Source organism: Peromyscus californicus, unplaced genomic scaffold (assembly GCF_007827085.1).
Source record: "Peromyscus californicus insignis strain IS unplaced genomic scaffold, ASM782708v3 Scaffold_6__1_contigs__length_162567912, whole genome shotgun sequence".
In the NCBI taxonomy this organism is placed as follows: Eukaryota; Metazoa; Chordata; class Mammalia; order Rodentia; family Cricetidae; genus Peromyscus; species Peromyscus californicus.
The window spans coordinates 105,162,836-105,438,869 of NW_026294584.1; the positions used below are offsets into that span (position 1 = coordinate 105,162,836).

Here is a 276,034-nt window from a genome sequence, read left to right on the forward strand (position 1 = left end):
ATGGTTGTGAAAACAGGTTCCATCCTTCTGCTGCATCCAAGAAACACATTTCAACATCTTAGACATTACCTCTGAATAGAGGGTTGGAAAAAGATAGTCCAAGCAAATGAACCTAAGAAGCAAGCTAGTGCAGACATTTTAATAGCTAACAAAATAGATTTCTAATGCAAACTAATCAGAATATAAAGGAAAACGTGGGGAATCATAGAGTTGGCCTTGTCTAGCTACCTTGAGAACATGCATCATAGGTTTTTCACGTTAAAGTCCCTAGAATCAGGGGCACTGTGTGCCTTTCAGTTCCTGAGAAACTGAGGTACTCTTATAGGCAGTGAGGCATTCAGGCCACCTTGTCTTTATCTGTGTTCCCTAGAAGTCAGCGAAGCCTATACAAGCCAGGAAAATTATTTTAGACATTGAGATTGTGTTCCTTGTATAGCTTAAAAGTCATTGTAACCTGGCAACTACCATTGTATTGATCCTGGCAACCGCCATTGTATTCTGTTTCTGACAAGGATATAAGAAGTCTGATTGCTTGGAATAAACTTGTCACAGTCTAAGTCTTGGTGTGACACCTCCATCATGGCCTGATTAAGATTCATTTCTCATAGGCCATATCATGTGACCTTGGCCCTGTAAGTAAGCATGGGTACTTACAGGGAAAACACTACCTACTACTCAAAGGGAAAAAAATCCACCAAAATGATGGTTTTTAATTTATCAAGCACAGGTTGTTCTTCCCATATACCCTTAGTGCGTGACCTTCACTGGAGGAAGGTCCACCCACCAGGAGCTGCACTCTACAGAGAGATCCCCATCCCCTCCCAGTGACTGTCAACTGCCTACATTCAGGCATGGTGGAGAAACTAGGCAGACTGATGGGAAAGGGTTGAGATGATCAAAATACATTGTACAAACTTCTCAAAGAACTCAAATAAAAAGGAAAAATGTAAATAAAGGCACTGGCTCTCAAACAATATTGCCTTTATATAGTAAATAAAAATATAAAGATTAGCACATGATTGTGCCTACATGGGAACAAAATAAATTCTTAGGCTGCCAAAGAATTGTGGATGGGGAATAAGGGAAGTTTGTCTTATGGATAAATTTTCTAACGTGAGAAAAACTACTAGACTCTATAAGAAATTTATTTTAAATTGTGTAAAATAAGTGTCTAGTATGAATAATTAATAAAATATTTCTAAAATAAAATTGGGTGAAGAGGGAGGCTACTTGGAGAAAGATTATCATGCCCACTTGGTCCACACTAGGTTAGTTGAAATGCCTGATCATGGGCCTAACATTTAACAAAAATGGAATAGTGTGCTTATAGAATATTGCAGGTATTGAAAGGTCAAGAATATGAGGATTAACAGGATAGAATATTTACAGATATGTAAAGATTGAGAATATGGGAAGAAATGAAAAAAAACTGCCAAACAGAAATGTTAGAAACATGAACAGATCCAGGCAGGGTAGTACACGCCTTTAATATCAGGACTTGGTTTAAGAGTAGAGGCAGGCAGAGCTCTGTAAGTTGAAGGCTAGCCTGGTGTATATAGTGAGTTCCAGGCCAGCTAGTACTACATGGTGAGACTCTGTCTCAAAATAAAAGAGGAACAATCTTCAATTGCTCCTATATTTCCAGTTCTCTCTAGAAACAATATTTCCATCTATACTGTCCATTTAATTTTTGACATAAGACATGAGTTGTTTAAAGCATTGTCTTCAAGTTATAGTATCTGGAATATTAATCACTCTACATGAAATCACTGTATTTTTCTTTATATAACTGAGTCTCTCACTGTAGCCAAGGCTAGCTTTCAACTTACAATCCTCCTGCCTCCAACTGTGGAGTCATCACATTATTCAGGCATCAGGCATGTACCACCAGGCTTGCGTTACTATAGAATTCAACTACAGATCACTGTGTCTATTTGTCACGGGGCTCATAATGTTTTTGATAACTGTGTTAGCTCTATGGGAGATGAAGCAAAATTGCATATATAGCTTCAGAGCTTGTTCCAGCCTCTGTCAGTGAGGACGATGCTGAACTTTCAGGCTCCTTATGGAACAGAGCCAGCCACAGCTGTATTCCCTCTGTCTGTGGGCACCCTGGCTCTCCAGCTCTGACTGGACTTTTACATTCCATCTAATTTCTCTTACAATTTACTTTCAAATTTCACTCACAGCTAAAACCCTGAAACTGGGAGTTTTAAAATATTGGGAAACAAAATCAACACTACCTGAGAAAAAGAGCTACATGGGAAGACTGACCCAGGGAGAGGCTGACTATCATGCACTGTAGAGGGAGAACCCTCCTATGACAGGGAACTCACAGGAGGCCCAGGAGGCCCACATCCCAGAAGAGAGGCATCGTGGTTATGAAATTGGTCTGAATTAAATCTAAAGAGTAAAGTCAGAAAAGTTAGGGTTATCTATTTGGTGTAAACTTTCTGGTCTCTCTCACAGATGTGGCAAGGGAGCTCACATAAAGTTTGCGCTCAGCTGTCTCCCAGATGGCTGTTATCCAGGAGAGAGTAACTAACTACTGTGACAGACAGGTATGGTGCTCCACGGGGATGCCACATTTCTATGCTCCCCAGCGGCAACTTGTCACCCTCGACAGAAGCTAAAATTATACGCCACAGAGATGCATTAAAAAAACCCTCTACCTAAGCCTGTGCAGGATATGCTCAGGCAGAGTTGCCCTCCCTGCCCTGCACCCCCGCTGGCACATCCACCTGGGTAAGTGCTCTGCACCCAAGTGCAGAATCAACAGGTGGTCAGGTCCCAGGCAGGCTGTGGGAGGAGGAGCAGTGGGGCTCAGGGAGGTTTTCAGCATCTGCAGAGGAGACGCTGAGCTCTGACAGCCCCTCGGCACAGGAACTGTGTGCTGCATGGCAAAAAGGATGTTTTATTTTTAGGATATCTATTTCCTTAGTTTAGAGTCTCTCAAGATTAATTTAGGATCCACATTTATTCCTATAAAGTAAATAACTCACAATGGAAAAGTTGGATAAGTTGCCAAGTTACAAACATTTTACTGATTTACCTATTCCTAAGACAAACTATCAGAGAACTGAAAGGTGGGAATACTCATTTTAATTAAATGGCCTCAGTCATGCATCTATCACTTTGGCACACACAGCAGAACTATTTTAGTGTAAGATCTTCTGAGTTTGAGTTATCAAAGCTTTAAAAAGCTTTGTGAGGACCACCTCACAGGACTGCAAAGTGCCGGCTAGTGTTGGCTCATGGTCACTATTCACTCCAATTCAATCTCAGAAATCACAAATTTGTGGTGTTGGCCCTTAGCCTCTGCCAGCCTGGTAGGAACTGACACTAGTGACCATGGTGATGAGGTTGCCAGGAGAATCGTTATTAAATTACAGTGGACACAGTGGCAGGTTCCCTTCCTGACACATTGAGACCCAGGAATAGGAGTTTCTGGGAAGAGTGGTTGCCTGTTTTACCTTATCTCTATGTTCTTCACATGCACTGTATACAATTTTTTATAGTGGAGAAACCTGAATCTCATTTTCTTTCCGTAAATTTTAGAACAACTGAACCTCATCCAGTTCTGCTGCCTCTACCTGGTTTTCAGGTTTCTCCCAAACCTCATCTTTTCATGAATTTATGTGAAGAGACGGGCAGGATCCGACTCCCTTCTCTTGTCTCTGAGGCAATGAGCACTCTGGCAGGGAGGTCACAGCCCCTTAGCAGCAAAGCCGAGACTCTCAGGTGATGAGGGAAGCAGGTTGTGCTGCAGCACTGTGTGGGGTCCAGTGTTGGTGGCTGGAGTCTGTCCCATGCTGCTCCTCTGGGGCATCCGCTCCTGCCATTTCTGGAGGTTGATTTGGAAACACTGGGTGACATTCTTGCTGCCAGTCTGAGCCCAGAGAAACAGCTTCAAAGGTTTCAAAATTTAAAAATACAATTCTCAGTGTTTCAGACACAATTGCCATTCCTTAGCTCACAGGCTGTTTGTGATTTGTTCATCACGTTCCCACAGTTCATTTATTTCTGGTATCTCTGGAAACAGCTCTGTCATGTCCTTGGTCATGGTTTTCCCCTCCCTGCTGTGCCAGCCATTTCTACCCAGTGTCTTCCTAGTTTTAAAGTTAGGGTTTTGCCAAAGGTAAACATCCTGACTGAGTAAGCTCATCCTCAGTCACTTGCATGGAGCAGGACCAGTGTCGCCTAACAAACCTCTCTTTGCTGAGCCTGTGGTTGTGGGTTGTCCATGGTTTGGGTAAGTGTGGGGTGACACAAAGTCTAAAGTCATAGCTTCCTTGATTCAGACAGACAGGGGGTTTTAGTTCCTCTGTCCTGAGCACCTGCAGCCTTCACAATCGCCTTTGACTAAGGAATGCTTCGACTCCTTTGTCATTTCTTGCTCTGTGCAGGTTTTCTTTTTCTAATCTTCCAAATATCTTCCCTTCCTCATCTCCAATACAGTCTCTTCTAATGGGAGCTATTCCAGAATCTGTGACCTTTCCTGGTGCTATGGACAGATTTTCATGTCTCTGGAAAGCAGCCTGTTTTGTTACATTGTGTAAAATCAACCACAGTGCATGATACAACAGGCTATCCCAGGCTATTCCAGGCTGTCACAGCTCACTTTCTCCTGCCCACTGTTAGAAGACTGTCCTTTAGTCCATTCTGCAGATCTGAGAGTGTCAGTCTTGTCTCTTGGTCTCCTAAGGATGCTCAGCTAGGAAGGTGTGAGCTGTCGAGGTTCAGCTGGGAGGGGAGAAGCTAGAGAATGCATTGTGGCTTGAAATTGAGAAGGGTTCATACTCAACAGAATGTTTTCGGTAGAAATTATACAACCGTCTAGAATCCATGTACATTACTGTTTATTATCATATAAAATTTAGATATATTTGTTTGGTGCATGTAAATTGGGGGTAGCAGGATGACTACAGAAATGCTGTCTCTGTCTCTCCTGGCAAGCTGGGGTTCATGATGACAAGCAGTCATGTTACTGTAAATTTTCTCCTTTGCTACTATGGAATTACACTTTCAGAAAACAATGCTTTCCAGTGGTTTCAAAACAGGGATTTCTGAAGCCATGGTGTTGAGGACATCACTGAGGGTTCATGGCATCTGTGCCTGCCTGACTTTCCTAAGTGCTTTATGTTTGCACAGCTGCAGTTTCTGAAGGGATGCTGAAAACAGCCCAAGCCCTGCTCTACTGTGTAGATGGAGTTTTCCTGCCTGGCCCACAGTCAGGACAAATCTCTCTCACCCGCCAGTCCCGCAGCCTCTCAGACCCAACCAAGTAAACACAGAGACTTATATTGCTTACAAACTGTATGGCCGTGGCAGGCTTCTTGCTAACTGTTCTTACAACTTAAATTAATCTATTTCCATTAATCTATACCTTGCCACATGGCTCGTGGCTTACCGGCATCTTCACATGCTGTTTGTCATCGTGGCGGTTGGCAGTGTCTCTCTGACTCAGCCTTCCACTTCCCAGCTTTATTCTCCTCCTTGTCCCGCCTACACTTCCTGCCTAGCCAATGGCCAATCAGTGTTTTATTTATTGACTAATCAGCAACACATTTGCCATACAGAACATCCCACAGCACTCCCCCCCCCTTTTTTTTCCAAAAAGGAAGGTTTTAACCTTAACAAAGTAAAATTACATATAATTTGGGAATTTGGGCGTAGCTTCTCTTACTACTTCCTGCTGGAGGGGGGCGCTGTATCTTATGGGGAAACAAAGAAAATTTTAGGATTATGGAATAGTCCATGAGGCTGTATCATCTGAGCCAGTTGCCTTGAAACCATTCTGGATGTTGGATCATGTGGGCCATGGTGTCATCGGAGACCTTTCAGGACATCTTGGCTGGTCAAACCTGATGTATCTTAATCTGGAACAAATCCATAGCCTCTGGCTTTCTGTGGAAACAAAAGCAGAGACTCTTTTCCAAAGCAACATATCCTTATATCCAAATTTTGAAGTCAAGGTATCTTTAAAGTATACATATTGGTTTAACTCAGCTTCCTTTACAATCAAATATCTCTCTGTAGTTAAGAATCCCAAAGACAACACAATCCAGATTCTCTGTGTAATATTCATCTTTACGTGGCTTATTTTTTATATTAATTTTACTGTCTCTTCAAAGACTTTATTTTTAAAAACTATTTATTTCTTTATATAACTGTATATATTCCTTTTTCTCTCTCTTTCAAGTCTACGTACATTTTTACACACATTGTAAACTATTACATCTGAATCTGTCTTATTGTGAATCTATCACTTTAAACTGCAGCAGCTGTGGCTGCTGGCTCCGCCCACCTCAGTTTCCCAACATGGCGGTGGTAGTTTACCACCAGCTCTGGGAGCTATTGTGGGTCTATGCTTTTATCCAAGCAGCGTGTAACCCAAAAACCTTTTTTTTTGTTTTGTACTAGTAAAGTCTAAATCCACCATGCAGCTTAATATGCCACTTGCAGAGGCCTCATTCCCTCCATACTGCAGGTCGAGCGCACATGCACGCTAGGAACTCGCCAGTAGCTCAAACCGGCAGCTGCCACTCATTTGAGAGAGACAATTAGGAACTGTTTTTAGCTCCGTTTTAGAATCTTTTTTTCTCAGTTTTAAGGTGGAAAATCTTGCCACCACGTTGGACGCCATTTGTAGATGGAGTTTTCCTGCCTGGCCCACAGTCAGGACAAATCTCTCTCACCCGCCAGTCCCGCAGCCTCTCAGACCCAACCAAGTAAACACAGAGACTTATATTGCTTACAAACTGTATGGCCGTGGCAGGCTTCTTGCTAACTGTTCTTACAGCTTAAATTAATCTATTTCCATTAATCTATACCTTGCCACATGGCTCGTGGCTTACCGGCATCTTCACATGCTGTTTGTTATCGTGGCTGCTGGCAGTGTCTCTGTGACTCAGCCTTCCACTTCCCAGCTTTATTCTCCTCCTTGTCCCGCCTACACTTCCTGCCTAGCCAATGGCCAATCAGTGTTTTATTTATTGACTAATCAGCAACACATTTGCCATACAGAACATCCCACAGCATTACTGAGCTGACACACACTGCCTGGGCAGTCTCACAAAGTGTTGTGTTCATAAAGACCTAGTTCCCTTTCTTTTCTTTTCTGGCTAGTTCAGTGGAATTAAGGAAAAATGAACATTTCTAGAAACGACATGAAAGAACATATTTTAGAATTATTTTACTTCTTAGCCAGTGCTAATATGCATATGATGGAAACTACTATTTCAAACTCTACAGGTGTGTGTTTTCTTCCATGGAGTAAGTATATAAAACAGGACCTGCTACTCAGTGGACACAGATCACAAAACGCCATTCAGAGCATGTGCTCCCGATGACATCTGTCCCATAAAGCTTGGAGACAATAGAACTCTCTTACTCTCTCCTTTGGTTACCCGGGTTATTGCCACACAACTCAAATGACTGAGTTGTTCAAAGTGGAGAAAAATGACATTTTACCTGATCACTGCAAAACAACATTGCCTCTTTCTCTTCATCCCCTCCCTCCTTACTGTGTTCTCATTTTTGTGACTGGGATTTGGAAAACAAACCCATAAACGTTATAAAGAACTTCACAATTCAATGGGAATAATAAAGCACAACTTATTTAATCAACATTCTGTTACTATCTAGGATACACGGTCCATAACCTTATTAACCCTTTCTAACAATGCTATAGAATTTTTATTTCAGAAAATCTACTTTGTTAAATATTTTCACCAACTATCTGCCTTAGGTCTAATTCCTTAAAGGTATCCTGTACCTGTGAATTTTATCCCTTTTGCCTCTCCTTATTATCTTCCATTACATATTACATGGTCCAAATAAGTTTAATGCGGTTTGAACCTACACCTTTAATTTTCAGTGATAAATTTTACTATGTAACAGGAATTTGTTTTCAACATTATATGCCCCATATGCATGGTGTATGTGCTTGCTAGTTTTATATCAACTTGACACAAGTTACAATTATTGTAGAACAAAGACCTGCAGTTGTGGAAGTGACCCCTCCAGACTGGCCAGTGGACAAGCACCTGGTACATTTTCTTGATTGATGACTGATTTGAAATGGGAGGGCCCAGCTCACTATGGACAGTGCCACCACTGGGCTGGTGGTCTTAGATACTATAAGAAGGTGGATGGAACAAGCTATAAGGAACAAGCTGGTAAACAGTGCTACTCCATGGCCTCTCCATCAGTTTCTGCCTCCAGGTTCCTGTCTTGAGTTCTTTCTTCTGTTGTGGAATAATCAGGTATGTATGTTTTCCTTTAATAGTTTATATATTTTCAGAGCAAGGGGACCAGACACCAATAAAAACAATGACCCAGATGATCTAGCATCCAAAACAGCTTCAAAGATCCTGACTTAGATGGACCAGCCTCACAAAATACCCTAGTCAGGACTACAATTGTTCTAAATTTGCTCAGCATAAGATTACCAGCACTCCCAATTAGCAGGGAGTACTCTAGTGAACTATGTCCAAATTCCCAAAATATTGTTTATGAATGTTTGTTTTCATTTAAGAGGGCTAGTTATAAATTGTTATTGGTCATAGTCAATCTCTTTCTAAAGGAGGAAAGGGGAAATACGATATAGAAATGATGGGAAATAAGGGTATGTTATTATGATAGAAAAAGGGTAGATGGTTGAATCTACTTTAATCCATAAACAACTGTTAATCTCAAAATATTTTACATTGTTATGGATTTTAGTTTATTATTAAAAATTTTAAGTCAATTTTGTTATACTGTATGTATATTTCTACTCTTGTTTAAGGTATTGTGTTTATGCTAGCTCATTTAAAATGTAATGTATAATTTAAAAATACATATTAATAGTTAGTCATCTGTAATCGCAATCCCATACTCATGTTAGTTCAGTTTTCTAGATAGGTAATCTTCAAACACTTCAAAGACCTACAGAATATGGCATTTAAAATGTTTTAAGAGCTTAGACTTTTCTTGACAGTTAGACACATATGGTCCAATTACTTCAAAGATGATGATGGGCACTGAAGAAAATCCATATGGAGTTTGTTTTCTTTATGGCAAAAGTTAGCCATGTGGGCAAAGAAAATACTCTTGTCTCAATTGCTGACAGTTACTGTCCAAACTGGACCAGCAGGACACAAAAAAGGTGACTGCTGAACTTTGCCAAGACAAAATAGGACAGTCCTTCAGAATTCCCTGCTTCATAAGGAAAGTCTGTCAGACATGTAAGGCCTGTAGACCAGAGTTGGATGCCCCAATGTTGCAGAAGAACCTTGGGTGACTGTCCAGGAAGCTTAAGGTCCTGTCATTAGTTAACATTTCATCCTTCTGGGGTCTTTGATGGAGTTGAAGACTACATAATTATAGTTTTCTTTACTTAAAATAAAAGATAAATTAGATACAAAACTTTAGACTCACCAAGAAAAAATAGATAATTAAGTATTTACTCTAATTTTGCCAAATGCAAATGGATTAGATAGTGTTACTGTGATTCTTACTTAATAGATGTCTATGTTGTATATAATCTTACTATGGTAAAGTTAAAACCTTCCTTTTTAATTACAAAAAAGGGGGAAATCCTGTGTTTTAACCCTGTTGTACAATGTAAAGATTTATCACTCAAATTGGTTTAATAAAATTCTGGTTGGCTGGTAGCTGGGTGGGAAATTAGGCAGGAAAGCCAAACTAAGAATGATGGGAAAATGGAGGGTGGATTCAGAGAGGTGCCAGCCAGATGCAGAGGAAGTAAGATGAGAATGTAGTACTGAGTAAAGGAGCAAAGCCATGAGAGACTAAACACCGATAAGAAGGATGGGTTAATTTAAGTGTAAGATTTGGTGAGTAATAAGGCTGAGCATTTATAAGTAATACTAAGCCTCTGAGTCAATTATTTGGATAGCAGCTCTTGGATATTTGGAACTTGTTGGCAGGACAGAAACATCCGATTACATTCCCCAAATGCCCTGGAGGATGAACTACAAGCTGCATGGTTAAATGAACCCTCTCCTCCCAAACTAACTTCTTGTCATGGTATTTTCACACAGCAGTAGACAGAAATCCTAATAAAGATAGAAATCGGTACTAGGTCGTAATAGACATGACCATGTGTTTTTAGGAAGATCATGGAAGGACTTTGAAACTTTGGGCTGGAAAATCATTAGAATACTGATATCTTAGTGGGTTATTTGTATGATCTTAAAATATAATGCTGAGAGAGTACAGATGACAGGGGCTTGACTTAAGAAGTTCCAGAGAGAAGTTTGAGAGTTCCTATGAGGGTCATTCATATTTTGAATTAAAAACCACTAAAGTGAAACTGTTGCCTTGCTTGAACATTTAAATCACTGATAAACATTTTTCTCTGGTTCAGCACACAGACACTGTGGTCCAGATATTGCTGAGGCTGCATCTAACATTGGTAGCCAAAGCTGGTAGTGTTAAGAGTCTCTTAGGTGGTATTGGTTTTGAAGGGATCATGGAGTGGAGTGGTGGATTGGCACCATGTGGCAGGGTTAGCGTCCCATCAGGGAGCAAGGAGAGGCTACTGATGAGTGTTCAGTCCCGTTGGAGATGCCAGTATCATGGGACAACTACCAAGGACAGCAGCTGCTGTGGAGTGAAGCCAGTTTGAGCAGAGAAGACAGCTGTGTGTGCTATGATGGCTTTCCAAGCACTTCAGAGGAGCCAGAAGACTACGACTGAATCCCAGAAGTCTGACACTGAGACTCACAAGGTTGGACTTTGGTGAACTTGATTTTCACTGTGCCCTGGTTCTTCCTTTTTAGGATACAAAAACATTTAAATCATTTTTTTTTATTTTACAGGAGTACATAGTTAAAAGAATTCAGACATTTAAAGGGATCTGGGTGTTTTACAGAGACTTTGGAATTCTAGATTTACAATGGCTATTTTAGAGAGACTTTGGTATTTTAGAGACTTGATTACTTTGGAAAGGCTTTGAATATCAGAAGAGACTTTGGATGTTTTAAGGAATGTTTACGGAATGTTAAAGAATGTGGAACTTCAAAATTTTGGGATCTGTTTTATAATATGATGTTGATATTAGAATGACATCTTGGGACCAACAAGAGGAGAAAAGTTATAGTGTAACAGTGGTGTGTTTGTGTGTCAAGTCGACACAAGCTAGAGCCATTTGGGAAGAGGGGAAGTCAACCCAGATTGGCTCACCAGATTGGCCTGTGGGCAAGCTTTGTGGTGCGTTTTCTTGGTTCATGATCAATGTGTGAGGGCCCAACTCGCTGTGGGTGCATCCCCTGGGTTAGTTGTCCTGAGTGCTTGAAAACACAGACTTAGAAAGTCATGAGGCACAAGCCAGTAAAGAGCACTCTTCCATGGCCTGCACATCAGATCCTGCCTCCCAGTACTTGCCTTAGCTCCTCCCTCATCTTTCCTGGACAATGGACTATCAGCTATAACATGAAATAAAGGCTTTCTTCCCTAGTTGGTTTTGGTTATGGTATTTTAATTAGTCATTGTCTGAACAAATAAATGGCAACAATTCAAAAACATATACACCACATTTCTTAAAATAAACTTGGAGTTGGCATATCTGGAATCTGGAAAAGTATCTCAGCTCAATGAAGGTTAGAGAGAACCTTAGAATCCTCTGGAGCCCATTATTAAAGACTGAGCTGGACCATTTTCCTTTAACTAATTTTATAAAATGGGGTAGGATAGCCAGGAGTCTGCTATAACTGTAGTTCCATTTACCCCCTGACTTCACATGCTGAGGAAGGACGTGGAATGTGCTCCTGCTGACATATGCCCACTTTGCTCTTCTCATGGAGGAGGCTCTGGAATGAGATTAGAAGCAGGGAAGATGCAGTTACAGAGCAGAGCTCAGTGACTGAATTGTCCGTTAGAGTCTCTGGAAAGGACTCCACTCCAATGTGCTACTGTTGTGTAATTTATCATTTCTCTTCTGTTTCAGGCAGGGATGGAGCTGAACAGCCACAGTGAGCTACCTTAACTCTCCCTGAGCAAAAACATACGCTCTGCATGAGAAAATCAGCAGCTGAAACACTGACAGAAACCATTATGTGCTGGAACACTGTCATGTTTTGTGTGTATAAAGCATGTTCTTGCACACCCACTGTCTCCCTGACACAGGCACATGACTGACTATCCATATGTTCCAGAGGAGGTGACTGGAACTCAGCCTTAGAGTGCAAAAGATCACACTCAAAAAAACAGCAGATGGTGGGTGGACTGTGAAATGTCTGGATTCATACTTCACAATTATCATCATTTGCCATAGAAATGTATTAAGAAATTTGGTTTCACAATAAATAAAGAGTAGAGATAGCTCTGAATAGATTAAGTGCATGCTTCATCCATGGGACTTCTTTCATTGCAAAGAGCTAATTTCTTCTTTTACACAATCATCCTTATTCAAACTCACCCTAAATAGTAAAACTCTGTTTATAATGTACCTGGAAATCAAGAGGTTGTGAATGAAAACCCAGTAAGAAGCTGCTACTGCTCCAGTAAAACCCAAACAGGTGAAATATGAAAAGACATCATTTCTGATGGAGGCAGTTTTTAGTGTTGAAGAAGCTCTCACATGGATGCAGCCACCATGGGACACAGGATCCAGCCTTGGCTCTGAAGACTAGGACAAGTGCTAGCATGAGGATGGTCTGTGGAACATGAGGTGGAACTGAGATCTACAGGGGAATAAGTGTGTGTGGACATCTGCGTGTTTCCCTGAGGCAGCAGAGCTGTCTGCAGTGGTTCCTGGGGTTGAGTCTGTGATGAGTCATTGATCTACTTTCCTCCTCAGCCACTGTTTGTTCCCACATAAGATGAATAAGAACCACGAACTCCACACTAATTCCCACTTAAGGAACACCTTTTTCTCTGAAATTGGCATTGGGATCTCAGTCAACAGCATCCTTCTTCTCTTCCACATCCTCAAGTTCACTTCTGGGTACAGGTCCAAACCCACTGACCTGCCCATTGGTCTCTTGGCCCTAATCCACCTACTGATGCTACTGATCACGGCATTCATAGCTAGAGATATTTTTATTACTCAGAGGGAATGGAATGACAGCACATGTAAATTCCTTGTCTACTTGCACAGAATTTTTAGAGGTCTCTCTCTTTGTACCACCAGCTTGTTGAGTGTCCTCCAGGCTATCATCCTCAGTCCCAGAAACTCCTGTTTAGCAAATTTCAAGCGTATATCTCCCTATCACATGTCATGTGCCCTTCTTTTCCTGAGTATCTTCTATATGTTCATTAGCAGTCACCTCTTAGTATCGATTATTGCCACACCCAATTTGACCTTGAATAACTATATGTATGTTACTCAATCCTGCTCTATTCTACCCATGAGTTACCTCATGCAAAGCACATTTTCCACACTGCTGGCCCTCAGGGAAGCCTTTCTTATTAGTCTTATGGTCCTCTCGACTTGCTACATGATGACCCTCCTGTGCAGGCACAAGAAGCAGTCCCAGAATCTTCACAGCACCAGCCTTTCTCCAAAAGCATCTCCAGAGCAAAGGGCCACCCGGGCCATCCTGATGCTCGTGAGCTTCTTTGTGCTGATGTCCATCCTGGACAGCATTATCTCCTGCTCAAGAACTATGTTCCTGAATGATCCCACATGTCACTGTATCCATCTCTTTGTGGTCCATATCTATGCCACAATCAGTCCTTTTGTATTTATGAGCACTGAAAAACATATAGGTAACTTGTTGAGGTCTGTGTGTGAGAGGGTGATAAATGTTTGAACATTCATTGATGGACAAGTTCCTTTAAGAAGAGCGAATGTGCTGCCATTAGAACTGTCAATCACGGCATAGTCTCTATGTGCTTTGGTGTGCATGAAAATATGAAGTTGTGTTTTTTCTCTTAATATTATTTATTTTAACCCATGTGGTAGCAAACATGTAACAGAAAATTAAACCATATGTTATTTGAGATATGGTAAGATATATATCTTATATCATACATATATATAATCCATATGACATTTAACTCATTGTAATACACATCAATTTATATATATAGATATATAACATTGAGTCTTTAAGGGAGTCCTGTGTGGTGTCTCACACACCATGGCCTAGGATAGCCCATACTTCTTTTAAGTATGTGACCTCTTCTAACTCTTTTCAATATTTCAATTTCCTCTCTTATATCCATTTTTACAAATTAAATAAGAAAGCATTTCTCATCAAAAATAGTTATGTAATCCAAAAGAAAAGGAATTACAAACATCACTTTCAAAACTGAACTATGTGCAAAGAACCACACAGTGACTTGTCCAGCAATGCTAACACTTATAGGATTTAAAATTCTCAGACATGGAAACAATTGTCTAAAATTATCAGAACATATGACAAAACACAGCCTTTGCATGGTGTGGGATACTGTTCAAGTGCAAGACCATTCCAGCACAGGGTGCTGTGATTTGGGGCCCTGAAAAAAAAGAAATAGTCACACCATACTGGTCAGCTCCCTAGAGGTTCAAGACTCCACCCCACATCTCTTGTGAAACCCAATCTCCTCCCTCCTGTCTGCACTTTAAATGGCTTGTGGTAAATTCTGTTGCTTGGGCAAACATTTCTGCTTATGAGGCAGTTAAGCAAATTCTATTATGGAAGCTTAATAAGCCAATCAAATATGTGTCACTGTAGATTGCTATTCAGGGGGAGACAGGAACACAAGGAGCATAAAAACTTTGTTTAAATTAACTTGGGTCTCAGTTTTGGACTGTTATCCAGTGGGAGTATTGTTTCCATAGAATAAATGCTTCCTGGCTTCAGCTTGGGTGTCTCAGTCCTTGGTTGTTTTCTGCAACAATGGAACACAGACAAACCATGATGTTGCTGTGCAAAGTAAGATAACACAGTGAGAGAAAAACAAGTATTATGTGGATTGCCTGAGATAGGGTGGAACACAGTAGTGAGACTCAGAGAGACAAAATACAAGGAATGTTGTTTTGGAGGTTCAAAGAAAGGGTCCAAATAGAGATTTATTTTGTTTTTTTTGTTGTTGTTGTTGTTTTTTCTGGGTTTTTGTTTTTTCTTGATTGACAGAATTTCAATTAAGGGATAATCAAATGCAGGTATGTGCAATTATGGGACAGAATGATGTGTATGTGCTCACTAGCACTCATTGTGTGGCTAGAATATCCAAAGACATCTTCTTATGTTTTGTGTGCTTCCTCATAATAAAAGACATATTATCTTCATACAGCTAACATAGCATTCTCTCTAGTAGCCGAGAGGTTCAGTGGATATAGGATTCACTGCAGAACAAGGTCCTGAGTACAGATATCCAGCACTCATATAACACCAGACAACAGGGCACTGGACATCTTCTATCCCAGAGTTCTTATGGCTGGAAAGGAGGAGATTTCCAGACTCTCCACTGCAGCTTGCCTGGCCCACACCACGGAGATGACAAGAGGCCCAGCCTTAGACCAAGTGGAAAGTTTGACCAGCATAACCAGTTGAACTCTGACTTCTATATACCATGCAACATAGATGTCTATACACACACACACACACACACACACACACACACACACACACACACACACACACACACAAGTTAAAATGTAAAAAAAATCTGAATACACCAGAATGTAATTGTTCAATAATAAAATCTTTTGACAAATGTGTCCCAAACATTCGTTTGAAGTCAGTTCTCTGCTGATCTGAATCTTGCTCTCAGACTCTCCTGGGAAAGCAAAGCCCTTGCTGGAGAACCTGCCAGTGCCATGTGCTGCTCAGCTCTGGCACTCAGCCCTATAGGTAGCTCCTGGATGAAGTTTCCTGTGAATGCAAAACTGCAATTGTGAAGCGCAGATCAGACATGAAAATCTTCTATATTAACCAATGCCATAAATCCATGGGTTTGTAGTATGCTTTTACTTTAAACATGAAATCAAATACCAATTTCTGTCACATGTGTGTTTCAAATAGATGTCTGTTGTTCGAATCTTAGACGGTCTTTTAATAAAAATCCTGGTACCAGAAACTGGGGTGAAACCTGGAAGATCAGAGAAACAGAGCAAGCCACAGCCAACCTCAAATCACCAGCTCCTCAACCAATCCTGTTTCCATGAATCCTCAGACTGAAAGCCTCTGAGTCCTCACCTGAAAGGGCCTCAACTGAACTGCTGTAGATCCTGTTTCCTCATGCCTTATATACCTTTCTCTGTCCTGCTGGCACTTCCTGGAATTAAAGGCGGGTTGGTTCCAAGTACTGGGATTAAAGGCTTGTGCCACCTCTGCCTGGCTCTGTTTCCAGTGTGGCCTTGAAGTCTGTTCAAGGATGGATGTGTGCCTCCTGAGTGATAGGACTAAGGGTGTGTGCCACCATGTCTGGCCTCTATGTCTAATCTAGTGGCTAGCTCTGTGCTCTGATCCTCAGGCAAGCTTTATTAGGGTACTCAATATATCACCACATTTCCCTTTTTGTGTCTAAAATAATAAAAGTTTTTAACTAATATAAGAAAAACTATATATAGTAAGTACAATAACTATATAAAATATATGCAATCCAAAGTTACATTAACAGTGTCCAGTCCATAAACATTTGACAAATTCCAAGAAAATACTCCATTGTCTATCCTATTTTTGTGAGTCTAAAGTGTTGTACCTAATTCATGTTTTATCCTTACTTGCATTACCAACCAAAAACATCTTTTCATGTCTTTCAATCTTATACCCTTTATACCTCTTCAATGAGTTACAAGGAAAACTATATCTAATCTTTAATTCCCTCAGAGACCTGAGAATGAAATAATATTACCTAAGTAAGCAGGAAGTGCAATAAAATGACTTATAAAAATTGTGAGAAATGAAAGAAACAACTGGCTGCCTAGACAGTCACCCAGGATTCCTCTGCAATGTTGGAGCATCCATCTTTGGCCTACAGGCTTAGCATATCTGACAGACTCATTTGTAAAGCAGGATTTTCTAAAAAGCCTTCTTACCTTGTCTTCAGAAGGTTCAGCAATCCTTTCTTTTGTGTCCTGCTTGATTATTTGGACAACATCGTGTCAGCAGACGAGGCAAGGGAAGTTTCTTGCCCACTGGGAAATTTACCAGAATGAAAGTATACTCCATATAGAGTTTCTTTGATGCCCATCCTCTCCCCTGAAGAAGGTTGGTTCTGCCAGGAGCAGATATGTCTCATAGTCATAAAGAAGAACCTATGTTATTAAAACATCTTCAATGCCATATTCTGTAGATCTCTGAAGTGTTTGAAGATGACCTGTTTATCTAAAATATATTTCTGTTTGACCTTGAAAACAAACCTAATATAACTACACTTTTGATTGTAATAGGTGACTAAATACTAACTTGCATTTCTTTATATCCTAATTAGTTGGTAATAATAACTTTCAAGGATTAGCAATTTTCATTACATTGGTAAATGAGCTGTATAGGTACAATACATTGAACAAGATTGGAAATATGTGTACAGTATTTTCTAACAAAACTAATCTCAAATTTGTATCAATATACAAAACTTGTATACAATATACAAAAATCCAATCCAATGTAAAACATTAAAACTAGTAGTTGCTTTCTCAAAGCAGATTCAATAATCTACCTTATCTTTTCATATCCATATTCTCTCTTTTTTCTTTTCAGTGTAGATTCAATAATCTACCCTTTATCCATCATTTCTATATCTTTTTTCAAAGTAGATTCAATAATCTACCTCTTACCTATATCCTCTTTTTTCTCTTTCTTTTTCTTTTTAACAGAAACCCTGAATCTAATCTCCTTTTTTAGCTCTTTTTCCTGACAATTATCAGTTAACAACTTGTAACCAACCATCCTAAACAATGACAATCATCCATAACACACTGAATGACTAAAAACCACACACTCCACCTCTTGGGAATGTGGGCATCATGTTCTTAAAATTACTTCTTCTGTCTATGGGTGACAGTACCTTTAGAGGATCCTGAAAATAAAAATTTTAGGTTAATTGTCAGGTCCCGGGAGAGGTAGCTGTATCATTTGCTGTCCAGTCTCTGCATAATAGGAAAATGCAAAGCTAGTCTCAAGTCCTTGTTTGAGTATTCTGTGAGGCTGGATCATCTCAACTAGCCATCTCAAAATTGTCCTGAGCAGTTTGTAGTCCAAAACTGATCTTTGGGTGATGTTTGTCAGCTTAATGGCATTATTATAGTCTGTGTGGAATTGTCATTGTGGGATGCCATCATCATTTTGGAGACTACAGAGATCAAATTAGGTCAGATTATTCCTTCTCTTGGTAATTTTTCCCATGTAGTTCTCACTTTTTCTTTGGATGCTTATTTGTTAAAAGGTCTTTAAATTCTTAAAGATGGTTGTTTTTATTTTCCTGAAAGACAAAAGCAAAACCCTTCCCCAACCCTAACTTTTGGGAGGTTTCCTTTTGGCAAGTTATATCTGATCAAATGACAAGCATTTGTTAGTTGTATAAGTTAATTTAAATTGTATGGTCACGTTGGTTGATAAGCTATCACTTCTTCTAATTAAGAGGTCTTTCTTTCTCAAATTGAACCTTTATCAATATTGCCATTATCCATAGCTTTTCTTCTCCTGTGGAAACAAAAACAAAACCTCTTCCACAATGTAAAACATATCCTGGTTTCCATTCTGGGGTCAGCACATCTTTAAAGTATATAGGCTAATTTAACCCTGTAATTTTTTTCGATTATCCAATGTCTCTCCACAGCTGTTGTTCCTTTCTCATTAGCATTGAAAAAATTCAAAGTTAATAAAGCATTATGTAATCTACTTGGGGGGGTGTTGTTCCCCTTTCTGTTTATTTAGCATAAACTTTAGTGTTTGATTTGATCTTTCTATGATTGGTTGGCCTGTAGGATTATGTGGTATACCTGTAATATCCTTTATATTATAATGAGCAAAAAACTGTTTTATTGGACCAGAGACATATGATGGATGATTATCAGTCTTAATTTGCACAGATATACCCATGATGGCCATAACTTCTAACAAATGTGTGATTACAGAATCAGCCTTTTCAGAACTCAGAGAAGTTGTCCATTGAAATCCTGAATAGGTATCAATGATGTGGTGTACACATTTAAATTTTTCAAATTCTACAAAATGAAACATATCCATCTGCCATATTTCATTCTTGTGAGTACCCTTTGGGATATATCCTGCTGGTAGTGGAATTTGATTGTATAAAGAATAAGTAGGACATCTGCTTATAATTTTCTTGCCTTGTTGTCAGGTTATGGAAAAATCATTTTTTAAACCCTTACTGTTGACATGATGTTTCTTATGCAATTCTGAGGCCTCTAGCACACTTCCTATCAATAGTTGGTCAATCTCATCATTATCTTGTGCTAGAGAACCTGACAGTCCCATGTGGTATCACATGTGAGTTATATATAATTGATGACTCCTATTCCTGATTATTTCTTGTAACTGAATAAATAATGAAGTTAATTTTGACTCATTACAGATAAATTTAGCAGTTTCAATGTGTAAGACCACTCTTTAGGCATACTGAGAGTCAGTAACTATGTTGAGAGTTTCCAAAAAATCCATTAATACCATCAGAACGGCATATAATTCCAATTTTTGGACAGAATTATAAGGAACTTGAACCACTTTACTTGGATTTTCTGATTTGTAACCTGCCTTTCCTGTTTGGTTTGCATCTGCATAAAATGTAGGGGCTCCAGATATCGGTGTTTCCCATACAATGAGGACAGGATCCAGATAGCTCTATTTGTAAGTTTAATTCTATTGCTTTTGGGATATTCGTTATTAATCTCTCCCAAAAAATTACTGCAAACTCTTTGACAAAGTTCACTTTCTGCCCATAATTAGTCAATTTCATCATTAATTAAGGGTACTACAATTTCTGCTGGGTCTATTCCTGCTAATTGACAAAGTCTCAATTTTCCTTTTAAAATCAACTCAGAGATCTTTTCCACATAAGCTTTTAACTTTTACTCTGTTTATTTGGTAGAAATATCCATTCCAATAAGATATCTTCCCTCTGCATTAAAATTCCTGTAAGAGAATGCTTAGAGAATAAAATAACGAAAATGCAATCAAGCTTTGGGTCCAAACAATCCACATGTGCATCCTGTATTTTCTTTTCCACCAAAGCCAGTTCTCTCTCAACTTCAGCTGATGATACTCTTGGACTATTTAAGTCCTTGTCACACTCTAAGGTTTTGAACATATTACTCAGTTCATCATTTTTTACCCCAATAGTGGTCCATAGATTAGAAATGTCTCCTAATAATCTTTGAAAGTCATTAAGAGTCCGTAATCAACCTCTCCTAATTTGCACTTTTGGGGTATAATTTTTTGTAGACCTATTTTATATCCTAAATAATTAATAGAATTTCCTCTTTGTATCTTCTCAGGAGCAATTTGTAATCCCAAACAAGACAGAATTTTCTTTACTTCTTCAAACATTCTTTCTAAGTATCTACATTTGAATCAGCTAATAAAATGTTATCCATGTAATAGTAAACCATAGATTGAGGAACTTGTTTATGTATTACTTCCAATGGCTGTCATAAAAAATATTGGCATGGGGTTGGGTTATTTAACATTCCCTGTGGGATAAACTTCCATTGATATCCCTTGACCAGCTGAGAATTATTATAAGTAGGCACTGTGATGGCAAATTTTTCTCTGTCTTTTTCTTGTAAGAGTATTGAGAAGAAACAATTTTTAAATCAATAACTATAAGAGGCCATCCTTTAGGTAACAGAGTAAGCAAAGGAATTCCAGATTATGAGAGGACCCATTAGCTCAATTACCTTGTTAATAGCTCTTAGATCTGTAACCATTATTTACTTACCAGATTTCTTTTTAATAGCAAATACAGTAGAATTCCAAGGGCTGGTTGATTCTTCAATATACTGAGCATTTAACTGCTCTTGTACCAGCTGTCCTAAGGGCCGTAGTTTCTCTTTTGTTAAAGGCCATTGATGAACCCATACAGGCTTGTCTGTTAACCATTTTAAAGGTAGGGCTTTGGTGACTTTGAAAGATCAGCAGTTGTTGTACCCTGTTCTTGTAAAATCTGGATGGTTGGTGACTGTTCTTTATAATACCCTCTGATATTTTTCTCAGAAACAAATGTTAGTTTATGGTTTGTTTCTGAGATTGGAGGACTGTTAATCTGGGTATTCCATTGTTGTAATAAATCACAGCTCCATAGATTCATAGCTATATTAACCACATATGGCTTTAATTTTCCTCTCTGTCCTTCTGGCCCTATACATTCAGCCCATCTCGTGCTCTGTTTCACTTGAGACAATGTTCCAATCCCTATAAGATAAACATTTAACTCCTGAAGAGGCCAGTTTGGATGCCAATATTCTGGTACAATTATTGTTATGTCCACACCTGTGTCTACTATACCTTCAATGAATACATAATTTATTCATATTTTTAATTTTGGTCTTTGTTAATTTATATAAGTTTACCAAAAAAAGTTGCTTTATGGTTTCTCCTGAATTTTTTGTTCTCTCATCTGTAGCTGTTTTATCACCCTAAGCAGTATGATATTTTACAATAGGCATTAGGTTCATTAACTGCTCTGGGAAGGAGTTTCTTCCATAATGACAGGAAAGGAATGAACTGAATTTGTCATGGGGCCAACTGAGAGGCCCCTCAGGAAGTTTCCCAATGGCAAAGGCAAAGCATTACCTTGTCTGTCCCTTGTTTATCTAAATTCATTAGTCCAATGTTTGCCTTTGCCATACCTTCTGCGTAATCCAGGAGAGGAACATTCTGTTGCCATTGTTCCTGGAAAAAACAATGTTTCTAGGAATGCCCTGCTTATGCCCCTTTCTAGGTTGACCTTGTTTACCACAACTGAAACATCTGACATTACTATTTTTTTTTCTTCAAACCTCTGGAATTCACCTCTCCTATTCAAGTAACATCATGGTCATGAGATTCAATATTCATTGTCTCTCAGATCCATTCCTCCGAGGGTGCTATTCTTGCCTTTAACAGTCTGATTACCCTGTTTGATTGTGCATTAGCATTTTCAAAAACCAGAGATTAAATTATTATCTTTCTAGCTTCTGAATTTGGTATTATTCTATTTACTGTTGAAGACAGCCTTTGTTAGAAAACAGTGAAGGTTTATTTGGGCACTGTATAAATTTTGTAAATGACTCAATTTTCTTTCCTCCTTCTTCAATTCTGTCCCAAGCATTCAAGGTTGCCATTTGGAATAAAGCTAGGGTGTGGTCATCATATAGAGATTGCCTTTCTTTATTAGCCTAATCTCCCTCTCTAAGAAGTCCATCTTGGGAGACTTCCATAACTCTAGCCCTACTTTGTTGTTCATTGGTCTTAGCCTCATCCTTCCACCAGGTCCTCCATTGCAGTTAGGGACCAGCTTCTAAGACAGCAGTAATCAAATCTCTCCAGTCTTGAGGCATAATTCTATTAAAAACTGACCATGAGTTTAACATCTGCTTCACAAACAGGGAATATATACCATATGACACCATAGCTTCTTTGAATCTCCTCAAGTCCAACATTTGCATAAAAGTCCAGGCACCTCTTACATAGCCTTGTGCTGTGGGATGTTCTGTATGGCAAATGTATTGCTGATTAATCAATAAATAAAACACTGATTGGCCATTGGCTAAGCAGTAAGTGTAGGCGGGACAAGGAGGAGAATAAAGCTGGGAAGTGGAAGGCTGAGTCAGAGAGACACTGCCAGCCTCCACGATGAGAAACAGCATGTGAAGATGCTGGTAAGCCACGAGCCATGTGGCTTAATTTAGGCTGTAAGAACAGTTAGCAAGAAGCCTGCCATGGCCATACAGTTTATAACCAATACAAGTCTCTGTGTTTACTTGGTCAGGTCTCACTGGCTGTGGGACTAGAAGGTGAGAGAGATTTGCCCTGACTGTGGGCCAGGCAGGAAAACTCTAGCTACAGCCTTGGGCATTTGACAGTTCCTGTAAGGTTACTGGATAGATTAAGGTTGGCTCTTTAACAACCTTAGGCTGTTTTCTCTGTAACAGTATAATGCAATGCTGAGATTGGTTCACCTAAAAATTGTTTTGTCTGTGTCTGAATATCTCTATGATCTGCTTTAACAAGTTTTTCCAATCTTTTGTCTTGGCATTCATATTAACCAACTTTTTTAATGATAAAACAAAAATATTTATAATTGACATTACATCTATCCCATCAACATTAATTATCCTCTCATTTAATGACTCCATTTTCAAAATGTCAATCGTACTATCAAACAGAGACCATATATTCTCCATTGTAAAAATGATTCCAATTTTTAAATGTGGGAAAAAACTTTTTTTAACTAATTCCTCCCTTTAAGAAATCTTAATTGGCCAGGCAGTGGTGGCACACACCTTTAATCCCAGCACTCAAGAGGTAGAGCCAGGCAGATCTCTGTGAGTTCAAGGCCAGCCTGGTCTACCCAGTGAGATCCACGACAGACACGAAAACTACATAGAGAAACCCTGTCTCAGGGGGGAAAAAAAGAAAAGAAAAGAAAGAAATCTTAATTGACTCATCAAAGCTGTTGATAATCATGATTCAGATGACAGTGTGGCAGCAGCCTGAGGAGGGGGCCAAAGGAAGGCCAGAACGCACCAGGAGAGGAAAGAAGCCAAAAAGCCAGCTTTCTGCACAGCGAAATATGTGAAAGCAGCTAATTCTGGGGTGTTTGGACCTTCAGCCTGGGGAGCTTGCTGCAGAGAGGCTGCAACAGAAACTTAGTTGGTTAAGGACTCTGACACAATAAGGGTGGAGACTCTGGCTGCTTGTAGCTCCGGCTTGAGCTAGGGACTGCAAGGCTACAGGCAAGCAGCTTTTTTGTGACTTCATGCCCCACAAGTTGGATACCACATGTTGTTCGAATCTTAAATGGTGTTATAATAAAAAACCTGGTATCAGATATAGGGGTGAAAGCTAAATGATCAGAGAAGCAGGGCAAGCCACAGCCAACCTCACCTCACCTGCTCCTCAGCCAATCCTGTTTCCATGAATCCTCAGACTGAAAGCGTCTGAGTCCTCACCTGAAAGGGCCTCAACTGAACTGCTGAAGTTCTGCTTCTTCACACCTTATATACCTTACTCTGCCCTGCCATCACTTCCTGGGATTAAAGGCGTGTGTGATTCCCAGTACTGTGATAAAATATATCTGCCAACACTGCCTGGCTCTGTTTCCAGTGTGGCCTTGAACTCACAGAGATCCAGATGAATCTGTGCATCCCGAGTGACAGGATTAAGGGTGTGTGCCACCACTGTCTGGCCTCTATGTCTAATCTAGTGGCTGGGTCTGTCCTCTGATCCTCAAGCAAGCTTTATTAGGGTACAAAATATATCTCCACAGGTGTCAGTACTGTGAGTCACTGAATGTTTTAAAAGACCAAGTCACAGAAATGTAGCAATGCTAAACTCACATTCTACACCTGGATAAGCCACTGTTTATACTTGTATATCACCAGTTTTTAGGATTTTTACTTGAGGAAATAACTCAAACATTGGGTGATGAGAGGACACAAGCTGGTGGAAGATTAGGTTACCATGTACTTTCTCCATGTTTAATGAGTCTTGTTGCCTGACAACAGGTCACATGTCAACACAATGAAATGGGATTTAACCACTAAAGTACTAAAATGTCAAGAGTGATGCTGGGAGCAGGGGAATGAAAAGAACTCAAAGCCCAATTGGCCTCAGCCTAGTTAGCATTGGTCTCAACATTCATGCCTCCTCAGATCTGCAAAGGGTATTGGGAAATGTAGTTTTTATGCTCGGTCAAAAGCCAGCGAGCAGCTCTGTCATCTCAGAACTGATATTTCTCACCACAGCTTTGTCTGCAATTATAACAGCCTCATGTTCTCTCACACAGATATCTTTTACACTGTCTACTATGGACCAGGCACACAGATTCCTGCAGGGGATCCTCTGGTGAGGATACACAAAGTCAGATCTCCCAAGGATTACTTAGGGAGCACTCTGGGTACAAAGAACCTACTATCTACAATTTCCTTAATCCCACAACACCCTGGGAGTAATCCCTGTCCTACTCATCTCACAGATGAGAAATGGGGACCTGACATGCTGCAGATCTGTTCACGGCTCGATCATTATGTAACAGAGGAGACATTATATCCATGCTGACTGACTCCACAGCTCTGGTCATTAACAAGTCCTAATGGCTACACTCTAGGACTTCTCTGAAAGCTTCTATGAAACCCAACATCTGTGAATGACATATTGTTCTCTTCAGAATCTTATTTAATCCAGAGGTGGTAGAGTCCAGACATTAGTATACTGTGCCATCCACCTTGTTTTATCCTCGGTGTTAATTAGAATGGAGTGCTTTTCCTGTATGTACATCAGGGGGTGAATTGAGAGATGGCTCACTGGGTAAAATGATTATTATACATCATGTGGTTCAGAGGACAGATCTTCAACATACAAGGAAATTCAGGTATGTGTGCACTGTACATGTGATTTAAAAGGTCTTATTAAATAAGAAACACAGAGCCAAATGCAGAGTTAAAAGCTCAGAGATCAGAGAGCAATAGCCAAGATCTAAGACCACCTTCTTACCACTCACTGCCGTCCTTCCCCGATAAAGAGACCACTTCCTGTGTGTCTGTATTTTTATTGCCTTTCTGTTCTGCCTTCTCATTGGCTCTAAACCCAACCTCATGACTTCTTTGTCACTGCCTGTCTATACAGACCTCCAGGTCTCTATGGTTGGTACTCAGATTAAAGGTGTGTGTCACCATGCTAGCTGTGTCCTTGAACACACAGAGACTTTGCCTGCCATGTGATCGGGATTAAGGTTATGTGTTACCACTACCAAACTTCTGCTAAATGGCTTTCTATTACCTCTGACTACCAGGCAACTTTATTTATTAACATACAAATGAAATTACATTTCAGCACAAATAAAATATCATCATAGTGCACATGCTTGTAATCCAAGCAATAAGAGGGGACCTCACTGCCCCACTAATCTAGTGGAAACAATGATCTTGTTTCCCCATGCTGGTCTTGACCCCATTGGTTGATCATAGAATCCCTCCTCCCTCTCTTCCACTGGACTCCAGGAGCTCCACCCAGTGCTTAGCTGTGGATCTCTGCACCTGTTTCCATCAGTTACTGGATGAAGGTCCTATGATTATAACTTGGTAGTCATCTGTCTCATTACAGGGGAAGGCCAGTTCAGGGATCCTCTCCACTATTGCTTGGAGTCTTACCTGGGGTCATCCTTGTGGGTTTCTAGGAATTTCCCTAGCACCAGGATTCTCCCTAACTCCATAATGGCTCTCTCTATCAAGGCATCTCTTTCCTTGACTTCCTCTCTGTCTCTCCCCCAACCTGACCATCCCATTCCCTTTTGTTCTCTTGCCACCTCCCTTTATCTCCTCCCATTCCTCCCCCAGGCTCCCAATATACTCTGGAGATCTTATGTATTTTCTCTTCTGGGGGAATCCATGCATGTCTCTCTCAGGGTCCTCCTTATTACCTAGCTTCTCTGCGTTTGTGGATTGTAGCTAGGTTATCCTTTGCTTTATGTCTAATATCCACTTATGAGTGAGGAAATACTGTGTTTGTCTTTCTGTGTCTTTGTTACCTCACTCAGGGTGGCTTTTTCTAGTTCCATCCATTTGCCTGCAAATTTCATGCTGTCATCCTTTTTTGTACAGCTGAGTCATACTCCATTGTGTAAATGTACCACATTTTCTTTATCCATTCTTCAGTTGAGGGGCATCTAGGTTGTTTCCAGGTTCTGGCTATTACAAATAATGCTGCTATGAACATAGTTGAGCAAATGCTCTTGTGATATGAGTGTGTATCCTTTGGGTATATGCCTAAGAGTGTTATTGCTAGATCATGAGGTAGATTCATTCCAGGTTTCTGAAAAATTGCCATACTGATTTCCAAAGTGGTTGTCCAAGTTTGCACTCTGACCAGCAATGGAGGAGTGTTACCCTTACTCCACATCCTCTCCAGCATAGGCTGTCATCAGTATTTCTGATATTAGTTATTCTAACAGATGTAAGATGAAAGCTCAGAGTCCTTTTGATTTGCATTTCCCCCGGTGGCTAAGGATGTTGAGCATCTCCTTTAGTGTTTCTTGGCCAGTTGATAGTCTTCTGATGAGAATTCTTTGTTTGGATCTACACCCCATTTTTTAATTGGATCATTTGGTTTGTTGATATCTAGATTCTTGAGTTATTTATATATTTTGGGAATCCTTCCAGTGAACCTGGTAGAAGAGAAAGTAGGGAATAATCTCAAACCCATTGGCACAGGAGGCAACTTCCTGAACAGAACACCAATAGCATATCCACTAAAATCGACAGTTAATAAATGGGATCTCATGAAACTGAAAACTTCTGTAAGGCAGAAGATACCATGAATAGGACAAATGGCAGCCTACAGAATGGGAAAAGATCTTCACCAAACCAACTTCTGGCCGAGGGAAGATATCCAAAATTTAATCACATCTTGAATGCTCAAACAGATTTTAGAAATCAGGGAACAAAGAATCAACACCACCTGGAAACCAGGTGTTCCATGGGAGGACTGACCCTGGAACTGGCTGTCAGTCTACACTGTTGGAAGAGGACCCTCAAAGCCATGGGAAGTCATGTGAGGCCCAGGAGTCCCACAGCCCAGAAAGGAAACACTGTGAATGAAATTGGTCTGAATCAAGTCTAAGGAGTAAAGTGAGCAAAGTTAGGGTTGTCTATTTGGTGCAAACTTTCTGCTCCCTGGAAAGACTGACCCAGGGAGAGGCTGATGTCATGAACTATAGAGGGAGAACCCCCCTATGACAGGGAACTCATAGGAGCCCCAGAAGCCCACATCGAAGAAGAGAGGCATTACGGTGATGGAATTGTTCCAAATTAAGTCTAAGCCATAAAGTGAGAAAAGTTAGGGTTGTCCAATGGTGCAAATTTTCTGACTCTTCTCTAAAGTGTGGCAAGGGATTTCAGATAAAGTTTGCACTCAGCCCTCCCCAGATGTTGTCATTCAGGGCAGAGTAAGCTCTGTGGCAGACAGGTATGGTGCTCCACTGGGATGCCACATTTCCATGCTCCCCATTGGGAACCTGTCACTTTTAACAGACACTAAAATTACATGCCACAGAGATGCATTAAGAAAACCCTGTACCTGCCTGTGCAGATCTCCTCAGGCAGAGTCCTCGCTGCCCCTTCCATCTGGGTAAGTGCTCTGCACCCAAGTGCAGAATCAACAGGTGGTCCGGTCCCAGGAAGGCTGAGGGAGGAGGAGCAGTGGGGCTCAGGGAGGTTTTCAGCATGTGCAGAGGAGATGCTGAGCTCTGACAGCCCATCGGCACAGGAACTGTGTGCTGCACAATGGAGAACAAGGATGTTTTCTTCTTAGAATATTCATTTCCTTAGTTTGAAGTCTCTCAAGATTAATTTAGGATCCAAATTTATTCCTATGAAGTAAATAGCTCACAGTGAATAGTTGGATAAGTTATCAAGCTACAAACATTTTACTCGCTTACCTATTCCTAAAATAAACTATCATAGAATTGAAAGGTTGGGAATTCTCACTTTAATTAAATGTCCTCAGTTGTGCAATTTTCACTTTGGCACACACAACAGTACCATTTTGGTGTAAGTTCTTCTGAGTTTGAGTTATCAAAGCTTAAAAAGTCTCTGTAAAGAATGGAGGCTGTAGATTCTAAACCACATCTCACAGAGGACCACCTCACAAGATTGCAAATTGCCTGCTAATGTTGGCTCATGGTCACTATTCATTCCAATTCAATCTCAGAAATCATGAATTTGTGCTGTTGGCCCTTAGCCTCTGCCAGCCTGGTAGGAACTGACACTAGTGGCCATGGTGATGAGGTTGCCAGGAGAATCATTATTAAATTACAGTGGACACAGTGACAGGTTCCTTTTACCAGATTTATTGAGACTCAGGAATAGGACATCCTGGGAAGAATGTTTACATGTTTTACCTTTTCTCTATGTTCTTCACATGCACTGTATATAATTTTTTATAGTGGAGAAACCTGAATCTCATTTTCTTTTGGTAAATTTTTGAAAACCTGAACCTCATCCTGTTCTGCTGCCTCTACTTGGTTTTCAGGTTACTCCCAAACCTCATCTTTTCATGAACTTATGTGAAGAGACAGGAACCGACTCCCTTCTCTTATCCCTGAGGCAATGAACACTCTGGCAGGGAGGTCACAGCCCCTTAGCAGTAAAGCCGAGACTCTCAGGTGATGAGGGAAGCAGGTTGTGCTGCAGCACTGTGTGGGGTCCAGTGTTGGTGGCTGGAGTCTGTACCATGCTGCTCCTCTGGGACATCCGCTCCTGCCATTTCTGGAGGTTGATTTGGAAACACTGGGTGGCATTCCTGCTGCCAGTCTGAGCCCAGAGACTCAGCTTCAAAGGTTTCAAAATTTAAAAATACAATTCTCAGTCTTTCAGACACAACTGCCATTCCTTAGCCCCCAGGCTGTTTGTGATTTGACCATCACATTCCCACAGTTTATTTATTTCTGGCATCTCTGGAAACAGCTCTGTCATGTCCTTGGTCATGGTTTTCCCCTCCCTGCTGTGCCAGCCATTTCTACCCAGTGTCTTCCTAGTTTTAAAGTTAGGGTTTTGCCAAAGGTAAACATCCTGACTGAGTAACCTCATCCTCAGTCACTTGCATGGAGCAAGACCAGTGTCGCCTAACAAACCTCTCTATGCTGAGCCTGTGGGTTGTCCATGGTTTGGGTAAGTGTGGGGTGACACAAAGTCTAAAGTCATGACTTCCTTGATTCAGACAGACAGGGGGTTTCAGTTCCTCTGTCCTGAGCAGCTGCAGCCTTCACAATCGGGTTTAACTGAGGAATGCTTCGACTCCTTTGTCATTTCTTGCTCCATGCATATTTTCTTTTCCTAATTTTCCAAATGTCTTCCCTTCCTCTTCTCCAATACAGCCTCTTCCAATGGGAGCTATTCCAGAATCTGTGACCTTTCCTGGTGCTATGGACAGATTTTCATGTCTCTGGAAAGCAGCCTGTTTTGTTACATTGTGTAAAATCAACCACAGTGCATGACACAACAGGCTATCCCAGGCTATTCCAGGCTGTCACAGCTCACTTTCTCCTGTCCACTGTTAGATGACTGTCCTTTAGTCCATTCTGCAGATCTGAGAGTGTCAGTCTTGTCTCTTGGTCTCCTAATGATGCTCAGCTAGGAAGGTGTGAGCTGTCGAGGTTCAGCTGGGAGGGGAGAAGCTAGAGGATGCATTGTGGCTTGAAATTGAGAAGGGTTCATACTCAACAGAATGTTTTTGGTAGAAATTATACAACCACCTAGAATCCATGTACATTACTGTTTATTATCATATAAAATTTAGATATATTTGTATGGTGCCTGTAATTTGGGAGTAGTGGGATGACTACAGAAATGCTGTCTCTGTCTCTCCCGGCAAGCTGGGGTTCATGATGACAAGCAGTCATGTTACTGTAAATTTTCTCCTTTGCTACTATGGAATTACACATTCAGAAAACAATGCTTTCCAGTGGTTTTAAAGAAGGGATTTCTGAAGCCATGGTGTTGAGGATATCACTGAGGGTTCATGGCATCTGCACCTGCCTGACTTTCCTAAGTGCTTTATGTTTGCACAGCTGCAGTTTCTGAAGGGATGCTGAAAAGAGCCCAAGCCCTGCTCTACTGAGCTGACACACACTGCCTGTGGGCAGTCTCACAATGTGTTGTGTTCATAAAGACCTAGTTACCGCTGGGCGGTGTTGGCACACGCCTTTAATCCCAGCACTTGGGAGGCAGAACCAGGCGAATCTCAGTGAGTTTGAGGCCAGCCTGGGCTACCAAGTGAGTTCCAGGAAAGGCACAAAAGCTACACAGAGAAACCCTGACTCAAAAAAACAAAACAAAGCAAAGCAAAGCAAAGCAAAGCAAAGCAAAGCAAAGCAAAGGAAAGCAAAGCAAAGCAAAACAAAACAAAACTAGTTCCCTTCCTTTTCTTTCCTGGCTAGTTGAGTGGAATTAAGGAAAAATGCACGTTTCTGGAAATGACATGAGAGAACATATTTTAGAATTATTTTATTTTTTAGTTAGCCAGTGCTAATATGCATATGATAGAAACTACTATTTCAAACTATACAGGTGTGATTTTTCTTCCATGAAGTAGGTGTATAAAACACGGACCTCCTACCCAGTGCCCACAGATCACAAAACGCCATTCAGATCATGTTCTCCGATGACATCTGTCCCTTAAAGCTTGGAGACAATGAAGCTCTCTTACTCTCTCCTTTGGTTACCTGGGTTATCAACACACAACGCAGAGGCTTGAGTTGTTCAAAGTGGAGAAAACTGAAATTTTACCTGATCACTGGAAAATGTCACACTGCCTCTTCCTCTTCCTCCCCTAATCCTTACTGTGTTCTCATTTTTGTGACTGGGATTTAGAAAACAATTCCATAAACTGTATGAAGAACATCACAATTAAATGGGAATAATTAAGCACAACTTATTTAATCAACGTTCTGCTACTATCTAGAATACATGGTCCATAACCTTATTAACCCTTTCTAACAATGCTATAGAATTTTTACTTCAGAAAATCTGCTTTGTGAAATGTTTTCACCAACTATGTGTTCTAGGTCTAATTTCTTAAAAGGTATCCTGTACCTGTGAATTTTATCCCTGTTGCCTCTCCTTATTATCTTCCATTACATGTTACATAGTCCAAATAAGTTTAATGCGGTTTGAACCTACACCTTTGATTTTCAGTGATAAATTTTACTATGTAACAGGAATTTGTTTTCAACATTATATGCCCCATATGCCCCTCCAGACTCACCTGTGGACAAGCACCTGGTACATTTTCTTGATTTATGACTGATTGGAAATGGGAGGGCCCAGCTCTCTATGGACAGTGACACCACTGGGCTGGTGGTCTTAGATGCTATAAGAAGGTAGATGGAACAAGCTATAAGGAACAAGCTGGTAAACAACGCTATTCCATGGCCTCTCCATCAGTTTCTGCCTCCAGGTCCCTGTTGAGTTCTTTCCTCTATTGTGGAATAATCAGGTATGTATGTTTTCCTTTAAAAGTTTATATATTTTCAGAGCAAGGGGACCAGACACCAATAAAAACAATGGCCCAGATGATCTAGCATCCAAAACAGCTTCAAAGATCCTGACTTAGATAGACCAGCCTCACAAAATACCCTGTCAGGACTGACAATCATTCTAAATTTGCTCAGCATAAGATTACCAGCACTCCCATTTAGCAGGGAGTACTCTAGTTAACTATGCTCAATTTCCCAAAATATTGTTTATGAATGTTTGTTTTCATTTAAGAGGGCTAGTTATAAATTGTTATTGGTCATAGTCAATCTCTTTCTAAAGGAGGAAAGAGGGAATATGATAAAGAAATGATGGGAAATAAGGGTATGTTATTTTGATAGAAAAAGGGTAGATTGTTGAATCTACTTTAATCCATAAACAACTGTTAATCACAAAATATTTTGTGTTGTTATGGATTTTAGTTTATTATTACAAATTTAAAGTCATTTTGGTATACTGTATGTATATTTCTATTCTTGTTTAAGGTATTGTGTTTATGCTAGCTCATTTAAAATGTAATGTATAATTTAAAAATACATATTAATAGTTAGTCATCTATAATAGCAATCCTATATTCATGTTAGTTAGGTTTTCTAAATAGGTAATCTTCAAACACTTCAAAGACCTACAGAATATGACATTTAAAATGTTTTAAGAACTTAGACTTTTCTTGACAGTTAGACACATCTGCTCCTAGAAGCATCAATTACTTGAAAAATGATGATGGGCACTGAAGAAAATCCATATGGAGTTTTTTTCTTTATGGCAAAAGTTAGCCACGTGGGCAAAGAAAATACTCTTGTCTCAGTTGCTGACAGTTACTGTCCAAACTGGACCAGCAGGACACAAAAAAGGTGACTGCTGAACTTTACCAAGACAAAATAGGACAGTCCTTCAGAATTCCCTGCTTCATAAGGAAAGTCTGTCAGACATGTAAGGCCTGTAGCACAGAGTTGGATGCCCCAATGTTGCAGAAGAACCTGGGGTGACTGTCCAGTAAGCTTAAGGTCCTGTCATTAGGTAACATTTCATCCTTCTGGGGTCTTTGATGGAGTTGAAGACTACATGATTATAGTTTTCTTTACTTAAAATAAAAGATAAATTAGATACAAAACTTTAGACTCACCAAGAAAAAATAGATAAGTATTTACTCTAATTTTGCCAAATGCAAATGGATTAGATAGTGTTACTGTAATTCTTACTTAATAGATGTTTATGTTGTATATAATCTTACTATGTTAAAGTTAAAACTTTCCATTTAAATTAGACAAAAAGGGGGAAATCCTGTGGGATAATCCTATTGTACAATGTAAAGATTTATCACTCAAATTGGTTTAATAAAATTCTGGTTGGCTGGTAGCTGGGCAGGAAATTAGGCAGGAAAGCCAAACTAAGAATGATGGGAAAATGGAGGGTGGATTCAGAGAGTTGCCAGCCAGATGTAGAGGAAGCAAGATGAGAATGTAGTACTGAGAAAAGGAGCAAAGCCATGAGAGGCTAAACACTGATAAGAAGGATGGGTTAATTTATTTATTTTTTTTTATTTTTTTTATTTTTATTTTGCAATACAATTCAGTTCTACATATCAGCCACAGATTCCCTTGTTCTCCCCGCTCCAGCCCCCCTCACCTTCCCCCCAGCCCACCCCCCATTCCCACCTCCTCCAGGGCAAAGCCTCCCCTATGGACTGAGATCAACCTGGTAGACTCAGTCCAGGTAGGTCCAGTCACCTCCTCCCAGGCCGAGCCAAGTGATCCTGCATAGGCCCCAGGTTTCAAACAGCCAACTCATGCAATGAGCACAGGACCCGGTCCCACTGCCTGGATGCCTCCCAAACAGATCAAGCCAATCAACTGTCTCACCCATTCAGAGGGCCTGATCCAGTTGGTGACCCCTCAGCTATTGGTACATAGTTCATGTGTTTCCATTTGTTTGGCTATTTGTCCCTGTGCTTTATCCAACCTTGGTCTCAACAATTCTCGCTCATATAAACCCTCCTCATGCTCGCTAAATGGACTCCCAGAGCTCCACTCGGGGCCTAGCCATGGATCTCTGCATCCAGATCCCTCAGTAGTTGGATGGGGTTTCTAGCACGACAATTAGGGTGTTTGGCCATCCCATCACCAGAGTAGGTCAGTTCGGGCTGTCTCTCGACTATTGCCAGCAGTCTGTTGTGGGGTATCTTTGTGGATTTCTGTGGGCCTCTCTAGCACTTTGTTTCTTCCTATTCTCATGTGGTCTTCATTTACCATGGTCTCCTATTCCTTGTTCTCCCTCTCTGTTCTTTATCCAGCTGGGATCTCCTGCTCCCCCAAGCTCTTTTTCCCTCAACCCTCGCCCTTCATTACCAACACTCATGTCCAGGCTGTTCATGTAGATCTCTTCCATTTCTCCATCATTGGGTGATCCCCGCGTCTTTCTTGGGGTCCTGTTTCCCAGGTAGACTCCCTGGTGATGTGAGTAGCAGTCCAGTCATCCTTGTTCCACATCTAGTATCCTCCTATGAGTGAGTACATACCATGTTTGTCTTTCTGAGTCTGGGTTACCTAACTCAGGATGATTTTTTCTAGATCCATCCATTTGCCTGCAAACCTCATGATGTCATTGTTTTTCTCTGCTGAGTAGTATTCCATTGTGTATATGTACCACATTTTGTTTATCCATTCTTCAGTTGAAGGGCATCTAGGTTGTTTCCATGTTCTGGCTATTACAAACAATGCTGATATTTACATAGCTGAACAAGTGTTCTTGTGGTGTGGTTGAGCATTCCTTGGGTATATGCATGCCCAAGAGTCGTATAGCTGGATCTTGGGGGAGATGGATTCCCAATTTTCTAAGAAAGCACCATATTGATTTCCAAAGTGGTTGTACAAGCTTGCATTCCCACCAGCAGTGGAGTAGAGTTCCCCTAGCTCCACATCCTCTCCAGCATAAGGTGTCTTCAGTGTTTTTGATCTTAGCCATTCTGACAGGCATAAGGTGGTATCTCAGAGTTGTTTTGATTTGCATTTCCCTGATGATTAGGGATGTTGAGCAATTCCTTCAATGTCTTTCAGCCATTTGAGTTTCCTCTGTTGAGAATTCTCTGTTTAGTTCTATAGCCCATTTCTTAATTGGACTGTTGGGCATTTTGATGTCTAATTTCTTGAGTTCCTTATATATTCTGGATATCAGTCCTCTGTCAGATGTGGGGTTGGTGAAGATCTTTTCCCATTCTGTAGGCTGTGGCTTTGCCTTGTTGACTGAATCCTTTGCTCTACAAAAGCTTCTCAGTTTCAAGAGGTCCCATTGATTGATTGTTTCTCTCAGTGTCTGTGCTACTGGTGTTATATTTAGGAAGTGATCTCCTATGCCAATGCATTCAATACTACTTCCTACTTTCTCTTCTAGCAGGTTCAGAGTAGCTGGATTTATGTTGAGGTCCTTGATCCACTTGGACTTAAGTTTTGTGCACGGTGATAGATATGGATCTATTTGCAGCCTTCTACATGTTGATATCCAGTTATGCCAGCACCATTTGTTGAAGATGCTTTCTTTTTTCCATTGTGCACTTTTGGCTTCTTTGTCAAAAATTATATGTTCATAGGTGTGCGGATTAATGTCAGGGTCTTCAATTAGATTCCATTGGTCCACATGTCAGTTTTTATGCCAGTACCAAGCTGTTTTTATTACTGTAGCTCTATAGTAGAGCTTGAAGTCAGGGATCGTGATGCCTCCAGAGGTTGTATTATTGTACAGGATTCTTTTGGCTATCCTGGGTTTTTTGTTTTTCCATATGAAGTTGAGTATTATTCTTTCCAGGTCTGTGAAGAATTGTGTTGGTATTTTGATGGGGATTGCATTGAATCTGTAGATTGCTTTTGGTAAGATTGCCATTTTTACTATGTTAGTCCTGCCTATCCATGAGCATGGGAGATCTTTCCATTTTCTGACATCATCAGTTTCTTTTTTCAGGGACTTAAAGTTATTGTCATATAGGTCCTTCATTTGCTTGGTTAGTGTTACCCCAAGGTATTTTATGTCATTTGTGGCTATTGTAAAGGGTGATATATCTCTGATTTCCTTCTCAGCTTCTTTGTCCATTGTATATAGGAGGGCTACTGATTTTTTTGAGTTGATCTTGTATCCTGCTATGTTGCTGAAGGTGTTTATAAGCTGTATCAGTTCCTTGGTTGAATCTTTGGGGTCGCTCAAGTATACTATCATGTCATCTGCAAATAGGGAAAGCTTGACTTCTTCCTTTCCAATTTGTATCCCCTTAATCTCCTTATGTTGTCTTATTGCTCTGGCTAGAACTTCAAGTACTATATTGAATAAGTATGGGGAGAGCGGACAGCCTTGCCTCATTCTTGATTTTAGTGGAACTGCTTTGAGTTTCTCTCCATTTAATTTGATATTGGCTGTTGGCTTGCTGTAAATTGCCTTTATTATGTTTAGGTATGTTCCCTGTATTCCTGATCGCTCCAAGACCTTTATCATGAAGGGGTGTTGGATTTTGTCAAATGCCTTTTCTGCATCTAGTGAGATGGCCATGTGGTTTTTTTGAGTTTGTTTATATGGTGTATTACATTGACAGACTTTCGTATGTTGAACCACCCTTGCATCCCTGGAATGAAGCCTACTTGATCATGGTGGATAATTGTTTTGATGTGTTCTTGGAGTCTGTTTGCCAGTGTTTTATTGAGTATTTTTGCATCAATGTTCATGAGGGAGATCGGTCTGTAGTTCTCTTTCTTTGTTGTATCCTTGTTTGGTTTAGGAATCAGGGTAATTGTAGCCTCATAGAAGGAGTTTGGTAATGTTCCTTCTGTTTCTATTGTGTGGAACAATTTAGAGAGTATTGGTATTAAGTCTTCTTTGAAGATCTGGTAGAATTCTGCGCTGAAACCATCTGGTCCTGGGCTTTTTTTGCTTGGGAGACTTCTAATGACTGTTTCTATTTCGTTAGGGGTTATTGGACTATTTAAATAGTTTATCTGGTCTTCATTTAACTTAGGTATGTGGTACCTATCCAGAAAGTTATCCATTTCTTTTAGGTTTTCTAGTTTTGTGGAGTAGAGGTTTTTGAAGTATGACCTGATGATTCTCTGGATTTCCTCAATGTCTGTTGTTATGTCCCCCTTTTCATTTCTGATTTTGTTGATTTGGATGCTCTCTCTCTGTCTTTTGGTTAGTTTGGATAAGGGCTTGTCTATCTTGTTGATTTTCTCAAAGAACCAACTCTTTGTTTCATTAATTTTTTGCATTGTTCTCTTTGTTTCTATTTTATTGATTTCAGCTCTCACTTTGATAATTTCCTGGCGTCTATTTTTCCTGGGAGACTGTGCTTCTTCTTGTTCTAGAGCTTTCAGGTATGCTGTTAAGTCTCTAGTGTGAGATTTCTCCAACTTATTTATGTGGGCATTTAGTGTTATGAATTTCCCTCTTAGTACTGCTTTCATAGTGTCCCATAGGTTTGGATATGTGGTGTCTTCATTTTCGTTGATCTCTAGGAAGTCTTTAATTTCCTTCTTTATTTCTTCCTTAACCCATTGGTGATTCAGTTGAGTATTATTCAGTTTCCATGAGATTGTAGGTTTTCTGTAGTTTTTGTTTTTGTTGAAATCCAACTTTAGACCATGGTGGTCTGATAGAACACAGGAGGTTATTCCAATTGTTTTGCATCTGTTGAGATTTGCTTTGTGGCCAAGTATGTGGTCGATTTTAGAGAAGGTTCCATGGGGTGCTGAGAAGAAGGTATATTCTTTTTTGTTAGGATGGAATGTTCTGTAGATATCGGTTAAGTCCATTTGAGTCATGACATCAGTTAAGTCCTTTATTTCTCTGTTAAGTTTCAATTTGGTAGATCTGTCCAGTGTTGAAAGTGGGGTGATGAGGTCTCCCACTATTAATGTGTGGGGTTTTATATGTGATTTAAGCTTTAGTAATGTTTCTTTTACATATGTGGGTGCCTTTGTGTTTGGGGCATAAATGTTCAGAATTGAGACTTCATCTTGGTGGATCTTTCCTGTGATGAGTTTGTAATGCCCTTCTTGATCTCTTTTGATTGATTTTAGTTTGAAGTCTATTTTGCTGGATATCAGGATGGCTACACCCGCTTATTTCTTAAGACAGTTTGATTGGAAAGTCTTTTCCCAGCCTTTTATTTTTAGGTAGTGTCTATCTTTGAATTTGAGATGTGATTCTTGTATGCAGCAGAAAGATGGGTCCTGCTTTCATATCCATTCTGTAAGCCTATGTCTTTTTATAGGTGAATTAAGTCCATTGATATTGAGGGATATTAATGACCAGTGATTGTTCATTCCTGTTATTTTTTGTTGGTGATGTGTGTGTACTTCTCTTCATTGGGGTTTACTGCTGTGGCTTTATCTATTGCCTGTGTTTTCGAGGGTGTATCTGACTTCCTTAGGTTGGAATTTTCCTTCTAGTGCTTTCTGTAGGGCTGGGTTTGTGGATAAGTATTGTTTAAATCTGGCTTTGTCATGGAATGTCTTGGGCTGGAGAGATGGCTCAGCCATTAAAGGCTAGGCTCACAACCAAAAATATAAGGATGGGTTAATTTAAGTGTAAGAGCTGGTAAGTAATAAGGCTGAGCATTTATAAGTAATATTAAGCCTCTGAGTCAATTATTGGGATAGCAGCTCTTGGGTATTTGGGACTTGCTGGCAGGACAGAAACCTCCGATTACATTCCCCAAATGCCCTGGAGGATGAACTACAAGCTGCATGGTTAAATGAACCCTCTCCTCCCAAACTAACTTCTTGTCATGGTATTTTCACACAGCAGTAGACAGAAATCCTAATAAAGATAGAAATAGGTACTAGGTCCTTAGGTGTTACTTTGATAGACATGACCATGTGTTTTTTGGAAGATTGTGGAAGGACTTTGAAACTTTGGGCTGGAAAATCATTAGAATACTGGTATCTTAGTGGGTTATTTGTATGATCTTAAAATATAATGCTGAGAGAGTACAGATGACAGGGGCTTGACTTATGAAGTTCCAGAGAGAAGTTTGAGAGTTCCTATGAGGGTCATTCATATTTTGAATTAAAAACCACTAAAGTGAAACCGTTGCCTTGCTTGAACATTTAAATCACTGATAAACATTTTTCTCTGGTTCAGCACACAGACACTGTGGTCCAGGTATTGTTGCGGCTGCATCTAACATTGGTAGTCAAAGTTGGTAGTGTTAAGAGTCTCTTAGGTGGTATTGGTTTTGAAGGAATCACGGAGTGGAGTGGTGGATTGGCACCATGTGGCAGGGTTAGCGTCTCATCAGAGAACAAGGAGAGGCTACTGATGAATGTTCAGTCCAGTTGGAGATGCCAGTATCATGGGACAACTACCAAGGACAACAGCTGCTGTGGAGTGAAGCCAGTTTGAGCAGAGAAGACAGCTGTGTGTGCTATGATGGCTTTCCAAGCACTTCAGAGGAGCCAGAAGACTGTGACTGAATCCCAGAAGTCTGACACTGAGACTCACAAGGTTGGACTTTGGTGAACTTGATTTTCACTGTGCCCTGGTTCTTCCCTTTTAGGATACAAAAACATTTAAATAATTTTTTTTTTAAATTTATTTTAATATATTTTGCAATACAATTCAGTTCTACATATCGGTCACGGATTCCCTTGTTCTCCCCCCTCCCGTCCCCCTCACCTTCCCCCCAACGCCCCCCCCCATTCCCATCTCCTCCAGGGCAAAGCCTTCCCCACAGACTGAGGTCAACCTGGTAGACTCAGTCCAGGTAGGTCTAGTCCCCTCCTCCCAGGCCAAGCCAAACAATCCTGCATAGGCCCCAGGTTTCAAACAGCCAACTCATGCAATGAGCACAAGATTAAATAATTTTTTTTTATTTTACAGGAGTACATAGTTAAAAGAATTCAGATGTTTAAAGGGATCTAGGTATTTTACAGAGACTTTGGAATTCTAGATTTACAATGGCTATTTTAGAGAGACTTTGGTATTTTAAAGACTTGACTACTTTGGAAAGGCTTTGAATGTCAGAAGAGACTTTGGATGTTTTAAGGAATGTTTATGGAATTTTAAAGAATGTAGAACTTCAAAATTTTGGGATCTGTTTTATAATATGATGTTGATATTAGAATGACATCTTGGGACCAACAAGAGGAGAAAAGTTATACTGTAACAGTGGTGTGTTTGTGTGTCAAGTCGACACAAGCTAGAGCCATTTGGGAAGAGGGGAAGTCAACCCAGATTGGCTCACCAGATTGGCCTGTGGGCAAGCTTTGTGGTGCGTTTTCTTGGTTGATGATCAATGTGTGAGGGCCCAACTCGCTGTAGGTGCATCCCCTGGATTAATAGTCCTGGGTGCTTGAAAACACAGACTTAGAAAGTCATGAGGCACAAGCCAGTAAAGAGCACTCTTCCATGGCCTGCACATCAGATCCTGCCTCCCAGTACTTGCCTTAGCTCCTCCCTCATCTTTCCTGGACAATGGACTATCAGCTATAACATGAAATAAAGGCTTTCTTCCCTAGTTGGTTTTGGTTATGGTATTTTAATTAGTCATTGTCTAAACAAATAAATGGCAACAATTCAAAAACATATACACCACATTTCTTAATATAAACTTGGAGTTGGCATATCTGGAATCTGGAAAAGTATCTCAGCTCAATGAAGGTTAGAGAGAACCTTAGAATCCTCTGGAGCCCATCATTAAAGACTGAGCTGGACCATTTTCTTTAACTAATTTTATAAAATGGGAAAGGATAGCCAGGAGTCTGCTATAACTGTAGTTCCATTTACCCCCTGACTTCACATGCTGAGGAAGGACGTGGAATGTGCTCCTGCTGACATTTGCCCCCTGACTTCACATGCTGAGGAAGGACGTGGAATGTGCTCCTGCTGACATATGCCCACTTTGCTCTTCTCATGGAGGAGGCTCTGGAATGAGATTAGAAGCAGGGAAGATGCAGTTACAGAGCAGAGCTCAGTGACTGAATTGTCCGTCAGAGTCTCTGGAAAGGACTCCACTCCAATGTGCTACTGTTGTGTAATTTATCATTTCTCTTCTGTTTCAGGCAGGGATGGAGCCGAACAGCCACAGTGAGCTACCTTAACTCTCCCTGAGCAAAAACATACGCTCTGCATGGGAAAATCAGCAGTAGAAACACTGACAGAAACCGTTATGTGCTGGAACACTGTCATGTTTTGTGTGTATAAAGCATGTTCTTGCACACCCACTGTCTCCCTGACACAGGCACATGACTGACTATCCATATGTTCCAGAGGAGGTGACTGGAACTCAGCCTTAGAGTGCAAAAGATCACACTCAAAAAAACAGCAGATAGTGGGTGGATTGTGAAATGTCTGGATTCATACTTCACAATTATCATCATTTGCCATAGAAATGTATTAAGAAATTTGGTTTCACAATAAATAAAGAGTAGAGATAGCTCTGAATAGATTAAGTGCATGCTTCATCCATGGGACCTCTTTCATTGTGAAGAGATAATTTCTTATTTTACACAATCATCCTCTTTCAAAATTCACCCTAAATAGTAAAACTCTATCTATAATGTACCTGGAAATCAAGAGGTTGTGAATGAAAACCCAGGAAGAAGCTGCTCCTGCTCCAGTAAAACCCAAACAGGTGAAATATGAAAAGACATCATTTCTGATGGAGGCAGTTTTTAGTGTTGAAGAAGCTCGCACATGGATGCAGCCACCCTGGGACACAGGATCCAGCCTTGGCTCTGAAGACTAAGACAAGTGCTAGCATGAGGATGGTCTGGGGAACATGAGGTGGAACTGAGTCTTCAGTGGAATAAGTGTGTGTGGACATCTGCGTGTTTCCCTGAGGCAGCAGAGCTGTCTGCAGTGGTTCCTGGGGTTGAGTCTGTGATGAGTCATTGATCTACTTTCCTCCTCAGCCACTGTTTGTTCCCACATAAGATGAATAAGAACCACCACCACCAAACTAATTCCTACTTAAGGAACACCTTTTTCTCTGAAATTGGCATTGGGATCTCAGCCAACAGCATCCTTCTTCTCTTCCACATCCTCAAGTTCACTTCTGGGCACAGGCCCAAACCCACTGACCTGCCCATTGGTCTATTGGCCCTAACCCACCTACTGATGCTATTGGTCATGGCATTCATAGCTAAAGACTTTTTTATATCTCGAAGTGGATGGAATGACATCACATGTAAATTCCTTGTCTACTTGCACAGAATTTTTAGAGGTCTCTCTCTTTGTACCACCAGCCTGTTGAGTGTCCTCCAGGCTATCATCCTCAGTCCCAGAAACTCCTGTTTGGCAAATTTCAAGCTTATATCTCCCTATCACATGTCATGTGCCCTTCTTTTCCTGAGTATCTTCTATATGTTCATTAGCGGTCACCTCTTAGTATCGATTATCGCCACACCCAATTTGACCTTGAATAACTATATGTATGTTACTCAATCCTGCTCTATTCTACCCATGAGTTACCTCATGCAAAGCACATTTTCCACACTGCTGGCCCTCAGGGAAGCCTTTCTTATTAGTCTTATGGTCCTCTCGACTTGCTACATGATGACCCTCCTGTGCAGGCACAAGAAGCAGTCCCAGAATCTTCACAGCACCAGCCTTTCTCCAAAAGCATCTCCAGAGCAAAGGGCCACCCGGACCATCCTGATGCTCATGAGCTTCTTTGTGGTGATGTCCATCCTGGACAGCATTATCTCCTGCTCAAGAACTATGTTCCTGAATGATCCTACATGTCACTGTATCCATCTCTTTGTGGTCCATATCTATGCCACAATCAGTCCTTTTGTACTTATGAGCACTGAAAAACATATAGGTAACTTGTTGAGGTCTGTGTGTGATAGGGTGATAAATGTTTGAACATTCATTGATGGAAAAGTTCCTTTAAGAAGATCCAATGTGCTGGCATTAGAACTGTCAATCATGGCATAGTGTCTCTATGCTTTGGTGTGCATGAAAATATGAAGTTGTGTTTTTTCTCTTAATATTATTTATTTTAACCCATGTGGTAGCAAACATGTAACAGAAAATTAAACCATATGTCATTTGAGATATGGTAAGATATATATCTTATATCATACATATATATATAATCCATATGACATTTAACTCATTGTAATACACATCAATTTATATATATAGATATATAACATTGAGTCTTTAAGGGAGTCCTGTGTGGTGTCTCACACATCATGGCCTAGGATAGCCCATACTTCTTTTATGTACGTGATCTCTTCTAACTCTTTTCAATATTTCAATTTCCTCTCTTATATCCATATTTACAAATTAAATAAGAAAGCATTTCTCATCAAAAATAGTTATGTAATCCAAAAGAAAAGGAATTACAAACATCACTTTCAAAACTGAACTATGTGCAAAGAACCACACAGTGACTTGTCCAGCAATGCTAACACTTATAGGATTTAAAATTCTCAGACATGGAAACAATTGTCTAAAATTATCAGAACATATGACAAAACACACCCTTGCATGGTGTGGGATACTGTTCAAGTGCAAGACCATTCCAGCACAGGCTGCTGTGATTTGGGGCCCTGAAAAACAAGAAATAGCCACACCATACTGGTCAGCTCCCTAGAGGTTCAAGACTCCACCCCACATCTCTTGTGAAACCCAATCTCCTCCCTCCTGTCTGCACTTTAAATGGCTTGTGGTAAATTCTGTTGCTTGGGCAAACATTTCTGCTTATGAGGCAGTATAGCAAATTCTATTATGGAAGCTTAATAAGCCAATCAAATATGTGTCACTGTAGATTGCTATGCAGGGGGAGACAGGAACACAAGGAGCATAAAAACTTTGTTTAAATTAACTTGGGTCTCAGTTTTGGACTGTTATCCAGTGGGAGTATTGTTTCCATAGAATAAATGCTTCCTGGCTTCAGCTTGGTTGTCTCAGTCCTTGGTTGTTTTCTGCAACAATGGAACACAGACAAACTATGATGTTGCTGTGCAAAGTAAGATAACACAGTGAGAGAAAAACAAGTATTATGTGGATTGCCAGAGAGAGGGTGGAACACAGTAGTGAGACTCAGAGAGACAAAACACAAGGAATGTTGTTTTGGAGGTTCAAAGAAAGGGTCCAAATAGAGATTTTTTTTTTTTTTTTGGTTTTTCGAGACAGGGTTTCTCTGTGTAGCTTTGCGCCTTTTCCTGGAACTCACTTGGTAGCCCAGGCTAGCCTCGAACTCACAGAGATCCACCTGGCTCTGCCTCCCAAGTGCTGGAATTAAAGGCGTGCGCCACCACAGCACCGCTGAGATTTATTTTTTTGTTGTTGTTGTTTTTTTTCTGGGTTTTTGTTTTTTCTTGATTGACAGAATTTCAATTAAGGGATAATCAAATGCAGGTATGTGCAATTATGGGACAGAATGATGTGTATGTGCTCACTAGCACTCATTGTGTGGCTAGAATATCCAAAGACATCTTCTTATGTTTTGTGTGCTTCCTCATAATAAAAGACATATTATCTTCATGCAGCTAACACAGCATTCTCTCTAGTAGCCGAGAGGTTCAGTGGATATAGGATTCACTGCAGAACAAGGTCCTGAGTACAGATATCCAGCATTCATATAACACCAGACAACAGGGCACTGGACATCTTCCATCCCAGAGTTCTTATGGCTGGAAAGGAGGGGATTCCCAGACTCTCCACTGCAGCTTGCCTGGCCCACACCATGGAGATGACAAGAGACCCAGCCTTAGACCAAGTGGAAAGTTTGACCAGCAAAACCAGTTGAACTCTGACTTCTATATACCATGCAACATAGATGTCTATACACACACACACACACACACACACACACACACACACACACACACATACACACATACACACACACACACACACACATAAAGTTAAAAAGTAAAAAAAATCTGAATACACCAGAATGTAATTGTTCAATAATAAAATCTTTTGACAAATGTGTCCCAAACATTCGTTTGAAGTCAGTTCTCTGCTGATCTGAATCTTGCTCTCAGACTCTCCTGGGAAAGCAAAGCCCTTGCTGGAGAACCTGCCAGTGCCATGTGCTGCTCAGCTCTGGCACTCAGCCCTATAGGTAGCTCCTGGATGAAGTTTCCTGTGAATGCAAAACTGCAATTGTGAAGCGCAGATCAGACATGAAAATCTTCTATATTAACCAACGCCATAAATCCATGGGTTTGTAGTATGCTTTCACTTTAAACATGAAATCAAATACCAATTTCTGTCACATGTGCGTTTCAAATAGATGTCTGTTGTTCGAATCTTAGATGATCTTTTAATAAAAATCCTGGTACCAGATACTGGGGTGAAACCTGGAAGATCAGAGAAACAGAGCAAGCCACAGCCAACCTCAAATCACCAGCTCCTCAACCAATCCTGTTTCCATGAATCCTCAGACTGAAAGCCTCTGAGTCCTCACCTGAAAGGGCCTCAACTGAACTGCTGTAGATCCTGTTTCCTCATGCCTTATATACCTTTCTCTGTCCTGCTGGCACTTCCTGGAATTAAAGGCGGGTTGGTTCCAAGTACTGGGATTAAAGGCTTGTGCCACCTCTGCCTGGCTCTGTTTCCAGTGTGGCCTTGAAGTCTGTTCAAGGATGGATGTGTGCCTCCTGAGTGATAGGACTAAGGGTGTGTGCCACCATGTCTGGCCTCTATGTCTAATCTAGTGGCTAGCTCTGTGCTCTGATCCTCACGCAAGCTTTATTAGGGTACTCAATATATCACCACATTTCCCCTTTTGTGTCTAAAATAATAAAAGTTTTTAACTAATATAAGAAAAACTATATATAGTAAGTACAATAACTATATAAAATATAAGCAATCCAAAGTTACATTAACAGTGTCCAGTCCATAAACATTTGACAAATTCCAAGAAAATACTCCATTGTCTATCCTATTTTTGCGAGTCTAAAGTGTTGTACCTAATTCATGTTTTATCCTTACTTGCATTACCAACCAAAAACATCTTCTCATGTCTTTCAATCTTATACCCTTTATAACTCTTCAGTGAGTTACAAGGAAAACTATATCTAATCTTTAATTCCCTCAGAGACCTGGGAATGAAATAATATTACCTAAGTAAGCAGGAAGTGCAATAAAATGACTTAAAAATTGTGAGAAATGAAAGAAACAACTGGCTGCCTAGACAGTCACACAGGATTCCTCTGCAATGTTGGGGCATCCATCTTTGGCCTACAGGCTTAGCATATCTGACAGACTCATTTGTGAAGCAGGATTTTCTAAAAAGCCTTCTTACCTTGTCTTCAGAAGGTTCAGCAATCCTTTCTTTTGTGTCCTGCTTGTTTATTTGGACAACATCGTGTCAGCAGACGAGGCAAGGGAAGTTTCTTGCCCACTGGGAAATTTACCAGAATGAAAGTATACTCCATATAGAGTTTCTTTGATGCCCATCCTCTCCCCTGAAGTAGATTGGTTCTGCCAGGAGCAGATATGTCTCATAGTCATAAAGAAGAACCTATGTTATTAAAACATCTTCAATGCCATATTCTGTAGATCTCTGAAGTGTTTGAAGATGACCTGTTTATCTAAAATATATTTCTGTTTGACCTTGAAAACAAACCTAATATAACTACACTTTTGATTGTAATAGGTGACTAAATACTAACTTGCATTTCTTTATATCCTAATTAGTTGGTAATAATAACTTTCAAGGATTAGCAATTTTCATTACATTGGTAAATGAGCTGTATAGGTACAATACATTGAACAAGATTGGAAATATGTGTACAGTATTTTCTAACAAAACTAATCTCAAATTTGTATCAATATACAAAACTTGTATACAATATACAAAAATCCAATCCAATGTAAAATATTAAAACTAGTAGTTGCTTTCTCAAAGCAGATTCAATAATCTACCTTATCTTTTCATATCCATATTCTCTCTTTTTTCTTTTCAGTGTAGATTCAATAATCTACCCTTTATCCATCATTTCTATATCTTTTTTCAAAGTAGATTCAATAATCTACCTCTTACCTATATCCTCTTTTTTCTCTTTCTTTTTCTTTTTAACAGAAACCCTGAATCTAATCTCCTTTTTTAGCTTTTTTTCCTGACAATTATCAGCTAACAACTTGTAACCAACCATCCTAAACAATAACAATCATCCATAACACCCTGAATGACTAAAAACCACACACTCCACCTCTTGGGAATGTGGGCATCATGTTCTTAAAATTACTTCTTCTGTCTATGGGTGACAGTACCTTTAGAGGATCCTGAAAATAAAAATTTTAGGTTAATTGTCAGGTCCCGGGAGAGGTAGCTGTATCATTTGCTGTCCAGTCTCTGCATAATAGGAAAACGCAAAGCTAGTCTCAAGTACTTATTTGAGTATTCTGTGAGGCTGGATCATCTCAACTAGCCATCTCAAAATTGTCCTGAGCAGTTTGTAGTCCAAAACTGATCTTTGGGTGATGTTTGTCAGCTTAATGGCATTATCATAGTCTGTGTGGAATTGTCATTGTGGGATGCCATCATCATTTTGGAGACTACAGAGATCAAATTAGGTCAGATTATTCCTTCTCTTGGTAATTTTTTCCATGTAGTTCTCACTTTTTCTTTGGATGCTTATTTGTTAAAAGGTCTTTAAATTCTTAAAGATGGTTGTTTTTATTTTCCTGAAAGACAAAAGCAAAACCCTTCCCCAACCCTAACTTTTGGGAGGTTTCCTTTTGGCAAGTTATATCTGATCAAATGACAAGCATTTGTTAGTTGTATAAGTTAATTTAAATTGTATGGTCACGATGGTTGATAAGCTATCACTTCTTCTAATTAAGAGGTCTTTCTTGCTCAAATTGAACCATTATCAATATTGCCATTATCCATAGCTTTTCTTCTCCTTTGGAAGCAAAATCAAAAGCTCTTCCACAATGTAAAACATATCCTGGTTTCCATTCTGGGGTCAGCACATCTTTAAAGTATATAGGCTAATTTAACCCTGTAATTTTTTTCGATTATCCAATGTCTCTCCACAGCTGTTGTTCCTTTCTCATTAGCATTGAAAAAATTCAAAGTTAATAAAGCATTATGTAATCTACTTGGGGGGGTTGTTCCCCTTTCTGTTTATTTAGCATAAACTTTAGAGTTTGATTTGATCTTTCTATGATTGGTTGGTTTGTAGGATGATGTGGTATACCTGTAATATCCTTTATATTATAATGAGCAAAAAACTGTTTTATTGGACCAGAGACATATGATGGATGATTATCAGTCTTAATTTGCACAGGTATACCCATGATGGCCATAACTTCTAACAAATATGTGATTACAGAATCAGCCTTTTCAGAACTCAGAGAAGTTGTCCATTGAAATCCTGAATAGGTATCAATGATGTGGTGTACACATTTAAATTTTTCAAATTCTACAAAATGAAACATATCCATCTGCCATATTTCATTCTTGTAAGTACCCTTTGGGTTATATCCTGCTGGTAGTGGAGTTTGGTTGTATAAAGAACAAGTAGGACATCTCCTTATAAAATCTTGGCTTGTTGCCAGGTTATGGAAAAATCATTTTTTAAACCCTTACTGTTGACATGATGTTTCTTATGCAATTCTGAGGCCTCTAGCACACTTCCTATCAATAGTTGGTCAATCTCATCATTATCTTGTGCTAGAGAACCTGGCAGTCCCATGTGGTATCACATGTGAGTTATATATAATTGATGACTCCTATTCCTGATTATTTCTTGTAACTGAATAAATAATGAAGTGAATTTTGACTCATTACAGATAAATTTAGCAGTTTCAATGTGTAAGACCACTCTTTAGGCATACTGAGAGTCAGTAACTATGTTGAGCGTTTCCAAAAATCCATTAATATCATCAGAACGGCATATAATTCCAATTTTTGGACAGAATTATAAGGAACTTGAACCACTTTACTTGGATTTTCTGATTTGTAACCTGCCTTTCCTTTTTGGTTTGCATCTGCATAAAATGTAGGGGCTCCAGATATCGGTGTTTCCCATACAATGAGGACAGGATCCAGATAGCTCTATTTGTAAGTTTAATTCTATTGCTTTTGGGATATTCGTTATTAATCTCTCCCAAAAAATTACTGCAAACTCTTTGACAAAGTTCACTTTTTGCCCATAATTTGTCAATTTCATCATTCATTAAAGGTACTACAATTTCTGCTGGGTCTATTCCTGCTAATTGACAAAGTCTCAATTTTCCTTTTAAAATCAACTCAGAGATCTTTTCCACATAAGCTTTTAATTTTTACTCTGTTTATTTGGTAGAAATATCCATTCCAATAAGATATCTTCCCTCTGCATTAAAATTCCTGTAAGAGAATGCTTAGAGATTAAAATAACCAAAATGCAATCAAGCTTTGAGTCCAAACAATCCACATGTGCATCCTGTATTTTCTTTTCCACCAAAGCCAGTTCTCTTCCAGCTTCAGCTGATGATACTCTTGGACTATTTAAGTCCTTGTCACCCTCTAAGATTTTGAACATATTACTCAGGTCATCATTTTTTACCCCAATAGTGGTCCATAGATTAGAAATGTCTCCTAATAATCTTTGAAAGTCATTAAGAGTCCGTAATCAACCTCTCCTAATTTGCACTTTTGGGGTATAATTTTTTGTAGACCTATTTTATATCCTAAATAATTAATAGAATCTCCTCTTTGTATCTTCTCAGGAGCAATTTGTAATCACAAACAAGACAGAATTTTTTTTTATTTCTTCAAACATTCTTTCTAAGTATCTACATTTGAATCAGCTAATAAAATGTTATCCATGTAATAGTAAACCATAGATTGAGGAACTTGTTTATATATTACTTTCAATGGCTGTCATAAAAATATTGGCATGGGATTGGGCTATTTAACATTCCCTGTGGGATAAACTTCCATTGATATCCCTTGCCAGCTGAGAATTATTTTAAGTAGGCACTGTGAGGGCAAATTTTTCTCTGTCTTTTTCTTGTAAGAGTATTGAGAAGAAACAATTTTTAAATCAATAACTATAAGAGGCCATCCTTTAGGTAACACAGTAAGCAAAGGAATTCCAGATTATGAGAGGACCCATTAGCTCAATTACCTTGTTAAAGCTCTTAGATCTGTTACCATTATTTACTTACCAGATTTCTTTTTAATAACAAATACAGTAAAATTCCAAGGGCTTGTTGATTCTTCAACTGAGCATTTAACTGCTCTTGTACCAGCTGTTCTAAGGGCCGTAGTTTCTCTTTTGTTAAAGGCCATTGATGAACCCATACAGGCTTGTCTGTTAACCATTTTAAAGGTAGGGCTTTGGTGACTTTGAAAGATCAGCAGTTGTTGTACCCTGTTCTTGTAAAATCTGGATGGTTGGTGACTGTTCTTTATAATACCCTCTGATATTTTTCTCAGAAACAAATGTTAGTTTATGGTTTGTTTCTGAGATTGGAGGACTGTTAATCTGGGTATTCCATAGTTGTAATAAATCACAGCTCCATAGATTCATAACTATATTAACCACATATGGCTTTAATTTTCCTCTCTGTCCTTCTGGCCCTATACATTCAGCCCATCTTGTGTTCTGTTTCACTTGAGACAATGTTCCAATCCCTATAAGATAAACATTTAACTCCTGAAGAGGCCAGTTTGGATGCCAATATTCTGGTACAATTATTGTTATGTCCACACCTCTGTCTACTATACCTTCAATGAATACATCATTTATTCATATTTTTAATTTTGGTCTTTGTTAATTTATACAAGTTTACCAAAAAAAGTTGCTTTATGGTTTCTCCTGAATTTTTTGTTCTCTCATCTGTAGCTGTTTTATCACCCTAAGCAGTATGATACTTTACAATAGGCATTAGGTTCATTAACTGCTCTGGGAAGGAGTTTCTTCCATAATGACAGGAAAGGAATGAACTGAATTTGTCATGGGGCCAACTGAGAGGCCCCTCAGGAAGTTTCCCAATGGCAAAGGCAAAGGATTACCTTGTCTGTCCCTTGTTTATCTAAATTATTAGTCCAGTGTTTGCCTTTGCCATACCTTCTGCATAATCCAGGAGAGGAACATTCTGTTGCCATTGTTCCTTGAAAAAACAATGTTTCTAGGAACGCCCTGCTTATGCCCCTTTCTAGGTTGACCTTGTTTACCACAACTGAAACATCTGACATTACTATTTTTTTCTTCAAACCTCTGGAATTCACCTCTCCTATCCAAGTAACATCATGGTCATGAGATTCAATATTCATTATCTCTCGGATCCATTCCTCCGAGGGTGCTATTCTTGCCTTTAACAGTCTGATTACCCTGTTTGATTGTGCATTAGCATTTTCAAAAACCAGAGATTAAATTATTATCTTTCTAGCTTCTGAATTTGGTATTATTCTATTTACTGTTGAAGACAGCCTTTGTAAGAAAACAGTGAAGGTTTATTTGGGCACTGTATAAATTTTGTAAATGACTCTATTTTCTTTCCTCCTTCTTCAATTCTGTCCCAAGCATTCAAGGTTGCCATTTGGAATAAAGCTAGGGTGTGGTCATCATATAGAGATTGCATTTTTTATTAGCCTAATCTCCCTCTCTAAGAAGTCCATCTTGGGAGACTTCCATGACTCTAGCCCTACTTTGTTGTTCATTGGTCTTAGACTCATCCTTCCACCAGGTCCTCCATTGCAGTTAGGGACCAGCTTCTAAGATAGCAGTAATCAAATCTCTCCAGTCTTGAGGCATAATTCTATTAAAAACTGACCATGAGTTTAACATCTGCTTCACAAACAGGGAATATATACCATATGACACCATAGCTTCTTTGAATCTCCTCAAGTCCAACATTTGCATAAAAGTCCAGTCACCTCTTACATAGCCTTGTGCTGTGGGATGTTCTGTATGGCAAATGTATTGCTGATTAATCAATAAATAAAACACTGATTGACCATTGGCTAAGCAGTAAGTGTAGGCGGGACAAGGAGGAGAATAAAGCTGGGAAGTGGAAGGCTGAGTCAGAGAGACACTGCCAGCCGCCACAATGAGAAACAGCATGTGAAGATGCTGGTAAGCCACGAGCCATGTGGCAAGGTATAGATTTATAGAAATGGATTAATTTAGGCTGTAAGAACAGTTAGCAAGAGGCCTGCCACGGCCATACAGTTTATAACCAATACAAGTCTCTGTGTTTACTAGGTCAGGTCTCACTGGCTGTGGGACTAGAAGGTGAGAGAGATTTGTCCTGACTGTGGGCCAGGCAGGAAAACTCTAGCTACAGCCTTGGGCATTTGACAGTTCCTGTAAGGTTACTGGATAGATTAAGGTTGGCTCTTTAAAAACCTTAGGCTGTTTTCTCTGTAACAGTATAATACAATGCTGAGATTGGTTCACCTAAAAATTGTTTTGTCTGTGTCTGAATATCTCTATGATCTGCTTTAACAAGTTTTTCCAATCTTTTGTCTTGGCATTTATATTAACCAACTTTTTTAATGATAAAACAAAAATATTTATAATTGACATTACATCTATCCCATCAACATTAATTATCCTCTCATTTAATTACTCCATTTTCAAAATGTCAATCATACTATCAAACAGAGACCATACATTCTCCATTGTAAAAATGATTCCAATTTTTAAATGTGGGAAAAAACTTTTTTTAACTAATTCCTCCCTTTAAGAAATCTTAATTGGCCAGGCAGTGGTGGCACACACCTTTAATCCCAGCACTCAAGAGGTAGAGCCAGGCAGATCTCTGTGAGTTCAAGGCCAGCCTGGTCTACCCAGTGAGATCCACGACAGACACGAAAACTACATAGAGAAACCCTGTCTCAGGGGGGAAAAAAAGAAAAGAAAAGAAAGAAATCTTAATTGACTCATCAAAGCTGCTGATAATCATGATTCAGATGACAGTGTGGCAGCAGCCTGAGGAGGGGGCCAAAGGAAGGCCAGAACGCACCAGGAATGGAAAGAAGCCAAAAAGCCAGCTTTCTGCACAGGGAAATATGGGAAAGCAGCTAATTCTGGGGTGTTTGGACCTTCAGCCTGGGGAGCTTGCTGCAGAGAGGCTGCAACAGAAACTTAGTTGGTTAAGGACTCTGACACAATAAGGGTGGAGACTCTGGCTGCTTGTAGCTCCGGCTTGAGCTAGGGACTGCAAGGCCACAGGCAAGCAGCTTTTTTGTGACTTCATGCCCCACAAGTTGGATACCACATGTTGTTCGAATCTTAAATGGTGTTATAATAAAAAACCTAGTATCAGATATAGGGGTGAAAGCTGAATGATCAGAGAAGCAGAGCAAGCCACAGCCAACCTCACCTCACCTGCTCCTCAGCCAATCCTGTTTCCATGAATCCTCAGACTGAAAGCGTCTGAGTCCTCACCTGAAAGGGCCTCAACTGAACTGCTGAAGTTCTGCTTCTTCACACCTTATATACCTTACTCTGCCCTGCCAACACTTCCTGGGATTAAAAGCGTGTGTGATTCCCAGTACTGTGATAAAATGTATCTGCCAACACTGCCTGGCTCTGTTAGCAGTGTGGCCTTGAACTCACAGAGATCCAGATGAATCTGTGCATCCCGAGTGATAGGATTAAGGGTGTGTGCCACCACTGTCTGGCCTCTATGTCTAATCTAGTGGCTGGGTCTGTCCTCTGATCCTCAAGCAAGCTTTATTAGGGTACAAAATATATCTCCACAGGTGTCAGTACTGTGAGTCACTGAATGTTTTAAAAGATCAAGTCACAGAAATGTGGCACTGCTAAACTCACATTCTACACCTGGATAAGCCACTGTTTATACTTGTATATCACCAGTTTTTAGGATTTTTACTTGAGGAAATAACTCAAACAATGGGTGATGAGAGACACAAGCTGGTGGAAGATTAGGTTACCATGTACTTTCTATATGTTTAATGAGTCTTGTTGCCTGACAACAGGTCACATGTCAACACAATAAAATGGGATTTGACCACTAAAGTACTAAAATGTCAAGAGTGATGCTGGGGGCAGGGGAATGAAGAGAACCCAAAGCCCAATTGGCCTCAGCCTAGTTAGCATTGGTCTCAACATTCATGCCTCCTCAGATCTGCAAAGGGTATTGGGAAATGTAGTTTTTATGCTCGGTCAAAAGCCAGAGAGCAGCTCTGTCATCTCAGAACTGATATTTCTCACCACAGCTTTGTCTGCAATGATAACAGCCTCATATTCTCTCACACAGATATCTTTTACACTGTCTACTATGGACCAGGCACACAGATTCCTGCAGGGGGTCCTCTGGTGAGGATACACAAAGTCAGATCTCCCAAGGATTACTTAGGGAGCACTCTGGGTACAAAGAACCTACTATCTACAATTTCCTTAATCCCACAACAACCAGGGAGTAATCCCTGTCCTACTCATCTCACAGATGAGAGGGACCTGACATGCTGCAGATCTGTTCACGGTTCCATCATTAGGTAACAGAAGAGACATTATATCCATGCTGACTGACTCCACAGCTCTGGCCATTAACAAGTCCTAATGGCTACACTCTAGGACTTCTCTGAAAGCTTCTACGAAACCCAACATCTGTGAATGACATATTGTTCTCCACAGAATCTTATTTAATCCAGAGGTGGTAGAGTCCAGACATTAGTATACTGTGCCATCCACCTTGTTTTATCCTCGGTGTTAATTAGAATGGAGTGCTTTTCCTGTATTTACATCAGGGAGCGAGTTGAGAGATGGCTCACTGGGTAAAATGATTATTATACATCTTGTGGTTCAGAGGACAGATCTTCAACATACAAGGAAATTCAGGTATGTGTGCACTGTACATGTGATTTAAAAGGTCTTATTAAATAAGAAACACAGAGCCAAATGCAGAGTTAAAACCCAGAGATCAGAGAGCAATAGCCAAGATCTAAGACCACCTTCTTACCACTCACTGCTGTCCTTCCCCTGATAAAGAGACCACTTCCTGTGTGTCTGTATTTTTATTGCCTTTCTGTTCTGCCTTCTCATTGGCTCTAAACCCAACCTCATGACTTCTTTGTCACTGCCTGTCTATACAGACCTCCAGGTCTCTATGGTTGGTACTCAGATTAAAGGTGTGTGTCACCATGCTAGCTGTGTCCTTGAACACACAGAGACTTTGCCTGCCATGTGATCGGGATTAAGGGCATGTATTACCACTACCAGAATTCTGCTAAATGGCTTGCTATTACCTCTGACTACCAGGCAACTTTATTTATTAACATACAAATGAAATTACATTTCAGCACAAATAAAGTATCATCATAGTGCACATGCTTGTAATACAAGCACTAAGAGGGGAACTCACTGCCCCACTAATCTAATGGAAACAATGATCTAGTTTCCCCATGCTGGTCTTGACCCCATTGGTTGATCATAGAATCCCTCCTCCCTCTCTTCCACTGGACTCCAGGAGCTCCACCCAGTGCTTAGCTGTGGATCTCTGCACCTGTTTCCATCAGTTACTGGATGAAGGTCCTATGATGATAACTTGGTAGTCATCTGTCTCATTACAGGGGAAGGCCAGTTCAGGGATCCTCTCCATTATTGCTTGGAGTCTTACCTGGGGTCATCCTTGTGGGTTTCTAGGAATTTCCCTAGCACCAGGATTCTCCCTAACTCCATAATGGCTCTCTCTATCAAGGCATCTCTTTCCTTGACTTCCTCTCTGTCTCTCCCCCAACCTGACCATCCCATTCCCTTTTGTTCTCTTGCCACCTCCCTTTATCTCCTCCCATTCCTCCCCCAGGCTCCCAATATACTCTGGAGATCTTATGTATTTTCTCTTCTGGGGGAATCCATGCATGTCTCTCTCAGGGTCCTCCTTATTACCTAGCTTCTCTGTGTTTGTGGATTCTAGCCAGATTATCCTTTGCTTTAAGTCTAATATCCACTTATGAGTGAGGAAATACTGTGTTTGTCTTTCTGTGTCTTTGTTACCTCACTCAGGGTGGCTTTTTCTAGTTCCATCCATTTGCCTGCAAATTTCATGCTGTCATCCTTTTTTGTACAGCTGAGTCATACTCCATTGTGTAAATGTACCACATTTTCTTTATCCATTCTTCAGTTGAGGGGCATCTAGGTTGTTTCCAGGTTCTGGCTATTACAAATAATGCTGCTATGAACATAGTTGAGCAAATGCTCTTGTGGTATGAGTGTGTATCCTTTGGGTATATGCCCAAGAGTGTTATTGCTAGATCATGAGGTAGATTCATTCCAGGTTTCTGAAAAATTGCCATACTGATTTCCAAAGTGGTTGTCCAAGTTTGCACTCTGACCAGCAATGGAGGAGTGTTACCCTTACTCCACATCCTCTCCAGCATAGGCTGTCATCAGTGTTTCTGATATTAGTTATTCTAACAGATGTAAGATGGAAGCTCAGAGTCCTTTTGATTTGCATTTCCCCCGGTGGCTAAGGATGTTGAGCATCTCCTTTAGTGTTTCTTAGCCAGTTGATAGTCTTCTGATGAGAATTCTTTGTTTGGATCTACACCCCATTTTTTAATTGGATCATTTGGTTTGTTGATATCTAGATTCTTGAGTTATTTATATATTTTGGGAATCCTTCCAGTGAACCTGGTAGAAGAGAAAGTAGGGAATAATCTCAAACCCATTGGCACAGGAGGCAACTTCCTGAACAGAACACCAATAGCATATCCACTAAAATTGACAATTAATAAATGGGATCTCATGAAACTGAAAACTTCTGTAAGGCAGAAGATACCATGAATAGGACAAATGGCAGCCTACAGAATGGGAAAAGATCTTCACCAAACCAACTTCTGGCAGAGGGGTTTAAATCCAAAATTTAATCACATCTTGAATGCTCAAACAGATTTTAGAAATCAGGGAACAAAGAATCAACACCACCTGGAAACCAGGTGTTCCATGGGAGGACTGACCCTGGAACTGGCTGTCAGTCTACACTGTTGGAAGAGGACCCTCAAAGCCATGGGAAGTCATGTGAGGCCCAGGAGTCCCACAGCCCAGAAAGGAAACACTGTGAATGAAATTGGTCTGAATCAAGTCTAAGGAGTAAAGTGAGCAAAGTTAGGGTTGTCTATTTGGTGCAAACTTTCTGCTCCCTGGAAAGACTGACCCAGGGAGAGGCTGATGTCATGAACTATAGAGGGAGAACCCCCCTATGACAGGGAACTCATAGGAGCCCCAGAAGCCCACATCGAAGAAGAGAGGCATTACGGTGATGGAATTGTTCCAAATTAAGTCTAAGCAGTAAAGTGAGAAAAGTTAGGGTTGTCCAATGGTGCAAATTTTCTGACTCTTCTCTAAAGTGTGGCAAGGGATTTCAGATAAAGTTTGCACTCAGCCCTCCCCAGATGTTGTCATTCAGGGCAGAGTAAGCTCTGTGGCAGACAGGTATGGTGCTCCACTGGGATGCCACATTTCCATGCTCCCCATTGGGAACCTGTCACTTTTAACAGACACTAAAATTACATGCCACAGAGATGCATTAAGAAAACCCTGTACCTGCCTGTGCAGATCTCCTCAGGCAGAGTCCTCCTCTGCTCCTTCCATCTGGGTAAGTGCTCTGCACCCAAGTGCAGAATCAACAGGTGGTCAGGTCCCAGGTAGGCTGAGGGAGGAGGAGCAGTGGGTCTCAGGGAGGTTTTCAGCATGTGCAGAGGAGATGCTGAGCTCTGACAGCCCATCGGCACAGGAACTGTGTTCTGCACAATGGAGAACGAGGATGTTTTCTTCTTAGAGTATTCATTTCCTTAGTTTGGAGTGTCTCCAAACTAAGATTAATTTAGGATCCAAATTTATCCCTATGAAGTAAATAACTCACAGTGAATAGTTGGATAAGTTATCAAGTTACAAACATTTTACTGACTTACCTATTCCTAAGAAAAGCTATCATAGAATTGAAAGGGGTAATACTCACTTTAATTAAATGTCCTCAGCTGTGCAATTTTCACTTTGGCACACACAGCAGTACCATTTTGGTGTAAGTTTTTCTGAGTTTGAGTTTTCAAAGCTTAAAAAAAATCTCTGTAAAGAATGGAGCCTGAGGATTCTAAACAATATTACACAGAGGATTCTAAACAACATTACCTCACAGGATTGCAAATTGCCTGCTAATGTTTGCTCATGGTCACTATTCATTCCAATTCAATCTCAGAAATCATGAATTTGTGCTGTTGGTCCTTAGCCTCTGCCAGCCTGGTAGGAACTGTCACTAGTGGCCATGATGATGAGGTTGCCAGGAGAATCGTTATTAAATTACAGTGGACACAGTGGCAGGTTCCTTTTACCAGACTTATTGAGACTCAGGAATAGGACATCCTGGGAAGAATGTTTACATGTTTTACCTTTTCTCTATGTTCTTCACATGCACGGTATATAATTTTTTATAGTGGAGAAACCTGAATCTCATTTTCTTTTGGTAAATTTTTGAAAACCTGAACCTCATCCTGTTCTGCTGCCTCTACTTGGTTTTCAGGTTTCTCCCAAACCAAATCTTTTCATGATTTTATGTGAGGAGACGGGCAGGGACCGACTCCCTTCTCTTCTCTCTGAGGCAATGAGCACTCTGTCAGGGAGGTCACAGCCCCTTAGCAGCAAAGCCGAGACTCTCAGGTGATGAGGGAAGCAGGTTGTGCTGCAGCACTGTGTGGGGTCTGGTGTTGGTGGCTGGAGTCTGTACCATGCTGCTCCTCTGGGACATCCGCTCCTGCCATTTCTGGAGGTTGATTTGGAAACACTGGGTGACATTCTTGCTGCCAGTCTGAGCCCAGAGAAACAGCTTCAAAGGTTTCAAAATTTAAAAATACAATTATCAGTTTTTCAGACACAACTGCCATTCCTTAGCCCCCAGGCTGTTTGTGATTTGCCCATCACATTCTCACAGTTCATTTATTTTTGGCATCTCTGGAAACAGCTCTGTCATGTCCTTGGTCATGGTTTTCCTCTTCCTCATATGCCAGCCATTTCTCCCTACTGTCTTTCTGGTTTTAAAGTTAGAGTTTTGCCAAAGGTAAACATCCTGACTGAGTAACCTCATCCTCAGTCACTTGCATGGAGCAGGACCAGTGTCGCCTACCAAACCTCTCTTTGCTGAGCCTGTGGTTGTGGGTTGTCCATGGTTGGGTAAGTGTGGGATGACAGAAAGTCTAAAGTCATGACTTCCTTGATTCAGACAGACAGGGGGTTTCAGTTCCTCTGTCCTGAGCAGCTGCAGCCTTCACAATCGGATTTAACTGAGGAATGCTTCGACTCTTGTCATTTCTTGCTCTGTGCAGGTTTTCTTTTCCTAATCTTTCAAATGTCTTCCCTTCCTCTTCTCCAATACAGCCTCTTCCAATGGGAGCTATTCCAGAATCTGTGACCTTTCCTGGTGCTATGGACAGATTTTCAAGTCTCTGGAAATCAGCCTGTTTTGTTACCTTGTGTAAAATCCATCACAGTGCATGATGTGATAGGCTATTTTAGGCTATTCCAGTGTCACAGTTCATTCTCCCCTGTCTTCTCTGTTAGACAAGTGTCCTTTGATCCATTCTGTAGATCTGAGAGTATCAGTCTTATCTTCTGGTCTCCTAACCATTCTCAACTAGGGAGGTGAGAGCTTTTGCAGTTCAGCTAGGAGTGGACAAGCTAGAGGATTCCTTGTGGCTTGTACTTAAGAAGGGTTCATACTCAATAGAACATTTTCTATAAAAATTATACAACAGTCCAGACTCTATGTGTCTTACTGGTTCTTATATTAAATTTACATGTATTTGTATGGTGCATGTAATTTGGAGTTGGCAAGATGACTCCAGAAATGCTGTCTCTGTCTCTCCTTGCAAGCTAGTGTTCATGACAAATAGTCATGTCACTGTAAATTTTCTCTTTTGCTACTATGGAATTCCACTTTCAGAAAATCAGGTTTTCTAATAGAATCAAAGCAGGGATTTCTGAAGTCATGATGTTGAGAACACCACTGAGGGTTCATGGCCTCTGCACCTGCCTCATTTTTCAGAGCTACAGTTTGTGAAGGGATGCTGAAAACTGCCCATGACCTGCTCTACTGAGCTGACACACACAGCCTGGGCAGTCTCACAATGTGTTGTGTTCATAAAGACCAAGTTCCCTTTCTTTTCTTTTCTGGCTAGTTCAGTGGAATTAAGGAAAAACACACATTTCCAGAAATGACAGGAGAAAACATTTTTGAACTATTTTACTTCTTAGCCTGTGTTAATATGCATATGATGGAAACTACTATTTCAAACTCTACAGGAGTGTGTTTTCTTCCATGAAATGAGTGTATAACACACGCACCTGCTACTCAGTGCCCACAGATCACAAAACGCCATTCAGATCATGTTCTCTGATGACATCTGTCCCTTAAAGCTTGGAGACAATGAAGCTCTCTTACTCTCTCCTTTGGTTACCTGGGTTATCAACACACAACACAAAGGCTTGAATTGTTCAAAGTGGAGAAAACTGCCATTTTCCCTGATCACTGGAAAATGTCACACTGCCTCTTCCTCTCCCCCTCCGTCCTTACTGTGTTCTCATCCTTGGGACAGGGATTTGGAAAAAAAACAACCCATAAACTTTATAAAGAACTTCACAATTCAATGGGAATAATTAAGCACCACTTATTTTTATCAACACTCTGCTGCTATCTAAAATACATGGTCCATAACCTTATAAAGGATTAACCCTTTCTAACAATGCTATAGAATTTTTATTTCAGAAAATTTGCTTTGTGAAATGTTTTCACCAACTATCTGACCTAGGTCTAAGTCCTTAAAAGGCACCCTGTACTTGTGAATTTTATCACCTTTTGCCTTTCCTTATTATCTTCCAATACACGTTACATGGTCTAAATAAGTATCAAACAATTTCAACCTACACTTTTGACTTTTAGTAATATATTTTTACTATGTAACAGGAATTTGTTTTCAAAATTATATGCTCCATATGCATGGTGTCTGTGCTTGCTAGGTCTATTTATTTATTTATTTATTTATTTATTGTTTTTTGAGACAGGGTTTCTCTATGGCTTTTGGAGCCTGTCCTGGAACTCACTCTGCAGTCCAGGCTGGCCTCGAACTCAGAGATCCACTTGTCTCTGCCTTCCAAGTGATGGGACTAAAGGTGTGTGCCACCACACCCAGCTATGTGCTTTCTAGTTTTATGTCTTCTTGACACAAGTTACAATCATTGTAGAACAAAAACCCTCAACTAAGAAAATGTCCCCACCAGACTGGCCAGTGGACAAGCACCTGGTACATTTTCGTGATTGATGATTGATTTGATATAGGAGGGCCCAGCTCACTATGGACAGTGACTCCACTGGGCTGGTGGTCTTAGATGCTATAAGAAAGTAGGTAGAGCAAGCTATAAGAAGCAAGCTGGTAAACAACACTACTCCATGGCCTCTCCATCAGTTTCTGCCTCCAGGTTCCTGTCTTGAGTTCTTTCCCCTGTTGTGGAATAATCCTCTTGTACACTGTAAAGATTTGTCACTCAAATTGGTTTAATGAAATGCTGATTGGCTGGTAGTTGGGCAGGAAGTTAGGTAGGAAAGGCAAACTGAGAACAATGGGAAGAAGGGGGTGGAGTCAGAGAGTCACCAGTCAGACTTAGAGGAGGCAAAATGAGAATGTTGTACTGAGAAATGTTACCAAGCCAGGTGGCTAAACATAAATAAGAATTTTGGGTTAATTTAAGTGTAAGAGCTAGTTAGTAATAAGCCTGAGCTACTGGCTGAGCATTTTTAAGTAACATTAAGCCTCCAAGTCAATTATTTGAAAGGAGCTGTGGGGGATTAGGGAGTTGCTGGTGGGACAGAAATTTATGATTACATATGACACCCAAATGTTCAGTAAGAATTTCTACATAAAACCTGAGAAAGCTTTTAAAAAGGATTCTAAACACACAAAAGAACAGAGTCAAGCACAGCTTCTTGGTAGCAACATTTTCTTGGGTAGGCTCTGTTTGCTACTGGCAAGCAGAGGCAAGGCTCCTTTATGACATGGTTTCCTGGTTCTTGCTGGCAGCATGGCCGGCTCTTTTAGGAGGTCCTGCTACAGAGCACTTGAATGGGGTTTGTGGGTGGTGGGCTACATGCTACTTGGTGGCAGCATGGACCCAACAGCTTCCCAGATTTGGGACATTAACTGTGACTCTCACTGGTACTTCCATCATGAAACTAGACACTTTGTAAGCCTACTGGGGCAGAGTCAGCTACCAAAGCTATTGGCTTTGTTCATAGCCACACCTGCTTAACAGTTTAAAGACTCATTTGGTCAGAAAAGGATTACAGATACTCTGTAAAGACAGATTCAGATAAAAAAAAAAAACCTCTAAGTGGATTACAATAGGCTTGAGAGAGAAAAGAAAAAGGATATATTTTTAAAGCCTTAGATTAAAAATATACATTTAAAATAATAAAGTCCTTATAAAGGGGGCAAAGTAATATAAAGGAAATGAGCCATGTAAGGATGGAAAATACACAGAGAGTCTGCATTATGTATGCTATTGTGTTTTCTTTGGATTTTTTCACTGTTAATGAGCTAACTGCTGAGAGACATTTGATTATAAAAGCTGCTAAATTAGATATAGTACATGGGGAAAGAGGTTCTATTTTATTTCTACAGAAAATGAGAGGCTATCAATTCATTCTGGGTTAAGAAAAATCAGGTTTGATAGATGAAGACGCCCTGAAATCCTGACTACAGACATGGGAAAATAAACCTAAAGTAACTACAAGACATGTGATATATATTTTACCTGCTCAGAAATAAAACAAAAAATTATCTTTGACTGACTTGTATACAATGCACAATTTATATTTGTATTACTACAGATATGTATGTTACCTTTAAAAGGTTATATATTTTCAGAGCAAGGGAACCAGACACCAATAAAAATGATGGCCCAGATGATCAAGCATCCAAAACAGCTTCAAGGATCCAGACTAAGATGGACCAACCTCACAAAATACCCCAGTCAGAACTTGACCATAATTCCAAATTTCTTCAGGGTCCCCATGAGATTACCAGCACCCCATTGGCAGGGAATAGTCTAGAGACCTATGCCCAAATTGCCAAAAAAAATTTCTCATGAATGTTTGTTTTCATTTAAGGGGGGTTGGTTATAAGTTATTAGTGGTCATAGTCAATCTCTTTCTAAAAGAAGAAAGGGGGAATTATGATAGAAAAAAAGGTAGATTATTGAAGCTACTTTAATCCAAACAAACAACTGTTAATCTCAAAATATTTTATGTTGTTATGGATTTTAGTTTATTATTACAAATTTAAATTCAATTTTGTTATACTGTATGTATATTTCTACTTTTGTTTAACATATTATTTTTATACAGCTCATCTTAAATATAATGTTTAATTTAAAAATACAGATTAATTGTTAGTCATCTATAATAGCAAACTTACAGTCATGTTAGTTAGGTTTTCTAGGTAGGTAATCTTCAAGCACTTCAAAGACCTACAGAATATGGCATTTGAAATGTTTTAAGAACTTAGACTTTTCTTGACAGTTAGACACATCTGCTCCTAGAAGCATCAATTACTTCAAAAATGATGATGGGCACTGAAGAAAATCCATATGGAGTTTTTTTCCTTTATGGCAAAAGTTAGCCATGTGGGCAAAGAAAATACTCTTGTCTCAATTGCTGACAGTTACTGTCCAAACTGGACCAGCAGGACACAAAAAAGGTGACTGCTGAACTTTGCCAAGACAAAATAGGACAGTCCTTCAGAATTCCCTGCTTCATAAGGAAAGTCTGTCAGACATGTAAGGCCTGTAGACCAGAGTTGGATGCCCCAATGTTGCAGAAGAACCTTGGGTGACTGTCCAGGAAGCTTAAGGTCCTGTCATTAGTTAACATTTCATCCTTCTGGGGTCTTTGATGGAGTTGAAGAATAGATAGTTATAGCTTATTTTAGTTATAATAAAAGATAAATTAGATACAAAACTTTAGACTCACAAAGATAAAATAGATAAGTATTTACTCTAATTTTGCCAAATGCAAATGGATTAGATAGTGCTACAGTAATTCTTATTTAATAAATGTTTTTTGTTATATATAATCTTACTATGTTAAAGATAAAGCCATCCTTTTAATTAGACAAAAGTGGGGAAGTGCTGTGGAATAATCCTAATGTATACTGTAAAGATTTGTCACTCAAATTGGTTTAATAAAACACTGATTGGCTGGTAGCTGGCCAGGAATTTAAGTGGGAAAGCCAAATTAAAAATGATGGGAAGAAGAAGGGCAGAGTCAGAGAGTCACCAGTCAGATATAGAAGAAGCAAGATGAGACTATCATACTGAGAAAAGGTACCAAGCCTGTGGCTGAACATACATAAGAATTATGTGCTAATTTAAGTGCAAGAGATAGCTACTAATGAGACTGAGCTACTCACTGAGTATTTTTAAGTAATATTAAGTCTCTGAATCAATTATTTGGGAAGCAGTTCTTGGGTATTTGGGACTTGCTGACAAGACAGAAACCTCCAATTACATTCCCCAACTTCCCTGGAGGATGAACGAGCTGCATGGTGAAATGTTCCCTTTTCTGGCCAACTTACTTCTTGTCATGGTGTTTTCTCACAGCAACAGAAATCCTAACAAAGACAGAAAGAAATTGGTACTAGGTCATGAGGTATTACTTTGATAGACATGACCATGTGTTTTTGGAGGACTGTGGAAGGATTTTGAAACTTTGGACTGGAAAATCCATAGGACGCTGATATCTTAGAGGGTTGGCCTGTGTGATCTTAAAATATAATGCTGAGAGCAGTGCAGATGATGGAGGCTTGACTTAAGAAGTTCCAGAGGGAAGTTTGAGACTCCCTATGAGGGTCATTCATATTTTGAAATAAGAACCAATAAATCAAAACCTTTGCCATGCTGAAACAATTAAAATCTGCTGAGAGGCATTTTCCTTGAGTTCAGCAAACAGACACTGTGGTCCAGATACTGCTGAGGCTGCATCTCATGCAGGCAGCTGAAGCTGGCAGCTTAAGAGTCTCTTAGGTGGTATTGGTTTTGAAGGCATGAAGGGATCATGGAGTGGAGTGGTGGATTGGCACCATGTGGAAGGGTTAGTGTCCCTTCAGGGAGCAAGGAGAGGCTACTGATGAAGGTTCAACCCAGGTGGAGATGCCAGTATCGTGGAACAACTAACAAGTACAGCAGCTCCTGTGGGGTGAAGCCTTTTTTAGCCTAGAAGACAGCTGTGTGTGCTATGATGGCTTTCCAAGCACTGTCAAGGAGCCCAGAAGTCTGACACTGAGACTCACAATGTTGGACTTTGTTGAACTTGATTTTCCCTGTACCCTTGTTCTTACCTTTTGGGATACAAAAACATTTAAATCATTTTTATTTTACAGGACTACACAGTTAAGAGATTTTGAACTTTTTTCTTCTTTTTTTATTTTTTATTTTAAAAAAGTTTCTTTCCTTTAACATACCAACCTCTGTTCCTCCTCCCTCCTCTTCTCCAGCTCTCCCGACCCACCTATCCCCATCTCAACCCCATCCACTCCTCATAGAAGGTAAGGACTGGGTGTTTTACAGAGACATGTTGTTCTAGAAAGATGATGGCTATTTTAGAGAGACTTTGGTGTTTTAGAGACTCGACTATTTTGGAGAGGCTTTGAACGTCAGAAGAGACTTTGGATGTTTTCAGGAGAGTTAACTTTTAAAGAATGTGGAACTCTTAAATTTTGGAATCTGTTTTATATTGTGATGTTGATATTAAAACGACATCTTGGGAACAATAAGAGAAGAAAAGTTATACTGTAACAGTGGTGTGTTTGTGTGTCAAGTTGACACAAGCTAGAGCCATTTGTGAAGAGGGAAAGTCAACTGAGAAAATACACTCACCAGATTGGCCTATGGGCAAGCTTTGTGGTGCGTTTTCTTGGTTGATGATCAATGGAAGAGGGCCAAACTCACTGTGGGTGCATGTCCTGAATTAGTAGTCCTGGGTGCTTGAGAACACAGAGTGAGAAAGCCATGAGGCACAAGCCAGTAAAGAGCACTCTTCCATGGCCTGCATATCAGATCCTGCCTCCCAGTAATTGCCTTAAGCTCCTTCCCCACCTTTCCTGGACTATTAGCTATAACATGAAAAGAAGACTTTCCTCCTCAACTTATTTTTGGTTATGGTATTTTAATTAGTCAGTGTCTAATAAAATAAACTGCAATTATTTAAAAACATATACATCATATTTCTTAATATAAACTTGGAGTTGGCATATCTGGAATCTGGAAAAGTATCTCAGCTCAGTGAAGGTTAGAGAGAACCTTAGAATCCTCTGGAGCCCATCATTAAAGACTGAGCTGGACCATTTTCCTTTAACTAATTTTATAAAATGGGGTAGGATAGCCAGGAGTCTGCTATAACTGTAGTTCTATTTGCCCCCTGACTTCACATGCTGAGGAAGGACGTGGAATGTGCTCCTGCTGACATTTGCCCCCTGACTTCACATGCTGAGGAAGGACGTGGAATGTGCTCCTGCTGACATATGCCCACTTTGCTGTTCTCATGGAGGAGGCTCTGGAATGAGATTAGAAGCAGGCAAGATGCAGTTACAGAGCAGAGCTCAGTGACTGAATTGTCTGTCAGAGTCTCTGGAAAGGACTCCACTCCAATGTGCTACTGTTGTGTAATTTATCATTTCTCTTCTGTTTCAGGCAGGGATGGAGCTGAACAGCCACTGTGAGCTACCTTAACTCTCCCTGAGCACAAACATATGCTCTGCATCGAAAAAACAGGAGGCAAAACATTTATAGAAACCATCAAGAACTGGATCCTGCCATGATTTGTGTGCATAAAGCATGTTCTTCCACACCTAGTGTCTCATCAAACAGGCACATGACAATTCATATGTTCCAGTGGAGGTGACTGGAACTCAGCCTTAGAGTGCAAAATGTCACACTCAGAGGAAACAGCACATCATGGGTGGAATGTGAATTGTCTGGACTGATAGTTCACAATTACCATCATTTCCATAGAAATGTATTAAGAAATTCAGTTTTACAACAAATAGAGTAAAGGCAGCCCTGAATAGATTAAGTGCATGCCCGATGCATGGGACCTCTTTCAGTGCAAAGGGCTGGTTTCTTCTATTACACAATCATCCTCATCCAAACTCACCCTAAATAGTAAAACTCTGTCTATTATGTACCTGGAAATCAAGATGTCGTGGATAAAAACCCAGTAAGAAGCTGCTCCTGCTCCAGTAAAACCCAAACATGTGAAATATGAAAAGACATCATTTCTGATGGAGGCAATTTTTAATGTCGAAGGAACTCACACATGGATGCAGCCACCCTGGGACACAGGATCCAGCCTTGGCTCTGAAGACTAAGACAAGTGCTAACATGAAGATGGTCTGTGGAACATGAGGTGGAACTGAGTCTTCAGGGGAATAAGTGTGTGTGGGCATCTGCGTGTTTCCCTGAGGCTGCCAAGCTGTCTGCAGTGGTTCCAGGGTTGTGTCCGTGATGAGTCATTGATCTACTTTCCTCCTCAGCCACTGCTTGTTCCCACATAAGATGAATAAGAACCACCAACACCACACTAATTCCCACTTAAGGAACACCTTTTTCTCTGAAATTGGCATTGGGATCTCAGCCAACAGCATCCTTCTTCTCTTCCACATCCTCAAGTTCACTTCTGGGTACAGGTCCAAACCCACTGACCTGCCCATTGGTCTATTGGCCCTAATCCACCTACTGATGCTACTGATCACAGCATTCATAGCTACAGATATTTTTATTACTCAGAGGGAATGGAATGACAGCACATGTAAATTCATTATATACATGTACAGAATTTTTAGAGGTCTCTCCCTTTGTACCACTAGTCTGTTGAGTGTCCTCCAGGCTATCATCCTCAGTCCCAGAAACTCCTGTTTGGCAAATTTCAAGCGTATATCTCCCTATCACATGTCATGTGCCCTTCTTTTCCTGAGTATCTTCTATATGTTCATTAGCAGTCACCTCTTAGTATCGATTATTGCCACACCCAATCTGACCTTGAATAATGTTATGTATGTTACTCAATCCTGCTCTATTCTACCCATGAGTTACCTCATGCAAAGCACATTTTCCACACTGCTGGCCCTCAGGGAAGCCTTTCTTATTAGTCTTATGGTCCTCTCGACTTGCTACATGATGACCCTCCTGTTCAGGCACAAGAAGCAGTCCCAACATCTTCACAGCACCAGCCTTTCTCCAAAAGCATCTCCAGAGCAAAGGGCCACCCGGACCATCCTGATGCTCATGAGCTTCTTTTTGCTGATGTCCATCCTGGACAGCATTATCTCCTGCTCAAGAACTATGTTCCTGAATGATCCTACATGTCACTGTATCCAACTCTTTGTGGTCCATATCTATGCCACAATCAGTCCTTTTGTATTTATGAGCACTGAAAAACATATAGGTAACTTGTTGAGGTCTATGTGTAAAAGAGGGTGATAAATGTTTGAATATTTAATGATGGACAAGTTCCTTTAAGAAGAGCCAATGTGCTGGCATTAGAACTGTCAATCATGGCATAGTGTCTATGTGCTTTGGTGTGCATGAAAATATGAAGTTGTGTTTTTTCTCTTAATATTATTTATTTTAACCTATGTGCTATCAAACATGTAACAGAAAATTAAACCATATGCCCTTTGAGAAATGGTAAGTTATATATCTTTTTTTTTTTTTTTTTTTTTGGTTTTTCGAGACAGGGTTTCTCTGTGTAGCTTTGCGCCTTTCCTGGGACTCACTTGGTAGCCCAGGCTGGCCTCGAACTCACAGAGATCCGCCTGGCTCTGCCTCCCGAGTGCTGGGATTAAAGGCGTGCGCCACTACCGCCCGGCAAGTTATATATCTTATATATATATATCTTATATATATATATGATCCATATGATATTTAACTCATTATTATACTCATCAATTTATATGTACATAACAGTGAGTCTTAAAGGGAGTCCTGTGAGGTGTCTCTCACACACCATGGCCTAGGATAGCCCATACTACTTTTAAGTATGTGACCTCTTCTAACTCTTTTCAATATTTCAATTTCCTCTGTTATAACTCTTTTTACAAATTAAATAAGAAAGCATTTCTTGCCATAAATAGTCATATGATCCAAAAGAAAGGGAATTACACACATAACTTTCTAAATAGAACTATGTTCAAGAAACCATACAATGACACATTGTTCAGCGATGCTAACAGTAACAGGATTTCCAATTCTCAGAGATGGAAACAACTGTCTAGAGTTATCAGAACATATGACAAAACACAGCCTTTGCATGGTGTGGGATACTGTTCAAGTAACAAGGCCATTCCAACACAGGGTGCTGTGATTTGGGACCCTGAAAAACAAGAAATAGCCACACCATACTGATCAGCTCCCTTGAGGTTCAAGACTCTACCCCACATCTCTTACAAAACCCAATCTCCTCCCTCCTGTCTGCACTTTAAATGGCTTGTGGTAAATTCTGTTGCTTGGGCAAACATTTCTGCTTATGAGGCAGTTTAGCAAACTCTATTACAGAAGCTTAATAAGCCAATCAAATATGTGTCACTGTAGATTGCTATGCAGGGGGACACAGGAACATAGGGAGCATAAAAAGATTCGTTTAAATTCACTTGGGGCTCAGCTTTGGACTGTTATCCAGTGGGTATATTGTTTCCATAGAATAAATGCTTCCTGGCTTCAGCTTGGGTGTCTCAGTCCTTGGTTGTTTTCTGCAACAATGGAACACAGACAAACCATGATGTTGCTGTGCAAAGTAAGATAACACAGTGAGAGAAAAACAAGTATTATGTGGATTGCCTGAGAGAGGGTGGAACACAGTAGTGAGACTCAGAGAGACAAAATACAATGAATGTCATTTTGGAGGTTCAAAGAAAGGGTACAAATAGAGATTTTTTGAGTTTTGTTTTGTTTGTTTGGTTTTTTGTTTTTTGGTTTTCCTTGATTGACAGAATTTCAATTAAGGGGTAAACAAATGCAGATATGTGCAGTTTTGGTACACAACGAAGTTTCATGCTCACTAGCACTCAATTGTGTGGCTAGAATATCCAAAGACATCATCTTATGTTTTGTGTGCTTCCTCATAATAAAAGACATATTATCTTCATGCAGCTAACACAGCATTCTCTCTAGTCCCCGTGAGGTTCAGTGGATATAGGATTCACTGCAGAACAAGGTCCTGAATACAGATATCCAGCATTCACATAACACCAGACAACAGGGCACTGGACATCTTCCATTCCAGAGTTCTTATGGCTGGAAAGGAGGAGATTCCCAGACTCTCCACTGCAGCTAGCCTGGCCCACACCACGGAGATGACAAGAGACCCAGCCTTAAACCAAGTGGAAAGTCTCGATCATCATAACTCTGACTTCTATATACCATGCAACATAGATGTCTATATTCACACACACACACACACACACACACACACACACACACACACACACACACGGCATTCATGCATCCTTTTCCTTGGGTTCACAATGGAATTATTTGGATTGAATTCAAGAGACTTCTTCACATAGGCAATAGCATTAGAGTATTCACCAAGAGGAAAATGACAATAAACTCTTTGACAGCCAACATCCCATTCCAAAGCCTAACTTGGCTCCTCTAATACCAGCTAGGGTCCTGATCAGTCAGAGCATCAGAGAAGCTCTGGAAAAACTGCTGGGTCACTGTAGGTCCTGATACAACACCACTAGCCCCAAGACTGCAGTGGTTCTCAACCTGTGGGTCATGACCCCCTAGGGTCCTATATCAGATAATTACATTTTGATTCATAACAGCGAAATTATGGTTATGAAGTAGCAACAAAATAATTTTATGGTTGGGGGTCCCCACAACAGGAGGAACTGTATTAGAGGGTGGCAGCATTAGGAAGGTTGAGAGTCACTGCCTAGGAATTACTGAAACTTCCTAGAAAACAATACATGAATACAACTCTTCTTAATGTTTGATGTTAATACAGACATAATGGATGGAATGATTAGTAACTTCCAGAGAGAACTGCAGACCTAGGAGGAACTAAAAGGAAATATAAGGACCAAAGACTGTACATCTACAGTTTAAAATTGCCCGTGGATGGGTCTGGGAGGATTGGAAACTCTAGAAGAAAGCGCCAGAGATCTTCTAACCAAGGTGGCAAGTGCCCATTGTCGGGAAGAGAGGATTAAATGGAAGCTTTTGAATGTGAAGTGAGAGTAAGCTGTTGAACAACCCTTTGAACCCATGTAATCAGGAAGGGTTCATCCAGGAAGGAGGAAGCCCACAGCCTGTTGTTACTGGGAAAACAGGGTCACCATAGTCCAGCCTCATCCCGGACCCTGCACTTCTCTGCCTGTAGCAGATAAGACTTCTGTCTTACCCTCTGGTATGGTGTGGCATGTAGATCACCCATTTACATCTGGTACTCTGTCCCCATACAGTCCCTGGGAAACTCTGGAGATGGGGATCTGTAGGTGAGACTACTATTTGGAGGAGCCAAGAATTGCTCTTTGGAGAAGCTGGAGAGGTCTGAACACACATGCCAGCTCTACTATGACTTGCTGTGTGATTACAGGCAGGAGAGTCTACCTCTCCAGGTCTTCTTTTCCTAAGTGTGTGTGTGTGTGTGTGTGTGTGTGTGTGTGTGTGTGTGTGTGTGTGTGTGTGTGTGTGTGTCTGCTTCTCAGAGGACTCAGTCAAAAATCAAGGACTGGTATCAACTGGAATATCGAGTGATGGTCACACTTACAATCAGAATGTTCATAAAAATATTGTAAATTCAGAATTTTCCAGAGAGGCATTGTTGGCTTTAGTAAAACTGCATTCTGGAGAAGATTACAACTTAAAAGTGAGATGGTTTTGTCCTATAAACCAGAGCAGAGCCCAGTTAAAGTACTTTCAACAGAGATTGAAACAGAAATGAAAAAGCCAGAAGCAGAAAAGGAGATGAGCCCACACAGAAATAGTTCACAGCTGATGAAAAGTACCTGCATTCATCATCTCATTATCCAGGGATGCAGTGCCTGGTGAGATAAAGAAAAGAATGAGAAGCTTGGGGTGATGCAGGTTTAGACAAGTCATGTAAACAGCTGGTCTAATGTAGCTGGACCAGTCCTTCTGGTGATGTGGAATGGAAAAAGCACTAAATAAATTTGCTACCAACAAAAAAAAGTATTGTTTTCTGATTCTCATACCTATTTGAGGGTCTCCCTGAAATGACTTCTTTTCTCAACAAGGTCTCCGAGTAGCCCAGGCTGCTCCTGAACTAAACACGCTCCTGCCTCCCTCTCCTGAGTCCTGGGTGCAGGTATGTGCACCATGTCTGCACAGGAGACTGAAGCACAGGGCCTATCAGTGTTCCACTCAGACAAAGCATGGCCTCTTCCTGTCTCATCAGGGAGAATGAGGCTGGCCATTCCTGCTCCTCAGGGAACGGAGTCCAGCTCAGGCATGGGTCAGCCTCAGCTGTGCTCCATCCGCCCGTGACACCAGCTCTGAGCTGTGCTCCATCTGCTCATGACACCAGCTCTGAGCTATGCTCCATCTGCTCATGACACCAGCTCTGAGCTGTGCTCCATCTGCCTGTGACACCTCAGCTCTGAGCTGTGCTCCATCTGCCCGTGACGCCAGCTCTGAGCTGTGCTCCATCTGCCCGTGACACCAGCTCTGAGCTGTGCTCCATCTGCCCGTGATGCCAGCTCTGAGCTGTGCTCCATCAGCCCGTGATACCAGCTCTGAGCTGTGCTCCATCTGCCCGTGACGCCAGCTCTGAGCTGTGCTCCATCTGCCCGTGACACCTCAGCTCTGAGCTGTGCCCCATCCACCTGTGACACCTCAGCTCTGAGCTGTGCTCCATCAGCCTGTGATACCAGCTCTGAGCTGTGCTCCATCTGCCTGTGACACCTCAGCTCTGAGCTGTGCTCCATCTGCCTGTGACACCAGCTCTGAACTGTGTCTCTACTTCTCTGTATTTCATTTCATTTTTTAGATTCACATTTAAAATTTACACACATCTTTATTTTTTTATTTTTTTTTTTATAATTTGATTTAATATTACATATCAGCCACGGATTCCCTGTCCTCCCTCCTCCCGTGCCCCCCCGCCCTCCCCCCAGTCCACCCCCCATTCCCATCTCCTCCAGGGCAAGGACTCCCCTGGGGATTCAGCTCAGCCTGGTAGATTCAGTCGAGGCAGGTCCAGTCCCCTCCTCCCAGGCTGAGCAAAGTGTCCCTGCATAAGCCCCAGGTTCCAAACAGCCAGCTCATGCACTAAGGACAGGTCCTGGTCCCACTGCCTGGGTGCCTCCCAAACAGTTCAAGCTAATCGACTGTCTCACTTATCCAGAGGGCCTGATCCAGCTGGGGGCTCCTCAGCTATTGGTTCATAGTTCATGTGTTTCCACTAGTTTGGCTATTTGGCAAATGGATGGATCTAGAAAAAATCACCCTGAGTGAGGTAACTCAGACTCAGAAAGACAAATATGGTATGTACTCACTCATAGGAGGATACTAGGTGTAAAACACAGGATGACTGGACTGCTACTCAAAACTCCAGGGAGGCTACCTAGAAAACAGACCCTAAGAAAGACACAGGGATCACCCAATGACAGAGAAATGGATGAGATCTACATGAGCAACCTGGATGTGGTGGGGGGGCGGGTAATGAAGGGCAAGGGTCAAGGGAAAGAGAGCTTAGGGAAGCAGGAGACCCCAGCTGGATCAAGAACAGAGAGGGAGAACAAGGAAAAAGAGACCATGATAAATGAAGACCACATGGGAATAGGAAGAAACAAAGTGCTAGAGAGGTCCCCAGAAATCCATAAAGATACCTCCACAAGAGACTACTGGCAATGGTCGAGAGAAAGCCTGAACTGACCTACTCTGGTGATAGGATGGCCAAACACCCTAACTGTCGTGCTAGAAATCTCAACCAATGACTGATGGAAGCAGATGCAGAGATCCACGGCCAGGCCCCAGGTGGAGCTCCAGAGTCCAATTGGTGAGAAAGAGGAGGGATTGTATGAGCGAGAATTGTTGAGACCAAGATTGGAAAAAGCACATCTTTATTTTTTTTATTCATCTATTTATTTTACATCCTAGCTAGCAACCTTCCCCCCTCTCCCTCCTCCTAGTCCCTCTCCCCCATTCTATTCTCACAGCCCCCAAACACCTCCTCTTCTGTCTCCATCCAGGAAAGGGCAGATCTCCTATATCAATAAAACATGGCATATCAAGTTGCAGTAAGACTAAGCACCTCCCTATGTATTAAAATTGGGCAAAGTGACCCAGTATGAGGAGTAGGGTCCCAAAAGCCAGAAAAAGAGTCAGAGACAGCCCCTGTTCCCACTGTGAGGAGTCCCGCAAGAGGACCAAGCTACACAACTGTAACTTATACACACAGCACCTAGGTCAGTCTCATACAGGCTTCCTGGTTTTCAGTCTCTGTGAGCCCCTATGAGCCCAGATTAGTTGACTGTGTGAGCCTTCCTGTGGAGTCCTTGACCTCTCTGCTCCTACACTCCTCTTTCCTCCTTTTTGGCAAGTATCTGAAGTCCTGTCTAATGTTTGCCAGTGGGTCTCTGCATCTGCCTCTATCAGTTACTGGATGAAACCTCTCTAATGACAACTCGGTCAGACACAAATCTGATCACAGAAAACAGCCAGTTCAGGCTGCTTACCCAGTATTGCTAGGAGTCTAAGATGGAGTCCTCACCATAGACTCCTGGCAGATTCGCCTGCACCAGGCTTCCACCTGACCCCATAATACCCTCCAAGCAGTCCCCCCACAGCATTCTTTCCCTCCATGTCCCCCAACCTGATTTCTTATGTTCCCATACCCACCTGCCCTCAGTCCACTCTCAAAATCTCTTATTTCTCCTTCCAAGGGAGATCTAGATGTCCCCCAATGAATTCTCCTTGTTGCCTGAGTCTGTGGATTGTAGCATAGTTATCCTTTATTTTACAGCTAATATCCACTTATGAGTGAGTACATACCATTTTTGTCTTTCTTGGTCTGGGTTACCTCATTCAGGATGATTTTTTTTCTAATTCCATTCATTGTCATCAAATTTCCTGGTGTTCTTGTTTTTAACAGCTGAGTAATACTCCATTGTGCACATGTACCACATTTTCTTTACCCATTCCTTGAAAAAGGGACATCTAGGTTGTTCCCAGGTTGTGGTTATTACAAATAAAGCTGCTATGAACGTAGTTGAGTAAGTGTCCTTGTTGTATGATTGAGCAACCTTTGGGTATATGGCCAAGGGTGGTATAACTGGGTCTTGTGGTAAGTTGATTTCCAGTTTTCTGAGGAACTGCCACACTGACTTCCAAAGTTGTAACATGAATCTTAAAAGGTCTTATTAATAAAAACAAACCTGGAGCCAGTTAAAAAAGCCAAAAAAAGCTTAAAACTAATACAAGAAAAACTATATCCAGTAAGTATATACAATATATACAGTCAAAAATTACATTAACAATGTCTAGTCCATTAACATTTGACAGATTCAGACAAAAAACTCAATTATATATATATTAACAACGTCCAGTCCATTAACATTTGACAAATTCATTACTTTTCCTATTTTAAACTAGTAGTTCTTCATTTACCGTGGTCTCCTATTCCTTGTTCTCCCTCTCTGTTCTTGATCCAGCTGGGATCTCCCGCTCCCCCAAGCTCTCTTTCCCTCGACCCTCGCCCTTCATTACCCCCACTCATGTCCAGGCTGTTCATGCAGATCTCTTCCATTTCTCCGTCATTGGGCGATCCCCGTGTCTTTCTTGGGGTCCTGTTTTCCAGGTAGACTCCCTGGTGATGTGAGTAGCAGTCCAGTCATCCTTGTTCCACATCTAGTATCCTCCTATGAGTGAGTACATACCATGTTTGTCTTTCTGAGTCTGGGTTACCTCACTCAGGATGATTTTTTCTAGATCCATCCATTTGCCTGCAAACCCCATGATGTCATTGTTTTTCTCTGCTGAGTAGTATTCCATTGTGTATATGTACCACATTTTGTTTATCCATTCTTCAGTTGAAGGGCATCTAGGTTGTTTCCATGTTCTGGCTATTACAAACAATGCTGATATGAACATAGCTGAACAAGTGCTCTTGTGGCATGATTGAGCATTCCTTGGGTCTATGCCCAAGAGTGGTATAGCTGAGAGGCCCACAGAAATCCACAAAGATACCCCCACAACAGACTGCTGGCAATGGTCGAGAGACAGTTCGAACTGACCTACTCTGGTGATGGGATGGCCAAAAACCCTAATTGTCGTGCTAGAAACCCCATCCAATGACTGAGGGATCCGGATGCAGAGATCCATGGCTAGGCCCCGGGTGGAGCTCTGGGAGTCCAATTAGCAAGAAAGAGGAGGGTTTATATGAGCGAGAATTGTTGAGACCGAGGTTGGATAAAGCACAGGGGCAAATAGCCAAACGAATGGAAACACATGAACTATGAACCAATGGCTGAGGGGTCCCCAACTGGATCAGGCTCTCTGAATGGGTGAGACAGTTGATTGGTTTGATCTGTTTGGGAGGCATCCAGGCAGTGGGACCGGGTCCTGTGCTCATTGCATGAGTTGACTGTTTGAAACCTGGGGCCTATGCAGGGTTGCTTGGCTCGGCCTGGGAGGAGGGGACTGGACCTGCTTGGACTGAGTCTACCAGGTTGATCTCAGTCCTCAGGGGAGGCTTTGCCCTGGAGGAGGTGGGAATGGGGGATGGGCTGGGGGGAAGGTGAGGGGGGCAGGAGGGGGGAGAACAAGGGAATCTGTGGCTGATATGTAGAACTGAATTGTATTGCAAAAAAAGTAATATAGATTTCTAAAATTAAAAAAAAACTAGTAGTTCCTTTTTAAAAGTAGATTCAATAATCTCCCTTTTTATCTTATCATATCCATATTCTCTTTTTTTCTTTTCTGAGTAGATCTAAAAATCTACCTTTTATCTTATCATTTCTATATCTTCCCTTTTTTTCAGAGTAGATTCAATGATCTACCCTTTTCTGTATCTTCTTTTTTCTTTTTCTTTTTAAACAAGAACCCTGTGTCTAATCATTGTTTAGCTTTTTTTTGGACCTTTAACAATTAATAACTTGTAACCAACCATCGTAAACAATGACAATTATCCATAAGCCATTGAACGACCAAGAAACACCCACCCCACCTCTTGGGAATGTGGGCATCATGTTCTTAAAATTACTCCTGGCTTTCTGGAGGTGAAGACATCTTTAGGAAATCCTGAAATTCTTGGGGTTAATTGTCAAGTCCTGAGAGAGTTAATTGTATCATTTGTTCAGTATCTGCATAATGGGAAAGTGCAGGGCTTGGCTCAAGTCCTTGCTCAAGTAGTCTGTGAATATGGATCATCTCAGCTAGCCATCTTGAAATTGTCCTGAGCAATTTGTAGTCCAAAGTCAATCTTTCCGAGGTGTTAATCAGCTTAATGGCTTTACAATAGTCCATGTAGAATCATCTTTGTGGGGTTCCATCAGTCTTCTGAAGATTTTAAAGTTGCTGTTCAGCGTGATCATGGTTCTCTGCAGAATTTTTTTTTTGTGCCTCCTCTGTGGTTTGGAGCAATCACAGTCTAATAAATGTCTGTCTCAGGACCATGAATGTTCTTCCCTAGAAGAGAAAATCTTCATAGGAATTTCTCCCCACCATTTGTCTTGCCAAATTTTCCAAACTGACCTTTGCTGATGCTTTCTTATAACACAATGGTCCTGGCAATTCTTCTCTGAACAAGCAACAGTAAACCCTTCATCCCAGGTAGCAGCATCACCACAGTCACCAACATGATGAGAAGGAGCCAGCAACTCAGAACAGCAGCTGCTGCCTCCATGGTCCCACCGCCACTGTTTGTGGCTCTGCCCTGGCCACAGCTTCTCCTTAGTAAGCCTCCCAGGCTGGCCTCAAACTTGGGATCCTCCTGCCTCTGCCTCCTAAAGCAAATCCAACCAGTGTGCCACCACAACCAGCAACGTGTAGCTCAGGTCTGAGCTGAAGCCCACAAGGCCACAGGTAAGTACCTTTTTTGTGAATTCGTACCACCCCATGTTTGGCGCCAGATGTAACATGAATCTTAAAAGGTCTTATTAATAAAATCAAACCTGGAGCCAGTTATTGGGGTGAATGCTGGAAGATCAGAGAAGCAGAACAAACCACAGCCACCTTACCTTGCCAGTTCCTCAGCTGATCCTGTTTCCTCAGACTGGAAACCTCTGAGTCCTCATCCAAATGGATCTCAGCTGAACTGCTACTAGAAGCCTAAAAGCTTAACCAGCTCTAGTTCCTGGTCCTCACAACTTATTCTTTCTGCCTTTCTGACTCCTGCCATCACTTCCTGGGATTAAAGGCGTGTGTCACCATACCTGGCTGTTTCCACTGTGGCTCTGAACTCACAGAGATCCAGATGGATATCTGCCTCTGGAATGCTAGGATTAAAGGCATGTGTGTCACCATTTGCTGGCCTCTATGTTTATCTAGTGGCTGTTCTGTTCTCTGACCCCAGATAAGTTTATTAGGGTGCACAATATTTTGGGTAACACACTATCGCCATACAAAGTGACTGTACAAGTTTACATTCCCACTAGCAATGGAGGAGTGTTCCCCTTGTTCCATACCCTCTCCAGCATAAGCTGTCATTTGAGTTTTCTTTTTATTTACAAGTTTTTTTCCCTTTACATACCAACCACAGTTCCCTCCCTCCACTTCTCCCACTCACCCCCATCTTTCCCCCACCCCACCCCCCATCCACTCCTCAGAGAGGGTAAGGCCTCCCATGGGGAGTGAACCAAGTCTGGCATATAAAGTTGAGGCAGGAGCAAGCCCCTCTCCCTGTATCAAGGCTGAGCAAGGTATCCCTTCATAGGGAATGGACTCCAAAAAGCCAATTCATGCACTAGGGATAAATATTGGTCCCACTGCCAGTAGCCCCACAAACTGCCCAAGTCACACAACTGTCACTCACATTCAGAGGTCCTAGTTCAGTCCCATGCAGGTTCCCCAGCCATCAGTCCAGAGTCAGTGAGCTTCCACTAGCTCAGGTTAGCTGTCTCTGTGTGTTTCCCAATCATGATCTTGACCCCTTTGCTCATAAAATCCCTCCTCCCTCTCTTCCACTGGACTCCAGGAGCTCCACCCAGTGCTTAGCTGTGGATCTCTGCATCCGCTTCCATCAGTTACTGGATGAAGGTTCTATGATGACAATTAGGTAGTCATCTATCTCATTACAGGGGAAGACCAGTTCAGGGATCCTCTCCACTATTGCTTGGAGTCTTACCTGGGGTCATCATTGTGGGTTCCTAGGAATTTCCTTCCCTAGCACCAGGATTCTCCCTAACTCCATAATGGCTCTCTCTATCAAGGCATCTCTTTCCTTGCTCTCCTTCTCTGTCCCTTCTCCAACTCAACAATCCTGTTCCCTCATGTTCTCCTGCCATCTCCCCTTATCTCCTCCCATTTCTCCCCTAGGCTCCCAATTTACTCAGGAAATCTTATCTATTTTTCCTTTCTAGGGGAATCTGTACATGTCTCTCTTAGGGTCCTCCTTTTTATCTAGCTTCTCTAGGGTTGTGGATTGTAGCCTGTTTATCCTTTGCTTTATGTCTAATATCCACTTATGAGTGAGCACATACTGTGTTTGTCTTTCTGGGCTTGTGTTACCTCACTCAGGATGGTTTTTTCTAGTTCCATCCATTTGCCTGCAAATTTCATGATGTCATTGATTTTAACAGCTGAGTAGCACTCCATTGTGTAAATACCACATTTTCTTTATCCATTCGCCAGTTGAGGGGCATCTAGGTTGTTTCCAGGTTCTGGCTATTACAAATAATGCTGCTATGAACATAGTTGAGCAAATGTTCTTGTGGTGTGAATATGCATTCTTTGGGCATATGCCCAACAGTGGTATTGCTAGATCATGAAGTAGATTCTTTCCCAGTTTTCTGAGAAACTGCCATACTGATTTCAAAAGTGGTTGTCCAAGTTTGCACTCCGACCAGCAATGGAGGAATGTTAACTTTACTCCACATCCTCTCCAGCATAGGCTGTCATCAGTGTTTTTTGTCTTAGCCATTCTGGCAGGTGTAAGATGGTATCTCAGAGTTGTTTTAATTTGAATTTTCCTGATGGCTAAGGACAATGAGCTATTCTTTAAATGTCTTCTGGCCATTTGAGATTCTTCTAGTTGAGAATTCTCTGTTTAGATCTATACCCCATTTTTAACTGGATCATTTGGTATTTCAAAGTCTAGTTTATTGAGTTCTTTATATATTTTGGAGATCAGCCCTCTGTCAGATGTAGAGTTGGTGAAGATCTCTTCCCATTCTGAAGGTTGCAATTTGGTCTTATTTATGGTGTCCTTTGCCTTACAGAAGCTTCTTAGTTTCAGGTGGTCCCATTTATTAATTGATGCTCTCAGTGTCTGCGCTACTGGTGTTATATTTAAGAAGTGGTCTCCTGTGCCAATGTGGTTTGTGTTTTTTATCTTAGCCATTCTGACAGATGTAAGATGGAATCTCAGATTCATTTTGATTTGCATATTCCTGATGGCTAAGGATGTTGAACATCTCCTTTAGTGTTTCTCAGCCATTTGATATTCTTCTGTTGAGAATTCTCTATTTAGATCTGCACCCCTTTTTAATTGAATTATTTGGTTTGTTGATATCTAGTTTCTTGAGTTCTTTATATATTTTGGAAATCAGCCCAATGAACCTGATAGAAGAGAAAGTGGGAAATAATCTCAAACCCATTGGCACAGGAGACACAGGAGATATGGAACACATAATCTCAAGGGTTCAAAATCAGTCAAAAACATAGCTATGTGGCCACGTCAGTCACACATTTCCATTCACACATGTGAAATAAACTTTTAACAGAACGAATTGGAGCAAGAAGGTGTGGGTGGTGGCAGCCTTGGGGGTTGGGGTGTGGATAGGAACAGAACAGGAGAACAGGACATTTTGAGCAAGAGCATGAGATGCCAGCAGACACAGAAGCAGGGAGCAGGCTGTAGAGAGGCCTCCAGTGGGCTAGAGCTGGGCAGGAGAGAACAGGACAGATAAGCACAATAGAAAGGGGGAGGGGTAGATGCTTCCAAAGCCGTGGGAGACCAATGGGTAAAGGGCATGGGACCAAGTCTGAATGTGGTGTTAGGCGAATTTTCCATGAGTGAGGAAGAGAAATACACGATCCAGTGGTTTTTTGATCTCTGGCATCCTGGAGATTATGCAAGGATCGTTTGAAGTGGTGCAAGCTGCTCAAAGTTCCGTCAGAGAGCAGGGGCCAGGGCTAAGCTAAGCCCAAGAGACATGTGCCCGGTACCAGGGCTCACCAACAGGGTCGAAAGGTGAGAAACCACGGTGGAGACAAGACGAATCCTCACTAGTGGAAAAGGGAGGGGCTTATCGACAGGATGAAGGATCTCGGCGATCCTCCTCCAATTGGAAAAGTGATGGTGTGGGGAGGTGCAGGTCCCAGCGTTTCTCCGACGGCCGGCAGGTAGGAGGAAACGTCAGGAGGGCCTGCCAAGTCGTGGAGCACCAATGTTGTGAAACCACATGCCAGAGGCCTTGGCAGGTTTGAGTAGAGGAGACATGCCATGCAGGCAGTGGTCAAGGGGGCATGGCAGAAAGTTACTCACACCATGCACACACAGCATCCACATGGAAAGTTTTATTGGGGGAAAGGGAGAAGGGGAGGGAGGGAAGGAAAAAAGGAGGGGGGGGGAGGGAGAGGAAGGGGAGGGAGGAGGTGCACACCTCATGGGAATTGAGAGAAAGAGAAGCAGGGAGGACGAGTTTTCTCTTAAAGGGGATGATGTGGTCAGGATGCTGGGCGGGTCCCCAAAGGGTGGGTCTGAATGACAACATTCCCTAACAGTGTGTTTCCTTATTTTCCCCTCAGACATTTATTTCTAAAGACCCTCAGATAAAAACATTTCCTAAAATCCCGCTACTCTGAGGTCTTCTGTTCACAACCCTGAAGCAGTTCAGGGAACTGGACTCCGGGGTTGCATTAGTATAGGGGGTCTCTGCAAGTGTCATAGCCAGCAGGAAAATAATGCACAGAGAGGCAAAAAGGAAAACTTAGTTCAGCCTGGTGTAGTCAGGCAGGATAGCTCAAACTTCTGGAGTCTGATACCAGGCGGTTTATGATAAACATATTTAAGCACAGCACAATTTGGTTAAAGTTTTCCGATGTAATACAATCCCCAGTGCACAAGGAAGCAGAATTACATTGAAACTCAACTCAAAGTACATGTCATTTCTTCCAAGAAGATGGTTCTAGAGATAGGGTACATGTATTAACTTAAGGGCCCTGAGAAGGTTCTGGTGTGGTCTTGGTCATACAGATAGTCTATTAGCCGCCTCTGGTCCTGGTTGTGAGAGTCTCGGGGAGGCCTTGGCTATACAGATAATGTAAGGGTCTAGACTATTAAGTATCTCTTGTGCTAGTTGTGGGAGCTTGATATGGCCTGTCCCCTCAGATAATGAAGATCACTGTGTGTCTTAGTTAGGGTTTCCATTCCTGTGGAGAGACACCATGACCATGGTAATTCCTATAAAGGAAAACACTTAATTGTGGTGGCTCACTTACAGTTTAGAAGTTTGGTGCATTATCATCATGGTGCAACAAGGCAGCATGTAGGCAGACATGGTGCTAGAGAAGGAACTGAGAATTTTTACATCTTGACTCACAGGCAGCAGGAAGTGGTCTCTCTCACTGGGATTAGCTTGAGCATATATGAGACCTCAAAGCCCATCTCCACAATGGCACCCTTCTTCCAACAAGGCCACAACTACTCAAACAAAGCCACACCTCCTAATTGTGCCATTTCCTTTGGGGGCTACTTTCTTTCAAACCACCACATTCCACTCCCTGGTCCCCAAAGACTTGTAGCCATATCATAGTGCAAAAATGCATTCAATCCATCTTCAAAAATCACTATAGTCTATTACAGTTTCATACTTAGTTAAAACTCTAAAGTTCAAAGCCTCTTCTGAGATTCATGCAATCTCTTGACTGCAATCCCCTAAAAATAAAAGTAAAAAGTAGATCACATACTTCCAAGATATAACGGCACAGGATATACATTACCGTTCCAAAACATAGGGAAGGTGTGATGATATTTTGTTTGTGATCTAACAAACAAAGCTTGTCTGGAGATCAGAGTGTGGAGCTAGCCACTAGTTAACCATAGAGGCCAGGCAGTTGTGGCACACACCTTTAATCCCAGCACTTGGGAGTTGGAGACAGGAAGTGATATGGCTGGGTGGAGAGAGGACTGTAAGGCAGGAGGCAGGAGCTCAGTCTGAAGATGCCTAGAGGTAAGAAGTCTCTCTAGTGGATGGCTCCTTCACTTCTCTGATCTTTCAGCATTTACCCCAATATCTGGCTCTGGGTTTTTATTATTAAGACCAATTAGAATTTGTGCTACAGGAAGGGAGCATAGTGAGGAAATACTGGACCAAAGCAAGACTGAAAACCAGCTGGGCAAACTCCAAACTATACATCCCCATGTCTGATGTCAAAGTGCTCTTCAGATCTCCAACACCTTTCAGCTTTGTTGACTGCGACATACTTCTTTCTCTTGGGCTGGTTCCACTCCTTATCAGCAGCTCTCCTCAGCAAGTATCCCATGACTCTGGCATCTCTAACATCTTGGGGTCTCCAAGGCAATCCAGGCTTCAACTTCACAGCTTCATCCAATGACCTCTTTAGGCCTCCATTCAAGGACACTCTTGACATATGCCTGGCCTCAGCAGCTTTCCTTAGTTGTGGAGGCAAATTCCATAGACTCTTCTATCCTTAACTCTAAAGCCAATATCACATGGCTGAAGCTGCCAAGTTCTGCTACTTACTGGGTCTGGAACATGGCCCCCTTGTTCAATTATACCTCCACCAACTTTCTGTTTTCAATGGCTTCCTTCACTGCCTAAGCTTAGCTGTCCTGAAACTGGATCTATAGACCAGGCTGTCCTCAGACTCAGAGATCTGCCAGCCTCTGCCTTCTGAGTGCTGAAATTAAAGGTGTGCACCACCACACCCAGCTCTAAGCTTTTCTTTAATTCCTTTTCACAATTTGGAAACTTAGCTGGGCAGGATCTTGCCCTGAGGTCACCACTCCCTTTATTCCATTTCTTAATCTGTTTTTCTCCTTGAACACAGGACTTAGCTCCATCCCACTTCCTGGTGCTTCTTTTCTCCTCAAATGTTTTTCCTTGCCCTGATTGTTCCTTTTCATTATAAATCTTCATTAGAGTTGACACCAGTAACCACACAACAGGGCCTATACTAGGCTGTTTTGAGATTTCCTCTGCCAAGGGAACTAATCCAAAACTCTTCACCTTAGCCTTGGGCAAACTTTTCGGGCAAGGGCAAAAAGCAGCCACATTCTTCACCAAAATATCACAAGAACGATTTCTAGGCAACATGCTAAAATTCTTCTCCTCTGAACCTCTTGAGCAAGCCCCCACACACAGTTTAAATCACTCTTAGAATGTCTTCCATGCTCCTACTGATATGGCCCATTAAGCAGCACTTAAAGCATTCATCTGCTTTTCTAATCCATAGTCCCAAGGTCCATATTCCTTCACTCAAAAACATAGTCAGGCCTTTCACAGCAATACTCCAGTCCCTGGGACTAACTTCTGTCTTAGAGACAGAGACATCATTTCCATGGCAACCCTTATAAAGGAAACATTTAACTGTGGTGGCTCACTTACAGTTCAGAGGTTTAGTCCATTATCAACATGGCAGAAAGCAAGGCAGCCTGGTGCTAGAGAAGGAGCTGAGAGTTCTTACATCTTGACTCACAGGCAACAGGAAGTGGTCTCTCTCACTGGGCATGGCTTCAGCATATATGAGACCTCAAAGCCCCTCTTCACAGTGACACACTTCCTCCAACAAGGTCATATCTACTCCAACAAGGCCACATCTCCTGATAGTGCCACTCCCTTTGAGGGTCATTTTCTTTCAAACCACCACACTGTGCTATTAGTAACCCCTAATTCCCAGCCTTCTGGGTGTAAAAACAGGTTACACATATGTTTCTTTGAAAAGACAACCTTGAGTACTTAACATTCCTGGTTTCCCTGGTGATTTGTGGATACAAAGACCTTTGTGCCCCCAGTACATATGAACCAGCAATCACACTCCCAGTTCTACATAAATCATATGAGAATATACACCCTCACAGTCCTGCATGCTAGTGTTTCCAGCAGCATTCTTTGCAGTCACTGAAAAGTGTGAAGAGTGATGATGCCCCAGCACAGGAATAGAAGGACAGATGATACAACAAGTTCCTGTGCAGCAAGAGAGAAGAGTAGTCTGGTGATAAATCAACACAAATTAACTTTAAATACATCTTATTAGGTGGAAGGAGACTGAAAAGGCAGTGTTTACTGGGTCACTTCATAAGATAGTTCTTAAAAGGAACATTGGTGGGCAGGCAACAGATAAGTGAGTGTTGATGGCAGATGCAAGGGAGGTGCATGAATGAAGAAAAAGGGGTGTATCCAGGGACTTTCAAGGTGAAGGACTGTTCTGTATTTGACAGGGAGATGGGTCCATAACTATACACTTGTCCAAACACATAGAATTTCCTATCACAGAGGGTGAACCTCAGCATTTATAAACTCTAAAAAAGAATCTTTAGTAAGTTTTGTTGCAGAATATTTGTTTAACTATGTAAAAATGTGTTGCATTTGCTTATGCTGCGGAATATTTGTTTAACTATGCATAGATGTGTTGCATTTGTTTATATTGTGGAATATTTGTTTAACTATGTAAAGATGTGTTGCTGTTTTACCTTGCTTGCCTAAGGTACCTGATTGGTCTAATAAAAAGCTGAATGGAGCCGGGCGGTGGTGGCGCATAGCCGGGCGGTGGTGGCGCATAGCCGGGCGGTGGTGGCGCACGCCTTTAATCCCAGCACTCGGGAGGCAGAGCCAGGTGGATCTCTGTGAGTTCGAGGCCAGCCTGGGCTACCAAGTGAGTTCCAGGAAAAAGGCGCAAAGCTACACAGAGAAACCCTGTCTCGAAAAACCAAAAAAAAAAAAAAAAAAAAAAAGCTGAATGGCCAGTGGTGAGGTATGAGGTATAGGCGGCACTTCCAGGCAGGGAAAGTAATGAGGAGAAAGAATTTAGGCTCAGGGGAGAAAGAAAAAGAGATGACAGGTGGACACCAGGGCCAGACAGACACATAGGAAGCAGGAAGCAGGATATACAGAATGAAAGTTAAAAAGTCCTGAGGCAAAATGTAGATTAATAAAAACAGGTTAAATTAAGTAAAAAGAGCTAGAGGAACAAGCCTAAGCTAATGCTGATTCATGATTAATAATAAGTCTCTGTATCTTTATTTGGGAGCTGGTTGATGGCCCAAAGAAAATGCCAACTATAAGTGATGTTTCCTGTAGAAATGATGAGGTCAAAGGTGAAGAACACTGTGCAGTTCCATATAAGCAGTGTACTCTCAGCAGCAAGATCTTGGCTGTTGGCTTGATTACTTGTTTGTTTGTTTGTTTGTTTTAGAGAGTGTCTCAAGTAGCTCAGACTGGCATCAGACTTCCTGTGTAGTCAAGGATGGCTTTGAACTCCTGATTCTCCTGTCTCTACCTCCTAAGTGCTAAGATTACAGGCTTGTGCCTGTATACCTGGGTAATAAATAAATTATTATTAGAATTAATAATTCTAAAATAACTCCTTTGGCTAAATAATAAACAAACAGATGGTCTAGGTTGCACCCAAACTCTCTAAAAACATGTTTACCCTCTCCCCCCCCATATGTGAGTGTTGCCAGCAGCACTCTTCACAGTCACTGTCAAGTGTGAGTAATAATGGCCTTCAGCACAGGAACACACAGGCAGATAGAGTTGACATTGAATGCCTACAAAACAAAATGCATCTTACATGCACCAAGTGAAGGGTTGCAGACTGCAAAGACTGTGGTTTATTTCACTCATATAACATTCTTTATGAGGAGCATTATACGGTAGACAAAGGATGAATGATGTGAGGGTCAGGGCAGGGATAGATGGGTTGATAAAAGGAGGTGCAGTCAAAAAATCTCAAGGTGATAGACTGTTCTGTATTTGATAAGGACATGGGGACAAGTATATATATTTGTTAAAAACACATACAATTTTATATTACAAAGAGTGATTTTCAAGGTTTTAATCTTTAAAAAAAGAAACAGACATAAGAATCATTGATAATTATGCTTTTCCTGAAAATTATAAACCTATAATTAACCTAAGCTGTGAGACTCCATACCAACATGGATTCTCGGCAGCAAATGCGTTTCTTACAGAGGTAGGAGTTAATGCTCAAGGTTGCCGCCACGGTTGAACAACAGGTGGATGGTGGTGACAAGAAGAACATGAAGAAGTACTCTCATTGTTGGAGAGTGGAAGAGCAAAAATCAAAGGAAGTTTAAAGCCCTAAGTGTACTGAACTATCACCTGAAATATGAATATGAAATCATACTTATTGCAGTCCAAGAGACCAGCTCCCAGGGCTGCTCCAGGGTGGTAAAAAGAATACCACAGAGTAGCGGGACTTAGAAATAATTTTTCTCGGCCGGGCGGTGGTGGCACACGCCTTTAATCCCAGCACTCGGGAGGCAAAGCCAGGAGGATCTCTGTGAGTTCGAGGCCAGCCTGGTCTACAGAGCGAGATCCAGGAAAGGTGCAAAGCTACACAGAGAAACCCTATCTCGGAAAAACCAAAAAAAAAAAAAAAAAAAAAAAAGAAATAATTTTTCTCTATCTAGGGGAATAAGACTCACACGAATATTGATGGTCACTCACTTTAATTCTCTCAAGTTGGATTCTCTCTTTCTTTGTTCTACACTGCTTATATACATCCAACAGAAAGCTTTAGGCAATAAAAAAAAGGTTACATTTGAGGGTCACATTACATTTCTTGAGTAAACGATAAGGAGCAGAGTCATCCTGATAAAATACATGAAATAAATCTGTCAGCTTTCTAACTAGTGGGGCAGCTGCAGCTGTGAAGGAAGATCCAGTCATTTTATTATCTACTAAGTAGATAGCCTATAAATGGGGTTATAAAGTTAAACTATTGGAGAGCCTAGAAAATAGAGAAATTGTGCATTATGTTCTATATATCTAAGTGTAATAAACATTCTAAACTAACATTTTGAGATTAAAAATTGAAAAGGTGTTGATTTCTCTCAGACTTGGAGCACTTCGCTGACAGAGAAATGCAGATTGCAGATGGTGCGGCTGGGAGTGAATAACCATGGCAACACTTGGCTTGGAGGCTCCTTGGTGTGCAGTCTGTACAGCAAAGGTGAGGGTAGGGTGCGGTTTGCTCAGCACTTTCCAAGGGACAGTGACATTAAAAGCATCCCTATGCAGGGTCGCTTGGCTCGGCCTGGGAGGAGGGGACTGGACCTGCCTGGACTGAGTCTACCAGGTTGATCTCAGTCCGCGGGGGAGGCTTTGACCTGGAGGAGGTGGGAGTGGGGGGTGGACTGGGGGGAAGGTGAGGGGGGCAGGAGGGGGGAGAACAAGGGAATCCGTGGCTGATAAGTAGAACTGAATTGTATTGCAAAATAAAAAAAATAAATAAAAATAAAAAAAGCATCCCAAATCTTAAGGTATATTCTCCTAGCCTGTGTGCAACCCCAGATTACAAGGAAGGAAACTTGTAACTCCTTTTCAGGGCTGTGAAGTTAGATTATCCTCTGTAGCCCTGGCTAGCTGAGAAAACTTGTCCCACAGTGTATCTAGACAAAAGCTTTTTCTCTCTGGACCTGGTTAATTGCTTTTCCTGTCACCCACATAAATTTCAGGACCTAGCATAAACAGTTAGTTAGCTGAACCTTGAGTCTTGCATCATAAAACTAACATTAGGAGTTCATGCAGAGAGTTAATTGCTGAGGAATTTGTGCAGGGAGTTAATCATTGGTCTTATGTTATCAGCCAGACTTTAGCAAGAGAGAAGCTGGCACCAAAGTCGCTTTGTGCATATAACTTTGGTTCAACAAATCAGACACCTGACAACTTTGTCCTTGTGAAACTGGACTACAGCTGACCCCTTAAGCAACTGCTGTCCTAATCAGAGACTGCAACTCTGCCACTACCAGCAGCAGTTCAGCTGCAAGGGCCAAAGCCTGAGGGAATTCTGTTCCCTCAGGCACTGGCTCAAAGCTATCAAGGGAAACTTTATCTAGGTCTCTATCCCTCCAAAGAACTCACAATTCAAAGGTTGAGGTAGAATTCTGCTTGCTCAGCTAGGCTGAATAGCAAGTAGCTAATTTTCTCCCTTTGCTGGTGTCTTCCAAAAAACCCAACCATCCTTCTTCTTAGTCTCCACTTAAGATCCTTAGCTATAAAGGATAACCAGACTACAACCCACAGCTCCAGATAAGCTAGCTAACAAGGAGGACCCAAAGAGGTACATATGGATCTCCCTGGGAAGGGGAAATAGATGAGATCTCCATGAGTAAAGTGGGGATGAGGAGTGGGTAATGGAGGGTAGGGAATGGGGAATGAGAACATAAGGGAATGGGTTGGTGGAGCTGGTACAGGGATGGAGTGGGAGAGCAATGAAAGAGATATCATGGGGATAGGGAGAAACTGGTTGCTAGAGAAGTTTCCAGGAATCCACAAGGATGACCCCAGATTAGACTACTAGCAATAGTAGAGAGGGTACCTGAACTGACTTATCTCAGTAATCAGATTGGTGAATGCCCTAACTGTCACCATAGAGCCTTTCTCCAGCAACTGATGGAAGCAGATGTAGAGCTCCACAGCCAAACAGGAGGCCAAGCTCCAGGAGTCCAGTCGAAGAGAGAGAAGAGGGATTCTATGAACAAGGGGCATCAAGATCATGATGGGGAAACCCACAGACAACCAATCCAAACTAGTGGAATCTCATGAAATTTAGACCTCCACAAGACTGGACTAGGCCCTCTGCATAAGTGAGACAGTTGTGTAGCTTGATCTGCTTAAGGGCCCCCTGGGAGTAGGATCAGAATCCATCCCTGGTGCATGAGCTAGCTTTTTGGAGCCCAGTGCCTATAGTGGGACACCATACACAGCCTTGAGGCAGGGGGAGGGGCTTCGATCCACCTCTACTGAATGTACCAGGTTCTGCTGACTCCCCATGGGAGGCTTTACCTTCTTGTGGGGGGGGGGCTAGAGGGGTGGGAAGAGGGAAGGGGGGATCTGTGACTGGTATGTTAAAATGAATAAAATAATTTCTTTAAAAAATAAGATCCTTAGCTATATGTGGTTCCTCCCTACCACTTCCTGTCAGCTACTTGCTGACTCAGCCTCCTGCTCGCAGGTTAATTTTATTTAATCAAACAAATGTAACGCATCTTTGCATTGTTAACAAAAGCAGTAGAAAAAATGTAACACACTTTAAAATAATATTTCACAACACCATATACATATATAGAAATAAATTTTGACTGACAAATATCCACAGAATGAGGGCCAAATGATAGAAGCCAATTTATCAAGCAAGCAGAAGATGGAAACAAGCTGTTGTAGCCTTTTGGTATCTGATAAAGTAGACCTCAAAATTAGAAGAGATGAAGAAGGCCACTTCCCCTATTCATATAGTTTGGGATCTCCAGCACAGAGAATGACACCACCTGCGGTGGAGGGTTTCTCACCTCAATTAACACAGTCCATATAAACCCTACAGACATGCCTACAGACAGCCTGCTTGGAGAAGTCCTTCATTGAGACCCTTCCCAGATGATTCTAGATTGTGGTAAGTTGATAGCCTATTACACTGTGAGTCCCAGATGCTGGACATGGAGGTGTAGGATTTTGTCTTTATCCTGCTGCCTTTTAGTTTGGGCCTGACTTATTACTTAATGCCCAGATTCGTCTGTTTTGAAATAATAATGTTTATTCTGTGCCATTTTATGTTGGAAGTACATAACTTGTTTTTAATTTCATAGGAGCTCACAGTTAAGAGACCTTGGATTTTTAAAGTATTGGAATTTTAAAAACTGTGGGGTCTTTTTTTTCTTTGATTTTTTTGAGACAAGGTTTCTCTATGTAACAGTCCTAGTTGTCCTAGAACTCACTTTGTAGCCCAGGCTGGCCTCAAACTTAACAGAGATCCACCTGTCTCTGCCTCCCAAGTGCTGAGATTAAAGGCATGCGCCACCACCACCCGGCCCAAAACTGTGGGGACTTTTAAAGTTGCAGTATATTTTACATTATGAAATAAACATGAGCATTTGGAGCTAACAGACTCTGGACCAACAGCTAGGGAGCTGCATGGGACTGACTTAGGCCCTCTGCATGTGGCAGACAGTTGTGTAGCTTGGTCTGTGGGGCCCCTAGCAGTGGGACCAGGATCTGTCCCTGGCACATGAGCTGGCTTTTTGGAATCTATTCCCCATGCTGGTATGCCTCACCCAGCCTTGAGGCAGCTTGGTTCTGCCTCAACGTGATATGCCATGTTGTTGACTCCCATGGGAGGCCTGCCCCTTTCTGAACTGAAGAGGAGTGGATAGTGGGAGGGGGGAGTAGACAGGAAGTTGGGGAGGGAAATGGAAGAGAGGAGAGAGGGGAAACTGGTCAGTATGTAAAATAAATTTTAAATTTTAATAATAAAAAATGAGCACTTGGGGGAAAATGGTACAAGTGATGTGTTTTTATGTCAAGGTGATAAATGGCAGAGTTGGGATGGTTAGTTTTGTCAACTTGACACACTCTAGAATCATGCAGGATTGGGTCTCAGTGAGGGACTGTCTAGATCAGGATGGCCTGTGGGCCTCTCTGTGGGAGTTTATCTTGATTCATTAACTGAGCTAGGAGAATCCTCCCAATGTGGCTGCCACCCTCCTCTGGGCAAGGGGTCCCGAGCTGCAGAACAGAGGGCACAGTAACTAAGAGCAAACACACGCGCATTCACTCTCTCTGCTTCCAGACATCCGATGCTATGTGATGGGCTAGCCTGGTGCTCCAGCCACAATGTGATGGGCTAGCCTGGTGCTCCAGCCACCATGCCTTCCCAGCTGGTAATGATGGGCATTCTTTCCTAGTTTGTGAAACATGGAGATTACACACACACACACACACACACACACACACACACACACACACACACAGGAAGAATATAACTAAGCCTGAGGAGAAAATGAAACCTCACACATTTGATTTATAAGAAATTTTGCTGAGAAACAAGAACAGAGTATCTGATTTTTACCTAATAGTAGCTTGGGTAGAAAATAATGGAGTTTTGGTGGAGGAATACTGACTGAATTTTCTGTTACAAGGCTTATAAAACTCAGAGCCATTGAAAGAAACAAAACACCTTGCACCTCAGGAGAGGTCCCCAAACATCTCAACAATAATAGTAGGAAAGCCAGAAGTGAATTCAGACCTTCACCTGGCTTCTGAGAAAAACCGTGTGGTTGGCTCTGGTGCACTGAAGCATGATGGGGATGAATGCCTTAATGATTCCTCTGTTGTCATACCTAGAAAATTAATTCCACACAGTGTTCACTGACAGCTGCACTAAAGTATACGCTGCTTATAAAAATTAACGTCAGGGGCTTTCTAAAAGTTCCTGTAACCAAGCCAGTAGACCAGCAGGCCAGCATGCAAGGGAATATTAGCCAGAACCTTAAGTACGCACATTCTGGCGCCACCTAGTGTCACATGGGAGGCCGGCAGTTTTAAGAAGGAATAAACCTCACCGCAGAAGTTCGCACAGGGAGGAGTGAATACCTAAGGGTTCTGGAAATTTAGGGAGAGGGATGGAGTGGTGCAATAGAGAAGTAGGGGAGGCCAGCTCCTGATGGAGGCTCGATCAGAGCCATGCGTTTCTGGCAGTGAGGTGGCAGGTGACTTGTGGAGTAACTCTGCAGTGGAAACAGCCTGACTTCTGATGGGGTCTGAGCCCCACGCCTTGTCACCCTGGGATTCTTGGGTCAGACCAGACAGCGCCCTCTCACAGGAGTCACCTGGGATGCTGTGCCTGCGACACGGGTTTCTACAGAGACACCGGTGTAGCGGGTTGGAAACCGATACCGTCTTCTTCATAGCCATCCCAAACGCTGAAAAGGCATAGAGAAGACGCCGTCCGCGCGGCCCGGGCTGTTAAAGAGAGGTGTGTGTGACATCTACCCAGCCGGTCCTGCTACTCCCCTCAGGACTGACAGCGCGGGTTCCAGTGTTCTCTCCAGATGACCGCGTGACGTCAGCGCGGTCGCCCATCTCAGCTGCTTCTCTCAGATGACCGTGTGACTTAAGCACAGCCGCCCGTTCCAGCTGCTACTTCAGGGGACTTTGCGGCCTCGACACCCTCAGTTCCCTGCACCTTTGCCTTCAGGTCTCACAGCTCCACTGAGCGGACAAGAGGTTGATCAACCGGGTGCGTTTAGGAGGCTGAGCCTCCAACACTTCCACCGGAAGCCCGTGCTGCCACAGCCAACTGACCCCGCCCACTCCCACTGGTCCATCTTCCCAGCGCTGTCCACCCATCAGGCTCAGCACCTCTTATTACTCCATTTATGGGCCCTGCCCATTCTTTAGCTGGCTCAACTGGCTTCTCCAACCCTTCTTCTAGCCCATCCTTTCTTTTTCCCACCCTTTAGCTCTGCCAATCCCTTCTCCCCCACCCCTTAGCCCCGCCCTCCCTCAAGCCCCCCCATCTTAGCTCTACCCCGTCTTAGCTCTGCCCATTCCTTCTTCCTGTCCATCCCTTGAAAACAACCACTACTTCAGCTGAGCCCCTCGCTTAACCCCACTTCATAGCCCTGCTCACTTGTCTAGCCTGTCCATCTTTTCTGCTTTTTCGCTGCCTGCACCCATCTTGAAATCTCTTTTCCGCCTCATTTGCATGGTGTTGCTGGGCACAATTAGAATCACATCCAACACAGCTCAGCCCAGCCAATACTGCTTCTGTTTCCTCTTCAGTCAACCAAGCCCACCTATGCACCTGGCCCCCCTCACACCATCAGCCTCCCTGGGAGCTCTTTCCAGAAAGAAGACACAGGACAGGTGTCATGGGATTGCTAACAGCTGAGAGAACCTGGGCTTTGGGGAATCCTGGGCTCCCACATCAAAACTTGGGGTTGTCCTCTCAGCTCTGACCAGTCTGTCCCATCTGCAAAATGTCTCTGCTGACAGTACTGGCCCTCTCATAATGATCTTTGGGTAACCTCAATCCGTTCTGCAATTCTCTTGCAGCACACATGCAGCACTGGAAGTCAGGGCCGCAGGTGGGCACTCAAGCAAGCACGGGAAACTAACTTGAGGGCCCGGGATAAGGGAAGTCCCTGGGCCACGTCCGATAGCAGAAGCTGGGCTGCACCATGTGGACTTGGTGCCAACCCCTGAAGTGTTTCCTGCACACTGCCGCCTGTGAGTGCCCGCTAAGCCTTCTGCTGTTCCTCTGTCACTGCTCAGATTCTCAGTCTCCAGAGAGGGTCTGATTGGCCAGGTGTAGGGGTTTGGATATGTGTCACATTGAGCTAGGTCTAAAAGGAACAGAAATTTGATAAAGCAGGGAGGAAGGGATATTACAGACAGAAGGAACAGCGTGTACATCACCAGAAAAGGGCCCCGGCCATCTTAGAACTGTGCAAGCCGTGCTAGGCCAGGTGCTTGCCTGGTCCAGCAATTCAGTGTCCCCGTCCAACTAAGTGGATATTACAGAATTCCTTGAAATTTTGTTGAATTATTTTATTAAAATGCCAGAAGCAATTATAAAGAATTGAATTATATGTAGGACCATATCATCTTCATATGAGGATATTTTGACTTCTTTCTTTCATGTTTGTATCCCCTTGATTTCTTTTCCTTACCTTACTGCTTTAGTAAACTCTGAATCCTGTGCTGAATGGGAGGGGCAGAGTGAATATCTTTGTCTTATTTCTGATTTTAGTGAAATTTTTGGAATTTTTCTCCAAGATATACTCTGTGAGATGTGTCCTCTGTATCCTTAGATTCTTCAGGACTTTTATTGTGAAAAGATGTTGCATTTTGTCAAAGGCCTTTTTTTTTCTTTCTTTCTTCCTTCCTTCTTTTTTTTTTTTTGCATCTAATGAAATGATCATGTGGTTTCTGTCCATGAGTCAAATTATGTGGTGAATTACATTTATTGATTTATGAATGTTGAACCATTCCTGCATCTCTGGAAAGAAGCCAACTTGGTCATGGTAGATAATCCTTTTGATGTGTTCTTGCGTTTAGTATGCAAGTATTTTATTGAGAATTTTTGCATCCATATTCATCAAAAGTATTGGCCTATAATTTTTTGTTGGGCCTTTGGTTTTGGTATCAGGTTAATACCAGATTTGTAAAAAGAATTTGGAAATGTTCCCTCATTTTCTATTTTGTGGAATAATTTGAGGAGTACTGGTGTTAGATCTTCTTTAATGATCTAGTAGAATTCTACACCAAATAGCTCTGGCTCTGAGCTTTTTTGGACTGAGAGGTTTTTAATCACCACTTCTGTCTCATTAGATGTTATGAATCTATTTGAATTTTATTTCATCTTGATTTCCCTTTGGTAAGCTGTATATATCTAGAAATGTATCCATTTCTTATAGATTTTTCAGTTTGGTGAAATACAGAGTTTTAATTTTTTAACTTTATTTTATGTGTGTGGACATTGCACCTGCATGTATGTCTATGTATCATATGAGTTTCCTGGTGCGTATGGAGGCCAGGAGAGGCTGTTGGATTCTCTAGAAGTGGAATTATAAATGGTTGTGAACCACATGTGGATCTTGGGAATTGAACCCAGGAACTCTGTAAGAGCAGCAAGCGCTCTCAACTGCTGAGCCGTCTCTCCAGCCTTCCTCTTTCTTTTAATGAATTTGGCTAAAGTGTTACCAATCTTGTTAATCTTTTCAAAGAACCAACTCTGTTTCATTGAGCATTGTGTTGCTGAGGACACCACATACTTGAGTCATAGAATGTAGGGAAATCAAGCTGTTACTGACCTAGAAGTTTCATCCCGACTGACTACCTTTCATGGATATGGAAAGGCCTATGCACATCACCACAGGATAAAGTCACTAATTTTGTATAGCTGTGAACCCTGTAAACTACAATGCACAGGCCAGGGAGACATGCCTGCTGGTGCAATTTCGGCACAAATGCTATGACAGTAACCCACCACTTCCTGATTAGACTCAGGCCCACTCCACAAGTTGAAATCTATACCTAGCACAATTATCAGGGCTAACGAAACTGTAGGTAGATAAGTCATAGGCTCTGAGGGAGAATCTAATACTACTACTGTGCTAAAGGAGCATTTTAAATCACTTCCTAAGGACAACTATCCACAGATCAGTGTACTACTCAAACCTCGTCCCTCAACAATCATCATTCTTGTTGCAGTAGATGGAGATTAACACAGAGACAACTGATCAAGATAAAGAGAATGAGAGACTTCAGAATACTCAGCTATAAATGGGACATCTGGCCGGGAGGTGGTGGCACATGCCTCTAATCCCAGCACTGAGAAGGCAGAGGCAGGTGGATCTCTGTGAGTTTGAGGCCAGCCTGGGCTACAGAGTGAGTTCCAGGACAGGCTCCAGAGCTACGCAAAAGAAATCCTGTCTCAAAAAAAAAACCCAAAATAATAAAAAGATAGATAGATAGATAGATAGATAGATAGATAGATAGATAGATAGATAGATGGATAAATGGGACATCCACACCTTTCTCCCACGAGCCAGGGGCCATTGCAGAAGGAGGTGAAGAAAGACTGTAAGAGTAAGAGGCAGGATGACTAAAGGTTTTCCCTATGCTGTAGAGTGGTTGCACACACAAACTCCTGGCAGTTGGGACAACATGCACAAGATTTTACAAGCTCAAACCGACAAAATCCTCGTATGGAGAGGGAAGATGGGCATGGAGTCTCAGCACTAGCTAAGGAGCTTGGTAACTGATAGCTGCCGGAAGAAGAAAAGTCGGTTTTCTTTAAGGCTGCAGCTCCAGGTAGGCCAACCAGTGGAAGACCAGACATCTACGAGTGTATATGCAGCACAGATTCTGCTTGATGGCTTTAAAAACAAAAAAAGAGGGGCAGGAGAGATGGTTCAGTGGTTAAGAGAACTGACTGCTCTTCCAGAGGACCCAGGTTCGATTCTCAGCACTCACCACAGGATAAATCCAAACTGTAATTCCAGTTCCGTGGGGAAAGTTTGGGTACCAGATACATATGTAGTGCACAGACAAGCATGCAAGCAAAAAATCCATACACATAAAATAATTTTTAATTAAAAAATTTATTTTAAAAAAAGAGAACATGTGGTTGGGTGAGAAGGGGAGGGGCTGGATCTGGGTGGAGTAAGGGGAGGGAGGTGAATATGATCAAAATAAAGGGTAAGGAATTCTCACAGAACTAATAAAAAAAGAAAAAAGATCTTATAAAAAGTATTTATAAAAAATTAAAATTAAAAAATAATTCAAGCTCTACTGCAAACGTGAAACAGGAAAAGGAATCGTTACCTCAACCCCCAAATTTGTATTAAGCAGTATCGTTCCAAACATGTGTATAGACATAATATGGAAGGAAGAGAGGATGAGAATGAAAAGATGAGGGTGAGGGTAGGAGGGAGGCAAGAAGGGCAGGGGGAAGGGAGGAAGGAAAAGAAAAATAGCAAAGATTATGCTGAGTGTGCTGGTTTAAAATTAAATGTGTGGAACTTATTCTCACTCGAATCTAATACAAGATAAACAAATTTGAGTGGACTGAAACAGTTACTCACTTTACACGGGTTTGTTACCCAATTGCACACCTGTCACAAGATGTCCCCAAGATGATGGACACTAAGAGACATCAGTCCTCTCCCTTCTTGGGTTGCATGTTCTGATTGATCTTAGCACTTACTCTCTCTGTTCAGAAGGATTTGGAACTCCAGTCCCTCCTGCTTCTTCCATGCCTGCACCCAACACACTGCTTCAATGGACTTGGCATCAATGCCCAGCTCTGCCATACCCCTCCCCTTGGACGTGTCATCCTGGTCTTGGTTCATTTGAAGGCACTGTCACCATCCTGACCTTGACTTTCCCTGTCTGAGTTCTTTGGGTCTCTCTTAGTTGTCCAGCTCTGCTTCATAGATGGGAAGTGCAATGCCTGTTCCATGTTCAGATGCCCCCAGCAAATCAGAGCAGCTTGGAGATCCTGAGAAGCATTTGCCAGATCTAGAGACAGTGCTCAGGAGAGCCATAGAAGCCTGGGGAGCCTGGGCTTGGGCATTGGCACCTGGAGGAGAGACTCTGCGTGTGAGCCTTCTGAGGAGTTACAGCAGCCTGAACAGGGCTCAGGAGATGGCTGGGCAGGTGTGGTGCCTCTCTCCCAGCCTCTGAAGGGAATCAGTGATCTCGAATGTTAGTCCTCTGGCCTAGAGATTTATAGTCTTTGGACTAAGAAAGAAATGGAGGGCAATGAGGAAATGGAATGCTTGGTTTCCTTTCACTAGGGAAAACAACCCAAAACTCAGAGATTTTCCTTGCCTTTGGAAAAACAAGCCCCAAGGTGGGCAGTATAGGCTGTCATGGTGCTCACCAGGCCATCATGGACCACAGTCTTCCTATTTCCATTCCATAATCTTACTTGAGAGCTCAGAAGGGCATGGAAGGAGAGTGACCCAAGTGGCGGCTTCCACAAGTTTCCAAGGACAAGAACCATCATGGCTACTTCAGCCTGTAAAGAATGATAGGAAATACAGTTTTTATGCTCAAACGCCAGAGAGCAGCTTTGTCACCACAGTAACCGATAGCTGCTCATCACACACTTGTCTACAGTAACACTCACTTGCTTACAGACACCTGTTCTGAAGTGACCACCAGGGGCCAGGCACACAGCTTCTTGCAGAGTGTCCTCTGGTGCGGATACACAAAATCAGAACTCACCTGCTGACTGATGAGTAATGGGGGCTTTGGCAGGCTGCAAAAGGTCGTTCATGTAACGGAGACTTTATATCCATGATGACCAACTCCAGAGCTCTGGCCATTAACAAGTACTCCACACTAGTGGCTACAACTGAGAGCTTCCTCCTCCCCCAAAACCTTTACAGAATCCAGTGTCTGAGTACTGATCCCCAGGGCATTTTATCTCAGCTGACTGATGTAGCATCCAGGTAGCAGGATCAGTGTGTCTACATTATGATTTAACCCTCACAGCTACTAGAGATAGAGTCTTCTTTATCTGCATTTAAAATCAGAGAACTAAAACACAGAGAGGTGGACTCGCCTGTAGGTCCTCAGTGTATCTGGGATGTGTTTGTACCTCTCCCCCTCTACAAGCTGTCTGTTCCTCCAGGACACAGCACCTCCATAAAGCAAGAACAACACAGACCAACCTTTTAGCCACACCAGCCCCAAGTGCTGCCTGGACTTGAGGGGCCAAGATTTTGGCAGATACTAGATGCTAAATGGCTTGGGAGATTCAAGGACGTGGCTGGGGGCCCAGTCCTACGAAGGCAGAGTGGCCTTACAGAGTTGGAAACTGGAGGGCAGATGTGCAGGCAGTACCCAGGTCAGAGCCCCGAGGAAGTCACACGACCAGCGTCCCAGGCCTAACCCTGGACACCTGAAGGTGGGAGAGGAAGGAGCCCAGACCAGAAAGTGACCTGCCTGGAACAGATATTATTCAGAGGAAGACCTTGGAGACAGGAGTGTGATAAGAATCTTTCACCAAAGGTGACCCGGAGTCCATAGTCAGCTGACCAGTGCCAGAGAGGCCATGCATGACCATCACATTCAGACGCATCTCAAAAGTCCTGGCTCCAGTGCTCCACATGAGTGATTTCTCAGCAACCCTATTGTAGGATGGCCTTGGGCATGCCTCCTGCTCAAGGGGCTCAGGCCATGGATGGGAGGTGAAATGGGAGGCACTTTTTCTTGCTTCCAGCTGCCCCACACAGCAGGCCACAGAGCCTGCCATGCTCCATCCCACACTGCCTGTTGTACACAATCTCACAGGTGGAGCCTGAGGGCAAACCTGGCCTCCAGACGAATACCTCTGAGGTGCCAGATGGTCTCATCTTTCCAGTGGGAAGTAAGGATGCTGGAGTAGGCAGGCACAGTGCTCGGGATTCCAGAACAAGTTGGCTAGAGGTCTGCTTGATCCCACACCTGCCCCCACTCCCACCCCCACCCACAGGAAACAGCATCTGACTTTCTGATGGCCTTCATCTAACTTGACAGGGGACTGGGGAGGAAGGTAAGAAGCCTTATGTGTGTGACCAAGGCCACATATAAGCCTTTCCTATGCCAGAAAACTCTGCAGTCCACATAAGCACACACACAGGCCTAAGAGCACAAATTTGTGTTCTGTAGTTAGTGTTAAATGACCCAAACTATAGTCTTCAACTTCAAGTTGAAATCCCATTTGCTGAGTGGCCCACTGATGGACTCCCAAGCCACACAGATGCACCAAGTTTCTTGGAAATCAACAGAGATTTCAGCTGAATGCTGTCAGGGAAGTCTGGAACCACCAGCCTGACTGAGGCTGCTCCTGCATAGCATATTGGGGTTGGATCAAGTCTGGAGAACATTTTAGTGGTCCTACTGCTCACAGGTATTGCCCCATTTGCTTAGGTATTCTTTACTTTCTTTTAATTTCTGTGCAATTTGGGGGAAAAAATTAGGTACATGGTAAATAAGCCAATGGGTTAAAAGCAAATGCAAGCTGGAATGATGGGGTAAGCTGCAAACCACCCCAACCCTGCAGAGGGGAAGTGAACAGAGCCCCTCCAGGCCATTGAGGTGTGTACCCCTTCAACACTGAAGACCACTCTCCTCTCTGCAGAGCCCAGAGCCCCAGCGGTTTGGGGGTTCTGTTTTTTAAAGTGGGTAGGGCCAAGAATCTCTTGACTGGTGGTCCCTAGGCAGGAAGGAGGCTTCAGTACTTCCCAGCCATCTTTAAATGAACAGCTGCTTGGTGAATCCACAGCCCTCCCCCCTCCCCCCGCGTCCACTCCCAGAACTCTGGCTGCTGGCTCTTCACCCTTGCTCTGGCCAGAGATTAGTGGCCTCCTGTCTCTCAGGAGACTTTGAGAAGCTCCTAAGACAAGACCTAGGACTATTAATGAGGGGTCCCCAAGTAAACATAGCTGGTGGAGTACGTAGTGGGGCAGCTCAAGTCCAGCTGTAACAGGGGTGTCGGTGCCATAGAGCAGCTGCCCAGGAGTCCAGGTTTTCCCTGAGACAAAGAAAGAACCAGACACCCAGGGACTTAGAAAATTCGAACAGCTGTTTACTGAGGTAAAGAGCAAAGAGCAGAACATTCTCTGTCGAGAAGGGTGGAGTCTCCAGGGTTGGTGGACTGTCTAGTGGACTCTGGGTTGGTCTTTTGTAGGGCCCTAGACGTCCCCTCTTTGGATTCCCGTTTTTTCTTTCTCCCATCACTACATCTCCTTGGCCAGGATGGTCCTTGACTCTAAGAGATATTCCCAGCTCCCAAGTAGGAGTGTTGTCTCTCTTTATAGTCCAAGCACTGTGTGAGAAGTTTCTCTCCTGCCCTGTGTCCTCTTTCTTAACTGCCTTTTCCCTGCTAACTCCACCCAGAGTGAGCCCTAGGTCCAAGCTCAGAGCTTTGGGGTTTTTTGTTGTTTATTTGTATATGTGTTGTTGGTGTCTGTGTGGTCTTTTTTAAATTTTTCCCTCCTATGTTTTATGTTTTTATTGAAAATAATTTTTCATACATTTATTCTGATCACAGCTTCTGCTCCCCCATGTGTTCTCGTACCCTTCCCATCCCCCACCCCCATCCAACTCCTCATCTTTTTTCTCTCTATCTTTGGAAAACAAATGGAAAACAATGACCCACAATAAAACAAAAACAAAAAAAATAGAAAATTAAAAAGGAAAAAGCAAAAAAAAAAAAAAAAGGAAAAAGCATGAGAAACATACACACACACACACACACACATCATAAAATCACAAAATCAAAACCATAATATATAAGAAGAGATTGTACCAGGCTTTTTTCTTTTAGGCCACAAATCAGCTCTCAAATCATGACACAGAGACTTACTAGTTTTGAATGATCAGCCTAGCTTAGGCAGTTTCTGGCTAGCTCTTTTATTTTAAATTAACCTGTTCCTCTTTCTTTACCTTTTGCTCGGGTCTTATTACCTTTCTTACTTCTGTGTATCTTACTTTCACGGCTTCTCTATGTCTGCTGGCTGGTGTGTGCCTGGTTTCTTGCCCTGAGCATCTCTCCTCTCTCTCTCTCTCTCCTCTCTCTCTCTCTCTCTCTCTCTCTCTCTCTCTCTCTCTCTCTCTCTCTCTCGTTCCTCCCATTCTTCTTGATCCTAGATTTCTCCTCCTATTTATTCTCTGTGCCTGGCAGCCCTGCCTGTCATGTTCCTACCTAGCTATTGTTATTCAGCTTTTTATTAGACCAGTCAGGTGCCTTAGGCAGGCCAGGTAAAACAGCAACGCTTCCTTACATAATTAAGTAACTATGGCATAAACAAAAGTAACACAGCTTTACACAGTTAAAGAAATATTGTGCAGCATAAACAAATGTAACACATCTTTGCCTCGTTAAAATAATATTCCACAACAAAATACCAGTAAGGCTAAAAAACAAAACAAAAAACCACCCAAAGCATTATAAGACCAAAAAAAAAAAAATCTCCAAAAGTACCATTGAATTGAGCTTGTTTTGTGTTGGCCATCTACAGATGGCATGGGGCCTCAAGTGTGGTTTGTCTTCCCAGTGAAACTCCATTGGAGACAACTAATTTTTCCTTTGTGAGCAGTTGTCAGCGGTGAGAGCTTCTTGGTAGGGAATGAGGATTCATGTCTGCTTCCCCTCTCAGCACTGAGGCCCCATCTGGCTTGCACCTGTGCAAACCTGTGCACGCTGCCACGGCCTCTGGGGGTTCAGATGTGCATCAAGTCCTGCTGTGTCTGGACTTCCATCCCTACTGACTCCTAGAGTCTTTCCACTTCCTCTTCTGCACAGCTCCCTGGGCCCTGAGAGGAGAGGTTTGAGAAAGACACTCCATTTAGAATGGAGTGTTTCAAGGTTTCTCACTCTCAGCACATTTTCCAGTTCTGAGTCTCAGTTTTTGTTCCCATCGACTACAGGAGGAAGTGTCTCTGATGGTGGCTGAGCGACACACTAATCATGGACATAACAGAATGTCAGTAGGAGTCATTCTATTCTCTGCTCCTTCAGGAGGACAGTAGTATTTGGTCTTCCCCTATGTCTATGGCCTATGTAGTCTCAGATTCTTGGCCACCTGAGCAGTGTCAGGCATAGGTTCCATCTCACAGAGTGGGCCTTTAATACAGTCAGACAGTGTGGTTGGTCACTCCCACAACTTTTGTGCCATTCTGCACCAGCATATCATGCAGGCAGGTCACCATTGTAGAGTGCAGGGTGTGTAGTGTTGTGCCCAGGTCGCAAGACCCCCAAGCAAGACCACCACAGAGCTAATATCCGATGCAAGCACACAGAGGTTTTTAATAACAAAACAAACAAGCTTGGTCTGCCATCGAACATCCACCACAGCGGGTGGAGGAGAACGGCCCTGAGCACTCACTTTAAGGGGTTTATATAGGAAAGGTTTACATGCAGCTTGGGATTGGACGAGGGGGCTAGGGGTGAGGTAGTTCTTTGAAGTTACTGGCTGAACTATAAGCATGAGGTTACTGATGGCTAACAGGATTCAGGGTATCTACAGAGACATAAATTTTTACTCCCTATATCCTACTTTTGTTGAACCCAGGATATACACATTCAGGTTTATTGTTCCAGTCCTACTCTCCTCTAAGGTCAACTTCTGGTCAGTTAAGCCTATTACTCCGCACATCTTGTTTTGCCAAGTCCAAGATACATAGATTTATTGTCCCAGCCTTATAAGTTCAACTTCTGGTCACTTCTAAAACTGCTGGTCAGCAAATACCTTTGGAGGAGTGGGCGGGGAAGCATCTCCCAAGATGGCTACTGATTTTTTCCTTTCAGTAACTGGACTGACATTTAGCTTTCTCCCTGGTAGCACATGGACTACCTTCCAGTACCACGAACACTAGTCCGAAGGGGTGACGGCTCTAGGTAGGCACCAGTTCAACTTCTCCAGGTTCAATGAGATACGTAGGTGTTGTCTGCAGCAATAGGGCTGTATGGACTAGCAGTTTGTAGAGAGCAACCAAGAGGCTTGGCAATCAAGCAAACAAGCAGCAAACTGAATTGTTTGTTGCATAATAACTCAATTAGCTGTAACATTTCTGGCCCTGGAGGTTGCATTTGGTGGTGAAAGATGTCCATTTGGGGCTTTGTTCTCCCCCATTATTTGGTGATTCCATTTATATTTCTTTCATATATATATATATAAAGAAGCTTCTACTGCAGCAGGTCTCCATATGACCTCTCCAATGGCCCTGTTAGCTGTCTCTCACCATATTCCCTCCCTTACCCACTTCTTTCCTCCTGTTTAATTCTCCCATTCCAGTCCCCCTCCCATCTCTCCATAACTATATGTTCTTTTTCCCCTTCCTTGGGAGATCCCTTCACCCAATCCTTTACTGTATATCCAACTTCTATGATTATGCAAATAATAGCATTCCTATCAAAGGCTTAAAAGCTAACATCCATATATAAAGGAATATATACCATAGTTGTCTTTTTTGGTCTGGGTTACCTATTTCACTTGGGATGATTTTATTTCTAGCTTCATCCACTTACCTGAAATTTTCATGATTTCTTTTATTTAACAGCTGACCAATATTCCATTGTGTAAATGTACCACATTTTCTTTATTCATCTACTTTTGGACATCTAGGTTGTTTCAAATTTCTGACTATTAGGAATAAAGCAGTAATGAACATGGATGAGCAAGTGTCTCTGTAGTAGGATGTAGAGTCCTTTGGATATATGCTTAAGAGTGGTATAGCTGGATCTTGAGTTATATCCATTCCCAACTTCCTGAGGAACCACTACACTTATTTCCATAGTGGCTGTACAAGTTTGCACTCCCAACAGCAATGCATGAGTGTTCTCTTACCCCTACATTTTGCCAGCATGAGCTGTCATTTGTTTTATTGATCTTAGCCATTTTGACTAGTATAAGATGAAATATCAAAGTAGATCTAATTTGCAATTCCCTAATAACCAAAAATGTTGAACATTTCTTAAGTGTTACTCAGCAATTTCTGTTTCAGGTTTTCAGAATTCTCCGTCTTGTTCTGTATGCCATTTTAATTAGGTGATTTGTTTTCTTGGTGTTCAGTCTTTTAGTTCTTTATAAATTTTAGCTATTAACCCACTATCAGATGCATACATTTGTAAAGATCTTTCACCATTCTGTAGCCCACCACTTTGTCCTAATGATGGTGTCCTTTGCCATACAGAAGCTCTTCATTTTCATGAGGTCCCATTTGTTTTTGTTCTCAGAGAGTGAAAGCCTGGTCCTTGCATGAGCTTTTGAAACCTCAAAGCCCACCCCAAGGAACGTACTTCCTCCAACCAGGTCACACCTCCTAATCCTTCTAATACACAAATAATGCCAATTCCTTGTGACTAATCATTCAAAAATGTGAGCCTATGAGAGCCATTCTTATTAAAACCATCACACCCCCTCAACAAGTGTCACATCAGGTCAATGCCACATAGTGACCCCTAGACAGATCTCATCTTTGTTCTCCACAGACACATGCAGATAGGCTGCCATTTTTAATAGTGAGGAAACAAAATCAAGGACTTCATTAGCCCAGAGACACACAGAAAGTCAGGCAGATGGAGTCACGTTAGTCAGTTTTGGGTCATTATGACCAAAAAGAGACAGAGGGGGAGACCATCTTTATTTTGGCTCATGGTTATAGAGGCTTTGGTGCATGACTGGGTGGCTCCGTTAATTTTACACTTTTAGTAGAAATGGCATGGCACAAAGGCAGGCTAAAGGCCACAGCAAGGCAGCAATAAGAAACAGAGGTTAAGAAGGGCCGTGGACAAGACACATCCTCCAAATGCTGCCTTAGTTAGGGTCACTATCGCTGTGATGAAACACCATGATCAAAGCAACTTGGGAGGAAAGGATTGATTTGGCTTACATTTCCACGTCACAGTTCATCAAGGAAGACATGGCAGGAACTCAAGCATGGCTGGAACCTGGAGGCAGGAGCTGATGCAGAGGCCATGGAGGGGTGCTGCAAACTGGCTTGCTCCCCATGGCTTGCTTGGTCTGTTTTCTTATAGAACCCAGGACCACCAGTCCAGGGATGGCACCACCCACAACGGGCTGCGCCCTCCCCCATCAACCACTAAATAAGAAAATGCCCTACAGGCTTGCCTACAGCCAGAGCATATGAAGGCATTTTCTCATGTGAGGTTCCCTCCTTTCAGATAATTCTAGCTTGTATAAAGTAGACATGAAACTATCCAGCACAGCTAACCTTTTGTCAACGTGACACAAACACATCACTGTTAAGCCGCAATCTTTCCTTTCTTGATCATCCCCAAGATCACACATTAATAACACTACAATATAAAATATTTTACAAACTTAAAAGTTCTTTTAGTCTCTACAAATTCAATCTCTTTAAAAATCCAAAGTCTCTTTTAAAAACCTAAAAATCACTTTTAAAAATTCAGTCTCTCAAGTGTGGGTTCCTATAAAGTCAAAAATATTAAATATTTAATGACTTCAAGAGGGAAGTACCAAGCCACAATCAGATCAAAACAATGTCCAATATCTGGGAATCACGATCTTCTGGGCTCGTCCAAAGGGCTTGGTCACTTCTCTGGCTCCGCTCTCTGCAGCACACACAGCTTGTCTTCTAGACAGGCCGGCTCCACCCCACTGCTGCTGCTGTTCTTGGCAGTCATCCCATGGAACTGGCATCTCCAGAATGCTGCGGTCTTCTACTGCAATTGGGCCTACATTTCACCAATAGCCTCTCCTAGGCTCTCTTCATAGTGCCAAGCCACAGCTGCTCTCCATGACCCCTTCATGCCTTTAAAACCAGTACCGCCTGGGTGACTCTTACACTACCAAGTTCGGCTGCCAGCACAAGGTACAACCTTGGCTACTTCTGGAACATAGATTCTGTGTGCTGACTCTTAGGAAACACTTCCCAGAAGATTTCACCTCAGTGATGCTGGTCTTTTCTTAATCACTGCTAATTTCTCAGCTCCAGCTGACAGCATCAATTGTCCCAGTAAAGCAAAGGTTTCACTTCAATAGTGCCAATTTTTGTTAAGTCAGCCCCAGCTACCCAGGCACTGCAGGTTCTTCACACATATGGCCCTAGAGAGTGTTTACTTCCTTCTGAAACTTCACGCCAGGCCTCCATCATCTGCACTGCTCCCAACATTCTTATCTCCAAAGCCTCTACAGAATAGCCCACTTGAGATGTCAACACTCAACAGTTTTCTAGTCCAAAGTTCCAAAGTCCTTCCACAGACCTCCCCAAAACACATGGGAGCAATACCCCATTCCTAGTACCAAGTTCTGCCTTAGTTATGTTACTATTGCTGCGAACTATCCAGCACAAATGCCACCCCAAGTGACCGATTTCCTCCAACAAGGCCCATTTTCTGTCTCCACTATCCCTAATGGTACCATCAAATCATGAATTCATCAGTGGGTTGACCCTTCAATTACTTCAGAGCTCTCATGATCTAATCACCTCTCATGACTGGATCCACCATCTGGGGACCACACCTGAGGCACATGAGCCTTTGGGGAGAGTCTGAACCACCACACTGTTAAGAGACGTGTTCTCATCTGGCTCTCCCCACTTCGAGCCCAGGCTTTGCCAACCCCAACCACTGTAAGGTGGTCCCAGTGAAGAACCAGTGTCTTCTGTTCAAACTCTCAGTGTCTCACCTGACTTTCCTGCTGCTCCCTTCAAGACACTTGTTCTAGAAGGTGGGAGGATCTTCTGGCCCAGAGGAGAAAAGGGAGAAAGCCTAAATCTAGGCTTAAGGATTTGAGCAGCGTGCTAGGAATTCAAGCTCCTGAACAACCCTGGCTGGGGCATCAGAAACAGCCCTCTTGGCTTTCCGGACTCTTGAACATCTCCTGAGAGTACTGCCCAAATTCCAGACTGCTCACTCATCTTGCTGCCTGGCTCCTCTTCAGTTTCTTTCTACTCTCTGTCTCTCTCTCTGTCTCTCTCTCTGTCTCTCTCTCTGTCTCTCTCTGTCTCTCTCTGTCTCTGTCTCTCTCTCTCTGTCCTCTCTCTGTCTCTGTCTCTCTGTCTCTCTCTCTCTCTCTCTCTCTCTCTCTCTCTCTCTCTCTCTCTCTCTCTCTCTCTCTCTCTCTCTCTCCCCTGTAAGATAAGGTGCCCCAGCAGATCTCCTGTGCCGTGCTGGTATACCTGCCCTCAGCTGCTGTGAGATATATCAGCAGCTACCCTGTCACTGATTGTGACCTCAGAGGCTTCTGACCTTGCAATGGGCCTGTGCGGCCTGCTGACCCTAAGCCATGGGGTTATGGCTCCCTTGGTGGCCTGGCACCCAGAACCATGGCCAGCATCAACCTCTGTGGTGTCACTTAAGGCTGTGTATCAACGTGCAGCTCTGCTGGTTGGCTTGCTCCCAGCACACCCTGGACCTGGGCCTCCCATCTGACCAAGGCTTCTGAGTGTGGCAGCAGAGCCCAGCCGTGGGGCCCCAGCAGCTCTCCCACTTGCAACTTCCTTGGAAAGAGCAGTTTTGGGGCTTTGTGATCCAAGTCCTAATCCTTGTCACATTCAAGATTTAAGCTAGGCTGCCTTGGTGAGCTCCAGTAGCCTGTGTGGACAGCCCCATGACCGTTAGTGGAGTTACAGTTACTGCTGTTAAGATGGCAGTAGAGATGCCTGGAATGGGTGTCATGGAGTCAAGCGGTTCCCTGGACTCTGCAGTGGTCCCTGCCCCAGAGGGAAGCAGCAGTGACAGGACCATCCTTCAGATGGACGGCAGATGGCTGGGAGGGACTCCTGCCACCGTAATCATTCAGGGTTGTCTCAGCTATTCTGGAAGCCCAACACTCCTGGCTGTTGTTTTTGGGTGGACGCAAGCACAGCAGTTCACCTGCTGTCAATCTGTCTTCCCTTCCCACGAGAAATGAGGCAATAACGGGGTTCTCCATCGGCGGGGAAGTCGAATGAACTCCTGCTCTTGCCTCTGCTCTGGCAACCTCCTCTTGTTCTCTAGCCATGACTGAGGGGAACACAGCCTGACAGCCTCTGTGATGGAATCAAGAGGCCCGAAGAAGCCCCGTCGGTATAAGAAACGTAAAATGAAGAGCCAGGAGAGATTCATCAAGAAGTTTCCTTTCAGGTACGAGATACCTAGACACTGAGGGCTGAACCCCGTTACAACCCCCATATTGTTCCCAGGTCCCCAGAACACAGGTGTTCTGAGGAGCTTGGAGCTAGGAGGAGAGACTCTAGTCCATGGGGTCCCTTAGGAACAGTGTGCTGTGGCCTACAATCTGGCTCTCCCTCCTTCACCTGCTGTCCCAGGCCAGGTAAGGCAAAGGGTGGAACCAAAGTTTTGCAAAGCACCGAGTATGAGGCCAGACACATAGGAAGGTCCAGGTGTGAACGCCTGTAGGTGGCTGACGGCAGGCACTTAACCTCTCAAGGGCCCTTCTAGGTTGTCCTGGTTGACGGAGCCCAGCACAGCTTACCTCCAGTCTTGGAAGGCCAAGAGCAACACACTGAAGGACCAGCTGCCCTTACAGAAGAAGCTGGTGCCCACACGGTCCATTCCTCCCCCAGGGTAAGTTCCTGTACTTGGCTGCCCTCAACGGCCACACACAGCAAATGTCTCATTGACATCAGGGCCACCCCCCCCATGGGGAAATCTCAGCCACCTGTGGGCAGGTCCTCTCAGAGAGTCAGCAGACACGTAACTACAGTGCTTCATCCTAAAAGAGGTGCAGGAAGCAAGAGGTTCCCCCAGGCTGCAAGGGCTGCACACAGGCATGGTGGATAGGCTGCTCCATCCTGGGGGACTTCAGGGATAAGTAGCAAAGGGTCTTCTGATACCCCAGTCCCACCCCAATGCCTCAGACCAGCCACTGTGAGAAATTAGTTCTTCCCCCAACGGGAGGAGCAGCCAGGGCTCGGGAGTTAGGAAACAGACCACGTTAGAAGACCTGAGCAGGATGCAAGTGGAGAAACCCCAGCCCCATGAGGGCAGCCTCGGCCAGGAGGTAAAAGGGGAGCCAGTCATGGGCCCTTTAACCAGGACAGTCTTAGATTGAGGACAGTCTCTGGTGGGGAGGGAGGAGGTAGTCTCAGGTGGTGGTAACCACAGAAGAAAAATGAGCGTGACTTAGCTGAGCCTATCAACCAGCATAGCTCACCCAGCGGATGGGTAGGACTAAGGGATACCCTGAGGCCCAAGAAGCATTTGAAATCTGCTGTGTCTAATTTGGATTTCCAAGGCTGGACAAGCAGATGGCAGGAGGAGTGTGTGGGCCACTTCCTGTGCCTCTCTGGTAGCCATTGGTTACAGAGGCTGCGTATGGGGCTGGGACAGGCCTGGCTGGAGACATCCTTTAAGAGTCTTCCCAGATAGGGCCCCGTCTTCCCTGGCTGCTTGGAACCTGCAGGGTTCCCTGGGTCAGGTGGTTCTGTGTGGCTTCTCTAGGGCTGGAGCTCCGGAATTTACATCACCATTCAGCTTCTCCTCACAGTCTCCACAGCCTCCAATATGTAACCTCTGGGAACTTAAATTACTGAGCCTCCGTTTCCCTAGACAAGACCTTGGCAAGCCGCCTCCTCCAAAGGCTGGTGATAACCAGCCCTACACCAGTGGGACTTCGGGGCCATCTGAGAGCTTTCCCTAAACATCTACTCTCCATGGCTCCTTTCTCAGCCACCTTCTCTCTGCTCCAAGCTGCTGCCTCAGAGACATTTGTAAAGGGGAGCAGCCTTGTACGCCACCAAAAACCAGGAGTGATCCATCCCCCACACCAAAGACCATACAGCACCAATAAACTTCATAGGTTCAAATCCCATTTCTGCTCAGACTGGTCAATTTGCCTCCAGTTTCTCATTTTTAAAATGGGTATAATATTTAATCACGAGGCCTTGGAGTAAGATTTAAAAGAGCAAAGGACACTTCTAGAATTTTATCCAAATACATGCACATGTAAGCCAAGGTATTGGGACAATAAAGGTAGTCATTCTAGTAGTTGGAAATAGCAAGGGTAGGAGCTAACACCCGTTAGTAGTCACTGCTGATGCTCACAGCCACACCTACGATCTTAGGTAGCCATTAAAAGAGCAACCATGCATTGATCTGGAATGGTATATAAAGAATAGAAATATTTTTAAAGCATAGAAGTATCTGAGAAGCTATCTTGTGTATATTAAAAATGTGGGGTGTGTGTGTGTGTGTGTGTGTGTGTGTGTGTGTGTGTGTGTGTGTGTGTGTGTTGCCTGCAAGGGGACATGTTGGCATGTGAGGGGACATCTAGAGGGAGCATAATAGTCAGTGTCTCGTTTGAGGGCATGTGTTTGTCACCATCATCAGCAGGTATAAGCACCGACGGGGTGGCAGTCCAGGTCCTAGAAGCATCTGGATGTGACACACCTGGGAATGTGGCATTATAGTTGGATGTCAGCTTCAGCAAATAGGTTCCATCAGGGGCTCTGTGGAAGCTGAGTTGAGCTTGGGAACCAAGGCGAGTGATACAGAAACAGGCATGAAACAGCTGAGTACCCAGTGAACTGTTACAGCGTGAGGGCCAGGATGTACCTAGAAGAGAGGGTGGGTGATGACTGGTGTGACCACAGTCCCTAGCCTCTAACTTCACACTTTGGCTAGAAGGGCAGAGCTATGGTCTTGGGTTTCTGGGAAAGATACCAGGCCCTGGGCTCTCCACATTCCTCCTGTGGGGAGAAGGGCAGACTTGGGGCATGGATTCACAGGGCCAGCAGCAGCAGTGGCAGCCAGCGCCTTTCAAGATCCATGGAGGCAAGGGTCCTGCACAGGCCTGTGGCTGCTCACCACAGACAGGTGCTCTGAAGGCCTCAGGAAGGTTCCTGTGAGGGAGAACCCAGCACAAACAAAGGCCAAGGGTGAGTGACTGAGCAGGCAGATCGCAGGACCCCTCTGTGCCCCACAGATTGGGGTTTGACTTTGCCTGCTCTCAGTCAGCTGCCTGAGGTCCTTCTTCACCTCGATAGAACTCTGCGTGGATGAGGAGACACTCTGCAGTGCTGGCAGTCCCAACCCTTGAGTGCCTGAGGCCCAGGAGTTGGATTGGCACAGCCAGGGGCTGCAGCTTAAACCCTGAGAGCCAGGGGCCTGTTGCTCCAGGCTGTAGACGCCAGAGACTCAGGGTTCCAGGTGCTCAGGCTGGGGGATCGTTTCCCTGAGCTTTAACCAGCAGCCCATCACTAGGCAGTTGCTGTAACCCTCAGCTTCTGGCACCAGCAGCAGATGGTTGCAGGCAGTGCCTGCCACCGTCACAGCTTCTTCACAGGTACTGGATGTCAGAATCTTTTGCTCCTCCTACAGTAAGTGACTCCTGCCCCCACATCTTCACAGCCATTTTTCTTCAGCCATAGCTCTTGGCCTCCTCTCTACCATTTCTGCTCCCCTTGGTTATTCCTGGCGGCTCTCTAGCTCCAGCAGCCCTCTTGCGGCCACCACCACCACCTATGGGCTGCTCTGGATGTGACCCTGATCTGCCTGCCACCTTGCATTCTTGTGCCACTCAGCAGCAGAAGAAACAGGTTCAGAGACACAGTGAGTTGCCCAAGATCTGGCAGGTAAATGGCCCAACGAGGCAGAGAAATCCCCCGAAGTGAAAATGTAACAAAACATATTTATTAAAACAAACAAACAAACATGCCCAGGCCAGCTCCCCAGCAGTCATGCTGAAAAACTGCCACCATATCACATCCTGGCCTCTGATGACATTGGGGAAGACCCCAAAATCTTGCAATGAGATCAAAAGTGGACCAGCCAGGTGGAGGTGGAACGGCACTGCTCTACCACCCTGTGACTGCCAAGGCAGCAGACAGTTCACGGTGATGCCTAAGCAGTGCCTGCGGACAGGACCTCCCGAGGCTGGCCAGGGCAGGCAGGACCTCAGGCCACAATGAACCAAACCCTGGCATTCTGTCTTGTAGCACCACGGACAGGCTCTGTGTAGACATGACCGAAAACGACCTCTCATAACCAAAACAACACCAACACCAACACCAAAAAAAAAAAAAAAAACCTGGGTCCTAGAGAGAAGCCTGCCACCTGCAGCAGGAAGAAGAGACATGCATCAAACCAAAGGCACAAAAGGCCAGAACGGTCGCCTGAGGCAAGCTGTGCCCAACCCAGTCGGTGTGAGTGTGGCCTGTGCCCAGGATCTTGGTCAGGCCCAATAAGCAAGGTATGCCAAGGGTTCTCCAATCCACACTACCAGGTTCATTCCAGACCTCCTGGCGGCCTCTTGGTCACAGCAGTCACAGGTCCTTCTCAACACCCCCCCCCCCGCCCCGCCCCTACTGCAGCCGCAGGTAGGAGGGGGCGGAGTAGTTGAAGAGCAGAAAGTCCATCTTATAGAGGTCAAAGAGGCGGCGCTGGTAGAAGGGGCTGATGTCCTGGAAGAGGCGCCGGGCCTGGTCACGCGTGGGGTCCTTCTCTGACCTCCGCGGTGGAGCCGGGAAGCGCAGGCCCGGCTCGCCCACCAGGTCCAGCACAAAGGCCGCGTCATCCGCCAGCGTCTCGAACTTGCCCACCACGTCATAGCGCACTAGGCACGGGTGGCACAGCGCGTGCGCGCGCTCCCAGTGTTCATTGAAGGGCTCGTGGCGGCGCGTGCGCGGGTCGAGCAGGTAGGCCAGGAACTCGGCGAAGCGCACGTCGTGGCCGCGGGCCAGCGCGTCGGGCTGCGCGTGCGGGCGGAGGCGGCGCACGATGCGCGTGCCGTAGCGCCGCTGGAAGGCCGCGCTGTGTGGCCGCGCCAGCTTGTTGCGGTAGGCCGAGGCCAGGCGCTCGAAGGGCTCGCGCACGAAGAGAAAGGCCAGGTAGTCCCGCAGCCTCCGGTTGACCTCGGCCGGCGCAAAGTCGGCCAGCGAGGGCAGCAGGCCAGGCGCATGCGCCTCGTGCGCGGGGATTGAGCCCGGGTCCCCACGGCCGCGCAGCGCCAGCAGCACGCGCTTCCAGTTGGTGCAGGCCACCTTGGGCACGTAGCAGTACAGCAGCCCGTGTGCGTCGTCCACCAGCACGTGCCGCAGGTCCTCCGGCTGCAGCAGGCGCTGGCGTCGTGTGTGGCGGCTGCAGGCCCGCTGTAGCAGCTCGCGCCGCTGCTGGTGCACCTTGGCCATCAAGGAGGGCCGACCACCCTGCAGGCGACAAGGGACGGAGGCAGGCAGGGCCAATCGTCAGAGTGCAGCAGGCTCTGGGCCGAGGCTGTACAGATGCCAAGTGCCCTGGGACTCAGGCAAGGGATTCTCCCACTGGAAACTGGAACCCCAGTGACACCCGTCTCTGTGTGGTCTGGGGTCAGAATCTGCCCTAGAATCGGAGGAAATGCAGTCTAACTGCTGAGACGGGAAGGATGTGAGGAACCAGTGCTGGGTACTGCGTGTTCACTAGGATTGCTGAGAATGAGAATTTACGGGACTGGGTAAACTGGATAAAGAAGGATGGCCTAGGGCCGGGCGCACAGCATATAAACACAGGCACACGTAGAACATCTGTCCATTGCTGTGGGTTTAATTCTTGCTGCCTCATTGTGTCCTCCCCCACTTCACCCACTCTGGCAAGGACAACAGAAAGGCTGTGCCCTGGCTAGCCTTGAAGCATAGCCATCCCTTGGCAGCCGCCAGTCAGCTACTTGTAGGATGTGGGCTTTTATGTGTGCCGTGGTTAAATAAATGTACTGACTCTGTACTAGTGGATGGACACATTTATTTGGAGCTTGATTTATTTTACCCCAGCAAAGTGTTTTCATTTTATGTGTATGGGCATTTTGCCTTCATGTACGTTTGTGTGTCACGTGCATGCAGTGCCCAAAGTGGCCAGAAGAGGGCATCGGATCCCCGGGAACTGGAATTACAAATTGGACCGAGCCACGATGTGGGTGCTGGGAATCAAACCTGGGTTCTCTACAAGGGCAGTGAGGGCTCTTAACGCTGAGCCATCTCTCTAGCCCACCATCAGCAACTTGTAATCACAGTGCTTTGTCAGGAAAGCATTTGTCTATCTTGTATGGGATGATCAGAACGGGTAATCTACAGACAGGAAGTGGATTAGTGGTTGTCAAGGGCTAGAAGAGAAGGAAGAGGAATGACCGCTGATATAATCATAGTCTCTCTTGGGATCACAAGTGCTCTGGAATTAGACAGTGGTGATGAGGTCACAGAACCTTGTAAAATATGAAAACCACTGAATCAGCCATTTCAAAAGAGTGAATTTATGCTGAGTTATTTCTCAAAAAGTTAAAGGCCTTCAGAATATTTCCAGCTCAGAGGCCATAGCAGAAGCAGAAATAGTAGAGACCCAGCATGGATACTGGTGGCATGGAAGTATATGGCATGTGCCTCTATGCACATATGTGTTTCTGAGGCTTTTAAAGGTATTCTGCAGAAGTCCATGATTCGTTAAGGGAATTGACCTTTGTGTTTTATGAGGGAGAGAAGAAAACAAAGTGTTTCAGAAAGGATAGGTGGAGGGGCACTTTTTCTTTTCCTTTAAGTGCTGACAGAGCCCCAGAATCCACAGGCTGGGATGGGCTTTGGAGTAGGAGGTAGGGAGTCGCTGATGTAATGTGGGGGTCCTATGTCAGTCATCCTGCTTGTGTTAGTTCCAAAGGAGAGCTAAAGCAGAGAGGTGGACAAGCAGAGACACACAACTTGAATTCCAGGAACTGACATTTTGGAAGAGTTAAAATGCACTGAGGTGGGATATTTGTACACTGTGTGAAGGTGTATTTCTGTGATTGGTGTAATAAAAAGCTGAATGGCCAATAGGTAGGCAGGAGGTATAGGCAGGACTTCCAGGGAGAGAGAAGAAGATGAGGAGGAATCTAGGCACACAGGAGACATGGGGGAGGAAAAAGGTGCAAGATGGAAGAGAGGTAACATCACGTCACAGAACGCAGATTAATATAAACGGGCTAATTTAAGTTACAAGAGCTAGTTAGGAACTAGCTGAGCTTTCATAATCAATAAGGAGTCTTGGTATCATTATTTGGGAGCTGCCTGGCAGGACAGAAAAAGATTCATTACAATGCACATCCTCGATCTTGCCTGGAAGCCCACACAAGGACCAGCCCCATCTGGGGAAGATCAGGGCCTGGCTGAGGAGACCTGTGCTGCACTGAACTTATATCATTCCTTGTCACCATGCCAAGTTCAGCCATGGCCATAGGGTCTGTAGGCTCTGAGAAGATCCTGTTCTTGCTGTCAGGAGTGTCTTAGGCCAGGCTGCCCTCAACCTCCTCACAGCCTAGCTCATCCTTGTGGAAGAAGGCCAGCCATCTATTCCTTAGCTCACCTCCCTCCTCATTAACTGAGTTGGGATCTGTGCCTAGCCTCAGAAGAACCAGCCATGCAGCCTCACACCATCACAAAGGGATGAGTCTAGGGTAGCTACGCATGTGGCCGGCTGTGACCAAGGAGATGTAGGGAAGTTGGCCAGCTGCTTGTGGGAAAGGCTTTTCCTTAGGATACAAAGCAAGAGGGCATGGGGGGGAGACACTCAAACCTTTAACCACCCACCCCCATTCTGGGATCCTCTTCTATGAGGATGGCAGTTATGTAGTCATGGGGCTGCAAATCTATAACAGGAGTCAACACTCAGAGGATGACAGAGGGCAATCTGCCACTGCTGTCTCATGGGGCTGCTGACCTTTCTGTCAACACTGCTGATGTTTACAGACTTGTGAATGCTATGACAGTCAATACAGTCCCCTCAGCAGATGACAAAACCCAGATTTGGGAGAAGTGAGCTGCCTGAGGTCATGGCAGTTTATGGGGGAGGCTGGCTCTTAAACTTGGGGCTGGAGGAACTCAACAGCTGGGGCTACACCCTGCACTACAGCTCTTGTCCCTCCCATTGAGCTTCCCAGTTGCCCAGCTGACTCAAGTGTTTATGAACTCCATGACTTCTGCAGGGTCCTCAGCCCCTTGCTTCAATTCCCTATCAGTAAATGGACATGACTGTAGCCAAGCCTTATTTTATGGTTTGTATAAGTGGGTGGGTGCATGGCACAAGATCAGCCCTTGTCCCCTGACATTTCTTTTGCTGGCATTTCTCCAGAGGCAAGGCATACGGCCTCAAAGGATTTGACTCCAACATCCCTGGATCCTGGGACTGTGAGGACCCATCGGTCCCTCTGAAGAAGGCTGCAGAGCTAATGGAATCTGGGACCCTCTGAGAGTCTGTCCTGCACCTGCTCAATGTGCAACCAGGAGTGAGCCAGACATACTCTTTGAACCAAGACTTCCTTATCTGCAACCCAAGGGTGTGGCTAGGTTCAGCAGACATCCCTTATGCAGCTCACCATTCCCCACACAGCAGTCCAGGGGAAACTTCTGGCCCTGCTGCCCCTGCTTAAAATCCTCCATGGCTCCCCATTGCCCTTGCCTGTTTTGGCCCAATGGAATACTGCCTGCCTCCCAAGCTCACCACAGACAACCTCTCTGCCCTCCTCTCTCTAAGGCTGTTGGCCTAGCTGTTCCCTCAGCTTGTGGTGCTCACATTTTCCTCTTCAGGTTGCACTACAAGCCCCTCTTTTGGGGAGTAGCTTCTCCCCATCTCTACCAGAATCCCCTTGGGTAGTTCCCTGTAATCCCCACTGTTCCCTCAGAGCACAACTTGGTTTCATGGACATGTAAATGCTGTTCAGACTGTGTCCTACCCAGCTGTGCTGTCTGCACTGTGAGGGCAGGACCCCAGTCCAGCTGTTTGCCACTAAATCTCAGCACAAGAGAATGTGCTGTGGAATATTATTTTAACTGGAAAAAGATGTGTTACATTTGTTTATGCTGCATTTGTTTAACAATGTAAGGATGTGTGTTTAATTATGAAAAGATGTGTTTCATTTTTTTTCACCTTGTCTGCCTAAGGTGCCTGATTGATCTAATAAAAAGCTGAACAGCAAATACCTAGGCAGGAGAGGGATAGGCGGGGCTGGCGGGCAGAGAGAATAAATAGGAGAGAGGAGACAGAAAAGGAACGAGAGAGAGAAAAGGAGAAGAGAGGACACGCCCTGGGCAAGAAGCCAATCAGTCGCCATCCAGCTAGACACAAGAAGCAGTGGAAGTAAGACATACAGAAGGAAAGAAAAGTCAAAAGCCCTGATGCAAAAGCTAGATAAAGAGAAACGGGTCAATTTAAGTTATAAGAACTAGCCAGAAATGAGCCTAAGCTAGGCTGAGCATTCAAAGCTAGTAAGTCTCTGTGTCATGATTAGGGAGCTGGTTGGTGGCCCAAAAAGAAAAAGCCTGGTACAAGAATGGCCTGTACATTATACAATACAGTCGGTGCTAATACATGCTGTCTGTGTGTGTGTGTTTGGCTGAGCCAGGTATGGGGTCTTCAGTGGTATTCAGTCAGTCATACTTGTATGATTTTAGGTTTAAAAAAACTCTATGATGGTGGCATTCAGATGGAGCTGAAGCTAGTTTTGAATACAGACTTTGTCCTGGGCTTGAGTGACACTTGTATAGATCTCTCCCTATAGGAGAGGATGGAGTCTCTCTCTCTCTCTCTCTCTCTCTCTCTCTCTCTCTCTCTCTCTCACACACACACACACACACACACACACACACACACACACACACACACACACCATCACTAGGGGGGCAGCCTCATCTACAGTGTCCTGTGTGGCCAGGTGGCCTGTGCATCAAGGGTGCCAGATGTAAGGATCGTTTTGACTTAGCAATATTTAAGTAGGCTGGGTTCCTTGGGAGCTAACCCCACCCTGAGTCAAGGAGTGCTTGTGCTGTTGGGTGTGTGAGAGCATATATGAGGCAGTGTGCGGTCCCAGTAGGGCCACTTGCTCCACCTGCTTGGAAATGATCGGGTGTGTGTGTGTGTGTGTGTGTGTGTGTGCGTGCGTGTGTGTGTGTGTCCTCTGAACATTCCCTTGTTATGCCACATTACTAAAATTTGGGAACTTAACAACCATTTTCTTGAACTCCTGGAACAGGCATAGCTTAATGACCATCTGCTTGCTGGTCCCCTGGGACAAGCATGGCTTAATGACCGTCTGTTCACTGGTTCCCTGGGACAGACATGGGGCTGTTTTACTTCCCTGTGTCTGCAATACATACCACAGAACAAGCACATGTCTTGGGTGTGGTGAGAGGGATGATGAACAGGAAAATTGGACTTCCAGGCTACACAGGAAGCCCCGTTGCCCATACTGGACAGAGCCTGATAGGAGGTATGCAGGAGACTGTGGCTTCCTATCCAGGATGCAAGAGGGCATCCCAGCCACTTACCTGGTCCAGGTCATGCAACAGCTGTAGGGGACTCTTCCTTACTCCTCCAAACCAGCTAGAGCCCAGGGCTTTGTTGTCAAATGCTGAAGGGCACAAGGAGAGAGAGATCCGTGCTGGCTTTGGACAAGGCGTGGTTTGGCCAGCACCCCTAGGACACATTTAACCCACTTGTGTGCCTACTTTTCTTCCTGTGTCTTCTCTTCCTCCTGGGGGTTTGGTAGGGGGTGGGCACCGGTAGGGCAGTGTCCTTGGGGTCATTCCCACCCTCATGCCCTACCCTCCACTACTGGAGAGTGGCAAGGACAGGGGATGAGAAGAAAAGAGCCTGCCTGCCCTCTGGGAAGAGCATCCAGCCCTATCCAATTCTTCTCTGTCTCAGCACCACCTCCCCTGGCCACCTCCCCACCACCCCTAGCCCCTCCCACAGCCACTAGCCCCCCCCACACCACCACCCCTGGCCCCCCAGCACCACTGCCCCTAGCCTGCCCCCCACCAGCCACTTCTGCTGAGTCCTAGGGGTTCACAAGTCTGATGGCTGTCCAGCCCGTAGATCTGAATTGTGAACATCCAGAAAGGATGGGTGGTGGCACAGCCAGGTTGCAGGGCACCAGGCCACATGTGGCGCCATGAAAGGCCTTGGAAGCATGTGCATGCCCCGAGGTGTGGATGCGACTCCTGATAAATGCAGCTTTGCCTGTCTCCAGAACTGGACGGGGATACTCTCTCTGTTTTTATCTTGCAGTCTTCAGTGTCCTTAAGTGTCCTGTCTGTACACCCCAGGCCATGTATGCATGTACCTAGAATAAGTGGGGCCACTTGGACCAGGGCTCATGCAGGAAACCTGTCTTGAGGATGCCCATGGACCCAGCCCTTGAACTTCTCCAGACTCTATCCAGGGAAGGATCTCTGATCCTGCTGCTTTTTTGATAGAACAGCACCTTCAACAGAATAAGCTGCCAGGATAGGCCAGCACTGCTAATTATAAGCGTTGCTAAATACAGCAGCTGGCATCAGCAGTCTGAGCAGGGTTGCAACATGCCAGAGTGACATCTCTCGACACCAGGGGAGAAGAGTATCCTCACAATTCTTCAGGTTAGAGGTGTCACTCTAGGCCACGCAGTGAAGGGGTCTTTTAGAGCCTCACTAAGCAACTGGGGGGACCATAGTTCCCTCTAGGTCTGTGGGCAAGGTAGGAAGAACAGCCTGAAGGGACCACAACACAGCCATCTGACCCACAGCCCTCTTTGGAGGTTCCTGGCCTTCCAGAAGCCACTCCTTGCCCAAGGCCTTCAATTTCCTGGCCAGACCACAGCTGTCTAAGAGTGGGTCCCACAGCAGATGCCAAAGGTCTGTGGGTGGAGGACAGGCCTCAGGGGTTCCCGGAATAGCCTTGATCACAGATTACAGGGCCAGGCTATCTCCACCCTGCCAATGAAGAGCCCAGGGCTCCAGGCCTGGCAAGGACAGGCTGGCTGTAGAAGGGGTGTGTGTGTGTGTGTGTGTGTGTGTGTGTGTGTGTGTGTGTGTGTGTGTGTGTGTGTGGTGTGGTGTGTGTGTGTGTGTGTGTGGTGTGTGGTGTGTGTGTGTGTGTGTGTGTGTGTGTGTGTATGGTGTGTGTGTGTGTGTGGTGTGTGGTGTGTGGGTGTGTGTGTGTGTGTGTGTGTGTGTGTGTGGTGTGTGGTGTGTGGTGTGTGTGTGTGTGTGTGTGTGTGTGTGTGTGTGTATGGTGTGTGTGTGTGTGTGGTGTGTGTCCATGGGTCCAGTCCACTGAGGACCACTGAGGCTAGCTTCAAACAGGGCCACACTGGAGCCCCAGCACCTTCACCCCATCCTTGTTTGACCTGCTCCCAGCTGTACCCCCTCCCCTCCCCAAGACACACAGAACAGAAGGGAGAGGAGGCAGCAGGTTCGTATAGCCAAGGAGGGGCCTCAGCAGAACTAAGACTTCCCCAACCCCAAGCAGCAGGGAAGCCAACAACCACCCTGCCTTAGAGAGGGGAGAGAGAAGGGGGAAGAGGAGGAAGGGTCGGAGTGTCAACAACAGAAGATAGATGGGGACAGCCCTGGACTGCGGCTGGGAGAAAGTGGCATGCAGGCAGAGAGTCTGGAAGCAATGATACTTTGGAAAGAGACCAGAGAAGGCCTGTAGGATGGAAAACAGGCCTCTGACAAGCAGGAACATGCTGATTGTCCAGGCAGGCCACCTCCTCAGCTCAAGACACCAATGTGAGGCCCACCAGAACTTTTAGTGCCCAGCTTTGGGTGGACTCGGTGCCCCTGAAGGGTGGACGGAAATCCTGGAGAAAGTGCCATACGCCTCAGCAGAGGGCTTTGCCCAGGATCCTGTGTCAGCACAAAGGTGGGGCCCTGGAGATGCTGGGCAGGTGACAGAGGACACTGTGTAACTGTGCTGTGTGAAGCTGACCTGTGTCCTGTCAGGTGGAAACTGTTACTTTCCCACTTAATAGACAGGGAAACTGACAGTGACAAGGCCCAAACCTCAAGGCTGCTGGTTCCAAAGACAGGATACACCTCAGGTTCCAGTGTCTGCACTGCTAAAGCCCCGGCTTCTGCTTGGCAGGCTCCAGCTCATCCTGCACATCCTAGGGGTCCACAAGATTCCCCAAGCTCTGTTTTAGTAAGGAAGTGCCCACCATCATAGAGAAGAACAGGACACACAAGGTCACAGAGGGTAAATACGGCAGGACACACCCTTGCAGGGCTGAAACATCACAGAAAACTCCAAGAAAGCTGACCTCAGTCATCATCCCCGACTTCCAGCAGGAAGCCCCATGCCCCAGGCAGGGTAGGGCAGGTTGTTTTGGGGGATGGGGGTGGAGTGGGGGTGAGTCCGGCCCAGGGCACATTGCAACAGCCACATCCTGGTTAATAAGTTCTCACTGCCATGTTGCAAGACAAACCACCACCAGAACCAGCAGTAGCTAGGTCAGAGCCTCCGGTCTGCTGGCCCCACTCAGACACCCCCCCCACACACACACACATGCTTTCAGAGAGCCCTGCAATCCAGTGTCAGGAACATTCTTTCCTGTGATTGCCCTGAAGAGAGAGTGGGACACAACGGACAAGCTCTTCACAGGAAGAAAGGTCATTCTGCCTCTTTCCACTTATATTGAAACTCTATTCACTGACGTTTACAAGCCGGCTGCTGTGAGGAAATTCCTATCTGAGCAGCCATCACCAGGTCCATATCGCCTCTGAACTGTCAGCCCTCATGGCTCCCATCCCTGTTCAGGGGCATCAGGAAACCATTTAACAACCTACTGCTTATCCCACGTGGGTCATCTCAAAATCCATACAGCAGCCCCACTTTGTGGTGCAAGCCTATGATCCCAGCTACTTAGAAGGCTGAGACAGGGGAATCACAAGCTTAAGTACAGCTTAGACTACCCAGCTACCCTAGGCAAATACTGAAACCCTGGATCAACAAGTTGAAATTGAGAGTCGGGCGGTGGTGACACACGCCTTTAATCCCATCACTTGGGAGGCAGAGCCAGGCGGATCTCTGTGAGTTTGAGGACAGCCTGGTCTACAGAGGGAGTTCCAGGAGAGTTAGGGCTGTTACACAGCCTGAAACTGTCTTGAAAAAAAAAGAAGAAGAAGAAGAGGAAGGACTAGGAAGCTATGAATACAGCTCAATGGTAGAGCACACGACATTTGCCTACCATGAAGGAACCCCACTTCAGTCTCCAGTACTGGGCCTGGGATAGGGGTGACCCTTGCTCCTGGTTTATCTCACATCAGAGTCCAGGTCCTGCCCAGGGTAGAAGCCTCTCACTGACCATGCTTCCACTGAATGTGGCAGAAAACCTCTTCAGTCACTCCACTGGGTAGCTTCCTGTCAAGTAGACACAAGCTGAAGTCACTTGGGAAGAAGAAGCTTCAGTTGAGAAAATTCTCCCACCAGATTGGCCCATAGCGCATTTTCAAATGATTGATGTGAAAGGACCCAGCTCACTGTGGGCAGTGCCATCCCTGGGCTGGTGGTCCTGAGTGTGCTAAGAGAGCTGGCTGAGCAAGCCGTGGTGAGCAAGCCAGTTAGCCGCATTCCTTCACAACCTCTGCTTCAGCTCCTGCCTCCAGGTTTCTGCCCTGAGGTCCTTTGATGATGGACTGTACCATAGACATGTAAGTTGAAATAAACTCTCTCTTTTGGTCATGTTATTTATCACAGCCATAGGAACCTTAACTAAAGCCCGGGCTAAGTCAGCGTCCTTTTAATTTGTTCACAGTGCTTGCTACTGATGGAATCAGCTGGCCTGTGTGGGGGATAACCCCTCTGGAAGTCAGTTCTGTAAATAAGGGAACTGTGTTGTTTTCCTGGAATACTTAGACCTCACCCAGTGTCAAGGACTATTTAGAGACTGGAGAATATCTCACCCCCTAACCTGTCATTCAAACCCATTCGAAGTTGAAAACTGGGCTCCAGCTTACAACACCTCTCTGGTTTCTGCCCACCACTTTTCAGGACCCCATGGACCAGCCCAGCACTGCACATCATGCACAGGCCTTCTACTCCTCCAATGGACATGTCCACATGGATTCAAACCCCACTCTCAGTTCTTATTTCTGTCCTAGTTTGCCTCCAGTTGCTATGATAAAACACCATGACCAAAAGCAACTCGGGGAGCAAAGGCTTTATTCCATCACTGAGGGAAGTCACTCAAGCAGGAGCCTAGCTGAGTCGGACTAGAGGAGAAACAGTTTACTGACTTGCTCCCCGTGGCCTGCTCAGCATGCTTTCTTCTACATCCAGGACCACCTGCCCAGGGGTGGCACTGTGCACAGTGCTTTGGGCCCTCCCATATCAATCATTAATCAAGAAATGCTCCCACAGACTTGCCTACCAGCTAGTCTGATGGAGACATTTTCTCAGCTGGGGTTTTTCTCTTCCCAGAGGACCCTTAGCTGTGTCAAATTGACATAAAAACAAACAAAAAAACCTAACCAGTTTATCCAGTTTCCCATCTAATCAATTTCTACGCTTCTTTCAATCTACTACAACTATCTTTGCTTTGTAAAGTGCAAAGAATAAGCCCAAATCCCCATCCCAGGCAAGGATGGCATAGGAGCAAAGCCATATGACTTCCTAGGAGCAGCATGGGGGCTACCACAGAGCCCCTGTGGGGGTGGCGGTGTGGGGGCAGCTGTCCTATCTCCCAGTGTACCCCGTCTCCTGACTCTGAGCTCTAGGACTCAAATCTGTCCCCGCAACTGTCATCTTAAAAAAGTCACTTCTTTGCCCATGATCACAGTTGCCTCCCTGCTCCTACTTGAGCTGACTGACCAATCAGAGAGCATTTCCCCAAGAGTCTGCTGAGCTCTGGACTCCAGCTGGACCTGGAGAGGCTCTTGTGAGCCTCTCCCAACAGCCATATCCTCTCCTTTTGCTAACCAGCCTGGCATTTAGGCCAAGGGGTTCTGAGACTCCTCTGCTCTCCCAGTTGGCAGATCAAAGCACCCTAGCCCCATCCCTCAGGGTGTGTCTAAGAGCAGGTGACATGGAGACCCGGGGTTTTAGTGTCAAAATGCAACTCTGTCTAGTGGGACAGACACTCGGTGGCAGCAGGTTCAGCAGACATGTGTTTCAAGGTGTGAGCAGCAGGGGAGCCCAGGCACCAGGCCTAGGCCAAGGGAACAAAGGACAGAAGGGGGCCCTGGGGATGGCAGTGTCACCATAACTGAGACCCCAGAGGGAAGGGTGTCATGCTGGGGTCAGAGGTGTCTTAGGCAGCTGTCCCATTCCACCATGCTGTCTTCTCTCTGACCCTGGGCTCTGAGCCAGTGTTGGCAGCAGATCCTGGGGCAGGGGGACCAGAATGGGCTCCCCACTAGAAAGAAACCAGTGAGATCCCCAGAGCAGCTAGAACCCAGGCATAATCTGTAACCTTCATTGCCCAGCAGATGGTGACAGTGACATCTCATTCCCTGGAGCAGGAAGGGACAAGACCCTGCTTGGTCTCTTAGCTGGGATTATGGCATTGGAGTCTCCTGGGTCCTAAGCCCTCATTCACCCATAAATTTCTTCCCATGAGCCCCCGATGACCCAGACTTGGCTGGTGGCTGGAAAAACAGGGGCATGTCCCCCTGAGGCCTGGGACAGTGGGACCCTGCTCCCTGCAACCAGACCAGACCTTCCCACTGTCTCCCAGCCAGTGCCTACCATAAGCACACATTTCTCCCCGGAAGTGAGTGGAGAGCTAACTCTGAGGTGAGGTGGGGTTGGCTCTTGTGGGCCCAAGACTGAAAAGTTGGCAGCTGAAAACCTAATACAGTGGGGTGTGAGCATCTAGAGACTGGGAGGTAGGGACGGCAGCTAAGGAAGCTCAGAGACCCATCTCAGACTATGGGGACTTCCCAGGCCAGACAGCACCAGGCCAGCCTGGGGGTGACAGGTGTAGACAGCAGCCCCACCTGTGCAAAGTGGTGAGGGGGGAGCATGAGACCCCTTCTGTAACCATGCTTACACTTTACCTCCCCACATTCACACCCCTGCCCTCCAGATTCTGTGGGCAAGGATGGGGCCCAGGCCGGTGGTTTCTTATCTTCTCAGACCTGACTGGAGGGAGGTAGCAGAACAGATGTGTCTCAACACACACTGCGGGCTAGCAAGACACGCTCCTCTGCAGACAGTCCCCAGGGCCCAGACTCTCATCTACCCTCTCGTACCCCGCAGCAGTGGTTGAGCACTGAGGGACCTGAGCCACCATGGCTCAGGACTGGGTAAACATTTGACTACAATGAATGACAGGGTGGACAGAGACTGTGGCAACAGCAGACACTGGGACCACACTCCAGACTGTGCCAAGGGACACTTTAGACACGAGGACGAACCTATACAGGGCTAGCCATTCACCTACAGGTCCTCAGTAAGGGGAGGAAGGCTTCCTCCAGGGGGACTTCCAGAGGGTCCAGGCATGGCCACTTGTGTCTGGTCGTGGAGAGGTTGTCAACTGACGGAGTGAGTAGCCATGGGCCTGGTGGCTACTCCTTAGACCTCCCCAGTTCTGTTCACCTGTACCCCAGCCCAGCCCTGGCCTCCATCCCAGGGATCCCTAAGGATGAAGCCAACATGGTAGAAAGGCGGGGGCCCGAGCACTATCTACTGTAACATTGAACCCCCCTCCAAAAGCCCTGTAAGGATGGAGTCAGCACCTATTCCATAGATGAGACTGCTGGGGCCCTGGAAGGGGACAGATAGCAAGTTAAGCTTGCTGAGTGACCTCCAATCTACCAGCTTGGCCACTGGGTCCCTCCACAGATTAGTACCACCTTGAAAACAGTTTTCCCTTGTCCTGAGTCACTCCCAACTAATGCCCCTGTCTACCCTAGGGTATGAGCCTGTTGGGAAGTGAACAGACCCCACAGACACAGACATAAGGATGGGCAGACAGTCACAAACGTAGCTCACTGCCTAGGCTCCTCCAGTCCCTCCACACCTGACCTCTGCCCTCAGTTTTGTCTGTATGTAGAGTGAATTGTTCTCCAGAGGATCTGAGGAGACCTGGGCTCATTCAGAGTGAGACCACATGCCTGGTGGAAACTGGTATGAGCAGGTCGTAAGCCCTGTACCTCCAGGCCAACATAGAGCTGTGCAGTTCTGAGGATGTAAGGACTCAGCAGGGTCTCAGATGGAGACAGACATCCTGAGGAGGCGGGAGCTCAAGATAACTCTCGAGGCTCAGAGAATGGGGACAGTGACAGCATGCCCCTAGACTGGCCATATGCACTCCCCCACCATCACAACCTGACCCAGACAATGGTCACCTCGCCAGCCGACAGGAAAGAAGACTCCTGAGGGGAGTGGAAGGTGCCTGTCTTCCACCCAGCCGGGAACAAGGGTAGGTGCCTGGTCGACCCAGGGGGCGCTCCAGCTAGTGGAGCCCCAGAAGCGGAAGCCCAGGCCAACGCGCACTCACCAGGACGCAGGAGCAGGAGCGCGCACAGGAGCAGGAGCGCAGCGCCCAGCCTTGCCACCACCCGTAAGCGAGGCCGGCAGCAGGAGCGCCTCCCCATACTGTGCCCCGCGCGTGGCAGGCGACGGTCATCCAGGGTGTTCTCCCACTGCGCGGCCAAGGCCCAGGACACGCCCAGTCCTGACCTTAGCCTAGGACCCGCCCAGGAGTGGCGTCTGGCGCTCCTGCCTAGTGGTAGGCTCTCGCTCCAGCTGGCTGAATAGGTAAGGCTGGAGCCCAGGATAGGGAGATGCAGCATCTAGCCATGTTACTGGTCATTAGGGTCCTCTACCCTGTGCAGGTGGGAATTAGGAGTGAAGAAACTCTCAGGTACAGGTACCACAAGCTCAAGGAGCATACTGGCAGAGCCAGAGCCCTGTAGGTCAGAAACTCAGGTTCCCAGGTGCTCAGGCTGGACGCTCAGCCCTGGGCTTTAACTGGGCAGCTATTGTAACCCTGGGCGTGACAGCTTTCGTCCCCAGGCTTTGGGACTCTTGGCTCTCAATATTGGCAAATGTCACAGCTTTTTGGCCCAGGGTGCTGGGACTGTCTGCGTAAGCTTCTCCTCTCTGCCTGCTTTCTCCAGCCTTAGCCCTTGGCAATTTCTTGTTCCCTCTCAACTTCCACTGGCCTTGCCTACGAAGCCTCTGCTCTCCACAGCAGCCCCTCAGTTCCCATTCTGGGGAAGACCACTTTGGAGAAACCCTCCACGTGGCAACACAAGTGATCATGAGCTGATTCAGAACGGAAGTGTGGCAAGCAGTGTCTGCACCAATCAGGGCGCAGCCTTTCCTGCAAATTAAAGACTGAGTTTGCACCAATCATAGCACCAGTACCCGGGAAAAGACTCCCCCTCTGTTGTGGGTAAAAATACCCAAGAGTCATGTTGATTTCCCACATGCTGATGGTGGGCAGAAAGTTTCATCCTACACAAGCTGTTTGAAACAGCAGTAACTGAGACCATGAATCAGGACCAGGATGTGCTTTGGGATCCAGCAGCTGAAGTCTAAGCTCAACTTCCCAAGGTGCCCAAGGAGAGTTCAAGGCAGCCAGGAACCATGAGGACAGTGCCTAGGCTGTAGGGCTGAGAGCCCTCACTACTAAGAAATGATTGAATAACTGTTGGGGGTCACAAATCTTTCAGGGCCCGGGATCTTAACTTATTTAAAAGGGGAAAAGGCAAGCATGAACGGGGTGCTTTACAGTCGAGGCCTCCTTGTAGCTGTTCTCACTGAAGTGCCTGACTCCTGTCCATTGTCCCAGGAGCCCACCAGGACTTTTCAGGTAGGAAGGGAGGTGGGCTGCACTACGATGCAGGACCACAGTCCAAGGTGTCCAGGGCAGAGTGTACATGAGGGAGCCCATCTCTGACCTGGCTCCATCTGTTACAGTTTGCTCTGGGCTGCCATCATCCTCTCAAGGGTCAAAGAGTGACCCGGGGAAAGCAGGCCCCTCCCAGGTAGTGTCTCTTGTTTTTCTTTTTTTTTTTTTTTTTTAAGATTTATTTATTTATTATGTATACAGGAGAGGGTGCCAGATCTCATTACAGATGGTAGTGAGCCACCATGTGGGTGCTGGGAATTGAACTCAGGTCCTCTGGAAGAGCAGTCAGTGCTCTTAACCTCTGAGCCATCTCTCCAGCCCCAATCTCTTGTTTTTCTTAATGGCAGAGGCCAGAGGGCTGGGCTGAACCACGAGCTCAGACATATGGGACCTGTACATGGTAGTCCTTGTCCCATGCCAGGGTCAGTCATGAATGTTCCCCCCGCCCCCAAGCCCACCTTGTAGCCTCACTTTCTTCCATGTCTTCAGGTCCTGCTCAAATCCCAGTTCATGCAGGACTTGTCCAGCCTTGAGGAGAAGTAAGGGGTCTCGGGGGTGTCTTCCTGAGCACTAGGCCCGTTGTGCCTCATCATGTTACCCACAGCTGCTGCAGGCACAGGTGGGCACTTGGGACTTACTTCAGACAGGGGTTTGAATTGTAGAGAGACACCAGAGTAAAGTCCAGTCTTTGGCAGATTCAAAAAAAAAAGGGGGGCGGGGGGGGGGGGAGCTGGGAGTGTGGCTTAGTGATAGAGGACTTTCCCAAACTGTGAAGCTCTGGGCTACATCCTGATGCTGCAAAATGAAAAATAGACGAGAAAGACATCCAGCAGGCTCCGTGGGCTGGGACTGCACCTGACCTGAGAGTCTAGCTGCCCTGAAGCCAGCCGCTTAGGGAACCCCAGCTGGCCCTGCGTGTGCAGGCAGGGCACGGCTTAGCCAGCATTCAGCCCTGTGTGCAGGGGGAGTGCTGCACTCCACACTGGTGTCTCACCTGCCAGCTGGGTCTCAGTTCCCCGTCCAATAACATTAAACCTCACTGTGCTGTGGAGGTTACTGAGAAGCAGAGAGATCGGAACAGTCTCCGGGGCAGCAGGAGTCCTGTAAGGACTTGATAATAGCATTCAATAATCCTAATAGCGGCCTCTTATAGAAATGATCTGTTATCTATTAATGAAAACTATGAAACAAATGACAGTTTTACATTTAGCTTCAAACAACAAGGAAGGCTCTACCTTGCTGGGTGGGAACGCAGCTCACGCTCAAACCACATCCTTCTCAGCATTCCCCATCCGCAGGGAAGGCCTGCTTCCTTCCATCCCAGCCCAGAACCCAAGGATTCTGGATCACCCATCACAATACCTATCTGCCCCAAGTATCACCCAAACCCACAGGGGTCCTCAGACATTCATTCCCAGAACCTGGTATAGTCTTGCAATCTTCAGTGATTTGGCCTTCTAGGCTGCCACCTAGTGACCAAAATTGAGAACAACTCAGCCCACTGTTGTCCCTAGAAATGAGAGTCCCTGGGGGCCACCAGGAAGATTGGAAGTCTTGGAACCTATGTGCAGATGCCTGCCTCCAGGCCCAGGTCCCTGGTAGCTCCCCGGAAAAGCTTCCTCTGCCTGCTGCAAAGACTCTGAAGTGAGTGTCAATTATAGCCAAGTGACAAATTGCCTTGAAATTTAGCACCTTCCAAAAACCACTTCAGTGCCATGGATCAAGGACTGAGGAAGGGTCCCAGTTGTATGCTTCCCCCAGGGGTCCCATGCTGCTGCAGCCAGATGGCAACTGAGATGGCCATCATCTGGAAGCCTACCAGGCAGCGCATTGACGGCTCATGATCACACATGAGATATGTGGCTGTCCCTACCCAGGGACCTAGAACCTTGGGACCACAGAACATGACCGCATGACTGTGTGGCCTGTCTATCTCCCTGGAACCACTGAGGCTGGTCCAGGTTCCAATGACAGGACTGGATCCCCGCCTCACACAGAAATGCCTGAGAATTTGAGGACCTGATTTAATTCTGTCCCTGCATATTAAATGAGCAGTAAGGAGGCTCTGGGATGGGAGCTAGTAGGATGGGGGGGGGAGCATTGAGAGTTGGGGCAGCTCCCCAGATCCTCCAGTGTATTTTTCTAAACACACTGCAAATCTGACAGCTGAGATTTCTGGATGCTGGTTGTGCCTCTCGGCTTCTGTGTTGGTCGGGGGATGGGGTGGGGAGGGGGCTAGCAAGAGGTCAGAGCTGTCTCTAGAGATGAAGGTCTTTAGCGTAGGTATCAATGAGAAAACTGTCCACATCTCATGCACCTTCAGGGCCCTTCAGGTATGACGTCGTTCCATCCCCAGCCCACTTCTATGACATATTAGTGTTGTTAGGGTCATCTCTTTGTGTCCCATGGTGCTGGAACCTGCAGATACCACAGGCCCTAGGTGCTCATCTTCCTTACATGTTATAGAGTGGCGTGTAACTTGTGAAGTCCTCCCATTCACCTCCAGTCATCCCTGGATGCCTTATAATACCTAATACAAATAGACTTTAGACTGCATTGCTGGAGGACCCATAGTCAGGATAAATATAGGTACAGATCCATACAGGTGCAGTTTTAGAAATATCTTCAGGTGTGCATCCTAAGACCCAACCATCCTTTCACTTATGGCGACCTAGAGAGGCCAAGAAACTCTCCCAGTGAGACACAGATAGTGAGCAAGACAGTTGGGGCTCAAGCCTAGCACACTGCCATGTTCAGCCTGTGTGAACCCCTCATTCCTTTAAAATGTTTACAATGTTTGTTTTCTGATTAAATAACTTATTAACTAAATAACTTATTCTAGGATGAGAGTCACATGCAGTTGTGAGGTGACCCAGGTACCCCATTGTCTCCCCGTGGTGATGTCTTGAACATCCCACTCAGGATGTTGACTCTGAGGCTGTCTGCCCCTCTCCTCAGGGGGAATATTAAAAATGCATGAATTGGTTACAAACATTTAAAAATCAGATTTCACAGAGTTTCTGGCTTTCTCCTGAGAGCAGGGCTCCCTACAGACAAATTATTGAGGGTCTCTGCTGGGGGGCGGACCTCGAAACAGGGAACAGAGGCCAGTCAGCCAGGTACAATGCAACGTCACCTAGGAGATGGCGTGCTAGAGCCAAGAGATGTGGATTGCTGCCCATTAGGCTGTTTCTGCCCCACCTCCACCCGCCAAGGGCCAAGGGAGTTAGGGTTTATCCAACTCTGCAGCCCTCTTCTGCCCCACGTGAGAAGAAGAGGCTCTATCTAGGCACCAGCACCCATGAGCAAAGAGAAGAGTGTGCAGCCTTGGAGTTGCAGCCCATAGTGCTCAGGCTCACAGAAGGGAGGATCGAGGCTGGGGCTGCCAAGGGAACCCTACCTCATTCAGTGTGGTCCTACCCTGCCATCTTGTACCTGGTACATCTTGTTACCTTGTACATCTTGTTACCTTGTACATCATGTACCTGGTACATCTTGTACCTGGCACAAGGTGGTTGGTGCTCGGCCACCTGAGCCTGTAAGATCAGAACGCTAGGTGGAAGCTCGGAGAACTCCCTGTGGGGAGCACTGAGGACTCCAGCGGGAGGCACTAGAGACCCAGTATGAAAAAGACCTTTCTCGGTCTCGGACTTTGCATAACACCATTCACAGGGGAACAAATGTGAGCTTTCCTCCCCCACCATCCAGTTCCCCAGCAAACACCAACAGGCATTCTGACCCCGTCTACCTGGAGCACATGCCCCACCTCACAACTGGGGGCTCCATCTCCAAAGCGGCCCCACTTTAGCTGATAGTCACAAGCAAGGCAGTGAGCTGGTCTTTGATTGACTGGCTATAAATTGGGGTTCCTATGGCCTGCTCCACTCCTCAGGTTGAATTAATTTGTTAAAAATGGCCTAAGATTGAAGCTCAAGGGTAGATGGACTGACAAGCACATCCCCAGCACCAAAAGAAGGAAAACTTGTGAGAACCAGCTGAAATCAGGGTAGCATGTTACCACAAAGGATTCCCACGTCAGCTAGGCAGAAGGTGCTTGGGGCGAGGTGTGAGAGGTGCAGACCCCCCCCCCCCGACACACACACACACACACACACACACACACACACACTGACTTCTTGGGACTCTAAAGGCCTCTGATGTTTTTTTTTTTTTTTTTTTTTTTTTTTTTTTGTGAATCATAGATTACTTTTTATGAAAACACATAACATTCTATCATTATTTTGAAACCGTTTTACATTAATGAGCATGATTTGATTTATATGTTATCTACTAAACTGTATTTGATACATGTTATAAAATAATAGTTTATGAAATAGTCAATTTTGTTCTGACTAAAAAATATCCTTTAATAGCAAGCAACTATAATAGACATAGACATAAGGAGGAATTAGCCTGGAAAAAAGGATGAATTAGAATCAATTAGTAAATATGAAATTATGTCATTACACGTGTGAATATGATATGAGGTTTAATTTGGTTAACTTCATTAAACTTAATTCAGAATTTAAATTTATTATTAATTTTTTTTTAAATTTATTTTAATTTATTTTGCAATACAATTCAGTTCTACATATCGGTCACGGATTCCCTTGTTCTCCCCCCTCCCGTCCCCCTCACCTTCCCCCCAACGCCCCCCCCCCCCCATTCCCATCTCCTCCAGGGCAAAGCCTTCCCCACAGACTGAGGTCAACCTGGAGGCTACCCGGAAAACAGGACCCCAAGAAAGACACAGGGATCGCCCAATGACAGAGAAATGGAATGAGATCTACATGAACAGCCTGGACATGAGTGGGGGTAATGAAAGGCGAGGGTTGAGGGAAAGAGAGCTTGGGGGAGCGGGAGATCCCAGCTGGATCAACAACAGAGAGGGAGAACAAGGAATAGGAGACCATGGTAAATGAAGACCACATGAGAACAGGAAGAAGCAAAGTGCTAGAGAGGCCCACAGAAATCCACAAAGATACCCACACAACAGACTGCCGGCAATGGTCGAGAGACAGCCCGAACTGACCTACTCTGGTGATGGGATGGCCAAACACCCTAATTGTTGTGCTAGAAACCTCATCCAACTACTGAGGGATCTGGATGCAGAGATCCATGACTAGGCCCTGGGTGGATCTCTGGGAGTCCAATCAACGAGAATGAGGAGGGTTTATATGAGCGAGAATTGTTGAGACCAAGGTTGGATAAAGCACAGGGACAAATAGCCAAATGAATGGAAACACATGAACTATGAACCAATGGCTGAGGGGTCCACACTGGATCAGGCCCTCCGAATGGGTGAGACAGTTGATTGGCTTGATCTGTTTGGGAGGCATCCAGGCAGTGGGACCAGATCTTGTGCTCATTGCATGAGTTGGCTGTTTGAAACCTGGGGCCTATGCAGGATTGTTTGGCTTGGCCTGGGAGGAGGGGACTGGACCTACCTGGACTGAGTCTACCAGGTTGACCTCTGATGTTTTGATAGGAGCCCTTTGAATCCTTCCTTAGGGACCCCATGGGATCCTTTACACAGTCATGACTGATGGCATTGACAAATAGTAATCAACACCTTCTCCCCTCCCACCCCTGGGTCGAGGAGTAGAAAGTTTCCCTGGTAAACAGGTGACTGTCCAGGAACCACAAGGCCAGCTCTCTAGAATACTGAGATCAAAAATACCCTCATCACCCTGAATTCCACAAGATTTGTGAACTGGAAGTTGGAGAACACCAAAGGCAAGAGTCCTCTGATGTCCCCAGCCTCAAGGACTTCAGAGACCAATCTAATTTCCTCATATTGCTAGACCACATCTTGTTAAAATCCTGCCCCACCCTGCCCTGTCCACTGGACTCTTAAGAGCAGGGGCCACTTCAGAGGTGTCTCCATCCAAATGTGGGGTCCCGGGCCTCCAATCTGGACTTCATTTATGACCAACTACAGAACTTGAGCCAAGTCTCCTTGCCTCTCTGACCTCAGTTTCCTTATCAGTGAAATGGGACTTGAGCTCTGAGGACCACTGCAAGGCTTCAGCCATCTTGTGTACTGCTCAAACGACCCAGTGGGTCACCTTCCCACTCTGCCTAAGGCTGGGTCATGACCTTTTTGTGCAGAGGGAGGAGTTGGTCACCACCCACCTGTGTACATAGGGACAGGGCAAAGACCACAAGGTTGGCCAGCAGTGGTCACTTACTGGGACCACTGAGACTCAAAGGTGGGCCCTTCCTGGCTGGGGGGAGGGGAGTGACACCCAGCTTTGGCCTCTGGTCCGAGGCCAGGATGATGAGGAAGGCTTTCTTGCTGAGCTGTTAATGATTAGGGAATGCTGAGGGTGTGGAGAGCTGTTACCACACCTGTTTTCTGACCCCTTCCTGCTCAAATGTTAGGGAGGGGGGTACAAGGGACTCGATTCTGTAGAGTTTGAGCTAGGTTCAATGTCACATGACTCCCCATCATCAAGACACATATTCCAACATTGCTACCTATGTGACATCCTCTAAGACTGAGAAAACCTCAACCTCAGAACCCACCAGCCCTCCAAACTCCATCTAACTTGAGCCTGCCCTTAAAGGAGCTTCTACTCCCAGTAATACTCAGGCAGCCTGCCTACCAACCAGTGGTCCAAATGACCTGCCCTTTGTGCTCTCTCTGTACCCAATGAGAGGCTGGAGGAGGTGGCCCTGGGACTGTCTATTCCCACCCTGCTTGCCCCTGACTGCCCAGTCACTTCGTGCTGGCCTCCGCCTCAGTCTGCAGACATGTCCAGCCTCCAGGAACTGTGCTCTGGCCTGCCCCTACAACCTCTCCCTGAGAACCGGGGGCGCTGGGCTGGGGTGCCACACGCTCCCGTCAGGACTCCCGGCCTCAGCCCTGCAGAAGAGCAGGTAACAGCTGCTACCCAGTCCTCCAGGGCTCTGGGGCCCTTTGATGTCTTTTAGACGGTCAGGGTATCTTCTCTCCACACCTCAGCTGCCCACCCTGTCCCCACCAGCTCCCAGAGAAGAGTGAGGGGATGTGTCAGGGTCTGTCACCTGATATTCTTCAGGTGAAGCCACCCTGGAGTTACCTTCGGCTTGGAATTGGGCTCCCCACTTCTGGATGAGGTCACTGGGGCTCAAGGTCACCCAAACACTCTGTGGTGGTGCTGTGGCCACCTCTAGCGAGGGAGAGGAAGAGGCAGGGTGTGAAGTGGCCCTAGCTCAGCAGCTTCACATGAACCTTGCCCCGCCGCAAACACTGAGTAACTCTCATGTCCTCTGTACCAGTTTTCCGTTGTCCCTCCGCCAAAGCTCCCAGTGACTGCAGCTGTGTGGTCTCCATCAAGGACACAGCAGGGCCGGGAGGGACGGCAGTCCAGGTAGGGCCTCACCTGATGGCTCTCTTTGCCCAAAGGATGTAGGCCCAAGAACTTTCCAAGCTGTCAGACATGAAGGACACAGAAGTATAGAAGGCTGAATGAGGACCCCCATCCCCACCCTCACCCAGGGACTGCTGTCCTGGGGGAGACCACCCCCAAGCTTTCTCCAAGCTGCCCACAGGCAGGAAGTATGCTTAGGAGCTGCTAGGGCAGGTTACTGGTGAACAGGAGCTGGGAGAGAGAGCAGGAAAGGAACTGAGGGTCTTGGAAAATGGGGCGGCACCAGGCAAGTCAGGGCTGTGCTGGAGAGAGGGAGGACAAGGTTGGGCAGGTGGGGGTGGGGCGCCCTGCCTTTTGACTTGCCCTGTCTGATTCTACTGAGCCCCTGTCTCTGTTGTCATTCATGTTCCTCCCCCTTGGTCACCTCCCTGCTGACACCAGCTCAGCCGCAAGAGCTGGCACGGCTCTGCCACCTGCGGGCCTCTGCTGACACCCTTGTGGCTGACAGTGATCAGCCTCCACGGTGTTTTGTGGTGGCAGAAGGGCAGCCAGGAACTGAGAGATTGGGCCCCTTCAGTTTCGTTCCTGTGTGTCACCATGTGTTTGAAGGATGCAGCACCCTGAAAGGAACGGTGACGTGCAGACCTGGGGTGTTAGAGTTGGGGAAGGGTTAAGTCTTCCCTCTGAGGCGGAGCCCCAAAACCAGTAACAGTTTCTCTTTCATTGACTTGCTTCCCATGTGGGGTGTGTGTGTGTGTGTGTGTGTGTCTGTGTGTGTGTCTGTGTGTGTGTCTGTGTGTGTGTGTGTGTGTGTGTGTGTAGCTGTGCATGTGTGTCTACATGTCTCTGTGTGTCTGTGTGTCTGTCTGTCTGTGTGTCTGTCTGTCTGTCTGTGTGTGTCTGTGTGTGTCTGTGTGTGTATCTGCACATCTCTGTGTGTGCTTGCACGTGTGAGTGTGCATGTTCCTGTGTGTGCCCATGTGTGTTCAGGTGTGCATATTTTGAGTTCTCCCTTGTTTCCACTACTACACACTATTCCGTTCTTTCATCGTTTGGATGGACTGGGGGCTTCGTTTCCTGCTTTTCTTTGGCACTTCTCTATTTAAGTAAGAAGTGCTGCCTGTTACACTTAACCAGTGTACACTCAGCACAGGCTTGTTCAGCCTTCACGGTGTGTCTCACAACACAAGCAGTTCTGGTCGAAGCACCTTCTCGTATACCCTGTGTGCAGTTTCTCTCAGTGACCTTCTCCCCAACATCCAGCCTCATCCACTGCACTGTGCTGGGCATCAAATGCCACAGCTGAGCCCTTCACTATGGTGGGTCTGAATGCCTGTCTCTATTAACACACTATCCTGAGGGCCCTTCCCCATGGTGGGTCTGCCATGGTGGGTCTGTCTTTGCCAATACACCATCTGAGCTTGAGTGTGGGACTCCCTTGGACGATCTCTAGGTTCCAGCAACACCAGCATGTGTGCATTGAATCCATGGACAAGAACATTTGTTAAGAAGCCAACCCCATATCCTACAAGGGACCTAGGAGGACTTTTTGGCAGAGGTGACTGTGGCACTTGGACACGGTTTCTAGAAGGGAAAGGAGGCCCATTTGGAGATATGAGAAACAGTGCATGGGAAGGCGGAGATGGACCTTCCAAAATGTGGGAACTGGAGGAGACCCCATGCAAATAGAGCTGGGAGAGTCAGATGCAGCATGACTGAGAAGACCCAGAATGCCCAGGCCACTGTGGGTGTCGCCAGACAGGCAGTGGGGACCCGTGAAGGTTTTTGAATAGGGGCATGGCTTGGTGGTTAACACAACCCCTCCCATGCCAGGATTGTATAAGCATTTCTGTAGGGACCCCAGGCAGCATGGGACAGGGCAGAGGTCCGTGAGCGTGGCAGGTGACAGTTCTGGGATCTAGCACTCACAGAGCCCATGGGTGAGCCCAACACCATACTAACCATGCCAGTTCATTAGTACCTAGAAGATGGGCTCTAATGTCACTCCCACTTTATAAAGACAGTCAAGGAGGAAGCAGGGTACGTCGGTGCTGCTGGGAAAATCCTCTGTGCATGCCGCTTTACCTCTAACACGACATTCTAAATCTACACCGCGCCACACCGACACTCAGCTTGGTCCTCACATCTCCTCTGATACTAGCTGTCCCTTGTCCTCTGACAAGGACCTTCATGATTATGGGACTTTTCACTTGGATATTCTAGAACATTCCCAAGATCCCTAACCAAGTTATTTGTGAAAAGTGCCTTTCACCTTGTAAGGCAATGTGCAAGTTGGTGGATGCGAGTGTGGACATGGTGGGGTCATTAGAGTGGCTACCATATCAGCTATACACACTGCCCAAGTCTGCCTGTCCCAGAACGCAGCCTCTGTACCATTTACCAAGGTAGGTGCCTTCCCTGGTCTTACAGCGGCTTCTGCTTTCCTCCTCTGAGACTGCAGCCCCAGGGGCAGATGGGACCAAGAGGAGAAAGCTTGGTGTCTGCCTTCATATAAGGGGCCAGCAGCCATCAGGGAAGTCTTTCCAGAAGACAGAGCAGGTGTTCTCAGAGTGGCTCAACCAGTTTCTGAGCGGAGCAGAGGCAATCCAGGTGGGGAGGGAAAATGGACAACACAGAGGGCCTCAGGGCCCTTAACCCAGCCACCTCTCACCCCCTCCTCCCCAGCTGGCTCTGAAGAATGCTCTGCGCTACTTCCCACCCACTGTCCAGAAGCTGTTGGCCCAGGAGTTTGCCCAGGAGCTACGACAATTTGGACACATCTACATGTACCGGTTCTGCCCCAGCATTGAGATGAGGTGAGCCCTCGTGGGTTTCGCTTCAGATAAGGCTGTACAGAAGTCAGGAGCCTCAGGGAATCCACGGCTGAAGAGGAGGTCCGTCTGTCTGAGCTGAGGAGGTACCTGTGGAGGTAGCACAGTGAGTTGACACCCTTGTGCAGAGAAAGTAGATAGTGAGGTGTCTTTTGGGGGATCTGGAGCTGACCTGCCTGGCCAGAGGATGGGGTCCTCATCAGATAGGTCTCTGGCCTGCACCCCTAACCTGCATTCAGTCCTGTTGACTCTGGAGCACAAAGTCTCTCTGGGACACTGTGTCTTGCTCTGCAGGGAGGAGCTGGTGAGAGGGAGATGGGGTGTGGCTGTTGGTGACTTCAAATCTGTCATGGTCTCCATTGAAGTTCTTACACTGTGGCACGCACGGCATCATGGGAAGCTTTCTGACAGTACAGAGTTCTGGGCCTCACTGGACTTAAGGCTCAGCAGCCCTGAGGCAAAGCTAGGCATCTGCATTTTGGATGCTGCAGCTTGTGTCAGAGAGAACCATTGTTCTGAACTTGCCAGAAACCCAGACTTGTTCTAAATGGCCCAGGAAGTCTTGTGTCCCCCTGAGACAGGAGCCACTGCCCTTCTGTCCCCGCACCCCCTGCACCCCCTGCCCCCTCCATGGAATTGCTGCCCAGGAGCGTTTGATGAGTGAATGAAAGAACAAATGACTAAGCACCCAAAGGCAGAAGGCTCTGGAAAGCAGCCATTCTTTGGGGTCAGAGTCCTCCCAGGCGTGAAGTAGAGAGGGACAGTGACTGGAGTGGACTGGACTTCCCACTCTGGGCATGTGGGGACTCAGGATGGCTCTAGTGCTCCATTTCCCCCGTGTTTCCAAGGACTGCTCTCAGGTGCCTTGTCAGCTCGGCCAGGGCAGCATCGTAGTGGGGTGGGAGGCCTGAGGGTTCCCTTGTCCCCTGATGCTGGACTTCCCCTTGCAGGGCCTACCCAATTGATCAGTACCCATGCCGGACACGAGCAGCTGCAGCCATCATGCACATGATTATGAACAATCTGGACCCCGCTGTGGCCCAGGTAATGGCAGGGAAACCGAGGCCCGCATAGTCCAGAAAAACATGACCTGAGATCCTGAGTAGTGCTAGTAAGCCTTCAACGCACATACAAAGCTGGCATAAGACAGCCCCTGGACCTTTCTCTGTAGCTATAGGGCAAAATCAAAAGCAAGAAACAAATATAAAACAGCAATATATTTATATAAACGAACCCATAATTTTAGCTTTCTAATGGCCACCTGAAAATAAACAGATTTAATAATAGTTACCATAGTGTCTCTTAACATTATTAGTGAGATCCCTTATCCTTTTACACGGAATCTTGACTTGGAAGATGTATTTCACTTGGGCAGCTATGCTCCGTAGCCAGCATGGCTGGTGGCTGCTGTGTGTCCCTTCAGGCTTCTTGCCTTGTCCCTATATGTCATTGCTTCTTTGAGTCTAGCTGCAGGTAGGGGCCCTGCTTCTCTCTGTCCACAGCCCCATCTCAGATGATGCCACATCTTCTCCAGTTTCCACAGGAGCTGGTGACCTACGGAGGAAATGGGCAGGTGTTCAGCAACTGGGCTCAGGTATGGTGGCCTGGAAGGCACTCAGAGGTCCATGGCTCTGCCTGATGCCTGATGCTTCAGCACTGGCAATCACCTGGAGATGCTTCACTTATGAGAAGGGGTAGAGTGGCATTATGGGATGTACCAGGAGACCCTGGAGATTAAAGAGGATCTAGGCAAGCAAGGCCACTAAGATGGACCAACTGAGACCTGCAAGGATCCCTGGGTCTGGGTGTAAGGTACGGGGTCCATGTGGGTGCCAGTTCGCACTTACAGAGTCCTGCATGTGCACTGTCCATCCAGTTCTGGCTGACCATGTCCTACTTGTCGAAGATGACGGAGGAACAGACTCTGGTCATGTACAGTGGACACCCGCTGGGCCTCTTCCCCAGCAGCCCTGGCGCCCCACGCCTGGTCATAACCAACGGGATGGTGAGTCTGAGGCGGCAGGCGTGAGGCCTGCCCAGGACTGGGCTTGGAAAGGGGATGTTGTGGGTGAGGAGGAGGTCCAGACAACACTGCACCGCTCACACTCGGTTCCTTCCTTTTCTAGGTCATTCCCAACTACTCCTCCAGGACAGAGTATGAGAAGCTGTTTGCGTTGGGAGTAACTATGTAAGTCCCAGTGTCTGCTCACTGCTGTGGTGTCCGCCTTTAGCTGCATTCCACAATAAGATAACATGACTGTGTTAAGCCTGATTTCAGGAAACACTTACCACGCTGTAACAAAATCATTTCATTCTCACACAGCTGCACCCTGGGAGCATTGTGTAAAATGCTGGGGGTTTTTTTTGTTTTTTTTTTTTTTGTTGTTTTTGTTTTTGTTTGTTTTTTGTTTTTTGTTTTTCGAGACAGGGTTTCTCTGTGTAGTTTTGCGCCTTTCCTGGAACTCACTCTGTAGTCCAGGCTGGCCTCGAACTCACAGAGATCCACCTGCCTCTGCCTCCCGAGTGCTGGGATTAAAGATGTGTGCCACCACCACCTGGCGCTGTTTTTTATAGACATGGAGCCAAAGAAATATACAATTTTGGATTCCATTGTTACCAAAGATTTTGTTAAGTAATCCCAAACATACAGAAAATTAGCTCACAAATAAAAACATCACACAGCTGATTTAAGAAACACAAACACTTGCCCAGGTCTGGACCCTGTGCGGCTCAAAGAACTTTTGTATGGTTAGAATAAGGTGATTTTATTAATGAAAAAGAAAATTGAAAACAATTTTCAGGGAATACCACCAAAATCCTGTGGTAAAAGTACAGTTGCTGAGGCCAGGCTTGGTGGCACATGCCTTCAATCCCAGCACTCACAAAGGCAAAGGCAGGTGGATCTCTGTGAGTTCAAGGCCAGCCTTGTCTGTAATAACAAATTCCAGGACATCCAGAGCTACATAATAGAGAGACCCTATGTCAAAACAAACAAACAAACAAACCAAAACAAGTACAACTTCTCGCTCTAGCATGTCTGTCTATCTGCCATTGATGCATCCACCCAGCTTGTCTTTGGATGAACTTCAAAGTCCATTGCGGATATTGCTGGCTGGGATTTGATCTTTGTTTTGGGTCTCTTTTCCTTTTGAAAGTATATCTGGGGGCAGTGGTGGCGTACGCCTTTAATCCCAGCACTCGGGAGGCAGAGCCAGGTGGATCTCTGTGAGTTCGAGGCCAGCCTGTTCTACAGAGTGAGATCCAGGAAAGGCACCAAAGCTAAACAGAGAAACCCTGTCTTGAAAAACCAAAAAATGAAAGAAAGAAAGAAAGAAAGAAAGAAAGAAAGAAAGAAAGAAAGAAAGAAAGAAAGAAAGAAAGAAAGTATATCTCCATGTACAGTCATCCAGCTGCTGATTGAAAATGTTTGAAATCAAATTCCACACTGACCAGATGCAGGCATTTTCTTGCTGTTGTCCACTGAACAGCAAGTGTGGTTACCATAGCCACCTACAACAGCGTTTGCATGATGTGAACTATGGCAGGTTCTGTGCAGATGTGGGCTGTTTGACATGCAGAATTTATGTGTCAGAGGATTTAGGTGTCTTCTGGGGGCAGTGCCTTGGAACTTGCCCCTGGAAAGGATTTTGATGGATGATTCTCCCACGAGACACACTCATCCCTGTGCCCCGTGGAATGTGCTCCGACAAACTGTGCAGCCATGTGACATGACTCGTCAGGTACAGGACCCTGTAGCCAACCTGAAGAGCTTCCAGGACACTGATAGGGCGTGAAAGCTTTCCATGTGCTGTAGAGTTAACTCAGGCTCTGCATCTAAAGGTTTCATCAAATGTCATGGAAGGGGCTGCACTGAATAAGGAAAGCCTGTCCCACATGGGACCCCAGGGGACCATGTCTCCTGTCTCCTTCCAAACACTCTTCATGCCCATGAACCCTGGGCTGGGGTCACCATTGTGGCAGCCTCTGCACTTTGTCTTTCCCCACTGACAATACAGCGTGGGGTCTGTGGAGCACCAACCTGGCAATTCACTCTCTTCTGTAGTATTCAGTGGCACCGCGACCCTTCTTGCAAGGCGTCCAGTCTTTAGGACGGTACAGAGGGTGTTCTGATGCTCACATATTTGTGGACCTCTGGGATCATCACTCAGGGAAACACCACATAGAATGGAATCTGCAGAATGGGGAGCCAGCGACTTAGCCTCCAGGTGACAGTCCATAGTGTGACCACAGCACAACCTCACTACCACCACCAGGATGTGCCCTGGCTTTACCAGCCTTCTGAAATAGAACCCTTTAGTAGAGGGGAATAAAACAGGGCCTCAGAAAAACTAGTCGCTCTGTTGCTGGCTATAACTAGCCTCTGTGAGTCTTGCTGATGTTATTGGGCCTGGACATTATTTCTGCTCCAGTGGAAGCAGCCTGGGGTCAGAGGGCTGAGGGAGCGCATCCTGGCCCACTACTCCCTCACCATGGCCTTGGCATTGTCCCCACACTACTGTTTCACAGGTGGGACTAAAGTCCAAAATGGTAGAGCTATAGATGTCAGACCGTGTCTGGCTGTGGCTCTGAGGGTTTGCCACAGGGAGATGTGGGGCACCAATTGCAAAAGGATAGAAATTAGGTCTGGTGGCACATGCCTATCATCCCAGCTCCTTGGGAGGCTGAGGCAGGCTAAGGTCTGGCTGGGATACAGTGTGAGTTCAAAGCTAACCTGGGCTAGCTAGTGAGAAAAAAAATGTGTTTTTCAAAGAGAAGCTGAGGCTGTAGCTCAGTGGTAGAGCTCTTGCCCAGAATGCATGGGGCCCTGGGTTCAATCCTCAGTACAGAGTAAAAGTAGGCAGTGTGGCAGAGATGGGAAAAGGTTTACTGTGTAAGGAAACTGAGAAGACCTGGACACCAAAACCCTCCTGCCATCAGAGGGGCACAGGTAGCCATACAGGGAACATCCCGTGAGGGAGGGTGGGGAGCAGGTTTAGGCTGTTGGTTAAAGTGGTTGGCACATTGGGCTGGGGCAGGGGTGCCCCTAAAGGCTCCTGCTTCAGCTGCAGAAAGCTTTTGGTCCAGCAACTCTATACTGTAAGTTGGGTGTGCCATGCAGCCTTTTAGTTGAGACCCAAGGACCAGAGTCTGTGCATCCCTGGGCCTATGTCCTGTCCAGTCTTAGGATTTGGGCCTCGTCTAGACAGAGGGGACATTCATAGGTCCTGTCACAGTGGACTGTGTGAGAATTATCAAGTGACAGAGGCACAGTCTGCAGGACTGGGATATTGCCATCATGCCTGGGATGTCAGCTCCAGAGCTCCATAGGAAGCTGACCCCACGGGGTTCACAGTGGGTTTCACCATCTCCAGATGAGCTCTTTTACGCCAACATTGTCCTCTTACATTTATGATACTTATGCAGTCTTTCGAGATAAGGAACATGGCCACCTTTGTATTTCCTTATCTTTTTGAGACAGGGTCTTGCTGGAAGCAAGAATCCATGGTCTTTCTGCTTCAGCCTTCTGAGTGCTGAGATGATAAGTGTGTACCATACCTGCATATCTCCATTTTTAGAAGAGAAAACAGAGGTTCTGGGTGGTCAGGTGTATAGTGTGGTTGTGTGGTAGACTTGATATTCACTCACAGGCTTGTGACAACACACCCTCTAGCCAGAGGAGAGAAGGGGCTGGGGAGAGCCACTGAGAGGCAGGGATCTAAGAGAAGAGATGATGACCCTAGCGTTGAGAAACATGCAGCAGAGGGTCTTGAGAGTCTCCTAGTCTTCAGCAAAGAGTGCAATTAAGCTAGCAGCAAATGCTACTGTCCCCATTACACTGCCCAAAACTGTTTGCTAATTATCCAGTGACAGCAATGGCCGCACTCAGGCAGTACTGATGACATCACTGGAATTTTTTTGTTTGTTTGTTTGTTTTTTGTTTTTTGAGACAGGGTTTCTCTGTGTAGTTTTGGTACCTGTCCTGGAACTCGCTCTGTAGACCAGGCTGGCCTCGAACTCACAGAGATCCACCTGGCTCTGCCTCCCGAGTGCTGGGATTAAAGGCGTGCGCCACTGCCGCCCGATGACATCACTGGAAATTTGACAGCATCTATTAATATTAGAAGTATCTGTGTCTGATGACCTCGCAGCCTTCCTGCCTGCTTTCTGCCCTGTGGACAGAGTCCTCAGGTGGAGGGAGCTTATAGGAGGCCACGTCACGGCACTCACATAGAAAATCAGAGCCGACAGGCTTCCCAGAAGGGTGGAGAGAACCATTCCTTTGAATGTCATCTGCTGTGAAGCCATGGCCTGTGCTGATCTGGAAAAGACCAGAGGGCAGGCTGTGGGGGGCAAGCTACTAAAACACCACCTTCGGAATGGAGCCCCATACTCACGTAATTCAACAGCAGGCATCTGGTGTGCACCACACAAGGATTCTCACAGACATGTGTTCGCTGCTACCACCTTGCCACATGTCCAGCGCCACACCCAGGGTTCAGCTGCAGTAGGAAGATGCCTCACAGTTAAGCCTACTGGATGTCACCTGGATGGAATCTTGCAGAACATGCTTTCTCACGCCCCAATGCCTTCCCTGGGTTGTGTGTGGCAGAAACACATCCTGTCCTTTTTTTCTCACTCTGTTCTTACATCATAGTTCATTTCTCTCTTTCCTCCATGTGTGGACATTTCAATGGCTTCAGATATTGGCCACTGTTGATAAATTTGCCGTGAATGTCTTTGTGGATGGCTGAATAGACACTAGCATGTGGTATGGGCATGCTGGCCCATGTTCAGTCTTGCTCCGCCGAGCCCAATCATCCCCATGAATATTTTTTAAAATTAATCGTATGACAGATTTTAGGGGAATAAAATCTGTTTGTAAAATACCAGGAGGCAGGAGGGCACAGGAGGCTTTAGCTTATTACATCCTTACCTTTTTATTCTTACTTTAACTTGTTAAATGTTTTGGTTAGAACACAGTGAAATAGGTTTCACTATGACATTTTTTTTTTTTTTTTTTTTGGTTTTTCGAGACAGGGTTTCTCTGTGTAGCTTTGCGCCTTTCCTGGAACTCGCTTTGGAGACCAGGCTGGCCTCGAACTCACAGAGATCCGCCTGGCTCTGCCTCCCGAGTGCTGGGATTAAAGGCGTGCGCCACCACCGCCCGGCTCACTATGACATTTTTATACACGTATAAATATGTATTATGTACGTAATTTTCTTAAGTTTTATTTTTATTTTATGTGTATGAGTGTTTTGCCTGTGTGGATGTCTGTGCACCCCACATGAATGCAGTGTCCAGGGAGGCAAGAAGAGGGTGTTCAAGCCTCTAAAACTGGAACTATGGATAACTGTGAACTGCTATGTGGGTGCTGGGAACCAAACCTGGGTCCTCTGCAAGAACAGCCAGTGCTCCCAACCACTGAGCTTTCTCTCCAGCCGCATTATAGTGACTTCTTATTCATCTTCCCGACTATTCCCTGATGCCTGTCTCTCCTTCTTGCTAGCCCCCTTTCTTCCCTAAGCAGCCCCCTTCTGCTTTCACGACACACACACTCTCATTTCTTCCCTTTTAGATCTCCTCCCCACCCCCATAGTCCTCTTTCTACTCTTCATCACACACACACACACACACACACACACACACACACACACACACACACACACTACATATAAGTGAAAATATGCGATGTTTGTCTTTCTGACTCTGACTCTGGCTTATTCTGGTTAACACAATTGTCTCTAGTTCTAAGGAAGGAGAATGTAGGAGAACCTTTGAGGGTGGTTCAAGGTTTCATCTAAAGATCCTAAGCACTGCCCTTTTCTTCTCTGCTCAGGTATGGCCAGATGACAGCGGGCAGCTATTGCTACATTGGTCCCCAGGGAATTGTCCATGGCACAGTGGTGAGAGACGGGCACACATGATGAGTGGCGGGTCCCTACAGGTGGACCTGCCAGGAGTGGACAATAAGCACCCTGCCTCCCCTGCCTACAGCTCACTGTGCTGAATGCTGGTCGGCGGTACCTGGGCATCGAGGACTTGGCAGGGAAGGTCTTCGTCACTTCTGGGCTTGGTGGGATGAGTGGGGCTCAAGCCAAGGCTGCAGCCATCGTTGGATGCATCGGAGTGATCGCAGAGGTGATCTGGGGAGCCGCTGCCTGTCCCTCCAAACTCCCTGATTCATTCATTCACTTCTCTGCTTGCTTGCTTTCCTCCCTCTCCGTCTCCTTCTATCCTTTCCATCTCTGCCCTCCACACCTTTCCACTCTTCCCACACCCCACTCTCTTCTTGATTTCTTTTACCGAACCCCCTCACCTCCTCCACAAAGCCTTGTACTACCTCACTGGATGGGGCCCTGTGGCAACACACGGGTCCGGCTTGCACAGTGCCCACCACCCTCCATGTTCTATGCCCACTAACTTCCAGTCCACAGAGTTGTACTGGTGTATGTACAGCCATTGCTTCCGGGGTCCGGCCCCTTCCGATGAGGAACCTAGATGACAGAGAATAAATATTTGTGAATTGAATTAGTATAGAGCACCCCTCCCCTAGCTTTAGCAGCTGACATTGGATGGATGGAGGAGGCAGACAAGCCACTCCTTCACAGAGGTGTGCACAGGGGCCTTGCCCTAGTGACTCACATCTGTTCGGAAGATGCCAAGGTCAAGGAGGGAAGCAGGGGCAGCAGGAGGAAGGAGCTTTGAGCTAAGTCTTGGGGACACACCGTGTAATTGGGCTTAGTTGACACTGCCTGTGTCTTGCTTATGTCTGAGCTTTGCTAGAACTGTGCTGGGCTGCAGGTAACAGGCCATCTGTAGCCGCTTACGTAAACAGGAGTTTTATTTTTCTCATGTAACTATCATGTAACTGACAGAGCTGGTATTGGCTCAGCAGCTCAATGATGTCAGTGCTAGCGCCTCTAGATTCTTCTGGGTTTCTCTCACGGAGATGAAAATCGCTGCACCAGCCAGCTGTGCCATCCACATGCAAAGCAGGAAGAAGGGCGAAGAGACGTGTCCGGTCTGGCTGACTATCTCAGTAGGAAAGTCTTGTCTCGGAAGCTCCTTCTTTGCTCCCATTGGCTGTAGTGACTGCCCTGAGGCTGCATCATGAAAGTGGGGTGGGAGTGCACGGGGTGGCGCCTCTCAAGAGGTTGTTCAGGAGTGATGTGTGTAATGGATGGCCTGTGTCCTGTGACCTCAGGTTGACAAAGCTGCACTTGTAAAGCGCCACCGGCAAGGCTGGCTGATGGAGGTGACTGACAGCTTGGACCACTGCATTGTGAGACTCAGGTACAGTTGGCTGCACAGGACTCAGAGCACTTGACCCTGGGCATTGGAGGCAGGGGAGGAAGCGTGGCTAGGGTTGTTCAGTACCTGATGTCCAGCCACAGGTGCCGTCTGGAGGCTTCACTGGGGAAGCATCATGGGAGGGGTCTCTAGAGAGTCCATTTCCCAGGGATTACTGCTGCTGGCTTGTGGGCAGCCATGGGGCTCTGAACTTGAGACTCTCCTACATTCCCCTCCAAAATACTGGAATTGAGATGTATGTACCGTGACTGGCTTAATTATATTCATCCTCTTATCTATTTCTATTTCTCCAAATTATTTTGGAATCACCATTGGTAAATCCTACCACTTGCATGTCCTACCCCAGAAGTGAGTTCTATGAAGAGCTTATTAGGGCTGAGACACCCATTTTCCAGTAACCACTGCAGCTCAGCTCGACCAACTGGGACATTCCAGCATGTGTTTTTCCTTTTCATGTATCATGGAGTATGAGAGAACATACCTCACCCTAGCTCATGCCTCCAGGCCCACACTCATTCAGGTCCAAACTCACACAGACCCATGCAGGCCCACACTTACACAGACTCATACTCACACGTAGGCCCACAGTTGCACACAGGCCCATACACACACACACACACACACACACACACACACACACACACACACACACGCGCGCGCGCGCGCGCGCGCGCGCGCGCGCGCCATCAGTCACACACGGGCCCATAGTCACAGAGGCTCACACTCATACACAGGCCTCCAATCACACACAGGCCCACACACTCACATAAACCCACTCTCACATGGTCCCACTCTCTCACACAAGCCCACACTTACACACAGGCCTAGGTGACCTCTTAAGCCTGTCACATTCAGCCAGCATTGAGCTCCCTGTGTATAGGCACAGCAGCTACATCCAGGGCGGCTGAGGACAGGTGTGGGTCAGCTGCTCTGCTCTTGTGTCCTTCTAGGGAAGCAAGGAAAAAGAAGGAGGTGCTCAGCCTTGGCTACCATGGCAACGTGGTGGATCTTTGGTAAGTGGAAATCAGTGGCTTGAGTACCTCAGCGGTGCTAACCAAGGGCTTCCAAGCCACAAGCTCTGAATCTCAGCCCTGTAACTCCTGGGAAGGTCATGATCCTCACCCAGACACACAGCCTTTCTGTCCATGCATGTTGCAAAGGAGAAAGTAGACACTACCTACAAGGTGTGGCCGGGGAGATGTGGGCTGCAGTTTCGGCTGGCTGGGTCTCCCCAGCCCATGCTTGCCTGCCCTGTTCTGACCACCCCACCACTTCCCCAGGGAGCGCCTGGTCCATGAACTGGACACCACGGGGGAGCTCTTGGTGGATCTCGGGTCGGACCAGACATCCTGTCACAACCCGTTCAATGGTGGCTACTACCCTGTGCAGCTTAGCTTCTCAGAGGCCCAGAGCCTCATGTCCTCCAACCCAGCTGCCTTCAAGCACCTGGTGCAGGAAAGGTGGGTGCAGGGCAGGACAGCAGGGCCTGCGGGATCCTAACCTTTCTGAGTCTCAGCTTCCTTCTTTCAGAGGGGATTGTGGGCACAGTACTTTTGGGAATGATGGGGCAATCTGAATTGATATTTGTCAAATCAAAGGCAGCTTGCATGTCTGTGCTGGGTACACGCTAGGACACCCGAAGTACCCTTGTCTGGTACATTGGACCTCAGGGTCCGATGGAGAATTCTGGTTTAGAGGGGCACTACAAGACAGGGGGTTTTGAGGGGTTCAGGGTTTTAAGTAGACATGGGAATTAGTGGTGCTGGGAGGGGTCACAGTGAGCTAAAGGAGGCTGGTCCTAGAGGGGACTTTTCTGGCACTGGGTTTAGAAGGCCTTAGGAAGTTTGATGAGGTGGGGCTGCGGAACTGGAGGGCAGGTCGGGGGCTGCTGATCACCTGTTTGTTACAGCCTGAGGAGGCATGTCTCAGCCATCAACAGGTTGGCCCAGGAGAAGTTCTACTTTTGGGACTACGGTAACGCCTTCCTCTTGGAGGCTCAGAGAGCAGGTAGGCAGGGAGGGAGGCTGGCCAAGTGGTGTCTGGGGCCTGTGTGAGCACACCTGGGGAAACTGTTTTCTCCCCATTGCACACCCATAGCTCAGCCACACGGTCACCCAGTGAGTACCCAAGAGCTCTCACTGTGCCTTTACCCAGTTTTCCCTTCTTGAAGCTGGGCCGGCCAGGCAGCTGGGCCTCTCTGGGCCTCAACTTCTCCTTACATTTTAAAAATATAAAAGGCCCAGAGTCCGCAAAAGATTGACTCCTTCCAGGCCTTTTTTCATGGCCATTTGCAGGGCCACTTGCAGACCTAACGGGATGAGGTCCTCTGCGTGGTGCCTCTAGGGCTGACACTGAGTCCGTGAGCTCATATGTCTGTACCCTACACCTAGACCGCACAGATGGCAGTGTACCATCCAGGGCTGCACGCGGCTTTTTCTCCTCTTATTTTGCCTAAGGAAAGATCTTGAGACTCTGTTCCCAGCCTTTCCCAGGGCCCCTTGTTTAAGTCACTGTCTGTGTGGCCATGAATGCTCACACAGATGGACGACTCCACAGGAGCAGATGTAGAGAAGAAAGGAGCCAACAAGATGGAATTCCGCTACCCCTCCTATGTCCAGCACATTATGGGGTGAGTGATGGAGGTTCCATTTTGGGGGTGTCTAGTACCTTTTCTGCCCCCCTCAGGACTTAGAACCTCCAACACTGATCACCACAGGGCTGTGTGCTGAGACCTCACCCAGTTGGGAAGTAGCCAAGCAGTGGTCACAGCATTTCCACATAGCACACAAGTGCAGAGGTGGCTTCTGCAGGGCCTCAGTGAGAGGACAGGGAACCAAAGGGCCTGGTGACCAAGGTCATTCCCTGTGCACACCACCCTGCCAGGTACCCACTCATTTTCCTAAATGATGTGGCCAGGAAGCTGTCCTTCGCATGACGATTCAATCCTGAAGACCAGGACCTACCGTGGCTTGAAGGCCTTGTGCCATCCGGCTGTTCAGGGCCAGTCTGAGAAGGGCCAGCACCCCAAGAGAAATGGGGAAGTAGGGGGACCCTGCAGGAACCAGAGCCAAGTAGACCAATCAGGGAGTCTGGACTTTTAGACTCACAGGTTTCAGTGTGCACAGAGAAGGATGTAAGACATCTCTGGATGGAGTCCAGAGAGGCAGAAGTTGCCTTCTGACCTTTACTGCTGTGGGTGGGAGCAGAGCCAAGGGTGGGCTGGGACACTGGGGTCCAGAGCAACTGGATTTTCCCCAGGGAAGAGAAGCAGGAAAGAGACCGCAGGGATAAACTCAGCTGTGCTTGGCAAGTATGGAGCTAGCATGGCCCAAGGCTATAGCATCCCTCTGTCCCACTTCAACTGCTGCAGAAGCTGAGTCACCAGGGAAGGCCAGGCCCAGTGTACACATTTACCCACTTTTCTCAACTGTTTACTTTAGGTTTTTATGTAGTCTTCCTAAGGGTAGTGTGAGAAAACATCTGTTTGTCTTTGTCTTGTTTCCCTGTTTCTGACGCTGGAAAAGTATAAGTTTAGAGATAAGAGCAGAGGCCAAGGAGGAGGCAGAGGAGCAAGGAGGTCCTCTAAGACTCTTTGCTTAGAGGCCGACAGTTTTGAGCTCATTCTGGATGCTGCCCATCTTCCCTAGGCCTGCCTACATGCCACTCCCCAGCTCAGCAAGAAGGTGCAGGCAGCCCAGGAGGTTGTGGCTAAAGAGACATTTGTTCTTGCAGGGACATATTCTCCCAGGGCTTTGGGCCCTTCCGTTGGGTATGCACATCAGGGGACCCCCAGGACCTGGCTGTCACCGATCATCTGGCCACATCTGTGCTGGAGAAAATCATTGACGATGGAGGTGATTCTTCTGGGTGGGTGGTACTCAAGAACGGTTGGTCTCCCAAATCCCCTGCTTCTTTCTGTAGGATACCTGGTGGCTAGTGTCTTATTCTACATGAATCTCAGGATCACAGGTTGCTGCACAAGGGGACCTCGGGCACTTTCAGGCCTTGCTCTCTCAAAACTGTTCAGAGCATGAAGCTTACACACACACACACACACACACACACACACACACACACACACACACACACACATCGGGCTCTGCCCTCCAACCCTCTGCTCACCTCTGCCTCTGTACCTGCTGGCCGCAAGGCACAAGTAACTTTAAGTCAGTTGACTATCCGTCACTGTGACAAACACCTGAGTGAGCCAGCCTTCTTAAATGGAGGAGGTTTTCTTTTGGCTCTTGGCTTCAAAGGCTTCAGCAGTGGTCAGTTGGCCCCACAGTTTTGGAGTGGAACACCCCTAGGAGCCAAAGGGAAGAGTAGCCCCAACATCTCCTTCAAGGCTACACCTCCAGTGATCTCACTTCCTTCCATCTCTTAAAAGTCCCATCATCCTCCAGTAGTGCCCCAGGCTGGCAACCAGGCCCACAATCCCTGGGGTTTGCTGGATGTTGATAAGCTGCTGGCCCTCTCTGACCCAGCCGCTCTCCTGCAGGCCCCACTCTCCAGGAGTAGGGGAGGGAGTCACTGGAGCCTTGGCCTTGTTGGATGTGTTTCAGGAACACTTCTCATTCACTTCGGCTGTCTTTTGTGAGCCTGCTACCCCCATTGGCACTCACCTAATGCTCAAGTTCTCTGAGCACTGGGCCCTTGAGCTCATCTTAATCATAGATGCAGAGGTTTGGTTCTGCCTCTTAGCTGGGTGACTGTGGTCTTCCTGTGTCTTCATGTCCCTGCTGCCTTCTTGAAGCACATTGTCCTTTCTAATGGACTTGTCATTGTCAGTCAAGTGCAAAGAGGAGGCCAGACCAAGTCGAAGGAAGTAGCTGCGGTTTTACACGGGGAAATCTGGTCCACTGCCTTCCCAGCGTCTCTAGCTCAGAACAGCTGCCTGTCCCTAAGCAGGACAGCTGGATGTCAGCTGGATGGCTACCACCCAGTGCTCCGCAAGAAGCAGAGTGCTGTCACACCTACAGAGGTGATGGCTAAGAATCCCCAGCACAGCCAGCGTCCAGCTGCAATATGACCTGCTCTCACCGAGCAGGGACACTCTAGCCTGAGGAGCTTCCATCAGGCAGAGCAGACAGATGCCGAGGACCTCCAGGGCACAGACCACAGTACAGGGCCGTAGAGTAACAAGCAGTGATGGGTTCAAGAGCACCTTCACCCCAAACATGATTTTCAAAGTGCGAGTTTGTTTAAGTAAGATACCGATGTTCTCTGTGCGGTCCACTGAGTCTTGGCTCTCACCTTTACCAGTCTGCTCTCATGAGCTGCTCAGACTGCTGTCACCATGGCCACCCTCCTCCTCTTGCCTCCTCCTCGGGTAGTCCAAGCACTCCCACTTTCGAACTTTCATCCTGGATACTCCCTCTAGAATTCTGTTCCCACAGAGCTTCTCAGCACTGAAACCTCTGACCTTCCCTTTCTTGGGGAGCCTTTATTCCCATGATGCATCACCCCAGTAACCAGCTCATCACACTCTTCTTCATAGCCAACTGTGGTTCTTGTTCCTGTGCCTGGCCTGGTGTCTGGTATACAATAGATACTCAATAGTTGTTCTTTGAGGGGTGAATGCATCAGGGATGGGCTGCACAGGCCCATACGTTAGGTGCACTGGTTCCCAGATTCAGGACGGCTAGCGTAAGGGGAATCACCTGAGGTCTCCAGGTACCTGTGGCAAACATCCAGCAGAAAAGAGTTGGGGCCCCTGGCAGCAGCTTCCAGGGCCTGAAATACCCCTCCCCTTTCTCCCTACAGTGAAGGCATCTGTTAAGCTACAGTATATGGATAACATCCGCTGGATCCGGGAGGCTGCCAAGCACCAGCTGGTGAGAGCTTGACTTGGGGGAAGATGGGTATTGCAGAGTCATGAAGGAGGCTGAGCTGTGAAGAAATTGCCCAGAAACAAGGTGCAGGCATAGAGGTCTCAGCGCAGTCACAGCTTGTCATGCCCTGACAAGGTGCAGACCCTGCATCCATGCGACTGTTGACAGCAGCACCATGGTGGCCACCTTATCCAGGAAAGGGCTTGTAGAGGGATGTCTGGGTAGCAACATGGAGAAACTGGAAGCCTTAGACAGTGTTGGTGGGGGTATAAAGCAATGTAATCTAGCCAATCTATGCTATCTATACACCCAACAGGATTGGAACCGATTTCAGGGTGCTATAGGTACTGTAGATAAAATACCAAGGCAATCCAAAGGGCTCTTGGCAGACAAATGGGTCAACAAAATGCCTCTCCTTACAAAGCAACAAGTAACGGCATTCCACCAGTCACTGACACGGAAGGACACGATGTCAAGAGAGATAAGCCAGACACAGAAGGACAAACCCTTGCCAGATGCCACTCACATGCAGCCCCTAGAGTAGGCAAGTCATAAACAGGGAAGTAGCAGGGTGTGTTCCTGGGCTGGGGAGGGTGTGGGGAGTCAGTGTTTCATGAAGACTGAGTTTTGGCTTGGGAGAATGAAAAGGTCCTGGAGCTGGATGGTGGGGCCTGCTGCACAGCACTGTGAAGTGGTTCATGCCACCAAGCAGTATGTTGAAAAATGATTAAGGTAGTCAAATTTATGTTGTGTGTATATCTTAGCTAGGGTTTCTATTGCTGCGATGAAACACCATGACCAAATGCAGGTTGGGGAGGAAAGGGTTCATTTGGCTTCCACTTCCACTAGTGTTGTAGTCCATCACTGAAGGAAGTCAAGACAGAAACTCAAACAGAGCAGGAACCTGGAGACAGGAGCTGATGCAGAGACCATGGAGGGGTGCTGCTGACTGGCTTGCTCATCATGGCTTGCTTAGCCTGCTTTCCCATAGAACCCAGGACCACCAGCCTAGAAATAGCCCCCCCATCAATCACTAAGAAAATGCCTTACATCTGGATCTTATGGAGGCATTTCTCAGTTGAGATTCCCCCCTCTCATATCATTCTAGCTTGTGTCAAGTAGACATAAAAGTAGCCAGGACCGTGTATTTACTGATTTTTTTTAATGAAGAGGATAAGAAGGGTGATTTGGGACTCTGAAGCAGCAAACAAAGTCATCCTTCATCCAGTCAGCCCACAAACAGTCTCCAGAGTTCCCGTGGGAGGTGAGAGCTCAGGCACCTGAGCTGGCTCTGTGACATTCTCAGCTGAACGCCCTGGGTGAGAGGCCCAGCCTCCATCTATGACATGGAGGCAGTGGTGCTGGATCTTGCAGTGGCCTCTGTGTCCCTCCCTGGGCACAGCTCTGAAGGACACCGACACCGCCAGCAGAGGGACAGAGGGTTGGTCTGAAAAGGTGCCTGATGATAGAGCAGCTGCCAGGCCCTGGTTAGCGAGGACAGGAGACGGAGGAAATTAAATAAAGAAGAAACATGTGGTCCACACATGACTATGCTAGCCAGCAGCTCCCGAGGTCTCAGGGCCAGGAGGGAACTGTCCCCATCTTGGCCCATCCCATCCTGGGGCCATATTTTGCATGTGTGCCTCCATAAAACCCCCATGTGCCAGCCACAGTCTCTGTGGGGCCCTGGGGCTAGGGACAGGGCAGAGGGAATGCAGTAGACAGAATGCACAGCCATCCTGAGAGGCGGGGGAAGGAGAGGCAGAGCTGCAGCAGAGATGCAACTGTCTGGGCCTGCTACAAGGGATGGGTTCAAAGCCAGCAGCACATGCCACGGGACCAGCAAGCAGAGCGTGCTCTCCGCCTTTGAGTGGAAGTGGTCAAACGCTCGCTCACCCTACTTCAAGATGCTTTTCTCTCGAAGGCCGGCGATTCTTTTTATATACGACATTCTTGACAGACTTGGCACTGTGTTCACTGCCCTTCTCAGTGCTGTGACCGAATACCTGACAAGGACTCCCTGAAGGGGAGAACATTTATTATGCGCGGCTTGAGGGAGCAGTCCCTCCCAGCTGCGAAGGTATAGTGGCAGGTGTGTGAGGCAGCTGGTCACACTGCATCCCCAGTCAGAAGGCAGAGGGAGATGAACACTGGCCTTCCGCTGGCTGTAGCTTGAGTTTTCCTGCCTGGCCCACAGTCAGGACAAATCTCTCTCACCTGCCAGTCCCACAGCCGTCAGACCCAACCAAGTAAACAGAGACTTATATTGGTTACAAACTGTATGGCCGTGACAGGCTTCTTGCTAATTGTTCTTACAGCTTAAATTAATCCATTTCTATTAATCTATACCTTGCCACGTGGCTTGTGGCTTACCGGTACTTTACATCTTCCTTGTCCTGATGGCGGCTGGCAGTGTCTCCCTGACTCAGCCTTCCACTTCCCAGCTTTATTCTCCTCCTTGTCCCACCTATACTTCCTGCCTGGCCACGGGCCAATCAGTGATTTATTCATTGACCAATCAGCAACACATTTGACATACAGACCATCCCACAGCACTTCCCCTTTTCTTTTCTTAAAAAGGAAGGTTTTAACCTTTACATATCTCCAAAGTCAGCTTGGTATATTTGGGAATTTGGGCGTAGTTTCTCTTACTACTTCCTGCTGGAGGGGGGGCGCTGTATCTTATGGGGACACAAAGAACATTTTAGGATTATGGAGTAGTCCGTGAGGCTGTATCGTCTGAGCCAGTTGCCTTGAAACCATTCTGGATGTTGGATCATCTGGGCCATGGTGTCATTGGAGACCTTTCAGGGGGTCTTGGCTGGTCAAACCTGATGTATCTTAATCTGGAACAAATCCATAGCCTCTGGCTTTCTGTGGAAACAAAAGCAGAGACTCCTTTCCAAGGCAACACATTCTTACATCCAAATTTTGAAGTCAAGTTATCTTTAAAATATACATTTTGGCATAACTCAACAGCTTTTACAATCAAATGTTTTTCTGCAGTTAAAAATCCCAAAGACAACACAATCCAGATTCTCTGTGTAATATTCATCTTCACGTGGCTTATTTTTTATATTAATTTTACTGTGTCTTTAAAGACTTTATTTTTTAAAACTATGTATTTGTTTATATAACTGTATATATCACCTTTTTTTGTCTCTTTCAAGCCTACGTATATTTTACACACATTTTAAACTATTACATCTGAATCTATCTTATTGTGAATCTATTGCTTTAGGCTGCAGCAGCTGTGGCTGCTGGCTCCGCCCACCTCAGCTTCCCAACATGGCTACGTTTACCACCAGCTCTGGGAGCTATCATGGGTCTATGCTTTTATCCAAGCAGGGTGTAGTCCAGAAACCTCTTTTTTTGTTTTGTACCTGCAAAAGCTAAATCCACCACGCAGCTTAATGTGCCACTTGCAGAGGCCTCATTCCTGCCATACTGCAGGTCGAGCGCGCACACCAGGAACCCACAAGTAGCTCAAACCAGCAGCTGCTGCTCATTTGAGAGAGACAATTAGAAAGCTGTTTTTAGCTCCATTTTAGAATCTTTTTTCTCAGTTTTTAGGTGGAAACTCTTGCCACCACGTTGGACGCCATTTGTTGCTAGAGTTTTCTTGCCTGGCCCACAGTCAGGACAAATCTCTCTCACCCGCCAGTCCCAAGCCGCTCAAACCCGACCAAGTAAACACAGAGACTTATATTGCTTACAAACTGAATGGCCGTGCCAGGCTTCTTGCTAACTGTTCTTATATCTTAAATTAATCCATTTCCATTAATCTATACCTTGCCACGTGGCTTGTGGCTTACCGGTACTTTACATCTTCCTTGTCCTGATGGCGGCTGGCAGTGTCTCCCTGACTCAGCCTTCCACTTCCCAGCTCTATTCTCCTCCTTGTCCCGCCTACACTTCCTGCCTGGCCACTGACCAATCAGTGATTTATTCATTGACCAATCAGCAACACATTTGACATACAGACCATCCCACAGCAGCTGGCTCTCTGCTTTTCACAGTCACGGAGCCCAGCCCGGGAGATGGTGCTGCCCACCTTAGGCGTCCCCTCTTCATTTAGTCTTTCCTAAAACTCTTCCAAGTGTACCACAGACGTGTTTCCATGACCATTCTAAATCCGGTCAGATTCACAGTGAAGACTAACTACCACAAGCCGTTTTATATCTGTGCTTCCTCATTTCCCCCCAAAAATCTGAACACCTCACAACACTGATTCACACTTAGAGATTAAAAAAAAAAAAAAAAAGACTGGAGGCCCCTGTAGTTCCTAAGGCCCTTTGTGGGGCCGTTGCTAAACAGTGAGGATCCTGGCCCCACTGCCCAGGCCAGCTCTGAGCTCAGGAAGACATGAGTGACCCTGTCGCCTGTCCTTGACACTTTCTGCAGTTTGGGCCAGATCCTCGGGTAGGAGGAGCAGACACACGGCACTTTCTTTAAAGAAACTGTGATTTTTTCAGCCCAGGTACTACCCACATTTGGGAAGGAGGCATTTTTTAAATTGCAGCAAGATACACATAACTATGCATAAATCTTACGATCCTCCTTTTAAGCATTTTCAGGGTGCAGCTCTAGAGTGTGAAGCACATTCAGTGCTGTCTGGCTGCCCTTGGCATCCGTTTCTAGAAATTTCTTATCTTCCATCTGAAACTCTGTTTCTAGTAAACACTACCCTCCCTCCCCAGCCCTGGGTGCCCTAGGGCACCACACACACCCCCCACACGCTCCACCGCCACCACCGCCTGTAGCTTGGGGCAGTGTTTGTCTATCCCGACTGGCTGGCTCCAGCTGGCATGTCTCAAGGTCTTTCTGTGCAGCATGAGTCAGAATCCTCTGTCTTTCCAAGGCTGGAATGTTACAGTTTTCCCTCTCTATCTGAGGTGGGGGGTTGGCTTCCACATCCCGGTGGATGCCACAGCTCACTCAGATCCTTAGTACATTTGACCTTGTGTTGGCACAGAACCGACGCAGGCCCTCCACATGCCTTTTATTGCTTTCTGGATGACTTGTTAGACCTAAGACAAGGTAGAAGCAATGTAAATATTAAATATTGAGTCACTTGGGAAATATTCGCATGCACATTCAATACAAGTGGGTTTTTTTCCCTGAATGTTCTTTTTTCTTTCATGTGTTTATGTGTGATATTCATGTGTATATACATGTTAGCTCATATGGGGCACATGTATGTGCTGATTCATGCGCATGTATGTCTGCGTTTGAGGCCAGAGGTTGACACTGAGTATCTTCCTTGATCACTCTCCACTTTTTATTTACTGAGGCAGGGTCTCTTGTTGAACCCAGGGCTTGCTCTCTAGCTCGGTAGGGTGCTCCAAGGATTCTGTCTCAGCCTGCTGAGCACCAAGATTACAGGTGGGCTGTCCAGCTTTTCCGTGGGTGCTGGGGATCTGAACTCTGGTCCTCATACTTTCATGAAAAACATTTTATGCACTAAAGTATCCCCTAACCCCTTTCTTGACCTTTTTTTAAAGATGAGGTCTTACTATGCAGCCCTGGCTGCCCTGAAACTCACTATATAGCCCAGACTAACCTCAAACTCACAGAAATCAACTTGCCTCTTCTTCCTGAGTGCTGGGATGAAAGGTATGTGCCATCACACCCAGATTCCCTGAATGTTCTTGATCAGTAGCTAGTTGAATCTGCCAGGGCAGAAGCTGGAGGTACGGCTCCATTCCGCCACGTGAATAGACCACCTTTGGCCTGTCCATGCTTCAGCTACTGGACATCTGTGCTGTTTCCGCATCTTGCTCTTATGAATGATGCCACCATACTCATGTCTATGCACACACCTACCTCCGGGAATTCTGGATTAGTCTCTACTTGGTCCACACACCAAAATTATCTGCAGCCATCGCAAGTAGCATCCCGGTTGAGAACCACAGGGTTAAGAAATGACTCATTTTCATTTCTGGAAGCTCACTGGCATTCCCTTCCGGAGGTGCAATACAAGAGCATGAGATCCAAGTACCAACCTATAGGGAGGTACCCTTCTGTCTGGGCCTCAGTCTCCTCATCTGTGTGATCAAGCTCACGGCAAGAATGCAGCATCTTCCTGGAGACTCAGCTGTGGACTGTGGGGAGAGTACTCTCTGTAAGCCAGGCTTGATCAAGTCTCACACTAGTGGTACTGTGATGATGTGGAAAAGGCTCAAAGAGGCAGGGCCCACAATGGGAAACGTCCATGGTTCACATGGAGTCAGTCTCTGAGGGGTCCTTCAGGGATGGACCCTAAGGAAAAGGACATAGAAGGGAATGAGATGGCCCAGACCTCATGAGAAGCCCATTTGTGGGCATGCAATGGCCCACCAGTGTGGTAGCTAACGGCACCTCAGCCAGGTAACACGGCTGTAGCATCACTCACATCTCTCCATACCACCAGTTCTTGGATGCTTGCTTTTGGCTGAGGGGCTTTCTCTTTCTCTCCTCTGCAGGTGGTGGGCTCCCAGGCGAGGATCCTGTACTCAGACCAGAAAGGACGTGTGGCCATTGCTGTGGCCATTAACCAGGCCATCGCCAGTGGGAAGATCAAGGTGACGTAGCCTGTGGTGCTTCAGGGAGGCTTCATAAACACCTTATCACACAGGCCCTGCTTGGGCCTTCCCGACGGGGACTTCCTGCTCACACCCCAGTCTGCCCTCCCCACCTCTCCAACCTTCTGAGAGCTGCTCACATCAGCACCCTGACCTTGCAGCAGGGAGATTCCACCCTCCCCTGGCTGAGTTCCTCTCGAAGGCCTTGGACACTGTGGGGCAGATAAGCAGAGGGGCCTAGGGAAGAACTGCTCTGGGAGCCAGGCCCTGCTTGAGAGGCAATGGGGAGGGAAGGAGAGCATGGAGGGCCTAACATCCTCCCAGAGCCCCAGCCCTGATCATACGTCACTGTGCTGGGGGAACTAGAGACAAAGGCTGAGCAGCCTTGTTCGAACACAAGTCCCGACAGTGTCTCTTTTGCTGTGACCTGGGTCACTCTGACCTTGAGTTTTTCAATCTGTGGGAAGAAGAGCATGCTGAAATGTCCAGTGTAGGTGTGAGGATCAAATGAAATACAGTCCACAAAAGTGATGTCACACATCTTTTCTGAGTTATCTTGTTCAAACTGTGACAAATGTCCCCAAGTTCGATTACTTTCCTCACACCTCTGGAGACCCAGAACCCTGAGCCTTGAAGAAGCCGGTTGCTCCTTTCCTTCTTGTTCTGGGTACTTGTGTCCTGTTGCGAGTGGCATTGCTCTGCCAGGAGTACTGGGAGTGCTACTCAGAGGTGAGGGTGAGCTAAAGAAAGGTGTGAGGTGTGGAAGGCCATCCCTGCAGACGGTTCAGGGTCAGAGCCCAGGGTAGCACCGGCAGCAAGAACAACAGCCTGAGCTCTTTGGGGTGCTTCCCAGAATCCCACTGTGTGTGAGGGCTGCTAAGAAGCCCCTGCTGGTATCAATGCTAGCACTCTCCCTCTTTAGTTCATCGGATAGTGTTTGATAGAGTTCTCCTGTGCTGGTGCCTTTCTTGGGACACAGCAGAGGGCAGGATGGACAAGGTCCCAGCTTCAGAGCTGGTGTAATGAAGAGGAGACTGATATATAACTCTTACATATGTAACTGCATAGCTCCTACATAACTGCTAGGAGATGTTTACAGGTGTCATGAGCCCTGGGAAAACACGAGCCAAGTGGTGAGGTAGAGATCCATGGTAGGTCAGGACAGACCTTCCTGAAGTTCTGGCATTTAACTGAACCCTGAATAAGCAGAGAGGCCAGAGAGCAATTTCACTGCAGAGATGAAGTCATAGGCACAGCATGGCCTGCTCAAGAAAGACAAGAGCAGCTGGGGGGTTCTGCAGTGCCATGGAGTCCTCAAGCCTCCCAGCAGGTTGCATCATATTTGGTGAGCCTCTGAAACTCCAAGAACCGCTGTGGACAGTTGAGAACTTTAGCTGTATCTCCTTCATTGTACACTTCCAAAAAGATGCCTGGGCCAGGACTAGGAACAGCATTACCTCATTGGAGCCAAGTGGCAGTCCCCATGGGCTGTGGGAACCAAGGACCACACTTGACAATGCAGGTGCCCACATCTCCTCTGGTGCCATCTTGCTAGCACAGAGTCCCCTCTACCCACTTTTTCCCCTCTGACCTCTTATGGCTCTGGGAAAAGCTTACTTTGATGATGGGACTGCTAGTCACAGCACGAGTGACCTGAGCCCACCTGCCCTCGGCCACACCTGCTGCACCACCAGGGTTAGTGGCACTCCACCACATGGGAACAGGCAGGAAAGCCACCCACTGTGCATCCAGGGTCCCCAGGGGTCCTGAAATCTTTAGACTAGCAGGAGCACTATTGGCACAGGTATGACTGATTGCACCGTGTGATCTTTGTCCTCACAGACACTGGCAGCACAAAAAGGACCCCAGCAATTACCTAGTCCAGATAACCAAGGCCCAGGGAAGGGAGGTGACCTGCTTAACATCACACAAGGAGTTTTGTCCATATCCCTGCTTCTCAGGTCACTAGAGGGCACTTCCTAGTTGTGCTTACCCACACCTACACCCACCCACCTAAAGCTGTCTTCTAGCCCTTTCCCTCACTGCAAAGGCTCAAGAATCAAACTTCCCAAGGGTGGATTCCAGACTTTATATAGCATGTATAGGTTTACACCCCAGCTCACCAGCTTTCAAGCTCTTTGGTGTAGGCCAAGTCCCTTAACCCTTCCTTGCCTCTGTCATCTTGCCTATGAAGTGAGCATGTTAGCAGTCCTGTTATCTGGGTAGGGTTTTGGTGAAGACCTATGCTCTCAGGCTAGTGTATCACACCGATGCACAGGAGCCCACTAGCAGCTTCAGATGCTTCTTGCTAGAGTGTTTAGCAGGACTTTCTTTGGACCCAAAGAATGTGAGATACATCTGTATCTCCCAAATAATGACATGGAAATTTCTTATTAATTATGAAAGCTTGGCCTTAGCTTAGGCTTGTTCCCAACTAGCTCTTAAAATTTAAATTAACTCATTTATAGTAATCTATGTTCTGCCATGTGGCTTGTTACCTCTGCTCTGTACCATGCATCCTACTTCCTCCACATCTGGCTGGCAAATCCCCTGCCTCTAAGATTCTTTCCAGAGTTCCTATCTTTGCCCAGAAGTTCCACCTATCCTCTTCCACCTAGCTATTGGCTGTTCAGCTCTTTGTTAAACCAATCAGAAGATGCCTTGGCAGAGACACATCTTCACAGTGTACAAAATCATTATCCTACAACATTTCCCCCTTTTTGCCTAAATAAAAATGAAAGGTTTTGGCTTTAGCATAGTAAAACTATATATAGCAAGAACAAGTATCAGGTAAAAATTATATTCACAATGTCCAATCCATTTGTATTTGACAACTTTGGAGAAAGTATTTTATTATCTATCCTATCTTGGTGAGTCCAAAGTCTTATACTTAAACCACTTTCTATCATAACTTGTATTACCAACCTAAAAATATCCTTTTAGACCTCAAAATTTTTTCTTAGATAAGCAACTTAAGCTTTTATGTCTCTCAATCTTTATAAAATTTACATCTCTTTTATGTTTCTTTTTGAATTTGGTAACAAGGAAAATTGTAAAACTATAACTATCTAGTCTTCAACTCCCATCAGAGACCTGAGAAAGGTGAAATATTATCTGAGTAAACAGGAAGTACAGAGCAAACAACTTGCAAAACTATAGAAATGATAGAGACAGCTGGCTTCCTGGACAGTCACCAAGTGTTCCTCTGCAATGTTGGGGCATCTATCTTCCACCTACAGACCTAGAATATCTGACCAACTTTTCCATGAAGCAGTAATTTTGAAGGACTGTCCTACCTTGTCTTGGCAAAGTTTAGAAGTCATCTTCTTTTGTGTCTTGCTTGTCCAATTTGGACAGTCATACTGTCAGCAGTAGAGGCAAGGGCAGTTTCTTACCCAGTGGCAAACTTTGCCACAATTGAAAGCAAACTCCATATAGAGGTTCTTCAACACCCATTGTCTTCTCTCAGGTAGATTGGTGCTGTCAGGAGCAGATGTATCTCACAGTCATGAAAAGCCTTATGTTATTAAACATCTTAAATGTCATATTCTGTAGGTCTCTGAAGTGTTTGAAGACCACCTATCTACCTAAAATATATCTGTTTGACCTTGAAAACATACCAAACATGACTACAAGTCATGACTACTAGCCTGCATTTCTTAATTATCCTAAATAGTTTGTAATAATAGCTTTCAAGGACTAGAACTTTACATTTTTAAATGAGTTGCATAGATATAATACCTTAAACAAAAGTAGAAACATATATACAGTATGTTATAACAAAAATAGCCTTAAATTTGTATCAATATACAAAACTCCATAACAATGTAAAATATTTGAGACTAGTAATTGCTTTTTAGTTTAAAAATTGATGCAATAATCTATGCTTTTATCTTATCATTCCTAAAAATGGGTCTATCTTCAAGGGGAAAGAATTCAAAAGGTACCTGGAGTAGCCCCACTTTCAACCTCTGCCTCATGCCAGCAAGCCTGGTAGACACTACTGACTGATATACCTTTCCCTGTCCCCTGCAGGCACCAGTGGTCCTGAGCCGTGATCACCATGATGTGAGTGGCACTGACAGCCCCTTTAGAGAGACTTCCAATATTTATGACGGTTCTGCCTTCTGTGCAGGTGAGGAAAACAAAAGGATTGTTGTCACTTAATATTAGCCGGCTAAGGAGATGCACATCCATAGTCCCAGCACTGCTGGCAGCTGAGTGGGACTGGGAGCTTGAGCTTAAGAATTAGAAGCAGCCTGGGTAACACAGAGAGACCTCATCTCAAAGGGAGGAAGTAGATTCCCTGTCTTCCAGGTTCTGGGCTGCAGGCTTTCCTCCTCCTCCTTCCCCTCCTCCTCCTCCTCCTCCTCCTCCTCCTCCTCCTCTCCCTCCTCTTCCTCCTCTTCCTCACCTAGCACCAGGGAAAGCCTAGATTCCCTGATCTCTGTGAGAACTGGGGTTGGGGGGGATGGAGGTGGATAAAGAGCTAAAGAGGAAGCTGCAGCCTTATGCCTCCAGGGTGGTGAAGCAGCAACAGTCACAGACCTACTCACACTTGTCCCTTAACATGTTAGAGACTTCGAAGAAAACCAGCCGGGGCTCTGCTTCCCCATGGGTGCCTGGTTCCATAGTTTGTTGGGCAGATGGCTGCCCTGTAATGAAGAGCTCTGCCCTGGTGCAGCAAAACAGCTGAGGAGAGACAGAACTGGGCCTGAAATAGTGAGGACCGACTAATTACTTGTAGCCAATGGAGAAGCCTGGCACTGCAGCCAAAGCACCATCCCCCAACAAAGGAAGCCAGAGGCTCTTAATCGGGAAAACACATACATGTACCTGTAGGACGACACCTCACAACTGAGCATGCTCGGACGGAGCCCATGCAGCTTCATACATTGCCCCTTCCAAAAAAAAGAAAAAGTTGGACAAAAATGCCTCCTGGGTAGAGGAGTGTGATAATAAGCAAAATTTTCTCTAAGTCATCTAAAAGAGTTGAGCCAGAATGACTTCTGGTTTTCTCTGGAAAGTCTATTCTGAAGCAAAAGTACTTCTTGGAGGAGGGCTAACAGTATTTAAAGGGACAGCACACCCACTGTGCAGAGGTGATCACCTCTCAAATACCTGTCCAGCGGCCAACATGGGGACCTAACTTCTCTGGTGGAGGCAAGAAGCATCTTTCATCTGCAATCCCTGCCCTAGGCATGAATGCGCATTCAGTGCCAGAGAATGTGGCTGTAGGGAAGGCTAATAGGCATAACTGGGCTTCGTCAGTTTCCCTTACTTCCTCTGTTTCTAGACACCCCCCCCACGCCTCTGTTCCCCACTTGCCCACTGTCACAGTGTTCTTCAGTCCCAAGAGGCAGCCTGTGTCTGTCTGGCCCTCAGACCCCCTGGGAATGACGGCTCGCGCTTGCCCTGTTTCTGCAGACATGGCAGTGCAGAACTTCGTGGGAGATGCCTGTCGTGGTGCCACCTGGGTTGCACTTCACAACGGAGGGGGTGTAGGCTGGTAAGAAGACATCGGAGAGCAGGCTGTGCGCTGATGTGGAGATGTGGGGACCTCTTGGGACAGGGACAGGTCCAGGGGCCGGGGTTCTTGGACTTGGATCCCTGGCCATTTGTTCTATTGAGGGTTTTATGCAAATGCATTCCTCATGTGAAATGGGAGCCAGAGGGTCAGTATGTTGGGGTGTGGAGGATGGAGGAGCAGAGAGGACACTTCTATAAAGCAATTCCAGCAGTTTGGCCCATACCTATCATATAGGACACAAAGGCCAGCATGAGCAACAGCCATGTTGGTTTCCACATTCCCTTTCCCACCATAACGATCTCACTTGAAATAATGGGAGCCCCTGGTTGCCAGGACAGCAGGTTCTAGGCTCCCCACTCTCCCCAGCTCACAGCTATGTTCACACAGCTCACTTTCCAGTCAGCACCAGGGCAGGGTCATTAAGGCCGCCATGGTGGCCTCTATATTAGTCGTCTTTCTATTCCTCTAGCTTGTACAGAGGAAAGGTTTACCTGGTTCACAGCATCACAGGTTGCAGTCCATAGTCAGTTGGTCACACTGTTTTTAGGCAGCACAGCATGACAGGAGCCTCTAGGGATGGGGGCAGAACCATTCATTCGTGACAGGGAAAATAAGAAGAAACCAGGATCCCTTATGATCCTGCAAGGGCACTTCCTCAATGATCGGAAGACCTCCCATGAGGCCTCACTCATTAAAATTTCCACTACCTCCCTCAAGGGAACATTTAAGATCCAACTATAGGGGTTTCATTCTGACTGGCATTGGGCATTCCTCTGTGGCTAAGAGTATTAACTCAGATTCATCAGACATGGAATATCCAGCAACATTTGCTGACCCCTTTCAATCTTCCCTCTCACAGAACCAGACAGAACACAGGCTTCACAGAGGAAGTTTGCCTCTGCTGGGGAGTTTCCTGTCTGGGATCCCCAGAGTAGGCCAAAGCTGGAGCCCTGGCTGCTCTGAGCAGCTAAGGGCACTATGGTCTCAGAGAGGGAGAAGACCTCTGAGCCAGTATGGGCTGGATCCCAGCAAGCCTCTGTCTTGACGAGCCAAGTCCTTCCGTTAACCGGCTTCCCAGAGCATTCGGATGACTGGCTTGGCCTCATGCCCACCAAGGCTGGCATTCCAAGCTGCAGCTCTGTCAGGTGGCTTTAATTAGTGGAAAATGTGACCATAGTGCATGTCCTGGCTGGAGAAGAACAAGACAAGAGTTCCCTGGGTATGGGGTGCCTGGGAGGGGACAACTGTGACTGTAAAAAAGACTGAAGTTTGTCCAAAGCCTCACAAGACCAAAGCAGCAGGCAGCCTAGGGATCCAGTAGGGGGGATGTGGGAAGCCCCGGGTTCTAGCATTATTGCAGAAAGGGTTGAGGAACCTGGCTCACGCTGCTGCTTCTCCAAGGATAAGCCACACCCAGTTCTGTGGCTTTAGTGTCTTCCTCATTTGACAGGAATCTATGTTTCTGAGCTGTTTGTCCTCAGGCTTCTTGACTTACTTCTTCACTTCCTGGACTGTCTACCGGTGCCCTGGGGAATGGCTCTTCTCTGTGCAAGGTCATCACCCACAGCTGTGTGCATGGGTACATTCCATTTTAGCGTACTCCACGGTCCCTCTTTTGGAGTGTCCGCTTGATGACTTCTTCTGTGCTTGTGTGTCCACTGGCCATGCTTAGTGAGAGCACCAGCTGGCTTCAGTTCCATGTGCTCCAGGCTGTGTCTGCAGGGCAGGGCCATTTGGCCGAGTCACTGAGTGGGAGAGATTGTACCTTAGCAAAGACTTCTCTGGGCTATTTCTATAGGAAAGGATTGCAAGGGGGTAGACTTTATGTGTCACAGAATCATTTCAGAGACCAGGTGAGTCAACTCAGGCAGCCTCCGGGCAGTCAATGCATCTGGGTAACTAGCAGCCCACATGGGCATGGCAGCTTCCAGGCAACCTTCCGGTTCATTCTTCCATTCACTCTTCATGGCCACTTCAGAGGGGCCTGAGAAGCAACCTCCTTCCCTTCTCAGAGCACGTCCCAGACCAGAGTGTAGCTCAGTAACAGAGCACTCGTCTAGCATGTACAAAGCCCTGGGTACAACGAGAAAGACTGCTCCCCATTCTGGTGGGTAAGCAGGCATCACGCAGAGGGTGACACAGAGAGGATCTCAGAGGTATACGTGAAGTGGACAAGACCAGCTCAGAAGCATAACTGGCTGAGAAGCCAGGATGTCGCCACTCTGTGCTGCTGACCACATGGCTCTGTGATGTAGAGTCCAGTGTGACAAGCCCCCCCACCAATGCTGATATCTTTTCAAACCAATGCCTGAAGCCTTGCATGATGCCTGCTCCAAGAAAGTCAATACAGGGAGTGAGCTGGGAACCTCTTTGTCTCTTGCAGGGGCGAGGTGATCAATGGGGGATTTGGCCTTGTACTAGATGGGTCCGCACAGGCTGAGCAGAAAGCCAGGATGATGCTCAGCTGGGATGTCTCCAATGGTGTAAGTCCCCTGGAACTCCTCAGCTTCTCACTGTCTCCCCTCCTCCATGGCTCTGCCTCCAGGTTGGAAGTCTGGGCTAGAGTTCTGACCCTTCCCTAGTAAGGGCCTCTACTGTCTTTCTAGCCCTTTTCCGCTCCCTCTCTTTTTAAAGATTTATTTATTTTTATTTGATTTTATGTGTATGAGTGTTTTGCCAGCATGTATACACACTCTGTGTATGCCTGGTGTCCTGAGAGGTCAGAAGAAGGCATCAGAGCCCTTGGAACTGGAGATACTGATGGTTGTGAGGCACCATGTGGGTGCTGGGAACTGAACCTAGGTCCTCTGGAAGAGCAGACAGTGCTCTTAACTGCTGAGCCATCTCTCCAGACCCCAGGACTCCCTTTTCACCACCCCTTCCCAACTATTTCCACACTTTCCTTTGGGTCTTCTTGTCTCTGGTCTCACTCTGAAGTCTAGCCTCTGTAAATGCAGCTAGACCCTGGCAGGCTCAGCCCTTCCTCCTGAAGCACCCCCTATACTGGTATTGAGGCCTTACTTTTTGGGGGTTGGAATGGAACCCAGGGCCCCAGGCATGTTGGCCTCTGTCATTTTGCTGTGCCTTGGCCTCATGATCTCCCTTTTAAGGCTCATCTTTCCCTGCTTCGTGTTGCTGTCTGGGTGGCCTTTGCCCATATCAGGCAGGTGCTATACCCCAGCTACACCAGCCCTCACTGCCGCCTTCAAAGGCAGCCAAAGAGAATATTTCAGAATCCAGATGGGCCTTTCATCCTGCAGCTATGACCCATCTTTGCAGTAACACAGCATCCTGAGAGGGAAAGGGGGCAGATTCCTCCCCCAAACCACATCACAGATAGCCCAGAAGGGTCGACCTGAGGTCAGAGGTCAGGTAATGATGAGGAAAGATGTATAGGGTGTGAGCAAACCGAAGAGGGATTCCAGAGCAAAGGACCAGAGTGAAGACAGTAGCTCTGGATGACTGAGGCTGCACCCAGAGGCAGGGAGAAGGGAGGGTCCTCTGGCAGGGCCACTCACCAGTAACCACTAAACTTCAGCACTTCAACAGGGGGTAGGGGCTCGGGGGTGGAGGGGAGCTACATCCTGGCACTAGGAGTTGGAGTGAGCCAAGATGGGGTTTCCTCCCAGGAGACCTCACTGTCAGTGGTGTGGATATAGGCCAGGGGTGGCTTGGGGATGGTGGGTGGCAGCTAGATGGGGAGGTGCCGTGGTCACCATTTAGGACAGACCAGGCATAAGAGAGGAAGCGGGCTAGGGAGGGATGGCATAGCTGATGCTGAAGATTCTGAAGGGGGAAAGGATGGAAGCTAGGGATGAGCTTGTTCTGTCCAGGGAGTGCCCTCTATAATGCCAGGCCATTCTTAGAGGTGGGGATAGGGCTGGGTAGAATAATAACTGGTTTCAGACCGAAAAGAGGGTAAGTCAGTTACATGTTCCAGGGAAGAGAGCAGGGATTCTAAGCCTGGCAGATACAAAGGAGGCTCTGAAATCCCCAAGTAGAAGAGGACATGGAGTTTGGGAGCCAGGCTGCCTTGTGGAGAGCCCAGTGGTGCTGACACCAGTGCTGTCTGCTCGGCTTCCGCAGGTGGCGCGGCGCTGCTGGTCTGGGAACCCCAAGGCCTATGAGATCATCTGCCAGACAATGCAGGAGAACAGTGGCCTGGCGGTGACACTTCCCCACGAGGTGGTAGATGAACGAGTGCTACAGCAGGCCCTGCGGCCCTGAGAAGAGCCAGGGTCTGCTTGACCCTCTCCTTCCCACTGCCCTCCCCTCTCAGATCACCGCCCTCCTCCCTCACTGCACCCTATATAGCTCTCCTAATGCCCCACAAGGTGAACCACAGCGGCCTATCAAGGTGGAAGCCCTGGTCTTTGACCAGTGGATTGAGAGCCCTCCGACGACAATAGACACATCTTGTTTACGGGCAGGTCCTTAAGACTGCAGTAGAGTGGACTCCAGCTTAGATGGCCAAGCTGGCACCAGCCTCCCAGGATTCTGTGACCTTCTCAAAGGGATGTTCAGTCTCCTGTCTACCACCGTCCCCACACTGCTTTCCTAGCTATCCTCCCATCCCTTGTCTGTGCCATCACTTCCGGTTCTTCAGAGAACCAGGGATGGGTACACAAAGTGCCCACACCAGGTCCCTGATGCTGATGAGTATAGGGAGGAGAGAGACAGGAAATAAAGAATAAAGGAGAGGCGAGTACATGGCGTAACCTGGGCTAGCGGGAGTGGGTAGCACAGTGTCTGAGGCAAAATGGCCAGGTGCTGGGGCACATGGAGAGAAGACACTTTCCAGGTCAGCTGTGTGAACCTGAAAAACAGAACCAACCACTTCCTGAGGTCCCTGGGTGTCTGTTTGGGAACTGGAATCCTGCAGGAGTTGCATTGGCCTAAAGCTGGGATCTTGCACCCTTCCCAGACCAACCAACCAGATCTACACCAAGACTTGCCTCTGGAGCAGGGGCCCTGGCAAAGAGAATTGGGTAGCTGTGCTTCCTTGGGCCTGCCTCTGAAGTTGCTACTACTTTATAGTGCCTCCTACCTCCCAACCCCCAGCTTCAGGTCCCTCCCACCACACTGTTCCCTGTGCCCTCTCTTCAATCTTCCCCAGGCCAGCTCTCCTGATGTGTTTACCATGGGCTTGTTGTCCCCAACGCTGAGTCAGGGCTAAAAAACAACCTAAAGATGGATGAGAGAAAAGGAAAAGAAAGAAAGACCCCTGAGACCACTGGCCTGGCCCCAGAGAAGTTGTGCTACTGTGGAAATATCTGCCATGTTTGACTCATACTGACATAGGACCAGACAGAAGGAACCCTTTGCCTTCCCTAGAGTGCCACAGGAAGGACATGAGGGTCCTCCAGCAACCCCTGTCCAGGATAGACCACGATGCCCTGCTATGGGAGCAGGACTGAGAGATTTGGGTGTGGATAGTCCTACTTCACTGTCATGAGCAAACATTGATCTTACTTAGACTTAAGGAGACACCGGGCCTTAGGCAAATGTAATTAAGTCTGATACAAACACAAAAGGATGTTTTATTATGATGTTACCATAATCGACTATGCAAGGCAATTAACAAAGAGAAAAGCATTTTTTTGGCTGACCGTTCTGGAGGTCCCCACCAAAGATCAAGAAGTTATATTGCTTTGGGCTTCTGGCAACAGTGCCAAATGGCAACGTCAGGGGGCACATGGCAGAACAAAATGCTTACACTACGAGCCAGGAGGCAAAGAGGGAAGTTTGGACCCAAGCCCTACAATCCCTTCAGGGCCTGTTCCCAATGACCTAAAGACCTCCCACTAGCTCTGCCGCTAAAGTTCCACCACTTCCCAAGACCCCCTCTGAATAAGACGAGCCATAGCAGAGGTCAACACTTGCTTCCTGTTCTCTTGGTCTGTGTTTCTTGCATAAAATAAAAATTTTCCTAAATCAAAAAGTAAGTGTAGAGCCAGACATCCTTCAGTGAGGGGCCAGGGCCTCTCAGCCTCAGTTTCCAAATATGCCCTGCACAGCCATAATGCCTGGATCTCTGTTGAGAGGTACCCTTGGTTTTCCTTTATTCTCTATGTAGTATCACAGCAGGGAATCAGGCAGAGGCTGGCACTGGAGTAGAACCCTCCACACCCATACCGTGTGTGTGCTGTTGTCATGTGGAGCCCCAGCCTTTCCCTGTAGAGGAACTTTCCTGCACTGTGAAGGGTACAGCAGGTAACAGTCAGAACAAGTGGCTGGCCCTTGTCTTCCGACAGAATGGATACCTCATGTGGCACATCCAGCATTTGGATGTGGTTAGTGTGACCAGGAAGCTGAATTGTAAATTTTGACATTTTAATTCATTTAAAGTAAATTTAGTTCTAGTTCATATAAGAGTAACTGAAATGTAATGAGATTATAAGTATAGCCTGGGGCTATTCTGTTTTTTTTTCTCCTAAAAGCCGGGAATATGTTTATTTATAAAAATGCAATCCTTATAAGACATTGGGGGAGGCTCAGTGGTAGAACATATACTTAGTACACACACACACACACACACACACACACACACACACACACACACACACACACTAGTATATACACACACTAAAATAAAGTAAAATTTAGCTGGACAGATAAATACATATGACAGCATTCAAAAACAACAAGCCACCATCTTGTGAAGAGATACTGAAATGTGCCTACCAACACGTAGTATGGATAGTCAGGGCTCAGCGGTGTGCAGTGGCCCTGTCCTGGCTGGCCTCCTCTGTTGCCTGTGAGGCCAGTTTTGCTCATATTCCTCACTAGGTTCCCTGCCTCCATTCTCAGCCTAATTGTACTCCTGGGGAGATCCTTGCAAAGTGCAACAACACCGTATCATACCTCTGCCCGAAAACCACAGTGGCTTCTCTGATCCTCGCTGGAGCCAGGACTTGAGCACCCCGACCTGGAAGGGCTAACAGAAGAAGTGTTCCTTGGAGACAGTCCAGCAGCAGGTAGAAGGAAACCCGGGTCTGGAGGGTTAGAGAAACCAGAGGAGAATGAGTAGTGCACGTCGGCAAGATGAGTCCTTGCAAACCCGGGAGGCTGAATCCACCCCATAATAGATGTCCTAAAAGCTACTGAGACACTTTTGAAACAGCAGAGAACATAGAATAAGGTCTATATGCTATCTGCTGCTTTTCAATACATCTTCTTTTTTCTTTTATTGTAGTAAAACACAACAAAGTTTACTGTCCCATCCACTTTCCAGGCTGCAAAACAGTGATCCGGAGCATTCCATGATGCAATGCAGCAGTCCCCACCACCCAGGTCTAGGGGCTTGTCATCACCCCAAGATGACACTGTCCCCTCCCTGCTGTCTTCCTATGTATCATGTGCTCCAGAGACCTCACAGATGGAGACTCACATAGTTCGTGCCCTTCTGTGACTGGCTTACTCACCCAGGGTCATGTCCTAGGGTCTATCCACTTGGCAGCATGTAGCAGAACACCCTTCTATGCTAAGGCTGAGTAAGACTGCACTGGACCACATTTGCTTAGCCATTCAGCCACTGAGGGACTCCTGGGATGCTGTGAATGTTGCTGTGGGCACAGGTGTGTGTGTGTCTACCCGAGTCCCTGCTTTCAGCTCTTTTGCACCTAGAACTCTAAGGATTGGATCACATGATAATTCTATGTTTTTAAGGAACTATCAAAACATTTTCCATAGTAGAAAAATAATTTCTAATCTAGAATTTAATTTCTAAACTACTTGCTTGTGATCTAAAACAAATCAACTAAGGTCAGTGAGATAGATCAGTGCTTAAAGGCACCTGCTACCAAGCCTGATGAACTGAGTTCAACCCCCAGAACCTACATGATGGAAAGATTCAACTGACTGCTGTGTCCTCTGACCCCCATATACCAAACACAACACACACACACACACACACACACACACACACACACACACACACACACAAAAAAAAAAAAAAAAAACTAATTAACAATAAACTCAATAGTGCCAAAGGGAACCTAGGGTATACTCAAAGCCCTTCTCCCCACCCCACCACAGAAGCGGCATCAAGGATCTTTCTGGAAATTTTTTTTCAGAGTATGTATGCATAGGCACAGATATGCAATGTTCTTTCTATACAAACAAATGGGATCTTCCTATTTCTGTGTTGACTTTCAAACGTTTTTTAACTGAAACATACATGAGTCATTGCTGTCAAGTTCATTGTTAGTAGTTTTTGTATATCAGAAGTGCTGTTTAATCAGCACCTCTAATGCAAAACATTTTGCTCCATAGAGAAGCCCTCACTATTATAAGCTAGCCCTAATTCCCCATCTCCCTGTAGCCACCAGTGGCCACTAATCAACTGTCTGACAGACTTAGCTCTTCTGGACATTTCATATACACGGCATTATCATAAGACATCTTTCATAAATTTTCCATAGGTTTGGGCATGATAAATTTGCAATATTTTATGTTATAGTTCAAAAATATTCCACTGTATGAACACATATTCATCTGATGATGAAAAATTGGGTTGTTTCCCCTGGGGAGTTGTGATAACTAAGGCTACTATGAATATTCATGTGGTTTATGTGTGGACGTATTTCCATCCCTCTTGGAGTAGATACAAGGGGAGGGGCATAGTCTTGCATATTAAGGGATAGACTGGTGGGAATGGGGGTAAATCGGGTGTGGGTGCAAAGGGCAGGTTGGCAAGGTTTTAATAGTATTTGCACTTTCAGAAGATTAAATCCTGCTCTGCAGAAAACAGGGTGGGGGGTGGGGGGCGGTTGGGTGAAGGGAGGTTGAGGACTGACCCCTTAGTTATTTGAGAATGTAGGAGTGCAATGGGTTTGAATTTGGGTGGTGATGACAGAAATGGAGGGACTCCAGATAAACCCGTATGGCAGAAGTGGGGCAGCCGAGTCCAGGGAACAACTACCAATGTAAAAGGCTCACACTGTCAAGGCAACAAGGGAATGCCCTTGGTGGCATAGGCAGGGATCCATCCAGGATATGCTTCGGAGCAAGTCACGTTTGTGGTCCAGTAGTACCAGGTAGATGTGCACTTCAGCAAGGTCATAGAGAAGATGTCAAGCAAAGTGGAGTGGTTCAAAGCCTGACTGCAAGTTCTAGGCCATATGGCCCCAGATAAACTGGACATCTGTTTCCTCACACCTGGCAATCACAGACTGATTTAGCTCATATTTTCAAAGCACAGAAGGCACGAGGAACGCTGACGAGGTGCGACTACCTTCCATTCCTTTGCGCTACCCAGATGCAAAAGGAGGGGCTGAAGACCCTCTTCTCTCAATCTGGGACTCACACCAAAGTACACAGAAGTTGGAGGCCCCGCCCCTGCCCCACCCCCGGAGCCCTCGTGACTACAGTCCCGGCAGCCCTCGCGCGCCACGCCCACCGCTCTTGCGCACGCGCAGCTGGAGATGCGACTCGGGGCCGTACTCTACGCGGAGCTTTGACAGAGACTCCCAGAGGGGTGGTGGGGCGGACCCTTGGTGTCGCGCGCATGCTTGGCAGGGCCGGGCCGCTCTTCTCCTGAGGCTGTGGCCCGGACGCCTCAGCTGGGCCTAAGATGGACCTCCCGGCCGTGCTCGCCGCCCCGGTCGCGCGCGGAGACCAACATGGCGGTGGCCCAAGCCGACTTCGCCGCGGCGCGGGGCCATCCCTCGGTGCGGGCCCGGGGCGCCGCCGCCTGCTGCTGCTCAGGGGCCCGGAAGATGGCGGTCCCGGGCCGCGTCAGGAGGAGGCCCCGGGGCCGAGCCCGCCGCCCTCCGAGGACGGCGGCGACTCCTTCGTGGTACTGCTGGAAGTGCCGCGCGCCGCGGCCGACGCCCACGGACAGGAGGAGGCGGAACCCGGCCCCTGCGCGAGCCCCCCGGAGCAGGTCCCGGCCGCCGCCCCCGGCGCGGCTCTGGCGGGCACCGTCACCATCCACAACCAGGACCTCCTGGTGCGCTTCGATCGCGGCGTCTTCACGCTGGCCGCTGCGCCCGCGCCAGCTGCCCCGAGCCTGCATCCCGCGACTACCCCAGGCCCGGAGCCCTCGAGCGCCTGTGTGTCCCGCCGCGGGCCGGCGGCCGCCAGCGCTGCCTCTCCAGCCTACCGCTGTCCGGAGCCGCAGTGCGCGCTGAGCTTCGCCAAGAAGCACCAGCTGAAGGTGCACCTGCTGACGCACGGCAGCCTCCAGGGCCGGCGGCCCTTCAAGTGCCCGCTGGATGGCTGCGGCTGGGCCTTCACCACCTCCTACAAGCTCAAACGACACCTGCAGTCGCACGACAAGCTGCGGCCCTTTGGCTGCCCGGTGGGCGGCTGCGGCAAGAAGTTCACCACAGTGTACAACCTCAAGGCGCACATGAAGGGCCACGAGCAGGAGAGCCTGTTCAAGTGCGAGGTGTGCGCCGAGCGCTTCCCCACCCACGCCAAGCTCAACTCCCACCAGCGCAGCCACTTCGAGCCCGAGCGCCCCTACAAGTGTGATTTCCCCGGTGAGCGGGAGCCGCGGAGCTGCGGGGGCGGGCGGGACCCGACGGTGTCTGGATCAGGGGTGAAGCTCTGTTGTTGTTGTTTGGGCAGGGTTTACCGGGGATGCCCTAATCTAAGTGAGAAGCGTGCAAAAAAAAAAAAAAAAAAAAAAACACTCCCGTGTTTGTGTTCACGTTCCTTTCAGGTAGTTAGATGTGAAACCTTGGGTTCCTACAGCGAAGTGGCATGCATAGTCACAGCTGCCCCTGGGGGAGGCCACGAGCCCTTTGTTAAGATGCTTCCTATGAAAGTGACCACTTCTTCTCAGAGTTGAGTTGAGTCGGGACTTTATTTTTCTCAATCTACTCAAGTATATGAGATGAGTCAGAGATCCAAGACTATAAGGCCAAATATGCCACTTTAAATTACTGAGGGAATTACAGTGCTTCTCTGGACCTTCTCCAGCCTCTGTGGAAGCCCCACGGATTAGCGGACACAGAGCCCCCAGGGATACCTCATGCTTTAAATACTGTCCTTCCCAGTATTATCCAGGGTGATGCTCCTTCACCAGAATGAGCCTCTGCCCCCACCATCAGGTGTGTGGCACATCTGTTTTTGTGTCTTTCATACTTTATTTTTGTCAGACTTCTTAGTTTCTGGGATCATGTCTATTCTCTTCTATACTGTTAGCCAGCACCTAGCATGCACATTAACATGTGTACACATTCTGTTCTCTTAATAACATGCGTTATTATAGAGTATGCTCATATGTAGGGTTTAGCAACAGATTCTAGTATTCTTACATGCCCACAAACTATCTGATACACTCTGATTGAACACCTTCTGCAATCATTTCCTGATGTGAGAATGGTGTCTGCAGGCCTCACCCTGGTGAAGGTAGCATCATTCTGTGTGTGTTGTACTGTGTGAAGGACAGGGATTCACTTCAAAGCATCAGGTGCCCCATCAGTTGGGCTTTCCATAGAAGCTGGGAGAGGGACTGGGGGAGCACCATTAAGTGTCCAGTCAAGGAGGGATTCTTTTGACAACATGGGCCAGAAAGTGGCGGTGGGAATGGTAGAGGGCTTCAGGTAAAAGATCGCAGAGGGAGGAAGAAAGAGCATGGCTATTGATTGGGGGTGATGAGGGCTGTTGCTAAGGCAGAGAATGCTAATGTTCAGTTACATCCTAAGTAGCAAAGGGAACAGACTGAAGCTAACTATGGAAGAGGACTTTTGGATGGGGCAGAGATTCCCTAGGCTGCTACTTTTATTCAGGGTTGTGCAGTGCTTCACAGTCTAGTGATAGCATTTTGGGGACTCTGAGGAAGAGCTGCAACAGAGATAGCATTTTCAGCTTTTTATTTTCCACCCTGTTTGAGCCCCAGACATTTTTGTCAAAGAAGTGTTGATGTAGGAATTGCTGAGGTGTAGGTTGCTTGGGCTGATGGGGTCGGGTGGGGTGGGGCTGTGAGGATGGAAGTGAAGTTGACAAGAACTGAGGAAATAAGAAAAAGAAAAAGAGACCAGATGATAATGTGGGGCTGCCAGTCGGAGAGGCTGGAGGAAATGGAAAAGTGTGGGGGATGCACATTTATCCTCCAGTGGGATAGAAAATCTTAGCTAGCGGGATGGTTGCAGCCTGCAAAGCTGTGGGAGACTTGATCGTTAGTGTTTTTTGTTCGGCTGATTTCTTGGGTTTCACTCAGACAGCATTGCCAGCTGGGTTTGTGGAAGACACGCCTAGTTTATGCAGAATTGGCTACAGAGCTGGCTGGCCAAGGCTGTGTTTGGAGGACATCCTCTTAATCACTTGTGTCATCTCCACATAACACTGGGGCAGGTGGCCTGTGTGTGCTACCCCTACTGTAGCTTCTAGAAAGCCAAATATTGGTGGACAGGGCTTTGCAGAAATGGTTTCCGAGTCATATCTTTCCTTGTCTGCTCATTGTGAATGTGCCCCAGGCTGTAGACAATGTAAGTATACTGTGTGCTTTGTCGTCCTATGATCTAAGTTTCTGCTTCCTTCATTCAGGCTGTGAGAAGACTTTCATCACAGTGAGTGCCCTGTTTTCCCATAACCGAGCCCACTTCAGGGAACAAGAGCTCTTTTCCTGCTCCTTTCCTGGATGCAATAAACAATATGACAAAGCCTGCCGACTGAAAATTCACCTGCGAAGTCATACAGGTACGAGCTGGAGGGTGCACCACAGGGTGGACCCATACTTTGTGGTAGCTATTGTGTTCATAGTCATGCTGTGTCATTTTTTCCTTTTACAAGGTGAAAGACCATTTATTTGTGACTCAGACAGTTGTGGCTGGACCTTCACTAGCATGTCCAAACTTCTAAGGCACAAAAGGTAAACTTTACATTTTGTTATTTATGTTCTGAAAGCACATGAAGTGTGTGTCACAGAACACTTTGAGTTATGTTCAGATTTCAAGCTATTTAAAATGGAGCTCAGTGTCAATGTTTTAGAAAATCAGAAAACAGTAAGAAAGGCACTAAGAATCTCCTCACTTGACAACAGTTGTTTCCTGTTAGGCTTGGTTTGGTTGACTTAGCATACTGTCAATACAATTACATTTGTTTCCTGTTAGATGTTGTAGAAATACTTTTCTTCATGTTATTACTAACTTTTGGTAGTGATAATGACAACTTGGGGTCTGTGTACCCGTAATGTTTAATATGTTGTCTCATTCCATCTTGGTCACAGCTGCAACATTGGTATGTTACACATACTAAGGGGGTGGATGACCTGTGTCTGTTTGCGTAACTGGGATCTGAGGTGTTCAGAATAAAAACAATACTTAGAAAAAGACAGACTTTATAAATTGACTTAAGAGAATTCTTTCCCACTGCTGCCAAGTTCCGTGTGTGTGTGTGTGTGTGTGTGTGTGTGTGTGTGTGTGTGTGTGTGTGTGTCTGTCTGTCTGTCTGTCTGTCTGTCTTCTGGCCATCTGTGGCTTGGAAAGCACATTGACTATAGATACTTCTAAACAATTTAGATTGCTTCATTTACTCCTTTGGGACTCATCCTTTCCTAGATTGTTGTAGCACTAATTGTTCTGTGTCTGGCTCTGGGGCCACCTTAATTATCAAAGTAGAATTTCTGACTGTGGGGCAGCTAAACAAACCCTTTGTGGACATTCTGAAATGCATTGATTATTCTGATGGAGAGAGCATGCTGTTTTTGTGTCTAAAGCCTCATATTTGTGAGTCTGTGAGTAGTAATTGTTCCTTCACTTTTGTTTCAGGAAACATGACGATGACCGGAGGTTCACCTGCCCTGTGGAAGGCTGTGGCAAGTCATTCACTAGAGCAGAGCATCTAAAGGGCCACAGTATCACCCACCTGGGAACAAAGCCATTCGAGTGCCCTGTGGAAGGTAGCATTTAAAATGGTGCTTTAGCTGTAAACAAAGTGCTACACCAGCACTCATGTTGAGCTATAAGTTTGATTTGCAGAAGCACTAAGATAATTGCCAGTTACAGCATTGTGTTTATTGGGTTAGTTGAAAGTACGTGCACACTGTCTAAGGAGTGTATTGGAAGAAGTACAGGTTTGCCTTCTGCCCTGCCGCTTAATCTGAGACTCTAGTTCCACTACCTGTTCAACGTGATGATTATGAGGAATGGGTGAAGTGAGGAGAAGAATGCTTCTTTATATGTGGTCTGGCACATAGCTTGGGTTCACTAAATGACAAATAACTAGTCTTATTGCACCTGGACCAAAATAAAGTCTGTCTGATTTTTTATAAGGGTATTCATGAGACTTTGTCTTAGTAGGGTTTCTGTTGCTGTGATATAACACTGTGACCAAAAGCAACTTGGAATGTATTTCAGCTTATACTTCTGTGTTACAGTCCATCATCAAAGAAAGTCAGGGCAGGAACTCAAAGAAAGGACCTGGAGGCAGAAGCTGATGTAGAGGTCATGGAGGAGTTCTGGTTATTGGCTTGCTTCCATGGCTTGCTCAGCTGGCTTTCATGCACCCAGGACCTTAGGCCCAGGAGTAGTACCACCCACAGTGAGTTTAGCCCTGCCACATCAGTCATCAATCAAGAAAATGCCTCATAGATATGCCTACAGACCAATCTTACAGAGATACTTTTCTCAATTGAAGTTCCTTCTTTCAAAAAGACTCTAGCTTGTGTCAAGTTGACATAAAACTAGCCAGCACAGGCTTTTTTCTTTAAATGTTAAAAGTGTAATTTATTTGCCAAAAATTTGTATGGCCCATTCAAGACAACCCTGCTGTTCACTAAGGAAGGAGTAGTCCAGGATGAGTCAGAAGGGCCCTAAATTAGATGGCCTGACCTAAATCTGTGGACTTTAGTTATCTTAGTTGGAGAAGGATGATAAAGGCCACTTAAAGCCATCAACAGTTCTTACAACATACTGAATATAATACAAATGGTATGATCAAGTTCTCCCTCTTACCAGCCTAACAGCTATGAGTATGGACAGGTAAATAGGAACACACAAGCTGCTGTGAGATGTCCGAACTTCATCCATACTGCTCTTGGGGGAGTGTGAATGTCCTGGTCAGCTTGAAGAAGAGCTAGCCAGACATTAAAGGGTGGCTCTTGGAAGCAGAAAGACCAGCAGAAAGAATCCACAGGGCAAGAGCAGGTCACTTGGAGCCAAAGCCTAGTCTGGTCTTTGGAGAGGCACCGCAGTCATCCTGGGCTGGGGGCTGGCAGAACAAAGGAAGAGAATCCCAGCAACAGCAAAGACAGAAGTCAGAGCATGCTGTAATGATTTGGACCTGGATGAGGGAGGCACAGTAGTTGAGATCAGTGTCTCAGCTGAGATTTGGATGGGAAAAGAGTTTGGTCATATGGTACATAAAATGATAAAATGTACCTTCAGCTTGGCTTAAGGTACTCAGAAAGCAGACTGTGTGTCTGCTGCTGGCTTAAAGAATAGGCTGGACTACAAAGGAAGCAGGTGGCATGCAGGTCCTTGCTTAGACCCTGCAAGTGGATGGAATTCTCAAGCATTTGAAAGTGTGAATTCTGGATTCAAGTCCTGAGTCTGCCACTTGCATGGCTCGGAGAAGTCCTGGAATGAACAGCTTAAGCTCTGTGTCTCTTTTTCTTACCCAAAAGTAAATAAACCTTCATAGGGTTCTTGTAAAGATTCAACTAATTAAAACTTTAAGACTCGTAAAAGCATTGATACTTGTCAATTCTGATGATTGTAGTGATTGCTATTAGGTGGAGTTTTGTTTTCTATTTAAGCCCAGGTGGAGAGCCACATATGGTGGTAGAACTGGAAAGGCTGACCTGGTGGGAGCTTTAAAGGCAGGGAGGGTGCTGAGCCAGAAGGATGTCTGTGGAGGGCCAGCTCAGAATACGGAGGCCCACTAGTGTCATTTGGTGTTGGTGGGCAAATTTTGGTGGAGTAACTCAGGCAGAGCTGCTGAGCAGGAGGCAGGGGACTGCTTATTTTCACAGCTCTTCTAGAGGTGATTGGGGGAAGAAGAAAGGGCAGAAGTTCACTGTTAAAGAGAGAGCATTTGTTTGTAAAGTTCTCAAGGAGCTTTGAGCCATTAAGATACTGAGCCCCAGCAGAGAGAAGAGTGACAGGGTTTGGTCAAGGCCTCTGCACAAGGCAGTGGAGCCTGCCTGGTACAGAGAGTCCAGAACCCCTTCTTACTGGACTAAGTGAAGCCAGGCCCTGTGTTGAGAGTGACATCAGGCACATCCTCAGGGTGGTGGGTAGTGCCAGTGCCCAGGACCTCCAAGTGGGCTCTTTAAGGAAAAATTGAGCCATAAAAGTAAGGGCCCTGGCCGTCTCTGTATAGTTTAGGACTTAACTTCATTCTCACATGAAAGTTCAAACATGTTTCTAGACAAGCTCTAAGCCTGTTCCTTATCTTAACCTCATGTATCTCATTTTACAGACAAGGAAAAGCTGCTCTGCAGAGGGCCAGAAGTTTATCTTTGGCCATGGAGCAAATGAGGGTTGCATGCAGACAGCCTTAGCTGGGCAGCTACCTGCACTTTTACACCCTTCTGCTCCAAGGCCTGGCCCCATCACTCACCAGGGCAGAGTCACCCACTGCGCCTTGTTCAGGCACCGGTGCTCAGTCTTCTCAGAAGCTGTTTCTACAGCATTCATTATTTCAGTACTGATCTTGCTCTGCCATTTATTCTGACTTACTACCTACGTGCCAGCCAACTCACAAGCCTCTGGGCTTAACTCTGCCTCCCCTTTCTGGGTCTGTGAAGGGCAGCAAAACAACATGACAGGCAGTCAGAGATAAAGGGAAGGCAACTGTAAATGTGTGTTCCTCCAGCACTTGAGTCCAGACCTGATGTGTGAGTTGAATGTATAAGCTGGGAATGCTATCTCTGGCCCACTTGTACCTGTGACTTAGAGACATTTGCTCAGTTTCTGGGCTGCACAGAGGTGAAATGGGTGGGGTTATCTGTGGTCATGTGTTGAGATAGTTCCAACCCTTAGAACTGTAGGATTGCTTTTTTTTTTTTTTTTTTAATAGCTTAATAGAGGTGATTAGTATATATTTTTGCGACTGAACTTTGACTTAACTTGGAGCTGTGGATAGAAGAAACAGGCCAGAGTGAACTCAATCAGATCACATGTCATAGACTGACTAATTCATGGTCTTCGTATTACTTTATAATTTTTCCTTTATCCCTTGTGTTCCTCCTTAGGTATTTGTTATATGTCACTTGTCAGTGGCCAGTGCTTGGGAACATAGTGTTATGCTTTGTGTTCGTCAGGGTTCTCTAAAGGAAGAGAACTGCCAGAATGAATAAATATATATATATTAAAAGGGGGCTTATTAGAGTGACTTACAGGCTGTAGACCAGCTAGTCTCAACAGTGGTTGTCTCCCAGAAGAAAGTTCAAGAATCTAATTGTTCAGTCCACAAGGCTGGATGACTCAGTTAGTCAATAGTATACATTGGAATCCCAAAGAAGACTCTAATGCCAGTGAAGGGATGCCTTGGCAGCAGGATAGATAAGCTTTCCAGCAAGAGTGAGGGCAAGCAGGCAAAAAACAAAAGCTTTCATCTTCTATGTCCTTTTATATAGGCTGCCACCAGAAGGGGTGGCCCAGATTTAGGGTGAGTCTTCTGACCTTAAATCAAGAAATATCCCTCACAAATATTTAGTTAATTCCAGATGTAGTCAAGTTGACAACCAAAGTTAGCCATCACAGATTCACTCCTTGTCAACTTGATATACAATCATATTTCCTTATGTCATTAAGATATGTTTTATTTCCAAATGAAACCAATAGCCAGATCATAATTACTACTAACATGATGTAACTATCCCACTAAAACTGCAAACACATTATATATCTTAGAATAAGTGGCAATAAGTAGAAAAGTACATTCTTTTAGTATCTTGTAACTTACATATGATAACCACTGACACCTCAATTGGTGTTATATAACATGATAAAGAAATCTAGGAAAGAAAACACAAATATCTTTACAATACATTCTTAACAAAACTTGACAGAAACACATGTCAATTATCATCAGTTTTGCAACTGGTCACGTGGCCTTAGTTAGTAGTTATAGCTACCTTCCTCTACTGCCTATTTGTATTTCTTCCACCCTCAACAAGCACCTCATTAGGTCTTGTTTTTGTTGTTGTTGTTTTATTGTTTTTGTTTTCTTTTATTTATTCTTAAATGACCTTTATTCTTGAAAGATCTGAGCCCTTGGCCATCCTGCATGGATTGGATTGTAATTTCCCATTGACTTAATTTCTGTCTTAGTTAGGAGTTACTATTGCTGTAATGAAACACCATGACCAATAGCAACTTGGGGGTGAAAGGATTTATTTGGCTTACATACCCTGAATATGTTACATAGTCTGTTGAAGAAAGACAAGGAAAGACCTCAAGTTGGGCAGGAACCTGGAGATAGGAGCTGATGAAGAGGCCATAGAGGAGTTCTGCTTACTGACTTCCTCCTCACAGTTTGTTAGCTTGCTTTCATATAGCACCCAGGACCACCAACCCAGAGTGATACCACCCACAATGGTCTGGACCCTCCCCCATCAATCACTAATTAAGAAAATGCTTGACAGGCTTACCTATAGCCTGATCTTGTGGAGGTATTTTCTCATGTGATTCCCTCCTTTCAGATTATTCTAGCTTGTATCAAGTTGACATAAAACTAGTTAGCATATGATTCTTAATTACTATTGTGGGGGGTGGGAGCTTCATGTGCCACAGTGGGTCACAGTGTATATGTGGAAGTCTGAGGACAACTTTGTAGAGTTGGTTCCTTCCTCCCACCTTTATGTGAGTTCCAGAAATCAAACTCGGGTCACCAGACTTGGCTGGCAAACACCTTCCTTTTTGAGTTGTCTTACCAGTCCATAATGTCATTTCTGATGAACTTAGGAAGTATTGTTGATCATCCTCAGGTATAACTCTGGTTCCCCTCTGTGTTCCAGGGTGCTGTGCCAGGTTCTCAGCTCGAAGCAGTCTGTACATTCATTCTAAGAAACACCTGCAGGATGTGGGTGCTCCGAAAAGCCGCTGCCCAGTGTCCAGCTGCAACCGACTCTTCACCTCTAAGCACAGCATGAAGGCGCACATGGTGCGGCAGCACAGCCGGCGCCAAGGTCTGTGACTATGGCCCCGGAGAGCTACGAAATGCATGTGCCTGAGCATGAGAGAACTGGGATGGTGTCTCCCTCTCCACTCTCAGTCATGTGTAACCATGAAGTTGGAGCTGTGGGTTATCACACAGCCATGGGACCTTTGCGCTCTTTCTCTTCTGCTACTTGCATCTGCCACAGCCTCTTTGTACCTGTTCTGCCCTTGCCTGTGAAGTTCTTCCCTTCAAATGTGCCATCACCTTGCGGGCCTCCCTGACACATGTGCTCTAAGCCTGTCTGCAACTGGGCCCTTTGCCCTGTACCTGCATCCTCTGAGTTTGTTTTGTAATATCCACTGTTCCTGAGCCCTGAATCCTATCTCTTCCTCTTGGTCTTAGGGGACAGTAGATCCTACACAGAGGACTGTGTTCTAAAGGCAGGGAGGAAACCCTCCAAGCCCAGAGCAGAGTTGTATCTCAGGAATGGGCTGCTGGGCTATGAGAGAGGCATCATGATAGTGGTGAAGGGCATGTGGAGGGCAGGATGCTGAACATGTAGGACCTGACATTCAGCATCTGTGGTACCACACTTAGAAACCTGCCCCTCTAGGTCTTACCTACAATTGCAGGCAGGACATCAAGAATATAGGAAAGACAGCAGTGGCTGTGTCTCTCTAGTGCATTCTCAGAGACAATTTTCTCTGGGATGAGAAATTTCTCTGCTGTTGGTAAGGTAACTGGTGGAGGCCATACATGTTTCTAACCAGTTTACCCTCACTATGACCTATGAAGCAGACAATAGCATTTAGCTTTTTCCCAATTGGAATCCTAAGCAGGGACAGATCTTTGAGCCATGTTTCCCTGAGCTTTAAAAAAAGAAGGAAGGCGATACTATGAGCCACTCTTGGTTAACACACCTATTGCAGAAGTCTGAGCAGCTGGATTGGTGAAGGTTTGTATTCTTTATCTGATCTCTTCTCTTGGGAGAGGCAGTTGCTTACTCTGTCCTTTAGACCTCAGGCACTATGACCTTAGACCACAGCAGTTGCCACTCTGCATTAGAAAAGCAGTTGCTCTCTTGCTAGTCTCCTACTTAATGTCAGAGGGTGTCATCTTTCCTCCCAGAGGCTCTCAACCATTATCCCTCTCTCCAGCTCTGAGCTGGTGCTGTGTGACCCCACAAGCCTCAGCGTGACATTCCTTCTTCAACTGTATCTCTCTTTCCCTAAGCCAGCTAATTCAGGCTACATCACAGGAGTTTTCCCTAAACTCTGGATGAGTGAGAGGCCCTCTTAGCAGGCCCATGTTTATGGTGTACATTGACTGACTCATGTATCATTCATCCTGCCCATTGTTAGTAGAGGACCAGGCACTCAAGGCTGCCTGATGACTGCCAGCTTGTGTTTTAGTTCACCTCACAATGGTCCTGCTGCTGCAGAAAGACTTGTCAAGGGCACACCAAAAGGAAGTGCTCAAGCCAGGATCTTTGTTGGGATCTATCTACCTCCCAAAGCCACAGTTCTAACCATTAGCACTATGTGCTTGTGTTTAGTCATTGATTTTTCTCCCAAGTCTGTGGTTGACATTTGTGGAACTAATAAAATGTTAGGTAGGAGATTTTTGAGTAAGTTAGCATCTTTCTCCCGTCAAAAATCACTCACCACAAAGAACATAATCATCAAGATGTATGTTTGTTTGCTTGTTTTTAATTTTGGGAAAGAAACAGGTTTCCTGTTCACTTTCTAGAAAGAATCACTCCCATTTCCTCTCAGAATGTTGTATTGGTACTAAGATACTGTTGAAGAAACTTTCTGATAAGACAACTAAAGAGAGATTCTGACTTAGGTTTCTGTTCTCATGTCTAAACTAGATGTCTTTTGTGGGCTTGAGTTAAAAATGCGTGGTGGCGAATGCCTTTAATCCTAGCACTTGGGAGGCAGAAATAGGCAGATCTCCTGAGTTCAAGGCCAGGCTGGTCTGCTACACAAAGGAATTCTGTCTCAAAAAAACAAAAACAACAACAAAAGTTCAGTATGCACTGTGACCTGGCCTTCATGGTTGGTTAGAAAGTACGCATTTGTGGTTAGCGTGTAGTTGATGTGGAAGAAGCAGAACTGAGAGCTCCTTCCTTTGCTTCAGGCGCTGGGGCAGTTCAGAGGCTGCAGTGAGATAGGTGAGAGGTCCTGTTGTCTGAGCTCCATGCATCTGCCTAACCCTGGAGTTTTCAACCCAGCCCAGACAGCCAGTTTTACTCCTTGATTAACCGCGAAGGACTCTAACCAACTTGTAGATGACAGTAGATGTGGAGCAGGGCACAGAATTTGACATGACTGGAGATGACTGAAGCTAATTTCAAAAATAACCCCAGAGCCAGAGTTGGTCTCAGAGCTGACTTATGGAGGCTTCATGCTGTGGGGTGGATTGAAAGAAACCTTGGTTAGCTAGTGCAGTATAGGAAGAAGGGCAGGCTTTATAGGAACACAAGACAGCTTGAAGACGTTTTCAAGTCAGCCCTTCCTTTGGTGTCTGCTCTTCACTGTATGCCAGCATTAGGTCTTTCTTTACCCCTGGTAGCAAGGTCTAGTGAAAGGGTAGTCAGTGTTGCTTCAGGGGGTGCCTACTAGTATCTCAAACAGAAAGAAGTTTTCTCAGTCTGATATGATAGTAACTGGAATATCCATTGCTTTTGCAGATCTTGTACCTCAGCTGGAAGCTCCAAGTTCTCTCACACCCAGCAGTGAACTGAGTAGCCCAGGCCAAAGTGAGCTCACCAACATAGATCTAGCAGCACTTTTCTCTGATACACCTGCTAACAGTGGCAGTTCGACAGCTGGGTCGGATGAAGCCCTGAACTCCGGGATCCTCACCATTGATGTCTCTTCTGTAAGCTCCTCTCTGGGAGGGAATCTCCCTTCTAATAACAACTCCTTAGGGGCCCATGGACCCCCTGGGTTCTGGTGACCCACAGTGATATGCCTCCAAGTTTGGACAGTCCTCTTGTTCTTGGAACATCAGCCACAGTTCTTCAACCAGGCAGTTTCAGTACAGATGATTCTCAGGCCATGAGCACAGGAGCAGTAGGCTGTCTGGTGGCTCTGCCTGTGAGGAACTTGGGTCAAGACCCACCAGCTTTGACTCCCAGCAATAACTTAACAGCACCTGACACCGCACCAACCTCTTCAGACACTGCCCAAGAAAACTGCCAGAGTCCCAGATCTGTCTGGTACCAATAAAAGTGGAACAAGACTTGCCTCCTGTCCCAGATGTGGTCCCAGGGCAGGAAGAAAGCCACGAGCCATCCCAGTCTATGCTGTCCAGCTCTACAGAGAGGCCAGGGGCTCAAAAGGACTCAGAGCTCAGTGCTGGCACCCGGCAGCCTCTACTTGGTATGAAGCACTCTATTCCGTCACCACCACTAGCTCCTCATCCCCTAATGCACCTTGGATCATGTTTGGGATGAATCCTGTCTATGCAGACGGTTCTTTCTGGTGTGCAGAAGGACAGATGGAACCTGGGCAATAGTCTGGAAGCCTGACTTTGACCTTGATTCTGGAATTGACATTCTTACAGCTTTGTACAAATGATTTAACCTATCTGAGCCTTAAATCCTCAGTTATTTCTAAAATAAGGGGTTTGGGCTACATTGTTTCTAAGGTTCTTTGCAGTTCTGTGATTTTATAGTTTTCTTGAGAAAACTTGAGGCATTTCCTACTATTGAAATGTTCACCTTCATGCTTTTCACGTAGTGACGAGTCCTAGAAGAGCAATGTTGGCATCAGTCTTCTTAAGTTCTTCAGTGAGAACTTAAAAGCTACGTCAGGATATTTTTTATTAGAATTAAACAATGGTTCTCTGAGCCTTCATTCTTGAAGGATTATAACAATACTCCAATTTTGAGGCTGGACAGTTACTGTACTCTATATTTATATCAATTATACCTTTAATATAATCTAATTTAAAGTAACTTAAATATTCCTAGAGAGAGTCTGACTTTCCTCAGTCTATGATGGAAATGATCATATAAGTTTCTTTGTAATGCTGGTTGAATTTCATTTTGGACATTGATCATGTTAAGATTCATGCATCTTATCTTACTATGAGCATCTTACCTTACTACGAGCGTGAGGGTACCTAGTAACCAACTACTGGAGCTGATTTGCATTTCTCTCAATGTGAGAGCAGCACAGTCTGGTGTGTGGCTTGTTGGTGGCAGAGCTTACACTTGCCAGCATCTGCTTAGGCTGCCACAGCAGTTGCTAAGAGTAGCAGGTGACTTGACAGGGACTGGAGAGAACCACAGGTCAGAGTGTGGGAAGCCTTTCCCTGACGCTCTGTGCCTCCCTGTGTCTCAGAGCCTAGCTGTGGGTGGAGATGGAGGAGCCAGCAGAGCTTGGGCTTGCCCCTTGTTTGTTCTCTTGCTCGCTGTGTGGCATTGGGCTCCCTTGCTTCTCTGAGTGGGAATGGTGTTGTGAATGGGTTTCTGTATGCCATGAGCTGTAGAGGGCTGGTAGAGGCCTGGTTTCCTTTGCTCCTTGTAGTTTTAAGAATGAAACTTTTTCTTACTAAATGTTCACAAATTTTTAAGTTTCCTATTTGAATACTGTTTCTGTGGCACCTCAGTAAGTTTGCTGAATTCAGTGACACTTTCTATATTGGCATATGACAGGTGTGGCACTTGCTGCCAACACTACCCAGGGCTGCTATGATATAACCCTGGCATCAGGAAGACTCTTGTTTTAGGGAGCAGGGCAGTGTGCAGCTCTTAACAGCCTCTCTAAAATATTTTAATGCATTTAGATCTTGGAGGAATGACCTTCACTGTTCCAGATGATGAAGTGCATTTTCCTGTGCTAACAGTCGAGCGTGTGGTTTCCCGCGTGCCTTTGCTGGTGACTGATTCCTGGAGCTCTGATACATTCCCAAGGCAGGCTTAGGATGGTTCTCTAGTCCCCTTGCTACCCTCCCTCTGCTGTTTAGATCAAGCAACTGACACACTTTTCTTTGGTCCCAGGAAAGTGGGGGCTCAGCAAGAACTGATTACCGAGCCATTCAACTAGTCAAGAAAAAAAAGCAGAAAGGAACTGGGAGCGATGAAGGTGAGGCCGAGTGTGCTGCAGTGCTGGGTGGGCAAGGGACTAAGGTCTCTTGTGTCACAGTCACAGGCAGAGAAAGCACACAGAACAGTTGTTTCTGTGTTCTTTGTCTTCTATGTTCAAAATGCCCTTTTATCAATTCCTTAGCTTTATGTAAACTTAGAAAACAGGTAGTAACCAAATTCCCAGCATGTCTGAACATGCTTGACAGGTCTAAAGAGGCTCTGGGAAAGTCAAGGGTTCAAACACAGTGTCAGTTCTGGAAGGCTACTGAATAAATGAGCCGAGCTGGCCAGGTATCAGGAAAGCAGGAGGGTGGCTGGATGCTGAGTTGGGCCTGGTCTTGTGGAAACCAAGGGACAGAACGGCTATTGACTCTAGGGCAGCTGTGTGAAGGCAGCCTATGCACAGCAGTCTCTGAATCAGCCTGAACCTTTCAGAGCAGCAGCTCATGTGAATGGGAAAACGAAACAAAGCAGTATCACATGGGCCAGTCAAGTCTGGTCTCGCATGCTGCCTCTTCTGCACATGGGTTGAAGGTAAAGTGCTGAAAGGAGACTGGTGAATCCTGTTTAATGTCAGCAGAGCTCTTTGGTGATCTCAGGCATCCATCATTCATCTTTACATTTACTTACACTTACTTGGTGCAATTTTATGTCTTTGCTCTTATGTCGTACCTCCAATTTAAAGTAACAGCTCTCTTCAAGCAGATGTTTCCCTCTGTGCCTCTCAGTGTCACTTGTGACTTAGAAAGGACAGTTCTGTGGCTCAAGAATCTGGAACTTGTAGTGTAAAACTTGCAGGGAAAATAAAAGAAAGGAGAAGTGGAGGTCTGTAGAAAAAAAATGACCATATGCAAGCCAAATTCATTAAGAAAGTCAGTTATCTTTATTGAGTCAATTGTGTTGGAGGAAAGGGGGTGCTTCAGACTTCAGGTACAGAGTTTATTGCACTCACCACACTGGGGCAATATCTGCTGAGATAGTTATTTGGTTATCATTTGTAATATGACATTTTAAAAATTAAAGACACTTTAAAAGTCTCTTTTAAAACTGATGGTTTTTCCTTAATATCAGTATTTGGCAAATGTTAAGGTTTAGTTGTCTAAACTGTCATGCCTGCATCAGAGTCCACAGAGGAGCAGAGGCTGTTCTTGGCAGCTACTCTTGTGGTTTAGAGCCACAGCGCTCTTTCTCCTACTCTTTCCCACGTTTGGTGAAGTGTTGTATAGGTTGGTCTGTCCTGTGTGCTCAGGTGGCTTTTTGCAGCTTGCCTCACCGTGTGTAGTTGAGCACTTCTCTCATTGTTATGTGTTCCCCTAAATTATCTGTTACATCTTGAGGCTTGATCTGATTAAGTCTTTTGGGGAGAGGAGAGTTAGTGAAACTCTTTGAGGTCGTGCTGGGTTCTTTGTGGAGTCCCTGAACTATTTCATAGCAACCTTTAGTGGCTAACACCTAGCACCATTATATTCCTGGGGTCTGCAGAGAAAGTGATAATAGTTCTGCCTTCCTCTTATTAGCCAGGACATTTATCTAAAGAGTGGCTTCTTGTCCTTCCCTCTGAGATATAATCGATAGGAGAAAGTTGGGGTGCTTAATTCTGCATCAGGTTTCTGTGAGTAGTTTCTGGCCACTTCCTGTGATGATCACAGCATTTCATGTCCTCGTTTTAAATATTTTATAGACTTTGAAGGGAAATAGTATTGTGGCATCCGCAAGGTATCTGGCTTTTGTGGGTGAGAAGAAAGAAAATGTCTCTGCCAAGGTGAAGGATTACCTTCTGCTACCTACTTGTCTTTCTTAACAAACACTCTTGAAATCCTGTGACCAGCCAGGAGGGAGTCCATGTATAGTCCCTGCCTTTAAATCATCCTTGCAGCCAACCGTGCTTCTCCTAACATGTAACTTCAGACTATCAGACTCTTTCTACCTCAGGTGGCTGTGACAATACGTCCTGTCACCATCGTGTCCACAGCTGTAACATGTCACCCAGCCACTCCTTGAAGCCTCTCCATAGCCCCTGGTGAGTCTGTCACTGACAGCTTCTGCTGTCACAGTCATGGGAGGCTCGCTCTCAGCAGGTGTTCACCAGGTCCCTTCTCTGCCTGGGGCAAACCAGACTCCCACCTGGGCTCTGTTGTCACGTCTTCCTAGTCTGCAGCCATGTCAGGGCCTCGGCCCTCGGCCCTCCCTTGCCTGTCGTGATGCTTTTGAAGAATATAGTTCCTTGCCCTGCAGACTCTCCATGTGCATTTCCTGAAGCTGCCTTTTGATTAGACTGAGGTCCAGGTCTTTTAGAGCTGGAGTTAATGTCCCCTCCTTGTGCATTGTGCTGGGTACAAATGTATTTTTTTTTACATGGATTGCTAGCAAAGATGCTGTTGACCAACTTTCTACTTTCTATAAACATCCTATTTTTTCCCCTTGTAGTTGTAAATATTTAATTTGACATAGATATTTTGCAGTTGTGTGCCTCCAAGTATACTCTTAGTTTCAGGCATTCCCTGGAGCTCATAGCCCACTGAAAGCTCTTGTACTCAGTCAGTGTTGTGCAGTGAAAGGACTGGGTCAGACCAAGAGCAGGATCCATGTGATGAGGACAGTGTGAACTTTTTCCAACGCTGGTGACCAGAAGAACTCACCTGAAGCATGCTACCTACAGTGCTTATTGGGACTCACTTATGTAAGACCCAGGCCCTCCAGAGATAGGGCTGGTAGTTTGTGACCCAGGACTATACTATACATCACATTGTTAGCATTGACTCTCTGAAGTGGTTTAAGGACCCCAGGGAAACAAGAACATTCTTCCTTTTTTGTTTTTAATTTTGTGAGGGGGGCGGTTCTTGGCTTGTTCGTATGTTCCTGTACCACGCCTGTGCCTGGTACCCTCAGGGGCCAAAAGATGGCATTAGATGCCCTGGAACTGAGTTACAGGTGGTTATGAGCTGGTGTATGGGTACTAGGAATCAAACCATGGTCCTCTGCAAGAGCAGCCTGTGCTTTTAACTACAGAGCTATCTTTCTGTCCAGGAAGCAAGAACATATTTAGAGATGGGACATTCTAGGGCTCCTAGGTCATCTTCCAGGAGCTCAGTGAGCCTAATTGTTTACCATGTGCTGCAGATACCATTTCTCATGTTCTCCACAGATAGCAATAGACAGTGAGTTTTGACTATGATAATGTGACCCTGATGTGCAGGTAATTTGTATTTCCTGTAGGTGTTTAAAAAGTAGAATTCTTTACAGACATGAGTTCTCCCTTCTCTCTCACCGGTACACTCCATCACTTTCAGTCTAGACTCAGAGGTCTATGCCTTAGGTTATTCCCAGTATCAGGTTATAGTATGATTAGCATTGACTTTGTTGCTCTGAGTATCCTAGCTGTGGCCATTGGGAGTTCCTGCAAGTAGATTCTTGTGCTCTTCCAATGTACCCTATCCTGAACTAATCTTACCTAGTATTTGTCCCAGCCTGCAGTCAATTGATTCTCCAGAGAACCTTGGTTCCTTTACTGGAGACTGATATTTACAACCAGGATGTGAGTCCAAGACTGTGCTGGCTGCTGGTGAGCTGTATGCACTAGGTTCTCAGTGGCCAGTGCTAGGAAATATTTGTAAATATCATTTTAATCAATCTGAGCTGTGTTCTCTATGCAGAATGTTAGGATTTTTTTAAAGGTATGTACACAGTATTTCACACTCCTTGTTACTATATTGGTATTTATCAGTAAAACATTCCTCTACGTGGATCAGCTCAGACTAAGTGGCTTCACGCCAGGTAGGGTTGTGCTGGTATCTTGGCACCAAGTCTGAGGGGGAAATTTAGATTTCTGAGGTGTCTGCATTTTGACATTGTGATGAGAGATTATGAATTGTATTTAAGTCTGAGCACAGAAGTCCCAGTATGACTACACCATTGTGGAGTCCAGACTTTAACAAACAGAAAGACATCATTGTTGTAGATGTTAGGCCCACACTGCATGTGCATTCTCAGAAAATATGTAGTCTGAAATCTAAATCTAAGGCTGCTCCCAGTATGCTGCTGTTGAGAATAGACATTCAAGAGCACTGCTGGTATCTTCAGCTCAAGCATTTAGCTGTTCTTAACAAAATCGCCAGTGTAAGAATTCTCAGTGAGAATACCTTTGGAAAGGGAAGGTCATTACGAGAGATTGAACATAGGTCCTTGCACATAGTAAGCAGTGAGCAGTGGCTTTACGGACAGGGAAAGGGGAGCAGGCATGGTGCTAATTAGAAGGAACAGTAAACAACAAGGCGTGTGTGGCCAAAACCCGAAGGCACCTGTGTGACTGTGAAAGCATAAACAACTCTTAAGTGCATTGCCAGGAGACAAAGATTGAATACATCTAAGCAAAGCACACCCTTAGGGAATGTATGGGAAGGCAAGCGGTGACTCAGAACAAACCCCACAGCAGGGATAGCGTTAGCATGGAGAGGTGGTTGTCCATGTGTGGCCCACAGCAGAGCTAAAGAACATTTATTCTGAAAGCTCAGATCTCAAGTAGCACAAAATGAAATCTGATAGAAACCTAGGGGAGAGGATGAGTAAAGGCCTATCAGTATTGAAAATGACTCATTTAGCTTGTTTGCAGACTGAGCAGAAACAGTGAAGCTGTGAAGGATGTTTAGCCATGGGATTAATGAAGTTAATTTACTAGATTCTAGTCTATATCCAGTATTTGTAGAAATAATATATGAAGTGAGGAATGAAGAAAATTACAACTAACCTCTTCATAGGGAAAAAGTCTTGGCAGGACTTTGTTTTCTAACCATTTGTATAAATTACAAAGTAAAATTCACTTGAAAACCAAAATAAAGCCTGAGCAGTTGGGTAGCAGAAGAAAAAAAAAAATGCCTAATTGCAACAGAAAGTGATAGCCATGGAGTTTCTGGTTTGATCCCTTGAACAGTAGCAGCACTTGCTTGGGTCTCTTGTGGAGATTACATGAGACTATAAGGCACTTAGAGTATAAGCTAATGATGACTGTTGCTACGAATGAACCAGGAGTGTGGCTGAAAGATGAGTACAGATGTGTGCACAAGCAGCCTCCTCTTAAGAAAAGGAAGCACTAGATGTTAAAAAAACAAAACAAAAAAAAAACCCGCATAACAACCAGTCCTGTGTAACCATCTGTTCAGGTTGAAACTTTTGGCTTGGGTGGAACAAAGTATATTCTTAAATGTGCACAGCTTTCCAGGCCATTTGTTTCTAAATCTGCACTTGAACCAAGAAAAACAGCAAAAGAAAGTTGCACTGTCAGTGGAAACAGAAATAAATGTATCACACACAGTGTGATAATACATTATAGTACTTGCAACAGCACATCATTCTGAAAGACAGATGTGAACACTGTAACATGGAAAAAGTACATGCATCAGTCTATTGTGCAATTGGCTACACACCTTACTCTACCTAGGCTATGGACAGCAAGGGCTGTCACCACACAATAGCCATAGAAGCTCCCTTAAAAATACTAGATACAACGTTCTAAACAGCGTCCTGAGCATCTTGTATTTACTATATGCTGACTAAACAGGGCTTGGAAACTACCTAATAGTAGCTCTGTTAATGAGTCAGTCACAGTCAGAGCCCTACTGTTTTCTCGACAGGTACGTGTGTGCACGGCTGTCCCATACTTACCACTCCCTTATTTCCTTGAGACAGGGCCTCTCACTGAACCTGGAGCTAGCCCTCTGTCTTCTAGCTAGGCTCAGCAATTGTTTCTGTGCCTTCCTCTCCTACCATTTCCAGGGTTACCGGCATGCCAGGCATGCCCAGCTTGTTGATATTGGCTCTGGAGATGTAAACTGGGACCCAAGTGCTATATAGCAAGCGCTCCTAGCCACTGAGCCATCTCTCCAGCCCTCAACAGATCTTAAATTGTATTTCTTTAAAAATTAATAGGCATCACTGGGGAAAATAGAAATTTCATAATGATTTCTGCTGAGTGTGATGTCACACCTGTCATTACAAGTACTCAAGTGAGGACAGGGGTTCAGAGTTGTCCTCAGCTACCTGGTGAGTTTGCGCCTAGCAGCCAGCACCCACCCAGTGCTGTGCTCCAACGGCATTCTCCAGGTGTGCCCAGGTCATTTGGGAGTCATTCCTACCCCTGTTCTTGCCATAGTGTTCATGTTCTTCTGGAGGGTCTTGCCTTGGAAATAAGCCAAAAATGGAACTAAGGTGGATTCTTTGGAGGAAATGTGATCATTTATAGATGACTTCACTATTAGTTGAAAAGCCCAAGAGATTCAGCTAAAAAATTAGTAAAAGATATTTAGTGTCCATTTAAAAAAGAAATGTCTGCCATCTGGAGTTCTCTAAGGGACAGCAGTAGGCAGTGAGGAAATGTGGTTCCAGGGTCACAGCAGCCCCTCAGGAGGAAATTTCACAAGCAGGCAGGTATTCTCTTACATGGAGAAGACAACAGAAATTAGCTGTAAGGCAGAGTTGGGTTGCTCCCTGGTGGTGTGGCCTCTTCCTTCCCATACACCATGGAAAGGTGAGCAGTCTGTTGAGCGGAATGGAAGTACCTGATGAGCAAAGACTGAGTAAATCAAATGCTGAGATTAACGAAGATAGATCCAGGAAGGGCTCTGAGCAAAGACTGAGTAAATCAAATGCTGAGATTAACGAAGATAGATCCAGGAAGGGCTCTGAGAAGGGCCGCAGTTCTCAATAGGGGAAATGGGAAGGCATCAGGAAAGAGAAAACCTGGAGATGAGAAGGAACCATGGGGATGGAAACAAGTGGCAAACGGTCTAGGAAGGGCCTGAGGCTGCAGTGTGGTTGACCTGTCCCAAGAGAAGGCAGACTGACCTCACTGGAATGTGACGAGGGAGACAGCAGAGGCACTAAGGTGACCTAGCTGTCACCCCTTGTAAGCCATGGTCACCCCTCTGGTCTTTACTGAGAGGGGAAAATAGAGGGTCAAAGGGACATGATATATTGAAAGGCCATCCAACCTGCTCTTTTGACAATAAACTGGCGGATGTCACGCATGGGAGGAAACAAGAACAGTAAGGACTTCTTTGGCCATCCAGCTGAAGCAAGAATGGCTGGGGTCAGTGATGGCCAAACAGTGAGAGGGATTTGGGGCCTGTCTTGAAGTAGGAGCCCCTAGAACTGGGTGTGAAGAAAGGAGGCCCAACACTTACCTCACAGAGTGGTGACACTGTTCACTTGAAAGTCCAAGAAGGCTTGAGGACCGAATGAACCTCCAGGTGAGAATGCTCAAGAAAGCAAGGGAAATGTCTAGAGACTACACTATAGATGCTCAAGTCTGTCACATGTCTACCACGGTAGCCCAGCAGGGAAAGAATGCTGGTGTATCCTGGGCAGAGTCACGAACCAGAGACAGGACACAGAAACAGCTAGGGCCTGATTCATCCTTGTACGTGGCAGAGGTGACCCTGTGTACTTCTACCAACTGAATGCTGCCCTTTGTGGATTTCAGGTGGTTTAGGGCTTTTGAAAAGCTGTAACAACAGCCAGTACTTACTGTACTCTGCTCTACCTGCTGTAACAGAAGGACCTGGTTGGTCCCCACAGTCACCTTGGCAGGCTAGGCAGGGAGGCGGTTCTTCACATGTTACACATGTGTGGCAAGAAGCCCAAGGAACAGAGGCATGGTAAGCACATCTTGTCAGCAGGTTTGACCAGAACCACATCTGCTGAGAACTAAAGGTGGCAAGGCAGACGAGCGCCGCCATGAGCAAGTGTTTGCAGAAGACTGCTAGAGCGGCTGCATAGGCATCCAGGGAGGCCCTCTGGAAGGTGGCCTGGTGTGTCTACAGGGTCATTGGCGATGATTCCAAGAGGGAAAAAACAAAACTAGTAATGAGTACATGTGCAGCTGCACCTTACTGTCTGGCTTATGAAGATACCAGGAGTTGATGTAAAGGAACCGTCTGCTAGCTACTGTTCTACCAGAATTGTTGATAAGAGAATATTTACAACTCAAATGGCTGTCAACAAAGCTGTACACTTTGTGAATGCTTTTGGTAAGTCAGTCTATAAGAAACGATGGATGTATGGATAGACAACATTTGTGTATATACTTACATAGAAACGGAAGTTAGGTAAGACATGCCCATGAATGGATAGTGCCTCCCCACCCCCACCCCACCCCTGGGTGTGAAGATTGTAAATATTATACTGTGGTCATTTCTACTTTTTGTATTTGAGAATACATCAATTTTGTGGTTTTTAAAACTGTCACATTAAAATAGCGAGCAGTAGAGTAGCCATTCCACCTAGGTGGCTTGTGAAGCTTTCCCAGGCTCTGTGGTGTCACTAGTACATGGAGATACATGATTCCCTTCCCAGAGAGGCAGGAGAAAGAAACCAGGGTGGACGTGCACTTTCCACTCCACTGCTTTGGTAGTCGTGGGGTGACCTACTGGTCCTAGCAAAGCCTAGCCTGTGGCCGGAGAGCTATGTGGCTGTGCCATGTACGTGTAGCCGAAATGCTCGAGTGAGTTACTAAGTTGAGGCTTGAGTCAGTGATCTTATCTTCATAGTAATGTTTTCACTTTAAAACAAATACCTTTGGGCATGTGTTTGACAGGTTTCCTTCCCTCTTCCTTTGTGGCTGCTGTCATGAATGGAGAAGGGGCTCATTGAATGAAGAGGTTTGCTGTCAGCCCAGGAGTCACATTGCTGTCACTTCTCTTTCTAGGAGAGAATTTAGTGACATCCTTACAAGTCCCTGGAAGTTTAAGTACAAAGCACTAGTTGGGTTTGGATTCCATGGGGATGTCATTTAGGAGCTTTGTCCCACCTTATGGGTCACACACACACCTAGAGCATGCAGGCCTATGGTTGAGGTGGCTTTTGGGAACCAAAGTGGAGTGTAGACTTTACACTGTCACCACATGGTCTGTCCATTAGCCCAGGTGTCTGCTTCAGCTGTACCTAGTCTCCTTTGTGTGTCCAAGGTTGGTAAAGCTCCTTCAGGCAGTGTGGCCTTTGAGGGCTGTTGAATGGCTGCTCTCTACAGGACCCTGGCTGTAAACATGGGTGGGCTCTGATCATCTCTGTTCTGAGTCTGAGCTCTTTCATCCTCCTGAGCACAACGTTGGCGGGTGGCTTCATGGGAGATCATTTGAGGCAGGGAAAGACAATAGCCCTGAACTCTGCCACACCGCTAGAGATGAGTCCATAGTCCCAACCTCTGGACTCTCCTTTAGCATCATGAGTCTGTTCATTTCCATTTGACATTTTCATTTCTATTCATATTTGTGCTTTTCTAGTTTGTTAGGCTGCTTCCCTGCTGGGACAGTCTGTACCCCAGTTCAGTTGTCCTCCGCAGGATCCCTTTATTCTTGTCTCCCTTCGTTGCTCTTGGTGATTGAGGAGGAAAGCAGCCCTTGATGACAGGTTCCCAACCTTACCCTAAAAACAGCATCATCTTTACCACACACATTATCAGGGAGATGATTGATAGAGCCAACAGGTGCCCCAATTCTGCATAGGTCCAAAGGCAGGTGTGACTCGGGTACACCATCTAATATCTCACCTCATAGTCCCCTTCTGTGTGAGGAGGCCTGGGTTCATTGGATGGGTGTGATGTTTCTGCAGGAATTCTTGTAAAACAGTTGAGCATAGACTGAAAGGTGCTGGAGTAGGTGTAAATGTATATTCTGTTCACATCCATTTTCCATTCATTTAACATTTTTGCTGGAGCAAAATAGGGCTCGTGGTGTGTGGTGCAGCAAACAGCCACTGCCCTCCAGGATAGAGTGCTCTCCTGTGCTCAGGACTTGCTTTGTAGTCAAGACCTTCGGCCTTCATGTCCTTAGAGACTGTTACCGGGCTCCCCGGTAGCACCTGGAGCCTGATCCTGAGATCACAGATGTGAGGCTCAGGTAGGTGGGACCTGGGCTGGCTGCCGTTGTATGGCAGGAGCTGGCTCCCTTGTCTGTCTCTTTGCACTATTGCCCTTCTAGACTCTGGTGACACCATTTCTTCCTGGTCCCTTCCCTTTGGTAGGGGTAGTCCCTTGCTGCTATGGCCACTCGGGATGTTTGCTTCTCAGTGGCTAGAGCCACTGTGCTCATGTGGCTGCCTGCCATGCCACCTTCAGCTGTGGTCAGCGTCTTCAGAGTCTGTCTTTGTCCCCATTGTTGTCTCCACACTGCTGGTGGTGGGAGCAGGGTACGTTGTAAAGGGTCTCATTATGTCGCCCAGGCTGGTCCCAAACTATCCTGTCTCTCAAATGCTGGATCTAATGGTATGAAGCACCGTCAGCTACCACTGCATTTTGATGGTAGGTTTGCAAGCCATCCATTGGGAGCTCTAGGGGAAGTGTCATTGTACCACATGATAAAGATGCAGTAAATGCCTGCTAAATGAGTAATAAAACATACACAGATTAGTAGCCATGGAACACATTTCAAATGGTTATATTTAGTGCACATATAAAATACCCCTCATATTAAAGCCTGACAGAGGTGTCATATCTAAGGCTTTCTGTGTACCTGGCCTGGTTCTGAGCCATTGTGTTGTGTCTATTACCCAACCCTAGTCCTCTCTAAAACTCTGAAAGGTATAGGTCCTCTTATCCCCATTTCTAGATGACAATCTTGAAACATGGAACAGTAATCGCTAATGAGGATCAATACAAGGACTAGAACCCAAGGCAGACTGGCCCCAGGATTTCCCGAACCTATAGGCCATGTACTATGTCTGCCCTCCTTCAGGTGAAGTGGACTGTGGGGAGTAGGTAAGGCTCACCTAGAGCTTCAAGGGGCTCCTGGTTAGTTAGGCAGCCTGTCAGCATGATTGACCATGTCAAAGATGGGAAAACCAAGGTGCCTCTACAAACAAAATGTTGGTAACAGTCACAGTCTTTCAGGCCTTAATCAACTGAGAACCCAAGAGGTCCCCCTAATAATAGTGCCATCACCATTTTTATTAGAGAGCAGTGAAATCAGTCCCCTCAAAATCTAGGAAAGACCTCGAACCAGCATCGTGGCAGTATTTGACTCTGGTGGGAGGTTTGCAGAGGTTGGTGAAGAGGGACATGGTGATTACTTATTGTGATGTTGTCATTGAACTTGGAAAGCCCATAGGCTTTAGCACAAAGCATGAATAGTCTGAAGAGGCCTGTGGCAACTAATGGTACTGTGATGGGTCACTCAGCTCATTGCTTTTTTGTTAAACAGGAAGAAGATAGTGAAAAAAATAGATGGTAATGATAAAAACAAAAGTGAGCCGTTCCGGGGCCACTGGTGACAAGTCCAGGCAGGAGAAGGCCTGCCAGATTTTGGGCAGGAAACATTCAAGTCGTGTTGATTGGCATATTTTGCTCAGTTCCTTTAAAAATCTTAAATTCCAACAACCAAAAAGTTAAAACTCCACCTGTCAGTTTTAAGTTCACTGGGAAGGATAAATAAGGAAGTCATATAAGTAGGCAAAGGAAAGGGTAAGCCAGTGTGAGCACCTGGCTTAACAAGGTGGGTATCCAGTGTGACTGGGATTGGCTTCTCTGGAAACATGGATTCCTTACACTCTTTCCCTTGTAACTACTGCACTGAAAATCAGCAAACCTTAGGACATGCAGTGTAGGTAGTACACACACACACACACACACACACACACACACACACACACACACACACACACAACTTCAGGTTTGTCCATATTTTTATGCCAAGGAAGCATGCTGGGTTAATAAGAAACTTAAAAGCATACAAGTTCACGCGTGTATAGTTCTGGAGCTGAGTGAGATAATGTGCATTTTCAAGAAGAAGTGATAGGAAGCTTTTTGCCCCACCCCTGACCTAAGAACAGAGAGAGCAGTTAGGCAGGAAAACTGCATAAGCCATCAGGGATTTTGGACAGACCCTAGCAGATGAGTTGAAATTGTAGTGGAACCACCTCTGTGAGAACTCACCTGCAATGAGAGAGAGCTCGGTGTCTGCTTCCAACATGGGCTCTCCTCACCTTGTCCATCAACCTGGTTAATATTTGCACTTAAAGAAAGGGTTCCTCAGCCTGCCCTCCCACTACCCCCGCCCGAGAAAGCAAGCTGTGGGAGAAGCAAAGGGAAGCGCTGTGCCTGTGGCCCCAGGTGTCATACCAGTCACAAACATGAGCACAGCACACTCAGAGCACCACCTTCACAGGTGCTGGTGACCTTCAGAAGTGAACCATGGCCTTGCAGAGGGCCATGGGATTTTTTTGGTTTGATTTGGTTTGGTTTTTCAAGCCAGTGCTTCTCTGTATAACAGCTCCAGTTGTCCTGGATCTCGCTTTGTAGACCAGGCTGGCCCCAAACTCAACAGAGATCCGCCTCTCTCTGCCTCCCAAGTGCTGGGATTAAAGGCATGTGCCATCACTGATGGGTCTCCATGTTTTAAAAAATATAAATAAAAATTAAAAAAATTAAAAAACTTGTTGCAACTAGAAGGCTGGGCTGAGGGGCAGAGCCAGCTGCTGTAGCACACCTTTGTGTGCAGAGTACCAAACCTTTTGAGTCTTCCGCCTGCCAGGAGCTGTGGGAGTTTAGGGATGTGGCCCTCAGAGAAGGAGCACCTTGATTCAGGTTCTGTCAGGCAAAAAGATTACCATAGATTTGGTAAGTTTTCCACTAAAATCTGGTGGGTTTGTCTGTTTTACCTCTGGCCTCATGAAAATCCTTTGGAACAATTTTCAAGTCAGTGAAGCTATCTATATAGGATGATGGGAACCATGAAGCTTCTTCCTCACGAGTCCTTAGGGCCAGAGCCCAGCCAGGGAAGCATGTGTTATGTTAGATGTGCTGTTTTTATCTGCTTTGTTTTAGGAACCTCTGAGTCTGCTCATGGGAAAATGAAAGATGGCACGGCCAACCCTCCTCATGTCCACTCAGGCCAGCACAGCTGTTTTTGTGGAAACCTCATGGTACCCAGTGGAGGTCTGCCAGTGCCAGCTCCTGTGGCTGGGCTGCAGTGTGTCCAGATCCCTATTCTGCAGGTAGGAACCACCCACATGGATGTTAAGGTCTGCAGGGGCAGGATGGTGGAGGGGTGGCCACTGCCCTCTCAGTAAACTGTCCTAAGTCCTGTGTCCTGTCCCAGCCATCTTAATAACCCCAGCCTCTCTCTTCTTCCCAGCCTGTCTCACTGCATCTGTGCAAGCCCTTGCCTTTGTTAGGACTGACGTATCAGGTTTGTGGCACTGTGTTACCCTGTGTCTAGTCCCCTCAACCTGGTCCATCTTCCCCACATCCCTTGGAGGTGCAATGGCTTGTGCCTCTGTCCTGCCAAGGCCTACTTGGGACCATTGTGTGCAGGCTGGAGGCATCAGAGACTGCCCAAGCTGGCCGTGTGCAAGCTTCACAGCTGCTGGTATTTATGCTGCCCCACCTCTACCCAGACTCTCCTGTAAGCTCTCCTTAGACTGTTCTGGCCATGCTTCTAGGCACCACTCCCTGCACACCAGCTGGTGCAGGCTTTCATGTGAAAATGATGGGGCCTCTTTGATTCTCTGCTTTCTTGTTGGTCACTGAAGATAAGGTTCAGCCACCTCTTTGGGGGCTCAGCAGACCTGTATTTGACAGCCATCTATGGGAGCTCACTGCCAAGTCACTCAGCAGCCCCATACATACCTGCAGTCCCAGGATGACCTCTAAGGAGGTGAATGGGGAAGGAAGGGGTTTGGAGGCTGAGATTCTGGCCCAGTCACACACACCTACATGTTGCACACCACTTAGGGCTACGGATGAAACTTCAGCAGGCCAGTGCAAACCTAGCTGTCAGAGACTTGGGGTGGAGCTGTTCCTGTTACTTCAGAGAGCTTAGAGACAGGCAAGGTCCATCGAGGAGAGGACCATGAAGGAAAGATGAGACCAGGGGTAGGGTTGTGAGGGGCCTGCAGGGCTCAGATAAATGGGGGACAGGTGGCAAAGACTGGCCTGGAGAAATAGGCAATGAAAGGGTTCTAGACCAAAAAAGAAGCAGGTGAGGGTTTGGTGGGCAGAGACTCAGGCTTATGTGTAGAAAGGAGCTGAAAATCATGCTCCTCCCTCCCAGTTTGACCCAATGGTAGAACAACTTGGAACTATGAACGAGATCAAGGACTCCCTAGAGATAGGGACAGTGAAAGGAGTGGGAGGCCTGTCCTGAAGGAGCACAGCCACAGTGTGCAGGTCAGCTTTCAGAAGGCACTCCAGGGCTAAGAGTATAGGGTGAAGAGACTGTAGAAAAGCTGTCACCACAGGTAGAAAAAGAGCCCACTGGAAAGAGCATACACCAGGGTATAAATCTTTACCTGTCCTTTGGCAGCTAATGTTGTCTTGGGCAAGTGGCTTTAGCCCACAGCCTCAATATTGTTGTCCTAAGATGGAAACAGTAGTACTTAGAAGGTCCTTGAGGCAGTGGGAGGATGGAGGGTGCTCAGTTTGGGGGTGGTATGCAGCTGTAACTGAATGTGCACATGAGAAAGCAAAACCATTCTTCCTTGACTTGCTTCTGGGGACCTGGCAGCCTCCTCATCTCAGGGAGCCATCTGCTCTCAGGTCTGTTTGGCCCATGGGTAACAGAGAACAGAAAGGAGACCTCCCCATGAGCTTGGGAAAGTACTAGGGCACCCATGCAGAATTTAGGACACCTTAGGAGGAGGGGTGCTTTTGGGACTGGGGGCAGTTTTTGAGTGTTGAAATAATAAACATAGGGAGTCTGGATGCAGAAGATTCCAGACTAAAATGAACCTTGTGCTGGGTTCAAAGTGAGAGGGATGGAGAGGCCAGTGCTCCTGCTTCCTGATTACCAGTGTGTGATGGTTCTTGATGTTGCCTCCCCAGGATGACCCCTCAGGTGAAGGAGGCTTGCCACTAGCCCTCAGCCCACAGCGTTCTGCCTTCCACCCCTACTTCACCATGGATCTGCCTGTCTACGTCCTCCAGGTCTGGGTGCCTACAGTTCTTCCTCTTCTCTGTAGAACTCATCCCAGGTTTCCCATGTCAGGAGACTGTGGCATGGGTTAGCAGCTGCCATAAGCCTGCCCTGGAAGCACATTGGGTTGGTGGTGTGAAAAGATAGTCAGGACCACAGCTTTAGATAAGGCTTGGTTGACACTACAGTGTCTGCTTGTAGACCCGGTGAAGCCTAGTGTGCCTGTGACCGCTACACACTGCAGTTCTAAATTCTCCATAAATGAGCTGCACCCACATGAGTTCAGTAGCTATGTAGTGAGTGGTTAAGCTGAGAGTAGGTAGCCACCAGTGCAGCTCTAGGTCTGAATGGAAGTCACTTTTCAGGCTGCCAGCCTACCTCAGAAATGTCAGTTCTACTGTCCTAAGCCCCTCAGAAGACTATCCTAAAGAAAGGAAATCTGAGCCAGATAGACTTAGGTGGCACCCAGTAATCAGGATACAAAGGCTGGAGAACTGCACATTTGAGGCCACTTGGGCCACACAGCAAGAACCTGTCTCTAACAGACACAGAAAGGGAGGAAGAAGATGTGGAGTGGTGGGGAAGAGAGCAAGAGGCAATGAGAGAGGGAAGGTGAATTACAAACTGCTGGTGACCTCAGACCTGCCCACTGCAGCTTAGAGTCTATAATACCAAAGTAGGAGTGCTGGGTTCTAGCAGGAGAGTGATGGGTACCACCCATCACCATCTCCCTCCCTAGGTGAGCTGCCTACTGCGTGTGGGATATAAGAAGAGACGATCTCGGTTTTTTGGTTTTTGGTATTTTTTTTTTTACAGGAAAGTACATGGGTGCTTGAATATATGTGGACCCATCAGTGGGCCTAGAAAAAAAATCTGGGAAAATATAATGGTTTTTAGTTTTGTGAGTGTTTGGTTGGTTGTTTGGTTGGTTGGTTGGTTGTTTTTTGAGACAGGGTCTCACTATGTAGCCATGACTGGCTGGCCTGGAACTCACAGAGATCTGCCTGTCTCTGCCTTCCTGGGATTAAAAGAATGTGCCACTGTACGAAGCACATTGTTCTTTGAAGGGACAGAAGATGTGGAATAGGTCTCTGTTGTGCCTCCCCCTCTCTTTCCACCCCACCCCTCCTCAACTTTCTGCTTGGTTTTGCAGGAGGTGCTTCCAGCATCTGGAGGTTCTGCTGGGCTGGAGACTATGCAGGCACCAGGAAGTACCATCAACCTGCAGGACCTTCAGTGACAGCAGCCTGAGCAAACAAGGACCATGTTCCAGGCTTCACTTCAAGACCTCAGATGACAATGGTGTGGGCAGGGAGACCTCACTTGACTTCTGCTCAGCAGTCCAGCCCAATTCTTTGAGACTTTGGGGTACATGTAGTGAAAGTGCTTTCATTCTGTTCTACCAAGAGCCAGTCTGGGCTATATACTCTTTGAAACTGCCTCCACAGTGAGATAGGCACCATGTCCATGCAATGCTTGTGCATTCCAGCCCTTCCCAGGTCCCCTTGGGCCTGAGCTGGGTAGCACTTGTTACATTAGAAGATCCTTGCAGGAAGTGGGTGGAGCATGGCTCCCTGCTCAGGTACATCTCTGTACTAAGTCTGGACAGGGCCTTCAATTGTAGTGTGTTAGCATTCTGCCTGAGACATCTAGAAGTTTGGTTCTTTTCTGAGAGCTTGTGTGACAGACTGCTTCGCATCTGCTGGGCTGGAGTTAGTGGGTGTGTTGGTTTCACTACACTGTATGCCATGGTGAAGCCAAATTCGGGCTGAGCTTTAGCAGTTTACACAGGCAGCTAGTCTGAAAGGTGATTGGGGTGGCCTGGTGCCCACCAATGGCCTGCTAGTAGGCCCTCTTCCTAGAATGACAGTGTGGCTCATAGTTTGGGAATGAAGAGTTCAGACTTTTAAAGTAATTTTTCTAAATTCTGTATTTGGGATTCTTGGTAAATAGTGACTTGTCTTTAGTCTCTAAAGTGAGGTTCTGAATGCTGTATGTTATGTATAGGACTGGAACATAGGTGTGTTTTATGGTTGAGATTGAAGATAAGCATATTATGTGGCCTTGGCCTTGTGTGTTTTCAGAGTGATTCTGTCTTCCCAGAAGAGACGGTTGCCTTGCACATATTTATTTGTTAGTTAAGACTGGACACAGGGTCACTCAGAAATGCATTTTCCTTGGGCCTTTTGGAGTGTGTGCTTATTCAGATACTGGTTTGGTTCTGCCCCGTCTGAGTTGCTTTGTTTCTTGGATTCGGGGAGGGCCCTGAGTTTGGGCATGAGTCCTCTCTGGATGGCTCTGTGGTGCCATCTGCCTAGGTGCTGCTCCCTACAAGGGGATTATAAATCCTACTTGAGAAGGTCTCCTACTTTCCACAGGTCTCTCCTGCATCACAGGCCAAAGTTTAGGGGTCAAACATGCCCACCTGTCATCAGGGCCCACCCCACTCCATGGGTAGCCTGGTACCACTGTCACCTGCCTCAAGAGCCCACCTCACAGAGAAGCTTCCTTCTCCCACAGCCTCCAGTGTGTGTCTGCCAAGTGATGGGATGGGCTGTCATGTTCTGAGCACTGGAGCTTCCTGCTGCCATGGGCCCAACTCTTAGTATAAGTGAATAAAAGTGTTTGTATGTCATGTACCGAAAGTTTTGCCCTGGTTTCATTCAAGGTACTGTGCATGGTGCTGAGATTCTTGCCCCTCTGCCCAGCGGGCCACAGGTTCTTTTGTCTCCAAGGGCCAGCGACACCCTGCCCTCCTCAGGGACAGGTTTTGAGCTTCTCTCCAAGCAGCTGTTTCTGATGGGAACCAGGATGGTGTTCTGTCCCTCAAACACATGCTTTGGGTGAAATGACAAAAGAGGGCTTCCCAGAGGCTTCCATTCAGACACCCAAGAGACATGACTTTATTTCCTGTTTGTAGGGAGGCTGACAGGAGAGCATAAGATGGAGTTAGGGACCCATCAGGCTCACAGTTCCTGCCTTCACTAACTACTGACCTCTTCCTGAGCCCTCAGCCAGCTCTGCTGCTAAGTGAAGAAGAAGAGCATCTCCTCCTTGTCCTTGTCCATGGTCACGTGCTCAGATACCTCCTTTATTTTGATGACTGGTGGACGGGAGCGGCTTACCAATCTCCTGCCTCTCTGCAGGGGCAATAAATATGGTGAGCCTATGTGCTGGCTGTGGAGATGCCATGCTGCCCATGTCCCCTTATAAGGTTCAGGAAGTGGCCAGCAAAGCCTGGTCATACAGACCAGCCACTCAAGGGTGGTACTGACTAAAGGGACCTGGAGTGTGGATCAGCCTAGCAGTCACCATGCCAGCTCCATGGAGCACACTTTTTTGAAGGACAAGAGCTAAAGTATTTCCTGGCTCAGGGTTTCCACAGGAGAGACCCTGCAATGTGACAGAAAACCTTAGAGGTGGGCCTCTAAAAGTCAGTCATCACTTTTAAGGCCCAGCCCCACAACCTTCAGCTCTCTTAGGCTGTCTGTGCTGTGTCCAACAACAGCCCTTGACTGATGCTCCTAACCAAGCCTAGCTCCTCCATGCTATTTATCACATACACTATGTTGAACTAAATCATGTGATATGACACTTTCTGCCAGCCCCCCAAAACTTAGCTATTTCCTTTGTTCTTTGATTTGCTTGGGGAAGTTCTCTGAAGGCTGCTCTCTAAAGAGACTCCTCTGCCCTGCCAGCCCTCTGGTGGTAGCATGTGTTTGCTCTTTCTTCCCCTCTGCCCCCCAACCCCTTCTTAATGAAGCTCCTCTCCAGGAAAGAAAAGCCTCCCCTCCCCACTAAGGCCCTGTTAGGTTTAGATCTCCATATATTGTCCTGTTTCTGTCTAAGGCTCTCCTTGCCATCTGAGTCCTGATCATGGCCTGGAAACCCTTTCTCCTAATGAGCTGCATCTTCTGAAGGGAATTATGTGTCAGCTTTCTTTCTGGACTAAGCACAGGGATGTTTAGTAGTATCTTACTATTAACAGTGTTTCTCTTTCCCAAGCAGTGAAATGGGCAGCCATGTTTTATGGATGCCCACCAGCTCCTTTGTCTCTCAGGGGCCATGCTCGACTCCAGACCTGCTTTCAGGGCCAGACTTTCTGCTTTCACTTTCAAAAGGCACAAGGCTGCCACCATGCATTTTCTGTGGGGTGAGAGCTTGAGACCCAGAAGACACATGCCTCTCAACCGGCAGCCACTTGACCTACAGTCTGTCTGGGGGGTGGACAGAGCAACAGGCCCCTGAAACTGGGTGTTGTGAGTTCTGTGGCTAAGCATCTACACCTGGCAGGGGTATTATGAATAGTACATCTGGGAGATTGGTCCTGGTGAGGTCAACTCTAGGGCGGGGGCACTAGAAGTGCCTGACTTTGGAGACTGCTCCACTCCAGCTCGGCACTGCAAACTGTCTGTTTCTTCAGCAGGGTGATTTGCCTTCAGAGAAGCCTCGGAGCTTGGGCTGGAGAGCCTAGGATCTATGCCCTCCAGTGGCCCTGGCCCCACCCCTCACCTTCTTTTTGATTTCGGCTTGGGCCCTGGCTCGAGCCCGCTGCAGACGCTCCTCCTGCAGCTCCTTCTGCAGCCTGGCCTTCTCCTCACGCATCCTGAAGACAAGAGGTGGCTTACGAGGGCCAGGGCCTGGGAGGAATCTCTCCTTTTCCCTCTCAGGCTCCAGGTCAGTCCATGCCTCCCACATGTAGAAAATGCCACCTCTGCCCTTCCTCTCAGTCCTGGGCAAATCAACCAAGGCTTGCAGGGGAAGGCAGATAGGGCTATGTAGATGCCATGGTGGCCTTGAGGGTGACCTAAGGTTCAGAGCACACCCCTCAGAAAGCATGTTTCCCTGGATCCACATCTAGGTCTTCAGTCCCTGTGCCCACAGTCCAACACCCTGGCACCTAGCTAGGACATTAGTCTTAGTGCAGGTGTTGGGGCCCCAGAGATGGCGGCCCCATGTTGGGAGAGACAGACAGACTTGGCAGATAGTTGTGTCCCATGACCCTGCCCTTTGGGACCCACAGAGGCCTGGCTTCACATCACAGAGTCCTGAGCCTGCCTCTCTGGTCAGGAGACTCAAGAGGGTGGACTCTGACTAGAGCGCCCTGCACCCAAGCCAGGGCTGCAGTCACAGAAGGTTGGGCACGGTGGCTTACCTCATGCGCCGCTCCCTCTCCTTGGCCTTCTCAGCCTGTTCGATCTTGACCTGGGGTATTCGCTCCAGATTCTCTAGCAGCTCATCCAGCTGGTGCTCCACCACGGTCAGCATCTGCACTGTGCCCAGGTTGGCCTCCTGGTGCGTGCCCACACATTTCCGGTACACGTCCATCACCTTGAGGTTAAGGCTCTCCAGCAGCTTGTCCTGGGGACAGTCGGCCAGCGGTGTGGCATGGCTGCAGGCCCTTGCTCACCCTCACACGATAGCCTGCCTACACCAGCAGTCATAGCTGGCCAGCCAGAATGGAACAGCCACATTGTGGGCTCACAGAGAAGGGTAGAACAATGGTACCTGATTCTCTTAGCCAGAATAGCCCTGGTGTTCCTATGGTCACACCTGACTCATCTCACATCCCAGCCCTTCCCCCAGTTTCCTCAGCAAGCCCATTGAGGCCCTTGCTACGGGCCGCAGGAATATAAGAACTCAGCTGGTTATGGCAAAGCCACTACCTGAAGGGATCAAGGAATTCCTTCAGAGGAAGCCAAATCCCAGGGAGTATTTGGTGTTATTTGGCTTGTTATATATCAGCTGTCTTCTGTTACGAAAATCATGTGTGCCTTCATAGTTTTCCCAACTGATTTTTTTTTCCCTAAGAATTGCTAACAGTGTGGACTGATTACTCTTTGGACACACACATTCCAGGTATTTGGAGAACAGCCCCAGGAAAGGCTTCCTCCCCTCCGGCCCATCCGTTTCTCCCCTTTCAGCGCTGGAATCAGATATCTCCCTTAGCCACATTCAAGGACTAACAGAAATAACAGTCCAGACCACCACATGCTAGTCTTCTGATTTAAGGTAAATTCCACAAGGAGACACCGCCTAGGTCAGGTGAACCCTAAGTAATAGCTTTACACAACTTAGCTTGGACCCTCCTTTCTTACAGCCTTACTAACTTCATAGACCCCTAACTTCTTACCTAACCACTCCTAGGAATGTAGATTGAGCACATAAATTCCCTTTTTGATATACTAACTGATATTAGCTCTCAGCTGACTCCTCCCTTAACCACTCCATTTTCAGGTCGGAAAAGAAAGCCTGACAATCACTGCCTGAGGAAACTCTTACCTGCCTTTATGACCTTGCAGGAGTTCAGGCCTGGTGACCTGACTGGAGGGAAGCCTTGTGATTGTTTAGGTATATAACTGTAAAGCTAGAGACTGAATGGTGAATTAAAGCTAATGGACTAAAGAGCTCGGTGTGCTGAGATTCTATTTCCCGAAAATAGTTCTCACCGTTAGTAGTTCTCTCTCCTGGGCCCCAGGGAGAAGGCTGGTCCTTCTAATATTATACAAGATGCGTTGACCCCAACTCCCCACAGGACCACATGCTGTGAGGCCTAAGGTAGATGAACTCATACCTCTCTGAGCCTGTCTGCCATTCAGAAAACAGGTAGCAACTGCCATGGGAGTGTTGAGTGGGTATTAATGAGCAGCAGCAGGTAAAAAGGCTTGGTCTGGCCTGGTGTCTGTCACACAAGGCACTGGACAGTACTGGAAAGAACTAAAACCTGAGTGAGTGAATATTTCTGTGTTTGCATGCTGAGCTCCTGGCCCTGGTCCCTACAGTCAAGCGTCTGGAAAGCAGTGCAGGCAGCTGAGAAGGAACGGGTAAGCAGACCCCTGGGGCACATGCCACACCAAGCACCCAGAGCATAGGAAGTGGGCAGGGCCGGAGGTGCTGGGCCTGGGCCCTGCCCTGAGACACTCCTGTCCCTACCTGCTGGTCACCCTTATACTCCCCGAAGTGGAAGACACGGGCTTTGAGCTGCAGCTCTGCTGCTGACTCCTCCTCCTTGGAGATGGATATCATCATGGTGGTGATCCACTGCTTCAGCAGGTTGACCTCCCTGTCCCTGCAGGGTCAGACAGTTCCCTCAGCACCCAGGGCTCCCACTAGGCATGACCTAGTAGGTATGTCCTGAGGCCATAGGCCTTGAAGAGTGGAGATTCTGCCCACCCGGGTGAAGCTCCAGGACAGTGCAGAAAGAGGTGTTACCCACCCTTTGCACCTGATGTCCGTGGAAAAGCCACTAATCTCTTGCCTTTAACAGCATTAGCTTGTAGGATCTTGTGATGTTTACTAAATTGAAATTCCTTTCTATTCCTAATTTGTGAGCCATGGTGTCATTTAACACACTATTGGGATTATCGTCATTTTTCCCTTAAATGTGTGAACGTGTGCTGTGTGTGTGTGTGTGTGTGTGTGTGTGTGTGTGTGTGTGTGTGTGTTGAGACAGGGGTCTTCACTGCCTGGGGCTTGCTAATGAGCTAGGATTGCTGGCCAGCAATCCCAGGGATCCCCTGTCCTTTCCTTCCCAAACCATAGTTATAGATGCATACCATGATGCCTGGTAGAGAGAGAGAGAGAGTGTGTGTGTGTGTGTGTGTGTGTGTTCTGGGAATCAAACACAGGTCCCCCTTGCAAAGCTAACGCTTTACTGACTCAGCTACCCCCTTAAACCTTTAAATGTTCTGTAGAGTTATCTGTTACCACAGCTGGTTCTATGACTCTTAATCATTTTCTCTTTCTCACAAGCTGTTTTCTGATTTTTTTTTCCCTAAGAAAGGGTAGTTGAGTTCATGGGCTGTGACTCAGAAACCACACGTGGGTGTTCCTGGGGATAGCTGCTGCCTTTCCTCTATGTCCTGCTGGGAGCATAGATAGCTGTGTTGAGGGAGAGCAGGTCCTCTGGGACTCTGAGATGTTCCTGGCCTCTCTCCAGAATATCTCCTTGTGCCTTCAGCCCTTGCCAGAGGGTTCCAGAAAACAGTTTTGCCTAGCAGCAGGTAGTTCCACTTCATTCTGGAGGTAGCCATGCTGGACCAGTAAGGGGAGTTATGAGGAACATGGCTCCCTGTCTGGACATCGAAGTCTCAGCTGGGTCGGGGCCTATGCCCTGGCTGTTTCTATTGCCTGAGCTGTCTTTCCTGGGCCTCTGGGTGACTGGCTCCTCCCTGTTCCCTGCAGAGTCCTGGGACACACGTTGCTTTCTTACCTGCCCCTCTCAGCTGATGTCACCTGCTCCTCACATCACTCACCTTGTCTTCTTCCCAGCATGTACATTTCCTACCAGTCAATGTATGGGTCTGTCTGCCATCCACTGCCATCCAGCATAAGCTCCCGTGGGCAGGCCCAGCCTGACCCTTGCAGGCCTTGGGCCCACCCAGAAAAGTTGCTCAGAGTTTAGGGACTTGGTAGATGAGTCTGAACAATACCCCCGACCCAGTACCCCAGCCTAACCTTCCCTACTCTGCCCCCTTGGGCTCTGGAATGGGCCAGCAGAGGAAACTGGGATGGGATGGCTGGTGGGCACACCCTGTAGCAGGGATTATGGGTCTGAGTGTCCAGTGAGCTCCAGGTGGGAGTGAGACCAGCTCCTGCCTCCCTTGCTGCCTTGCTGCCTAATACCTAGGGCTTGGGTTTCCCTACGATCTTTCCAGAGCCCTGGCCCCTTGCTGTGCTAGACAGACTTTGGCAGACCTGCCTTCCCGGGCCTCACCCATCCCAGACTGGCTCCAACCTGTCGGGGGCCCTATGCCTTCCCACACAGCTGCACCTCGGCTGCCTGGTGCCCACCCGAATGCTGCAGGTCCCCCTCAAGGCAGTCTTCCTTCCCTCCCAGCCTGGGGGCCAGAGGTGTGGTTTGAGGACCTCTAATACTTCCCCATAACCCAAGTGTCTTGAAGACCAGCTTCCAGCCCCTTCCCAACCACGCCTGCCTCAGGGCCCTAGGGTATGGTGGCCTTCCACATGGCAGGGCTGGTTTCCCAGGCCTGGGTTAGTGGCAGAAGGGCCGAATGGGAGGTCCTCAGTGCTACCTTCTGACTGAAGGTCCTGGTATCTACCCAGACACAAGGAAGGGGACAACTGATAGTGCAGGGGGCACAGGAGAGGCAGGGGGGCGCCATGGCAACCTACATGCGGATCTGGGTGTTTTTCAGAGTGACATTCAGATCATCCAAGGTCTCCTCCATCTCCTGTGTGTTCTGAATCAACGACAGGTTCTGTTCCTCTAACTGTGTGAAGACGTCCAGGAGCTGCTGGGGCTCAGTGAAGTACAGCGCCAGCTCCTGTGAGGGGTAGGCAGAGAGGGTGCTGTACAGGACAGGGCCTGGGGGGGCAGTCTAGGGTACTTGGTGGGGGTGGGGCAAGAGGGGCAAGAGCCCAGTCACAGACCTCCCCATCGCTGTCAGTGTCGTCTTGTGATGGCAGCGTAGAGCTTGACCTGAGGACAGACAGTGAGATCAGAGCTCCCGGACCAGTCTAGGACACAAGTGGCAAGTGGGGGTGGGGGCGTCAAAGGATTAAAGACATGGATGGAGTGTGTTCCCTACCCCTCCCTTCCCCCACATTGCCGAGATGTAGACCCAGCCCCCGTCGGGGTCCCACAGCCAAGAAACACTCAAAATGTAGTTAGTCCTCAGTCTCCAATAGAAGACGACTACCTTCCCTTGGTCCACTAGGTTACTCTGTCCTGATCTCTCAGCCCTCTCTCTAGGTGCAGGGCCTCTTGTATCCTCACTTCCGTTGTACCTACCTTCCTACTTACCATTCATTTCCCGAGTGCCCTCTCAGGGACCGCCTGGATTGGGTCTAGGTATCTGCCCCACTCATAGCCACTGGGCATACCCAGCTCTTCCCAGCTGATGCCAAGCAGCACCACACAGGGCAGACTCTGTCCTGAGACAGCTCCCAGGGGTGCAGAGCGGCTGCACGGCCTCACCACTGTATGGAGCCCACCTCCACATGCTTCCCAGCCCTTCCCAGCGGCCCCTCCCCACTCCAGCTGGGCTGTGCGTTATCTGGGGGACAGGTGAGGTCAACTTCCTGCCAGATGCCCAGGAATCTAAGGTGGAGATGCAAATATCCAGGTGCATTGCACTCCAGGAGCAAAGAAGGTTGCCTGTGCCTCACCACTGCACCTTCTGGGGCCAGTGTTACAGATGAGGAATGTGGAGGTAGCTCAAGCTCAGCCACTGCTCAAGATACTGCAGGACACTGCGGAGCCCTGCTGCTTCTCCAAAGGGATATGGCCTTCACAGCTGTGACCTTGTGCAGCTCACAATCCATCCAGTTGTGTTCACCTAGCTCCCAGCCTTTTTGTTTTGTTTTGTTTTGTTTTGTTGTTTTTTGAGACAGGGTTTCTCTGTGTAGCCCTGGCTGTCCTGGAACTCACTCTGTAGACCAAGCTGACCTCAAACTCACAGAGATCTGCCTGCCTCTGCCTCCTGAGTGCTGGGATTAAAGGCATGCACTACTACCACCCAGCCGGTTCCCAGCTTCTTAAACTGTGGGTCCCAACTCCACATGGGGTTGTGAAGCTCAATGTGAGAATTACGAAAAAAAATTGGGCAACAGTGAAAAGTCTCCTAACCTGTAATGACCAGAAATTTATTAAAAGTCAAACAAGTATAACTAATCTGGGGTGTTTTGGACAGTGCTCACCCATGTTGCATTGTGAATTCACTCAGACTTGGTTCTGAGCACACACATGTGCACTTTGCTGTTCCACCATATACCACCAACAATGCTGCCTGGAACACCTTGGCTCAGATCCGAGGCTCAGGCTCAAGACTACATTGAAAACTGCAGGGTTTTTACTGTGCATCCAGATACTACTTGGCCCAACAGTGACCCTGTAGTATACATATGGGGCCTTGCTTACCCTCCCAGCAGAGCCTACAGACAGGAAAAGTTACCCCTAGCAGGAGTCTTCCAGTGAGGAACAACCCCTCCAGCCCCACCCCACTCCTCTTTATTATGCTGTCATACTGGGGCTACTCACTACCTCAGTCACCCCAGGGTGAGAACCGGATGCCTGGGGCAGCCCTGTGGAGTGACCCTCAGCTGTTTTCCCTCTCCTCCCCCTACCCCAGGGCCACATGAGATTCCTTGCCCCTCCCCTGTGACCCTGCCAGCTTGGCTGTCTCCTTGAGTGACCTCTGCTTCCCGCCCCCCCCCGCCCCCTCCCCGCAAGCCCCTGGAGACCACTCACAGTCGGGAGTCCAGTTCACTGTACAGGCTGGGCTGGCTGGGCTGGCCGACACGCGGGAAGCTCTGAGTGCTGGATGGGACCTGCCCAGACCGTGTCAGTTTTAAGGGATTCTTCAAGCTCTGAACCTCTGGGGGGAGAGGGGGGGCGGGGAGGGAAAGGTTTGTGTGTGCCCCTGGCAGGAGTGTGGGTCCCCTCTGGACTGGGACAGTCATACCTTTCCACAGCAAGGCTGTCTTGCTCTTGATGCCAGACCCTACAGGAAGCAGAAGAGAACCCCATGTGACCACTGCTGGACCCAGAACTTTCAGTGGTAATCGAGGCTCTCAGCCCAGGAGGAAGGGAGGAAGGGAAACACTTGGGAGGAGAGCCCTTGGTTTGACTGGAAAGCCCGTGTCCCTGTGGGAAGGCTAGAGCTAAGCTCCTGGGTGTTCAAAGTGGGTACTTCTATGTGTGGACCCAGCCATGAAAGAAAGGACCAGATGGGGCCCTATACATACGGGGTTCCTTCAAGCTGGGTGCAGGCTCTCTGCACCACTATCAGGGCCCACCCCTGGAGGACACCCTTCTCTTTGCCTCACCTTTGTCCCCTAATAAGGCGACCGTGCTGGTATCCTTGACGAACTCCCCAGGCTCCTTGGCCTTTTTGAGAGCCAGGCGCTTCTCCTCCTGCTCTTCCAACCACTCCTTGGGCGACAGCTTGTACAGGAAATCCTTGTAGATCTTGTAATGTTGCAAAGTGTCTTCAAATTTGGAGATTTCACTAGGCCCAGGGAGGGACGCAGAAAGTTAGGCGGTGTCCACCACCAAGCCCTAGCTGGGAGCAGCTGGGAAGGGACCCTGCCCTGCAGGGACGAGAACAGTCAGGATTTCCTGAGCTACAGTAACCTTACATGGTCCTCATCCATGAGGACCCTGCCTGCTGCTCTCAGCCTGAGCCACAACAGTCCTGTGTCCTGATGACGTGGCCTCAGGAGAGTCACTGAGTCTCAGCTTCATCAACACCCATAAAACAGGCCACAGCCTCCTACAGAGGCTTTTGTGGTCCTAAGTGGCCCATGGCTCCAGTGAAGTGACAGGGAAAGGTGTCCCCTGTACTCTACCTTTTGATGGTCATGATCTGGGCCGTGAGTTCCCGGATCTCAATGATCTTCTCCACCTTGATCTTGGTCTCTTTCTCAGCCCTGGGGGAGGGGGAACCAGGAGGCCAATCATGGATCATTAAAGACCAATCAGAAATGGATGAAGCCATGGCCTTGGCCTCAGGCACAGGCCAGGTAGGAGGCTAGGGGGGCAGCCAGGGGTCATGACTGTAGGTTGAGATCAGGACCTGGCTAGGGCTCAAGGTTCCAGGTCCAGGTAAAATTAGACTGGACCTGGTCCGGGATATGGGTTTTCCCTGGCAAGGTCACAAGGGCCTGAAGGCTCACAGTCTCATGGCCTGCACTGAGCTGCGGTCATTCTCCCTGAGGAATTCGTCAAACAAGGTTGCGTCCTTCTCCAGGAACTTCTCCGCCCTCTCCAGCCTGTTCTCCTCCCGGGTTGCCAGCATTTCTAGCCGCTGGATTTCATTGCGCTTCATTGACAGGGCGTACTGTGGGCCAGCAGAGCAAGCATGAAGGGACTCAGCTGGGCCAGAGCCAAGCTACAGACCCTTGACTGGATATAGGCGTTCCCACCTGGAGGAGGAACATGTTTCGCTTCTGTTCCAAGTAGTCATTCAATGTTTCAGGTATCCCCTTCCTTTCTGCAACAAGACTCAGAAGGTGAGTAAGGGAGAGAGGCTGGAGCCCAGGTTGGAATTGGGCACCCAAGACAGTCCACAGAGGAGGCTGGGGTGCTGCTGCCTACCCAGGGTGTTACCGTTGGTGATGGGTCTGAAAAGGGGAGAAAAGGTTCCCTCAGCATGTAGCCAACCCTCCACATCTGTGGGGTCTGTTCCCTTGGAGTCAAGCAACAGATCAGAAATATATGGAAGAGACTCACATTTGCACTACAGAATGAATTCCTTTGTCCCTACAAACACGTCTACATAGAATGTATATTGAACCCACAATGTACAGATCTATGAATGACTCAGAGAATACAGGGGAGCATAAATACACTGTGGGTTCTGATACCAAGGGGGCTCCAGGAACTTGTCCCCTGGGATGCTGAGAGGTGACTGCTAGGCTCCACATGGTTGGTGACTGTCTGGCTTGGGCCTCTCTTACTATAGCGTCCCCACAACTCATTTGGTTGGCACAGTTAGAGGAGTCCAGTGCTGGCCATGTCCTATCAAAAGCTGTAGTGTCACCAAGATGACCAAGACCTGGAAGGCAAATTTCAGATGAGGCCTCCTCGCTGGAGTTGGACTTGCCCATTGCCTGTGACTGGCTGATTGTTGGGTGGACCTAAGCCTCTGCATGCTGAGCTTGCCTCCACCCTTGCATACCATGCAGTCTCCATGGGATCAGCATGTTCTGGAACTGTGGCCCATCAAGGCAGAGCTCTTCAAGGTATGTAGTGTCAGACAGAGGGAGCGCCTTTCTTAATCACCCCTCATTCCCGCTCCTGCACAAGGTAGAGGTGCTGTACCTTGGGTCATGGCCAGCTTCCAGGCAGTGTTGTTGCGGAAGGCGTGCAGCTGCCGGGACTCAGCAATCAGCTCCTGGTCCTCCATCTCCTCTTCTAGCTGCAGCTCCCGGCGCAGGCTAATGTGCTTGGCAGATACCTTGGATGAGTAGGTCATCTTCTGGTGCACCCTCAGCATCTTTTTTTGTTCACGTTCCTGTGGGGGTGACAGGCAGTCAATGGGATCCGAGTTCTTGTCAGAGGCATGTCTCCAGTGCCTCCTGACCAATGCTAGAGGCTGAAGGGGCCCACACATAGGGAGGACACACACACACACACACACACACACACACACACACACACACACACACACACCTGTGCTAAGCACTCTGTTGTTGGTACTCTTAGAGAGGCTGTAGGCTCTTGCAAACAGCCTCTGGGGTTGAACAGGTCAATGACCACCTGAGGATGGGACCCGGGAGGGGAAGCTATACCAAACACAGGTGCCAGTTCAATGTGAATTTTCCAGAAGGTAGTACCCCAAGGTACTGCCAGGCTTGGAAACAGAAATACCCAATCCTGCATCCAAGAAGAGGAAGGCTCCAGGTGAAGGCCAGAGAGAGGCCTGCCTGTGGGTTTTCCATCCCTTCTCTGTGGCTGAGCAAGTGTGTCAACTGGGCACCACCTTTCAGAGCCCCAAGCTGCCAGGTCTCATTCTGGAGCTGGGCATGGGTCACAGGCTTGTTCCAGTTTCAACACAGAGGCTGAAGGATGTCTTCCACCCAGTGCCCTACTGATGTTGCCATGGGGCCCTGCCACCCTGAAAACAGCAGGTGCTGAGCCTGAATCAGGGGACACAGGCTGTTGGGTCAGGCCAGAAGAAAAGAGGGGTGTGGCAGGTGGAGGAGGGGTGTAGCAGGTGGAGGTGGAGGAGGGGTGCAGCAGGTGGAGGTGGAGGAGGGGTGCAGCAGGTGGAGGTGGAGGAGGGGTGCAGCAGGTGGAGGTGGAGGAGGGGTGCAGCAGGTGGAGGTGGAGGAGGGATGCAGCAGGTGGAGGAGGGGTGCAGCAGTTGGAGGAGGGGTGCAGCAGGTGGAGGAGGGGTGCTGCAGGTGGAGGAGGGGTGCGGCAGGTGGAGGAGGGGTGCAGCAGGTGGAGGAGGGGTGCAGCAGGTGGACTGCTTGCTTTGTCTGGGCTTGTTCTGCTGTTGTGTGCTGGGGCTGCAGGATCCAGAGCTGCCCTGGCTCCAGGTCACGTGGCTAAAACAAGAGGCAACAAGCTGGGATGCAGGTAAGACAGGGGTCGGAGCACTCCCTGTGGGATTCCAGGCAGGGGAGAGGTCCAGAGGAGGGGACTTGTGAGGTGTGAGACAGGCCTTGAGGGACAAGAAGAATGCTGGGAGAGAATGGCGTTCTGCACAAGGGGAAGGGGAAGAGGTAGTGAGCAACTGAGGAAGCCACCTGACTAAGGCCCAGAGACAGTGAAGAAGGAATCATGGGACAGGTTAGAGGTGGGAGAGCTGGGCAGTGTCTGCACTTGATTTTGTAGGGAAAGTGAGCCAATGATTGCTCTGGTCTGTGTGTGAGCTGAGGAGGGAAGCATTTACCTGAGACAGCAGGAACAGAGAGCAGGGACGCCTCTCAGAAGAGGCTACCCCAGGCCCAGATACTTACTACAATGGCTTTATCCCGCTCCTGCTCTCTGAACAAGAAGAAATCCACATCCCCTGACATGTGGAAAGGGTTACTTGAGGGGTCAGATATAGTCACATTCCCTGCAAAAGGAAAAAAACAGCCTGTGTCTCAGGGGTCCCCGTTACCTTCTACCCACCACGAGACACACAGCATCTCTGAGTGCTCTTCAATCCAACCACACCTGAAGTTTTCTCCTGAGTCCTTGAGTCCCATTAACTTTCCTCTGTGGTTTAATCGGGGGGGGGTGGGGGGACATCTGTCTCACCCATCTGCCTTTATGCTGGTGTGAAAATCCCAACGAGGCCCCTTTCACAGAGAAGGGAAGCCAGAGCCTCTTGCTCAAAGTGATAGAACTGGACAGGTTTCCTATGGGTAGGGCAAGTGGGGTGCAGGCCAGGCCAACTCCCGGAGGTCCCAAGGAGACTGTCAGAAACCCATCCAGGGAACCAGAGGCAGGTCCCGAGTCAGGACTCATGATGGTCTACTTCTGAACCCCAGGTCATGCCTTTCTCCTCTACATTGATTCAGATCCTACTGTGGACACCAGTGGACACCTAGTGTGAGATCCAAGGGTCCAGGAAGTCAGAGGGGTGAATGACACACAGGGTCCCCTGGGTCCCCATCAGTATGAAACTCCAGGATAGCTCTGGAAGGCAAGAAGGGTGCTAGTGTGGTAAAGGCCGTTAGAGACCTGAGAGAGAGGTCTGTGTAAAGTAGCTATGTGTCTGCTTTCAAAGACCTCTGTGTCCACACTTATGGCCACATGGAGTTTTGGACAATGGGGTGTGAGTCAGAAGCATCGGATGGGGCTTCTGGGATGGTCTTTTCCTTCTGAGGCTGAGGTAATGAGAGGGTAATGTTTGATTTTGTTGATTGATGTGGGGAGACTCGGCCCACCATGGGCAGCTCCATTCCTTGGTTTGGGAACCTGGACTGAACGAGAGTGGAGAAAGTACGCTGAGCACCAGGCTTGCACGCCTGCATTCATTCCTCTCTGCTTTTGGCTGGCAGTTTTCAGTTCCTGCCGCCTTGGCTTCCCTACTACGAGGGACTGTGACCTGGAGCTATGAGCTAAAATAAGCCCTCTCTCCCCTGCATTGCTTTGGGGAGTAGGTATTTTATCACAGCAACAGAAAACTAGGGCTGGAAGTTTTTCTCTTATTAGGTTCCTTTCTTCCTGCCTTGAGTCAAACACAGTTGAGCACATCAGCCCTTCCATGACCATAAGACAATCTTGTATTTGAAAATTCTGGTGAGACAGAAAGACTTAGGACCTGGTCACCCAGATGCCTTCTCAGGGCTTTGAAGTTCAGATCTGACTCGTTTCCCACTAATTATCCCCACTACCAACCCTCCTTGTGTTTCTGTTGAGTTCTGTCCAACAGGAAGAGAAATACTCCCCTCTCCCCTGCACCCTGGAGGCCAGTCTGACGCACCTGACGCAAGGTGTCAGGCCTCGCCTCTGCCTACCCTGCTCAGGGAAACTACCTTTGCTTTTCTTTGGAGGTTTCTTTTTGTCTTCAACGAAGGAAGAGGAGCTGTTTATGAACTCCAGGCTGTCTTCTGGTGAGACACAAAAGCAAGAGCCACAGCAATGACCCACCCGGCCCTGAGAGCTGTGGACACACAGCAAGGGTGGTGCTAGCTTCCAGACGCACAGGGCACAGCTTAGCCATCTCTCGGCACCTCCAGGTCTACAAGGGAGATGAGGATGCTGACTTTGCTGAGACAAGACTGTGAGGAAGTGGCCATGAGCATCCTTCCCCTGAAAACTGGCCGGAGGTGTTTGCTTCATGCCTTCCCTTCTGTCAGTCCCCTTGATAACTCCCTGTGAACAACATGCCCCTGACTCCTCCCATGGCAGAATGGAAATGTCAATATCCCATTCCTTGGAAAGTCCCACCCCCTTCCACCTGAAAAGGGATCTGCTAACCTGGCCCTGTGACCAAGAAACCTAAGGTGAAGGTCCAGGTTGGTCCCTGAGGATGGTTCATCTCTTTCTTCAGGTGACTTCAGACAGTGAAGTCGAGCTGCTTTACTGACATTGTTACCTGACACCCACAGCAAAAAGCCTTGTGGCACCTCCCAAGACAGCCACCGGGAGCCCCAAACCCTCCCAGAGGAACCAGAAGAGAACAGAACTGAGCTGTGGGGTAAGTCAGGGATGGCTGTGGTCCCCAGTGCCCTGGGATGGAGGAAGTCAGCCTTGAGCAGTCCTAGACGGAAGGTGAGGAGGCCATCAAGCCTGTCTGACTAGCAGAAACACTCAATCTGAAGTCTGGGGTCCTGAAGGATTGAGTACTGTATTTTGTTTGTGCTCTAACAAATAAAGCTTGCCTGGAGATCAGAGGGCAGAGCTAGCCACTAGTCAACCATAGGGGCCAGGCAGTGGTGGCACACACCTCTAATGCCAGCACTTGGGAGGAGGAAGCAGGAAGGTCATGAGTTCAAGGCCACTCTGGGCTACACAAGATTAACCAGTCTAAAAGAGAAACAGAGCCAGGTGGTGGTGGCAGTACATACCATTAATCCCAGCACTCAGGAGGTGGTGACAGGAATATAAGGCGGGTACAGACAGGATCTCGACCATTCAGTCTGAGGATCCATGAGACAGGATCCTCACCCATTCAGTCAGAGGATTCATAGATTGTAAGAACTCTCTGGTGGCTGACTGCTATCCAACTCCAGGTTTTTATTGATTAAGATTAATTAGAATTACACTTCAGAGTACAGTCTCACTGCAGGCAAAGGAAGGGGCAGCTGCGGAGTGAGGCATCCTGGGTGCCCCAGAACTCCCTCCTGCCAAATTATCCTGTTGCCTAGAATCTATGGGAAACTTTCCTGGTAGTAAAATTTAAGACACTAAAAACTAAACACTAACCATAAACACAACAAAGTGAACTAAAACCAAGTCAAAATTGTACTTCAAATCTCCATTCTGAATTGAAAAAGAAAGGCATATACATTGTCAAAAATTTTCAGTGTTGTAGTGTGAGCAGCATCCTCACCCATTCTTTCTGCTAAACAGAGTCTCCTTGTGTGTCCTAGGCTGGCATCAGACCCAGAAGGTGCTGTATCTCTAGTTTATTTAGATATATCTCCTGTATATCTAGGTAACTCTGGTTTCTCTAGATATAGCTTCTGTATCTCAAGTTTATCTAAATATATTTCCTGTATCTCTAGTTTATCTAGATATAGCCCCTGTGTCTCTAAACTAAGGGCTGGAGAGCTCAGCAGTTAAGAGCATCAGCTGCTCTTGTAGAGGACCCAGGTTCAATTCTCAGCACCCACATGGTGGCTAACTACAATCCCATGGGATCTGACACCCTCTTCTGTCCTCTGAGGGCGCCAGGCACACATGTGTACATACAAGCAGGCAAAACACCCAAACACACAGAGTACCTGAATTTGAGGAGGGACAGAGGAAAGGGGTGGATCAGGGTGAATACGATCAAAATACATTCTCATTTTAAAAAATATAATTTTAGCCGGGCGGTGGTGGCGCCCGCCTTTAATCCCAGCACTCGGGAGGCAGAGGCAGGCGGATCTCTGTGAGTTCGAGGCCAGCCTGGGCTACCAAGTGAGTCCCAGGAAAGGCGCAAAGCTACACAGAGAAACCCTGTCTCGAAAAACCAATATATATATATATATATATATATATATATATATATATATATATATATATATATATATATAATTTTAAAGGTTGTAGAGCTAGCTTGAGAGTTAAGAGTGATCCCTGCTCTTTGCCATCTGAAACTCCAGCTCCAAGGGAAACCCTCTTCTGGCCTCCCAGACACTTGCACATATGTGACAAATAGATACTTTTAAAAGCAAAATATATTTTGTGCATACACAGACATCTCTTCTGACTACATGCTGTGGCATAGCTGGATCTTGAGGACCTGATGCTAAGTGGAAAAGCTTGTCATAAATGCAGCCAGCCTCCATGATGGCTAACTACAATCCCAAGGGATCTGACACCCTCTTCTGTCCTCTGAGGGCGCCAGGCACACATGTGTACATACAAGCAGGCATGGGATGAATGCAGGTCAGACACCAGAATTGCTTTGGGACTGTCATCAGTGATAAACAGGCCTTTGTTGAAGCTTTATTTCTAAGAAACATTCTAACACCCACCAGTTTAAGGTGAAGGACCCTGTAAGACAGCTAAAGCCCACAGCAGACTTCCTCACCTGCCCACACTATACCCCCATCTTTGTTTTTGTTATATATAGTTTTACTATGTTAAAGTTAAAACCTTCCATTTTTAATTGGACAGAAAGGGGAAAATGTGGAATATTCCTTTATACTGTGTGAGTATTTGTCACTGTGATTGGTTTAATAAAAAAGCTGACTGGCCAATAGCTGGACAGGTAGAGATTAGGCAGGACTGGCAGACAAAAAGAAAGCGTGAAGAGGAGGAGGAGGAATCTCAGGAGTACGAGATGTAGAGGAAACAGAAGATGAACTTGATGTACTGAAAAAAGGTAATAAGCAATGTGGCAGAGCATAGATAAGAAATAATGGGTTAATTTAAAATTTAAGAGTTAGCTAGTAACAAGCCTAAGCTATTGGCTGAGCATTTATAATCAATAAACCTCAGTTTGGTTATTTGGGAACTGTCTGGCAGGGTAGAAGAGTCTGCCTACACATCTTCTTCCATAAACAGGCATTTCATGTTGGTACTTGGAACTGGAGAGACAGCTTCATTTTGAACAATAAAGGGTAGAGCTGGATGACAGGGTTGACTGTGTAGTTGCACTTGCATTTAATTGGTTAAGAATGTCTATTTTATGTGTCTTTTACTGCCATTTAAAGTATCAGTCCATGGCTCATCCACGTGACTCACACACACCTAGCTGAACCAGCCCCTCACTGGACCCTGGGAGTATTTTCAGTCTTTTGCCATTTCCCAACTTTGTAATGGGTTCTCTGGATCACCAAGGTTAGTACTATTGGCATGTTGTACAAACAACCATTTGGGGAAGTTCTGCTGGGCCTGCCAACAAAAGACCATCATAGCTGGGCCTGTTGGGGGAGGGGAAAGGTCATGGGACCCTCACCAGAGTATACAGCCACCCCTCCCAATCAGCTTTATACAGTTCTGCCCTAATGGTGTGTAGTCTTGGGTCTTGGGAGAAGAGGCCTCTATCTATGTGACTATAGGAAAGCTATCATCTCTGCTGAGTAAGACTTTCTAGTGTGGCCTTTGGGGAAACCACCCATACTCCTATAAATAATCCCTCACTTATAACAGTGGTTCTCAATCTCTCTAATGCTACAACATTTTAATATGTTCCTCATGTTGTGGTGACACCCAACCACAAAATTATTTTTTGTGGCTACTTCATAACTGTAATTTTGTTACTATTATGAACTGCAATGTAAATATCTGTGTTTTCCAATGGTCTTAGGCAACCATTGCAAAAGGGTCATTCAACACCCCCCACAGGGAGTATGGAACCACTGCTCTATAAGGAAGCCCTGTAAACTCACTGGTTCCAGGTGGACTTTAGTGGAATCATACCTCAGTTTGATGTTGGTGACCTTGGGATGGGGGAGTAGACATTGTTTATGTCTCTCTCTGGGAAGGAATTTTAGTAACAAGATACTATCAGATAATGGCCAGGTCCTTGACATGCAATTTCTGTTTTGTTTGATCCCAGGAGTGTGAGGACATGCATGGCAGGGGGTGGGGCATGAACATATATGCATAGGATATGCTATGGTACCCTAAGGAACAGCAAAACCTGGACTCTGCCTCAGCCCCTGGTGCCCAGATTTGGTGTGTCATCTGAACATGTCTGCAAACAGCTCCCAGTGGAGAGGTGGGCAGACAGAACAGCTCGCTCTCCAACACCCAGGCTATACTGAGACACTGGAGCACGTGGGGTGAGGGTGGGGTACCAGGATCCCAGGATCCCTGCCTTTGTCTCCACTCCACGCCCTGTTTCACACACCTTCCTTGTGATGGATCTAGGACTAGAATCGCTTTGAGATGTCAACTTGGTTCTGAGCTCTTTTGAAGAGCTGCCAGACTGCTTTCTTGGTAGCTGTTGCTTCGCTGCTCCCGGTCCTTGGCGACACCAACTGTCTTCTGCATTTGTCATTCACTGACAAGGGGCCTAATCCGTGTGAAGTGGCATCTCATCTGGGGTTTGACTTTGACGTCCCTGTTGTGAAGGTTTTAGTGGCTATTATTTGCCCACTTGGGGATGGGTTCTTTACGGTTTGTGGTTAAGCTTTAGGGGTTCTTTCTAAATTATGGCTTTTAATACCCTATCAAAGACTTCAGGGAAAGAGAGATGGCTCAGCAGTTAAGAGCACTGATTGATATTCCAGAGGACTCAGGTTCAATTCCTAGGCTGTCCAGTGTCTGATCACGCCAGGATAAAAAAAAAAAAATTCTTTTCAAAATGTCAGATCAATGTCTAACTGTCCCAGAGAGGGTTACAGAGCAAGAGCCAGTGAGGCTGAGGAAGTGGCCTGCTCTGTGCAGCCCTCAGCCACCAGATGTTCTATCAGCAATTAACCTGGCCCAGGTGTCTAGAAGATAAGGTCACTTCGGCCTCCCTGACACATGAAGTTCCATCAGAAACTTAAGCCACCCCTCCAGGGGTCGATATGCTACCAGGCTCCCTGGAACTGACCATCCTCTGTGTGTGTGTGTGTGTGTGTGTGTGTGTGTGTGTGTGTGTGTGTGTGTGACAGGTGTGAGAGCCAAAGTTAAAGTTTTGATTACTATGCCTTAGAAAGCCATAAAACAAAAATGAATGCCTCTGATCTGCAAGCCCCTTGCCCAAGGACAGACAGTTCCTGAAATGCTGGAGGCTGTTGTTTATGGGAGATAACAAGTCACATGATTTTCATTCCCATACACAAGTTTGTTTGACCCATCTGCACAGATGTGCTTGACCACATCTGGGTGGGAGGTTCACAGGCATAAACTATGTCAGGGTATACACTTGCCCCTGATTGGACCTGATGGGAGATGCAATGGATTATGGGGTTTTTTCTTAGCCATACTTGATTTTGGGCCATTTCCCAGGAACCTGGGTATGGACCTGGCCAGAGCCCATCTACCTGTTCAGTATTTAATTAAAGTTTGCTTCAAATTTGGCTTTAAACTGTGATAGTAGTCTTATTCTCAATAGGTGGGATTAACATTTTCTAGAGGCCCCAGCAAGATTCAGCGAGATTCACCCAAATTCTGAAGCTGGACCTTCACTCCAGAACTCTGGGGCTGAAGGGCAACTTCAGGAGGCACTTGCCTTGTTCCAAGGCTCCAAGGCTCCAAAGCTGCCTTCAGTTTCTGGACTGTCTTAGTGACCTGCCATGCTGAGAAATGCAACAAGCATCTATGGAGGCCTCCGAGTGAGTCATAGTCTGGTTCTGTTTCGTGGGATCCTTATCTGGGATATGGAGCGGGTTCAATTGGACCCCACTATTCCCCCATCTGGCCATAGCAAGATGTCACCCACCCATCTGGTTCTGGTTCCTGGGGAAAGTTCTGTCTGTCTCTTTCTCAAGAAAGTTGTGTATGCTTGTTTTTTTGGAAAGTTTTGTGTCTCTGTGCTTTCTGGTGTGTCCGTAAGTTTTGTTGCAAGCAAAGAACTGAGACAAAACTGGGTTGGATATTTTTGCTGTCTCTGCTGCCGACAGCAGTCAGTCACCACTGATGGATGCCATGGCTGCATTTATGACCAGGGCTCAGAGTTTATCTCTGAGTTCTCAGGTCACTGGAGTCAGGTTAGTAGGAGTTCAGATACCTTTTGGGTGTGGATAACATTAAAGTTGTTTTATGCTATTTTTCTTGATTGGAAAGCTGGCTCTGGAGTTGGATTACGGCCCTCCCTTCACTAGACCCAGGCACATTTGAAAGTTTCCTTTATGCTGCTATGTCCGTTGAATCACCCAGCAGAGAGATGGGGAAAAGAAAGCAAAGCAGAACTGTGGTGATATAATATGTATCTTAATAAAATTTGCCTGAAGATCAGAGAGACAAAGGAGCAAGCCACAGCTCACCTAGCCAACTCCATAAATCTTCTGACTGAATGTCTCTGAATCCTCACCCAAAAGGCTCCAGCCAAAAGAGCCTCTAGTTGAAAGGTTTCAGCTGAAAAGCATTTAGTTCCTGTGTCCTCACGCCTTATATACCTTTCTCTGTCCAGCCACCACTTCCTGGGATTAAAGGCATGTGTGCTTCCCAGTACTGGGATTAAAGGTGTGTGCCACCACTGCCTGGCCCTGTTTTCTCTCCTAGACTGAGTCAATTTCATGTAGTCCAGGGTGGCTTTAAACTCACAGAGATACAGACAGATCTCTGCCTCCTGAGTGCTAGGATTAAAGGTGTGTGTCACCACTACCTGGCATCTATGTTTAATCTAGTGGCTTGTTCTGTTCTCTGATCTTAAGGCAAATTTTCTTAAGGTACACAATATATTACCACACAGAACAGCCAAAAGAATTAGACTTGGTTTATGTGAACATTCAGTATCTGGAGATTTATAAGCTTACTTTGTTGGATATGGTTAAAAATCTGTAAAATCTATGAAAAAAAAAGTTGAAACTAGTAATACTGGGAGTTGATAGTTAAAAATCTATGGAAGGGTAATTTTAAAGAAACCATGTGGCATGATTCCATTTTGGATTGCCACCATCTTTAGGCAGTCACATGGCTGGCAGCCATCTTTGCTAGGGTTGGAGAGGGTGGATGTCATGTGACTTCACCATCTCTGGGCAGCCACATAGCTGGCAGTCATCTTTGCTGGGTTGACTAAGATGGATGTCATGTGACTTAGTCATCTTTATTAAAGGTGATCATGTGGGGTGGGCCTACCAAGGAGGCAACAACAGGTATCCAAGATATATGGATTAGGATAAATTTTTGTGTGATTCCTGTCCTGGCCTGAAAACATGATTTGTAAAAAAAAAAAATAGGATTTACAAACAATGCTTGTTTAATAAGGTATTAAAGCTGCACCTCCAGGCTTTTATATGCAAGAATTTAGCTTGCTCTGGCAGCTAAACTTTGTAATTTAAGAGCCACTCAGGTGATAATGGTTTTAAAGACATGAAGGGATCATGGGGAACAGCTGAGGCTTGCAAATATGTGGCAAGGCTGGAGTTCCCTAAGACAGCCCAGTTGCAATGGTGGAACCTTAGCAGTTTTGGAAATGCTGGTGCCATAGAATAGTCACTAGAAGCATCAGCCACATTGAAACGGAGCCAGCTGGGATCTAGAAGGCAGGCTATGTTTCTGCTGCCAAGGGTGGGGCCAAAGAGGTGATCCCAGCCTCTCAAGAAACCCAAAAGGACTGGAATGAATTCCAGATATTGAGCTTTGGATTATTTGCACTATTGGAGTTTGGTTTTACCTTATGCAGAATGTGGTTATGCCCTGTTTTCTCCCTCTTGAAATAAAAAAGGGTACTTTATTTTTGATATTGCAGGAACATTTGAACCTTCCTGGGCTCTGACAACAATGTCCTAGTTTCAGCAGGAAGTAGTTACAGAAGAGAGTACATCATCCCTTGTCCCCCAGCAGGCTGGAATGTTCAATCAAAAGAAAAATCCCTGGCATAGGAAGCAAAATAGTGCCTATTGGCATGCCAGGAAAGGTATACCTTTTAAACCAAGTAGACCCAGATCTAGCAACTGGAAGAGTCATTAGTTGAAATAGTTCTATAGTATGATAGGACACTCAACTCACTCTATGTAAAACAGAGAGGTTATTGTACAGCTTTAAGAGAAAATAGTTATTTCTATATAAATCATTCAGGAATCAGTAGAAATAAGCTGGCTGTGCTCAGAAAAAAAAATTGCAAAACAGGGGGACCTGAGATGAACTGGTCCCCATTCTCATTTCCAGGTCCTTTCCAGATAGTAACTCTATCAGCCGTCACAGGGCCTTTGGTCATTCTGCTTCTGCTAATTGCTGTTGGCTCTTGCATCATTGATGATTTAACTAAATGATAATTCCTGTCTGGGTACCATTAAGATGATGGTTATTAGATCCCAATATAAACAGGTACCCATCACAGAGTCAAGGATTTGATTCAAGATACAACTCAAGGAGGGAATGTGAGCACCAAAGTTACATTTTAAGTTTTGATTGCTGTGCCTTAGTGATCCATAAAACAAAAATGCCTCTGATCTGCAAGCCCCTTGCCCAAGGACAGGCAGTTCCTGAAATGCTGGAGGCTGTTGTTTATGGAGATAACAAGTCACATGTTTTTCATCCCCCTAAACAAGTTTGTTTGACCCATCTGCACAGATGTGCTTGATCACATGTGGGTGGGAGGTTCACAGGCAGGAACTATGTCAGGATGTATGCTTGCCCCTGATTGGACCTGGTGGCAAATACAATGAATTATGGGTTTTCCTTCTTAAGCCACTGCAAACTGTGACTCAGGGCCATTTCCTGGGAACCTGGGTATGAACCTGCCAGTGCCATCTACCTGGCCAGTATTTAATTAAAGTTTGGCTTTAAATTATGGTAGTGGTCTTACTCTCGATCTGTTGGATTAACACAGGGTTTCCTCTGTGTAGCTTTGGCTGTCCTGGAACTGGCTCTGTAGACCAGGCTGACCTTGAACCTACAGAGATCCACTTGCCCCTGCTTCCCAGATGCTGGTTGAGTGCCCAGCTGTCCTCTTCATCAAGCTATGTCCTGGAAAGCTATACACATCTGACTAGAGCCCATAGTTTAAAATGGGCTCTAGTTCAGGGAGGCATCATTAAAAAAGTGACTAGATGACCAGACTCCTCAAGGGCTCAAAGGAGGGAGGTGCCACAGTGGAAACCAGGACAAGAGCATCCCAAAGGCCTGGTGAGATGGGTGGGTTAGACACTCTCCAGGAGGCCTGATAACCCAAATTTGATCCCCAGAACCCACACAATGGGAGGAGAGAGCTGATGCACCCAAACTGTTCTCCGACCTTCATACACACACACCATGATTCATACATACAAACACATACACACAGAGACACAGACACAGACACAGACACACACACACACACACACACACACACACACACACACAGTATATGTGATTTCTTTTAAAAATCCATGGCCTGCCTCTGAAGTCTCTGGGGCACGCACCCAAATTCATCACCTTTTATTGCAACTCATCCTCAACTCTTGTTAACTTCCAAACTGTGATGGTTAGTTTTATATCAACTTGACACAAGCTAGAATCATCAGAAGAGAGAAAGGCTCAATTGAGAAAAACCTTTGTAAGATCAGGCTGTAGGCAAGCCTATGGGGCATTTTCTTAACTAGTGATAGACAGGGGAGGGCCTGATTCACCCCAATAACTGGCTCAGGTTTGGTTTTATTAATAAGAACTTTTAAGATTCCTGCTACATCTGGAGCCCAATGTTCATGGTACGAATTAACGAAAAAGCTGCTTGCCTGTGGCCTTGTGGGCCCCAGCTCAGGCCCAAGCTACACTCGGCTAGTTGTGGTGGTACACACTGGTTGGATTTACTGAAGAAGGCAGAGGCAGGAGGATCCCGAGTTTGAGGCCAACCTAGGAGAAGCTTCGGCCGGGGCCGAGCCACAAACAGTGGTGGGACCATGGAGGCAGTGGCTGCTACTCCGAGCTGCTGGCTGCTTCTTATCGTGTTGGTGACTGCGATGATGCTGCTACCTGGGATGAAGAGTTTACCGTTGCTTGTTCAGAGAAGAATTGCCAAGACCATCGTGTTACAAGAAAGCATCAACAAAGGTCAGTTTGGAAATGTTTGGCAAGACAAATGGTGGGGAGAAAATGTGGTGAAGATTTTCTGTTCTAGGGAAGAATGTTCATGGTTCCGAGAGACAGACATTCATCAGACTGTGATTGCTCCAAACCACAGAGGAGGCACACACACACACAAAAAAAAAAAATCTACAGGGAACCATGACCACACCTCACACTACAGAAAGATCGACTTTGGACTACAAACTGCTCAGGACAATTTTGAGATGGCTAGCTGAGATGATCCAGCCTACTTGAACAAAGACTTGAAACAAACCCTGTACTTTCTCATTATGCAGCAACTGGACAAATGATACAGGACTTGACATTTAACCAAAAATTTTCTTTTCAGGATCCCCTAAAGATGGAAGTAATTTTAAGAAAATAACGCCCACATTCCCAAGAGGTGGGATGGGAGGTTTTTGGTCGTTTGAGTTATGGATATTGTCATTGTTTATGATGGTTGGTTACAAGTCATTAATTGTTAATGGTCAAGAAAAAAAGCTGAACATGGAGATTAGATTCAGAATTTTTGTTTAAAAAAGAAAAAAGAGAATATAGATGTAGATGTAATCAACCGTCTTATAAATAAGAAACACAGAGCCGATTCAGAGAAGAAAGCAAAGAGGTCAGAGCTAAGAGTCTCACCCCTCCTGATTCAGTGATCCTCTTCAGCCAAGAGAGCTCTCCGAAAAGGGGCCTACTTCCTGTGTGTATGTCTTTATATACTCTAGCTGTTCTGCCTTCTCATTGGTTGTAAACCCAAACATGTGACTGCCTCATCACTGCCTGTATGTACCGCCCTCCAGGTCCTTAAAGGTGTGCGCCACCGCTGCCACGCACTTGCTATGGCTCTAATAGCTCTGACCCCCAGGCAACTTTATTTATTAACATACAATTAAAATCACATTTCAGTACAAGTAAAATACTACCACATATAGATTTGAGGTAGATCATTGAAATCTACTCTGAGAAAAAAGATAAATAAATAAGATAAATGGGTAGATCACTGAATCTACACTAAAAAGAAAAAGGGGAAGATATAAAAACGACAAAAGGTAGATTATTGAAACTTTTATGAAAAGAAAAAAGAGAGAATATAAATATGATAAGATAAAAAGTCAATTTTTGAATCTACTTTTAAAAAGGAACTACTTGTTTTAAATAAGATAAGTAATGAAAATTTTTTTGTCTGAGTTTATCAAATGTTACTGGACTGGACATTGTTAATATATATAATGGATTTTTTTGCCTGAATCTGTCAGATGTTAATGAACTAGATATCGTTAATGTAATCTTGACTGTGTATATTGTATATACTTATTGGATAGTTTTTCTTGTATTAGTTATAAGCCTTTTTTAATTTTAGACAAAAAAGGGGAAATGTGGTGGTATTGTGTTCCCCAAAATATTGTACACCCTAATAAACTTATCTGGGGTCAGAGACAGAACAGCCATTAGATACAAAGGCTAGAAAATGGTGGGACTCACACCTTTAATCCTAGCACTTCAGAGGTAGAAATCCCTCTGGATCTCTGTGAGTTCAAGGCCACATTGGAAACGGCCAGGCATGGTGACTCATGCCTTTAATCCCAGAAAGCGAGCCTTTAATCCCAGGGAGTAGTGATAGAATGCAGAAAGATATATAAGGCGTGAAGACCAGAAACAAGAAGCATTTTGGCTGGTTAAGCATTTGGCTGGTTAAGCATTCAGGCTTTTGAGCAGCACAGTTCAGCTGAGAGCCATTTGGATATGAGGACTCAGAGGCCTCCAGTCTGAGGAAACAAGACCAGCTGAGGATCCAGCGAGGCGAGGTAGCTGTGGCTTGTTCTGGTTCTCTGATCTTCCAATTCACCCCAATAACTGGCTCAGGTTTGATTTTATTAAATAAGAACTTTTAAGATTTCTGCTACACATTGAGGCTTCCCGTAACTGTCATGCCTATGAGGTGGGGCCGAGAGAGGAGCCCTTAAGACCCGAGATCTGGATGTGCCAGCTCTCTTGGTTCCTGGATCCTGGATGCTGGAGGTAAATCGAGCAGAGTTCTCCAGAGAACACCGCTGGACTGAACGACACCTTTCCCGGACCCTGTAACCTATCCCTTTACTTGTCAGTTACCCCACAGAATAAACCTCCCTTTTAACTACGTGGAGTTGCCTTAATACTTCCATCAATACTTTACTAAAACGGTGACATTTCTAAGTCTAGATACACTCTAAAAACAGCTTTCACCCTCGTCGAAGTCATTTCTCTTTGCAACAGAAAACCACAACCAGTCCCAATGCAGAGAACAAGTGGTTGTCGAGTGTCCAGCTCTAAACACACCTATAACACAACTACTGCACTTATAAGGCTTAGGGAACGTGGAGGAAGAGGGGCAGAAGGATCGTAAGAGCTGGAGTATGGAGAAAGGTTCTGTGAGATTGTACATCCTAGAAATTACTTGTGATACCACGATAACATGGCTACCTAAGCAAGACCTGAATAACGACACCACCAGTGGATGTGCTAACATGGAGGTGGCAGGGCTGGGAATCTCACGGGGCCTCAACCCTAGACAAAGAACGACAGGCAACCAAGGAAGGCTGAGAACAGGAGAAATAGTCTTCCACGGGAATGAGCTCCTAATTGGTTAGTCAAGATCACGTGGTCAGCCCCGAAATCAAATCATATACAAGCAACACTAGATTGAGCAATGTGTGTGTGTGTGTGTGTGTGTGTGTAAACAATAGTAAAAGAAAAAGAGGTCACTGTTATTGGAGGAAATGGGGGACACATGGGAGGGGCTGAAGGGAAGAAAGGAAGGGAAATGATATTATATATATAATAAAAACACACATACCACACACACACACACACACACACACACACACACACACACACACACACACGTTTTTCAGAACAGGATTTCTATATTGCCCTGGCTGTCCTGGAATTCACTCTGTAGACCAGGCTGTCCTCAAACTCACAAAGATCCACCTGCCTTTGCCTCCAAAGTCCTGGGATCAAAGGCATGTGCCACCACCACCTGACGTTTATTTTTAAAAACACCATCCGAGGGCCAGCAGTGCCCAGACACTGGGAGAATGGCTTCCTGTCCTATCTAAGGAGCAGAGTAGAGTTGGTGGAGTAGGAATAGAGTCCCCAAAGAGGGAGGGCTGCTTACTGCTGCCTCCCCCTAACTCAAAAGCACCTCCTATGTCTTATCTCCCCTGTATCACCAGCACAGGGGCTGACACCAGCAGGTGCCTAGGACAGATGAGTGGAACAGCTAAGGTCTCACAGTTGCCCCCGTGCACAGGATATGTGGATGGCCAGCTTTGTCTGCAGTGGCTACAGGGCTGACTTTGGATGGCTAGTGAGCTGGATAGTTTTATGTGAACTTGACACAAGCTAGAAGCATCTTGAGAAGAGGGAACCTCAACTGAGAAATTGCTTCCATAAGATCTGGCTTACAGCCTGTATGGCATTTTCTTAATTAGTGATTGATGTGGGAGGGCCCAGCCCATTGTGGGTGATACCACTCTGGGAAGGTGGTCCTGGGTGCTATAAGAAAGCAGGCTGAACAAGCCAGAGAAAGCAAGCCAGTAAGCAGCACTCCCCCATAGCCTCTGCATCAGTTCCTGCCTCCAGGTTCCTGCCCTGCTTGAGTTCCTGCCCTGACTTACCTCAGTGATGGACTGTACCCGGAAGTGTAAGACTCCTCCACAACTTGCTTTTGGTCATGGTGCTTATCACAGCAGTAAACCTTCTAACCCAGGCAGTCAGGTTGCAGCTCCCAAGATGCAATGAGCTCTCTGAAGGCCAGGTTCCTCTGAACTGCCTCATGAAGCTGTTGTCCCCAGCCCTGCCCACAAGGGAAGGCCTGCCCATCTGACACCTACCTGGTGTTCATGACTGAGGCTCTTTACAGAGATATGGGCCTGCACCACAACCCGGCTTCCAGGAAAACGAAGTTGACCATTTAGTCAAACGGTCTCTATCATGGCGGTCAGGTTCTGGGCTAGATATCCTCCTCAGTCATGTGTCCCTGAATGGGACCGACACTGAGGCTGGATGCTGAGGTCTTGTGAGCCAGTAGACTGGTCCTTCACTCCCAGCTTCTACAGGAAGCTACGGCCTGCTCTGGGCTCCCTCTGACCTCCCAGCTGGCTTAGGCAAGCCAATCCCAGGTCTGGCTGGCAGGTCTGGTTTTGCCACACACTCACCAACCCTCAAGTTTCTCAAACTACCACCTGCTGTTTTGCCTCAGTGCTACCGGGTGCCCCCAACTAAACACCCCCACCCCAGGGCCCCTCTTCAGGGGGTTGAGTATGCTCTCCCATCTTCTTGTGGTAGCAGAGTTTTCTTGTACTTTCCTGGGTTGAGAGGTGACATTATCTATTTTATTTTTGAATGTTCTCAGACAAGAGAAAGGAGGAGAGAGAGATAGTGAATACGGAGGTGGGGGGCTCTAAGTATCCTTGTGGGAGCAAGAATGTATACTAGTTCATTTTTGGGAAATACACAATGTGTCTATTGTTGGCAGCTGGTGATAAAGCACATTCTGCTCACACTGTGGGATTTCGAATCAGCTAGAAAATATTAAATGTCTCCAATGTTCTTAAGATAGCTTTTTGCAACAGGGTCTCACTATGTAGCCCAGGCTGGCCCAAACTCACAATCCTCTTGCCTGATTTGTCCCAGTGCTGGTTTTACAGCTATGTACCACCACTCCTGGGGATGCTCAATGTGGGGGTCATGGAAAAAGCAGGATGCAGACGGGCATTTTTATTGTGTGCTTGAAAGGACATGCTGTAGGCCCAAGTTTCTGCTTGGATATGCACAGAGCTTGCTTGGAGGTGTCTCTGCGCATCCCACGGGGTCTGGGGAGAGGTTGGGGATAGACTTTCAAATAGGTGTGTGGGGGAGTGAAAACATGCTTTTGAAGTTTGACTTGTCCCGAAAACACATTAAGTTGGGATTTAAAAGCTGAAGGGAACAGAGACTGAGGGGATGATGACATTGTCCCCCTACAGCCTTCTTAGATGCCACCCAGTGTGAGCACCTGATAGCATGCATGTCATTTAGCCTGAGAAGGGACATTTCACCCATACTGGGCCCAGCCAGCCCACCTCCTCCAGGCTCAGCCTAGCAACCACAGCAGAAAACAAGCCAAGAGGCTTGTTTTGTGGTGCCATCTCTCCTGGCCTGCAACCGTCGGAAGTCCGTATCTCCACAGCACCTCAGAATGTGGCCTTGTTTGTAAATAAGGTCATTGCAGACGTGTTTACTAAAGTTGAGGACATTCTGACATCAGCCCACATCCACTGTGCTAATAAAAGGGACAATGGAGCACAGACACACGAGAGGAGCACTACAGAAGTGTGAAGGCAGAAGTGGGTGGTACCCTCAAAGCCAAAGGCAGAGGGGCGTGGGTCAGACTCTCCCGGTACATCAGAAGGCGCCACCCCTGTACACCTTCCTGTCACTCATGGCTGCCAAAGCTGTGCAATGGGCTTCTATTCTTTAAACCATGCAGTCCCTGGCGGCTCTGCATCACAGCAGCGGTCAGAAACTCATACATGGTGATGATTTAGAACTACCTAGCCCCCAAGTGAGTTCACACCTTACTGTCCCAGGCTCCAGGGTTCCTTTTGACCTCTGGAAGTTCCCACCCAGCTCAGTACTTACTGTCATTGACCATTTTCACAGGGAACATAGAGGAATGTGCCTTGGACATCATGGCTGAGAACCAACCGGTGTGCAAAGCTTGGCCTTAGCTGAAGGAGATTCTCGCCTGGGAAGTGACACAGTACTTGAGTGGGTGGTCTCCCACACCCACAGCCCTCCTCGACCCTGCGTGGCTGACAGTAGCTTGCATTTCCACTGCGTGGCCTATCCAGGTTTGGTGGGATCCACTGTCCCCCTCCTGAGTAAAGCTCAGCTGCCAGGGTCCTCCTGTTTTTAGAACACACCAGCTTTGGTCTGCCTGGGGCCTCTCACCTAGCTGAAGTTGGGGGTGGAGTAAGGTTGGGGGTGGAGGCTTCTCCCTTTAAATCCAGGCTCAGATGTCATCCTGGGAGACCTTCCTGCACCAGTGCATGTAATGACCTTTCATTTTCTTCTTTATGGGGTCAAGTGGTTACCACTTAAAAGGCTTTTATTGCCCATTTCTCCCAGAATGCAAGCTGCATGAAAACAAGGCCTGTGTTCCACCTGTCAGAGTTCCTGACCATGTCTTGGGCATCCTTCAAATAGAAAGGAGTTAGTTTTCCTGTTTGCAGAGGCTCAGCCAGAGTTCCAAACCATCGCCAGGAAGGGCTGGCGGTGGAGCCCAGGGTTGCTTGCAGTTTGAGCCATCCCTGCCTCAGTCCCTTTGGAAGAGGAAACACCACCCAGGAATCCAGCCTCCTAACACCCTGAACTCCTCCTACCACGCCATGGCCTGGGGCAAGAATGCAGCAACAAGGCAAAGGATGGGTGCTTAAATCAGGCCTGTCATAAAAGAAGTGGAAAGGAGCAAGGAGGGGCTCAGAGCCTTGCAAGGGGCCCAGCTAAGGTGCTGGATCTCGGGCCCGCGCCCCATGGCCACCCCGCCTGGAGCACCCACCAGCTGCGCGCACCCTGCTCGCTCTGAAGCCTCAGTCCGCAGTTCTCGAGTCTTCTGGTCCTGAACTGCGTTTACAACGCCAAGGCAACCATTCTCACAAGAGCTGTGATGTCACAAAGCCCCGGAGGCGGGCCCGGGCACACTCGGCGGGCAGGCGCAGAGTCCTTGTGCAGGACTGTAGCAGCTGAAGGGCAAACGATACCGAGACCGGGAGGGAACAACGACCAGGAGCGGAGCCAAGTCCGGGTCGTTGCGGCCCGGACACAGGGTGTGTCCGCCCGGCACAGCAGCCCCTCCCACCCCCAGATTCTCCTGCCCACCCTTAAGGAGTTTGCTGCAGCTGGGGCACACCCAACAGCCTGGCTCCTCAGGGAATATTTAGGGATCTTCAGAGTTGGGGCGGGAGTCTAGAGTTGTCCTCTACAACAGGCCAGGAATGTGCCAAAGATAATCCCGCTTAGCTCCTGGCTCTACCCAGAGTCGCTGGCGCCACCCGTTGGGTGGAAAGATAGATCTTGGCAGGAAGGCCAGGCATGGGATTGCAGAGGTGGCTTCTGGAGTTTGGTGGGTCGGGATCACTAAAGAGGACAGTATCCTGCAGGGCAGTCCAGCCATGGGGGAGCCAGGCAGAGAGTGTTGTGGGCCCTGCGTGCGGTTTGTGTGTAGGTGGGTTTTTTGTGCAGCTGGTGTTAAATACCCCTTGGAAGCAAGTGGCTCCCTGCACCCTGGTGCTGGAGGCCCTTGCACCGTGGTCTAGAATCTCCAACTTTCTGGCCTCAGCTTCCTTTCACTCTGTCAGAAAAGCTGGACAAATCACACACACACACACACACACACACACACACACACACACACACACACACACACACACAATCTGCACCAGATTTGAGGCTCAGCAAACCAAGAGATGCACTTATTAATTCAGCCATTCAAGCAAATATGTCAGGAATGGTTTGTCTTTAAACCACGAGGCTTTTAGGAATCTAGAAAAATAAGCCACCCAAAAAGAAGAAGACAAATGAGGGTGCTACTGGTCCTGGTGTCAGCACGCTTGTCCTGAGTCCCCCGTGAACCCTCACAGGGTGTTTCCTGTACACCAGGTACTGCTCAATACATTTGGCACAAATCCACCATTTAGCGCTCACTGCCACCCTGATTAATAGGTTCGGTTCTGAACCACCACCACCCCTTCAGCATGAGGAGCCAGTGTGACCCTCAGTTCCTGGAAGAAAGCCACACTTGTGTTAAACATTCCAAAGCCAAAGTGATTCATAAAACCTCAATGACTGTAGAGAGTTGGAATGCTGCAGGGCTGCAGACAGATTATCTTAGGTAATATAACCCCTCGAAACCTTTTTGTTGTGTTTTTCAAGACAGGGTTTCCCTGTGTAATAGTCCTGGCTATCCTGGAACTGGCTTTGTAGACCAGGCTGGCCTTGAACTCACAGAGATCAGCTTGCCTCTGCCTCCCAAGTGCTGGGATTAAAGGCATGCACCCCCACCACCCAGGGAAACAGCCATTTTTTGTTGTTGTTTGTTTTTGTTTTTGTTTTTGAGACAGGGTTTCTTTCTGGAGTTTTGGTGCCTTTCCTGGATCTCACTCTGTAGACCAGGCTGGCCTCGAACCCACAGAGATCCACCTGCCTCTGCCTCCCGAGTGCTGGGATTAAAGGCGTGCGCCACCACCCGGCGAAACAGCCATTTATTGAACACATCTGTGATTGATGGGACATTCTTGTGACTGTTAAATAATCCTTTTTGGAATGTTCAGACCCCTACCTTCCATCGGATAGCATCTGAGGCCTACAGCAGAGACCCACCCCCTTAGTTGTAGCCTGAATCTGTGTTCCTCTGGAGTAGCCATTCATATTTGGCTACAGAGTAAATTCTTTTTCCCTGTGTGACAGAGCTGGTTTCCTATCAACACCCTGGAGGGAGGGCAGTTAACCAGACACACCCTGATGCCCACCAGCTTCCTTTGTGATCTTATTCAAAACAATGACTGTGTACGAGATCCCAGAAGCCTGCAAGTGTGCTTGGTAATGATGCTAAGTTCTCTGCTGTGACTCTTGGTTGTTCAAAAGGTTAGAAAGAAAATCACCTAGAAGATGTGGCCCAACATGGAAATTTAAAACAAATTTTTGTTTTTACCTAGTACGGGGAGGCACACGTATAGAGGTCAGAGGACAACTTATAGGAGTCGGGTTTTCTCCTACCCTGTGGGTTCCTGGGCTCAAACTCAGGTCAGCAGGCATCGTGACAAGTGTCTTTGCCTGCTGAGATATCTCTCCATCCCTGATTTGGATTTTTTTTTCCAGACACAGTTTCTCCATGTAGTTTTGGTGCCTATCCTGGAGCTCACTCTATCGACCAGGCTGGCCTTGAACTCACAGAGATCCACCCGGCTCTGCCTTCCGAGCGCTGGGATTAAAGACGTGTGCCACTGCTACCCGGCCTGATTTGTAATTTTTAATCTTAGCCTAACATCATTTGCCAACAAAAAGCTTATTTCAAAAGTTAGATGGACTAAGGGGGTGACGGAAGGCTGGGCAGATGTGTGGTAAGGCCACCGCAGCTGTCCTTGCACAGCCCTCTGTGGGGGCCTGGACGCCCCTACAAAGTTCTTCTCAAAGATGTGTATGTCTAAAGTTTGAAAATTTTTCACAGTGAAATGTTTTTGGAAAAGCTAACACTCTTCCTAAAAGGGAGCTGACCTATTTCCCTCCTAGAAAGGTGTACCACTCCATGGTCTTGAGGCCAATAAGCAACTGCAGGAGAAGACGGCATTGTGAACTCCCAGACCCCGCCCCAAGAGGGCCAGGACACCAGGCATAGGATGAATCAGGAGAGAGCCCAAAACTGGCCACAAATGTATCCTGTCAGGGCCACCACTGACCTGCAGGTGGCTCTGGCTTCCATGATAGGAGATCTGGCTTGGGGAAGGGGACACAGGACACCTCCACATGGAAAGTCTCACAGGTCTACCAAAATGGTAGTCTTTGGTAGTCTCACAGGTCTACCAAAATGGCAGGTAGTCTCCCACTACCTCCAAGGAGGGCAGATTTTGCATCTTCTCTATGATCCTGGTTTTGTCACAGACAGACATTTCAGAAATTGCATATCTTGGCAATTTCCTACGGGATGATAGGGTGGGGTGGGGGAATGTTACCCTGCTGGCAAGTGCCCACCTGGTTCTCAGGGACCACTTTGGAGTGGCCCAAATAAGCATGCCATTTCCCTTGGCTCACACTGAGACTGACCCTCCTAGCAGGTGGTAGTGGCCCATACCTTGCTCTGGCCCATCATTGCCTGCCTCCATCTATCAGACATTTCCTTGGCCTTCCTGCCTGCTGGTGACCTGTGGGTAGGTCCAGTGGGTAGGAGAAGGGGAGCCTGCCATGTCCTGTCACTCTGTACCTTGTGGCATCTCTGGCTTCTCCAGCATCAGCTGCTCTGAGTCTCCCACAGCCCAGCCACCCCCTCTTCAATCTTCACTGACCCCACCAGTGTGAAAGTGATACCCTGTGTTAAACTCCCAGGGGACTGGTTTCCAAGTCAGGAGCCCAACACTCATTGGATGGAGGCAGAATAGCTTGGTAGCCAGAGGAGGAGACTGTGGCATTCATCAGGGCTCATTCTAAGCTGTTCTGCATATGACTGTGCAACCTGGTGTAAGTTCTGGCTCGGTTTTCTCATCTCTAAAATGGAGATAATATAAAGGCTGTGTGTTAGCACAAAGACATCATCTAACAGGACCTCAAGTAAAGCTTATCTGCCAATACAATGTGATGCCATGGTCTGAGAGCTGTGTCTGGTTAAAGGAGGTCCCTGTGTAAGCCTGCTGCATAGACTGACCTGCGGAGCATCCCAGTTAGCCGCAGTTATTTCAATGAGGAAGCTAAGAATCAGAGACATGAAGTCATTTGTCCAAGGCTACACAGCTGATAGGGGGCAGACTGGGATTCTAGCCCAGCTTGTTAGTGAGAGCCCTGTGCCTCTTCCCCAAGCCGAAGAGAGGCAGGCTCTTCAGCTGGGTTGGGGAAAGCCTTGGGACTTCCAGTTGAAGATGAGCCTGTTCATCACTCAGACAGCATTCCTCCCCTGACCCATCTATGGTGGTCAGCCTCACAGGCCTGACCTATGCACCTAGGTGACTCTGGCCCCCAGATATGCTGTTCTGCTCAGCCTACCTCCTAGATGTCTGGAAGCTTAATGGAACAGAATAGAATATTCTCGGGACTTCCCAACTTCAGGACTAGAATGCCACCTTCCAAAGGTCAAATGTCAAGTCCTAGAATGCTCATGTGGAGTTTCTTCCTGCTCAGAAGTTGTATGCTTTGGGATAAGGCTGTGCTTTGTGGCAAACTTGGGCTGCACATGGGAGGCATGACTGCTGTCCGAGGCATCTGCACTCGGCTGAAGACCTCACACACACCTCTTCTCTGTGTTTCAGAGGAAAGCTGTGCAGGGCCTGAAAGAACCTGAGGACACGCCACCCCACCTCACGTCCAGCACGTGTCCCTACCCCAGTGCCGTGATGGCCCTCTGATGCATACCCTGCTTGCTTTCCATCCTGAGCAAGCTGACTAATGGAGTTGCTCTCCTGCCCGTTCAGACAGATCATTCGATCAGACTCTGGGAAACAAGTAGTTTGAGCTTTGCCATCCACATCCCAAGCAACAGAGCTGCTGTGCTCATGGGATCACAACCTCTAAGTGGGTCTCTGAACCTAACTAGAGTGAGATTCTGCTGGCTTTGGGCTCCCCGATGGGGTAGCTGGGGTAGCACCATTGTGACCAGTTTAAGGATAAATGGGCTCTAAACAGGCAGATGGGGAAGTTGAGGAGGATGAGGAGCAGAGAAGAGCAAGCCCAAGTCCAAGGAACACACATGCCTAGGGAGGGCTGGATGGATGTTGGGGAAGGAGGTGGTTTGAATGAAAATGGTCAGCATATAGGCTCACAACGGGTGGTACTATCAGGAGGTGTGGCCTTGTGGGAGTAAGTGTGGCCTTGTGGAAGGAAGTGGGTCTCTGAGAGTGGCCTTGGAGTTTCAGAAGCTTGTAGACTGAATTTTCTCTGGTCCTACCTTGCCCAGCAGTCCGGACGAATCTCTCCCAGCCACGGTCCCACGGCCACTTATATAATAATTACTCAGAGACAATATTAATTGCAAACTGTTTGGCCTTTGGCCCAACTTATATTGGCTAGCTCTTTCAACTTAGTTCAAGCCATACCTATTAATCTATGTATCGCCACGTGTTCCGTGGCTTTGCCTGGATTGCATTACATCTTGCTTCCCTGGGCAGCTCTCAGCGTCTCTCCTGACTCTGCCCTTATCTCTCTGTCTCTGCTTGCATTTCCTGCCTGCCTCTAAGCTGCCTTGCCATAGGCCAAAGCAGCTTTATTTATTAGCCATTGGGAGCAACACATATTCACAGTATACAGAAAGACATCCCACAGCAGAAGCCCAAGCCAGGCCCAGTGTGATTCTCTCTTCTTGCTGCCTGCAGATCCAGATATAGAACTCTCAGCTCCTTCTCCAGCACCATGCCTAGCTGCATGCTTCCCACCATGATCGTAATAGACTAAACCTCTGAACCTGAAAGCCAACCCCAATTAAAAGTTTTCTTTAAAAATGACTATGGTTGACAAGGCATTGGTGGCATACGCCTTTAATCCCAGCACTTGGGAGGCAGAGGCAAGTGGATCTCAGTATTTTCAAGGTCAGACTGGTCTACAGAGCAAGTTCCAGAACAGCCAGAACTGTTACACAGGGTAACCCTGTCTTGAAAAACGAAAGGAAAAAAAAAAAAGAAGAAGAAAAAAAGAAAAAAAGAGTGGCCATGGTCATGGTGTCTCTTCACAGCAACAGAAACCCTAACTAAAGTGGGGAGCATGTGCTGAGGGCAGTGGCAATGGGGGGGTGGTGCTGACCAGGTCACAGTGGATGCAGTCCAGAGGCAACCAGAAGGTGAGCTTTCCCTGCTCTCCACAGAGCACAGGCTGACAAGGTCACTGTCTGATACAATTTCACCTTCAGCTTCAGGAAGATTGGAGGAGAGGGCAAGACAAGGGTGGAGAAGAGGGTGGAAAGCAATGGCCACTGCTGAGTAGGAAACACTAGTGACGTAGATGAAGTGGGAGGGGGAGGGGTGCTTGGTACTCATTTGGAAGGACAGGTGGGCTGGGGCCAGGGAAGGCGTGGTGCCGGGCTGGACTTGCTGCCGTAGGGGAACTGGTGGAAGTGTGCAGAGGTGAGGAGTGGAGTGGGCTCACTGGCTCTAGAGCTCAATCGTGTGAGGGCTGAGCCTGGATTCCCCTTAGCTGACCCCTCCATGATGCCTGAACATGGAAGGATAGTGTTACTATATTCTATTTGTTAATGGATGTAGGATCATTTCTAGAGTGATGAAAATGTTTGGGAAATAGATGGTGGTGACTTGTACAACTCCCTGACAGAGAGAGTGCACCTCACGTGGCATTGAAGGCTTTGAATGTGAAAAAAAAAGGCAAACTGTGTCTGCAGATGCTGAGGCACGCAGTGAGATACACTGGAAAGACCTCAGAGGGTAATCTTGGGGTCCCCCAGGGCTGGGGGAGGAATGGGGAAGGAGATGAATGGCGACCACTATCTCAACAGTCTTGGCCATGGCACCGTTTTGCTGCCTTATGGGTGTTGCTGGCAGAGGTGAACCTGGGTCACATGTTCTTCCCTGAGCTCTGGACCAGACTGGGTTCTCTAAGCCAAACCAGGGACTACTTCAGAGGCAGAGAATCAAGGCTTGAGGCACAGAGCAGTGGAGTGAGGAGGTTACATGGTGGCCTTGAACAGAGGTGAGACTGCTTGAGGATGGGCTGTGCTCTGTGGGGGAAGGAGATGAGACTAACTCAGGAAGAGAAGGGAGGATGTGTCAGAAGGAGGAGAGGGAGGAGGAAGGCAAGATGGGGGCTCTGATGGGAGGAAGAAGGGTGGGAGACTGGTGGCAGGCCCTGTGCCCGTGGAAGAGAGAGCCACTCCTGACGGCTCCTCCACAGCTCAGGGCGGCATAATCTTAACAAGGCTTATGAGGGTGCCTTAACATTTTCATTTAAGAACTGTCTCTGCTAGCAATGACTCTGACAAGAGGGAAATGTCACCTCACACGGCGGAGACCACAGCAGACCACTTCCCAGCACATTTCCTTAGCTAAAAATAAAAATAATAATTTCCAGTCTGTCCAGACTGGACATGGTGTAGAAAGACAGAACTGAGCCTGGGGAACCTGACCCTCGGGATGCTGGTGAGGGGACCTGACCCTCGGGGATGCTGGTGAGGGGACCTGACCCTCGGGGATGCTGGTGAGGGGACCTGACCCTCAGGATGCTGGTGAGGGGACCTGACCCTTGGGGATGCTGGTGAGGGGACCTGACCCTGGGGATGCTGGTGAGGGGACCTGACCCTCAGGATGCTGGTGAGGGGCTGGGCACTCAAGTTCACGGTGAGAAGGAAGTGGGAGATTTGATCAGCTGCACCATGTCTGCTACACAGCAGAGACGGGGTCTGTGAGCCCGGGGACAGGGTTCTTGGTCAAGGCTCACCCTAAGAGCAGCCCAGAGGAGCACATCACAGGCTTTGCCTTGGGCAATGAAGGAACCACCCTGCACATGTACATACACCAGAACAGTATTTCTGCATGGTGGGATCATAGCCATTATTTCCCCCTAGTTGTACTTTTTCTTACAATGAAGCTGTAGAAATGCATTCTTCTGTCATAAAATAAGCAAGTAGCAGCAGTTCCTCAGTGACTCATTGCCTCGTGCTGTAGTGGCTGAGGCAGTCTCAAGGGTCTGGGTTGTCCGCCCTCAGCCCCTCCACACTCTGGGCTCGGAGCCTACCAAGTATGAGGCTTTATCCAGCCCCCGAGTCCTCCTTCCTGCTCCTTCCCAGCCTAAGACGTTGATGGCTCAGCCTGGCCATCCCTCACTCCAAAGTCCATGTTAATATGTCCTCAGTGTAACCCCAAAGCAGTGGTCACCCTCCACCAGGGCCTCTGTGGTGATTCTCATGAGGACAGGAGCCACCTTGGTATAGGACCCAGGACATGGACACTGGTATAGGACCCAGGACATGGACACTGCAGGCTGAAGGACTCTGTCAAGATGCGCAAAGCTACTGAGGATTGCTGAATATGTTTCTCTCTGATTATTTTCCGATAGAGTTTTACTATGCAGCCCAGGCTGGTCTGGAACTTCTTGGGTAAATCAAGCCCATAATCTTGTAATCCTCCTGCCTCAGTCTAGAATTGAAGCCGTGTACCACTATGTCTGGCTGTGTGCATGTGGCTTTGGATGAAGCACCCTTCTTACTAACCTTCCTTGCTCACCCTGGTAGTCCCTAGGGAGATATATATTTACATGAAAGAGGAAAATCCAGGTGGAGGGATGAATGGATGGGTACGGGTGGGTGTGAAGAGAGTTCCACACGAGTATGTGGGTGGATGGTGTGTGGATGGGTGAGTGGAATATGGAAAGGTGGGTAAGTGGCTCTGTGGATGGATTTATCTTGTGTGGGTAGGTGTGGCGTGCCTGTGGTGTGCCGAATGATGGCTTCGGAATAGAGCCACAGATGGAGCAATGTCTAAACTCACCACCAGGTGTCGCCCTGTGCTAGCTAGAGTCCTGGGCCCCGTGAATGAAAATCCCTGCCCAAAAGGGATTTACAAAAAAGGAACCTTTTGTACCCACCAGGTGAAAGGTTCCCAGTGACGCAGACTTGTAAACAAGTTTCGGGGACTGGAGCTGGAGACCCACGTCAGGGGAGACCATGCAAACATGCATTGACCTTGCTCTGCTCACGCTGGCGTCCCTGGGGGAAGGAGGACAGGTGGGGCCAGCAGCAAAGTTCACAGGCCATAGTGTCCAGACTGCACCTTCTTTGGTTAGCTGTGGAAGTCTGCAGAGGTGTGGCAAGGTTGAGAGCCTCAGGACTACTCTCACCCATGCCCCACCAACCCTCCTCCCCCACCCCATCCCTCATCCAAACACCCTCTTCTACCCTGCCTGATTCCAAACTTTCAGGGAATTCTAAACTCAGAAGCCAGTGTTGCCCCAGCCCAGTCACACATGACCATCATCAGACCCCAGTTTATTCTAGATTCCATTCAGGCTCACATTTACAGCCAGACTTCTCTAGATTTCCAGATCACACCTCAGAGATCCAACAAGGCTGATTGGCTGGTTAGAATTGCATAGATGTGGAGATGTCCAGAGCCAAGTTATCTTGGGCTGTCTTTGGGCCCCTTAAGTCATTCCTTGCCCATTTCTTGTCTAACCTAGCATCCTTGTGAGTACCATATTAAATTGTTTTGGATATATTAACCAAGCTAGCTTCCAATGACCCAAAAGCTAAGAATGTCATCAGACAACATCTGCATCCCAGAGCAGTCCTTTGCTCTAACTCACCTACCTAATGTTTCTACTACCAAAGTATTTGAACAGTGCCTTGACTTACAACTTCCTTTGTTCTGTTACTATAAATGTGACTCTTACTGCACTGGAGTGAGGTACTTGGGGAACCTGAGTCTGGATTCCTGGGCCATGGCCGCTCATGTTTTGCTCTAGAATAAACTGTCCGCTTCCTATGAGGTGAGGGCTGGGTTTTGGATGACAGTATAAAAAGCCCCAGTGATACAGAAGTGATTGTCGTCGTACAAGTGGCCGGCCACCCCTGTTCACCAGCTGCCATTTCTGCTCCAGAGCCTCTGAGAACCCACTCCTGAGCAGAGGGTAGACTTGATCCCACAAGTGATTTCATCATCGCCATCTTCCTGTGAGGTGCTGTTCTGACCTTGGTCACCGAGCTTAGTCTCCTGTAGCCTCTGGAACACATTCCATTCCACATCCCTGGAGCTCAGGTTGGCCCTCAAACTCACAGCCATCCTCCTGTTTCAGCTTCCCAACAGCTTTGGTGTGAGCCACCAAGCCTCGCTTTCTTTTGGCTGTTTCTTTTGAAGTATTTCCTCATTCTTTTCTCTCTCTCTCTTTTTTTTACTTAAATACTTTTTTCATTTTACATACCAACCACAGTTCTCCCTCCTTCCCCTTCTCCCGCTCCCCCTACCAACTCCTCCCCCACCCCCATCCACTCCTCATAGAGGATAAGGCCTCCCTTGAGGAGTCAACAAAGTCTGACATACCAAATTGAGACAGGACCAAGCCCCTCCCCCCTGAATCAAGGCTGAGCAAAGTATCCCACCATAGGGAATGGGCTCCAAAAAGCCAGTTCATGCACCAGGGATAAATCCTGGTCCCACTGCCAGGGGCCCCACAAACTGCCCAAGCCACACAACTGTCACCCACATTCAGAGGACCTAGTTCAGTCCCATGCATGTTCCCCACCTGTCAGTCCAGAGTCCATGAGCTCCCACTAGCTCGGATCAGCTGTCTCCATGGTTTTCCCCTTCATGATCTTGACCCACTCTTTGCTCATATATCCCTCCTCCCTCTCTTCGACTCGACTCCAGGAGCTCGGCCCAGTGCTTAGCTGTGGATCTCTGCATCTGCTTCCATCAGTTACTGGATGAAGGTTCTATATTGACAATTAGTCACCAATCTGATTATAGGGGAAGGCCAGTTCAGGCACCCTCTTTGCTATTGCTGGGAATCTAAACTGGGGTCATCCTTGTGGATTCCTGGGAATTTCCCTAACTTTACCCCAGGTTACCCAGGAGATCTTATACCTGTCAGAATGGCTAAGACAAAAAACACTGATGACAGCTTATGTTGCAAAGAATGTGAAATAAGGGGAGCACTCCTCCACTGCTGGTGGGAGTGCAAACTTGTACAGCCACTTTGGGAATCAGTATGGTGACTTCTCAGAAAATTAAGAATCAATCTATCTCAAGAACTAGCAATACCACTCTTGGGCATATACCCAAAAGATGCTCAATCATACCACAAGGGCAAATGCTCAACTATGTTCATAGCAGCATTATTCACAATAGCCAGAAACTAGAAACAACATAGATGTCCCTCAAGCAAAGATTGGATAAAGAAAATGTGGTACATTTACACAATGGAGTAATACTCAACTGTAAAAAACAATGACATCATGAAATTTGCAGGCAAATGGATGGAACTAGAAAAAATCATCCTGAGTGAGGTAACCCAGACCCAGAGAGAGAGACATGGTATGTACTCACTCATAAGTGGATATTAGATATAAAGCAAAGAATAACCAGGCTACAATCCACAACCCCAGAGAAACTAGGTAACAAGGAAGACCCTAAGAGGGACACACGTGGATCGCCCTAGGAATGGGGAAATAGATATTTCATCATTTTTCAAAGGAGGGTGCTTATACTTTGGTTCCTGGGTTTATCTGGTTTAGCTCCTGCCTCAGGACACAAGGGGAAAGCTCTTCTGGTCAACCCTGTTTCTACTCATCGGCCTTCCAGCACCGTCCACACAGGGTATGGAGTGCAGCCTTGACCGCCTCACCAGCCATGGCGCCTTCTGGAATGTCCTTGGAGAAATTTCCTTTTGCTTCTCTTGAGGTTAAACACTCCCCTTGCCACGTTTTTTTTTTCCAGGTTTTTTCTCCAGTTTTATTATGAAATATACAATTCTATAGACTATATAAATATAGACACATACATTTGAAAGGATAGGAATTTATTTGTGTGTGGTGTGTGTGCACATGTGTGTGCCTGTGCACTCAAGGACAGAGGCACATAGGGTGTCCTTTTCTCTCACTCACTGCCTTGATACAGGGTCTTCCACTGAACCTGAAGCTGGGCTGGTGGCTAATGAGCCCCAGTGACAATCCCGTCTCCAACCCCGAAAGTGTAGGGCTTACAGGTGCAAGCAGCCACACACCAGCTTACACTATGGGTACTGGACATAATTACGGTCCTCACTCTGGTGCGGCCAATGCATCCACCCACCAGACCACCTCTCCAGTACCAGAAATAATAATAATTATTATTATTATTGCTATTTTATTAATTGATTTTATTATTGTTTTATTGTTATTTACAGAACAAGTACCTCAGTTGAGATTCAGAATAATTTTCATGTCTTAGCTTCAGCTAGGGTGTGCCTCGGTGGCAGAGCACTCTCATAGTATGAGAGCAGGGCCCTGGGTTCCATCTGAACTCCACAGAAGAATAAGAGCCCTGCATCCATCCCACCAGGACACAGCCACAAGGGTGCTGAGTAGTCCTCGACAGTACTTTGTTTAGTTCTGGGGCCACTTTGTTTGCTGGGCATTGTGAATCACAGCCCCAGCGGGAGCATGTGGCTTGTGTGTCTTCACTGCTGCCGGGTGACTGTAGGAAGCCAGCACAGGGTATTTATCCATCTTACCCCGGGAACATTTATTCTGTGCCACTTGCCCTTTCGCAAGCAGCACACGTCTCTATGCACGGATAGCCGCTGCTTGCACACGCTCACTGCCACACTTGTTGCTCGTGGCACGTCCATGAGTTCGTGTCTCTAGATTATGTCACGCTGCTCTCCCAATCCATTGTGCCAACTACACTCCCCAGCAGGCGAATTAAGGTCCCTTTGAGGCATTTCCTTGATGCTTTGGAACACAGTCCTCTAAGCATGACAGCAATTAGCATCTTCGGAGCAGCTGTGACTACTGGCAAGAGGCCCTCAGGACTGGGCCTGTTGACTTGCCCTGTAAAGAGCAGTAGTGGAGAGGTGGTCACATTTCATCTGATGCTCAAGTCACAGCATCTGGGGCGCTGGGTGGGCTGCGTACATGGAGGTGGAAGGTTGACTGATGAGGGGACTCCTAGCAGGCAGTGGTCGGGAAATCCTCACCCACGCTGGAATGGGACTCTTCCATGATGCAGCTGTTTGAGGTGGTCACCCACGCTCCTGTCAGCAACCCCTCACCCACGCTCTTGTAAATAAGCCCAATAAACCCATTGGCCCACTATTGGTGAAATTATTAAGGTCACTCCACGTAGTTAAAAGGGAGGTTTATTTTGTGGGGTAACTTACAAGTGAAGGGATAGGTAATAGGGTCTGGGAAAGGTGTAGCGCAGTCCGGTGGTGTTCTCTGGAGAACTCTGCTCGGTCTACCTCCAGCGTCCAGGGTCCAGGAACCAAGAAAGCTGGTGCATCTGGATCTCGGATCTCCAGGGTCCTCCCTTGGCCCTGCCTTGTAGGCGTGACAGTTACCGAAGCCTCAATGGGGGTTGGAACTTCCAGATCAAAGCTGGAATGGCTACCCACTACAGCCCGCCAAGCTAGACTTAAGTAGAATCATACTTTAGTATGAGTTTTTTTTGAGACAGAGTCTCGTGGAGTCCAGTCTGGCCTGGAATTCATTATGTAGCTGAGGGTGGCCTTGAGACCCTGCTCCTCCTGCCTCTGCCTCCCTTGTGCCTCTGATGCCGCTGTGTGCCACCCCCGACACCGTGGCTTCAGTGTGGCTTTAACTTGCTTGCCACCATGGACAGTGAGGACAGATATCTTCTCAAGTGCTGACTGGCTTTCAGTTTTCTTCTGTGACATGTCACTGGCTGTCCTTCCTGCACGCCTGCCTCTGCCTGTCCCTGGTTATCTGCAGTCCATGCCTTGTGGATATCTGTTCTGTGTCAGGTACCTTCATTACCCTGAACCTTTGCAGATGAATCCTTCATGTTTTTGTCTTATCCCACCTGGAAAGCAGTTTTGCACGAATCAAGGTGGGAATTTAATTTTTCATCTTCTCTATCTAGATAACCAATTGCCACACAATCATTATTTTAAAAGTCTGCCATCTGGGACAGAGATGGCTTGGTTTTTAAAGTTCTTGCTGTACCAGTGTGAAACCCTGGGTTTGAGTCTCCAGAACCCACATAAAAAGCCAGGCACTGGGGAGGTGAAGATAGGTGGATTCTTGGAGTCTGCCAGTCAGCCAGCGTAGCTGAACTGTTGAGCTCCAGATTCAGTGAGAAACTCTGTCTCGAAAAACTAAGTGGAGCCCAGCAGTGGTGGCACATGTCCTTAATCCCAGCACTGGTGAGGCAGAGGAAGGCAGATCTCTCTGAGTTCGAGGCCAGCTTGATCTATAAAGTGAGTTCCATAGCAGCCAGAGCTGTTACACAGAGAAACCCTGTCTAGAAAAAACAACAACAACAATAATAATAATGATGATGACTATAATAGTTTTATATAATATGTAATTATATAAATTATATTATCTCTTCTATTATTAAATTATATATTAAATGTTATTATAATGATAATATAATTATAAATATTATATAATTATATAATAATAATGATAACTATATTATTAGGAGAGTGATTGAGGAAGACATCTAGTGTCAGTGTCTGGCCTTCACATGTGCGCACACACACACACACACACACACACACACACACACACATATAAATGTAAAAGAATAAAATAGCCAAAGCAGTATATCCAGCCTCATATGCTTTCCTGGGATCTTGCTGCTCTGTGTCAGGACGCAGAGACTATTTATTTCTAGTCCCTTGATCCTGGGTGGGTTTCCAGGCTGCCTGGATCAATAAATAGGATATGGCCTGATTCTCAAGGCTGGACCATAAAAATTGACACAGCCTCTTCCCAGTGCTCTCTTGGGGTGGTTGGAAAACAGCCTCTAGGATGTGGGGAGGTCTGGGAATCAGCATGGATTCCCAGATAGGTGAATGAGCAATCTCTCAGATAACTCCAGCATCTAACCTTCATATTACCCCTGATGATGTCATGTGGTATAAGAGCAGTGCTCCCCCTCACACAGACTCTAACCAAGCAGAAGAGTGGAGAACACAATAGATGTTGCCACTGTTACAGTTGCTAAGCTCCAGGATGTTTGTGAAGCAGTGAACATGGTTGGGATGCCCCTCTTCACACCAGCTTCTATGTAAGTAGACCCAGGGCAAACACCTGTGGCTAGATCGTGCCTGCACCTAAAGAAATCAATGTATTCTTATGTAACTTCAGGGCTTCTATAATCTCAGGCTGGGAGTGCAGCCCAGTGGTAGAGCACTTGCCTACCTCTATAAGCAGTTGATAAAATATAGCAAAGAATGAGTAGCCCCCACATCTCCAAGTGTCCTGACATCTGGACACTTAGCTAGCCCTCAGCTTGCTGTCTGGTTGTCTGAAAGGTGGGCACTCCGGTGGGTTTACAGCCCTGGGAAGCTTGGCTGAATAAGGAGGACACGGCTAGTGAAATGAGGGTGGGTGACGAGGATGTGACAGCAGTGGCCTGAAATACTTTTGTGCTCTGGCCTGCTCACACCTGACCCGTGCCCGTGTGGAACTGGTCCACCCCAGAGGTTGCCGGCAAGGAAATGCTTTCCTCCTGAGCCAGGAGCAAAGCAAGGGCTTCACAAATGTTTGTGGAGCTCAACCGGGAGCCAAGATCCTGGGATCTCGTGGTCAGGGCTCACAATTAAATAGGGGACTCCAGACTCCAGAACACAGGCAACCCGGTGACCTCAGCAAAACGCTTGTCACTGGGCAGCCCACGGTCAGCTGTGTGAGGGGGCCCCAGAGGAGGTGAGGGACATCCTAGTCTCCAAGGGCAGAGCTGCAGCCTGACTGTCTCCCAGGCCCTGCTCTACCATGACCCCATGGGTCCCAGACTGAGCAGGCTGGCTTAGCCTTGGTCACCACTGGGAAAGACTGCTTGAGCACTCAGCTCACGACAGCAAGTGCAGCCGGGAACAAAAGATGCCAAATCCTCCCAGAGGAACTTTCTCACGGAGGGAGGCCCAGGGGACAGAACGGCAGGCAGCACAGCGGCGGGCTAGTGGGCAGCAGGCCAGGCCAGAGAGACTGGGGCCCCGCAGAAAAGCTGCTGCCTAGAGGGGGAGGGGTGGGCTGGGGCTCGTTTTCAATGAATGGTCAGGCGAGCCTGGGAGACAGAGTCCTCCTGCGGGAGCAGGGGCCTCCAGTCAGCAGGGACATCTCTGACCTAGACGAAGGAATGGGGAGACATTGGTGGGTTTTCATAGAGCAAGCAAAAGAGCGTGGCTCCCCCTGGTCAGTCACTGTGCGGCCCTTGCATCTCCAGGCGTGCTGGTTCCTCGCAGGGGAACAGGAGTTCACTTTACCGTGGAAGGGTCCTGTGGGTCCAGACGCGGCTGCAATGGTCCAAGCGGTGGACCTGTCAACATTACCCACCATGGTAGGTTTTCGTCCTAGCTCAGAGCTTGTCGGGTCTCAGTCCCACGACCGTGATCGGGATGCCTTCTCAGAGGGCCAGGGTTTTTCTTCTCTACTCCACGAGTGAAGAAACTGGAGTCCAGAGAGGCCAAATGTTAATTCTCTACGGTAACCAATCTCTGCACAGAGTCTGTGTGAATGGAGTCACGTTCCTAAATTGCCCTACATCCCAAATGCCCAGTGTCTTAGAGATCTGTAATACAGCTCCATGTCCGTTCTCCAGGGACTTTCTTCCCCTCTCCACTGACCTCTCCTGCCTGTGACCGGTCCATTTCCAGGGCAGCCTTGCTTGTCCCTCTAAGTTCTCCAAGCCAGTGTTCCACTGGACAGCGCTGTGTGGGCAGCTACCCTTCCTCCCCCACATTCCCAGAAGATGAGGTGAAGGTGGGGGGTGGGGCTTCCCTGGCCCACCTGAACTCATTCTTCCCTGGAGGAGCTATGGCCCATAGTCAGACTAACCTCTACTCTCCTCTGTCAACTCACCTTCCTGATAGAGGCCCGGGGTTCTATTTTATTTATAGTTTCTTATAGGGCAGGCATTATGACCTTCCTTTTTAAGAGCCTGGGCTCTGGTTTCCAACAACGTGGGTTCACATCTTGACTCTGTAGTCTTCTACCTGTGTGGCCTGGGGTGAGTTAATTAACCTTTCTGTGCTATCTCTGCAATTGATGAGAACAGTTCTTTACCTGGCAATTTGAGTTGATGCTCCTTAAGCACTTGGAGCAGAGCCACTGGAATGAGCAATGATCCTACTAAGGACCCTGGTGAGGAGCCACCTTGAGGCTGCCCTCCCTCAAATGTCCTTAGCACATGATAGACACCCCTGCCACTGGCCTTCTGGGTCTACCCACCTTTTCCAAGTTCTTCTCCTGGTGAGTCAGCTTGAGAGATTTTTCAGGAGGCCAAGGCTGTACCACATCATTACCCAGAAGTCTCTGCGCACCTTGAGTTACATCCTCCCTGGAGCCTACAAGGTCCAGCATGCTCTGTTCTGACTGTCCTTGGGCTGCTCGAGGCCACACTAGCCTACCCTCTACTTCTTTTTTTGTTTGTTTGTTTGTTTGTTTGTTTTTCGAGACAGGGTTTCTCTGTGTAGCTTTGTGCCGTTCCTGGATCTCGCTCGCTCTGTGGACCAGGCTGGCCTCAAACTCACAAAGATCCGCCTGCCTCTGCCTCCCGAGTGCTGGGATTAAAGGCGTGCGCCACCACCGCCCGGCTACCCTCTACTTCTTAATCATACCAGACTCACTGCCCCAGAACTTTTGCCCTGACTATTGCCTCCTCTCAACCTCTCTTTCAAGACTTCTGCCACCCTCCGGACACGTCTCCTCCTGTGAACATGTTTGGAGTCATTGTCCACATCACGTCCCTATCCCAGTTCCCCAGTACTGTCTCGTGTCTCTTGTCTCTTGCGTCCCTTCTGACATCACGTGTCCCTGGCTGTCTGAGATGCATGGAGGTAACCCTGCTTCTTACCTTCTGTGTAACTCTCTCAAGAGTAGACCTGGTTGCCTGCTACATTCTCTGATGGTACAGATGCCCCTACAGCCTGTGGCATGGCACAGGCCTAAGTGGGAGCACCCTATGCTATCACCCAGTGATGCAGATGCCCTGCCCTCTAAAAGCATCTCTGGGGTAGGGCTGGGTACCACTCAACTGCCTTGGGATTGGACCTGAAACAGGACCACATTTGACAGACAGTGGGGTGAGGTGGAGTCTCACCCCAGACATTTCCCTGCAGACACATGCCCCAGCGTAGACACTGCATGTCACAGACCTCACTTTCTTTAGATCTCTTGGTGCTCAAGACTCCAGATATTTCTGATGTCTCTAAAGTGGCAAAATGCCCAAGGCTGTGTAAGAAATACCTTGAATCAGCCAGAGGCATGGAAGGGAGCTCAAGTCAGACAGAGACCAGGTGAGGGACCATTTCCAGGTGGTTGCAGACATCTGGCTTCTAGAGAAGATAGCTGAGTTTGGCCAAGGAGGCTTGCAGTTAGTTACCCCTTGAAGAGTGGGGGGCCAGCCCTGCCCTGTGCCAGGACTGTAAGAGGAATGGGAGCTGGCCGGGGACCCAGTGCATTCTGATACTACTCAGGCAGAAGAGTCAGGAACCATTTAACCCACTTCTGTCTCAGGGACCCTCACAACAAGACTCATGAATCAATGGAGACAGGGTTCCATGTTCCATACTGTAGACAAAGCTGACCTTCAACTCACAGAGACCCTGCAGCTGCAGCCTCCTGAGTTCTAGGATTACAGGTAGGACCCCTCTGACCTGGTCTCTGCTCTCTCCACTCCTGCCAGATGCATCAAAATCTTGCTGTGTGGTCTTCTCAGAGTGGGGACTCACTGCCTCTTTGTAGCAGCGAAGGCATCACCAGCAGGAGGCGCTGGTGAGGTAGGTGTGGATCCTCCCACAAGGCGGCTACCCAGGAGTGGCCTGAATACCCAAGCAGGACAGCCTCATTAATGGGGACAAGCAAGACATGTCACAGTCACTGGGTCTTAAAATGGACACACTTGGGGTCCAGGGAGATTGGTCAGCCTATGCAGGTCTGGAAATCTGTTTGATTCCTGGAATCCATGTAAAGATGGAAGTAGAGGGCTGGCTGCATAAAGTTCTCTGACCTCTGACCTCCACCTGTGCATCACCTCCACCTGTGCATCACTTCCACCTGTGCATCACTTCCACCTGTGCATCGTAGCATGCGTGTGCATCCTCCCCCTTAATAATAACAGAAAATTTGTTTGTTTGTTTGTTTGTTTGTGGTTTTTGTTTTGTTTGGTTTGGTTTGGTTTTTTAAGACACGGTTTCTCTGTGTAGCTTTGGAGCCTGTCCTGGAACTCGCTCTATAGACCAGGTTGGCCTCGAACTCACAGAGATCTGTCTGCCTCTGCCTCCCTAGTGCTGGGATTAAAGGCGTGCGCCACTACCACCTGGCTTTGTTTGTGTTTTTTGAGGCAGGGTTTCTCTGTGTAGCCCTAGCTGACCTGGAATTCATTCTGTAGACCAGGCTGGTCTCAAACTCAGAGATCCACCTGCCTCTGCCCCACCCCTGACCCCCAGTGCTGGGATTAAAGGCTTGCACCGCCACCACCACCTGGCAATGGTAAATTTTTTTAATGCATGCACTTTTAGGTCCAGCATCTCTTGGGAACAGGCCCTGTGGTAGCCTTAGCAGTATGGGCAGAGGAGATGGGCTTTTCTTGTGTGCCCACTCATGATTGACGGAGTGACTCCGAGTCTCAGATAACCATTCCTGCTCTGGAAGCCAGCTCACATGTCACCATCCTGGCAGCTGGAGCGCTGGCAGGGTCCTCTGGTGTCCACAGTGAGCCGCTGCTGCTCCCTGGTGTCCTCCTCAGGCTCCGCCCACACTGGCCAGCCTTGCCTAAGGACCTTTGCGCAGCCTAGGCTCCTAGCCAGGACTCCTTGCTGGACCCTCCACCTGGCTAGGCGCTTGAATCTTTTAGAGCTCTACACAAGGTCCGTTCTAGGAAACACCGGTCACGTTCTGTCCTATCCTGTCTGCCTGTCTATATTACAGCCATGCCCATCCTGACGGACAGGGCTAAGCATATGGTAGGACTTGAGAGCTGTGCTGGCCTGCTAGGCTGTCCTCTTTCCAGGCTTTGGGGCAGGGCCTTACATGTGGTTCTCTCAAACCTGTCTCCTCCACCTGTCTTTGTCAAACACCCCAATCCCCATGTCCAAAGACTGATCAGTGGGGTGCTGACCCAAGTACCCCTCTCTTTGGCCTCATCTCTGGTTGCTGATTCCTGTTCCCAACCTCAACAGTCTTCACCATCACCTTGCAAGGCCTGATACAACTCCTTCAACCTGACAGCTACAGCTGGGCATCCCCAGGTGACAAGTCTGTCCTGGAAGCAGAGGAGCTTGTCCCTGTCTACAGTCTGGACTGTGTCCCTGCTCCTCTGTGCTCTTTAGACTCCCAGTCCCTTGTCTAAGACCTGGGGAGAGACACATCTGCTCTGTAGCATGTGGTACAGCCTGAGAGCATGAGAGAAAAGCCTCTTTCTGGGGAGGCCGGTGCTCACTGCCCTGACTGTGGAGAACTGACAACACACACACACACACACACACACACACACACACACACACACACACACACACACACCGTCTCATGCTGGCCTGGGACACTGAGTCCTCAGTGCCTCTGGCTCAGGCTGTGTGGTCAGCAGAGGGCCCCTCCCTTCATGCGGGTGGGAACTACCTAGAGGTCCCACACATCCTAAGGCAATATCAGAGGGGAAGCCAGGCAAGCCAGGCATGTCCAGTCTGTACAGGTGAGATCCTGACTTTGGCCTGAGGTGGGATAAAATTCCAACTACTCGGAAGAGGTTTCATCACCTCATCTCTGGGGAGTGAGGGAGGCCGGTACCTTGAGGGAGGGCAATGGGACCAAACACACACAGGACCTTGATGCAGAGGGATTTTTTCCTAAGCAGATGCCAAAGGCAGAATCCATGGCTGTATTTAGCTTTAGAAATGTAAACAAACTCTGTTATTTCAAAAGCATGTTGGACACAGATAAGACTGGGTTTAAGTATCTTTCCCAAGCAACTAATTCATACCCCTTACCCTTTGGTAAGAGAAGGGTCTGGATACCAGATCTGCAAGGAGGTGCACACAGCCACTCTCTAGGGACCCACGATGTTAGTCAAGGGCAAATGAGCATCCAGCAACTATAGGATTGCGGAGTAAGACACTGACATGTTTTCACTCGTCAGGTTGGCAATCAGCTGTCACTTTTTAATCAAGTGATGACCCCGAGAGTTGACATGGACTCAAGGAAGGAGGCCTGGGAGCCCACTGGGGCAGGGACCCACAGGACTGGAAATCCCAGAGAGTAATCGGGACACAAATGTCACAACGAAAAACACCCTTGGTTCACCATCCTGTTCTTTAAATTCCCCTTTAAGAAATAGGATTGAGGCTGGGAATGTGATTGAGAGTGTTTGCCAGCCTACCACATGGAAAGCCTTGGATTCCATCCCAGCACTGTATAAACTGGGCATGATGGTTCACACCTGTAATCCCAGCACTGAGGTGGTAGAGGTCACCCAAGGTCATCCTTGGCCACACCATGAGAAGAAAAGGCCAGTCTGAGCTACAGTGGACATCATCTGAAGAGAAAGGAGTGAGTGGGTAGGAGACAGAGACTCTGAAAGGAAGGCAGGAAAGAGGTTGGGAGGGTCAGGAAGGCACTAGGGTGGAGCTCAGAACTTATGCTTAAGGTGAGGTGACCCTGGATTCCATCCCCGGTACACCCCGTATCCCAAAGTAAGATAAATTTACAGAAACATACACACCAAAAATATTTATTGCAATTGATGTTGCGTTTGCTGTGCTGGGCACTGGATACAGGGGTTCACACACGCATGGCAGCAGCCCTGACATTCAGCACCAGCCTCAGCTCTTCCTGTATTTTTCATTTTGAGACAGGGTCCCACAAAGTTACCTAAGGTGACCCTGAACTCACTCTGTAGCCCAGGCCGCAGCCTCTGCACTGTTGGGATGACAAGCCCATGCCTCCAGGCCTGCTTTTTATTACAGCTGTATATGTGATAGTAAAATTGAATTTTCTAAATTGGACTTAAGGAATCACTTTTAACTTCCAGTAGTTCATGGCACATTTCAAATAACTAATGGTGAGGATTTTGAATGCTCCCGGCCCAAAGAAACAGTAGGCACCTGAGGCCGTATATGGTAAGAGCGCCACAAATAAACCAACAATATGTCACTCATCTGCACAGACCTGCTGACATCACTTTGCACTTGATAAATGAATAATTACCACATAACAAATAAAAATAAAATATCTACTTAAAGATAGGTCTACAACTAAGTTAATGAATCTACTTCCATAGGCAACTAGATTAGTATTTATGTCAAGATTTATTTTTATTTTTGATGTATGGGTGCTTTGCATGTACATTTTTTGACAAAGCCCAGGCTGACCTCTCACTGATCAGCCTCTGGACGACATGATTTCAGGTGTGTGGCACCAGGCAGGGCAATATTACTTTTACACTCATAAAAAAAAAGACTATTTTAAAACAACATACTGTTATACAATTTTTTTGAAAAAGTAAAACTGTTCTATTTTGATTATATTTTTAAGTACTATGTGTCCATTGTAGAAGGATCCAGAAATGTGAGCGGATGTGCTAGAGAGATGCCTCACGCTCTGAGTTCTCCGTGTGAGCATTGGTTAACATCACTGGCGCTCATGTTGCTGAACCTCTCATTTTTTCTGTTTTTTTTTTTTTTCTTTAGACTGCGTAGAGTTTTGTCTCATGGTTTTTCTTTCTCTTCTTTCTCTCCGCCCCCCATCTCTCTTTCTCTTTTGAGACAAGATCTTGTTAGTAGCCCTGGCTGGCCTTGAGTTCATAGCAATCCTCCTGCCTCAGCTTCCTGCTTACTGAGATTACAGGCATGAGCACCCAGGCCAGGATCACATTTTTTTTTCCACTTTAAGCTTCATAAAATAGTCTTTTTAAATTTTGAATTAAGTTGACACATAAGATTGGAGATGAAGCCCTGAATTCCATCCCCGGTGCTTTAAAACAAGACAAAAAAATCAGTTTGAGGTGACAAGCAATATTCTACTGTCCAGATGGGCCATAGTCAATGACCAGGGTTTTGTTGTTATTTGTTTTGTTTTTTGTTTTTTGATGAGCTTCTAATATTTCTCAAATGGCAGAAAAAAACATGTTTGCTGGAAATCTGACAGAACACCTGGTCACTTCTTCAAGTTGGTTCCTGAGTGTAGACCTGTGGCAGCTATGTACACAGCATAGGTGGGTTGTGGAGACGCCAGTTTAACCTGGTTCCAGTGTTGCAAGTTTAAAAGAGTTAGTTAGAAGAAGCATTTCTGGCTTTGTGTTTCTTCAACCAGGAATGAGGTTAAAATCTCCCTGAGCAAGAAGCAACCTGCACACCCTGTTCCTCCTCTCCTGGGCCAGCATTGGAGCTCCCCCTAGGATCTGAGAGGCGGCTAGTATAGGGCTGGGAGGGAGAGCTGCCATCTCCAGATCTCCAGGCTCCCCCTCCTCGACCACACCAGGCCACCCCTCAGTTCCTTGTGAACTGCTGTTGCTAAAATTCTTTCCCCAGGGACGGAACATCTGCTGTACCTCTTAAGGTCCCTGCAACAAACGGAGGGGTGGTGGGACCAGAGTTCACTCTGGGGAACCAATGACCTTTGGCTTACTTACAGAGTATAGCTGAGGGGTCACAGCAGGAGCGTGAGTGACCTGAAAGCAGCCACACCTTAGAGGTGTCTGTTGGGTGTATCTAATTTTAAAGGTCTGCAGCTATCAGGGGTGATGATTCCCCAGTGACTATGTCGATGGAGGCCCTCCCCCAATCCTTCCCACCCATGTACTCCAGCCCCTCCCCAGGCCACTTTCCAATTAGGGCAGAATTGCATATAGCTAGCCGGGAGGTGTGGCTGGCTACTCGGACAAGGGTCCCATGACCCTCCCCACCCTCCTTTTGTGAGGTAGCATCAACAGTCAGCAGGTCCAGCTGTGGTGATCTTTTGCAAGCTGGCATGGCTGATTTGGTGACGACGGTAGCACTTCAGCTCTGCTGGGCTCACAGAACAGGTGGCCTAGACAAGATGGGTGGGAAGTTCAGCCTGAGCTTGGTCTGACAGACATGTGTTAAACCTCACTTCAGTCAGGCAGAGGAGACTCACTGTCACCAGATGAGGCCCATGCTGTGCGACTGGGGCCTGGAGGTGGCATTTGGATCCATCTTCACTTCTGACCCTGACTTCAGCTCCTCCCCAGTAGGTCAAGCAGGTCTGGGTTCAAGAATCTTCTCCTGTCACCTACATGGCATTGCCATACAAGTCCTCAGGCAGACCCTGCCATTCAGGCTCTGGGCTGAGTTTTCACGGTGCCATCACACTTTACCCAGACAGGAATTCACTCCTGTTCTGGTGGTACCAGCTCCTCCTATGGAGTCTTACACCCGTGCCTGTGGGACAGCACCAACCTCCTAGGGACGCTGAGTGGGAGAAGTGAGGCAGAATTCGTCAAGCATTGGGACCAAGCTGGCACATAGGACACACCTGTGTTGGCTCTTGGCCCTGTGCCTGGCATACGATGAGTGCTCAGGAAAGTGACCGACTGTATCAGCTGGGAAGTCATACAAGCTCCTCAGATACAACTCAGAGGCTCTGTCAATGTGTTTCCTGCCTACTGCCTCCTGTCTGCCTCTGCCCGCACAGCTCACTGAGCCACACAGCTCCATTGTCTACCCTCTCCAGAGTGGAAGATAAAGAAGGATTTCACTCCTGCAGGGCATTTCATTGCACTGCTGCTCTGCAATGTGCAGCCCACCCAACAAGGCTGGCTGTGTGATGACTAGGAAACAGACTTGGCCGCTCATGTGCAGACCCTCCTCGGCCATAACAGGATCCCGTCCAGACAAACTCACCAAAGTCGAAAATGTATTGAATACACCTAATATAGCGAACAGCCTCACCCAGCAGCATTGTGCAGCACCCTATACACAGCGCCTGTATCCAGTACCCTGCACACAACACCCTGCAGCATCTGCACCAAAGTACCCTATACACAGTTCCTGCACATAGCAGCCTGCACACAGCACCTTGCATAAATCACCCTGTACACAACCCCTGCACCTACCCCCCTGCACTCACAGCCTCTAGCAAGCAGTGGATTGGGAGCTGTGGTCACTGCTGCTGCCCAATACCAAGGGAACACCAGTCTACAGTTCAGTAGCCTGGGGAAAGGTCCAAAGTCAAAGCTCCGTTAGGTGACACACTCAAGCCATCCCAAGCCAAGAACCTGAAGTCAAATCCTTAAGCGTCAGAGACTACTGGTAGCCATTAGCCATTTGAAACACACACTCGAAGCAGTGTTGGCTTAAACATGTTGGTGTCTCCGTCATTCTCCTGAGAGCCCACCTGCTGAAGCAGATACATTGTGGGGAGCTGTCTAGAGTCTTCTACCCCGGCCTCCCCTCCCCAGACTATGGCCAGAGAGTTCTCCTTGTCCCTACCTCTGAAGAAGCATGAAGAGGCTAAGCCAGAGCTTCCGCCCTCACTTCTGCAGGGCCCTCTGCCAGCTACGGGGGCACAGGGAGACCCAGTCTTTCTTTGGGGGTCCTTCTGTGGAGAACTAGAAGTTCAGAGAAAAGGAGAACAAGCCGGATTGACAATGCCCACTACGGGAGACAAGGATTAATTAACGAACACACTAATTAATGGATCGTTACAAACCCAGAGAAATGCTTAGAAAAAGAAGTACTACTGGCTATAAAGGAGGTCGGGGAAATGTGAACTCTGACCTAAGGAATGTAGAGGTAACTGGGAAAAGTGATGCAAAGGGCCTGTGGTCAGCAGAAGTGGAGCACACCCCAGACCCTTAAGAAGTTTTGCAGAGGTCTTGGGTTCAGTTCCCAGCACCCACATGGATGTTCATAACCATCTGTAACTCCAGTTCCAGGGGATTGGATGTCTACTTCAGCCTCGTGGGCACTGCATGCACCTGGTGCATAGACATACATGCAAGCAAAACACCCATCCATGTAAAATAAAAATAAATCTTTACAATAAATTAGTCTAGTTGCCTATAGAAGCAGACTCATTAACTTGGTTGTAAACCTGTTCTTTTTTAGTATATATTTTACTTTTATTTACTATGCATTTATCAAGTACAAGGTGATGTCAGCAGGTGGATGCAGATGAGAGGCATATGGCCTCAGACACCTACTGTTTATCAGACATCTATACACAGGGTAGTTGTAGTCTCTGAGACTGACTTACAGGAAGGAGTTGTGGCCTCAACTCAAAAACTTCTACTTGGTTCTGGGGGCTTTTCTAAGGTTTGGTGTGGAATTCCCTAAGCAAGCCACAGAGTGGCTCCTGTATCAGTTCTGTCTTCAGAGAAGTAGATGCCCCGTGAGAAGGACTTGTGGGAGTTTACAGGTAGATGTCTGGGAGACGCAGTGTCAAGGAACTGTAGCGGAACAGAGCCAGCCAGGATGCAGGGCTGGTAGACAGGAGGCCTCTGTCTGCAGCATGGCCTGGACAGTACTGGGCAGGGAGCCCCGGCATTGCAGCTCCATCAGCTGTGTGGGATTCCTGCACCCAGTGGGACAGCCAGGCAGCACCCAAGCTCTGTTCCCAGCTGGGAAGCTAGGAGAGATGGTGTGGGAGCCATAGGTGGGTCTCCAGTGGCTCTGATTGACAATGCTCCCATAGTCCTCTGCACAGGGGATCTGAATGAGTTTCCTCCATGGTCCAGACACCTCGGGGGCATCCTCATTTTCAGATAGGAATGGAGGAATGGAAGGGATGCAACTTGCCTGAATCTCAGGAACGGACTCCCCAGACCCTTGTTTCACTGTCCATATCAACTCCCTCCTTGAGGTGGGGCAAGAGGTCTATTGGCCAGGATGCAACTGCACAGAGCCTTGAACACCAGGGTAACTTGGGCAGGGGCTTGTTTTGTGGTTGTAGGTTAAAAACTCCCAGCCACAAGGACCCTTGGACTGCTGACCCATGTGGGCCATGTGGGCAGGCAGTGTGCAATGTGGCCCCAACCTCCCTTGGGTAACTGGACTGGAGTTACTGAAAATGGCTCCAGGTGAGGCAGTTCGAGGAGAGCTGTTTACTCAAGGTACCCAAGGGCCATGAGCTGAACGATGTCTCTCCCAATGCTTACATCATGGCGCTAACCTCCAGACCTCCATAAAGCCTGTGTTCTGGAGACAGGGCTTTTAAAGATGGAATTAAATCAAAACAAAGCCACTGGGGTGAAATCCTTAGAAGAGACCAAGACATAGACAAACACAGGGAAGGCCATGTAGGAACTGGGCGGGAAGAGGGCTATGTCTCCAAGCCAAGGAAGAAGGTCTCGGGACGCCTTCTCTGTGACGCCTTGTCCTGGACTTGCAGCTTCATGCCTGTTCATGCTGTGATGAAGGGAGCTGCCTGAGAAGCAGGCATCCCACGCAAGACAAGCCCTGGCCAGCACCCCATGGGACTCTTGCTGAGTCCACCTACATTGATCCAGAGGTCTGCCTCTGCAGGAAGAAGCCAGCTGAGAAGCCAGCGGGATGGGTGCCCTGTTGTCAGCAGCTGGAGGGAGCGAGGAAGGAAGGGCTGAAGGTCTTGGGGTGCAGCTGGATCTGGGGACATGTGCATGGGAGAGAAGTTGAAGTTAAGCTAACCAGAAGAATGTCAATCCAAGATATATGTCCTTCGCTTTATTATTTGTGAGTGTGTGTGCTTACACGTGTGTGCTGGGAGATCAAACCTAGGCCCTACAAGTTAGGCAAGAACTCTATCTCCAGTCCAAATCCATGACCTTTTTTGTTTTTATTTTTGTTTTTCGAGACAGGGTTTCTCTGTGTAGCTTTGGAGCCTGTCCTGGAACTCACTCTGTAGACCAGGTTAGCCTTGAACTGACAGAGATCTGCCTGCCTCTGCCTCCCGAGTGCTGGGATTAAAGGTGTGGCTTGTGGGAGAGATAGGCAATAACATATAAGTAAAAAACAAAAACAGAAAACCAGAACTGTGAAAAAAGATGAACCAAGGCCAGAGATCAGAGAGCAGTGCAGACACCGTTTCAGACCAGGTGACCAAGAAAGTCATGGGCTAAAGTGACATTTGAGTAGAGGTCTGAACAGGAGAGATCTAATCATGGAGATGTCTCAGGGAAGAAGGAAATAACAGAAGAATATGTTTTCTTATTAAAAGGATATACCTCTGAGTCTGGGGCTCAGTAGTAGAGCACTTACCATGAATGCATGATGCCCCAGATTCAATAGTAACTACTAAGGGGAGGAAAGTGTAGCAATTCTAAAGTGGGAATTAAAAAAAGGATCTAAAATCAAATATACCTTGATAAAATATGTAAAATCTGGTAAGAAAAATATCAACATCCCCAAAAGGTCCCAGTACCAGGCAGTTTTACAGGCAAAGCCATATGATACTCAAATAACATACTTTATACCCATTTTATTTCTTTAAAAGGCAATGTAAGTTTTTTCTATTAAAGGGATATTTAAAATTAAAATACATGATGCTAGAGAGATGGTTCAGAGTTTAAAAGCATAGGTTGTGCTTGCAGAGGACCTGGATTTGATTCCCAGCATCGATGTGGTGATTCACAACCATCTGTAACTTCAGTTCCAGGGATCTGGCACCCTCTTCTGGTGCACATACAGAACAATCATACACATAAAATATAAGTAAATCAAGCCGGGCGGAGGTGGCACACGCCTTTAATCCCAGCACTCGGGAGGCAGAGCCAGGCAGATCTCTGTGAGTTTAAGGCCAGCCTGGGGTACAGAGTGAGTTCCAGGAAAGGCTCCAAAGATACATAGAGAAGCCCTGTCTCCAAAAATTAAAAAAACCCAAATATATATATGTGTGTGTGTGTGTGTGTGTGTGTGTGTGTGTGTGTGTGTGTGTGTGTGTTTTAAATTAAGCTTTTAAAAATGAGGTTGAGCTAGGAGATTACCAAGACCAGCCTGGGATCCATAGCAATATCTTGTTTCAAACAAAAACCAAAAACTCTGCAAATTTGCAGAAATATAAGTCATTCCAATGCCAAAAGATTGTTCTCAAAGTTTAACAGACTCCCAGAGACTACCAGCTTGGCACCCTCTCGGGTCTTTTCTAGGAGGCATTTCTTTGAAGGGAGGGCACATGGGATGTTTCTGCTGCTGTGAGAACTCTGCCCTACCCAGGTCTCCCGTGAAGAGTTCCTACTGCCTGGTTCTTTTCCTTCAAGCAGGGAGAGATTGTCCAGCAAGCCTGAGGCCCTGGTGTCAGGCTCCAACTCTGAAAATAATAAGTAAATAAGTCCTTCCTGCTGTACTTGGGGAGTTTTTCTGTCTAGGTGGTGGGAGAAGAGTGTACAGCAGCTCACAGAGGCCTTTGGGTGGTCAGGATCCCCGCATCCTCTTCCCTCAAACAACAGGAATGCCTTGCATCCAAACTCTGATCCCGGCCATGCACTGCGATGCACATGGAGAGATATCTAGACTCGGGGTAGGGAGCTAAAGCTGTCATGGGACTTGACTGCTGTCTGAGGATGAAGGGATTGCCAGGCCCTGCTGTGGAAGGAAGTGGATAGGGAGCACAGCAGACATGAGAGCACACTCTGGAAACTCTGGAAGGTTCTGTGGGAGGTTTTGTTTTTTGTTTGTTTGTTTTTGTTTTTTGTTTTTTTTTTGTATCTTACAAGAAAATTGTTCTGATTTCCCCAAGGACCAATTGTTCCCAGGTTAGGGTAAGTCCTCGAAACCCTATTTAATTTATTCTCTCTCTCTCTCTCTCTCTCTCTCTCTCTCTCTCTCTCTCTCTCTCTCTCTCTCTCTCTCTCTCTGTGAGTGTTATGAGTATATGTGTTGGGGGGGTACAAATCACATATGTATGTGTGCATACAGAGACCTGAAGCTGACATTTGATGTCTTTCTTCAGCTCTCTCCACTTTATTCATTGAGGCAGGGTCTCTCTCTGAACTTGGAGTTCACCGATTCCATCTATTCCGGCAGCCTCGGCTCCCTGTGTCCTAAAATTACAGGCTTTTATATGGTGCTGGGGATGCAAACTCTGGTTCTGAATACATAGAAACCTCTGTCTCTGCAGCTTACATTCTCTTTAGGAGACAAGAGCACACAGAATAAAATGAAAATTTTAATAAGTTAGAAGATAGTAAGTATCCAGGACCGTTTAACTGGATAGGAAAACGGGGAAGGAGAGGCAGGGCAAATGCAGGCTCTTCTTGAAGGTATCACTTCAGTAAAACCTGAAGGAGCGAGCCACGTTGAGTGTTGGTGTAAGAGCACACCCAGAAAGAGGGAACAGCATATGCAAAGGTCCTGAAATTGTGCCTGGTAAGTTGGAGGCCATGTGATTGGAGTAACATGAGCAAGAAGGGGTCAGGGATGGAATGAAAGGGACCCAAAAGAGACTGAAGAAGACTGAGACAGTTTTGATTATACATACTTCCTGGGAGTGCATTGGGAGCCTCAGGAAGGTTCTGAAGCAAGGGGGCCTAATCTGACTTGGGGTTGGGCAGGATGCCCTAGGCTGGTCATGGGTTTCTGGACAGCTGGGGCATCTTCTCTGGGGCCAAGGCTGCTCAGCTACACCTTTGCTGTCGAGCTTTTGACCTTTGGCTGCACTTCTCCCTAGGGGGTGTGAGGCATTGGACAGAGAGTGTGAGGAATGCAGAGCCCAGCCTAGGCAGTGCTGTGGAGAAGTGTGCTGGCCCAGCCTGACCCTGCCCTGTGCTGACAAGATGGGATCAATCAACTTTACAGACTAGCCAACTCCACCTGCTTTGCTTGCTAGCCCTGGCTGCGGAATGCCCCAGCCACAGAGAGTACCTAGTCTAAGATCAGAAAGTTAATGAGTGTCTTCTGACAAGCACAGGCTCCCTCAAGTGCTCTGGCTAAGACTCATTTGAACTGGTGGGTCCTGGGCACTGATCTGGAGGGCCCCAGATCCTTCATTAAGGGGGCCCAGAACCGCTAGCTACAAATTCTGGCTCCAGCACAGACGGGTGGCTGGGAGAAGCAGGGGGAACGGCTAGCCACCTACCAGTGCCAGGTAAGAAGTGCCACGAAGAAGGCCTGTCCAAATGTCCTAGGTGTCTGTAAGGAAGCCCCCCTGGGCAGACACACCTAGCTTTGCCTGGTTAGGAAGGCTTATGCTCTCTTTCAGCGGGTTTCTTCATGCTGGCTGGGGAGCCAGGCATAGTGTGGGTTAAAGGGCACAGCAGGGTACCCAGCACCCTCGCTCACGTGTTTTCTAGGGCTTCACTTTCCTCATTAAGCCGGTGCAAAAGCAGCCCAGGATGGCTTGCGATTGAAGTCTGGGACTCCTTCTGCAGGTCGGGAGCACCCTGCAGTCTTTGGGGAGGCGCTTGCACTATCACAAGCCTCCGCGGACAGTCAGTCGCAGAAGCCGAGGGCAGCGCAGCGAGCGCGCATTCCTGTGGGTAACCATGACCGCTGGAGAAAAGACCAGATATATTTTTACAAATGGTCCCTTTAGACACGGTCCCTGCTAGATCCGGCCTTGATCGGGATGCGGAGGGGGCTGCGGGGACGACGGAGCTCCCACGTGGACTGCATTTCAGGATTGTGCGGGCTTTCCGTGGGTCCTTAGGCCCGTCTCACGTGCGCACCGGAGGACGGAGTGCGAGTCCACGCAGAGGCCCGGGAGCGCGTGGGTAGCGGGAGGGCGCGGCCGGGGCGGGGCGGGGCGCGTGACGCGCGGCGCTAGCCAATGGGGCGCGCGCCCGAGGCCGAGCCTCCTGCGAGCCTTCGCGGCGCCCGCGGCGTCACGTGAGCGGTCGGAGAGCGCGGCGAGCGGCGAGCGGCGAGCGCCCAGCTCGGCCGCAGGGAGCGCGGGCTGCGGCCAGGAGCGCTGGACGCGCGGCCGCATACGGAGCCAGGCCGCACGCGCGAGGCCGCGCCAGGCGACGCCGAGTCCAGGTGGGAGACGCTCGGGGTACCGTGGCCCTTTGGGTCCGCCCGGGAGATCGGGGCCGTCCCCTGGCGCGCGCTGTTCGAGTGGCGCGCAGGGGCCCGAGGAATGCGGGAACCCCCGTGTGAGAGCGCGGGGCCCGCGGAGGGCGAAGCCCATGTGCGCAACTCCTGCCCGTGGAGCCCACGCGCGTCCATGGCACTTCTGGACCCGCGCTCCCATATGGCGGCGCCTGGCGGGGCCTGGCGACCAAGGGGTGGAGAGGTTACTGTCGGTCATAGCAGCAGTGGCCTAAGAGGGGACGCGGAGGGGGCACTGGGCGGAAGGTAAGGTGCTCTCCGAAACCGTGCATAGGAATCTGGCCCACCTCCTTCCCCACGTACTTCACACCCACGGGTGGGCACCCACGCGCGGGCACCTGGCGGACACCCGCACGGCTGCACTGCGCCCCGCACACGCAATCACACGACACAAACTCACACCCATTTGCGCGCACCCGCAGCGTTCCTGCGCTTATGCTCCGATTCCCCACGCAGAGCCCCCAGGCCCCTTTGACCAAACATTACCGGTGAGATGGCTGAGGGTAGCAGCTGCGGAGCAGGGCAGGCCACCCCTCTTGGAAACCCTCTCGCCAGCAGGGTACAGGGGCTGTTTTCTCCCACGGTATGCGAAGGTGAAATCCCAAATGTTTGATTGAGTCCTTCAGATGTTTCCCCCCGACCGTGAGGAGCCCCCACCACACCACAGGTGCGAGAATGGCCGAAACTTTGGGGCCTTCGGACTGCTCAGGGAGGGGACTCTTATTTTGAAGAGCAGCCCCCATTCGCCACCCCCGTGATTTGCACGCTGACCCAATGGCTAGCCCTTGGCCGGCTCTCGGCTTGTTATCAATTACATGTTGTTCCTACAGCCGCTGTGTCCCCGGGAGGATAAACAGCAGGCCTGGCCGGCTAAGAGAGGGGGCGGAGTCCAGCGGCCGGCCAGGGACCGTGCCCAGAACCGGGTGCCCCCTCCCCCTGCACGCAGCCTGCGCCTCTGGCTGCGCCACGTGCTGCTGTTTTTCAGGACCGGCTTGAGCGCTGGCACTCAGGCTGTCTGTCAGCCCTGGGTCCTCCGTGCCTCAGTGTCCCGTGGTTGCTCAGTTCTGTTTTAAGATCCTGTTGACTGGCTGGGGCCACTCCACTCCTGGATTCTGGAAGCATTCAGCAAAGACTAGGGCTGTTTTTGACTCTAGATCTAGACCTGTACTGAAGTCAGAACTTCTTGTATTCTGGTGGGGACGCAAAGCATAGACAGGTCTCACAGTGGTGCCTGCTGTGAAGAATATAATCCTGGGTGATTTGCCCAAGGGAAAGTGACTTCTGAGTTGAGATCTAAATAATGAGCTCCCACCTGGAATGCTAGGAGAGTCAGGACTTCCAAAGAGGTCCGGGCTCTGTTAGTGCAGGTGAGCCAGGCCCGAGTAGTTGGAGGGGCAGCATGTGGGCGGGGAGGGTTTGGGTGCTCTGGGCCCTGGACACATTTTAATGGGGGAGGGAGATTCTTCCGTGTAGTTCCATTTTGACATCATCCATTTGTACCTGTTCTCTCTTTCTTGCCTCCCTTCCATGTTCCAGTGGGATCTCACGGAGCTGCCCTTGAACTCATGATCCCCTGGCTGTCCCCTGGGTGCTGAGATTACAAGCATCAGCCACTATGCCTACCCAGCACCACTGTTTATTTTTATAGCAGACCTTGGTTTCTATCCTTATAAAAATCAAGCCTGGAGACCACCATCACACTTGAAAACAGTGTGAGCGCTCAGTGTTGTAGTGTGTCGAGCTGTGATCCTATTTCATTTCAGGAGATTTTAGGTGGTCCTGTTCCAGGTCCTGGGACACCATGTGCATTTGCTTGACTATTCAAACCCTAAGAAGTGCTCAGTACACATGAGCTCTTTGGGTGTGTGTGTGGCCTAGGCGCCAGGTCACACTGGCGGCACCCAGATGTGCACACAGAGAAGTAGTGCCTGAGCTCACGCAGCTGATAGCTGCAGACAAGGTGTGTGTGCCCAGCTCCTTTGCCCTTCACATTGTCTGTCACTTTATTCCTTCCCAGCACCTGCTTTAGTAAAGAGTGTGTTTTAAAAGCACACACCCGGTTTTAAATCCTCAGCTGAGTGTTTAAACCCAGATGGCCTCCTGGTAAGACTGCTCTGGGGCTCAGATCTTGCCTCTATTCCCTGGAGCAAGAGAGAAACTTAGAGAGCACTGAGGCATAGAACAGTTGGGGAAACTGAGGCACAGGAGAGCAAAATGACTCTGGCCTCTTGGCTGCTGGGCAGTACCAGGTGCCAGGATGTGGACCTACTAGACAGATGGACAGGATGTGGGTACAGAGACTCTGTACTCTACAGCTCTGAGCATTCTTCGCTAGTCTTGATAATCACACAGCCAGCCATGGTCACTGGGCGGGGACAAAGGTCCAGAGAGGTGGCCCCATCACAGTCAGATACTGTTGACTCTCCTTGGACGCCAGACCTAGCATGGGATGTTGCTTCAGAGGACACAGCTTTCTCCTCTCTCCTTTCTGTCCACATTCTCTGAGCCCTTCTTGGGTACCTGGTGTGGTGCTGAGTGCTGGGGACAGGGCAGAGTGTGCTGCCAAGAGGGGACACAGACATCTGCTGAGCTTCCCCAAGTCGGTGAGTGTCCCAGACAGGAGAGCTGGGGTCGGGGGCAGGACAGGAGGCTCTGTTCCCATACACTGGCCAAGGGCAAATGTCACCCCCCTCATCCTGCCCAAAGGTTGCGAGGTCCCAGGAAGTTACCCACGGGCTGGGCTCTCAGACCTTCTGTGGCCTCATGGCCAACAAGGGTTGGGCCTTGTCCATCATGGTGGGAAAGTGTTAGGTGTCATGGAGGGAGTGCTCTGCTCAAATATGTGTTACCTCTCTTGGTCATGGAAGAGAAAAGTGGGCTCCGGGCAGTCTGGGAACTAGACTGGAAGTTCGTGGGCAAACACAATGAAGGCAGGCAGGCACTTAATAGCCTTTAACTTTTTTTCCCTGACAACTGTAACTACCAGGCTAAAGCTCGGGCAGCTCGGATAAACGTGTGTCCCATCCAATTCTGGGAACACTGTGCTTGCATTCACAGAAGTTCATTTTTGAAAATCTGAAGTGAACATCTAACAAGCAGCCTGTGTTTTTATTTGCTCAATCTGGCAATCCCCAGGAGCATGGGCTCAGAGTGCAAATGGCCATTTTCCTTCCCACCCCCTCTCTGACTCCAGGTAGGGAGCAGAGTTTAGGGTCCTGCCACTTGCTGGGCCTCCCTGCCCTGGCCTCTTCTCCTCCTTGGACTCAGCTGTTCACAGACAAGAGCATTCCTTGTCTTATTCTTTTCCAGGATCATTCTGGAAAATGTTTGAAACCAGAAGTGCCCTGGGTTGTGCAACGGGCCTGGAGAGGGCTCTTTTGCAAACAGGGTGATGCAATTTCTGAAAACACACTCGCCGGCCCCATTCTCCTTTGGGATGGAAGCAGGGTCTGGATATTGGGCCACAGGAGGCCTTAGGCAGGCAGCTGAGGGTGGGGTTGCAAGGCTCTGGTGAGCATGCAGTCCTTCTAACCAGACCCCCCTTGTTCCCTCTGCAGCCACCACAGGCTCGGCCAAGCCAGCATGGTGGACCACTTGCTTCCAGTGGACGAGACCTTCTCGTCACCAAAATGCCCAGTGGGGTACCTGGGTGATAGGCTGGCCAGCCGGCGGCCATACCACATGTTGCCCTCTCCCATCTCTGAGGATGACAGCGATGTCTCCAGCCCCTGCTCTTGTGCCAGCCCTGAATCGCAAGCCTTCTGTTCCTGCTACAGCGCAGGTCCAGGCCCTGAGACCCAGGACAGCATCTTGGATTTCCTTCTGTCCCAGGCCACGCTGGGCAGTGGTGTTGGCAGTGGAGGTGTTGGAGATAGCAGTGGCCCTGTAACCTGGGGATCATGGAGGAGAGCCTCTGTGCCTGTGAAGGGGGAACATTTCTGCTTCCCTGAATTCCTGTCAGGAGACCCTGATGATGTCCCCAGGCCTTTCCAGCCTACCCTGGAGGAGATTGAAGAATTCTTGGAAGAGAACATGGAGGCTGAGGTCAAGGAGGCTCCAGAGGGCTGCAGCAGGGACCTGGAGGCCTGTGGCCAGCTCTCAGCTGGGTCACACCGGAGCCACCTCCATCCAGAGTCTGGTGGGAGAGAGCGCTGTACCCCACCACCAGGTGGCACCAGCGGGGGTGGTGCCCAGAGTGCGAGTGAGGGGCCAGCACGGGATGGCCCCATGCCGGTGCTGCTGCAGATCCAGCCTGTTGCTGTGAAACAGGAGGCAGGTGCGGGGCCAGCCTCCCCAGGGCAGGCCCCGGAGAGCGTCAAGGTCGCCCAGCTCCTGGTCAACATCCAGGGGCAGACCTTTGCACTTCTGCCTCAAGTGGTACCATCCTCCAACTTGAACCTGCCCTCCAAGTTCGTGCGCATCGCACCTGTGCCCATCGCTGCCAAACCTATTGGTTCGGGATCCCTAGGGCCCGGCCCTGCTGGCCTCCTTGTGGGCCAGAAGTTCCCCAAGAACCCAGCAGCAGAACTTCTCAAAATGCACAAATGCACTTTCCCCGGCTGCAGCAAGATGTACACCAAGAGCAGCCACCTCAAGGCCCACCTGCGCCGGCACACAGGCGAGAAGCCCTTCGCCTGCACCTGGCCGGGCTGCGGCTGGAGGTCAGTATCCGTGGACAGGCTGGGCGACAAGCTAGTAGGCACATCTGTGCTCATTTGGGTGTGTTGCCAAGGCCCCTTTCTCCATTAGATAAGGTGGATTAGGAAGGGAGCAAGGGATGGGCAAGGGGCAGAGTCAGAGCTGGCACAGTTGTTGGAGACTTGCCTTGTCCCACTCAGTGGTGACTAAAGCCGGAAGCCACCTGGTCTCCGGTTTCTTTAAAGACCAGGTAAGTCTCACTTGGGCTTATGCTATGTGGGGGTCTCTCAGGCTGGGATGGAAGATGAAGGGCTGGGCGGAAGCAGAAGGAAGCTCAGCTGAGTTTGGCGGCCCAGAGGCCAGAGGCCCATTCAGGTCTCACAGCATCCTTGGGGTAAGTACCACCATCACACCCATGACATTTCTGGTCAGGCACATGGAAGCTCTGACTGGCCAAGGACCACCCATGCCACAGCACTCCGTGAGTGGAATGTGAGCCCGAGACTTGAACTAGAAAATTGTACTTCCTCCAGCCAGGGGATGAGCA

At 46.8% G+C, this 276,034-nt stretch overlaps 8 protein-coding genes, 1 long non-coding RNA gene and 1 pseudogene across 16 annotated transcripts in view; 8 read left to right on the forward strand and 2 right to left on the reverse strand.

Moving 5' to 3' along the window:
• Window positions 1-12,793: 12,793 nt before the first annotated feature.
• LOC128099438 (vomeronasal type-1 receptor 94-like) lies at window positions 12,794-13,763 on the forward strand. Its single transcript, XM_052721354.1, has one exon. It carries the CDS (start codon window positions 12,831-12,833, stop codon window positions 13,761-13,763), a length of 933 nt encoding a protein of 310 aa, XP_052577314.1. The 5' UTR covers window positions 12,794-12,830.
• A 28,227-nt stretch (window positions 13,764-41,990) lies between these two features.
• Window positions 41,991-42,996, forward strand: LOC128099340 (vomeronasal type-1 receptor 48-like; annotated as a pseudogene).
• A 24,608-nt stretch (window positions 42,997-67,604) lies between these two features.
• On the forward strand, window positions 67,605-68,565 carry LOC128099430 (vomeronasal type-1 receptor 94-like). Its single transcript, XM_052721345.1, has one exon. It carries the CDS (start codon window positions 67,642-67,644, stop codon window positions 68,563-68,565), a length of 924 nt encoding a protein of 307 aa, XP_052577305.1. The 5' UTR covers window positions 67,605-67,641.
• Window positions 68,566-97,344: 28,779 nt separating this feature from the next.
• Chst13 (carbohydrate sulfotransferase 13) lies at window positions 97,345-128,176 on the reverse strand. 5 transcript variants are annotated; one of them, XR_008214468.1, is made up of 6 exons: window positions 127,439-128,176; window positions 119,502-119,584; window positions 113,481-114,389; window positions 111,634-111,798; window positions 102,739-103,070; window positions 97,345-98,784 (listed from the first exon to the last, which is right to left on the reverse strand). XR_008214468.1 is itself a non-coding variant. In XM_052721035.1 (3 exons), exons 1-3 carry the CDS (start codon window positions 127,731-127,733, stop codon window positions 113,547-113,549), a joined length of 1,221 nt encoding a protein of 406 aa, XP_052576995.1. In that variant the 5' UTR covers window positions 127,734-128,176; the 3' UTR covers window positions 112,854-113,546. The 5 variants fall into 5 exon arrangements, 1 of the variants encoding a protein (XP_052576995.1); XR_008214467.1 differs by having other exon boundaries at window positions 113,465-114,389; XR_008214466.1 differs by lacking the exon at window positions 111,634-111,798 and having other exon boundaries at window positions 113,273-114,389.
• On the forward strand, window positions 108,377-111,380 carry CUNH3orf22 (chromosome unknown C3orf22 homolog). The gene is made up of 3 exons (XM_052721036.1): window positions 108,377-109,365; window positions 109,684-109,809; window positions 110,686-111,380. The coding sequence occupies exons 1-3, from the start codon at window positions 109,277-109,279 to the stop codon at window positions 110,882-110,884; spliced, it is 414 nt and encodes a 137-aa protein (XP_052576996.1). The 5' UTR covers window positions 108,377-109,276; the 3' UTR covers window positions 110,885-111,380.
• Window positions 113,968-118,544, forward strand: LOC128099240 (uncharacterized). Its single transcript, XR_008214470.1, has 2 exons — window positions 113,968-114,071; window positions 117,310-118,544. It is a non-coding gene; the product is annotated as an uncharacterized LOC128099240 (long non-coding RNA).
• Window positions 128,177-135,553: 7,377 nt separating the features above from the next.
• Window positions 135,554-174,158, forward strand: Uroc1 (urocanate hydratase 1). Its single transcript, XM_052719053.1, has 20 exons — window positions 135,554-135,679; window positions 138,838-138,968; window positions 139,934-140,027; window positions 140,518-140,577; window positions 140,860-140,988; window positions 141,110-141,171; window positions 146,822-146,888; window positions 146,980-147,123; window positions 148,190-148,278; window positions 149,247-149,309; window positions 149,577-149,756; window positions 150,206-150,303; window positions 150,853-150,925; window positions 152,029-152,150; window positions 154,060-154,130; window positions 160,592-160,690; window positions 164,726-164,825; window positions 166,118-166,199; window positions 168,604-168,703; window positions 170,307-174,158. Exons 1-20 carry the CDS (start codon window positions 135,554-135,556, stop codon window positions 170,445-170,447), a joined length of 2,031 nt encoding a protein of 676 aa, XP_052575013.1. The 3' UTR covers window positions 170,448-174,158.
• Window positions 174,159-175,600: 1,442 nt separating this feature from the next.
• Zxdc (ZXD family zinc finger C) lies at window positions 175,601-207,916 on the forward strand. Its single transcript, XM_052719052.1, is given in 13 exon segments — window positions 175,601-176,707; window positions 178,719-178,871; window positions 178,965-179,043; window positions 179,942-180,072; window positions 185,137-185,307; window positions 187,975-188,213; window positions 188,216-188,497; window positions 188,500-188,652; window positions 188,654-188,668; window positions 190,294-190,378; window positions 203,189-203,358; window positions 205,187-205,288; window positions 206,431-207,916. Coding segments are annotated over 13 exon segments (2,580 nt in total). The 5' UTR covers window positions 175,601-175,794; the 3' UTR covers window positions 206,518-207,916.
• Window positions 207,917-208,008: 92 nt separating this feature from the next.
• On the reverse strand, window positions 208,009-239,323 carry Cfap100 (cilia and flagella associated protein 100). The gene is made up of 17 exons (XM_052719054.1): window positions 239,072-239,323; window positions 238,153-238,258; window positions 222,219-222,293; window positions 220,710-220,810; window positions 219,064-219,256; window positions 218,166-218,233; window positions 217,917-218,080; window positions 217,590-217,670; window positions 217,068-217,249; window positions 216,704-216,742; window positions 216,490-216,616; window positions 214,671-214,719; window positions 214,413-214,564; window positions 212,211-212,346; window positions 210,433-210,638; window positions 209,790-209,883; window positions 208,009-208,417 (listed from the first exon to the last, which is right to left on the reverse strand). Exons 2-17 carry the CDS (start codon window positions 238,202-238,204, stop codon window positions 208,304-208,306), a joined length of 1,833 nt encoding a protein of 610 aa, XP_052575014.1. The 5' UTR covers window positions 238,205-238,258; window positions 239,072-239,323; the 3' UTR covers window positions 208,009-208,303.
• Window positions 239,324-270,636: 31,313 nt separating this feature from the next.
• The window catches only part of Klf15 (KLF transcription factor 15), a 15,382-nt gene continuing 9,984 nt past the window's right edge, over window positions 270,637-276,034 (forward strand). The window contains exons 1-2 of one of the 4 annotated variants that reach the window (XM_052720312.1): window positions 270,637-270,777; window positions 274,407-275,510. In XM_052720312.1, coding sequence (XP_052576272.1) covers window positions 274,432-275,510 — 1,079 coding nt within the window. In that variant the 5' untranslated portion in view covers window positions 270,637-270,777; window positions 274,407-274,431. The other 3 variants (XM_052720311.1, XM_052720309.1, XM_052720313.1) reach the window with 3 other exon arrangements.

Coding starts and splice junctions, on each gene's coding strand:
- LOC128099438 (XM_052721354.1), top strand. CDS start 12,831: ATGAATAAGAACCACGAACTCCACACTAATTCCCACTTAAGGAACACC.
- LOC128099430 (XM_052721345.1), top strand. CDS start 67,642: ATGAATAAGAACCACCAACACCACACTAATTCCCACTTAAGGAACACC.
- CUNH3orf22 (XM_052721036.1), top strand. CDS start 109,277: ATGGAATCAAGAGGCCCGAAGAAGCCCCGTCGGTATAAGAAACGTAAA. Junction 109,366..109,683: donor ATCAAGAAGTTTCCTTTCAG/GTACGAGATACC, acceptor GGGCCCTTCTAG/GTTGTCCTGGTTGACGGAGC. Junction 109,810..110,685: donor CGGTCCATTCCTCCCCCAGG/GTAAGTTCCTGT, acceptor TGGCTTCTCTAG/GGCTGGAGCTCCGGAATTTA.
- Chst13 (XM_052721035.1), bottom strand. CDS start 127,733: ATGCTGCATCTCCCTATCCTGGGCTCCAGCCTTACCTATTCAGCCAGC. Junction 119,585..127,438: donor GCTCCTGCTCCTGCGTCCTG/GTGAGTGCGCGT, acceptor TGTGCCCTTCAG/CATTTGACAACAAAGCCCTG. Junction 114,390..119,501: donor TGTTGCATGACCTGGACCAG/GTAAGTGGCTGG, acceptor TGTCGCCTGCAG/GGTGGTCGGCCCTCCTTGAT.
- Uroc1 (XM_052719053.1), top strand. CDS start 135,554: ATGTCCAGCCTCCAGGAACTGTGCTCTGGCCTGCCCCTACAACCTCTC. Junction 147,124..148,189: donor GCATCGGAGTGATCGCAGAG/GTGATCTGGGGA, acceptor CTGTGACCTCAG/GTTGACAAAGCTGCACTTGT. Junction 154,131..160,591: donor AGGCTGCCAAGCACCAGCTG/GTGAGAGCTTGA, acceptor TCTCCTCTGCAG/GTGGTGGGCTCCCAGGCGAG.
- Cfap100 (XM_052719054.1), bottom strand. CDS start 238,204: ATGATGTCCAAGGCACATTCCTCTATGTTCCCTGTGAAAATGGTCAAT. Junction 217,250..217,589: donor CAGATCATGACCATCAAAAG/GTAGAGTACAGG, acceptor CCCTGGGCCTAG/TGAAATCTCCAAATTTGAAG. Junction 214,565..214,670: donor ACACTGACAGCGATGGGGAG/GTCTGTGACTGG, acceptor TACCCCTCACAG/GAGCTGGCGCTGTACTTCAC.